This window comes from Pezoporus flaviventris, unplaced genomic scaffold (assembly GCF_033815535.1).
Source record: "Pezoporus flaviventris isolate CSIRO_AGI_PZ_B2104156 unplaced genomic scaffold, CSIRO_AGI_Pfla_v1 ptg000015l, whole genome shotgun sequence".
In the NCBI taxonomy this organism is placed as follows: domain Eukaryota; kingdom Metazoa; phylum Chordata; class Aves; order Psittaciformes; family Psittacidae; genus Pezoporus; species Pezoporus flaviventris.
Window position 1 is genome coordinate 25,544,656 of NW_026892563.1, and position 284,733 is coordinate 25,829,388.

The 284,733-nt window shown below is 45.5% G+C and overlaps 9 protein-coding genes and 2 long non-coding RNA genes across 19 annotated transcripts in view; 4 read left to right on the plus strand and 7 right to left on the minus strand.

Annotated features, from left to right (window-relative positions):
• Positions 1 to 3,768: 3,768 nt before the first annotated feature.
• Positions 3,769 to 6,931, minus strand: LOC133269481 (apovitellenin-1). 2 transcript variants are annotated; one of them, XM_061453831.1, is made up of 4 exons: positions 6,891 to 6,931; positions 5,318 to 5,416; positions 4,785 to 4,944; positions 3,769 to 4,193 (listed from the first exon to the last, which is right to left on the minus strand). In XM_061453831.1, the coding sequence occupies exons 2-4, from the start codon at positions 5,376 to 5,378 to the stop codon at positions 4,094 to 4,096; spliced, it is 321 nt and encodes a 106-aa protein (XP_061309815.1). In that variant the 5' UTR covers positions 5,379 to 5,416; positions 6,891 to 6,931; the 3' UTR covers positions 3,769 to 4,093. The 2 variants fall into 2 exon arrangements, with proteins under 2 accessions (XP_061309815.1, XP_061309814.1); XM_061453830.1 differs by having other exon boundaries at positions 5,318 to 5,419; positions 6,891 to 6,926.
• A 7-nt stretch (positions 6,932 to 6,938) lies between these two features.
• Positions 6,939 to 27,142, minus strand: ILDR1 (immunoglobulin like domain containing receptor 1). 2 transcript variants are annotated; one of them, XM_061453827.1, is made up of 8 exons: positions 26,697 to 27,142; positions 23,736 to 23,906; positions 21,440 to 21,589; positions 20,593 to 20,712; positions 20,296 to 20,442; positions 15,879 to 16,010; positions 13,664 to 14,463; positions 6,939 to 7,075 (listed from the first exon to the last, which is right to left on the minus strand). In XM_061453827.1, exons 1-8 carry the CDS (start codon positions 26,749 to 26,751, stop codon positions 6,965 to 6,967), a joined length of 1,686 nt encoding a protein of 561 aa, XP_061309811.1. In that variant the 5' UTR covers positions 26,752 to 27,142; the 3' UTR covers positions 6,939 to 6,964. The 2 variants fall into 2 exon arrangements, with proteins under 2 accessions (XP_061309811.1, XP_061309812.1); XM_061453828.1 differs by lacking the exon at positions 6,939 to 7,075 and adding an exon at positions 8,723 to 12,638.
• Positions 27,143 to 27,365: 223 nt separating this feature from the next.
• On the plus strand, positions 27,366 to 84,497 carry CFAP44 (cilia and flagella associated protein 44). The gene is made up of 34 exons (XM_061453820.1): positions 27,366 to 27,405; positions 29,471 to 29,563; positions 30,380 to 30,551; positions 33,567 to 33,729; positions 34,666 to 34,768; positions 35,080 to 35,296; positions 35,583 to 35,697; positions 36,243 to 36,407; positions 38,067 to 38,222; positions 48,142 to 48,189; positions 48,967 to 49,066; positions 50,291 to 50,385; positions 53,321 to 53,521; positions 54,746 to 54,856; positions 56,558 to 56,710; positions 58,810 to 59,028; positions 62,134 to 62,276; positions 63,128 to 63,398; positions 65,611 to 65,666; positions 66,060 to 66,222; positions 67,115 to 67,245; positions 68,599 to 68,792; positions 69,198 to 69,363; positions 70,303 to 70,480; positions 74,116 to 74,619; positions 76,002 to 76,205; positions 76,627 to 76,816; positions 77,791 to 77,925; positions 79,352 to 79,482; positions 80,585 to 80,701; positions 81,601 to 81,802; positions 82,484 to 82,644; positions 83,397 to 83,531; positions 84,072 to 84,497. The coding sequence occupies exons 1-34, from the start codon at positions 27,390 to 27,392 to the stop codon at positions 84,207 to 84,209; spliced, it is 5,346 nt and encodes a 1,781-aa protein (XP_061309804.1). The 5' UTR covers positions 27,366 to 27,389; the 3' UTR covers positions 84,210 to 84,497.
• Positions 84,498 to 85,760: 1,263 nt separating this feature from the next.
• Positions 85,761 to 140,821, minus strand: BOC (BOC cell adhesion associated, oncogene regulated). Of its 5 annotated transcripts, none has more exons than XM_061453824.1 (20): positions 140,803 to 140,821; positions 139,986 to 140,089; positions 109,056 to 109,223; positions 108,580 to 108,858; positions 101,070 to 101,216; positions 100,448 to 100,591; positions 99,753 to 100,046; positions 98,666 to 98,938; positions 97,690 to 97,988; positions 94,909 to 95,071; positions 93,857 to 93,967; positions 92,493 to 92,699; positions 91,500 to 91,681; positions 90,312 to 90,417; positions 89,999 to 90,121; positions 89,128 to 89,349; positions 88,519 to 88,745; positions 87,895 to 87,974; positions 87,012 to 87,205; positions 85,761 to 86,469 (listed from the first exon to the last, which is right to left on the minus strand). In XM_061453824.1, exons 3-20 carry the CDS (start codon positions 109,132 to 109,134, stop codon positions 86,285 to 86,287), a joined length of 3,315 nt encoding a protein of 1,104 aa, XP_061309808.1. In that variant the 5' UTR covers positions 109,135 to 109,223; positions 139,986 to 140,089; positions 140,803 to 140,821; the 3' UTR covers positions 85,761 to 86,284. The 5 variants fall into 5 exon arrangements, with proteins under 5 accessions (XP_061309808.1, XP_061309807.1, XP_061309810.1 ...); XM_061453823.1 differs by lacking the exon at positions 140,803 to 140,821 and adding an exon at positions 140,311 to 140,468; XM_061453826.1 differs by lacking the exon at positions 140,803 to 140,821 and having other exon boundaries at positions 94,909 to 95,068; positions 139,986 to 140,468.
• An 822-nt stretch (positions 140,822 to 141,643) lies between these two features.
• LOC133269167 (uncharacterized) lies at positions 141,644 to 149,991 on the plus strand. 2 transcript variants are annotated; one of them, XR_009743347.1, is made up of 3 exons: positions 141,644 to 143,812; positions 145,651 to 145,833; positions 149,769 to 149,991. It is a non-coding gene; the product is annotated as an uncharacterized LOC133269167 (long non-coding RNA). The 2 variants fall into 2 exon arrangements; XR_009743346.1 differs by having other exon boundaries at positions 141,644 to 145,833.
• A 26,020-nt stretch (positions 149,992 to 176,011) lies between these two features.
• On the minus strand, positions 176,012 to 182,276 carry LOC133269484 (uncharacterized). Its single transcript, XR_009743474.1, has 3 exons — positions 182,198 to 182,276; positions 177,261 to 180,140; positions 176,012 to 176,616 (listed from the first exon to the last, which is right to left on the minus strand). It is a non-coding gene; the product is annotated as an uncharacterized LOC133269484 (long non-coding RNA).
• Positions 182,277 to 207,848: 25,572 nt separating this feature from the next.
• On the minus strand, positions 207,849 to 223,849 carry LOC133269486 (protein spire homolog 1-like). The gene is made up of 16 exons (XM_061453834.1): positions 222,592 to 223,849; positions 222,050 to 222,081; positions 221,392 to 221,556; positions 220,636 to 220,761; positions 220,305 to 220,370; positions 217,829 to 217,990; positions 215,700 to 215,765; positions 215,125 to 215,254; positions 214,561 to 214,685; positions 214,189 to 214,264; positions 213,505 to 213,656; positions 212,299 to 212,424; positions 210,857 to 210,921; positions 209,975 to 210,002; positions 209,421 to 209,563; positions 207,849 to 208,273 (listed from the first exon to the last, which is right to left on the minus strand). Exons 1-16 carry the CDS (start codon positions 222,830 to 222,832, stop codon positions 208,102 to 208,104), a joined length of 1,875 nt encoding a protein of 624 aa, XP_061309818.1. The 5' UTR covers positions 222,833 to 223,849; the 3' UTR covers positions 207,849 to 208,101.
• A 594-nt stretch (positions 223,850 to 224,443) lies between these two features.
• Positions 224,444 to 230,874, plus strand: NEPRO (nucleolus and neural progenitor protein). The gene is made up of 9 exons (XM_061453832.1): positions 224,444 to 224,573; positions 224,709 to 224,863; positions 226,466 to 226,542; positions 226,647 to 226,778; positions 227,123 to 227,200; positions 228,103 to 228,464; positions 229,187 to 229,248; positions 229,650 to 229,900; positions 230,393 to 230,874. The coding sequence occupies exons 1-9, from the start codon at positions 224,483 to 224,485 to the stop codon at positions 230,787 to 230,789; spliced, it is 1,605 nt and encodes a 534-aa protein (XP_061309816.1). The 5' UTR covers positions 224,444 to 224,482; the 3' UTR covers positions 230,790 to 230,874.
• Positions 230,875 to 232,073: 1,199 nt separating this feature from the next.
• On the minus strand, positions 232,074 to 234,872 carry TAF13 (TATA-box binding protein associated factor 13). Its single transcript, XM_061453835.1, has 4 exons — positions 234,776 to 234,872; positions 234,547 to 234,625; positions 233,941 to 234,038; positions 232,074 to 232,464 (listed from the first exon to the last, which is right to left on the minus strand). The coding sequence occupies exons 1-4, from the start codon at positions 234,800 to 234,802 to the stop codon at positions 232,294 to 232,296; spliced, it is 375 nt and encodes a 124-aa protein (XP_061309819.1). The 5' UTR covers positions 234,803 to 234,872; the 3' UTR covers positions 232,074 to 232,293.
• A 3,148-nt stretch (positions 234,873 to 238,020) lies between these two features.
• On the minus strand, positions 238,021 to 242,322 carry GTPBP8 (GTP binding protein 8 (putative)). Of its 2 annotated transcripts, none has more exons than XM_061453837.1 (7): positions 242,063 to 242,322; positions 241,835 to 241,933; positions 241,212 to 241,342; positions 240,805 to 240,904; positions 240,279 to 240,397; positions 239,878 to 240,004; positions 238,021 to 238,219 (listed from the first exon to the last, which is right to left on the minus strand). In XM_061453837.1, exons 1-6 carry the CDS (start codon positions 242,294 to 242,296, stop codon positions 239,920 to 239,922), a joined length of 768 nt encoding a protein of 255 aa, XP_061309821.1. In that variant the 5' UTR covers positions 242,297 to 242,322; the 3' UTR covers positions 238,021 to 238,219; positions 239,878 to 239,919. The 2 variants fall into 2 exon arrangements, with proteins under 2 accessions (XP_061309821.1, XP_061309820.1); XM_061453836.1 differs by having other exon boundaries at positions 242,012 to 242,322.
• A 31,876-nt stretch (positions 242,323 to 274,198) lies between these two features.
• Positions 274,199 to 284,733, plus strand: part of CD200R1 (CD200 receptor 1) — a 15,203-nt gene continuing 4,668 nt past the window's right edge. The window contains exons 1-3 of the mRNA XM_061453838.1: positions 274,199 to 274,889; positions 283,198 to 283,506; positions 284,273 to 284,524. Coding sequence (XP_061309822.1) covers positions 274,802 to 274,889; positions 283,198 to 283,506; positions 284,273 to 284,524 — 649 coding nt within the window. The 5' untranslated portion in view covers positions 274,199 to 274,801. The remainder of the gene's footprint in view (positions 274,890 to 283,197; positions 283,507 to 284,272; positions 284,525 to 284,733) is intronic.

Here is a 284,733-nt window from a genome sequence, read left to right on the forward strand (position 1 = left end):
TCCTGGCCCCGTCGGCTAACCCCGTCCCTCCTGGAGGGCTGATGGCTGCTTTCCTCCTTCGGCCACCGCCCGGCCTCCCCGGGAGCCACCTGCTTTTTGTGGGTGACAGTCGTCGTTGTTGGCACCGCGTACACACAGATATCCCCTCTCACACAGTCCCTTTTGTGATTTTGGTGTTTACTTTTAAAATCCGAAGAAGCTTCTCGGCTAAAAGTATGTGGGAAGCTCAGGACCATCGGCAAGAAGGTAGTGTCAGCTCTGCACCTCGCTGGGCATTCACCATCTTTGGTCCGCTCCCTCACGGCGACGGCACCTCTCGGTCCCTGCTTGCACAGCACAGCCGTGGCTGCCATCGCCAGAGGACAGCAAAATACAGTACCTGTAGATAGAAATGTGTGTGTGGAGGTGAAATTACTGCATAGCTCTTCAAATGTGACTACCAGCCATAAATTTCAGACACTACGCAGGAATAATAACCCCCCATGTCAGGGGGTTGGAACTGGATGATCTTAAGGTCCTTTCCAACCCAAACCATTCTATGGTTCTGTTTCTATGACTATTCCCAATCACACAGAATCACAGAATGGTTTCGGTTGGAAGGGACCTTAAAGATCATCCAGTACCAAGCCCCTGCCACAGGCAGGGATACCTTCCACTAGAGCAGGTTGCTCAAAGCCCTGTCTAACCTGGCCTTGAGCACTGCCAGGGATGGGGCAGCCACAGCGTCTCTGGGCACCCTGTGCCAGTGCCTCATCAACCTCACAGTCATTGTCATCTCTCCTTGGAAGGAGAAAACACCTTGCATTGGGGTTTCTGCTATTGAAGGACTTGGGCTGCTTGTTGACAAGGACAGGCATCACTGCTCAGAGCAGCAGAGAGCCTGAGGCCCCTGTTCTTCAGTATTAATTGATGATTTTTCTAGAGTGTTAAAGTAAGAAGTGAGGGGAGCTAGAAGTGTACAAGCCAAACAGTTTTTGCCATCAGCACTCTGAGCCACTGAAAATGGTGCAAAGTATTCACCACAATAAATACTTTTTTTTTTTTTTTGAGAAAGGGTGTTATTGCAGAAGTCAGGAACACAAAAAGGTGTTATTCCTCCATCTCAGAAACAAAAACCTGCCATTTCTTAAGACTTCATTTCAATGAACCTGGTTGAACTGGTTATACCACAAGCTTTCCCAAAGCTGCTGAGTAAATGGCGATTACTCACAATGAAAGCTTCTGTGACATGAACCTCACTGAAGTGAATGCTTCACTTACAAAGACTCTCCAAGAATCGAGAAGCACTGAGGCACAGACATCACTTGAGAAGTGATTTCCATCCCTATTTTACAAAGAAATTACAGTTTAAGATGAGTATTCCTACTGAAATGTAGGAATAGATGTGAAATATTTTAACTTTGTGAGTAAAATGTATGCACTCCTCATTACCTGTCCTATGAGTTTGCCCCAGGATCCATTTTGGGATAAAACGCTTTTTTGCCCCCCTAGCTGATCCCAGCCTGAATGCTGTCTCAGCTGCTAGTATCTGCCTTTAAGGAACTCAACAAAGGGTGGTGCCAGTATCATCAGGGTCAGAAGTTGCAGTGGGAGGTTGTCTCCTTTGCTCTAAGTAGGTTGCCATACATTGTAGATTGTACAACAGATGAGCCATCTCAAAGGTTTTCTGCTTCCTTCTTTAGAAGCATAAAAATACATAGATAACTACATGATCAGGAGATTCCATACAAATACAGAGATCTATGGGCTGATTCAGTTTTGTCTGTATGCTAAAATCAGTCAGATATCTAGCACCTCATCAGCATGTGCCTAGCTTGGATTTTTCTGGCGGTTACATAGTAGAAGAACAGAGGTTTATATTTAAGTGCATTTAGCAAAATACCAAACCTGTATTAAGTTTTAGCATGGAATTCATAGCAGGTACAGCTCTGTTCCAGCTGTGTAGTGATGCAGTACAGAAATGCTGCAGGGTTTCATTGATGAATTCACACATGGTGAAATACAACATGAGCCCCTTATACTTTCCAGGGTTTTTTTCCTACCCTTTTTGGCAGTGCATGCAAATAGATTGAAAATATTGAAGAAACAATTACCAGGACAAACTCTTAAGGGTACATTCAGGCTCTTTCATATAACTCATGACCTTCAGAAAGCTTTCAGAAAGAAATACTTTTGAAATGCCAAAACCCCAAGCTGTAGCCTGAGCAAACTTGGAATGTTGAATTCTTGCCTGGGTCAAGAGGCGATTTAAGCTGCTGATCTTCTCCAACAAGGGCTGTATTTTGGAAAAGAGAAGGACTGAGCAGATGGATGCAAAATAAGCAGGTAAGAAATCATCTCTGTAGCAGAAAGAGCTAAAGATCCTGGCTTTTCATGTGGTAAATGCTTTTATCAGCTCAAACTGTGCTTTTCTAAGCCTTCTAAATACCTGTGCATTTGCTTAATACGTATGCATGTACGCATTCATGTGTGACCGAGGAAGTGTAGGCAGTCTGAAAAAACCAGGCAGCAATAACGAAATGTGCAAAAGAGCTCTGCAGAAGTGAAGTGATCAGAGATGGAAGAGCTTGATGCTGTGCTCTGTGTGGCAGCACTGATTTTATTGATTGCCTACGTAGAGAGACCTGGTCCTGTTCAGACTGGAGAAAAGATGACTGAGAGGGGATCTTATCAATGCCTACAAGTATCTTAATGGTGGGTGTGAAGGGTACCACTTCCTCAGCTTACCTGTGAGTATGTTATGCAAGACAGTGTCGAAAGCCTTGTTGATGTCAAGGTAGAGAGCATCCACTGCTCTCCCCTGGTTTACCCAGCCAGTCGTTCCATCATAGAAGGCATTAGGTTGGCATAGATTGGTCAAGCATGATTTCCCCATGGTAAATCCTTGTTGACTACTCCTGATAACCTTCTTTTCCTCTACATGCTTAGAGATGATATCCAGGATGAGCTGTTCTATCACCTTCCCAGGGATGGAGGTGAGGCTGACGGGCTTGTAGTTTCCTAAGTACTCCTTTCCCTTTTTGAAGACTGAAGTGACACTGGCTTTCCTCCAGTCCTCAAGTACCTCTCCTGTTCTCCATGACCTTTCAAAGGTAATGGAGAGTGGCTTAGCAATAACATCTACCAGCTCCATCAGCAATCATGGGTGCGTCCCATTAGGGCGCATGGATTTGTGGGTATCAGGTTTGCCTAAATGATCTCTAATTCAAACTTTGACCAAGGGAAAGTTTTCCTTTCTCCAGACTTTCTTGTCTTCAGGGTCTGGAATTCCTGAGGGCTGGCCTTGGCAGTAAAGACTGAAGCAAAGAAGGTGTTCACTAACTCTGCTTTCTCTGTATCCTTTGTCAGCAGGGCACCAATCTCATGCAGCAGCACTCCCACATTCTCCCTAGTTTTCCTTTTGCTACCATTGTACTTGAAGATTCCCTTGTGACGTTTAATTCCAAATGGACCTTAGCCTGTGTAGTTACATTCCTGCATTGTCTCACAACATTCTTGTATTCCTCCCAAGACTGATGGACAGTTCAGTCAGTAGGCACTTGTTTTCCCAAATGATCTGAAATCTACTTAATTCTTACCTAATTAAGGAGCACAATCAGTAGGACTTAAATTTCATGGTCTTTCCGATATGAGGTTAAAAATGCCTGAACAGTCAGGGTCTGCTAGCTTTGTCTGCAACAACTTACTAATTACAGCTACATTCTCAGCAGAATGGGATGACAAGATGAATGTGGTTTTATAACAGTCAGTACAAACAGGAAACTTAAGGAAGTGTAACAACCAACATTTTTTTTTATTAGAGGGACAATGGCCAAGCCATTCAGGAGGAATTAATTCTCAGGATTTGGCTACAGAAGAGCAGTACAATCTCGTTGCCATCCCTATGCCCAGCTGTGGGGTTGTTTTCAGAAGAGCTTTCAGCAGATGCCTTCTATCCTTTAGTCTTTGAAGCTGTGTTTCCTCTAGTGGCATTAAGAGGAGCATCAATTCTGTCTTGCTGGCTGATCTTGGTCCATAGTAGGGGCAGGGGGAAGGAGGAGACTGTAGGGTGTTACCAACTCACATGAAGAAACACTGACTTGTCTTCATCTAGCTAGTAGCCTAGGACTTTTGTGTACCACAGGTTCTTTATTTTTTCCACCAGCTGTTCAGCCAGTATACTGAGTTTAGTTGTTTCTCTGATGAGGAAGTTCCTGCAGGAGATGACAGTATATGTGGTAAGATACACAAATACATGATGTTAATTATCACACTGCCTGTCACTGAGAGTGCAAACTTTGTCAGCAGTCCTAGAGGGGTTTTCCTCAGAATACAGGACTAGGCAGTATGTGTTTGCCATGAGTTACATAAAACTATCTCTAGGGTCATCGTGCTTTTGCTTTTGTGAGGAAACTAGTTCCCCTTCTTTGAGGAATATGCATTCACAGCTAGAGTAAATTCTGTGGTTTACACTGACAGCAATGTTTCCTGGCACCCTCCCAGGGTGACTGATCCCCCACCAGACAGTGGCCCCCTCCCTCACAACCCATGTATAAAGCGCAGTAGTTGCTATCTGCACAAGCATTGCCATGTTCAGTGTGCATCCCTGCGAAGAGCTTGCACTTTCACATGAAACCATATTGTCCCACTCCACCTTCCAGCACCCCACTCCCATTGTGGTCACACGAGGTTGCTGATTCATTTACCACTGGGTCTCCCCATATAGATACATGATTAATCTATTCTTTGTCCCACTGCTTTCTCTCCCTATTTATCCATGGCTATTGAAGTGTTAGTTTCCATACCTGGTCACAACAACCGCTGGAGTCTGGGCAGCATCTGCCAAGAGCTGACCAACTTTAGGGGACATCTTGTTCACAGCTTCATAGATGTAAGCTGCAATTGCATCAGGGATGACCAACCAGTCACGACGGTCTTTCTCAAAGATAGACTTTGAATGCACTTCTGAGAAACAGGAAGCAGAAAAACATGAGGCTTCTCCAGCCACTTGTGTCTCTGATATCTTACCCCCAAGCACAATGAGAAAAGACTTGAATTCTGAAGTTCAGGCCTCCCCCAGTATTTGCTCTCACAGCATCCATCAGCATCTTAGTACTAGGTCATAGGCCTTACATAGCCTTGCACCAGGTATGGACAATTTTCATGCCAGACCCTTGCCAACTTGTTTCACACTGCCAAGCACTGTACATTTATGGTCTTGAACTGTGCTATTGGGCTTGAGTCCTACTTCATGGATGGGTTAGACTTCTCTGAAGCAAGTGAGCACCCTTAGAGCTGAGCCTTGTCTCAGGCAGACAGAAAAGCTTTTTAGACTCACCAGGGAGAGTTGTGCTAAGGAGCAGAATCAGAGCTATCACCAATGCCCTGGATTGCAGCATGATTTGCAGTAGCAGTTCTGCTCTCTACACCAAGAGACCTGCTGGAATCAGCATACAATTATTTTGTTTGTTTTCAGAGAAATAAAGCATTACAAGTTAAACACCAGCTTTTTGCTATAAACCTAACCAATAAATGAAGAAGAGAACAGGAAAGATCACGGTGCATTTCCTCTGAAGAAGCGAGGGGAAGATAATATAAAAATGAAAGCATCCTTTTATTGTATAATCGCAAATGTCCACAATGAATGATAGCTTTCAGAGCTCTGAGAAATAGGTGCCAGTTCAAGCTACTTTTTTTATACAAGAGCTAATATGCCTTGTTTCAGCACATGAGCAAAACACAAAAACTGGCAGAGGTCAGAATTGAGTTACTCCACACATTAAGTACAACTGAAAAAAATCACAAAAAGGGATTTATTCGTTTGTGGTTTCTTATTTATTTATTTTTAAATTTGGTAAATTGCTCTAAAGAACATTGTGCCAGTGAGTGCATCACATACAATGATCATCTTAGTGACCCAGTGATCTGACTATTTTGTCTTGCTGTAGTTGAGGAGAGACCCAACAACCCAACTAGGTTCTCTTGTCTTTTCCACACTGAGATTAAGGAAGCAGATAGGAGGCAGAAGAAGTTCTCAAAAGGGAATAGTAAGTGCAAACTTTATCTCCTTTATTTTATTAAAACAGTCAGAATTGGAGGAACTCTTGAAAATTGGTACCTGGTACATTAAAAAGCTGGCATTACATCTAAACAAGCGTTTCAAAAATACTGCCCTTAAAAACTTGTTTAGAAGTTAAAGTTTATACCGTGAGTTAGAAGGCTGGATCAGTCAGAGCAACATGAAGGAAACATCGCAGTGTTAGGAATTGCAATGGCAAAAAAGGCTACAAGTTTATTACATGTGACTGCTTTGCTAAATCCTGTGCCAGGTAGCTGCAAGTCAATGCTCCTTCTTCTCCTGCAGTATGGAAATTTGCTTCCATTTTTGATTTCCTTCTACATACACATTACCTCCAAAAGCTACCACTCCATTCACTAAACATTTGTTGAAAGCAGCAGTTGATCCATTACCAGCCTTCCTTGATTTTTAATCCTAGAGTCAGTGTTTCCCTCTGTAGACAAAAGATACGAATTTGTTTCCCAAGAGCATAAACAGTTGATCTTACCTGCTTTAGAGCCTGCAGTCCCTGTTTTGAAGGCAGCTAAGAAAAGGTTATGTATCTTCCAACACTGAAACTCTGCAATCCCTATTATTGGCTTGACCATCCTATGAGCGTCTTATGGAGCATCCATCACTCAGCTTCAGTCCAGGCCACCACAAGCACTCCCACCCTCCTCCATTTCAGCAGTATCCTTGGCTATGTAGCGTGAGAAAAGGCCCACGCTTTGGCTTGCAATAAAAAATAAGGCAAAACTGGGGCAAGATAGAAGACCACCTCCACTCACTTCTCTATATCCTAAATACAACTGTCACAAAGTCAATAGCACCCAGATCAAAGTTCCACTCTTACCTGTCCTGCTTTCTCTCTTTGTCAGGCTGAAGCTGAGGTAGATGCTCACCTGAGACACTGTCATTTATGCCGAGCTAATATAGCCATAGCAGGGGGTCAAAGGTCCTGCTTTGTTTTCCCATTTGCTCTTCTGCAAACATATCCAACTCAGTGGGACAGGCAAGAAGCTGTGGAGGACTCTGGACCTGTTTTTGAGATTTGGTAATGGTCAGTCTGACCTGAGCCTAAGAGACATGGAAGGCAGCTCCTGGGTCACTGAGTCCCCTACTTTTGCAGTCAACCATGTCATAGAGGCCCCTTTCATAAGCTGACCAAATTCCATGTTAATAATAGCTAGAGCTGGGCTCAATTTTCCTCACACTGTTTCTACGGAAAGGCTTGTGCCCTAACCACACTGCTCTGACAGTTGGAACTTGCTTGTGGCTAGTCCAACAAATGCATTGACCAAACAGTGCACAGGGGTAAGTATGCACCCAACTCACATTTCTTTTATTTATTTATTTATTTTCCTCATGCACAAGTCTTTTTGCACACACCACCAAGCCGGACACACATCTGAGCCAGCTATCAAAACCTACGAGGGGGGGCATCTAGCTCCAGGGCCCCTAGCTCAAGAAAGACATGGGCCTATTAGAGCGAGTCCAGAGGGCCACAAAAAAAAATATCAGAGGGCTGGAGGGGCTCCTGTTTTATGAAGAAAGGCTTAAAAAATTGGTTTTACTTATCCTGGAGAAGGGAAGGCTCCACGGAAACCTTAAGGCAGCCTTTCAATAAAGGGGGAATATAAGAAAGACAAAGGCTTTTTACCAAGGCCTTAGTGACAGGACAAGGGGAGGCAGTTTTAAACTGAAAGAGGGTAGATTTAAATCCAATATAAAGAAGAGTTCTTTATGATAAGGATAGTGAGACACTGGAACAGGCTGCCCAATAACCCTGTTATTGAAAGTGTTCAAGTGTCAGATTGGATGGGGCTTTGAGCTACCTGATCTGGTCAAAGACACCCCTGCCCAAGGCAGGGGCAGAATGGATGAAATGATCACTAGAAGTTCCTTACAACCCAAACCACTCTATGATAGCTTCTCCCCAGGCTCCCTGGTCCTGGTTAGAAAGTGGCTGCATTGCCACTGTAGGACATGTTTTCCCATAGCTCAAGTTCCAAGTGCCCGTTGGCGTTTCAGTCTGGCTGACCATCTGTATTTGGCACGTGCAACCACTGAGCAGTAGGGGGAAGAGACAGAAAGGCTCCAACACTGTGTCCAATAGGGCAGTAGCTAAGGGGAGTGGGGAGGACATGAGGCATAAATTAAGCCTACCATGTGAGACCAAACAGACCTCCATTCTTATGTTAGCCATTTACTTACTAGGTCACTGTCACATGTGGAAAGTGTGAAAAGCTCAACCAGCATCTCCATTTATCAATCAATCAAAATTTCTAGAAGACTTTTCTTCTCATGGATTTCAGACTACTTTACCACCAAACAGTAAGTGTTCTTGTTTTACACACACGGCAACCAAGTCAGCGATTGTTACAGCTGGTCACACCATTAGAGGGCTGCCAATGGTTCCCCAGCCATTTTTCCATTCTCTTGGTATTTATTCAAACTACATTCTTTCTTAGAAAAACAAAGAAAAAAGTATGCCAAAACAAGAACAACAACAAAATCCCCCATACAATCAAACCATTCTGCATTTTTGTTCTAAAAATCACAGAAAATTCTTACCAACATATAACAAGGTTAATTCCAGAAATAAGAACAGATAATTTTCAGTTCTACTTATGCTGCAAGCAGTAGAAAGCAATTTATGGTCTAGGAAGAACACACAAGAGCAACTAGTTGAAAGTTCTCTTGTATTTTAATTATGCATTTGACAGTCATTGAAAAGAATCTACACACTTACCATATGCTTTTATAGATGGAATAATATTCAGAAGACCAGCACAAGGCACATTATAGGCATTAAACTTAGCAGAAATAGCAAGAAGCAGTCACTACTTGTGGAGGTTAATTTAATACAACCTCAAGTGTCATCTCTCTCCTGTGTCAGGTCGACAAATGGAAGGCACTAAGCATATTAAGTGGGTGTTTTAAACTGATGTGCTGCTGGAGGTAGTAACACAAAGGGGGCTTAGCTACCCTATGTAGTAATACGTACCACTGAAGAGCTTTGCATTGTGGTTGGTATCACACGAGGTAACTTCCCCCAACCTGAAGTTAGCCTAACCTTAGCTAGTGCTATCACGAATACAATCCCAGAGATAGCAACTGGGCTTTTCAGCACTTTCTACTGCCAAACAGGCACTTGCCAAGACCAGATCAATGATTACACAAGAAGCAGCCCCTGCCCTCCATTCCTGGAACGGCATTCCAGAATGATAGCGGGTTCTGCAAATAAGCAAGAAAGCCAGATATTGCAAGTCCTTTCTTAATCAAATTAAAATTACGTGATTTTTTCTCTCTCTTATGAATCTCTGGTCTGAGGTGGAAAGCAGCTGACAAGGAGAGGCACGGCCATCCTTATCTGCCCATGTGGCATGGTTACTTAATCATTACATACTCATTTTAAATTAGGGCAACTCCAGTGGCCATCAAGGCACTTTTATCTGAGACAGAAAATTCATTCTTGGGGGTAAGGTATATCCCTTTAAGTGCATGACAGGAAGATTAAAAGTCTAGAATGGCAATAACTCCCATATGTGAAACATACTAATTTTTAATTTCCCACTTTTCTGTCTGTTGCAGTTGTAAAGCACGAATATATACATTTCCTTTGTCGCTATTTCACGCTTACTAACTGGTGTTTTACAAACCGCAGTGGGTCTGTGTAAACCCATGTAAACCAGTAAACCTGGTATCATTTCTGCTTCCTTGCTGCATAACCTAATCTACTTCTAACACAATTTAAGAAGGTAAGACTGAGATACAATCAATTTTCCCTGAAGAGGTTTAATGTTTGTATAAACATGAACTAGATGACTGAAGGGGATCTCCGGTAGGATAAAGAAAAAACTCTTCAGACCTCACCCAGCACAAATTAAGTTCACACGATCTCCAACTGGTCACCCTAACTCAATGATGGAGACTAGAGGAACAAATAAAGATGGAGGGCTCCTTCACAGCATTTTGGATAAAAGCACAACCTCTACAGTTAGTGTGCTCATTCTACAGGAAGCTTCAACAGCTTCTACTGTTACACAGAGTCATCTGGGTTTTCTTTTCAAGAGTCTTCTTGCTGTGTGAGGGAGTTCTTGCTCTTGGGAAAACTTGGTGGATATATGTTGGCTTATACACAACTGAATGCTAAGGAAAGTGAACATATCTTGGGATCTCACTTGATGTCTCAATACCCTCTTCTCTTGATGGAGAGCGGGGCAGCCCTTCCCTGAAACCTGGACATTTGGGATGGATTGAGATTACAGGAAGTTGTTCTGCATGATGCATGGCACTATTAGAAGCACAAGGAGAGAGTCAAATTCCAAACCATCAGTTTAGCTTCCAAGGGTAGAATTTGCAGGGCCCTGGGTATCTGCTAAAAGTTGACACACGGCAATGCTAAAGTCATAACAGAATGCTAGTTTTGGGAGGAGGAGTCCATATTATTTTCTGTCACTCCATCACCATAAAATCCTCCTAACTAATAAAAATACTAGCACATCATAGAAGACAGGGTGCATAAAGTCCTCAGGATGTCATTAAATAAGAACAAAAGTGATTGACAGGCAGTGGCTGAGAACCAGATTCAAGAGTGATACTGGCTTTGCAAGTCTGGAGAACACAATTCCATGTATTTCAGATGTAACTCATGGGTCAGTTACATTATTCATAGTTTGGGTTTAATGGAGACAAGGACACACTTAATACAGCCTTCCTTTCTTGAATTCAGACTTAGGAGTTTCCACTCATTTTTATTTGTGCTAGCCATCAACTGTTGATGAACAGCCCCTCTGTCTTCAAAAGTAAGCCTCTGGTTCTGAAACAAAGTCAGCCAGAGAAGCTAGTGGGTCCTCCTGTTTTACCTCCATACACACAATTAGATATAAGCACTGTCAGCCAAGAAACTGTAGGAAAATGAGCATTCTTTGTAGTGGCCTTTGATCAACCAGTAACTGCATCAGAGCATTCAGGCAGGAGCATTTGCTCCAAGCATGATGCTTCCCATCACTGTCCAAAGAAAAGAAAAAAAGGAAGTGGGCAAAGTGAAAACCTCTCCCTGTCAGTCTTCCAGGGGAAAGTATAAGCACATCAGTAATTAGGACATTAAAGACCACACAGTAGCAAGTGTCCCATGTGGCACTGGATGGGAAATAAGCTAGGAAATGCAGTCACTGATAACGGCCAATCTCTAGTGCCTCTGGGTTACAAAATAATGCACAAGATGCTCCAAAAGCTCCCTGACAACAGTTGAGTCTCTGGAATCTTAAGAAGTGCCTTTGGCAAACCAGTTTCCTGTGGAAGCAGCCAGCAGCCAGAGAGCCTCTCCTTTTCCAGCACGTTTTAAATGAAAACAGTGGATGAATCACATCAAGGATAAATGACAAGTTGTTCTCCTTCACAACTGGTCTTAAGAGTATAAAGAAATTCTCCATTCTATTTGAGAGGTGAGAGATGAGAAATCCCTGCAGTCTAGCTACACATCAGATGCACAACGTATGTGGAGCTGGTTAAAGTGTCAGGGTAAGGATCAAGGATATTAATAAAAAAGGTGACCGTAAAACATTTTCAGAGCCCTTTATACCACCCCATGTATATGATACATGGCACAGAGAGCAAAGGGAGAATATAAAATGCATGGAAGAGTACACGGCTTAGGCAAGATACACCCACCAAAGCCATGCTTCCTAGAGTTGAAGAAAATTCCCTCCACAGCGTGAGGGACAGTAGTCAGTACTGAGCAAGCTCAGCTCCTGTAGAGATGGCCAGACCTTGGTCAATTTAGCCCTTGAAGTTTACAACTAAATTCAAGCCTGGTTTAAAGGCCAAAATAAGTGACTTTTAAGGCCCTAAGGTGTAAACTTAATGTAAGACAGGTTGTTTCAGTCAGTGTAAGGCAGATAAGCTGCAGACGTGCTAGTGAGCCCTTATTAAGGCAGTCAAGCATCCTTCCAACTCGGTGATCCTTGTGTTTGGGAGAGAAAAGGAAGCAACTGCCCCAGCTACGCTGAGCAGCCCAGCAGAAGCACCAAACATTACATATTCTGAAGCACAACAGAGGACCTCACAAAGGAGATGCTGTGCCTTTCTACACCAAACTCCCAGGGGACTGGATCAGGTGACCTTTGGAGGCCTCTTCTAACCTAAATTATTCTATTCATTAATTCTAATCATTGTAGCTCTTCTCCAGTAACCAGTGTGCAAAGGACCAGCATTCTATGGAGTGGGCTCCTTGCAGTGTCAGGGCACCTAACAAAGACTCTCTTTAAAGACTCGGGATATACCATTTACTGAAAAATACCTGCTGTTTCCAACAGACCATGGCCCATTGCAAACCTAAGTTTCCAAATCACAGGAAGAACAAAAATGGGTTATGTTTTGCTTTCCTGGGCACTAGACGAAGATCCTTTGGAGCCACAAGTCTGAGGGAAAGCTGCTTTATCTGTTTTTTTGGGGTTTTTGCTGGTTGTCTGTTCAATCAAGAGCAGCACCCCAACCTACAGAGTAGAAGGATCTAAGGAGTCCGGTGAGAATCTTAGTTCTTTCATTACTGGCATTAAATGACTATGCTTCTTCCACTGTGGGAACTTCCTCTGTCCTGCAAGAGAAAAGAAAAGGTTCAGGAACAAGGAAGGATGAATGGAAGTATTATGTTTTTCTACCCGCTCTGATCACCATAACAAACCCATTCATACACATACACATCCAAGCTGGGACTAGAACTGCAATTCCTTCCAATCAGAAGGGAAAATGGTAATGTGCAAAATACAGCCTTCTGAGAAGACTCCCACCAGGTGAAATTCTGCATATATGTGATAAAGGACACTTAACATTTTTTTCATTTTAAAACCCCTTAATTTTTAAAGGCGGAATACACTGTCTAACTTAGAGACTAGTAATTGGATATGAAGCTTCTCACACTTAGGTTGCTACCTGAAATCTAGTTCCAGTGTAAACTGACAATATGAGTTGTGAAAAATAGCTGTTCAGTGCCCATATAATTCATGCTCAGCTCTCAGGAGCCATCCTCTTCCACCTGGCTTGGAGGATGGCATATTTCTCACCACTACAGTCTCTCATGATCTTAAAGCCTGTATCATGTAGCTTCACGCCTCTTACCTAGACACTTTCCCATATGAACCATCTTAGAAATATCACCAACATACTACAGAAATTAAATACTGGAGATATAGGAGATAATAGGAGAATCATGCAAATATTAAAAGACATCAGAAATAAACCAACACCAGAGAGGGTTGTAGAGGATACTCAGTATTGCTGCCTACTTGGAAGTGCTTTCTCCCCCCAAGAGTGCCAGAACAGCTATTCTAACACCAATGCATACATAGAGCCCCAAGTGACTGTAGGTGGGGACAGGAGTGAGAGTGTATAACATGTCACATAGTGTGGGACGTGATAAGGGACCTGCTTTGACTGCTTACTTTGCCCCTAAACGCACTATAGCCATACAACACGTCTCTTCGTAGGCAAGCTGCGCAGGGCACCCAGTGCTCCTTACCCTCTGTTTGAAAAGCCAACAGGCTGCAGAAAGTAACATTCACTTTTACTCCCCAAAACCCATCTCTTCCCTTAGACGAGAAAGTGAAAAGGCAGCTGACTCACCGAGCGTGGCCCTGCACTGCCTTTGTGCTTCTTGTCCTGACCTGGGATGATTTCTAAGGAGCGGTAACTGGGGGGTTTATCTTCTGACCATTCCCGAGACCGGGACCGCTGCTTGCGGTTTGTCACCGGGACATGAACTTGCTCTTCTGAGGAGCTCCATGACCCTTGGCGAGAGGGAGGAGAGTAGCTGTGCCGCCGCTGACCTGAGCTATTGCTTCTGCTGGTGTGGTGCTGGTAGTCTCGCCTCCCTGCGGGCTCCTGCCTCCCACCACGATGATGGCCGGAGCGCTCCTTGGCCTCCTCCGGATAGAAACTGCAGCTGCTGCTGCTGCCCCTGCCCCTGTCAGCCTGGCGTGGGGGTGACGCATCCCGTCTGGAGTGCGGGGGCCTGCCATTGTAGCCATCTCTCTGCCTCTGTGGATGGTCCTCTTGCTGCCTGTCCCAGGGCTCCCGGCTGTAGCTGGAATGAGAACCCCCACTGGAAGGCAAGGGCCACCTCCGGTTTTCCCTCTTGCCCTCTTCTGCATAGTCCCAGGTTCTGAGGGTACGGGCAGCTCTCTGTGGCCGTGAAGAGTTGCTGCTCCCATGGATGGAGATATGATCTGTGAGAGGTGGCATGATCTCAGAGCCCAGGGAGGACAGCAGGCTGGGCTGCACAGCCTGCCACTGGTGGGAGGGTGGCTGGAGCTGTGACACGTTAAGGTTTTGGATTTCAGACTCCAGATAGTCCAAAACACCCTTGTTAGCGGAAAGCTGAGCTTGTGGCTGCACCAGTGGAAGACTGTTCTGCAGAGACACATCTAAGGATAAAAGCACAGAAGCACAGAGAAAGTCAAGGGGAAACAATAATAATGATCCTGGCTGAGTCCCTTTTGAGCCTCTCTTCTCCTGCTCCTCCTCAATGCAAGAGCTGCACAAGTTTCAGGCACTACAACCAGCACATCCAGACCACACAAGGTAAGGTGCAAAGAATAGTACTAGTAAGCTGCAGCTTGATCTGTCTCTTGGGCAGCAAAGGTAAGAAATCAGTCATACAGCACACCTGTCCTCATCTGCACAAAGCCACAGCTAATGTGACAGGTTGGTAATAGTCCTGCTCTGAGGAAGAGGTAGGCCCAGATGACCTTAGAGGTCCCTTCTAGCCAACATCTGTAAAAAGCTGACTTGAAACAAATTTAAGGGAAACTTAAGCACAGGAGATTCAAGGCCTGTGGAAAACACGGGCTAAGAAACTGCCAAGGAATGTACTCGCCCATTTTCTGCTAGCATGGACTTCCTTAAGAAGACTCAGTGTATTCTGTCTTAAATCATGGTAGCTCAGACACCAGATCTCCTTAAGAAAAACTGGTGCCCTAACTAGGAAAAATGGTAACTGTATAATTAATTAGTGGACTAAAAAAGTATATACTCAGACATCTTAAATCTAATATTTAAGATGTTTGCAAATTATTTCTTCAAACAACAGTTAAGACTCATCAGACACAAAGGAAATCTGTGAGTGCTGTATCATGATCAAAAACTTAATTTTAGATGAAAAATATTTTACATTTATCTGAGAAGTTGTTATTTTAAAATCCCATATTTTCCTTGGTGATTAAATAATATTACTGGTAATAAGTTATTTTATTACTTATTTCTCTGGGACTTCAGAGACTCTGTCTTCCCTCCTCTATTAAAGCTACAAATACACAAATACAAGTGATTCTGGGGCAGAACAACTGGAAAATTCTGCCTGGCTTATTAAAGAGTTCTTCATTTTTTGCTGCATGCTGGCTAGGTCTATTGCACAGAAGGCAGTTTGCCCTTAATCATTTAAAGACTAGACATTTGATAAGAACTCAAACAAACTGCACCTCACTTGTCATGTCAATTTTGGCTATAAGGAGTTGACCGTGACCAGTACAACAGAACAAAGAAACGGTACCCTCCTCTACCACATGAAGCAAGATAAGCTGGGTATATTTACCCTGCAGTCACTAGGGTGTGGCACAGATACAGTTTAGTTAGCATTAAACTACTTCACCAAGCACTGAGCCTAGCAAGACACCCAGGCAAGTCTATAGTACACTCAGATGTAGCAGAGCTGTCATGCTAGGACACACAGTCATGCTAGGAACATCTCTTGTAATAGACTAAAGATTCACTGCTGAACCTCCCCCAAAAGTTACCTGTTTCTCACCCCAATTTGCCTCTGAAATGACACCTACGGTCTCACCTCGTTGCAGTAGAGGGTTCAGCTGGTAAGAGGAAAGTTGTGAGTTCCTGTCGCCACCTCTGTAGAACATGTTGGGTGATATCCAAGGTGCAAGTGCCTGAGCCTGCTTCATGATCCTGTACCGTTCCAGTGCTGTAAATGAAGAAGAAGAAAGCTTACAGTAGCTGTCCAGAGAGCACAGCTTGCAGATCACACACCATTTTGCATAAAGACTGTAGACTTTGGATGTGATCAGATATAGGAAATTCATAGAATGAAAAGCTCTTTCCACCCCACAAAGGTAAAGTAGAGTACAGGGAATGCCAATACAAAGTTGTACAGCTTCAAAAAGATACATAAAACAGAAGAAAAGGGTTACCACCTGACATTCAGGGTACAATTCCAGCAACTGGGGACAAATGGCACTATGATTAAAGTACGCAGCACATAACCAAAGGCAAGACTTCCACCTGCCCTGTCATTATGAGTACAGTTGTGGAAAGGCAGGAAATAATGTTTCATACAGCAAGGCTATAGTTTTCTCTCTCTTAAAACTCTTTCAGCTCATCATTGGTCCTTTCCCCTTTTGGCTTTGATTTAAGCTAAACACGATCTTTGTTTTGCCACCTTCATGTAGGCTCTGCCCAGATCATACTTTCCACACCATACTCCATCATTTCTTCTCCGTTCTGCAAACAGGGCACTCAGACATGCACTGTCCAGCTTCTCCCTTTTCAGTCTTTCAACCATTCTTGTCTCTTTCTGTAGTTTACCTCAGCATGACTGCTAAAATTATGAAGGTATGGTCAAACTGGTGAACAAACTGAGTTTCCTGTTCTCAACATCAATGGCCAGTGTGCCAAATGACCAAACTCAGTGGAAATTTGTCTCCCTCAGATTGCCCACTAGTGCTAACTGCAGACCCCTACTTGTGGGGTCAGGCTCCAATTCCACTTCACTTTTTGCAGCATTTCCATCTCACCTCCTCTACAGACAACCTCACCTTCCCTGTGTTCGCTTACTGCTGCTTCTTTTTTGGGAATACCTAAAAACATCTTACAGAAACTTACTTCTAGCATGGACAATCAAAACTTAAGTTTCTGAGCAAGAAAATTCTACAAGTCCCAGGCCTTGCGAAGCCTGACTCTACATGGTTTGTCTGTCATTACCGGGTGAAGGTTTTCTGCAACAGAGCTTTTGGGCTTTTGCAAGATTTCTTTTATATGCCTCCTCTGGAGTTTTAGAAGTGGCAGGCTTTTACTGCAGTCTCTTCTCTGGTCAGGCAGGACCAGAACATTCCTGGCTATTCAGTTCAGCAGACAGATAGGAGCGTAACTGCCTTTGAGACTTTTACCCCTCTGATAAATCTGGCTGATGAAATTAAAAGCTACTGGAAGGAAAGAGATAGGGGACAGATAGACAGGTTGACTGCATAAGCCTTGCTTCCTTGAGAAACCAGGCTACAGCTAAGCTCCAGTTAATTCTATCCCTTGGGTTCAACTGCAGCAGGCAGCATTTAGCCTGCACGCTCTTTGGGCCTGAGCTCTTCATTTCAGGTAGCACTCCAGTTATTAAAAATTTCCTCCTTTAGCTGGTTCACTGAATACAGAGCACCTCTTGTAGCAAAACAGTGACCAACCATGCCCCTCAACACATCCTTCCCTTTTCCCACAGTTCATGCAGCTCCACTTCATTCTCCACTTCAAAATCTCCTTCTCTCCCCAGCCTGGCTCCAACCAGAGTGAATTGCAAAGCTGGAAATTTTGGGGGGTTTAATCTTAATACTTTGATTTTTCTTCAAAGATGTGTGGCCTTAAGTAGCAGATTTCAAGCATTTTATGTCAAATTTGTATTGTTATTTTTTTCTTCCCCATGGGATTTCCCTCCAGTTTTGGTTTCAAACTTAGAGGAAGAGAGAAAGAGGAAAACAAAAAAGGATAAAAAGAAGGAAAAGGCCTTATCTCTTTCTCTTCTGTTCCTCCAGTTATCAGCTTGAGAATGTCCTAAAACCTGCTGACCACAGTCTTTGCCCAAGGAGTAAAAGGCTCAGCAACTGTGGGCAAATCTACTTCAGGGTTCCCCTCTTTAGGGTATGAAGACAGTCACTACAACCAAAGTCATCCTGTCCCTGTAATTCTCTGATCTCTTCCTACAGCTGGACAAGCGCAGTATTACCTTCAGACCTCCTTCACTACCTTCATCCTTTCTTCCTTCCACAGATACTTTGCCTTCCAGTTTGAACTGATATATACTCTCATTCCTACCTGAAAAACGGAAGTTACAGATCTCTTTTTTAAAGTGCACATATTTATCTGTGGAAAGTCAGATTCACCTGAATTCCAAAACTGATACTTATGAATTGATACCTATACCTACCTACTGCTGTAAGACTTCGGCAAAATGTCATGTTGTTCCCTCCACTTACTCCCCGCTGAGAGAGGTTGCTCTTCACCTTTGACAGACTTTATAGCTGCTGGACCATTTATCCAATTATATAAAAAAAAAGTCAATGTTTTCCAACCTAGTCAGACCCAGGTGCAAGTATACCCTATTTTGCATCAATTCATTAGTGGAAGAAGTCCACAGTAGAAAAGAAACTAATAGAACAGAAGGAGGTCATACCCTGGTCATTTACCCTGGTGAGCTTTTCTCAGAGCTTTCCATGGGAAATGTTTAGTATTTCTGTACACCAATTCCAAATTACCCAGACAATGCACTTGTCTTATTGCTAGGTTCAAAACCATGTTCGTTAATGACCTGACTTAAACCACCCAGAATTATATTGCCTCGATGGCATCAATGACTGTTCAGCAGATCCAGGCTACCCTCTAGTGGCCAGTAACTGGGAAGAAATCACCCGTACCTGGCTCGCACTATAACTCATGAGACTTTCTTTAGGATTTCTGTCTTCTCTTCAGCTGTATGGAACTGTTATTCCTCAGGAACCCCTGTATCAATCTTTCTTGGGTGACTTGCAAAAAAGTAAGTCAAAAGCAGGATGAAGTGAAGGTGCACTAGAGGAGGGGAGCAGGCACGAGGATCCCTTGCAAACCAGATAAAGATGGCAGGCAGCTGGAATAAAAATTAAAGCCAAAGAATCCAGCAGTCAGTCAAGCAGACTGGACTCATCTGTACTTTACTCATGAGCAGGAAACCGCATAAGAATCCCTCCTACCTATCCTCAACAGGAGAGACGAAAGACAACAGAAGCAGACTGGAGTACGCTATCATCTCCTACAGCACAGAAAACCAAAGAGGAGCCCGCACATATTCTGAATCCCTTTTTTGATGAGAACTAGAAGTCTGAAGATGCGTGTCTTTCATCTCCATCACTTCTCTCTCCCTTCATAGCGACTAATTTTTCTGTCAAATTTCCATAGCCTCAACACTACGCATTTCACTCGACAGCCTGCAGAGCCCCCAGAAAGTGTTTTGATTTGTTTTTAGCAGTAAGAGGGATGCTCTGTTTGCTTTTTGCAAAGGCTAAGCAAATTAAGCTTAAACCTAAAACTGTCACAACGTATAAACACCCAAGGTACAGCAATTAGCTCTTTTGCAGGTAAAAGAAAACCAGAAACAGAGCTCCTTGTTCATAAATCCCCTTCTTGTAGCATCTGGGGAAGAACCTGGTTATTTCAGTGATAAATAAATGTATTTTTTGCAATTTGTTGCTGTCAGTTTGTGTAAGCTGCAGAGGGGCTAGTCTGCTTTGTGTTGCTGCTAAGTGTCAGTTACAGGAACACAGAGGTTCTATGACCTTAGCAGCCAAAATTAAAATGGTGGCCTTATTAAGAGAACAGGGTCTTGCTGCAGAATCTTTATTACTGCTAAAAATGACACATGAGAAAGTTTCTCTCGACCCTCAGAATTCATTTGCAAATGCATTTGCACCAAGAGAGACCATCTTTCTCCTTTCTTTCTCCTCACTTCCTTCCCCAAATAAAACCAAACAAAACCTTTTTCTTGTGGAAGGAGCAGCTCTGAAATAGCATTCAAATAGAAAATTCAACTTTTCACGTAAGGTCCTCTCAGAGCAACACACCTGTAGGTTAGGCCAGTTTGAAGAGTAACACCACAGCATTTGCTTGCCCTCCTCACATGCACAGGCATATGAGCCACAAGACAAGGAAGAAAAGTCCTGAGCTACTTGTACAAGGGAGCTGATGGTGCCCTGGATGAAATGAGGCAAGTTAGAGGGAAGGTGTGAGTGAGGAGCAACTTCTTAAAGTAGGACACAGAGTAGCAAGATGGGCTCCATGTATCCTAGCTCCCGTCCTCTAAACTCAGATAAGCTGGTCGTAGTGGTCACATTGCCAAAGAAATATCTCAGTCTATATGGACACTGAACTGGAGGGAGAAAGTGGACCTCAGCAAGATCCCAGTCAAGCTTTTGTCTTGACAGAAGCTGTGAATGGACACACATTTGCTGGAACCTCACCTTCCTCATTACAGCAGCACCGGGTAGGGCAGCAGACACACGGGATGTGGCAGCAGCAATACTGGGGGCAGCACTGGCACCAGCATACTCCAATCAGCAGAAGGAGGAGAAGGCCACCGAGAACGATGAGGATTACTGTGAGCCAGTCTGTGGGAAAAACAGAGAGAGAAAGAGGATGCTCATGTACCTGGGCATAGCAAATTATTCAGCACCTCTCCTCTGCTGGAGACATCTTGGGATGGGGAGGAAGAGAATAGGAGATATCTACCACCCAGGCAGAAAAACACAGGCACTTACGGAGAACAATCAGCTTAACTTCTTTGTCCATATCACCCGAGGTATCTCCTGGAGCTTCCACAGTGCAGTAGTACACACCATGGTCCCACCACATGACCTCACTGATGACAAGGTCTGCCCCTGTGGGAGAGGGACTGAGAGATCAGTAGGCTGTTTGGCACTGACAGACACTACTTTCAGGCCTCACTTTAAGAGGGCTTTCTGCCTGCAGGTGACATACAGTACTGCATCTCCCCTCTTCCCAAGCATAGACATCACCTTCAAACAATCCCATTTGAGTCCATTAAGAACTCCTGTAAACAGCATTAACTGCTAGTCCCTTTTTTCTTCGTGTTGCTGGAAGGCAAACACTACTTAGAAGTGGGACTAGTTCTCTGTGGAGTGAAATAACCAGCATGCTGCTGGATGATGGATGCTAAGATAACTGGCTGCTGCCAACTGCCAGCCCTAGGTTTTGGAACACAAATCACTGTCCTCTGTTAGGCCAGCCAACCCAGTAACTCTTCTGGCAGGAGTAACAGGTATTGTTTCAGGGACAGCCCAGGGCATATAATACACCTGGACAATTATGCAGTACTTCATAAAAGTAACTGTTTTCTAGCCTTTGGGCTCCTTAGCTTACTTCTGTGTTCTTCAGCAAAATGCTCAGGTATCCTCAGCTCAGCCTTCGCTTGTAGTGCTTCCAATACCCTCAGGCCAGCCCTTCATAGCTCTTATTCCACTGCCACCTCACAGAATGTGTAAGCTACAGATGACATCAGCCCTGATTATGCTTCTCTTCACTTAACAGGCCCAGATACTGGATAGTTACTGAGTTTGCTGCCTGCCTGGAGGTGAAGTCACTTACGGTTCTGAATGGTGATTTTTCGTTGCTGATAGTCAACACCCAGCACAGGTTCCTTCTGCCCATATTTCTGGATGACAATGCGCACCTCTCGCTGGCTGTCATTGCAGTCAGTAGATGGGTCCTGGTGAAGATTTAAACCAGCCTGGTATGCTATAAACACACATCAAGTAAGATGTGAAAAGTTATTTCAAAGGACCAATTCCTATCCCCTTGAAAAGTAGAGAAAACTCCTGCATGCATATGTGCATTTGCTTTGGTTTAGTAAAAGCAAGCATGGTTTCAGACCAGCAAAGAAAAGTTGCTTTGAAGTACTCAAAAGCAGAGAGAGGTACAGCCACTGGAACAACAGCTTTCAAGAATATAGGAGCTGCAGAAGAGATGCCTCCCTTACTCACAACTGAAAGAACAACAGTAGAAAGAAGCTAATGGTGGTAGGCTGGAGGGCAGCTCCCAGTATGAAGATAAACTGCAAGGAAAAAAGTCCTAAGACTCCCAGGAGTACTGGAACTAAACCAAAAGTGTGATTATTTACCAAACAAAATCTCCAGACATACACAAACTGCTGTAGGGATTGTCTCCCTTTCCCTGCTGTATCCCATTAGATGTTGCAGAGCTCATAAAGACAGAAAAGAATCCATCATCTGACTCCAGCTAAGGATTATGCGTAGAGACACCTAACAATGGAGGACCAGGGGCATTTTTTGTGCAATACTCCTACAGCAGACTCACAATATAAACTAACATTGAAATTCCAGGTATTTGGGAGCTGAGATTTGTGGAGACAACTGATACAGTCAGCCCTGTCTGTAAAGGGCTTGAAATGAAAAGACGAGAAGACAAACCTTGTCAAAGGCTCCTCCATTGCTATATCTCCAACGGATCAGGAAGAACAGACCCAACTAAGCAAACACTGTGACCCTCATGCTTTCTGTCCCTGCTGGAGGCTATTAGCTTAAGCGTGGGCCCAAAGTACTCACATTATCCTGGGATCAGGAAAGCCAGGGACCCACCTGCTTGCAGACTAGGCTGCAGCGCACTACACAAACCATCCAGACTGCATAAAGGAGAGTTTGGGCACCAAGACACCAAACAAGTCCAGGCTCCCCACTCTGACCTCATTCTTAAGTGTGCCATTAATCTAAGGTTGGCCAGCTTAAACAGACTGCAGGGTTTATAAAAAATAGTTTTCCTTCAGTTGGAAGGGACCTACAATGGTCATCTAAGTCCACCTGCTTGACCACTTCAGGGCTGATCAAAAGTTAAAGCATATTATTAAGGGCATTGTCCAAAAGTCTTTTAAACAGTGGCAGGCTTGGGACATTCACCACCTCTCTAGGAAGCCAAAGAAATATTTCCTAATGTCAAGCCTGAACCTCCCCTGACACAGCTTTTGAACCATTCCCACACATCCTATCACTGGATACCAGGGAGAAGAGCTCAGCGCCTCCCTCTCCAACTTCTCTGCCCAGGAAGCTGCAAAGAGCAGTAAGGTTGCCCCTCAGACTCCTTTTGTCTGAACTAGACAAACCTGAAGTCCTCAGCTGTTCCTCATAGGACATGCTTTCCAGCCCTTTCACCAGCTTTGTTGCCATCCTCTGGTTGCATTCAAGTATCTTAACATTTTTCTTAAGCTGTGAATCCCAGAACTGCACACAATACTCAAGGCCACACTAATGTTAAATACAGTGAGATCATAAACTCTTTTGACCCTCTGGTTATATGGAGTTTGACGCACCCCAGGATACAGTCTGCGTACCATCTTTCAAGAATCATCTTAAAAACTCCTGAATTAAGGCTGCACACACCAGAATGTCTGCACGTGAAAGTGCTGCCACCAGTACTAAATGTTATGATTTAGAAGTCTTTCTGCCCTCCAAAATGCACGTTTCTTATACTTTCTAAAATCAGTAACATCTGGTCACTGGTATCTAGCTCCAACCATGGGGTCTGCTATGGAAAAATGAAGTCCACTTGTTGCAGGACCCTTGCTTTGAAACATGCTGAAGCATGAGGCAGCTGGCAAGATTGACATGTGTCCAACACGGCTGAAACTCTCTGCCTCCTCTGACAAGGAGGACAAATACGCTGCTCTGGCTGGGATTTCTACATCATATCAGAAAGCCTTAACATTGCAAAGGAAATCACAGACATTTTTTCTTGGAGCACAGGGAAATACCACCACCTGACCTTGTTTGTGGGCAGGAAGAGGTCAAAAGCCTGTATTATCCAGGAAGTCTACCCTTCCCTTCCTGTCTGTTTGTAGCAGTACTCCTTGGAGGACAAACCTAACACTTACAGGCTGAGTAGTAGTCAAAGATGGGGTCTTTGCAGAAGGATTTGAAGCGCCAGGTCACCACCACATCTTGCAGCTGAGCTGAGGTGCTATAGTCACACTTGAGGATGACAGTGGCAAATAAGGTGGTATAACGCTCAGCATCCTGCACTGTCACCAGGAGGGAGAGGCAACCTGCAAATGAGAACACAGAAGGCGGTCAGCTGGCAAGAACAGACCTTACATCACAGTTTTCACTGCACCAGACCAACAATCAAAGTATATCTCCCTAGGCGTCATCCAGGACCTGCAGCTATGGACCTCATCAGTTTCTCTGGTGAAGCCATCCAGAGTTACAAACCCTGGTTAGAATGTGAGTCCCATCTTTCCCTGACAGAAGGTAGCTTGAGCCAGCTGCATTGTCCTTCCTTATGGACTAAATTATTTTCTCCAAAGCAACTATCAACAGCCAGTATGTAGCACATGAGCCTGTACTCTCCTTCTGCAGGAGGAAAACTGTCCCTCCAAGCTGAGGAAGATCATTCATTGGGCCCAGAAACACACAGGATGGGATTGCTTTGGCTTGTCAGCCTAACAGAAAAGTTCTGCAGTGCCATCCCTTCATAAAAATACCAAATAAATTTTATCATGGTCTTGCTAAGACAGTCATCAGAATGTGACCAGGAATAAGACAATACAACATCAGTTAATCTGTTTTCTACTAGTTCAGAACAGCACATTCAAGCAGCTGCAACCACTGAAGAAAGTTGTACAAAGTTGTACAAAGTTTCTCGTAAGCTATGCTTTATTTTAGCCACACTCAGAGACACCTCTATCTTATTTAAACTTTGATAATACAGTAAGTTGCGCTTGTCGTTAACAATAGCGAAGTTATCACCAGCTGCCTTTGATAAGGGAATACAAACAATGTGGAGCAAATGTGTGATGCCCTCTCTGGAATATACCCAGGAGAACAGTGGGAGGTTGCAGTGCTATGCTAGTTGCTTCTTAACTGGGGAACACAGCAGCAGGAAAGGAGGGAAGGAAATGGAGATGCTTGGAAGGTACCAACTGAAAGGGTCTCCATGAACCAACACTTGGGATTTTTTGCTATTCAAAGATTTTCCCTCTATTCCATGTTTCAGGATGAGAGCAAGAGAACAAGGAAGTATGTAATAACCTCTGGATTGCAACTGCAAGCATCATTCTTTCAGTGTCCTCTTAGGCTGCACCTCTGCAGTACATTCCAGGCTCACCCAGTTTCCACCTGGTAGAAAACATGCTGCAGAGGTGCAACACTGATGCCACAAGTAAGTCTGCAGTAGGATGTTGTGAATGCAGTACTTGCTCAGGTTTTGGTTTGAAATGGGCAGCTGGGCAGCCAACTCAAAAGCACAGGCAGAGTGAACTCATTTGCCTTAAAAATACCACATAAACAGAGAGGACCAGAGTAAACTCTGAGTCCAAGGCTTTCCTGAGAAATAAAATATACATGCTAGAAGTACTAGCGCCATACAAACCTCTAAAACCCCAAAGGATCTCTAGTTTTTCACAATGCTGTAGCAAAGTTCCATACTAGTAATGGGTGTTTACAGTTGCTCTTATTTAAGAGCACTGTGCTTCAACAGATCTTGTTTCAGCTTTCATTGTGAAATAACTGACCCACAGGATCTTACTGTGGGAAACCACAAGAAGTCAATCCAAAAATCAAACTCTCAACCTGGCAAAACCTTGATCTCCTTGTCAGTCAAATTAATTTCCATATGAATTCTATCTGACCTGTTGAGGCTCATGTAAACATAACAGGTTATCCATGGATTTCCTACAGCAGCATCCTTCCAGCAAAAATAAAATACTCAAAATCACTATATGCTTTTCACTTAGAGAAACGTGTTCTGAAAAAGAAACAGAGTTGAAAGATTAAGTTCCTTATTTTCTAAAGAGGTTTAAAACCTACTGTTCCCACCAGAGGACAGTCTGATGTCAATGCACATCTGATGTTTCATACTAACCTCCTCCAAGAAAACCAAAAAGTTGTGGCATTAAGGCTGGTTTCTAAATTTGGACTGCATTACTCCACCAGATGCTGCTATCCTGGCTGGAAAGAGCAAACCTGGACACTACCAACCTTGAAAGTTACAGCTATCTCAGGCCTATGGCTTTGCATTGAAGACACTAATCTTCGGAGCCAGTGAAGCCAAATTTTAGCCAGAACATCATGAGGAACACAGCTGTCAGGAAAGACAATCAACAAGTACACCTACGTACTTCTTTGCCTCTGTTACTGGTTTTCTGTGAAAAACTCAACGTTGGTTTTGGTTTTAAAGCTAACTTTTAGTTTTAAATCTAAATCACCAGCAAAGACCCAGGCATCCAAGAAGCAAACCGACCATTTTATTTCCTACAGATCAGAAGCAGTTGGGCAATCTGCAAAGCTTGCCAGAAAGGATTCTGCTTGCCGAAGGCCGCCTGTGGACACGAAGGTGAGCCCCTGCTCTCCATACATGTACCTAGCAGCTACGGCAGCACTGCAGCCACACCAGATGCCCATAGAGGCTGTGGTGGGCGCTTGTGACAAGCCAGAGGGGAACCCCTCCGTGTTTGCCTCTTGTGCTCAGGTCCAAACCACGCTGGCCGCACACAAAGCGACACCGGAGGCTGCCAGGAAGCAGGCGGCCACTTCCTCCTAGGACAACAGGTAGCCGCACCTCTGGGGTAACGAAACTCCTCTCCGGAGGGCTTTTGTACTGAGCTCGGGAGAACCCCGCTCCTCCGCCCGGCAGCGTAGTTCACCATGGGGGAAACAACGCCCGCCCGGACCAGGCTGCCCCTTTCCCTCACGGCGGGGCCGCCATCCCTCCCCACCACGTTAACCCCGGGCAAAACCCGAGGGCGCCTTCCGGTCCGCGGTGCCACAGGCGTGCCCCGGGGCGGGTGGGTGCCCGAAGGGTGCCGTGACTCCGCCGCCACTCTGGCCCCACTCACCGGCCGGCAGCCAAGCCAGCAGCAGCGCCCACCGGCAGCGCCCGCGCGGGGACATGTCGCGGCCTCCTCCGCCCGCCCGGGGCCGTCGCGCCAGGCCACCCCGCCGCACCCACAGGCCCTCCCCTTCCCGTGGCACCTGTCCCAGGGCAGGGCGTTGCCGCCGGCTGCAGTCCCCTCCCTCCGCGGCCCCTCAGTGGCCGCCCGCCCGCCTCTCACCGACACCTGCACCCTTCGCCACAAGGCCAGGCGAATACCAGCTGCCAACTTCAGAAACTGTTTATATATATATATATGTATGTGATGTGCACACAGGTGTATGTGGAGATACGGACACCGAGCTCTGCCGCCTGGGAAATACCGCCGTAACCGACCGGAGCGCGGGAGCAGTTGCCCGTCGTGTGGGCAGTAAGTTCAGGGAATTCGTCTCATTTTCCAGCTGAGTTTTGAAATGAGCGCAACGGTGCCCAAAAGAGTTGTTACTTAAAAACCACAAACAAGCAAACTGACCACCCCCCCACTGCGCGACGGAGTCGTAACCGCGGCTGCCCCCTCAGCCCCGCTGGGGTAACCGGCGCCGACCACCGTCTGCCGGACCCACGGACCTACGCATGCGCGCACCCCTCCGCGCCAGCCCCGCCGAGCTGCCTGCCTGGGCGCCGCGGGGCCGGTTGCCTGGAAACCGGTAACGCCGCGATGGAGGCGGCCCCAGGTACGGAGTGCTGGGGAGGGTCAGCGCCCGGGCCCGTTCCGGTCCCACGCGGCTTCGCTTCGGCCCTCGGGGTGCCTGCAGGCCCATGGACCTGTCCCCCTCAACCGGGGCATCTGCTCCCTACTCTCCTCTGTGGCACCCTCTCCATGGCCCCTCAGAGGCTCCCTCCCCTGTTCTCTCTGCGGAGCTCCAGGGGTTTCCCGTTTGCCCTTTGATGTCCCCCATTGTCACGGGGGGGCTTCTGCCTCGCTGTGGCCTTTTCCTGGTGTCCAGCTGGAAGGTGGCCTTGGAAGAGGAAGGGCCTGCAACCCTGTGTGAGGCCAGTGCTATCAGGCTTGTGTGATGGAGTTTATGTGGGACCAGTCTTCCTACACAGAGGCTTTTAGGAAAGAAAAGCCTTTAAGCTCATGTAGAGAATAAAAGAATACTGCTCAGCTTCAGAAAAGTGAAACAGGAATGAATGTTATCTGCAGCTGAGATAGACCACCCTGTACTTCATTTGAAATGTGGGACTTGGTTCTGCTTTACCATGTGTGAGACAGTTGATTCTAATATTGCTGATACTGTGGCAGTGTTCTCCTGTTCGTTTTTATGATTTTCCTTTACACTGTAAGTTAATAAGTAACTGTGCTGATGTCACCTGTTTTAGTTTCTGCTCAATAAAAACTTAGTAACCCTTACTCACAAGGCAGACTTTCAGAGACTTGAAACTTTTGCTTGCATGAGGCAGAGCTAGGACATCTTGATCACACAGAGGACTGCTTTAGTTGTAAGGTTGGAAATTAGATTCAGGTTCTAAGCAGGGCTCTTCTGTTCATGCCTGTTCTCTGATTAGGTGAAAAAAAGAGACAATGGAGCTGCAATAAAGATTATATGTCTAGATCCTGCTTTGTAGCTTTATCTTTCCTGTCTCTGTCCCTGCCTAGTAAATATTTTATATACTTAACTGCTGTGAGAATTAATGTCTTCTGTTATTCTCCTTGCGCTCAAGTCTTGTACCTGTTGTAAGAGAGACAGTAATATTCTTTAGTACAAAAATATTCTTGCTTGGGATTGATTGCCTAAGACTGACTTTTATGATTACTACTTTTATTGTTGTAATGCTGACTGATAACAATACACAGGCAGTACTGGATAGCTGTGCTCAATTTACACTTGGATATTTTGCTGTGTCTAGAAGCACTGAAAGATTTTTTTTTTTTTTTTGAATGCAAGTAAGTTTTGCAAAACTCCGCTGCTTAAACATGTTGCTGTCATCTGCAGCCCAGTAAATTGCTGATACTCTCTGTCATCTGAAGGCTAAAAACAATGCTGAGAGAGTTATTCAATGGCATGCTGTTTTTCATAAAGAAAAGGAAGGCTCAGGTAAAACCTGTTGTATCTGAAGGGACTGTGTCTGTGGACTGCATCTGAAGATGAGTTAAAAAGCAGAACTTGGCAGATGGGAAGAAATCCAAAGTTAATCCAAATTAAACTAGAAGAAGATGACACAGCCTGGAACAGATGATTAGTATGTAATTCCTCATGGCAGATACCCCTCATGATAGCTAAAACTTGCAGTTGTTTTTTTAGGGCAGCACTAACCTCAGGCCAGAAAGATAGCATAGACTAGCTCATAAGGCTCATAGTATGGTGCTGAGTCAGAATTGGAAGCAAGAAAGCAAAACAAAGTCATGGGGTGAACTGAGCTCCTTCATGTGAAATAAAGACAAGCAGAGGAGTAACACATAAGACAATTTCTCCTGAAGTAAAGAATAAGTGACACTGTGAGTCTCCTTTGGAACTCTGGAAGGATTTTTTGATGCTTATATTGACACATTCTTTTCAGCATTTTTTTTGATCTTCCCATTATACTTTTTTTCCTCTTATAGGAAGTGTTTCTTTCCTTCCCCTGTTTTAAATTACGGGGTTTTTGTGAAAGCAAATTCTCCCTACGCTTAATGCTAAACAGCAGGAAGTCCCTTGTTGGACAAAAAGGACTTTTTAAAATTACTGCTTAGCATGTATGAGCAAATTAGTCAAAAGAATTCATACCTAAGAGAGTGATCCCACTTGTCCTTTGCAGAAGAAAACAAAACAAGTCTTCCAGAGGAATCCCGAACTGCAGAGGAAGAAGAGGAAGTTGTGGAGCAAGTGGAATCAGACCATGGGAGCGTTGGTTAGTACTGCTTTCCACTGAAGAGATGATGGCACAAACTTAAAACCCCCAGTACTTTCTAGTTTTCATTTTTTCACTGTTATTGTTATGAACAGCCTCTCAGACCAGTGCCTCAAAGTACAGTAATTGAGTTTCTCTGCTCTCTTTTAGTTGGCTTACCTCATGTACTTTTGCTCTTTTTCATGACCCCTTTCGTTATTTTTCATAGAATGCCTAGGAGCCAAAAAAAAAACCAAAAGAAAAAAAACAAAAAAAACCCCAACAAAATATCAAGACAAGGTGAAAAGCTTATGAAATAAGTAAAGGGCATTTCATCTGAGGCATCAGACTGAAAAGTGCCTTTAACAAGTGCTTGTGACTAGTTGGAAGTCAAGTTGACTGTATTCTGCCTTGCAGTCCAGTGATGAACTACACTAGGTCACACATTATCAATATGCCTTTTTGAGGACAATGGTGTCTTCTTGTGGTCTGTTTTATGTGCATTTTTCTATAATTTTTATTCATTGTTTTGAATAAGGGTATGTATTAATTAGCTGCTAAAAAATAGACACTTTAAACTTTATTTGGTTTCTTCATTTTCAAATATACACAGTAATATTTTTAAAAGACTGGGGGAGAACTTATTACAGACTGCTCCAAGACAAGTTGTTACTAAGATATTTTCCTTATTTTGAGCTATGGAGTGCTTATTACTCTGTTGAAGGAGGCAAGGAGTGTGTGAATCCTTCCTTTTTGCAATTAGGTGCAAATATCAGCAAGGAGTCTAAAATTGCGTTGAATATAAATTTCTGTTATGTTCCCACTTCTGAGGTGCAGGAGGTGAATTCGAAGAGCAAGATAATAGTGAAGAACTCTTGGAGGCACAAAAAAAGCCTGACCAGGGAGAAAAGAAAATCTCAGAAGCTTTCTTCTATAATTATGAAGATATATGTTCACGGCCATTTGTCACGGAAAACTCTGGGATACCCATTAACCTTCTTACTCTTAAGTATCCTTTCTGTTCTGGCTGTGCAGATTTAAAGCTAAGGTTATTTAATATGTGTTCTTAAAATTGTAATTGTCTAATTCGGAGTGGCCTATGTGGCAGTAGTGGGACACCTTTGTTTAAGATACAGATGAGAACATGACCAGTTATGGTTCTGGGTGAATTTAATCTTAAATGTTGTCTTGACCTCATAAGCATTTATTACTGGACATAATGCTTACTGTCATAAGTACTCTTGTAGAAATAGATCATGGGCAAGTTAATGTGACCAGGCAGAAGACTAATGTAAGAATATCACCTGCAAAGTTCACCCTTTTTGTGTAGCCACGCTTGAGAAGCTGAGACAAGGGCAGGAAAAGAGCAGCTGTGTACTTCGTAATTCCTCACAGTACTGCTAAGGGAGAAGCGGGGAAGAAACCAGGTAGATTTGTAGCCTGGTGCTCAGGAGATCTAAAGTGGTAGAACAGAGGAAGAGATGCCCGTCAATTAAGAGCTATAAGTCCTTTGCTAGGTATGGTCAAGTAGGATACGATATGCGACTTTCATATGTGCTGGTAGTTTCCTCTACAGACAGTCAAGTTGCTGTTGAAGACTGAATTTTCCCTTCTCTACATCTGCCTGTAAACATATAACAATTGAGCTTGAACACTTAGAATCATAGAATCATAGAATAGTTAGGGTTGGAAAGGACCTTAAGATCATCTAGTTCCAACCCCCTGCCATGGGCAGGGACACCTCACACTAAACCATGTCACCCAAGGCTCTGTCCAACCTGGACATGAACACCACCAGGGATGGAGCATTCACAGCTTCTTTGAGCAACCCATTCCAGTGCCTCACCACCCTCACAGTAAAGAACTTCTTCCTTATATCCAATCTAAACTTCCCCTGTTTAAGTTTTAACCCATTACCCCTTGTCCTGCCACTATAGTCCCTAATGTAGAGTCCCTCCCCAGCATACTTATAGCCACCCCTTCGGATACTGGAAGGCTGCTATGAGGTCTCCATGCAGCCTTCTCCAGGCTGAACAGCCCCAACTTTCTCAGCCTATCTTCATACGGGAGGTGCTCCAGTTCCCTGATCATCCTCATGGCCCTCCTCTGGACTCGTTCCATCAGTTCCATGTCCTTTTGATGTTGAGGACACCAGAACTGTACACAATACTCCAACTGACATCTCACAAGAGCAGAGTAGAGGGGCAGGATCATAGAATCATAGAATCATAGAATTGTAGAACCGTTAGGGTTGGAAAGGACCTTAAGATCATCTAGTTCCAGCCCCCCTGCCGTGGGCAGGGACACCTTATGCTAAATCATATCACCCAAGGCCTCGTCCAACCTGGCCTTGAACACTGCCAGGGATGGCGCATTCACAACCTCCCTGGGCAACCCATTCCAGTGCCTCACCACCCTAACAGGAAAGAATTTCCTTCTTATATCCAACCTAAACTTCCCCCGTTTAAGTTTTAACCCGTTACCCCTTGTCCTATCACTACAGTCTCTAATGAAGAGTCCCTCTCCAGCATCCCTATAGGCCCCCTTCAGATACTGGAAGGCTGCTATGAGGTCTCCATGCAGCCTTCTCTTCTCCAGGCTGAACAGCCCCAACTTCCTCAGCCTGTCTTCATACGGGAGGTGCTCCAGTCCCCTGATCATCCTCGTGGCCCTTCTCTGGACTTGTTCCAACACTTCCATGTCCTTTTTATGTTGAGGACACCAGAACTGCACACAATACTCCAGGTGAGGTCTCACAAGAGCAGAGTAAAGGCACAGGATCACCTCCTTCGACCTGCTGGTCATGTGCCTTTTGATGCAGCCCAGGATATGGTTGGCTTTCTGGGCTGCGAGCGCACACTGCTGGCTTATGTTTGTTTCCTCATCAACCAACACCCCCAAGTCCTTCTCCACAGAGCTGCTCTGAATCTCTTCTCTGCCCAATCTGTAGCTGTGCCTGGGATTGCTCCAACCCAGGTGTAGGACCTTGCACTTGTCATGGTTAAACTTCATAAGGTTGGCATCAGCCCACCTCACAAGTGTGTCAAGTTCCCTCTGGATGGCATCCCTTCCCTCCAGCATATCAACCGAACCACACAGCTTGGTGTCATCAGCAAACTTGTTGAAGGTGCACTCAATCCCACTGTCCATGTCACTGACAAAGGTGTTGAACAAGACCGGTTCCAACACTGATCCCTGAGGGACACTAGTCTCCAGCAGGACATTGAACCATTGACCACAACTCTTTGCATGCAGCCATCCAGCCAGTTCTTTATCCACCGAGTGGTCCATCCATCAAATTGATGTCTCTCCAATTTAGAGAGACAAGGATGTCGTGCAGGACAGTGTTGAACGCTTTGCACAAGTCCAGATAGATGACATCAACTGCTCTACCCCTGTCCATCAGTTCTGTAGCCCCATCATAGAAGGCCACCAAATAGGTCAGGCAGGATTTCCCCTTAGTGAAGCCATGCTGGCTGTCACCAGGCACCTTGTTGTTTTTCATGTGCCTTAGCATGCCTTCCAGGAGAATCTGCTCCAAGATTTTGCCAGGCACAGAGGTGAGAGTGACTGGTCTGTAATTCCCCGGGTCATCCATTTTCCTCTTCTTGAAAATGGGGGTTATATTTCCCTTTTTCCAGTCATCCTTGTTTTGATCTCTTGCCCGTAGAACAGTTCCTAGTACTCTGATGCACATCTCTTACATTTTGTAAAAGAGAGCACTGATAGAATATGAATTTCTTGCAGCCTCAAAGGATCCAGCAGAGACAAGCAGTGTGCCTTGTAGTGGAGATGATAGGATGCAATACGAACTTTAGGTGTTCACTTGTGATTTTTCCTCAGTTATAGATGCTTGATACATTTTACCTTTGCTGTATACTGAACAAAACTATCTCCTACCATGAGGCTCTTAGTCACTGGTTTCAGTATTCCTGTTTCAGTTTTGGTTTAAGGATTTCTATTTGCTTAGTAAACTTTTCTAGAAAGCCAGTGTCAAATCTTTTCCTTATTGAGCTGTTCCCAGACATTCTTTTGGATATGACTGCACCAGAAGGGCAAACCTGGTGATGATGGATAGCCAAACACTGCTGTATATAGCAGGAAACTATGTGGTACTCCTGGACCTGAAAACTAAATCTCATCATTATGTCCACAGCAGTGGGGGTGGTGGAATTGGATTTATTACGGTATTGCTTTTGTTTCTTGTTCTAGGATGCTAATCACTTTCTAGAAACAAAATACTCACTTGGTTGCTTAATGGGAGATTTCTGCAGCTGCATGTGCATATATATAAGAAAGTATAATATTGATTAAAGGAATGTGTGGACCATGCAATGTGGGCTACTCATCCCTTCAATATAATTGGCAGAGGATGAATAATCTATATACCTCAGTCCCAAACTCAGGTACCTTAAAAGACTTTTTTTCTTAGCTCTTCAGCTGTCCTATTCACAGCTGATACTAGTATAGAGCTTTGCTTGCAATTAAAATTTAGAGACTCTAGTTCCTAGACAAATGAAGAGAAAAAGTATCTTGTTTCACTCTAGTAAACTCTTACCAAAAGCTTGGACTCTCAAATGGTATCTCTGTATTTGAAGCACCTTGCACTATGAATGACTCTGACATCTCTCAGTTTTATTCCACATCAGTAAGGCTTGCACAATACCAGCCTCACACTGTTGTGCTCCATTGTAAGCAGCCTTTTCTGGGGAATTACAGTACATCTAACAGTGTCATTCAGGATGGCTCTTCTGCAGCTGTCTGGTGAAGTAGATGGCTGCTGTTGCAAAGGCTTTTATGGAAAGATCAGCTAATGGTTGAGTGAGGTAGGAATAATAAAAGAATGCTTAATAAAGCCAGTTATTTCACAATTTGTCATGGCTCTGCATTATAAATGCAATATATTGTGTGCATAGTGGTTTTACCATTTTATGTGCATGGTGGCTTCATTCTGATATTGAGCAATAGATGGGAAGTTCAGAATAAACACACAGAAAAATGCAACCTCGTATTTATGGCAATATCTTTTGACTAATGAATAAGTAAATACAATTACTCAATAATTAGCAGGATAGAGACAAAGGTGTCATTACAGTGTGCAATGGGACTTTTGCTTTTTTAAGGCACACCCTACTAAGCAGTACTTTGCAGTAGGAGAAAAAGGAAGGAAGCCAAACCTCATCATCTACGATTATCCTTCACTGAGGCCCTACAGAATACTGCGAGGTAGTGTAAAAAGTTCTATTTTTATTTTACACAAATGGGCTGCTGTTTGTCGATCCCAGCAGATGGAGTAGTAAGTCACTATAAGTTTGGAAGGAAATACAACCTTTGGTCCTTCACAGCAAAATAGAAAACACTGTTTTTAAGCTTTTTCACTATTGCATGGGATGAAACTTATTTACTGGAAATAGCCAACTGAAAGCTATTACCTAGGGCAAAATAATTGCAGTGAAACTTGATCTTCTAAGTAGATTTTCCTATTGTTTTTTTCCTCTTTTCTGTGTGTGCGTACTGGGGCTTGCGTGTTTCTTCAGACGGAACAGAGGAAGCCTATGTTTTTGGTGATTTCAAACATGATGGCACTTTGCTGGCCAGTGTTGGGAGCAGCCCTGACTACATGCTGACTATTTGGGACTGGAAACAAGAAAAGATTGTGTTGAGGTCAAAAGCTTTTTCACAGGATGTTTACAAGGTCACATTTTCTGCTGATAACGAAGAACAACTGACTACATGTGGAGTAGGACACATCAGGTAGGTTTACTGATTAGGATTAATACATATCACCTCTGAAGTCATAACAGGTACAAGACGATTAATAAGAATGTATCATTAGCAAACGCAGACTAATGAGGAGTAGTTACATTCAAGTTACAAAGCTTGATCTCATTTTCAAAAGAAAATGCTAAGGTCCCCTGTAAAAAGAATAATAAATAAGCAGCCCTTACTTAGAGGCATCATCCCTGGTAAGATTATTACAATGTCTGAGAGTGTGTTTAGGAGATCTTGTGTCAGAGAGGGATGTTTTTTCTATACTCAGGTTCTGGAAGATGGCTCTCACATTCACTGGTCTCAAGTTACAAGGAACTTTGGGCAAGTTTGGAAAAACAGCAGTGTCTGACATTATAGGTTATGTGGAGCTGCCTGATGGGAAGGTAAATAAGAAAAAGTTCAATTGATTTAAGTTTCCTCTCAGGGTTTGATATAAGGTCTACTGAGTAAGTTGCAGAGTTACTACTTGCTTCAAAATGACCTGAGTTACACTCTCAATGCACTGCTCTGATAAGCTAATACTAACATTCATTTACCAAAATCCTGGCTTGCTTTGTAATAATTGAAAAGTATGGTTAGTATTGCAATGTCCAGACAAAAGATCTCTGGTTTAGAGCTGAGGGTCCTCTAATGGGGTAGTGAAAACATTAGTAAAGAAATACAAAAACTATTAGCCTGAATCTTTACATGCATTTAACATCAATGGATGTTAAATACATTTACATGCATTTCAGTCCATGTAAATTATTTCGCATTGGTAAAAAGTTGAATCTTCTCATCCTTTACGCCTTCTCTTGCAAATATCTGTACACTGCTATCAATTTAATGCTTTCATAGAAGGAAGCCACAAATGTTAACCAGATTTTTGCCAATATTTCTGCATGGTTAAGTGCAGGTGCTCATGTGCTTATCTTCGTTTGTATTGAAGGTTATCTCAGGGACTGAGTGGGGCAACTTGCTGCTTTGGGAAGGGGGCCTCATTAAAGTAGAGCTCTGTCGACATGAACGAAAGCCCTGTCACAGTGGCCCTGTCAGCCAGTTAATTCTGGAGGAAGGAGAACTTTTCACTGTTGGAAAAGATGGCTTCATTCGGGTGAGTTTTTCATCTTTTCTTTCATGCCTTTGAGTGTGCAAATGTGTGGTCAGCAGGCAAATGTTACATGTTTCCTTTACCCAGGCTTATTTGTGGAGACAATTTTGCTGTGTAGTTTCTTTCTGAGAATAGATTTGTAGAACAGAGTAAGATCACATCACCACAGTGTATATGTTTGAATAGAGAGTATTCATGCAACATTCTCTGTTTAATAGTAGTAAATAAGTCACCTTTTACTCTAGTAAATCAAAATAATTTTCAGTGATTCTCTAACAGCTTTGTTTTTTCCAGCATTCTAACATCTTTTTTATGTGTAGTTTTGGTTAATCTTTATAACTTTCAGGCTTATTAACACATTTGGTATTATTTCAAAGGATAAACTACAGCAATATTTGAAATTAATTTTTGACATATTTGAAAGCTAGATTATTAATATTAAAATGACATAGAAATTAACTAACATCTCAGAGATGTATATATACTGAAATAGAGGAACAATTAAAAGAAAAAACATAGAATCATAGAATATTTAGGGTTCAAAAGGACCCCAAGATCATCTAGTTCCAACCCCCTTGCCATGGGCAGGGACACCTCACACTAAACCATGTCACCCAGGGCTCTGTCCAGCCCAGCCTTGAGCACTGCCAGGGATGGAGCATTCATAGCTTCTCTGGGCAACCCATTCCAGTGCCTCACCACCCTTACACTAAAGAACTTCTTCCTTATATCCAATCTAAATTTCCCTGGTTTAAGTTTTAACCCGTTAACCCTTGTCCTATCACTACAGTCCCTAAAGAAGAGTCCCTCCTCAGCATCCTTATAGCCCCCCTTCAGATACTGGAAGGCTCCTGTGAGGTCTCCATGCAGCCTTCTCCAGGCTGAACAGCCCCAACTTTCGCCGCCTGTCTTCATATGGGAGGTGATCTCATCCTGAACTTAAAATATAATTCTGTAAATTCAGGTCAAAAAGTTTTCCTTATCCATGCTACCAGAGTCTGCTCTCACCTGTCAATTGTCAAGGATTTTGCAGTCTTGTTTGCTTCCTCTCTAAGGGAAGACATGATGTGTCTTCTGCTGATGTGTGAAAAAACTTAGAAAATGAATGGGAAGCGGACTGTTACAGACAGTGGAGGGTTTCAAACACCCTGGAGTTTTTGTTGTTGTGTTTTATAATTGACATTCATTCCATTAGGAAAATTCCCTTAGTTATAAGGTTGCCAACTGATGTCTTGTCCTTATCCCACAGAGCAGAATATGAATGTGTTAGATTTTCCATTCTTCCTTCTGTGCTGCTTCAGTATGAGCAGTGCTGAGGGCAGGCAGATACCATTTGTTCTCTTTATTTCTAAGGCTGCCATGTATAGCTCTGCTAGTGCCAAGGCTGAATTTAATCCACTGTTCTTTCAGAGTTGGACAGAGAACTTTCACATATACTTTGCATTGCACCCAAATGTATTATAGCAGTTGATGGTTATCACTGTTCTAGGTTACTTTCAAAGCAGTGAGGCAGATATGGCAGGTTTTATACTCTACCTGTAGAATCCATACTCCCCTGGTTTCTTATAATTTTGAATTTTTGTATTAATTTTGTATGAAAACATAACGTGGACTTAAAACCCCATTTGTTTCATGGTTTCTTATATTTCCAATGCCATGAAGCTTTGGAACTTTGAGACAATAGATGCTGCTGATTCTGTGGATGATACAGGGTTACTGGAGGTGGAGCCTATGAATGAACTTCATGTTGGCAAGGATGTCAGCCTGAGCTTCATGTCAAAAATTCGTGACTCTGGACAGGCCTTTTGGTATGCTCAGGTAAGATACATTTAAGTACATATGTTAGCGTGGGAACAAACACATAACCACCAGAATGGTTATATGAAGTGCTTTATTGCAGCACTGGGAAACCAGGGGTATGCACCTAAATCTGGTTCCAACCTCGTCACATTGCGTTCGCAATTTATACACGTTTAACACGGATTACAGCATTAGCTAATGCATATGCATTAAGGATTGCCACATCAGGAGTGTTACGACATCAGCCTCTTCTACGCTTGCGCAGCCCCCTCTAGTGGTCGTCTGGTGGTCGTGCCGGTGAAGTAAGGAGTCTTCCTCAGATGAAGTAAGAAGTCTTCCTCAGGACCTTTTCCTTACTTGGATATATCCCAACCCTTGTGTGGACGCTAGCATTTTCTTATCAACCTCTGGTATGCTCTTCTGGCTACCTTATGCATAGGTTCTACTTGGGTATAGTCTCCAGTACATGCCTTTCTAAATCCACCCATACACATAGGTTTTTGCTGCTAAGACTATCATTGCAACACTGGTTACAGAACAGCCGTGATACAAAATTGCAAAGTTACAACATTTTCTAATATACAAAACCCCAATATACAAAACCCCACTATTGATTTATAAATTTCTCAAACATAATCATTTCTACTATTTTATATCATTGTTTTATCATAAAGGCTTTGCCCTTTTCCAACATTTCCCCCCTTTGAAAATACTTAAGTAAGTATTTTCATTCTCTTAGGTATCTGTTTCCTGATAATTAGGAGGAGGTGTCAGATATTTTGAGTGGTCTCTGGTCACTGCTCCTATAATTCGATGAGTCCATGCTCTGTTTCGGGCTACTTCTTTTTGAATGCAAAGATACATTAGATAGATCATCAGAAACACAATCAGCATCATGATTACAGTCTGCACGAGGGAACGTGAGGTGAAGGCCCAAATCATCAAAAAGCGCCCCGATCCAATTTTGTTCAATATATTCTTTTTCTATTTCTTGTTCAATGTTGGTCAATTGGGAAATGTCGTGTTCTACATCTGCAGTCACATTAGGAATGTGAATACAGCAATGATCCACTCTGTCTTTTAAATATCCACAAACATCATGTTCTTTAAGTAACAACATGTCTAATGCCATTCTGTTCTGCAAAGTCGTTTTAGTTGTCGCCTGTAATTGCAAATTTAAATCCCTGAATCCTTTCTCTGTTATTCTGGCTAATCTTTTTTTTTTGGCCAATCAGACTGTCAATCATTTCTCTATTTCGATATGCTGCTACTTGGGCAAATAGAGATTCAATAGCCCATCCTATTTTAACTCCTGTGGAGGGTTCCTGCCAGGTGTCTTCATCATCACTGTCGTTATCGTCTACATCTCTTTTTGTTCGAATTTGCAGGGTTTCTAATCTGCCTTTGAATGGTGACCTTTTGCAAATTGGACAAAGAGTCGGTAATCCTAGGGTGATTTCTTTAGCTGGACCTTCCACGGATAGGTGGGTAGTCCAGGTTCCATCACTTGCTGCCCAAACAAAATGTCTCATACTACGCACCATAGAATATTTACAGTCTACATTGTCAACTGGGACATGTATTATTTTTCCTCCAATTCTCAGTCCTCGACGTGCGCATCCTGCCATCAAAGCAACTTTAACTGGAGGTATTGTGATTTCTTTGGGGTCAGTGTCGTAATCTAAACTTTTGGTACAATTCCATCAAGGAACATTTTTTATAACATCTCAACTAACTTTATTTATGGACAGCAAATTATTGATGTCTATGTTTCCTGTTACGTTTTGCTTTCCTGTCCATCTAAGGCACCAAGATGTGTTTCCAATATATTGAAATTTCTGCAAAATGCTCATTGACCAAATTGTGTCCCAGTTCTGTTTTAAACTGTTTGTTTTTTCACATTCCCATACCTTTTCTTGTTTGTTTATCTTCATTTCTTTCTTATAGACACACTTTCCCCATTCACCTCTTATAGAGGTAAACTGAGCATTTTGGTACCTATTGCATACTGATTTTAATATCAAAACTGCAGGATCTCCAAAAACACCTTCTTCCTGATATTCTGTCACTGTTATATTTTTCGTTACCTCTTTTTCCTGACAAGTGATTGTTCCATTAATTTCTGAAAGTGAAAACGTTATTATTCCCCATTCTATCGTTTCTCCAGCTGCTTTGGGTATCGGCAAACATGCTGTTATTCTGCTCATGTTTTTCATTTTTGCAAAATCCTCAATCAGACCTATCATTAAATTTTCCTCAGGATTTCGACGATATGATTGGATTATCTGTGCTGAATTCACTGATCTTTTAGTCCTTTTCTCCATAACTTCAATTTTGCTGTGGCTAATTGCAGATTCAGTCCTATAGGATCATTTACCTTTTCCCAAACTACCTTTATTAGTGTTGGTCTTATCGGAATGGTTTCTGTGAACTTGCAGGTCAGAATGGCATCTTGTTTTAAGTTTTGTCAAAACATTTTTCTGAGGAATTCCTAGGATAGGAATAGATGTCAGCTGTGTTAGTGACCAAATGACAATCAAAGTTTTGTAACAGAAGCCAGACATCTTATTTACATTTCAGCTTTAGTCTCTTAGGGTCTAGTATCTGTGTATCCCAAGCCTTTGGAACTTTCTTTACTCGCGTATAATGTATCCAAGAATTCACCCCTTCTACCTCTACTGCTGTAAATGTAGTTAGCAGTACTTGGTACGGTCCGTCCCACCGTTCTTTTAATGGGTCTTCGTTCCAGTTCCGGTCCGTACTTGGTCTCCCGGTTGGATGTCATGTGCTGGATTTTCCAGGGACAGTGGCCTATTCCACACCAGAGTGCTCCACAGTCGAGTTAAGGTTCTACCAAGAGACAGCACATAATTATAAACATCCTGATTCCCTTTAATATGGGTATTAGGGTTGGGTTCTGGCACCTCATACGGCTTTCCACAGAGGATCTCATAGGGGCTTACTGACATTTTGCTTCTGGGTTTTACTCTGATTCTTAGCAGAGCTACAGGCAATGATTGTGGCCATTTTATTTTAGCCTCCTGACATATTTTACTGATCTGTCTCTTTATTGTCTGATTCATCTTTTCTACCTGTCCGCTACATTGGGGCCTCTAAGGAGTGTGTAAGTTCCATGATATTCCTAATAGTTTACTAACTTCTTGTACTATGGTTGCAGTAAAGTGTGGACCCCTATCTGATGATATCCCTAAAGGGACTCCAAATCGTGGAATGATTTCTCTAAGTAACCACTTTACCACTTCTTTTGCCTGATTGGTACGACAGGGAAAGGCCTCCGGCCATCCAGAAAAAGTGTCAACCCCTACTAACAGATATTTGTATCCTTGTACCTTCGGTAGTTCTGCAAAATCAACCTGCCAATAATCTCCTGGTTCCATTCCCATTCCAATTCTTCCCATTTCAACTTGTCTTTTTACGACTGGATTGTTTTTCAAACAAATGTCACATTTTGATCCCACTGATTTTGCCATAGTTAACATCTATGTGGAAATTATTCCTCGTTTTAAATAAGTTACCGATGCTTCTGCACCTCAATGACATTTTTGATGTTCAGTTTGTAGAATTTTCCGCATTATTGTCGGTGGCACTATTACTTGTCCTGTTGCTGTTACATACCACCCTTCAGAGTTCTTTTGGGCTTTTAAGAGTCCTGCTAACTTTTCATCTTTTTTTGAATAGTTTGGACTTTGTGGAAGATAGGTGTGGAGCGGGCTTACCTTCAGAGGTATCAAAGCCATCATGTTCCATACCCTCCGGGCTATTTGTCGGGCCGCTCGATCTGCCAATGTATTTCCTTCAGATATCTTTGAAGTTCCTCCTTGATGCGCCTCGCAGTGCATGATGGCTACCTGTTTAGGTCTTTGCACAGCAATTATTAATTCTAAAATTTCCTTTTGATACTTTATGTTAGTCCCTTGTGAGGATAAAAGTACCCGTTCTTTCCATAATGCTCCATGAATGTGTACCACACCAAATGTATATTTTGAGTCTGTCCATACATTTACCTTTTTGCCGTTGCTCAGTTCCAACGCTCTCGTGAGAGCTATTAATTCTGCCCATTGGGCCGATGTTCCAGGAGGTAGTGCTTTGGCTTCGACTACCTCTTGTTGCATTGTCACAGCATATCCTGTGTATCGTGTCCCGTTCTCCACAAAACTGCTTCCATCTGTGAAGAGTTCCCAGTCTGGTCGTTCAAGAGGTACATCCTTTAAGTTCGCTCTGGTTGCATATATATGTTCGATGACTTCTATGCAGTCATAGAGTTCCTTCTTCTAGGTCAGTTCCTAGAAAAGCTGCTGGGTTTGGCAGATTAGTAGTTCTCAAGTTTACATCATCTTGTTCCATTGGGATTGCCTGATATTTCATCATCCGGCTAGGGGACAACCAATGCCCGCCTTTTTGTTCTAGAACAGTGGTTACCGTATGTGGCACAAACACACTGATATGTTTTCCCAAAGTTAATTTCCTAGCTTCTTGAATCAAAATGACAGTTGCTGCTACTGCCCTCAAGCATGAGGGCCATCCTGCACTCACCGGATCGAGTTGTTTTGAGAAATATCCCACCGGTCTTTTCCAGCTTCTGAGTTTCTGAGTTAATACTCCCAATGCCAACCTCTGTCTTTTGTGGAAAAACAATTGAAAATCTTTTGTCAAATCTGGGAGTCCCAAGGCCGGTGATTTTGTTAACGCCTCCTTCAGATTTTTGAAGGCCTCTTTCTGTGGTTTGTCCCAAACAAAGGCATGTGATTTTTTGGGCTTCATACAGGGGTTTGGCAATAAGTCCATAGTCCATTATCCATAATCTGCACCACCCTGTCATGCCCAAAAATATTCTTAGTTCATGCAAGTTTCGTGGTTCTGGGATGGCACAGATTGCCTCTATGCTATTTATTCCCAGTTTTCGCTGCCCTTGTGAAATCTCACATCCCAGATACAGCACAGTCATGCATGCAATTTGTGCCTTTTCTTTTGAGACTTTATAACCATTCAAGCCTAGCTGATTCAGAATTTCAATTGTCACCTTTATGCACAGGGACCTTTGTTCTGTTGCAATAAAAATGTCATCTACATATTGTAACAAAAGGTATTGTGATCTTGGTACCTGTATTTTTCCTTGGGTGGTCCATGCTTCCAATTCCTTGGCCAGTTGGTTTCTAAATAGGGTCAGACTGTTCTTGAATCCCTGTGGGAGTCTGGTCCATGTTAATTGTGTCTTTCGTCAATTTTGTGGGTTTTCCCTTTCAAATGCAAACAGTTTCCTGCTACTTTTGTCAAGGGGAATGCAGAAGAAGGCATCCTTTAAATCAATTACTGTAAACCATTTATATTTTTCCTTCACAGATGTTAGCAATGTATAAGGGTTTGCCACCACCGGGTGGATGTCTTTTGTTATTTCATTTATTGCCCTCAAGTCTTGTACTAATCTATACTCACCATTTGGTTTCTTTACTGGGAAAATTGGCGTGTTATATTCTGATTCACATTCTTCTAAAATTTGGTATTTTAAACATTTCTCAGTTGTTTTTATAATTCCATATCTTGCTTCTAGTTTTAATGGATATTGTTTAATCCTTACTGGTTTGGCTCCGTCTTTTAATTCTACTACTATCGGCTGAGCTGCTTTTGATTTTCCCGGGATTTCGGTTTCCCAAACTGTCGGTATTACAGCCTGTTCCACTTCTTTTGGAATTTGTGGAATAGGTTTGTCTTTGAGAACTAAAATCTGTCCTGTTTTGGATTCAGGGATTTGCATTATCAATTCACTGTTTTCAAAAGCAATTGTAGCATCCAATTTACTTAATAAGTCCCATCCCAATGGAGGAATGGGACATTCAGGCACATATAAAAATTCATGTGTCAATTCTTTTCCTCTAAATCGTAAGTCTAGGGGTTGCAAGAATGGCCGTACTTCTTCTTTCCCTGTGGCTCCCACAATTGTCGTAGTTTTCTTTCCATGCAAATCATTTAAAACTGAATAAGTGGCCCCTGTATGTATTGAAAATTTTACTTCTTCCTCTCCTAATTGGATTTTTACAAGGGGCTCCTGATTTTCTACTTGGCTTAGTCAGCTCTGGTTATCAAATTCTCCAACACCATTGTTTTAGCTATGTCGGATCCTGCAAAAGGATTTCTTGGAGACATGAACTGCCCCCCCCGAGGGGCAATTTTTCCAATGTCCTTCCTGCTTGCAAAGTGCACATTGGTTATATCCTATTCTTTCTGTGCTCATTCCCATCCTTGGATTATAAAATCCTCTGCCTCGTCCCCGTCCTCGCATATTTCCTCGTCCTCTTCCCCTAGGGTTAGGGAAACCTTGTTCTGTTCCCTGTATCACTGCCAGTAAATTCTGTTGTTGTCTCCGGGAGCTCTCTTTTTCCCGATTATTATACACCTTCCAAGCAACCTCTAACAGTCTGTCCAGGTTCCGCAAATCTGCCCCTTCTAGTTTTTGCAGTTTCTTTCTGATATCATCTTGAGGCTGCCCCAGGAAAATCAAGGCTAATTGTGCTTTAGCCTGTTCCGTTTCCACATCTAAATCCGTATATTTCTTTGCTGTCTCTTTAAGTCTCTCTAGAAAGGCAGATGGTGATTCTGCCTTCTCTTGTCTAACATGATACAATTTTGACCAGTTTATTGTTTTGGGCATAGCATGTTGTACTCCGAAAACTACCCAGTCTTGTATCTCCATAAATTTCTCATTCCTCCTTGTGTGTTATAATCCCACATCGGGTCTTCCATTGGGAAGTTTTGATCTATATTTCCCGTTACTAATCCCTGTTTTATATCTTCCCGGACTCTCTCCCGAGCACTTCGCAGCACCATCTCTTTTTCTGTCGAGTCCATAAGGGTATCTAAAAGCACTTGTATATCATCCCAGCCTGGGTTTTGAGTTTTCATAATCATTTTCATTATTCGAGCTACTTTATCAGGATTTTCTCTATATGTTCCTACTGATTGTTTCCATATAACCAAATCCCCGGGAGAGAAAGGTACTGTAACGTACACTGGTCCCTCAGTTCCGACTCCTTGCCTTAAAGGAGCAAGCACCACACTAGCTGTTTGAGGCTGTGCTTTTCCTTCTCGCCCTCCCCTCCAGCGAGTTCTGTGTGAGACTGGGGTGACAGGGGGATTTATTTCTTGACCTCCCCTATTTTCACACCCTTCCTCACTCTCAAGATCACTATCGCTTTCCTCCTGCTCCCCTCTTTCCTCATTTGTCACTAGCAGAGCTACTAACAAACCCAGATCTTCCTCATCCTTTTGATGTCTCCGACTATTCCCTAAGGCAAGGCATTTCACACATTCCTTTTCTCCAACACACCCCTTACACTCTCCAGCATTGCTTGTCTTAGCAATCATTATTCCACAAGATTTCTGCCACTTATCATTGTTTCTTAAGGTAAAGAAAAGATCCACATATGGTACTTCATCCCATTTTCCTTCCCTTTTACGATACAACATCAACTGCAAGATAGTATTATACTGTAAAGTTCCATTCTCAGGCCATTTTTCCTGATCTTCTAGTTCATATTGCGTCCACCAGACATTACAATAATTAGTTTACTTTTCCGCATACTTTGCCCGAATCCACCCTCCTTCCAATGGTTTAAGATATTTTAAGATACATTTAAGACGACTTAGGAATTGACAGCATTTTGTAAATACAAAGAGATTTCTAAAACAAGTTTCTCTCACAACTCACACACACACACACACACATCAATATGTTACAGAATTTATACAGACAGATGCTGATCCTGCAGCACAAATACCAATACCAATACCAAACCACGTTTGCCGAGCCTGCAGAGCTTTCGCTACTGTCTAACGGACGGCGCCTAGGCTTTTACCCCGAGAGCTCTCTAGCCCCAACCAAGTGCAGCTTTCGCCGCGTCTAACAGGCAGGCTTTACTACTAGCCCAGCCAAACACAGCTTTTTCGCTGTGTATAACAGGCAGGCTTTTACCAGACCTTTACCAAAGGTCGATACCATACATTTACTAGAAATCGGTACTGTAACCCAAATCAAAAGCACCTTTCTTACTGTGTCAGAGGTCCGTCGTGAGCAGCGGAGGTCAGTCGCGGTCGATGGCTCCCCGAGAATCTCTCGGTGCCGGCTGGAGCAGGATCGAGAAGCGATCCACCTCAGCAATGCCCACGAGGTCCCACCTGGGTCGCCAAAATGTTAGCGTGGGAGCAAACACATAACCACCAGAATGGTTATATGAGGTGCTTTATTGGAGCACTGGGAAACCAGGGGTACGCACCCAAATCTGGTTCCAACCTCGTCACATTGCGTTCGCAATTTATACACGTTTAACACGGATTACAGCATTAGCTAATGCATATGCATTAAGGATTGCCACATCAGGAGTGTTACGACATCAGCCTCTTCTACGCTTGCGCAGCCCCCTCTAGTGGTCGTCTGGTGGTCGTGCCGGTGAAGTAAGGAGTCTTCCTCAGATGAAGTAAGAAGTCTTCCTCAGGACCTTTTCCTTACTTGGATATATCCCAACCCTTGTGTGGACGCTATCATTTTCTTATCAGCCTCTGGTATGCTCTTCTGGCTACCTTATGCATAGGTTCTACTTGGGTATAGTCTCCAGTACATGCCTTTCTAAATCCACCCATACACATAGGTTTTTGCTGCTAAGACTACCATTGCAACACTGGTTACAGAACAGCCGTGATACAAAATTGCAAAGTTACAACATTTTCTAATATACAAAACTCCAATATACAAAACCCCACTATTGATTTATAAATTTCTCAAACATAATCATTTCTACTATTTTATATCATTGTTTTATCATAAAGGCTTTGCCCTTTCCCAACACATACAGCTCTGTGGAGATTCATAGAATGAAGGAAGCGATGTTAAGTAAGAGTAGAAGTCTATTACAAATCAGTATGTTTCTCTTTGGTAGAATTCGGTCTTCTTCTGGAGATATAGGTGTATGTATATGTATATAAAAAATTCTTCATCTGTATTTATATCATCTATATTTTCATATATATATATTTTTTCTTCTTTCAAATGCTTGAACAGGCTTCCTAGAGAGGTGGTTTATGACCCATGCCTGTCAGTGTTTAGAGGCATTTGGACAATGCCTTAAAAAAAAATGCTTTAGCTTTTGGTCAGCCCTGAAGTGGTCAGGGAGTTGGAATAAGTGATCATTGTAGGTCCCTTTTAACTGAACTATGCTATGCTGTGCTATATTTTTAGTGTATAGTAACAAGTGAGACTGGCTTTCAGAGGCAGAACTACATAAGAATAGGAGGGCCACAAAAATGATCAGGGGGCTGGAGCACCTCTCCTATGAGGAAAGGCTGAGACAGCTGGGGTTGCTCAGCCTGGAGAAGAGAAGGCTCTGGAGAGACCTTGTTGTGGCCTTTCAGTTATTAAAAGGGGCCTATAAGAAAGATGGGGAGAGATTTTTTAGCAGGGCCTGTTATGGTGGGACAAGGGGTAATGGTTTTAAACTAAAAGAGAGGAGATTCAGACTGGAGGTGAGGAAAAAATTCTTTACAGTGAGGTCTATGAAATACTGGTATAGGCTGCCCAGAGAGGTGGTGGGTGCACTACCCCTGGAGACATTCAAGGCCAGGCTGGATGTGGTTCTGGCCAATCTGCTCTAGTTGAGAATGTCCTTGCTCATTGCAGGTGTTTGGACTAGATAACCTTTGAAGGTCCCTTCCATCCCAAACTGTTCTATGATTCTATGATACTGTCAAAAGGTATTGTCCAAGTTCTGTTATCCTGGACTGATGAATAGGACCAATGTCATCACATTTAGTCATTTCAATTTCACAATGATAATCATTAAGGACTTTTTAAGGAGTTGCTGTGGGCGTTTTTATTTCCAAATTGAGTTTGAAAATATCCAAGTTACATGTTATATTTTTTCTTCTTCAGGATACCAATGGAGCAATCTGGAAGCTGGATTTGACTTTTTCAAATACGGTAAGCTTGGCAGTTTGTTTTTTTCTTTCTTTTGATTTCTTCACTTCCTTTGCAGTAAGTTCTTTAATTATACATCTGCAGGGAAGTTTGTGTTTTATGAAGCTGCACAGTTAAAAATGTTAGTGTTCAAACAGATTTTTTTTTTTTTCTTTTCCCCTTAAAAATGTATTTTCATAATGTTATTTATTATAATGATTGTGCAGGATTATAAAAGAAAAATAAAATTGAGTTTTGATTCCTGAAACTTTGCCTGTGGCAACAGGTAAAATCGTATTCCAAGAATTTCATGATACATAAAAGATTTATGAAGCATACTGTAAAAGCGAATATCAAAATTGCATAACAAAACCTAGAATTCTTTGAATGATGAAATTATTTCCCACATAGCATAATTCCTAGGCTTTAGAGCATTTTTTTTTTTTGTGTTCAGAGCAACAATTCTGTGTTAAAAATACTAATTCCAAGCCTGAAACCTCTTAATGAAAGGCATTCCCCTTTATTTTTGCATATAAAATGATGACATTTTAAATTAACTTAATCTTCCTACACTAATTTTTCTCATAATCTTCTTATGAACATTTCATTAAAAAACAAAACAAAACAAACAAGAATTGCAAAAATTGCATATAGGTACCTTATTCATGCCAAATTTTGTTCACACAAACAGCACCTGCCTAGATTCTCCAGGCTTGCTGCACATTTACTTGCTAATACTATAGCTGGTGATACCAGCTCTAGAATGTAACAGAATTTCTGTTCTTCTCTTGTGCACTGCAGACCCAAGATCCAGAGTGCCTGTTTACCTTTCACTCTGGAAGGATTGAGGCCATGAGTGTCTCTCCCATCACATACCTTTTGGCCACCACTGCTCTTGACCGTAAGTCAAAAGGACACTATTCCTTTCCTCTCATAGCAGTGTAATTTCTGTTTTTGAAGAGCAATGATATTTGGTTTGGAACTATTCTGTTTTGAATTGAAGTTGTGTATTTGTTCTTGAAAAGTCACTTGGCAGAAAATTATTATTCCTGGGATCAGTTCTAGTTAATACAAATCATTAATGTTTTGAAGTAATTCATTAAGACTGCTTAATTTTAAAAGCCTGGCATTTGAACAAGAGAAGTTTTTAATGGGAAACTTTGTCAATTCTGTTTGTTCTGAGGGAATGGCTTACAAGATGAGACATTTGGTTTGAATAACAGCATTTGTATTCAGGGCTCTGGATCGATAAGTGTTGGGATTTTTGTTTTGTAAGGAATTATATACATCTGTACCATAGTGTAAGTCTGTGAATACTATTTGTGGCTTCCTTAGAAAATGCAACAGCTATCGTGCTCTCAGCAACAGCTAACATAGTTACAGACATGTTTATTTAACATGCAAATATTGAAAAGTAGCCATCTCACAGGTAACTTTATCATGCTTTGAGAGAACCATCACCGGCCACAACATTAACAATGTTATTTACACTTCTCAGAACATGCTACAAGGTCTTTAACTTAAGTCTTGTCAGCAGTAGCTCCTCATTTGTCTGTGTTGTGCAATGTCCATGCTCTTCTAGCTTGAAGACAAGCTACTATCTGTTGAGCGAATGACACTTAGGATATATGCCAGCTGGAATGGAATTTCATGCAGACCAGTGTGTGTGTGTATGAATCTATTAATTTCACCTCTGGTGAAATCTTTCTTTGGACAATCTCCCATTTTCATCCATTTAAATATATTCCTCCCTGAGCAATACCAAGTAGTAGTATATCACCTTTTCCTGTGTTGTCAGTACAGATTTTCCTTACAGTACGCTACAGTTCTGTGATTACTTGAAAACTACAGATGGTGGTCAGCAAGGGACTTCTCATTACAACTCTTAGCCCTGACGACTCTTGGGAGTGTGTAAGTTAATGGGTGAAGAAACCTTATGTTTTATTCATGAGCACCATGCTAGCTCTGGCACTCTTAACTGTCAATCATGTCTTTCCAGGAGGGCATTTGATAGTTGGAGAGAAAAATTAATAACATTCTATCCAGCTTTGAATTCAAATGAATAAACATTTCTCCATAAATCTTAACATGTAAGTGACATTGCAGGTGTCTCCTTTCCACACAGGATCTGTGCGTATCTATGATTTCATCAGCAACAGACAACTGAGTGAAATGCAGTTCAAACAAGGAGGAACAGCACTGACATGGGCACCTCGTGTTGTGAGTTTTTGCTCGTGTGTTAACAAAACCCCATAGGGGCCTATGAGCCTGCCAGCAGCAAGAAAGTTGCTTGCTACACAAGACCTTAAAGATGTCGCTGTTAGGCTGTGGTGGAATTTACTATAGTATGTATATGTACACTTGTGGAGTAGTATGAATGTATATAGTACGTGCACGGTTTGACTTTACTGTGGATTATCAGGTATCCTATTTTGTGTTTTTCCCAGATTTGAAAATCAGATCTCAGTGTGCAGTCCCAGGAAATAGTTTATAGACTAACAGCTTCTATTTAACCCACTCAGAGTAACTGTCAATTAACATGAGTCAGTAACACATTTTGAAATGACAGCCCAGGCAATCCACAAACATTTGGAGATAAATCATAAAAAACTGTTGCCAGGACTGATCATTTGTGGAGTGTGGAGTCTATCACCTTCAGACATATTTGCTAATTTAAATTAAAATAGCATCTAGTTATGTTCTTGAAGCAACATAACTAGACACTGGTCCGTTCATTATAAGCAAATTCATGGAGCAAGGTGCTTACTTGAATTTCCAAAGTAAGGGTAACATTGGGACAGTGCTGTTAGAATTATAATCCTGGTCATACAGACTTTCAGGGATGCTGTTAGGTAATGACCTATACATTCAAGAAGTAAGCTGACTGCCACAGTAAATTGTACACCATTACAAAACTGACTCAATTTAGTTTTACAAAGGTTGGTACTAAACACAATCTGAAAAATCAATCTAGCTGCATTTAAGATCCCATTAGATACTTACACATAGCTTAATGTACTCAAATGTATTTGAAAATTTGTGATATTAATCTAAGAAAAATTCATCCAACATAATTTGAAGCATCTGTATACCATAATGTCCTCATAGGCAAGCTAACAGCATACAGGCTAAATAAGTGAACAGTGACATGGATTTAAAACTGTCCAAATGGCTGGGATTCAGGGAGTGGTAACTCAACACAGTCCAGTTAGAGGCAAGTCTGTAGAGATATACGCTACGGGTGATGGTGGGTGCCAGTATACTTCATTAATTACCTGGACACTGGAACAGAGTTCCTCAGCATGTTCACAGATGATACCAAACTGAGAGGAGAGGCTGGTACTCTAGAGGGTTGTGCTGGCATTCAGGAGGATCTGAACAGGCTGGAGAATTGGGCTGAGGAGAATCTCAGTAATTTCAGTGAAGGAAAACACAAAGTATTGCATCTGGGTAGGAATAATCCCAGGCACCAGGAGTGCCTGGAGGTCCACCAGCTGGAAATCAGTTCTGCAGAGAAGGATCCTGGGAGTCACCAAGCTAACCATGAGCCAGTGATGCACCCAAACAAATCCAACAACTTCCTGAGCTGGGGAAGGGTGTTATCATCTGCTTGAGGGAGGCGATCCTTCCTCTTCACTCAACACTGGGAAGGCACATCTGGAGTGTTTGCTCCTTCGTAAAGAGATACAGAATTAACGGAGTCAAATGCAGATCCATAAATTTGAGGTCTGTGAGTGACTCCTCTTGATCATTTACTGAGCAATGCTATCATGCACCTGTTTATTACAGAGGTGCTTTTTAAGATAAGACATCACGGTCTGATCTCCCCAGATAATGGGAAGACAGTTACCCCTAGCTCCCTTCTGAACAATAACCTTTTTTGTACCCTAAGATCGTACTTTTGCCAATTGCTCACAGAGCTTAACCATTCACTCTCATCTCTTCACACAGAAATCTTCTGCTCTCATTTGTGGTGTTTATTAATATTGACCTGTGCTATGTTTGGAGCTGGCTCAGCTTGTAAATCACTTCAAGAGACTACCATGTATGGCTAATATCAGCTAAATCTGCAAGCCCAGCTGAAACACAGGCCTATTTCTGTTAACTGTTCTCTCTCAATTCAAGCCTGTCTACACTCTTTGCAATTGGCTTACCTACAGGGTCTGTGATAAAGACTCCATAGCCTCCTCTTTCCATTTCAACTAGCTGTCCCTGTTGACAACTGCACTATACATAGGACATCCAGACCCAAGTCTGTGTCCTCACCTCTTCAAAAATTATACCCACATTCAATGCCCAGTATTATATTCAGGGTAATACAATAATTCCTTTTTTGAGTTCCACATCTGAAGTACTGTGTCCAGTTCTGGGCTCCTCAGTACAAGACAAGGAGCTACTGGAGAGGGTCCAGTGAAGGGCCACAAGGATGATCAAGGGTTTGGAGAATCTTTCTTATGAGGAGAGTCTGCAGGAGCTGGCCTGTTCAGTCTGGAGAAGACTGAGAAGGGATCTCATTAATGTATATAAGTATCTTAAAGGCAGGTGTCAGAAGGATGATGCCAAACTCTTTCAAGTGGTGTCCAGTGACAGCAGGAGGAGCAATGGCCATGAACTAAACCATGAGAAGTTTCACCTCAACATGAGGAAGAATTTATGTTGAGGGTGGCAGAGCACTGAACAGTCTGCACAGGGAGGTTGTGGAATCTACTGCTCTGGAGACATTCAAAACCCTTCTGGACACATTCCTGTGTAATCTCCTGTGGTGGCCCTACCTTGACAGGGGGATTGGACTAGTTGATCTTCAGAGGTCCCCTCAAACCCTAATGATTCTGTGACTCTGATACATATATATTTGTATATCAGTATGAATTACAGCCACATCCACTTGTTCACATTTCCAGTTTCAATGGTATGTTATCAGTAAAGGCCAAAACTAATCCAAACCAAAAAATAACTCCCAGTCCTCCAACTCTATTTACAGTAGTATATTAGAGAGAATAAACAACATTGCCCATGTATGAGACGACCTTTATGCTTTAGCAGCACTTCCGTATACGATGAGTTACAGGTTAACGCCAGAGCATGTGCCATACAGATTCTTGTTCTAAGCTTTTGGATGTAGACTGATTTTTTTTCTTCATTCTTCCACTCAAAGGTAAATCCTAAAGGAAGTCTAATTATTGTGGGGTTTGAAGATGGCGTCTTCCGCATAATTGAAGTTTATGATCCCAAAGGACTGCCCGTTACTGCAGGAACAGGGAGTGCAGAGTTAAATCTGAAAAAAGCTCTCAAACCTCATGCTGCTGCAGTTACAGCCCTGGCATATGAGCGAAATGGAGCTGTGCTTGCCACAGGGGTATGCATTAATTCTTTTGGTTATTTTTATTAGGCCACAAACATAGAGATTATTTAAAGAGATAAGGTAAAGTTTGTTTACTGACAACACTGTTACATTTCTGTTACTGTGTTGATTGCTGCTTCTAGTTCTCTGCAGTGCTGGGGGAAGTGTCTGTTCTCACATTTGTTTTCCAAAGGAAAGCAACCATGCAATCCATACAATTAATTTTGTGAGTTACCGGACTGTTTAGTGTGAATTCTGTAATCCCCTTCGAAGATGGATTTGGTTCATTTTGGAATTAGTTTAGGAGTATCTTGAAATTAGTAAAAACAAATTGGTTTGTACACCACCTTGACTGCAATCCAGCTGCTACTCAGCACTGCTTGGCCATACAACAGAATCAACCAGTTGGTTTGTCAGTGTGCCTGCTAGTCTTTGAGATGATTTCCAGTCAATGTGGTCTCTCTCTTTAAAATCTAGACTTTAGCCATGCTCAGTGCTTTTGCAATTAACATGCTCCTTGAGCTGAATGACCGTGCAGTTCACTTAATGCAGGATTTACACGGCTATGCATCATGTTGTGCACCAGTTCTGGATTCCTTGTTATCTGGGGAAATCAGCCTGTGCTGTCTTACCTGAAAAAATGGTCCTGAGCTTGAGCTTTAAAGGAGCTCCCTGGACAAGGGACAGAAAGCACATGGCTGGGGATGCCACGTGAAGCCCATGAGGGTAATTAACCATAGAACAGTTTGGGTTGGAAGGGACCTTAAAGATCATCCAATTCCAGTCCCCTGCCGTGGGCAGGGACACCTTCCACTAGATTAGGTTGATCCAAGCCCCATCTAACCTGGTCTTGAACACTTCCGGGGATGGGGCAGCAACAGCTTTTCCGAGCAGTCTGTGCCAGTGTGTCACCACCCTCATAGTGAAGAATTTTGTTCCTAATATCTCATCTAAATCTGCCCTCTTTCAGCTTAAATCCATTCCCCCTTGTCCTGTCAAGGGGGATTTAAGTGCTATGGGTGCATTCAGAGCCCTGGAGCAAGCTGGGCAGGATTTTTATTTCCTCCCTGTAATCAGAGAAATCCAATTCTAAGTTCCAAGGCATTTGTAAGTATCCCTCTCGAGCTGCAAAACATTGGAAGTATGTGTTTGTCATAAAGTGCTTGCAGTCTTCTGAATTTTTAGTCAAGCTTTGATTCAGTCATGATTGTTTTGTTTTTTTATTTTTTTTTTCCTCAGAGTAAAGACAAAACTGTTTTCTTTTTTGCTGTTGAAGATGAATACAAGCCAATTGGATTCATCTGTGTCCCGGGGCCTGTGCAGGCATTACAGTGGTCTCCACCTTCTCATGTGAGTAATGCATGTTTGTTTTCTTTCCTTCCCTACTGCATTAAAACATCATTTTGAAAAGAACTTCAAATGAAAATAGATGAAGATCCATGACCATAGCCATGTTATCTACAGACAATGCAAAAGATGCTTTGCTAACTTTGTTCTTCATGCTGCTTCAGCATGACAGATAGGTTCTGTGCAGCTATATCTAGTTTAGTCACTTTGGATTTGTTTTGGAGTTTGGATAATAAAGAGTGGAAACATATGCAAACTATAAAGTTTTGCTCAGTTTTTTTTGAGTTCCTGCCTTGAAGAAACAGGCATGTGCCTTAGCTTTTGGAAGGTCTTAGTCTTCTTTAACAAAAGAGTTCTTCATGCTTTATTGCCTGTGCCTCTTGTCTGTATTAAAACAGGCTTTTGCAAAGCTTCTGGACCACATCGAGAAAGCTTTTGGGTGCTTTTTGGAATTCACACTCTGCCTTTGAAGTGTGTCAGTGACATATTCAAGTAGATTCTTGTTAATATTTGAAAAGTTTTATAAGATTAGAGTAACATATGAAATTTTGGTTGATCCAGTATTCTTATTTTGAGGGAAGATTGTTTGTCATATTTAGATGCTGACAAAGTGGCCAGCAAGATATGAAATACAGGTGCGCAGTGGCAAAATGTAGCTATGATTTCTCATTCATGGGAACTGATAAAAACTGTTACCAGAAGAACTCCTGCTAGTATGAGCTTTGTCTTACTGCAGGAATGATAGATCTTGATCTGACAGTTGTATTTTGAGTCCTTTCATTAAGGACAAGGTACTTCTACTAACTAGAAAAAGTACCAATCCTGTCTTTGGTATGTTAGATTCTGCCTTAGTAACTTTGTCCACCAGTATCTGGTCTCCACTGCTAAATATGAACACTTATTAAACAGAGTACAAGCATCTTAGTGTTAAACTACTTTTTTTTTTCTCTTTAAAAAAACCACCTTGGTGATTAAATGCTATACATTTAATGAGTGCATTTGTAAGGCTGAGATTTTACAAACACAAGACCTATATAGTTCCTAGTTAAGGTTTCCGTAGCAACTCGTAATAGTCCCTCTTTGCATGTTTTTAGTGATAGGTCAGATAAAATAAGCCTCTCATTCTCTAGATAGATAGCTTATGAAAATTAAAACTGCAGACCTGCCTTTTAAAATCTCAAAACACTAAATAATAATTACCCTCCCCTCACACATACTTTATAACTTTGCATTTTAAAGGCCCAGCAGATACCAGCAAAGAACAAACTCAAAGCTAAATAGCATTAGGCAAGGTTTTGAGCCCAGTGTTGAACATATAAAGGTTTTATTACTACAGAAACATATGAACTTCTGAACAATGATCAACCCAAACCCTCAGTTCCTACCTTGGGTCAGATCCATTTTTAATTTAACCAAACTCCCAAAATACCATCATGTTGTTTCCAAGCTATGCAGTGTCAGAATGGTAGCTGTTTTGTACATTGCAAGGATTTCTTCAATTCCTTACCTTTGCCAAGAATACACAGCATAAAGGCAGCTCCCTGATTTCTAATGTTTATGCAAAAGCGCCCATTAAAATAAGAGCACAGCTAAAGTTAACGCCTCCTGGCTGGAGCTGGGCTTTGTGCCTCTGTATCTTCTGACTTTTTCCCATTTCTCTCAATTGCATGTATACATCTGCTCTGTACTTGTGTTTTTGTACAGGCGCAGAACACACTGCTCATCCTTTGTGAGAATGGCTTTGTTCTTCAGGTTCCTGTCCCGGTCCCTAATGAACATAATACAGCATCCACCTATCAACTAAAGAACCTGCCGATGCAGTACTTCCATTTTTATAGTATTAAATCCCGAATCAAGGTAAAGAAATCTCCTGTGATGGAATTTCATGTTCTTCATTGTGCCAGAAGACAGAACTATGCATAAACGTTTTCAGTCTCTGTATTCATCATAGGATTTTTTACTAAGCTTCTTAAAGGGGAAGGCCAGGTAGGGTCCATTTTTGGCTGAGTTTCAACATGTGAAATAAATTGTTATTTATCTATTCAAATAGAACGTACAACACACTGAGAACATGATGTGAATTTTGAATATAATTAGAAAATAACATTTGTGAAAAGGAAAAATAATACAGCAAATTAGTTCTCAAAATGTTTTCATTTGGTAATTTTCACAAGAAGTATGTTTCTTGTGCTTGATGTTAGCCCTGTATGAAATTCCTTTGAACAGTCATAAAACACACATGTGACCACATTGAGGCAAATGTGAAACATATATAATTTTTTTCAGCAATTTCTGTTTTTTTAAAATGTAATAATTTTAAAGGTGTGTGTTTTATTTCTATATGAGAACTAGCATTTTAGAAGGTCATCCCTGCTAGTGTTCCAGGTCAGGATGGATGGTGCTTTGAGGAACCTGGTCTAGTGGAAGATGTTCCTGCCCGTAGCAGGAGAGTTGGAACTGGATGATCTTTAAGGCCCCTTGCAACCCAAACCATTTTGTGATTCCATGACTCTATGTGGGACCAAAAGAAAAGAATTATGGCGGCTCTCAGCTAGTTTAATTTGTGAAATTAAAAAGCAAGCTGATGTTAAGTTCAGGAGTAGAAACCCAGTGAGCAGGCTGTCAGTCCCATGTTCAGTCCACCACAGTCCAACAGCCTCCCTCGTTCTGTTCTTAACTGTGATTTCTCTGGCTTCTCTATAAACTGCATTTAGAGGGAAAGACTTCTTGGGGATTCCCTCACAGAAAGAACCACAGAAATGATCACAAAGGTAGCATACATATATAAAGAAACAGTAAACGAATGCGCATGGAATTTTGTAGGGTTTGAGGGGGGGGGTGGGGGGGCGGTTGCTTTTTTTAATTTTTTTTTAGGGGGGTTTTGTGGTATTTTTTTTGTGTTTTTTCTTTTTCAGTCAAAAGAAAAATATTTTTGGGAAACACTATAAATTTTAAAAATAGAAAAGGCTTCTACAGGGAGAAAGAATATTAATTGGTCTCCTTTTCTTCTAAGAATAGATCAGTAATTAATAAATCACAACATGGATATTTTGGATAAAATGTAAGGAAAGCCAGGCTGGATGAGGCTTTGAGCAACCTGGTCTAGTGGAGGGTGCCCCTGCCCATGACAGGGGGGTTGGAACGAGATAATCTTTAATATCCCTTCCAACCCAAACCATTCTATAATCATATGACTCTATGAAAGATTTCTAACAGTAAGGGTGGTGAAGCACTGAAATAGTTTGCATAGGCTATAGAGTTCTCATAGCATGAAAGTTTTAGCAGATCAGTCCTAAGGTTCAGCTGATTCTGCTTTCAGGCAGAAGAATGCTCTTTTGAGATCCTTTCCAGACCTTTCTCTATGATTTTTCCATCTAATGTCTTCTTGGGAAGATCCTGTTCGAGAATGTTTGGTGTTTGTTAATGCTAAAGTAGGCATGAATGGAAAGGGGGTTTTAAAAGTTTTATACATCTGCAAATGTCTTCCCTTCATTTTTCAGAAGAACCAAAGTCTGTAACAGCTTCTTTCTTTCACTCTACATCAATGATGCTCTAGAACTTGGGAATCTGAGTTCAGCTTTCCAGTGTTTTACTGTCTTCTGGGCAGGCATAGGACAGGGCTTAGGAGTTCTGCAGAAGTAGTATGCTAGTAGTGGTTAATATTGGGAATAATCTCTTTGAGGAAATGCTGAAGTCTGCTTCTTATGCAGAATGGTTTCTGTTTCAAAGGGCCATGATTTTAAAATACTTTGGAGGAGGAAAATGGGGATGTTCCACTGGAGAATCTCATGAAATCTGGTTAATGTCTGCTTAGTTGATAGAAAACAGATTTCTCTAGATACTCAGTATATATAATGCCAGAACCAGCTTGGATTTCACCTATGAGACTCCTCTGGTCAATAGTGCATTGAGTGCCTTGTTTTTGTGTCTTTGTGTTTCTCTGCTTGTTGAAATAGCTGGAAGAAGAAATTGCACTGAGAGAGAAAAAAAAAGAGGAGAAGGAAAAAGCAAAACTTGAATGGATAAGGCAGCAACAGGAGATGGGAAACAAGATAGAAGAAGAAGCTGAAAAGGAACCCGAAGAAGAGCCATTGCCGTCTATCTACATACCAGAGGAACCCAGTCCCATCCTGTGTGGGTTTTATTCAGCACCAGGAAAATTTTGGCTTTCCTTGGTAAATCAATTTTTATTTCATGTTGGTAGGATTGCAAGATGTGGCAACCTTCTCTTCACATGTGGCTGACTTAGAAAACTGATTATTTGAAACCTGCCATTTCTAGGACATTGAATTCCCTTCATACTTAATAGATTCAGCGATCTTTATGAAGTAAACCCATAGTGTCATTCCAATTCAGATTGTTCAGTAAATTTCCTGTAGTTATGCTTCTTGGTGATGCCTGAATGGTCAAAAAGACTAAACTGTTCCCTAACAAATAGAAGGTAGAATTTTAACATATTGGTAGGCTGGCTTGTAATGCCAGTGATCACGATAGATTTTTCTCTGTGGGTAAATAGGGTCTCTAGATATTTGGAAGTAACATTTTCCAACCTATTGTAGCTCCTTAAGAAAGGAAGAATTACTCTGAAAATTGAATTTACATGATCAGTTGTTGTCCTGGGTTCAGCAGTAGCAGTCATTTTTCTCCTTCTTGGTAGCTGGTGCAGTGCAGTGTTTTGACTTTCAGCTCGGGAACAGAGCTGGTAGTGATGTTTTGGTTTGGCCAAGGACTTTGTGAGCCTCATGCTCTGCCAGGGAGAAGGGGAAGCCGGGAGGAAGCAGAGACAGGACACCTGACCCAAACTGACCAAAGAGGTATTCCATACCACAGCACGTCATGCCCAGGATGTAACTGGGAGTTAGCCGGAAGGGCTGAGAGACTGCAGGGTTGGAGGAGGTATCGGTCGGAGCTTGGTCGGGCTTGGGGGGCGAGTTATCGGTCAGCGGGTGGTGAGGTGTTGTATTCTGTTCCCTTGTTATTTCCTTTATCATTATTATCATTGGTGGTAGCAGTAGTGATTTGTGTTATACCTTAGTTACTAAACTGTTCTTATCTCAACCCGTGGGAGTTGCATTCTTTTCGATTCTCCTCTCCGTCCCTCCGGGAGTAGGGGGAGGGAAAGAAGGGGGGGGGGGTGAGTGAACGAGTTACCTGACTGGGTTTAAACTACGACAGTTCTTTTTGGCACCCAACGTGGGGCACGAAGGGTTGAGATAACAACAGATCTGACCGGATTAATAGTCACTCGTCACAATGCTGATTTATTGGCTCTCAGAGTTGTTCTTGTTGATCTCACAGCTTCAGAATGTTGTAACTTACTTAGAGCCGGTATTTGCTGTGTTAGTGTTTATCAAGTGTGGGGCCTGGGCTAAGGTTCTTGTCTCACTGTGCTTTATGGCAATGGCTTGTAATACAGGCGGGCTCCAGCAGCAGGGCGGAACGGACGTGGCCGTGGACTTGTACCTGGCTGTCCGGCTGCTCTTCACCGTCCTGGCCCTCACCCTACTCTCCATCTTCGTGAGGCTGCGGGGAGCCGAGGGGGAGCGGTCCCGGGAGCCGGCGGCAGCCGAACCGGCCCGGGAGAGCGGCCCCGGGAACCAAGCGGCGGCGGGAGCGGGGCCGGAGGCCGCGAGGGGACGGCTGCCGGTGGAGGAGGTCGGGGCGGTCGAGGAGAGGAAGGAGGCGGCTGCCGAGCAGACGGAGAAGGCGGTGGAGGAGCCGAGCCCCGCGGCCAAGCCGAGCCCGGTGCCCGAGCCCAGCCCCGCGGAGGAGCCGAGCCCCGCGGAGGAGCCCAGCCCTGCGACGGCCGAGAGCATCCCCCGGAAGCCGCCCGCCGAGCCCCAGGAGGATGCAGGAGACCACGCAGCATTTCCCAGCAAGGCAGAGGAGGAAGAGCTGGACTCAGGAAAAGAGAAGCTGGCGGTGGGAGAGCCGGCAAGCACAGCAGCTACACCAGCCCCAGTGACAAGTACAGCAGCATCGTTAGAGAGTTCTGAAGGTTTTGAATGGCCTTTGGGTACCCTTGGGACCTGCCTGCTGATTGTGATGGGGATCAGCATGTTGGCACACACACAGACTGTGTTCTACCCACAACCATTTTGTCTGATCTCGAAAGTTAAGCAGAGTCAGGTTTGGGTCTTGTCTGGGGTTAGAAAAGGATGTAGGAGGACCAGGAGATTTTCCCCAAGGCTGGACAGTCATGAGTGGCAGGGTGTGTGTGACAGTATGGGCAAGTATCTAGTCCACTGGGCCCCTCCAGTGCTTTGGAAGCGTCGGAGATGGAAGGCAGCTGTATGGAGTCCCCAGCAACAAGCTGCAGAGACTGCTGAAGGGGACAGTGAATTATTTTAAGCCTGGTGGGCCCATGGCACTTCAGGCCATCAGAGCAGAGATGCAACACAGAGATGGACTCATGATCGAGGGGTGGACCTAGCAATGGACACTATTGCCCAGATTATTCACGAGTGTGAACACTGCACACAGTCTCTCCTGCTCTGGAAGACTGTTACAAGAGATGGAGCCTGACATCATGGACCAGATGGACTCAGCAGCTTTATAGGGACTGGTCCATGCACTAAGATAAGAGTGCACTGAGATAAGAGTGATGGTATATTGAAAATGTGGGATCTGAGCATGACGTGAATGGTATGGAATAAGGGGTGGATAATGTCCTGGGTTCAGCAGTAGCAGTCATTTTTCTCCTTCTTGGTAGCTGGTGCAGTGCAGTGTTTTGACTTTCAGCTCGGGAACAGAGCTGATAGTGATGTTTTGGTTTGGCCAAGGACTTTGTGAGCCTCATGCTCTGCCAGGGAGGAGGGGAAGCCGGGAGGAAGCAGAGACAGGACACCTGACCCAAACTGACCAAAGAGGTATTCCATACCACAGCACGTCATGCCCAGGATGTAACTGGGAGTTAGCCGGAAGGGCTGAGAGACTGCAGGGTTGGAGGAGGTATCGGTCGGAGCTTGGTCGGGCTTGGGGGGCGAGTTATCGGTCAGCGGGTGGTGAGGTGCTGTATTCTCTTCCCTTGTTATTTCCTTTATCATTATTATCATTGGTGGTAGCAGTAGTGATTTGTGTTATACCTTAGTTACGAAACTGTTCTTATCTCAACCCGTGGGAGTTGCATTCTTTTCGATTCTCCTCTCCGTCCCTCCGGGAGTAGGGGGAGGGAAAGAAGGGGGGGGGGTGAGTGAACGAGTTACCTGACTGGGTTTAAACTACGACAGTTGTGCAGTGTTCTTTTGTTACCATTTCTTTGTGGTCCTTTTCTTCTTCAGGGTGGGTATGACTCAGGGTTCCTCTATCATTGTGAATTCTCACATGATGACCAAGAAGACCCTGAAGATAGGAAAGATGAACCCTTTGAAGTGATTCCTATGGAGGACACCGACAACAATCCCATCCACCAAATCTTCTTCTGGTAAAATATTGTAGTGCAACAGCTTTGTGATAAAGCTTGATGAAGTTGAACTTAGAAGGGAGGAGGGTACACTGCTTTGTCACTTTTTTAATTGTGGCTTAACTCTAGTATGCAGGAACTTTCTCTGTTTTTTCAGGCAATAAGTTTCACTTAAAATTCCTAATGGACACAGTGAGTACTGTGTCTGACAGAATAATTTAAAAAGCCCTTCAGAGATGCAAACATCCGATTTCTAAGTATTGATTAGGACTCAAACATCCTGGATTGTAGAACTCCAGGAGAACCATTAGAAGTCTCTGCAAACTGTGATCACCAGAAGAGCAATTCTTTTTTGTGGTTAGCAAAGAGAGGACAAAGTCCTCCCTTGAGGAGAACAAGGAGGTATCAGTCCATCTCTCCTGTGCAAAGAATACACTGTGAACTGTACAGATGAAAAGGCTGAACAATTTTCAGACTCCAGTGTTAAGTTGCCTGTAAGGCTAGGCATATTCTCTATCTAAGGAGGTAGGTTTAGTTCAGGCTTTAATCTACAGCTGGCTGCATTCATCACCATCTCTAGTGGATGGAGAGCAGGGGGGGAAATCTGCTTTTCTAGCTCTGAACCTGGTGTCTGCTACCCTGCCCAATTCAGGGCTGAGATCAGTTCCACGGTACCCAGCAAGTGCTGGAACATTCCAGAGCACTCAGCTGGAAAACAAATTCGTAGTTGTATCATACATACTTGAAATGATCCAAATATTTTCCTCCTAGCTTACAAACTTGGGAAAGCTATATTTACTAAGCTAGATTAGCTCTTTTCAAGTTTCATGTTTTGGGCTGTGTCCTCACTTGTTATGTTGCTTATTTGACAGTACCAGCGGAGTATGGATGTTCTGTGGGATGCAGAATGGCTCACTGCGTGCTTATTCTCTCCAAGATAAAGACATCTCAGCAGATACCCTGAAGGAATACTGGTCCTTCAGTGTACATGACAATGATTATGGTCAAATCCAGGGAATCTGTTCTAGTTATGATGATAGGTTTCTGATTACCTGCGGTGGAGATGGAAACATTTTTACTTTTGACATCTTGTCTCGAGAGGATGTTCAGAAAGAGCTAAAAGCCAAAATCCCCTCTCCTAGGGTAAGTCGATACCCTCTTTCACAGAATTAGGCCTATTTACTGTGAAAATACTCCAGATAGATAGGCAAAATGTAGTTATTTGGCATCATATATGTTTCATAGTGAAAGCTGAGGTTTCCCAGTTTAGAAGAGTACCTCTTGCAAAACATTCCCTAATAAACAGGTACTATGACTGCATTCTGCCTTCCTGATGCTTTGTGGTTTTCTCCAAATAAACATAGCATGTGTTATTCAAATGTAATATTGTACTAATCTTTTCCTACTCAAAGGTGTATTCATGCACATTCCTAGAATGAAAGAACCACAAGAGTCTGTCATACTTAATACTTGTCTTGCATTTAACTCCAATAAAGTATGTTAGGGTGGTGAAGCACTGGAATGGGTTACCCAGGGAGGCTGTGAATGCTCCATCCCTGGCAGTGTTCAAGACGAGGTTGGACGAGGCCTTGGGTGATATGATTTAGTGTAAGGTGTCCCTGCCCATGGCAGGGGGGTTGGAACTAGATGATCTTAAGGTCCTTTCCAACCCTAACTATTCTATGATTCTATGATTCTGCTCTGGCTGGGGATTCTATAAATAATCGTAGAGTCATAGTATCATAGAATCAACTAGGTTGGAAAAGACCTTTAAGACCATCAAGTCCAACCGTTACCCCAGGATTGCCAAAATAATGTTGGAGAATACCAAATGTGTAGTTTCTCAGAGCATCTAGTTGGATCTGCAAGCTGGATTTTTAAAATCTGCAAAATAGCACAGCATGATGCCAATCCTGTTGCTCTACCACTCTTGGACAGCATTAGTAGTAATCATTCTACAGGTGTTCTGTATTTAATGTAGAGCTCATCACCTTTAGCATGTTTGAACAGATGACACTGGAACTCAGTAACAGTCCTACTGATATTACACAAGAAGAGAGTGCTGCCAACTCCATCACTGAAAATGTTCAGATGTTATTGAATTTTTAAAAAATCTCTTCAGTGCCTGAATTAAGCAAATATAACTTGAAAGAAGCAGTGAGGCCTCTTGAGTAAGGAAGTGCTATCATGAACAACGAATTTTCAAATAGAAATAGAAATTCACTACAGTTTAAAAATCCTGAAAGTGTCAACATAAAACAAACTCAACTCTGAATATTTTTAATATTAGTTAGTAACTACATTTTCAAAGTTGCTTGTTGAGGGAGGCTGGGGAAATTGTAATTTTGGTCATTTAGTTAAATTGTTCGTGACTGGTTGGAATTCTTTACCAGTATCACAAGAACTTTTAGTGCTAAGAAGAGACTCAAAATTGTTTTCTTAAACTAAGTGAATGATTGGAACCTATGATATCAGACCCTCTAGCTCTAGTATTACAAATAGTGATTAATAGACAATTATAAAGCCTATATATAGTTTTATCATTTTGAGTATGTCAGTAGCTTTATATAAAGATCTTAATGGACAATTTCTATTGTTCAGGCTAGCAACATTGCTTAAAGACCATCCTAATAGTTTTTCTATTATCAAAGTATCTTAAATATCTATTCTAGTTTTCAGTCGTGGAAGATTTTAAAAATTCCATCTTCATTAAGCTTAATGAGATTCTTAAAGAATCAAATACAAATCCTCTGAAACTGATAGAGTTAAATTACAGATCAGTTTAAGATGACTGTATTCACTGTAGGGTGATAGGCCCCCCTCCTTTTCTAGAGCATGACTGCCTAGGGAAACAAGGTTTGTGTGACTGCAGCATCCAACCATCTGTCATTCTTCACAGCTAATAATTGTGAACCCATTATGCAGTCAGCAGAAGCAAAACAGAATAATTACACATATAACTTGGAATTAGCCCAGGATATGTTGTCTCTTGTCAACGTGGCAGTGAGGGGAGACAAGAGAATTGAGTTTGGAGGATAAAGAACTAAAGACGTTAGTGAAGTTAGGACAAGAAATGTAATGGTTAATGTTGATAGTAAGGAAGTAGGATTTGTGTTCTTTGTCTCTAAGAATTATGCTGCATTAGTTCCTTTACATATAAACCAACTGGATTGCTTTTTCTTCTTGAAACATTAAAATCTGATATTTAAGGCTTATATAAAAATATTGTTCATAAGGGTTTATTTTGTTTTTTTTTGAGAAGCAATGGGAGTTCTGTCTTAATGTTTGTAAAAGCTTTATTGTCTGTTGAAACTATTACTGCTTGTTTAAAGGCAAACCAACGCTTTTATTTCAGAGTGGTCTTGAGAAGGAGAAGGCTGCTGAAGACATTGAAGATCCTAATACCTACAAGTAAGAGATTCTTTGATAATGATAAAAAAGATTTTCAAGTGTTGGTAGCTCTTTCTTCAGACCACATACTTCTTTTTGCCTCCCAACAGAAGTTGATCACGCTGAATTTGGGTCATTTCCTTGTTAACGCACAAAGTTTTTTCAGCCTTTCCATTAATTTAATTTACTTTTCTGTGGTAGTAATACAAATACAGTACTCTGAGAATTTCTTAACTTCAGAGACAAAGAAAAGGTCAAGGTCAAAGCCCCTGGATGTCAGGAGTGTGCAAATACACAGGAAAAAGATTCTTTTCGAAGTTACCTTAAGAACCATTGAGTTCATTGGGAGTTTAAGGCTGTATCTTTCTTCTCTTCTACTGCAATAACACCATGTGCTTTATCATGCATTTTCAGCATTGAGGAAGTCAAACAGAGAAAGGAGTATGACCGGAAAATGAAGGAAGTTGAAGAGAAAAAGCAAAAGAAAAGAGAGAAGTTAATTGCACTGAGGCACGAGTTTCTTCTTCTTCTTCAAAAGAATCAGAAGTTGCCCAAGCACATGCAACTGCACAGAGAGGTACATCTGGTTTATACAAAGTTCATTTACCTTTACAGGTACCTTCTTCTAAAATGTTGCTACCCGATGTGTTGGAGCGAAAGGTGTCCAACCCTTTGGATTATGGTAGCTCTGTGAATATATATGTCATGATTTAAGCCCAGCCTGTCACTCAGAAACCATGCAGCTGTCAGCTCCACACCGCCCCCCCCCTTCCTCCCCCTGCTCCTGCAGGGATGGGGAGGAGAATCAAAAGAATGTAACTCCCACGGGTTGAGATAAGAGCAGTCCAGTAACTAAGGTATAACACAAACCACTACTGCTACCACCAATAATAATAATGATAAGGGAAATAACAAGGGAAGAGAATACAACACCTCACCACCCACTGACCGACACCCAGCCCGACCAAGCAGTGATCTAACCCTTTTGGATAACTGCCCCTAGTTTATATAGTGGGCATGATGTGCTGTGGTATGGAATACCCCTTTGGCTAGTTTGGGACAGGTGTCCTGTCTCTGGTTCCTCCCGGCTTCCCCTCCTCCCTGGCAGAGCATGAGACTCAGAAAGTCCTTGGTCAGAATAAACATTACTGAGCAACAACTAAAAACATCAGTGTTATCAGCACTGTTCCCATGTTGAAAGTCAAAAACACAGCACTGCACCAGCTACTAAGAAGGAGAAAAATGACTGCTACTGCTGAACCCAGGACAGTATCATTTGCTGGGACTTCTGAATCACAGCTGAGGATTTGTGCTATTTAAGCATGTGGGAAAAATGTGGTTCTCTCTGAAGATCCTAATAGCTCCTGAAACAAAGGATTGTGTTGATGGGTGTGGAACTCTGGCACATATTTATTACCAAAACCCAGTAGCCAGGGTAACGTGATACTGGGTTTTTTGCCTTTCTGCAGCAGTTTGAGATGGACCGTAAGATCTTTGAGGAGCTGGATAGGCAGACAGCACAGAGAATCCAGTTAGTGCAAAATGAGCTAGCTTGGGAACATGAGAAACACTCAATTGGACTGCAGAAACTACAAAATCAGTGAGTACCACTTTTCTTCTAATTCTCCTTCTGACTTTTCACAGGGCTTATCATTTATAAAGTTGTACCTGCCACAAGGAAAAAGAATGTGATGTATTTTCCTCATATAGTTAATATTTCTTCTGTTTTGATCCTGTTCTCTTTTTACTTGGAACATACTCAAGATATATATTGATATTTGGGTTTACTTACTACTTTTGAATCTTTGGTAAAATTTCAAATATTCAGATCAAGAAAGTAGCTTCATTCTGATTTACTTCTACGTTAAGGAAGCTGGGGTTGGGGTTTTAAGACTAAGTGTGCCTGGGGTTTGGCAGTAATTTCACCAAGAACCAAGAACTCTTACTGAAACTTTGAAGAACAACATGTGAACCTGTTTTTCAGGCACGTTGCATGTCTGTCAGATATTTTAGTGTTATTGCTAACACAGTGCTCCCTATACAATTTAGAGTTCTAAAATGAAATTCTTCAAAAACACAAGTTTAAGTTTGGAATACATTTTGGGTTGATCTTCTTAAATCTAAGTATATAGCAAAAGATGAATGTGTAAAAATATATACACAATACACAATACAAACCCCCACCTTACGCACACAGATTGTATGACTGGGAAAGAGACTTCATTAAAGCCATGTTTTTAATCGGTCCTTAATGGAACATAAAAGACATTCTCATGAAGAATCAGGTGTAAGTTTATATATTAGAAGAGGTGTTAATTCTTGAGCATCTCCATTTCTAGACTGGATAAAAGTAAATAGATAGTGTCAGATGTCATAGAATCATAGAATCATAGGTTAGGGTTGGAAAGGACCTTAAGGTCATCCAGTTCCAACCCCCCCTGCCATGGGCAGGAACACTTCACTCTAAACCATGTCATCCAAAGCTCTGTCCAACCTGGCCTTGAACGCTGCCAGGGACGGAGCACTTAACACTCTCTGGGCAACCTGTTCCAGTGCCTCACTACCCTCACAGTAGAGAACTTCTTCCTTATATCTAATCTGAACATCCCCTGTTTAAGTTTTAACCCATTACCCCTTGTCCTGCTACTACAGTCCCTAATGAAGAGTCCCTCCCCAGCATCCCTATAGGCCCCCTTCAGATACTGGAAGGCTGCTATGAGGTCTCCACACAGCTTCTCTTCTCCAGGCTGAACAGCCCCAGCTTCCTCAGCCTGTCTTCATACGGGAGGTGCTCCAGCTCCCTGATAATCCTTGTCATGCTATTACTTACTGACTTGTGAATTTACATGTAATGATTGTACGCACAGGAAGTAAGCTACGTTATTCACCTCCTTTTGGTCAAGGCAAAATGGTAGGTTGTGCCTACTGACATCAGATGGCTTTGTCTTTTCAGGTTTCGGGACTCACTTGAATTTGACACTGTTGTTGTTCATGCTATTCAAAGCAATCACCAAATTTCCACCTACAGACTTCTAGTAATGTCTCATAAGTACTACCAAGGTAAAGAACGTCCATCTTGGAAGAGGACAGTACTCAAACAGGCATGGAAACAACCAGAAAAGAAGCAGATCAACATAGGGTCAAGGCGTATGTATAGAGCTAATAATGACCATTTAAATCTTATCAGCAATATGGTTTCTGTCTCTCATCTAAATTTGTTTTCCTGAGTCCAAGCTAAAGATATTTTAATTTCTTTAGATATAAGTAAAGAAATTGTAACTGTGGCATCTTTTTTCAGTACCCACATACTTAGTAACACACATACATAGTTTTCAATGTTTAGGACAATGTCAGCGATTGTTTGTCAATGCCATGGGTAGAATGTGACCAAGTCAAGTAAAAGAACCCAGATATTTTCAGAGCACCCACCACACTGGAACTATTCTAATTGACACCAGCTCTACAGGAGCTGTCCCAGGGTGGGTCTAACTAATTGGGACTGCACTGTGCTGCATGGTATTTATATCTCCACTTGGTTATTTTTTGGTCCAGGTACTACAATTTCTGAGGGTGAGGAAGAAATTGTGGAGATCACAGAGGTCCAAAAGCCAACAACCCATTATATAGAAAGCAGACGTGAGAAAGTCAGAAGATCTGTTGAGAAATCTGACAAGGTGAAGGCTAAGATCATGAAGAGGAAAGCAGAATGGGAGGAATTGTGAGTCTTGAACTAGACTCTGCCCTTTTAGTTCTGCTTCTTGTCTGAGGTCAAGTAATGCTATTTAACTGTCACATGGCACTGTAATCTCTCTCCCTAGTTTTTTGTCTTCCTAATGATTGTAATTAAAATAGATGAGTTTTCATATATCCCTGAGTCTTAAGAGACTCAGACTCAAGACTAAAAGTCTCAAGAGACTTCTAGTTAGTTTCCCTGGTTATTCTGAAATATTTAGTATCTTGGATTCAGCTAGGTACCTGCATCTTCAAATAGGGTGTGAAAAAATGTCTAAATCGATCATGACCGAGGTACACTTAGGCCATTACAGTCAACTCTTGGTTAACCCTGCTAGCACCACATAGAGCAGATGCTGTAAGAGCTGTGTTAGATCAGTTGTACTAACATCACAGCCATTATGTGTCTGTGATGCTCCATGCTGGTCTTTATCTTGAGAGGCGAGAAAGGTGGACAATGCATCTTTGAATGCTCATAGAAATACAGAAGTTTTTCATTAGGAACAGGGAATGGGACTAATGTAGAGTCAGAATACAAGACTTTTAAGGTTATTCTTTAACAATATAGAGTAGGATCAGGTATTCTGTGCTACAGGCTGGTGGAGTGTTAACACACAGCTCCCTGAGATTAAGAGCAGCATGTACTCACCAACCCCAGAACTCAGTGTAAAGATTTAACCTGTCCCATGGCAGCATTTTGTTGTAAGAGTTCTTGGGTGGAAAAAAAATAATCTGAGGTTTTCATTCAAATGTGCAAGGATATTCTTCCCAAAGTAGCTGTTTTCTTCTGAAAGAGGCTGTGTGATTCCTGATCCCTAGCTTGCCTCCATAGCGTTGTTGCATAAATCAGAAAGTATGAAAAGACCCGGTTTGTTTACCTGTATGCTTTCCGTCTGAAAGTAAAGCTTTGGTTTGTACCTACCAGATACAAGAGCAAACCTAGTGATAACTATGAGAATCCCAAAGATGTTGAGGAGATCAAAGCAGCACAGGAAAATATAGGCTATTATAAGCTGAAGTCTGCCCCTAACTACAGAGTCACTGAACAAGAGATTATGAACATTGAGAAGAAAGTGACACAGCTTACATCCCTGGAAGTGTTGGTATGTAGACTGATGCAGTGGTATGTATGTTTCCCCCTTCTGTGGGGAGGGAGGGTAGTGTATTAGTCACTGAAGAATTTTTTTTGAAAGGAAATCAAAGTGGATGTGAGAAAAGTCCTTGAAGGATAGGCAGTGTTGAGCCAGCTTTAGTTACAAATTGGCCTTTCTCTTGTGAACTGCTGGAACTTCACCAAACTCAAACCTGCATTGACCCAGGATAACTCTCAGCTAGCTCTTTACTTCAGCAGGAGCATCCGTCTTTTTGAATTCTTCAAAAAGTCTTATAATCTAGTAACCGATATGCTTTCCCTAAAACTCTGACTTAACCCTTGCCATGAAATACTTCTACAAGGATGTGAGCAAGGACAGGTGTTTCTAGTGTGGCTTCTCCATATTTGCACTTTGGAAATTACCCTTTCTGGGTACTGAGCATTGGAATCTTCCTGAGAAAGCAGGTCTTTTGGAACCACCTTTCTGCACCAGGACTCCTACAGCTACTACATGTCTTTTAGCCACAAAGACACAAGAGGCTCAAATGTGCAATATCTTTGTTTCTTTCTTCATAAATTTTTTCCCTCATCTTTCTTCTCATAGGAACTGTTTTTCATTTTATTTGACTGGAGTCAAAAATAGTGACAAATTTCTTTAGCTGAAAGAACAATGAAGAAATATATCTATTGAACTTGGAATCACAGAATCATAGAATCGTTAGGGTTGGAAAGGACCTTAAGATCATCTAGTTCCAACCCCCTGCCGTGGGCAGGGACACCCTACGCTAAATCATATCACCCAAGGCCTCGTCCAACCTGGCCTTGAACACTGCCAGGGATGGAGCATTCACAACCTCCCTGGGCAACCCATTCCAGTGCCTCACCACCCTAACAGGAAAGAATTTCCTCCTTATATCCAACCTAAACTTCCCCCGTTTAAGTTTTAACCCGTTACCCCTTGTCCTGTTACTACAGTCTTTAATGAAGAGTCCCTCTCCAGCATCCCTATAGGCCCCCTTCAGATACTGGAAGGCTGCTATGAGGTCTCTACGCAGCCTTCTCTTCTCCAGGCTGAACAGCTCCAACTTTCTCAGCCTGTCTTCATACGGGAGGTGCTCCAGTCCCCTGATCATCCTCGTGGCCCTCCTCTGGACTTGTTCCAACAGTTCCATGTCCTTTTTATGTTGAGGACACCAGAACTGCACACAATACTCCAGGTGAGGTCTCAGAAGAGCAGAGCAGAGGGGCAGGATCACCTCCTTCGACCTGCTGGTCACGCTCCTTTTGATGCAGCCCAGGATACAGTTGGCTTTCTGGGCTGCAAGCACACACTGCCGGCTCATGTTCATTTTCTCATCAACCAGCACCCCAAGTCCTTCTCCGCAGGGCTGCTCTGAATCTCTTCTCTGCCCAACCTGTACCTGTGCCTGAACTATCTAATTGCTTTTTGGTAGGAAGACCTATTTTCTGCCCTGCTTACTGACATGCTTACTGAGGAGCACCTTCACTGCATGGTTTCTCTGTTTTTTAGAGAAGTGTAAGTTATACTCTCAATAGCCCTAAATCTTTTCCAGTATTAACCTCATGAACTATTGCCTAATCTCGGGCACCGTCTAGGCTGGGTCACTTTGATAGCGAAGTCTAAGTGTTACAGAAACAATGCTATAGTCTTGGGGATTTGTTGGATCATTTTAATCTCATGCTTGGGCTCCAGTACTTCACTATAGTGCTTATGTTAACAGATACCCAGTTGAATGCTTTGCACAGGTCCAGATAGATGATGTTGACTCCTCTGCCGCTATCCATCAGTTCTGTAGCCCCATCATAGAAGGCCACTGCATTGTTCAGTCATGATTTGCCCTTCCATGCAACACCTTCCATGTTGGCTGTCACCAACCGCCTTGTTGTTTTTCATGTGCCCTAGCATTGTTTGCAGGAGAATATGATCCTGTGACACACAGAGGTGAGACTGACTGGTCTGTAGTTCCCTTGGTCTTCCATTTTCCCCTTCTTGAAAATGGGGGTTATATTTCCCTTTTTCCAGTCATTGGGAACTTCACCTGACTGCCATGATTTCTCAAATATGATGGCCAGCGGCTTAGCAACTTCATTCGCCAGCTCCTTCAGGACCCATGGATGGATTTCATCAGGTCCCATGGACTTGTGCACATTTGGGTTCTTAAGATGATCTCGAACCTGATCCTCTCCTACAGTGGGCCCAAGGTCTTCATTCTCACAGTCCCTGCATTTGTCTTCCAAGACTTGAGCAGTGTGGCTAGAGCACTTGCTGGTGAAGACTGAGGCAAAGAAGTCATTGAGAACTTCAGCCCTCTCCAAATCCAGGATAGCCAGTTCTCCTGCTTGTTTCCAGAGAGGGCCCACATTATCCCTAGTCTGTCTTTTGTTTGCTATATACCTGTAGAAGCCCTTTCTGTTATCTTTCACATCCCTTGCCAGACTCAATTCTAACTGGGCCTTAGCTTTCCTGACCTGATCCCTAGCTTCTTGGACAACACCCTGAATTCTTCCCAGGCCATGTGTCCTCGCTTCCACCTTGTATAAGCTTCTGCTTTCCTTCTGAGTTTTCTCAGCAGCTCCTTAGCTATACATAGAGGCCTCCTGGCCTTCTTGCCCCATTTCCTTCCTATTGGGACGCAACACTCCTAAGCTTGGAGCAAGTCATCCTTGAATATCAACCAGCAGTCTTGGGCACCACTGCCCTCTAGGGCTTTGTCCCAGGAAACCCTACTAAGCAGGCTCCTGAGGAAGCCAAAGTCCGCTCTCTTGAAGTCCAGGGCAGTGAGCTTGCATGAAATCCAAAAGCATTTGACAAATGTCTCTTTCCTACTTTTGATATTGCTATCTCCTATACTTTGAAAATTCAGAACTTTGTTCCAATTGTAATGACCTGCAGTAGCTGTGGTCTCAGATTCAACATCACATATAAAAGACAAGAATCTCATCTGCTTTTCAGAACCTACATTTGTGGATGACTGCTTTTCAGTATCTTTGAGGTTACGTGAGATAACAGCTTTGTTTCAATGTCTCTGTCCAAGAAGTCTAGATTTCTGTATAGATGCACATTTGGTAGTGTGTACAGTAAAGACCCTCTCAGGACCTCTTTCGTTTTGGGGATGGAAGCTTGCTTTACAAAATACTAAAAAAAAAAAAATCTAAATTTATTTTTGTTAGAGTATTATTTATACTATATGCCTGAAAAAAAGAGCCATATCAAAGCTGAGATACTCTCTGTATTTAATGAGACAGCACAAATGATTAATCCTCTAACACCCACAGCTTATTTTCACAGCTTCTGGTTGCTTTCTGCACTGCTTCAATATCTCTTGTCAAGAAACTCACAATCAAGCCAAGAACTGAAAGAATGGGGAAGCCTCATTTCCCTTCTTCCACCTTTGTTATTTTTTGTGAACAAGAGGAAGAGAGGTGGTTCCAAAGATTTTAAAATCACAGACTGAAAGACAGCTGTTTAAAAATGCTAATGTGTGGAGATGGTACAGAAAAGAAAGCTAGTATGGAAATAAGGAAAGTCAGTCAGTATGACAAGCCTCTTAACCATTACTTGTGTCAGGAAAACTACATACTATGTTCCTGAAGAATCCTACTAAAATTGTTTTTCCTTTGCAGATCCATAAGAGGAAAGTCAATATGAACAATGAGATTATGTCTCTGCGGGATCTCAAGGTTTCTGTCATTGAAGAAATCAAGTGTTTAGTGAAAGAATTGAAATGCATACAGGCAGTCTTGGATTTACCAGACCGCCTCCCTCTTCCCCTGATCCCTCAGTTACACCCAGATGAGGTTCCTGAAAAAAAGTTTGAGTACAACACTGACATCCTCCTGAAGTTCAAAGAGGATCAGGAGGCCAAGCCAAAGCCCCAGGGACAATTGGAAGGTTCTCCTTCATCTCATTCATTTAGGCAAGGGTTTCTTCAAGCTCCGTCCATTAAAGAGGCTGACTCCATGACACAGGCTGCAGGTACACACCAGATGAAAACAGCATCATCTGTAGTCACAGAGCAGCAAAGGGTTTCTGACACAGAGAAGGCAGAGCCAACAGAAATAGAACTGGAAATTCTGAAGAGAGAGAAGATAAAAAATTTGTACTTGCAGGAGACCTTGATTAAAAAGGTAGGAAATCAAAAGTCATTTTTTTCAGATTGAACAATCCCACTGCATTAGAAATAAACCCAAAAAGTCTTCCATCTCAGGATTACAGCTACTTTTGTCTTCTGTACTTTAGGAAAATGCTAGCTGGTGCAAATTTATGATGTAAATCAGTTTGTCTTGCTGTGACCTGTGTGCTGACTATTATCACTTGCAAAATAGACCTTAGATTCCTTATTGATTGCTCTATAAATCTATGAGCTCAGTGGCCCCCCAAAAAAGTAAAATATTAGAAATTACTTGAAAAGGGATGAAGAGTTAAAAAAGGAGCATCACTATAACTGTGTAGATTCATGATGTTCTCAGGTCTTAACTGTAGTCCCGATCCTTTAGTCTCAAAAATTTATATATTTATTTACTTTAATTAGAAAAGGTATAAAAGAGAGTAACCAAAATCCTTAGTCATGGAAAAACTTCTTTAAAAGATAAATTGGTAAAGCACCTTTGGCCTGGAAAAGGGGCAACTGAAAGTGTTGTAGCAGAGGTGATAAAATTATGAGTAGCATAGAAGAGTGGGAATCATCTCTTAAAAGGAGAAGAGTTATCAAATAGTCACGTAGAAAGCTTGAAACATTCAAATGGAAATAGTTTTTCCTATCCAACAATAACTAAGCTTTGGAACTCAGCATTAGGATGTGGGGGAAGCTACAATTTGGTAAAGTCTGGAAGAAAAATCCAGTCAAAGCTGTTGAACACAAACATACTGCTTCCAGCTCAGGGTGTCCCTAAGTCAGAGTTTGAGAGGATACAGAGAAGAATGTGCTAGATGTGTATGACTGTTCACTTGTTTGCTCTGTTTCTTACTGTCTTCTCTAACTTCTCTGTTGGCCATGACTCTTTGGTCTACCCCAGTACAGACACCCTTGTGTTCATGTGTGTGAAGGTTTTGAGAGAATAGCCAAATGCTGCTGCAGCTATCACATATATATGATGCTGCTGGCAACTGCTAGTACTGATTTAACTGCAAATGTCTAAGGGAAGAACTGGGAGATGTTCTGAAAGAAGTCAGCCAAGGCAGAAGCCATATTTATTGCTACATCTGGGATTGTTACATGAAATTCTTAGGCTACTGTAAAACATTCTCTGAAGAGTAAAATACTTCCAGGCTTCTGTGGGATGCAGTGAAACATTCCTGTGAAGTACTGGTGATTCTTTTACTATTGTGCTGAGAATGAAGACGTATTTGGGGTTAACTATCTTTCTAAGTGCTTCAGTAATCAGTAAATAGCATGGGTGAACTATTGATTTGGCAGAGAGGATCTCTTGTGCTCCTTTCTCTAGCCTTACATGTTTAGCTCAGCTCCTAATAATTTCCCTGTTCCTCATTTGACTCTCATATGCTCCAGATCAACACACTGGTGATCAACTTTGATGCTGAGCTTCGCTTCCTGCGTCACAAGAAACTGAAGCTGGACGTGCAGATGAAAAACGCTGAACTGCGCTACATCACATGGTATGAAGAGCTGCTTATCTTGAAGAACTTTGAGAAACATGAGAACCTTCTCCGGGAGCGTATTACTACCCTCATCGGTGAGCAGGAGGCATTGCAAGTAAGTAGGCTGTGTGCCTCTGGATTTTCCAGTACCACTAATGCACAGCTCAAAACAAAAGCAAGTCAACAAGTAAATGGTGGCATCTCTTTATTTTAGCCCTGATTCAGTGTCCAGTGTTAAGTTTTGAAAGAGGAGAAACTTTTGATGATCAGCCTAGGATGGTCACTTTTACCTTCCAATCGTTAATCTTTTCATAATCTTAACAGCTGTATTTTAATAGGTACTTTGTGATGTAGAATAAGTGACAAATTTTATGCCTAAATTTAAGAACATACTTCTAGGTTTTGCTTGATTGAAGAATAGGTTTAAAGAGAGAAAGGCAAGTTTTGCGTTTCCACATCTTCACAAATACATTCTATATATACACACGCACGGGTTATACTTTTTAACTGAAGTAGGTTTTTTTTTGTTTGTTTAGCCAAAATTGAATGGCTGCATTGCACAGATTGAGGATAGAAAGTGTGAGATTATAAGGCTTCAGGAATGTGAGAAAGCTCTTTATGCCAACTTCCAAGCATCCCTTGGAGAGAACAATGAGTTTGCCAATTTTCTGACCGAGGTTCTGATGAAGAAAGTCAAGTGCATGGAAAAAAGAGAAAGAGAAGCAGGTTGGAATACTGTTCTTTTCGCTTTATGGATTTGTTACACTTAGTTCCATGTAGTTGGGTCAATCTAGCTGGTGCCCAGAGTACATGCAACACAGAACTCAGTTCGCAGAGCCATAGATCAGACCCACCCAGATTTGTTTCTGTACAGACCCATGTGCTGTAGCAGCCATCTTGACTGGTAACAATGATGTAATTCAGTCTCTAACATGACTACATTTGGTCTGGTGGCAGCTCCTGCAATTTACTTCCTGTAACCCAGGACTTTGGGGACTGATGATAATGGGTATGAAGAAGAGGCAAAGCTTTAAATAGGTACTTCCTATGCTTTACCAATGATAACTATGGATAAGTGATGAGTCTGCCACATTCATGACATTCTCCTTTAATCTGTCCATTGTCTAATGAGAGATCAGAGACCTAATCTGCAGTCATCTATTATTCACAGGACTAAAAGTATTATGAAAGGATTTTTTCATCCTAGTGACTGTTTAAAACTGGTAAGGCTAGGCAGCCTTACTGAGCTAAAATACTTGTGCTTTTGCTCTGATTTGGCTTTTGATTTCATGTGGGACACAGTTAGCAAAAAGTGCAGACAACTGTAATGCTTTTGTGACAGTTTTGTGCCCTTGTATTTTGCTTGGTTGATTAATCTCTGTAGTAGAATGGTAAACCCATAAGGTTTAAATTCCTAGCACATCTAAAGAGAGGAAACACTATTGAAGGAAGTCTCAAAAATGTGCCCGTGTCTGTGCCTTTGGCAGTAGCAGGTGATCTCTCTCCCTCATTTTTTTCTTCTTCTTTTATTTTCTTTCTGTGAAATTATCACATAGATGCAATAGGCACAAAGTTCCTGGATTCACGTATTACCAGGATGATCTTTCATGGATAATTGGGATTGTATTCACCAGCACATTGGCATAATGCACAGCTAGTGGGTTTGGGGGTGTTCTGCAAGTACTGTCCTCTTCTTCCAGGTGGACAAGACATGAATGAAGAGAAAGATGAAGAAGATGAGAATGAAGAGAATGATGGAGAGTCAAGCTTGGGGATTGATGAAGAAAATTCCGTATCTGAAGATGAAGCCTTTGATGAATCTCTTTGCCCAGAGAGTACCTAAGCCAGCATTTCCTTGGGTTGACCACTTGTTTAGCTTTAGGGGCAATCTTGAATTTTGTGTATTTTTCATAATTCACTGCATATTAATGCCATTAAGGGCCAGAATGTGTGTACTTCTCCTAAGTACAGCAGTTCTCCCAGGAAATCTCAGTGAAGATGATAGTGAAACCACTGGTAGTATAGGGTACCCTTATTAAAGAGTTCGGGAAAATAAAACTTGACTAAGCACTAAAAATTAATTATTTTGCGTAAGAACCATTCACCGTTTCATAGCTGTTTTCTAGAGGGGAAAGGCTCCTCTCGGGAGTGGAGCTGTAGCTGTTCTCTGGGAACCTGCCTCCTGGCCTAGCTGCATCCCTGTTTAGGGAAACTCTGCGGGACCCTACAGTGCTGTTAACTTAAGCTCTTTGTTACCACCTCATGGATTTATGCAGCCTGTTGCTAGGCTGCTTTCTTATGAGTACCTGAACAGTTAGGAGCTTTACTCTGCAAAATCCTCTTTATTCACTCATTCAACAAAGGCAGTTTAACTTTAACTGGTTTAACTATTTTAGGGTGTTGGCGGCGTTTTAAAAAATCTTTGTGCGATACGACCATGTAACAACACGGCTTTGTTTTCATCTAGAACTTAGAAAGAAATTACCTTATCATATTTTTCTCAATTGGATTTTAGCATCATTTGACAAATTGAATTATTGATTCACTCCTTTTCAATGAAATCTTGCAAAGAGATTGAGATTTTTACTTTTTATTAAAAAAAGTCCATATTACTAATTTAATAGGGAAATTACGTATTGCACTAGCCTCTTTATTTGTTTATGTGTCATTTGCTTTGTCTTTATTGGACTATTTTTTCTTCTTTTTATTATGCCTGCTTATTTGGGCATGATATTCCACTTTATTAGTGAGACTGGAATCACTGCAATTAGAAGTTCACAGATCTTCCTTTCTGTGAAACAAATGAAAGAGGTCCTATGAACCCTCAACTTGGTTTACAAATAGAGCTATAAATGATGCCTACAGGCAGTTCATCATTTATGGTGGAGGGCGCTATAACAAACAACTACCTCTTCACATAATTGAAGATTATATTGTATTAATTACTGGGACTGCGTTACTTAGAAAAGCTAACCTTTGAACACTCCTCTTTAATATTGGCTTTGATGCATTTAGTCTTTCTTCTGGAAACATGCTGTCTTGACTGCAAAGAAAAAAAGATCCATCCAAGACATTCCCCCCCTCACAGAGTAACGTGGCTCTCATGGTGTATGTTTGAGAAAGCTCTAGGGACCCAAGAGCATGGTCTTATTATGGGAAACATTGGGCACTGTGCAGAGGAGGAGAAGCCAGTAGCTCAAGCCTGCAACTATAGTCCAGGCTTAATGAAACTAAGCTATTCTTTGACTCTTTCTTTCTCAGACTGCAATGAGGCACTCTTCCAAAACACCATCCAGCTCCGGCAGAAGTGGTTAGAAATTGAGAAAGCTTTAGCAAAGGAGAAGAAAGTTGCTGCTAACCTCAGAAAGAAATATAATGCCTTGGCCAAAAAGGTATTGTAGTGTTTTCTTCTCAGCAAGCATCATCTGGCTCCATTACAGTAAAAATGTGCTAGCCATTTTGGCTAAGATTTTAAAACAAAATCTTAACCCTTTGAGAGGCCTCAGTTTAGGTAGAGATGTCTGTGGTAGCACAGAGGCAGGAGGCAGCTCAGCATGGGTCACCTTTCCTCCTGAAAAGGGTAAATCAAGATGGTCTGGCCTTAGCCACTATGAGGCTGGAATCAGGTTTTGGGTCCATCATGCAGCAGCAGATTCAGAGGAAACCCCTGGTGTAGCTTGGCCTACCCTCTATGTATGTGTATGGGGACAGAGAGATTAAAGAATACTTGTCCTAACACAAATGCAGGTTAAAATAAATGCATAAAAATTCTATTCTTCCATTTATTTCTTTTGCTTTTAGTTTCTTCTGCTCTTTGTCATAGTAATGACTCTAATAAACTCTCTTTGTGCAAGTTTTCCTTTCAGCTTTTTTTGAGCTCCTGCATTCATCAAGACATTTGATTTATATTAATTCAAAAATATCTTAATTTGAAGGGTTATCCGGGATAGAGAGAGAGAGTTCTGCCAAAATAGCATTATGCAAGTCTTGCTTTTATTGTGTCTCAAAAATGTTCCATCAAATATGCTTAACTTACAATGTTTTTTGTTTAGTTTTTAAAAGCTATTCTAAGTGCCAGCTGCCACATACTCACCCTGAGGTCTGACATTTGAGTCTGAATTGTTCTTTTCTCATGCAGAATCAATAAGCATTTTCAGGCATAACCTAATAAAAAAATATCTTTTAGACTCTGTAGATCTAGAAGTGTTTTAGACGCTAAACAAAGCAGCTGTCTCTTGATACATACATGGCTTCTCTACTAAGGAGACATTGTAAGTGTGCATGTGTGCAGAGGTACTCAGGGTAGAATTTTGCTTGAGTATGTTTATAAGCCTTGGGTCTGCCTGTGAAACTCATCTATCAGAGTATATAGGGGAAAAAGAAAGCATTTTTTTCCTATGCTTCTTTTCCTTTGGGTCAGGAGCTCTAACACAGAATCTTGCTGTATTTGAGCACCACAAGATTTTTGTTTGTCCACAATTTGTCTTTCTGCAGGCAAAAGAACTGGAAACCAGTCTGGACACAGCAGACAGGGAACTGGATACCTTCCAGTGGGAAAAGCAGCAGAGAATGAATGATCTATATGTAGCTGTGCCTTTGAAACTCCATCAGGTAATTCAAGATGTTGTTTATCTGCAGCTGCAGAATGGCCAATGTACATCTGAACAATGGTGTTACTATTCTTTGGGGCCCTTAGTTCCTGAATGACCACAGTCTCCTGGGAGTGAAGTGCCATTAATTGAACCTCATGCTGCTATTTCCTCTAGATTCTTTCTTCCTCCTTCCCCTTTTCCTATACTGATAGAAAAGAGGCAAGGACAGACAGGTCAGGCCATTGCTGAAATATGCATAGTATTTAAGTGTTTTATAGGTTAGTCATGGGATTTTCTTTCAGGGCCATACCCAATGATGCTCTCTTGGAAAAAAAAACAACCCACCTCCCCCCAAAAAAAACCAAAGAAGTCCCCAAACTATTGAAACTATTGTGAGTATTGCCAAATTGGTAATGCTGTATTGGATGCAATGCATTCATCTACACATCCCTGTGAACACAGGGATGATGAGAAAACTCTGATTTCCTCTAGGCTGAATCTTGTCCTCAGAGACAGAACAAACCTGTTCTGGCTTATATACCTCTCAGGCAAGCTAAGTTCTCTGTGTGTTCTATCTCCCTTCATTAAAAGGTTGGTAATTAAGACATACAAGTCTAAGGCCTGACTATGCAATCCTGCAGCTCCTGGATCATTCAAAAGTACAGCTGACAGGGAGTCCCTTATTCCCCTCTTCTTCCAGGTGTCATAGAATCTTTATATGTATGCAGTCATCACAGCTCTCAGTAGTCTTTGAGCTTTCCTGAGTCGTAGTGATTCCCTGACCCAAAATGTGAGCTGTGCCCAAGCTTATTATTACCTCACTCGTTAGTTCTCTAACACTCACACCTTTGTTATCCAGAGAGATCACCAACACCCTTCATAAATAAAGTCAGCCTTGCTTATGGCTGTTTCTTCCAGGTGGAGTACTTGATTAAGGGGGAGATGCCGAATGACTTCTCCCAGGCTTTGGTATTTACCAACCAGTCCTTAGAGTATTTGCAGAGGAGAATTGTGGACCTACATAAAGAAAAGATAGTGCAAAGAGAGATCTATAAGGCGGCTCAGGAGCAACATGAGCAGCTTATCCAGGACAAAAAGGAGATGGAGATAACAATTCAACGTGAGTAACAGAGACTCTGAACAGCACAGCATATTAATGCTCATTCTGTCCCCCTCAATTGGTGTGGGTAACTCACCAGATGTCTGTCTTTACACTCACATAGATGTCACAGCTGGTTACTGCAGAAAATCAAACAGAAAGAGCAGATGAAGTGGAATGTTTTGATGAAGTATTGGTAGTTCTCCAGCACTGCAGTCATTAGGCTTCTGAAATCATTTGGGAACCTAGTATAAGGCGAGTTGACTGAGACGAGACACTGGAAGTCAGGACACATGATTGCTATTTCTGGCTGTAAACCGAAACTGCTAGGAAAAATGTACTTTCCGCAAAGCTTTTTTGGCAGTTTCCTCCTCTGTGTAACACAGGAAGAATGAAACAAGCTCTAATCAAAACACTTTCCAAAGGGCCAAACCCAAAGATGTGTCTAGCACCACCAGGCCTCCAGAGGTGTGGGAGCAGGTTACTAGAACTGGCTTAAAGTGTGACTTAGTGACCACACAGTCACGATCATGGGCAAGGACAGGCAGCAACATTCAGTTGTGAGCTGTTTGTGGGCTTGTGTGAATTAATTATTACAGAGCAAATACCAAAGAGCTCAGACAAAGAGCTGGGGATAAGGTGGAAGTTCTTACTAATCAATGAAAGACAGTGCTGCCATTTGTGCTCTACCCCTTCTGTTAGAACTGGAAGAGAAGTGCAATTACCTGATGATGAAGAAGTTTGGACGACTGGTTGATTTTGAAGCAGTTCAATCATACTCTGTTAACATACGCGTGGAAGAGTTGGAAGTGCAAATAATGGAGAAAGAATATGAGCACTCCCAGGAGCTCAAAGAGTGGGAGGTAAGGAGCAGGAAATGTGTTATGATGATCTGTCAAGGTGTAATTTCTCTGGGACTGAATAGTTACGCTAAAATCTTTTGGGAACATATTCATGTTTGAGGTGTTTTTCAGTTGTCATTAACTGACAATAATGTCCAACTCTCATTTCCTATCATCATTCCTACCTCTGCTCCAGTTGCTGATGCACTCACATTCTATTTTTCATGGAGGTAGTTGATGATCTTTTTATGTGACTTTCCTCAAATGCATCTTTCTGCTTCAGTCCCTACATGGGAGTTATTCCAGAGTGCTTTCCTTTGGGTTTCACCTGCCATTCACCACCTACTGCCTCCTTTTGCCACCTTCATCAACAAACTGAGACCAGGGCAGCCCCAGTTTGTGCCTGGGACACTAGTCTGTGCAGTCTGCAAAACTCACCACCTAGGGGGGGCCTAAGGCTCAGCTACTGTGATGCAAGCTGGCAACACTCTTATGGTGCCTTTACAGAAGGGCACATACAGAAGTACAATGTACCTAATGGCTTTCTCTTTCCCACACATTTGCCCAACTACTTTACCTACTTAGGCATCTGCAATGTTAAAAAAAAAAAAAGGTGACAGACTGCACTAAAGGTAATGTGGGATCAGGTGGTGTATGCAGGATCAGTCTCGTTTGCCTTGTTTCTGTGACACTTCGGTTGTGCCTAGCATTTCTTCCTCACCTCATGCTTTTTGTCCTCTTTCATCTCACCTCAACCTTTTATATGTTTCTAGAAAAGAATCTCAGACCTGCAGCAGCAGTTAATGAAGCTGACAAAGGAAAACAGCAGCAAGCTGCAACAGCTGAACCAGTTTTGTTTTGAAAAGCATCAACTTGAAACTAAGCTGGCTGCACTGAAGAATGATATGGTAAGCCTTTAACCACTGCAGGTTTGGGGCTGTTCAGACATGGGTAAAGGGGTCGGTCATCTGGCCTTCACCAGCTCTCTAGTCTCACATCCTGCTCTGCTGTCAGCAATTTGGGCTAATGTTGCCTACTGGCACAGGCTGAATGGCTGCCCCAGGTCTTGTAGGAAGGGAAATTAATTAATAAGGCCTTACCTTAGCTTCTCTGTCATTTCCTACTTAGCTGCTTTCTAATATTGACACAAATTCATCTTACTTCTAATTAAAATTAATTAAAAAATATCTCATGGCAAGTCAAAATTATCCCTTTGTTACACAGAAATGGCCAAATGAAATATTTTCTTTGGTCTCTATTAGGGAATAGGGCACCTGTGACAGTCTAAGTCAGTGTTCCCTCACTCCGACTTAAAAGTAGTTCTGACTGAAGAGTGGAGAAGTCATGGAGCTGTGCTGCCTCTTGGGAAGCTTCTCTTTCCCACTTGAAATAAATACCACCATTTATTTATTATTATGTTTTATAGGAGCTGTTTTCTTTCCTTACAGGGAGTAGAATTTCAGCACAGCCGAACTACTGACATCAAAGAGAAGGGCAGGCTGGAGTCACGGCTCAAGCGCATCGCTGGTGACACAGCCCTCCTAAGACAAGAAATCAGTCTTCTAAACAGAAAAGGTGGGTACTGAAAAGAACTCACTGTCCTTAGCAGAAAGGATGGGTGCTTCTTTCTACAACCTTCTTAACCACAGGCTCCTGAGACACCAACTGCATCATTCCCTGTTCTTACACCAGAAACTTTTAGTTTTTCTAAGTTTGTTATTTTCCCTTAAAAATGGATGTAGTTAACTATGGCAGTAGTCACACCTGGAAGTGTGAAATTAATTCTTTTGGCTGTGCAGGGGTTTAGTTTTAATGGGCTATGTTTGTTTCTCCTATCAAAATATGACTTTAGTGACAGATATGGAATAAAGAAGTGGAAATACAATTACTAAAGGCTGTTATTGGTTTATTGCAGAAATTTGCCCAGGGCTGATGCCCTGTCTGTATATATGTCTGTTCTTCACATGAGTAGCTGTTGAAGGCTGGATATGAGTTTTGCTTGGGCATATAGAGCTTTGGGACTTTTGTCCTCAAAAATGGTAAAAGGGATCTGCCTTAAGGATGCCTTTCTTATTGCTAGCAATGGTACTTCTCTGTTGACTGAGCTAGTTAGGGTCAACGGAAGGGCCCTTTGTTTGGGGGAAAGCAAAGGGACCTTTATCCTCAGGGCCTATAGTGCTCAGATGGGAATGCAGGCTATTGAATACCTTCCCACTTGCTTCTGTAGCAGCGGAAAACTGCACTGTAGTGCAGGATGGGGAATTTGCCTGGCAGAAAGAGTGTACAACAAATGCAAAGTCAGCCTGTAATTCCACTGGCTTGAGCCTGATCAGAGTGTATAGTTTCAGGTATATTCTTTTTTACCTCTGGCATCCGGTATGGCAGCAGTGTGTGATCAGTTACAGCACTTACCCTGTCTTAACTGTGGAAACTTCCTTCACCCCAAAGCAGAGGGGTTGTGTTGCACTCAGTCCAGTGCAAAGTTTTTCAAGGCACACAAGCAGACTTGGGGGTTGTTGCTAATTTTAAAGTAAACAGAGTGAACAACCCACAGCTGCTCTTGCTCTTCCTCCCCCCTTCCCCTGTTTCTGCTCCTCTCTCTGGTGTACACTCATCCAGGATCCAACCATATCCCAGCCAGGCACAAGAACTGCCCCTGCTGGCCCCAGCACAACCACATGAATGGCACCTGTGCAGCCTGCCTTTCCAGTGGGTCCCTCTGAAGGCGCTCAGCATCCCGTTTCCTTCAGGGGAAAATCCACCCTTGTCCACAGGGCTGGGATGCTGAAAGCTTTTTAAGCTCGAAAACCACAGGATGGGGGGTAAGGAAACAACATTTGCAGAGATTTACTTGTCTATCTGCCTCTGTCTATCTGCCCCATCACCAAACTCATGCAGCTGTCCTTGGAGATAAATGAAAATTTCCTCTAGCTGTGCTCCTCGCTGGAAGCTCCATGTCACTTAACTGGTGCAGGCAGCAGCCATCCTGAGCTCAGCATTAAGAACATTCATATCTGTGGCTATTTGGAAAACTGTAGCAGCAGGAAATGTGCCCTCTCCCCAGATGTCCTGTTTGCTCTATGTCTGCAAGTGAAAAAGAGCAGGTTCATTCTGTGGCAGGATTTAGCACAGCCAGCCACAGGAAAGACTAAAGCCTTTATTTTAGATGTTAAAGCGTGGGTTTGTCTTTACAGATACGCGTCTGCAGATGGAGTGTATGTGAAGGGCTGTCTAAGATGAGCAGGCAGAGAGCATAACTCCAGTCCATTCACAGGAGTGGGTTACTGGGACAAACCTTCCTGTGGGGGAGAGGAAAGACCTCTTTGACAGGATTATCTTTCGTGAAGCCCTCATTCCAAGAGGGTGCTAGATCTTGGTGGTGGCAGCTCTGTTTGCACCTATGTCCCGCGACGTTTCTTGTGCTGCAGTTTCCATCCTGAGCTCTGATGAACAGCCCAGTGCCAAGGAGAGCTATTGCTGTATTTTTTGGGCCTTCCTGTGACCTTGCTGAGGATGCCTTCTGTCTCCATAGCATTATAAAAAGGCACATATACATCTATATACAAGTGCATAAATATATAAATAGGGGCGTTATACAAAAATAAATACCCATTCTCTTTTTCTCTTTATAATAAATCTTTTGCAAAAGGCAGCTTGGTCCCTAGCTGGCAGCAGAATGAGTCTCTAAAGGCCTCAGTGGTGGTGGGCTGCTGTTCAGGTGTCTTGGTAGGTCCTGACCCAAAGATGAGATCACTGGATTCTGGGGATGGAGATCTCCTCTGGGCTGGCAGCAATCCAGTCTTTCTACCTCTTCAACTGGCACTAGGCCGAGGCAGCAAGGGCTTCCTGAAAGGGAAAGGAGCAAGAAATGATTACAGTGCATAAAGAAATGAGAGATGCTGTGGTAGCTCTCTTGTCAACAGTCCACTCTATGAGGATAGGTACTCTGATCAAAGAGGAAGAGCTGCATTCTGAAAGCCCTGGCTACATGGGACTTGGATCTTGCACTTGCACACCACAGGTCTGATCCACACTACAGGGCTGGATCAATGGATTCACGTAACTTTTCAGGGACCATGCTGTTTTACTGGCAGTCTGGAAAATGCAAAATTAAGGACTAAAGCACAGCAGCTCTGTAACTGGAGCTGGATGTGTGCCCTCCCAGCAGCTTACAGTGCAAGCTTTTGGAGAAATGTGTCCCCTAAAACTGACTGGGACAATTTACACTCCCCAGCTGCTAGTATGGTCTTTCCATGCTGTTGTAACTGTACTTGCTCTGCAGAAGCAAGCATGAACAGAGCCATTGGAAAGGCTCTACAGTGAGATTTCTCTGCAAGATCAGCCTGAAACAGTGAGATGAAACAAACACAGTTTTCCAGACCACTGACCTTGGTGGAACAGGGGATCCCGCCGAGCATCCAGGCTGGGGCCTCCCGCTTTGCTGCCCATCACTGGATGATGGAGACCAACAAAGTGCTCTTGAAGGTGAGGACAGTCATCTTGCGGCTGAAGAAGCTGGTGAGTGGAGTCATCTGGGAGACTGTAAAGGAATGAGCTGTCTTCTGTTCTTGGGTTGGGCAATCTGGGGAGGCAGACAAAGAGGTTCAGCACTATTAACAGATCACAGTAATAGAATGGTTGGGTTTGAAGGGACCTTAAAGATTCCAAATCCACTGCCATGGGCACAGATTTTGCCTCCTTGAAAGCTAGACCTATGTAACATCTCTGCCAGCTGCATCAGTGCAGTGACACAGAGCATTCCTAATGAGAGAAAAGGAGAAATTGGGATGTACTTGTGGGATGGGAATGAGGCAATGGGACCTGCTGTCCATGATTCAACATCTAATGAGTGGCACAGGAGCTGGGAGGAATACCTCCTCCAGGGAGCGTGGGAATAATGACTTGATTTCTGAACAGCGAGACACAAAAGCACCCACAAATGGATCCTGGCCAGGTTCTGGGGCAGCTGCTTATCAGCATCCATTCATAGATGTTAGCTTCTCTCATTCTACTTTTCAGTCTCCCACTCAGGAGCAGAGGGAAGTATGTCTTGGCCATCTGTACAAATAAATTATTCCTCCCTCAAAAGCTAAGAGAAACGAGCTGTGTGAAGAGAATTTAGACCAAGAAGGCCTACTGCTGAAGCATGGACTTGATTCCCAAGTGAACTGGGACAGACAGGAGTGTGGTAAGGGCAAGCTCTTGCAAGCATGTAGTCTTGTGGGCACTGCTGGATCGTCCCACACTCCCCCTCCACAAGCTAGGACTAACCTGGAGGGCTGGTAGTCTTGCTGGACATTCCCATTTTGGAGCACTCTCGCCTGCAGCAAAGTGTTGGTCTCCTCGTGTGACTGGAAGGAGAGATAAGGATTCTCAGCAGAGCAATGCCACACAGCAGCATTAAGAAGCAGGTGTTGATCTGGGAACCAGAGCCATGGGGCAGGGAAAGCTGTAACTTTCTTTTGCTACAGAGGACAGCACAGAAAAACTCACTTCATGCTTACTGCTGAATCAAAGGGGATGATAATTTATAGTCTTGGCTATGGCACTGCCTTAGCCAGTGTTACTATTTGCACACTGAGTCCTCAACATTGTCAGTCCCTGTGAGCTTTGCTCAGGAGAAACAGGAACCATTCCTGTAAGAGCAGCCTTTGCTCACTGCCTCCTCCAAACTTAGAGCTACTGCCTCAAGAAACCACTTTTTCACCAGTGTTTTGGAGACTTTTCCATTCCTCCCATGTCTCAGACTCCACTGCAAAGGGGAAATCTCTTTTAAGAATCCAGTCTTGACACCTGTACATGCTGCAAAGGGTGCCAGACTTGTCTGCAGAAGCCCTCTCACTGCAACCTCCAAGCTCATGTCAAACCAACTTTTAACCACAGGTACGGACATACCTGTGGCACTTCATCTGGACTGTACTCTTGGGGCTTGGTGCTTGCATACCCCACTCCTGCAGAGGGACAGATGCCATTCAGATGCGCCCCGTTGACGTAGGGCTGCCCGTTAACATAAGGATGTCCACTGGCACGAGGAGCAGAGATGCCCCTCAGAGGCACCATAGTGTACTGGCAGGACGAGACCAGCAGCCCAGCTCCTGGGAAGCCCATGTCAATGGTGTGCTCTGCAGAGGGAAAGAAGAGGAATTCTGAGGCCAAAAGGTAAGGTTGAGCTTCCTGAAGCTCAGCAGGGCTAATGTTAGGCTGTGTCCTATCAGGCAGCTATTCTGGCACCCAAGGGGGCATACATGAAAGCAAAGGGAGTGTCATTTTCCCCCATTCTAGTCTCAGGGGTCCTTCCCAACAAGATAAGTAGGACAAGGGACAAACAGTGGCTTTGTCTTTATGGGGTTCCACAGGACATTTGAGATTGCCCTCTGCCCACCCTTTCCCCACGGCCCGGAATGTGCAGCCTCACAATTTGGGTGTTTGACCCAGTGACACCCAGGAGCAAAAAAAACTCACAAGGCACAGCACATCTTGTAAATCTCAAGAAAGAACTCTTACTCTGCTTGGACCAGGCTCTCCAAAGGCAAAAGGGGATGAAAGCCACGATGAGGAGTACGATAGAGCCCAGCACAACGCCTACGATCAAGTATGGCAAGTCGCTGGAACGGGCCACCATGGCTCCTGCCCCCAGGCCATTGTGCCCACCACTGAGTGGGGGATGCTGCTGGGGGGCCACTGTGGAGGGTGGAAGACGACCTGGCAGACCAAGAGACTTCCGAGCTGCAAAGGGAAGAGAAAACGAGCGTTAGACACAGGCATGGAAAGTGGGATAGCAACCCACTCCAGGCATGTCTGTGCTGCTGTGGAAGGGACAGACTTCTGCGGTGGCTTTAAAGAAGTGCCCCTGGATGTCAGAGGACTTCCTAGGCTATTGCATACTGCAGTACAGACAAATCTGTGCTTGGCTTACAGATCTGCCAGAATTTTGGGCTGCTAAACAAAAGGGAAATAGCTTCTCCAAAACACACAATTGAACTTCTTGCTGTTCCTATAATGACAGTGCAGCTTCTTGGAAAACAACGTGGGACCTGCTTATAACCAAACACAGGAGTTTGGCACAGCAAGGGTAAGTTAGCCCTTCTGGTTCCAGTCACCATCTGTGTGACACTTAGGAAAACAAAAAGTAACTACTCCTTCAAGGAAAACAGTGATGGACCCTGCACAAGGGGTCTGTGAGTACTGTCATGGGTATATACACATACCCACCAACGGCATCAACAAACCTCTGCCTCTCTTCTCCCCAGTGCTGCCTCCATCACCTTGCCTGAGCTTGGATGCCACACAGTCAGGCAGAGACAGCACCTGCCCCAGCTGCAGGCAGGGAAGGCAGCATGCAGTGCTCTCAGAGGTGCCCTGTGAAGCGGGTTACCTTTGGTTTCACAGATCATCACGTTGCTGAACTCGCTTTCACCACCCTCGTTGAAGCATTGCATCTTAATGTCATATGAGGTCTCTGGCTGCAGGTGGCTGATGGAGTGCCAGTACCGATCTCCTGAGGAGGGAACAAACACATGGTACTGTTGGCTTCCTCAGGAAACACGCAGCTGGCATGGTCCTGCAGCACTACTAGATAAAGCAGGCCTGGACAGCAGCAGCAGAGCCTTTTGTGCACAGGCTCCTTCTGGCTGTCTTCTCTTCCAGAAGGAACCAGCAGCTGCGACCAGTCTCTCAGTATCTCTTACCTTCTACTACATCCTTCTTGTAGTCACTGTCGTTGTCACTGTCAGTAGGGCGATAGTAGATGTAAAAACCATGGATGGGAGTGTTGTTATTGCTGGCTGGGATATACTGCAGAATACAGGAGAGCAGAAATTAGCAGAGATATCTGTGCTCCATATTGTACCAGGTGAGGAGCAGTTGCCATAAATAGGACGGGACAGGAGGAAGTCCCAGAAGGGGAATCATCCTTGTTTTGCCATTGGTTTGTGTGGTAAGGGCTTCCTTCCAAGAGCTCACTGCTATATAAGGTCTCTCACACCTTGCTTCCCAAGTAGCAGACAAGCCATGAGTCTGGTCCTGTCACCGCATGCATCCAGTACTTTGCTCCCTCTCAGCAAGTACAACCAATGCTTCAGAGAAAAAAAATCCTCAAAAAGCAGCATCTCAGCCTGGGCAAGGGCAGGCACACATTCACTTTGACTCCAGCAGTCTCACGGCTTTCAGACAAACTGCATCTTTCCATGAACCAGTGACCCCAAGAGTCCCATGTTTTTGAAGACACCTCTGTTCCTCGTCCACCCAGGGCAGTAGTCCTAGCTCCGTGTGTTATCGCTATCTTTCACCCAGTGTTTTATCAGCTACTGTTTGTGTTTAAATAAACAGCACTGCCCATCCTGCCCTGTAGCAATTTCTGCCTAGAAGCGTCTGGGAGAGAAGAGGGCAGTGCGTCCCTCTGAAGAAACTTTAAGCTGTTGGAAACACTTGGATCTGGACTTGTGATCCAAAAGATCCTGCCCACTCCTAAAAAGATTACCAACACTTAGGACTGCTACCCAGCAAGTGAGAGTGAAGGATGTGTCAGACAGAGGTGCTAATGGATTCCAGGAATTTCACTGGGAGAGCAAGCAGCTATCCTGTGCATTGCTGAACTGTGCTTCTTGAACAAAATGGTCAAGACCCTAAGATTATCTGCTGAAATGCCTCCTGTGTACAGCGCTGGATTCAGTCAAAAAGGGTTTCCTAAGCTCTCTGACTTCCCCCACATGTACATGGCGCAAGCCCAGTCCTCCTTTGGTGGAGGGCGCTAGTGGATTACAGATACATTTGTGCTGGTGACAGCCTCCAGTGTGGTAACCTTTAAGATGACAAGTAGCACCTGCGACACCCCTGCTTCCTGCATGTTCAGTAACCTCCACCCTTACAAACCTTACCATCCACTTCAGCATGATGGTGGTCTCATTGATGGCATCTGTGAAAGTGATGTATGGCCCGGCCACAGGGCGCTCATAGACTCGGTTGCTGTACCCAGATACCACATACGGCCGAGATGCCGCACTGGGCTCACTCTCTCCCAGGATGTTCAGTGCCCGGACACGGAACTTATAGGATATGCCTACAGGGGAAAATGGGAAATAAAAGAATTGCAGAGATTGAGTCTTCCAAGACTTCTACTGTCAGCACAGGTCTGACTGTGGAGAGGAGCTACACCTTTTCCAAAAGGCAAAGGACCTACAGAGAGGTTTTGATCAAAGTAAAGCACTGAAAGGCCAGATTTCAGCCATGTGCTAAATGGAGCCTGCTTTTATTTGCCTTCCCCAATTCTTGTCTGGATGGTCTAGAGGTCAGTAGCAGTTCTGGAAAGCGCGTGTGTGTGGATTGATATGTCCTGACCCAAAAGCAGGTATGGGAAAGTGTCCTTTCTCTAACTCACAGAAATTAAGTACATAAACATCAGTTAAAAGCTCAAAGCCTAAATAATTTTTTACCCAAACATGATTTTACTGGTCTTTAATTTGGGGTAGATGTGTTGCCCTTTTAAACTGTCCAGCTCGGTGATGCTGTCTTTTCTCATGTGAAGTGCAACGGGAATTGTGTACCCATCTGTCTTGCCTGTGGCTAAAGAAAGTTCTGTCCTGTCTAGTAAATGGAAAAACCAAATGCCTTTAGTAACTATATCCTGTAATACAGAAAAGCATGCACAAGCCTCCCTGAGGGAGGTCAAATCTATGCTGGTCTTTGCAGCTGGAGAAATTGGAGAAGCATTTGCAGTTTTTCTCTACGCATGTAAGGCTGGAGCTGGGGCTGCTTTGTTTTGCTTCTACATGCCAGGGCTAAGCAGGACATGACAGATGGCTAACTATCCTACAGGGACTGCACAGCTTCCTACAGACCTCCAGGAAGCAGGGAGGAGAACACCTGCCTACCTTTCTCCAAGCCTGGGATTTCCACAGAGAGGCGAGAAGGAGGAATGTCACTGGTGGCCAGGACCCAGTCTCCCAACTTCTTCAGTTTCTTATATTCCACGCGGAAAGACTGGATGGGAAACCCACCATTCCCACGGGGGATCCACGTCACATACACGGATGTCTCTGATGCCATGGAGATGGTTGGACGGTCTGGTGCCTCTGGAGCTGCAAGGGGCACAGAAGGACATCAGGACAGGAAACACATTTCTCTTGCCCTGTCTGGAGGATCCTGTATCTTATAAGCATGTAGGTGAAGGTCTACCTGTATTGCACCCACCCACATGCTCTTAAGTCCTGCCTGCTCTCTTCTGTCTCTTCATTAGAGCTGGCACCCCCAAATCCCCACTCCTTTCAGTTTGTGCCCTGCAAACATCTTTTACTCCTGCTTGCATCTTCCTCTATTTCCACTCCCAACTCAAGTAGGATTTGAGGTGTGTACACCCATCGTGGGAGGGAGAGCAGTGAGAGATGTGGATGCAGAGCTGGAGACAGAGCAAAAGCCCTGGCTGATGTGGGAGCAGTAAGCAGGGGGAAACTGACAGTGGGGACAGATGAGTGTAGGAGATGAAAACAGGAGAGATTGAGAGGACCAGCTGAGGAGGAAACAGGGAACAGTTCTGAACTACAGACATGAAATATGATAGGAAAACAGTCAAAAGTTGGGAGGAAAGAGACGAAAGGAGCTGTGAAGATGAAAGAAAAAGCAATACATGAATGAGTGTGGGTAATTGAATGAGAGGACTTCACAAGAAAGGGTAAGAATTGAAGGAGAGAATTTCACAGAAAGGATAGTAGCTCTGGTGAATAACAGCAATGGTAGATGCAAGATGGGGAAAACAATGAATTGGATTAACCAGTAAGGAGCTGATGTTTCTCCTGTGCAGCAAAATACCCTGCACCCCTACAATTGGCACAACTGCCCCTTCTCAGGGCTTGGCTGAGAGAGAATGATGCCAGGGCCTGCAGGGAGTTGGTTTCCTTCCTGCCTCACACTCCCCCAGCACGCACTGATGCACCCCAGCTTGTTGGTCCTGTGCCCCACACATTCACAGGGCTTTCTGAACCCACCACATGGAACCCAGCACAAGAGTTTCTGACAAATCCTTACATTAATGGTGGGGACAGGCAGTGGGATCAGCCTGCTCCCCTAAGACAGACTGCCTGCCAATGCGGTAGCAGGGGTGTCCGAGAAGGACCTCTCCTTGTCAAGACCTGGAGACCCAGTGGAGACTTCAACCCCAGCATGGCCTGGCCGCTACCACCCCCAAAGAGATCCAGCACCCCTCGTCCTCCCTCCTTGCCCAGCTGAGGGAGGGCCTTACGGGACAGACGGCTGTTGTCAGACTGGTTACTGCTCTGAGTGCTTGTGCCTGGGTCATCCCTCTGGATTTGCTGCTCTTTGCTAGCAACAATCTCTGGTTTTGGGCGCCGGCCTGGCAGAAGGGAGAGGTGGCATCAGTGACATGCAGATGTGGACCAGAGTTAATTTTTGCTGTGATAAGCATTGAAAATATTCCCAACCACGATGCTGAGGTAAGTACTCCTGGACTGTAATGGCCCTAGATTGAACCTTTGAACCCCTAGGTTGAGTTCTTTGAACTGAGGCGTTCAAAGCACTCAACCTGCGGACAGGAACTAAAGCTAAAGGGGCAGGTTTGTTAATCTGTTAATAGGTTCCCCTCATACTTAATTTTCTAAAACTTTTAATTGGTTTTCTTGAAATGCTGCTAGATTTCTGTCTGAGAAGGTAGTTACTGGTACAAGATGGGGGCCTGATGGGAGACGTGAGCAAGCCCACTGCCATGGAGAAGGTTTCTATAAGGGGAATGCCATTCCCCATAGCTGCTGGAGACATGAAAGGCAGCCAGGGGACAGAGGGACTTAGTGTAGACATTCGGAACATCCTTTTAGTGGCAGAGACAACTCTACACCAAGCAGACTACATGGGAAGGCCTGGAGGTCCCTTTGGTGCAGGGCAAGCTGTTAAGGACAGATTAGAGAAACACCTGGCAGGAACAACCCCCACAGGCTGATCCTGTCTCCAGGCAGAGGATGGATTAAATGACCTCTTGACATCCCCACCAGGCCTATTTTCTATGATTCTGCAGGTGTCCAATTGAGACTCCAAGGGAGAAAGGGACTTACTCCAAGGCACCTCCAGGCAGAGGGGAAACCTGATTTTCTCCATCCTGTTTCAGTCCCACCCTCCACATTCCCTTCTGACAGAATCGCTCTAAGCTGAGGGCAGATGGGTTTCCAGAGCAGAAACAGCCTCTTTGTCCTAAGCCTGGTGCCTCAGGGCTGAGATGGGACTTGTCAGAGGGGCCCTGCCCTGAACTCCAGCAGAACACCCAGAGAAAAGTTCAACCTTTACCAGTCCGGAAGGTCACCATGGCCGTCTGTCCCTCGCCGGCGCAGTTGTGAGCGGCCATCTCCACCTCGTAGAGACTGCCAGGGTCCAGCCTGGTGAGGGTCAGGCGGTGCTGTGAGGCTGGGACGTCCTTCACTGCCCAGCTGTCTGAGGCATTGGCAACCTGCTGAGAGACCAACATGGGCGTTGCAAAGCTGGGGCAGGCTGGGCTTCTTGCCTGCTCCAAGCTCAGAAGATTTCATGGCAGATTGTGTATTGATCAGGGCTGCCTGCCCTGCAATCACATGAGGGAGAAGAAAAGGCTCAGGGGGGACCTTATTGCTCTCTACAACTACCTGAAAGAAGGACGGAGAGAGGAGGTGGCTGGTCTCTTCTCCCAGGTAACAAGTGATAGGACAAGAGGAAACAGCCTTGAGCTGCACTAGGAAAGGTTTAGTTTGGATATTAGGAAAACTTTCTTCACAAAGAGGGTGATCAGGCATTGGAACATGCGATCAGGCTGCCCAGGGAAGTGGTGGAATCACCATCCCTGGAAGTGTTCAAAAACTGTGTGGATGAGGCCCTCAGTAACATGGTGGACTTGGCAGTCCTGGTCGGAACTGACGATATTAAAGGTCTTTTCTAACCTAGTTGATTATAAGATCTGAGCACAGAAGGGGAAAGGGGCCATGTATACTTGTGGCCCCCAGAAAGGCTTGGAAGCACAGCCTGTTTCTCGGTGATGCCCAATGCCCTGGGCAGATGGAGAGGGAAGGTGGGACCTTCCTCATCCTCCCCAGCTGCAAGCATAATATTTTTGCAGGCCAACAGGCAGGACAGTGAAGTGACCCGGTGCTGAGAGGAGTATTAGCATTGCAGGGAAAGCAGCAGAACGGAAATGCCAGGGCTCTGCCGTATCGTTCATCCTCTCCAAGCGTTTGACACTGACTGATTAATGCCTGCCTCATTTTATTTTTATTCCCGGGCCCGCAGAGCTGTGAAGCCAGGGAGGGGAGCCCTGGACACTGCTACTGCCCAGGAAAGAGAAAGAGACATTCTTAACAAGCAAAGGTAATGGCTGCATGGCATCTGAGTGCCTGTTGGCTGCTGAGGCTTCAGGGGCAGTGTAAGAGCAAGGGAAAAAACATCCACAGGTATTTTCCAGAGGAGAAGCAGACCTTGCCCAGTACAAATGTTAAGACTCCTGCCAGGAGGTTTTACTTCCCACACAAAAAGCCTTTTCTTTTGTTGCTGAATCTCCTTCCCTCTCTGCACACACGCTTTTCCAGTCAGAGTTGTCAAAACCAGACCATTATATAAGTTGATCCTAAGGATTTCTGATAGAGACTCTTTCTAAATAAGTTTAAGGGGTTATTGGGACTAATTCCTTTCCACATAATCCTTAAGCATCCCAAGAAAGAGTCTCCAGCTGAGAATTTGGACTACACTGAAAACATATTACTGCAAACTGCAGTGACCCACGGTGACCTCCACTGCCCTACAGCCCCTTCCAGGTGAAAACAAATAAAATACAGACAAACTCCAGCCTGCGTGAAAATCACATGCAGAACTGGTAGTTACATGATACAGAGTTGGGGACAAATCTCTTCCTGGCAGACAACCAGAGCCAATAGTCTGGTGAGGCTTTTGGCATCTTTTGGTTTTTATTTAAGCTTGCCCTATTGTGTTCTTGTGTTGGCATCTTCTGCCTTTGTTTTAAAGGGTTCTTTAAAGAGACAGCTGAAACCCTTAGCTGAGGTTTTATTTAGAAAGAAATCAAGCATGTGTAGGGATTATAACAGCTTCCTGTCATACCTATATATTTTCACAAAAATCAAACAATTCCAGGAAAACAGACACATGTAATTGCAAACGGTGCTTTGCAGTGGCTGGGAATCCAAAACATACCAGATCTGGAATGTACTCAAACCTCAAAGCAAAACCTGCCTCCCTACTGCAACTCGCTGCATACTCAAGGGAAATACAAGCAGCAAACAGATAAATTCAAGCTACTTTTTCCCAGCTTATCCCAGCAAATTGGGAAGAGATGGTCTACACGTCAAAAGCAGAATTTTTACGTTAACAATGCTTTGCTATTTAGAGAAACTGCTGGGCTACAGCTTTGCTCCTATTCTGCCCGTAATGCTGAGAAGCACCACAGAGGGCAGGAGCCCTTGGGCTCATACAGTGCACTGTGTGCTCATGCTGTGCCATCAGCCAAGAGCTGCTCAACACTGCACTGCCTTTCAGCTTCCAGAGTGAAGCTGGTGCTTGAGGAGCTTCCCAAAGAATTTAGCATGGTTATGATGCCTTTCTGCTGTTTCCTCAGTCACCGAGCATGGGTGCTTCAGTGCTGCTGAGCTGGGCAGGTATGTGCAGCAGAGAGAGGCTGCTGCCCTGTGTCCTGCAGCCCAAGCTTTTCAAGGCAGATGTGTCCCCATGGCTTGTGACAAAAGCATCACAGAGCAAGTCACTGCACAGTCTGCCCTCAGGACTTCCTGCTTGTGTAAGCACACAGCTGGGAATTAGAAGTGGAAACTCTTCAAACTGGAAATGCATGTGTGTGCATATGCCCTCTGCATACTTAGGGAGATGAGCACCACTATGAGCTCTGCTGGGACACCTTGGCAAACCTCCTCTCATAGCCTGTACCTCAACAGGCTGAAGAGGTCCCACCAACCAGTGTCACCAGGGTGTCCCTGCCACAATGCCCCTGCTTGTGAGGTGTAAAAACCTGCAGTGAGGCCAGCAGCCTGGTGTGGAATGGTGCAGAGCAAAGATGGGAGCAGAGCGAAACAACAATACCTTGCGATGCTTCACCACATAATAGAGGATGGGGGCTCTGCTGTCAGGCCGGGGTCTCCACACCAGATCATAGCTGTCTGTCTTGGATGTCCGTGGGGAACTGAGGATGATGGGGGCCTCAGCTGGAGACACCATCTCCCTGTTGGCTGCACACTGTGGAGATGCTGTCAGCAGGGTTGTCCCAGTCTTTGGCAGTTCAGCTTTATCCAGGGGCAGCTTTAAGGCACTGTCCCTGGAAGGTGGTGTTGGGGGCTGAGCTGAACTCAGCTGAGCATCTTGCCCAGGGTTGAGTGTAGCTCCTGAAAGACAAGATGTCGAGGTAGAGTAAATGCCCACCCCAGTCTGCAATGAAAGCAGAGCTATGAGCCCCTTGAGCCTCTCAGAAGGCCGATGCTATACACCCACTGCAGCACAGGTCCCAGGTGGTGCTGCCTAGTGAGCCACTCAAAAAGATACTGGCAACAATCTCTTTCTCCAGCTGTAAACCTAATACACCTTACTGGGGCCTCTCTAAGCAGAGGCCTTCGCCACATCGGGCTTTCTCCCTCTCTGAAGGCCCCTCTGAAGCCCCCTGGGTAAGTCCATCAGGGTCCAAGGAATCAGGTGGTACCTCTCTTACCCCAAGTGAATCTAACCACACCAGTGGTTACGTTCTTCCCCAGTGCAAGCTCAGAAGCAGAGCTGAGTAAACCATGGGGTAAGGCAGTACCCCCAGATGTCCCATGTCTCTCATGTAGAGATAGCTCAAGTATGCACATATGGCACTGCTCTTAGAAGCAAAACCGCTTCCATCTGTTCCTACAGGGAGATATGGAGATCCCAGTCAAAAAATCACTTGCTGAGCCGGATAAAAGGGAGGGAAGAGCAAGGCAGCCCAAACGCAAGCAAGAGGGTTACACAATAACTTTCTTCTGCTCTGTCCCTGCGTGTTAGGCTCTGGAATTGAATGGTCACCAGCTTGGAGAGAGGGACTTACCTGGATGGGCTGTCCTCAGCTGCACCATGGCCTGCGCGCTTCCAACCTCGTTCTCCGCCATGCACTGGTATATGCCGTCGTCCTCAGGCCCCACGCTGACCAGGCGCAGCGCCCGGCGCGACAGCCGGAGCCGCGGGCCGCCCAACAGCGGCACGGCGTTGCGCAGCCACACGACCGAGGGCTGCGGGTTCCCTCGCACCTCGCACGTGAACTTGGCGCTCTGGCCCCAGGGGATGATCTGCTGGGACAGCTCCATGGTGACCTCCGGGGGTTCTGTGGTGGGGGCAAAACACAGCTGCTGAGTGCCATTTGGCAGAGAGCATGGCACGGTCATGGTTTTGCACCTTCCTCTGTGTCAGGGATGAGGGCAGAGTGATGCATCTTTACCCCACCCCCAAATCCCACTCCTTTTAAGGGGGCCCACAGGTACCTGCTTCACAGCACCTCTCCTTCAGCATCCACATGAACTACAAGGAGAGGTGGCCCAAGGCCATCTGCCTCAGATGACAGCAGGCACCTAAAAGTCCCATTTCTCTGAGCTGAAGTGCTACTCTGCAAAGATCGTGCTTGTGCCAAAACGGCATGTCAGCATCTGGGTGAAATGCAATCCAATAAAACTCAGGTTTAGCCTCTCTAATGCTTGTGAGAAAGGGAAGAATGCACAGCAGAAATATCTATGGTGTAGTACCCCATACATTTCTCACCCCATAAAGAGCTTCCCTATAGAACAGAACAGAAAGCAGTACACTCTGATGTCTTCCTTATGCCAATGTCAAACGTGTAAGAAGCAGACGGTCCTCCACAAGAAAGTGTTAGAGCAAACCAGTGCTACAAATGACAAAAGAAGAGCTTCTGCAGAGGAAGGGAGGATCCAGCATCTCCAGCCCATGGTTGGAGCCACAAAGGAAGAACTATCACCCTCTAGGAAGAACCTGTCTCATCTAGAAACTAGAATCACAAGCAGGGGTTTGCTTTACATGGTGGCTTGCCCAGTGAGAGAAAGAGTACAGCAGCACTAGTATTGTCCCCTGAAAGCAGTGGAGAAGGCCCAAGCCCTTCCTGAAATAAGGGCCAGAGCAGGACTCACCGAACACCTGCACGTTGTAGAAGATGAATGCAGCTCCGGTCTCCCCAACCCCATTGTCAGCCATGCAGCTGTAGGTGCCCGAGTCCTCCTCGCTTGTGGGGTCGATCAGGAGGTTGCTGAGCAGGAAGCGTGTCTTGTTGTACGCGGAGACACTGGAGCCATCTTTGGCCCAGGTGACCCGCGGTGGGGGGATCCCACTGGCTACACACTCCAGAATGAGGCTCTGGCCCTTGGTGACAATGATGGTCTGAGCTTCAGGGGGGTAGATTATCCGGGCTGCCTCCGCTGTGGAGCCTGGTAGGGAGAGGAGGAGGAAGGAGGTGGGTGGGAAGGAAGGTGGCTGGTGGAGAAGCACCCTGTGAAAAGTGCAGGTAGGGGTAATAACAGGGCTAAGCCCACTGCTCCCCTGCAATTCAGTGGATAAATGGCAACACAGGCTGAGAGGGACATTCCTTAAGGGATGCGTGCATACAATAAGTGCTGAAAGGCTAAGGGCCTGTGATCACCATCACCAAGAACAAATCCTAACGAGATACAGCAATCCCAGGGTTGCACACATATCCAAAGGGATTTGAGGCCTTCTGCTGCTGGGAAGATAATGCCGGTTCACACGTAAATCAGCTATGATAGCGCTGGTACGTGCTCCCAGGGCTGGAAGCACTATGGACATGTGCAGTGAAGGGAGAGCGGCTTACGTCTCACACGGAGCCTCTCACTGGAGACAGAGGTTTTCACCTCCTGTGTCACGGGGTTATAGGCAGCACATTTGTAAGTCCCCTCATCCTCCTGGCTGGCATTGACGATCTGAAGGTTCCCAGATGGCATGATAAGGTAATTGTCTGGAGAGAGAGAAGAGGAGGTGGTCAAAAGATATGCTCCTACCCAGAACATCACAGGGAGCAACGGTGCCATGATGGAAGGAACAGAGCCTCAGGTGAAGCTAGTTCATCACAGGTACGTGCAGCAGATGAAGTGAAGCTGCAAAATTCAGATCCAAATTAAAGACATTTCACCAAATCCAAAGCTGCCTTTATCCAGGCTGGGCTAGAAGAATGCTTCACAGACACATGGAAATGCCCAGTGAAGAGCGACACTCTGCATCACCTAATTCTGCTTCCTTTTGTCTATATGCAGATGTAGCTCCCCAGGCCTAGGAAGCAGGGATATCAGGGAGGGACTCTTAGACTAAGCTGTGCTCAGACCAGCAGCAAAAGGACAACAAGGAGGCAGCAGGCAGAGCAAGATGCTGCTGGTAGGGAAAGGTAAAACTGAGGGTCCAGGGAGGAGACCCAGTGGGACAGACCCTGTGGCACTCACCTCGGGAGGCCTCGAGCCACTCCTGCTTCACACTATAGCGGACCTGAGCCTTGGGGTGACTTTCAGGCAGGTCGCAGGCGATCACAGCTGTGTTCCCTTCATCCACCTCGATCACGTGCTGGCCATCAAACTTGAAATCTTTGAGATCTGCAGAGAGCAAACGACAGGGCATGGCTGGCTGGCTCAGCATCTCGGTGTCAGCTCATCCTCCCCCTGCGGACCCAGGGCTGTTTTACTGTGGCTCAATCCCCAGCAGTTAGGGAAACTGGCCTGGTTTCAGAGCTTTGCTTTTTTTCTCCTCCTCCTTACTACAAAATGGGTAACTTAAAACGTAGCTTCTAGAGAAACCTCCTGCTCTGTGGCTGAGAAACTGGGTGCGAAAAATCTTGGCTCGAGAGCAAAAGAAGAGCCAACTTAGTGCAGCACTGAAGGGCGGCCAAAAGTGGTCCTTCTGCTGCATGCTGTTTCAAACGTGGCTGCTGTCCTGACACCAAGAAGCTGACTTTGTAGTGGTAACTCAGGGAGCCCATTCAAGGGTGTACAGATGCTAGCTGACACAGTGGGAGAAGGTGCATGAATGCTGGATGCTCTCAAAGCTGCTCTGAGCTCCTCCGGAGCCTGAGCAATCAGCTCCAGTACCTCTGCTGCAGGTATTCTTGCTCCCATCAAGAATCTCACGGCCAAGGATGGTTAACCATGATGCTTCCCTGTGTGGCCAAGCAGTGCATGCACCCCAGTTTGAAGAACAGGGAATTGCAAGGAAAAGCAGATCCTTGTGATCACTGCACAGCTGCCCCTCCTGTGAAAATGCCCTGTTCCAGCATGTATCCCCCTATGATGAGGCTGTGATAAGAGTTGCTCCTCTGACGGGGCCGGTGCAGGCAGCAGGACTGGAAGCACAGGGGTGGGGAGGAAAGGGTGCCTGACTGCTTGTTTTCTTTTCCCTGCTTTTGAAAGCAGGAGCAATGGACTGTGGTGAAACCCCATAGGGAGCACACAAACCTGGCCCCACTGAGCTTCCTTGTGATAAAACCTGTCCCCACTCCCCCTAAACACAACGGCAAACCTTGCTGACTCACTGCAAGCCCAAACTCTGTCTCAGCCAGCCTGTGCTGGGAGGGGAAAGGTTTGTGTCAGGAAGAAAGCCCTGAGCACACATTCTTACAGTGCTGTGCACCAGCCCAGGCGACCACCAGTGACAACTGCACACCCCATAGCTGGTCACAAGTCACGCTGTCACTCAGTGCATATTCCCTGGGGCCCACTGCTATAGCACACGTCCCACCAGCAACATGCTGCCAGATCCGGCCAGGACCACACATCCTTTCAGAGCCCCACGCTAAGGCAGCGCAGCGCGTCCATCACCATGGCACAGCTCGGCCACGTGTGTCAACAGCTCCCTCGCCCCTCAAAACCCATCCCAAGACGTGGCACCCGCGACCCTGGGCAGTGTGGAGAGCTGGAGGGGGGGAAGCAGGAGGGCTGGCGGCGGGCGGACGGCAGGCAGCCTCCCTTGGCAGCAATGTGTTTTTGTTCTCTGGGAAATGCAGCAGCGCTCCAAGAGCAAAAAGACAACTCTGGCTCCAAGCTTCTCCCACCCACAGTCATGGAAAAGTGACACGAAGTTTCTCAAGCAGACTTTCTGATTAAAGCAAGATCCTGTACGGAGTTTAAATAAAAACCAGCTCTCTTGGCAGGGCGGTGCTAGAGCCTCCCCGAGTGCGGCGCAGAGGGGCTGCTGGGCGGCTGCCGGGGGAGCAAGCGTCCTGGGACCAGAACTGAGTGGAGGGGAGGAGGTTGAAAAGAAAAGGAGGTTTTGCAATGTCATAAAGATGATTTGCAGCGAACATGCTTCATACTGCTGGAATGTGCTGGCACCATTCAATTAAAATAATAGCAATAAAAAGAAATGTGATTAATCCTTTAAGACAAGCTGGGGAGGGGAGCCATGTTTCCACTGGGTACTAAAGCCAGAGGAAGGTTAACTCTTCACTTGTGCAAAGCTGGCTCGTGCCCCTCCAACAAGGAAAGTTACTGCTGGGGAGGGGAAGGGTGCTTGCTGGGTCTTCTCTCCTCTTTGCTTTTTGTATTCGATCAAGGAATAAAATAAGAGCCACAGCAATGGAAAGAGGTGGAGAAGAGGCAAAAGCCCAGCGTCTGCCTGCCCACATCACGCATATTTCTCTGATCAACAAAATATAAACGAGCATCAGGAAAATTAATGTGCGCCTTGGTGGTCTGGATTCATCGCAGCTAAATTAAGATTTCAGAGCCAAGACATAGGCTCCAGCAATGCTGGCAGTGATCTGCACACACACACACACACATGCACACACACACAGATCCCACAGCGGAGAAGGGGCTCAGGAGGAAGAGCAGACCCACAGCCCCGGCACAGTGCAGCCCACTGGGGAGCACTGTGCTCCTGAAGATGGAAATGATGTCCCTGTGCCAGGGACACATGGCTGTGAGTGCTGCAGTCCCACAGGGCAGAGAGCTGGACACCCAGCCCTTCCTGCCTTCCCCTCCCAGACTGACTGCAGGGGATGAGGGGCAAAGCTGTGGATGGAGGGTGAATGGACGGAGGAAAGGGATGCTGGGGTGGCCTTGGGAGCAAAAACTGGGCATTGCTGGAGGAGTGGAGCAAAACCAGCAGGGGAAAGGAGGAAAACATCAGGTGGGCACCAGAACAAACTATTTTCCAATACGCAAGTGTACAAGCCTCCTGCCAAACTACTCCCCCCAAATTCCTGCTCCCACACAGCAAACAAGCCTGTTTTATTTGCCACTGGGTTCTGGCCCCACTCCCAGCTGGTACTGGTGCATACAGCCGTCCATTAACACTGACGGGTTTGCCAGAGCAGGCGAGGGGTGGCTGGGCGCACCCCCATCCCCCTCTGTGCATGGGATGAGCCCCGCTTCACTTGGTCCTAGCACAGCAAAACAGACAGTGCTGCACTGGTCTGAGACAACCAGCTGCATCCCTGAGCTTCAAATGACCCGTCCCCAGGATGTGGGGGGCCACACACACCTACCCCCAACAGGTAAGCAGTGCAGGGGGGTGTAGGAGAGGGGCAGCATAGGGGGACGCAGCGCTCACCCTTTTGGCTGCCCAGCAGCAGCTGTGCCCCATGTCTAACATGCTATTTGCACCCGGAGCCTAACTCCCGCTGCAGCTGGAAAAAACCACATCCTCTCTCCACTGGCTGGGTTTTCCTTCTCATATGGCAGCACCCGGCATGCCAGCCCATGTCCTTGTCCTTAAAAGACATGCCTGACCACAGGGAAGCAGTAAGTCGTCATCCACCAGCCACCGGTGGGAGGTGCTGTGGACAGACAAAGCCATGCTGGGATAACAGCACAGATTCTTTCCCTTTTCTCTTTTTTGTTTAGAAGGGAGCACAACCAGAGGCCATGCTCATGTCCATCTGTGCCACACTTCGAGGCGTGATGGGGTGAGGTGGGGCACAGGGAGGGTCAGCCCTGTAGCTAGCTGTGCTGCTGTCATCGAGGAGGGAAACCAGATGAATCCCAGGGCTGGGGGCCAAACACCGAGGCAGGCAAGACAGAAAGAATTAAATGAATGGGACACCATAAATAACTTTGGAGAAGAAGCAGTAGTAAATAAAACACCAGCCCTCAAGGTGAAAGTCCTCCCTGCTGTAGTGAAGGGTAAGGGAGGGAAGGGAGTGACCCTGAGAAGGTGAACGGGCAGGGACAGAGGTCCCACAGCCTTGAGGCAGTCACCTTCCACTGCTGTCAGTGCAGCATGGGGTCATGGCTCTCACTCCCTGCCCGGTCAGCATCACAGCAGCCCGGGCACTGGTGCTGTCACCACCAGCTCCTTCCCACCCCACTGGGACAGGCGCAGCTCCAGGCCCCCTGCCTGCTCACACAGCCCTAGCACATCTCTCTCGCCATGCCCCAGCCCCATTCCCCCTCGTTGCCCCAGGCCTGTCTCACAGCCCTCATGCCACAGCTCCTCCGGCTCACCAAACACCACCTGTGTTTTTCCTTCTCTCCCCTCCTCACACCACCTCTGCCCCCAGGGCCAGAGCCCCTGTGCCTGCTCAGCAAATGCTTTTCCAGCACGCAGCCACCCCCTTCCCTCCCTTCCTCTCGCCTTCCCCTCTGGGGAGCCGTCAGAGGAGAGGCCAGGCGGAGGAAAATGAATGGGGCTGTCTTCAGAAAGCAGCTGCAAATTCCTGGGGGACGCCCAGCCCGACCCGATGTAGGGTCACTGCCCATGAGTGCTGTGTGCTGAGGCCTGGCCTCCCAGACCTTCTGCCACAATGCCGAGGGCTGCCCATTCAAGGTATCCCAGATTCCAGGCCATCAAGGGCTGCCTCAGGGCCACGCAGGGCTGATGCTGTGCAGCACGGCCAGGCCAGCAGCGATCAGCAAGTACCTATCTGCACGGCTGTGCCACGGGCTGCCCAGGTCGAACACGGGATCATGGTGCCCAAGTAAGTGCCTCAAGTGCTGCTCCTTTTGTTGCTTCAAGGAATCTTCCCCTTTCTGTGAATCCCTTCTCCCTCCACCCCTTGTCTATACAGCAGCTATTTTATCTCTGCTGGAGGAATGTAATATTGGTTTCAACCAGCCCTCTGAGCCAGGGAGAGCAGAGATGGACTCGGTGCTGCACCACAGATGGGAGAAGAAGGTATCGGTCCCAAGGCTACATTGTGGCTGCCAGCACTGCAGCAATGGTTATCTGCTTGCTGACTGTCAGCAAAGCACAAGGAGGCCCTGAGGGAGTGGGCACATAGAGCCTGGGGCACTCGAGGAAGTTCCTCCTAAGGAGTGGGAGAAAGGAACAGAAATAGCCTAGAAATTGGCCAGATGATCAGACCCACACCCCTCAAAACTAGCAAGACACTTTTTCCAATGACTCCAGGTCCTCTTCCAGGATAAACCTAAACCTCTAATCCTTGAAAATATCCCTCTACCCCTGCTTTCATTCACATTCTACCAGTTCCATTCTCCCCCCCCCGCCCTCCACATAACTTTTGGATGGGGCTGAGACTTTCAGAGTGTTTTCTTTCAGCCCAGCAGGTGATCTGCCATGCAGAGCCAACCTGCCAGGGCTGTGGAAGAGCCTGCAGCAGGAGTGAGAGCCCCTGGCACATGGGCTACCGTAGCTTTCAAACTCAGTCCCACCTCAGACTGGTGCCCCCCTGTTATTTCAGATCACTGCAAAGCTGCTGCTGCCAAAAGCCTCCAGCTCACGCAGAGGAAACTAGTTATTTGAATACCTCCAGAAAGTTTCATTGCTACATGTTCAACCCCATGTCCTTCCTGGGCTGCCTCTCCCTCTTCACTTGACTATCAAGTCTCCCCTACCTCTTGGCTCTCTACCACCCAAGGCTGTCTGTGCAGGGGACACAACCTCTGTCACCCCCAGCTCCCCTCAAGGACAAGGGACCCATACAGCAAAGCACAGGGGTGTTCCATGATGGATTAACTGCTTATTCATCCAACCTCTGGCTCCAGTTTTGTGAGCTCCACTGAATGGTGCTCCCGCCTTTGCCATGACAGGGACTGCAGCAATGGGCAAGTCCCCTTCTTTTGCACCCATGTCCCCAGCTGGCTCCTGGAGAAGGCTGAACGACTACTTAGCTGTGGCTTTCATTTGTCCTGAGGGACACAGTAAGACCTTCTTGGTGCTCTAGGACCTGTCTCCCAACCACCACTGATGCTAGACCAAAGCAGACAGATAGATCAAACAGCCATGCTTTGTCCCAGGAGACAGAGCTGCTGGTGGTGGGTTGGGGTGAGGGGAAAACAAAGAAAAGGGGATCAGCCTCAGAAGGAACTGATCAGGGTGAGGAGCTACACACCCCCTGCTCTCCTAAATGCAAACCATGCCCTTGGTAATCCCATCCACCTCTCCCCTGCTCTCCTTCCCTCTATCAGGCCACCAGTGCACACAGCCCCCTTTCTGCTCTGGAATGTGTTCTCCGAAATTTAATCTCAGCACAGGGCTCAGGCCAAATCCCCTGACAGATTCGGCCCACTGCCTCAGAGCTCAGCAACTCTCCCCTCGCCTCCTCCTCCCACCCAGCCTGGCCTAAACATTTCATTCCTGATTAATGTAGCAGTGACAAGCCAATAGCTCTTGGCTTTAAAGCAAAGCCAGCCCTCACTTTGCACAAACATCTTCACTTCTTCATTTTCTTAAGGCTTAGCCCCAGACTCCCCCTTGCTGGGAAGACGAAGCCTTTTCCATGCCCCGGGGCTACCACTGCCAGGGGATGGTGAGCTCATCTGCACACACTTGCTCTACCAGAAACTGTCAAAGACTGTCTGGTCTTTGGGAAGGTCAGACTCACCATTGCCTAGCAAGGGTGGTTCACACAGAGCCCCCCTACCTCCAAGCAGGGCATGGGGGACGGCTCTTCCTCAGATGCACCCAAACACAGCACTTTCTCACATCTGAGCATAACATCTGGCCAAAACCAGGCACCTGTAAGAGGAGTTCCCTACTCTTAAGACACCTCACACACATACAGGTCTCCTAGGTCTGTCATCAATGCCAGAGGGCAGCAGTGAGGAGCACATAAGCTCAGGGATAGAGGCAAAGTCCTTTACTTAGAGCTCTGGCTCAGAAACAAAGGGCTTTTTGCTGCCATGATACTGCAACACCACAGGAAGAGGACAAAGCCCTGGGAAGGTGGAGCATGCAGTGGTAATGAATACAGCTTCCTGCCCCTTACAAACAGAAACCTTGTTATGACTGCTTTTAGATATGCCACTGTCCTGTCCACTTCTGTACTCACCTTACTAAATGAGGACAGCACAGTCTCTGCCTTCAGCATCTGCATGCATCTGTTCTCCCACCACCCCTTTCCCTCACCTTGCCTTTTGGCAAGGAATCTTCCCAGTGGCACACAGAGGACCACCAGCCACTTCATACAGGTGCTCACATGCACCTCTTCACAGCAACCAGACTAACCTTGCCTCAGTGTGAGTGTGGAGGCTGGTACATTGGCTATGATGAACCCAGGGGCAGCACAAAAAAGTGCAGGCCCCACCACAGCACAACAGGGCAAGGGACTTCAATTTCTGTGGGTCAGGAAGGCAGTAAAACCTAGCACATGCTGACCCAGTGCTGGCAACAGCCCTCCAGCAGCCCAAGCAGTGGTTTGGCTATCAGCACTAGCAGGTACTTTTTGTTAACCTCAATCAAGAAGTCAGCAAACCAGATGAGGAAGCATGACACTCAGGAAGTCAACCATGCACACCAACCCCATCGTTCAATCGTATTCTGGTCTTGCAAATATTGTCACTGCAGGACAGGTCTGCAGCCTACCATGGAGGAGGACTGCTTGGGTCATGCTAGGCCACAACATGACAGCCAGTCCACAATCAAAAATGCTACAAAATGGCCTAAGCCAAAGGAGAACCCCCTTGATGTTAGCGAGAACAAGTGAGCATGGATGAGTCTCTCAAGGTAAGTGAGTGATGGCCCAAGCAATGCAGGGGATGGCAGAGGATGAAAGCTACTCACTAGCTAACGTGACCACTGCAGGGACACTGGCAATGACTCCTTCAGGCACACGAGCAATGCACTGGTATCGCCCCACGGTGTGGTTGTTGAGAGCTGTGATGACAAGCTTCCCTCGCTCAATGTGGATACCCAGCACTTTGTCTGATCCAGCCAGCTCCTTCCCATTCAGTCTCCAGGTAAGGTTTACTCTGGGGGGGTCCACCACACACCCCAGGCTGACTGGACCCCCAAGCTTTTGGACTATGGAGGCAGGTTGCACTGTGACCTGCAGAGATTCACCTGCACAGGGGGGAAAAATGGGAATAAGAAAGCTCAGTGAGACTAAGCAAAAGAAAGGACAGAGTTAAAAATGGCAGTACTGGTATATTTTGCATTGGAGACCGGAAAACACTCTGTGCTTGAGGCATGGCTATGCTAAGCAGCATCAAGGCAAAACATTCAAAAAACAGAACAAATGGGTAAACCCAGAGACTCACTCAGTCCGGCAAAGCAGCTAGCAGCTGCAAGGATGAGGCAAGGGATGGAGGACATGGGTCTCTTCTTTCCACGTGTCATTGCTATCCCATGCAGTGCGTCCTGGGGTTCCCAGGGAAGGGTCCCATAAGCTGCCTCGGGAGATGCTGTGGATGCGCGGCAGCAGATTCCTGTGAATGACAAGAGACACGACGGATGAAACCCTCAGATTTCCCTCTGCTTTCCAGCCCTGCCTGGCTTCTCTACCAACATCCCTGAACTCCCAGAGATTCACCAAGCCAGCGGCCTGAGGAGGCTACAGACACTGGTACAAGCACTTCTCTTCTCCAGCCTCCCCCCAAGCATGGCTGTGAGTCTCCCAAGACATTCCCATCCTCAGTTCTCGGTACAAATCTATGTGTGTGTGCACAGACACATACTGCCCCATTTCAGACTCGGTGCAGTGAATGCCTGTACTGTGCCAGCAATGTACACCAGGCAATTTTCAAGATCAAAACACAAACATTTCCAACAAAGTATCACTGGAGATATTCACCAAGTGCTGCTGCCACTTCTTGGCTCTGTCTGGAACGTATTCTAGCCTGAACACAGGAATAAATAAGTAGTGCAAGTCCCAAGCTATGAGAAAACAGTGGTGATCCTGCAGTTTCACAGCCTTTTCCTGGACACTGGCCGTGTTGCTGCTGGGCATACCTGTGTTTCAATCCAGATGGGACTCCTTAAGAGATGTAAAAGTTTTTCAGGGCATCTCTGCAAGGAATTATTCTGAAGGGGAGGGAACACTTTTGCAGGAGGAAAGAAATGCCCAGTTCTAAATTTGTTTAAATTCAGTGCAGCGAGCTGACAGCGGATCACACTGACCTGGTATAATAAACCTTTATTCTAAACCAAGAGACCCAGCCTATGGAAAGATTTCACATTAAGTGTTCTGCCTGAAACACATTGCTGATTTTGAGCTGAACTACCCTGTCTGGACAAACCACCAGGTTCATAGCCAAAAGCAGCAACAGTTTCCACAAATCTTGAAGCCCAAGACCTGTCACAGCCTAGGCTGATGTGGAGAGCTGCACCACAGCAGCTCTTGTGGAGAGAACACTCAAACAGACAAGCCAGGTCAGGGGGATCAAAGATGTAAGTGGCTGCTCCAAGAGGCATCTCAGTCATTCAAATGAATTCAGCTTCACCCAAGGGCGAAGGTCTGAAGTCAAGAAGAGACCCCCCTCTATGGACATCATAACACAGATACAGGATTGAGCTTCCTTCAGTTTTAACACTAGAAAATGACCTACAAGCGCCAACGGCATTTCAGAACTGCTCCTGTGGCATGCCTACATTGGCAGGAAAGAAGCCCAAGACCAAACCAGCCATGGAAGCCAGCCCAAACAGCAGTTATATTGCCTGGTCTCCCTGCAGATACACAACAAGCTGCTTAGCTGCAACCACCATCCTCAAGAGCAGCTGGGCTCTGCAGAGCAGTATTTCCTACTTCCACCACAATCACTGCTCAAGCAGTCACCTGTTTGAGCATATTCTTTCCATAACCATCCCAGTCAAAAAGAGAGGATAAGTTCCTTCAAGCACAGCTTCCAGACTAATTAATTTCTGAAGTAAGGACTGCCAGACTCCCCATGAGACGCTCAGCAAGTTGTTCAAGGAAAGGCTGGTTACTGCTAGCAAGGAAGCACAGCGTTTGGGGAAATCTCACCAAGCTACTCTTAAATGACTTTGCTTAGCCTCGAGTGAAAGAGGCAGCAAAGGTGAAAGAGTGCAGTACAGGGCAATGTCAAACGCCAGCAGTGCTGAGCTCCACATCACAACAGCAAGAATCCAGCTAGCCAGCTTGCATGCCTCTCTGCAAATTGGGCTGTTCCTCCAACAGCCTCACAAGCTGTCCTCTTCCCCCCCCCCACCATGCCCTACAGCACTGCTTGGGTGAGAAGTGCTGGAGGAGACATTCATATACAGCTGAAGAGAGGTAAGGAAAAGAAAAGCCTCCTCAGAGCTGGTGCTTTCAAAAGGAAGTAACAGCAAGTAAAGCAACCTCCAGCTGGAGCTTCGCAAATGCCACATAGAGCATCATTATGTGGCACTTTGCAGACCAGTGTGAGCTCACTTGGCTGGCCTGTCTAGTGTGCTCAAGGCAGCTTTTTCCCAGGAGTCACACGGTCATGGTTAGAATGGTCCTGAGGCCAAGATGACAAGCCCTGCTGAGAGGCAGGTAAATTAGGCCACACTTGGCATGGCCTGATGTGGCTTCCAGGTAGGCAGGAGCATGAAGAGAGCTTGGCCTCTGGGTGTCAGGCTGGGCACACTCTGAAGGCACCCAGAAAGACCAACTAGACTCATATTCTAGCTCCTGCAGCCCACAGCCACGTACATGTGAAAACCCTCTGTGAATAACCTCCAGTGACAAAGCAACAAGACAGCAACTTCCCTCCCAAGCACCTCATCCTTCCTGGCATTCACTCTTCTCACTTAAGGACAGAAGAGAGTCTCAACAATTTATCTTTGAAGAGTTTACCCTGTCAGTCAGCACATACGAAATCCTTTAACTATTGTCTTGGGTTATCTAAGTTACTCAAGTTCACTTCTCCATGTAAGACAGCCACCAAAGCACTCTTTGTTATGCCACAGCCATCAATGCAAACTCCTAATGACCATAGCCATAGAAGTGCCTGAGGTCTGTCCATACCAGAACATGCACTGCTGACACTGTTGCTGATGTGCGAGTTGATGTACCACTCATCTAGAAAAGACTTTGAGTTAGTTTAGGCTTAAAACCTCACACCATAAGAATCTACATTTTACACCAATGCATAAGAACAATTTAGGGTAGGACTTCAAGTCTTGCTCCTCAGTGCTGGAAGCCCACAAAGTGAAGCTGAGTCATTCCCCTCTCTAGATGGGTTTGGCAGCAAGAAGGAAAAATGTTGGATGGAAAAGAGCTGCTCCTTGGAGCCCATGCTGGGGGAAGGGGGAGGCAGAGACATTCCCAACCAGACCTCCCTGCAGCTTTGCTTCGCACAGCGCTTCTGGCAGAAGGGCAAAGCCAAGGGTGCAGAGATGGGTGATGGAGCCTTCGTGAGCCTGGACCACCCAAGCACATTGATGAGACGACAAAACTGGCTGCCCCAGGTCTGTAAAAAGATGAAGGGCAATAGGTGGGGAGAAAAAAGGAGAGATCAGAAAATTCAGCCATGGTGCTGGGCAGATTGAACAGTACTGAGCAGAGACTGAGGAGAGAAGGTGTGTTGCAACAAGTGCATGGTACCTCCCAAACCTCCAGGCAAAGTATGAGCTCTAAATAGGGACATGTGGCCATTTTTTTCACAGCTGAGTGAAGTACAAGAAGTAAATGGACAGCATAAAAATAATGAGGAGAATGAATGAAAAGATCAATTCCAAAAGAACTGTTAGGATCCAGGGCCAGATTTTGAAATTCTCAGCTTCCACAATTGAAGCCAGATTTACAAAAGCATTCAGTTCTCAACATGCTGAGCTCTCCTAAATAGGCAACCAACTTATTTTGATGCCTAAATGGGAACTGACCTCTTCTGAAAATGCTGCCCTTTAGCAGCCTACAGTAGTGCAAAGCAAGGAACTTTAATAATCAGGCAGCTCTTCATCTGCCAGTGTCCTGCAAGCACTGCTAGAGCAGGCTGCAATGGGAGAGGTAGGGAGCAGAGGAGGCTCCAGTCACTGTGGTTGCCTTCCCAGAGGCAATGGTCCTGGACTGAGGGGGGGGGGGGGAGGGGGGCTGCATGACAGGGTCCTGCTCTGCGGTCTCCTCTGCCCAAGGCAGATCAGGTACAAGATGCCCCTTGCACTGATGCTTCCTCAGCCACTGACACCACCAGCCTCAACAGCTCCTGCTTATGTGGAAAAACAAATACTTAAAGTAATTTAAAGAGCTTCAAGGGGGGAAGGGAAAACAAAAATTGTTTATTTATTTTTAATTCTTTCCTGCCACGTTACAATAACAATTTCCTGTCAGAGCTCTGCAACCTTTTCAGACAGCCCAGTAAATCAAAGGAGGGGCCATTAGGAGAACAAAATTAACAAGAGCTTCATCAGATAGGGAGGGGTGGTGGGGGTGTAAAATCTGTTGGCTCTGCTTCCCACCACACACCTCAGCCCACTGAGGCCCCCGCACAGCCCCAGTGTGATGGACGGCACTGCAAAGGCAGCAGGGCAGGGAAGAAAACCAGAGGTGAAGATATAAAAGGGAAGAAAGGCCGCATGCGTGCAGGGGGGTGATAGAGCTCGAAAGGAAAAAGGGATCTGAATTAGGCACAGGCAGCAGGAGAGGTGTTTGCTGATTAGAAACTGAAGGTTTTACTGAGGAAATGCTGCTCACAGCTCCAAGTCCCCTCCTGCTTAACGAGGGCCGGCCAATCCTTGTTACTGCCACGCTGTCTGTAATTTACAAGGCTCCCAAATAGGAACCAGGCTCTGCCCCAGCTCCGGGGCAGTGTCCCTGCACCACACACCCCAGCGCAGGGCACAGGCTGGGGGGAAGGCAGAGGCAGACTGGGAGAAGGTGAAAACTCACTGATCGATGCACATGAGAATAGTCTGGGGTTCTGTCAGGCAGCCAGACCCTGAGCACCTCTTCCTGCAGGGGGGGAACAGTGGGAAGGGGAAGGGGCTGCTCTGTGCTAAGGCAAAGGCTGCAGCAGCTCAGGCCCAGCTGGGGACACCCTGGGTATTCACTGCAGCTGGTCTCCATTTCTGACAGGTCACATAGGGACAGTGATACTCCCAGATCTCTGTTTTATGCATTCAGACTTCAGCTCTTCAGAGGCAGTAATGTCTTAGTGCAGTTAGCCAGTTTACTTTATGTAATCATTAGTTTTAATACAAGACAGTATTTTGTTGCTGTTGTTCCATAGAGCTTAAGGCACTGAAAAAGAAACTGTAAAGAAGGAAAAAGCCACAGCACCTTTTTGCTTTACAAATGCAGAAACCTGAGCACTAGAAGAGGAAGCCAACCTAGCCCAAGGTTATACAGTAAAGCAGTGTCAGGGCTGGAAGCTCTCTAACTGGGGCCTCCATCCCATCAGGCAAGTCATTCTTGGTCCCAAATCTTTCTCATCCTGTCTGAAAAAAAGTCACCATACAACTCCTCTAGCTGAAAAAACACTGCCCAGGTGACACCTGAACAGCTCAGCTGCAAAGTCCCCACATGATTCCTGGGCATGGACAGCAATCTGGGCACCCCTGACTTTCTTCCTAAACCATCAAACAGTAATATCCCACAGGGCAAAATTAACCTCCACCAACCCCCATCCTCACTTCAAATTATTAATTTCACGCTGTTAACTTATACTCACTCTCTCTGAAAAGGTTTGGAAAAGGAGAGGTTTTCAGCAGGAGAAACGCTCCCCCTCCCATGTAACAGCACAGGCATCCAAAGAGGATGGAGGTGTGGATGCTATAAGGAGAGGCAGGAGTTGAATGGGAAGGGGGTGGTGTCAGGAGGGGGCAGAGAGAGGCAGCATCCAATGTTCCACCACCATGCTTAAAGTCAAGGAGGTAGCAGAGTGTATGTACAAACAGGGATAAAAGCTTGTCTGCTTCCCTCTATAGCACTGAAAGCTCCTGACTTCGGAGTGCATTAGCTCTGTTAACATAGCCCTGTGTGAGAAGCACACACCCCCCCCCCCCCTTTTTAAAGTGATTAGGCAAAGAAGAGTCTCTTATTGGCTACTTGTGAGCTCAGCCAGTCCATCAAGAAGCCACAACTGAGAAGGCCTGGGATAAATTCATGCTCATAGCTGGAAGAATTAAAAATAGAAAGCAAAACCTGGCAGGGCACCACCACCATGCAGATGAGCTCGCTCGCCTGTAAACAAGGGTGACCTTAAAAAAGAGCCACAGATTTTCTGCAGGCAAGTCCTGAGCAACTCAGTAGTGACACCTCTCCAAAAGAATAAACTGAACTTGCAGGTAAAACAGCTCTTCTTCCCTGAACGGAACTGCTCATGAAAACCAAACCGGCAATGAACCAAGCAAAACATGCACTGATCTTTGTGACTCTGTTTTTGTCTTCCTCAAGATGAAGCTGCTGCCCTGGGCAGCCACTTTCCACAATAGCCTGTGGTATTACCAGGGAGGGAGCTGAGCATGCTGGCTTCGAATTAGCAACAGGATGCAAAGCCTGCTCATCGCCTGTCTGACTTCAGCTCATACCCCTGCAGCCCCAGTGCCTGCAGATTCTGGCACCTCTCCCTGTGACAGCTCCTCTGAAGCAAGCACCACTCTCCAGCTGGCATTGATCAGGCTGACTTTGCTGGGCCTCAGTGAACACCTTCAGGTTGGCATTCCTCAGCCAGCAACCGTGAGGGGGCTTGAAGACCAAAATGCCATCCTCATGCTGGCCACAAGCTCCCAGTGTCATCCCGGTGGTGGCATGACAGCGAGTGTGGGTTGCCTTGGGCAATGCCTGGGGCATAGTTGTCCCAGAGTGGCTGGAGCTGTCAGGCTGAGACAGCCCTGCTGCAGGCAAGACAGGGATGCAAGGATAGCCTTGCCCCATGAGCTACACCTTCCTTTTTCTGCAGCTACCAGGAGAGGAGTCCTATGCTAAACCAGAGTATATATGCTGGCTTTTGCTGCCCCTTGGCGTGCCTTGAAAACAGCTCCAGCCCTTGAAAAGACAAGGCTAAAGCATAAGAAAGAAAACCCGCGTCCTTTCTTCAATATCATGCTCCCCCCATGCCCTAGACACTTAATTTCCCTCCTTGCCCCCCCTGGCTTTCCCCTCCATTCTGAGTAAATTCAATTTGACAACCCTGCTAATTGGATAAATGCTGCTCCCTACGCTCCTTTAAGGCTGCCCGCTTTTCTCTCCTTGTTTTTGGAGGGCGATTGTGGCTGTTCTTTAACATGAATTCCATCTGCTTTATTTCTCCTCTGCCCATTCAAGACCCCTCCTGAATATGTATGAGGGGATGCGCCCCCCACCCCCTTTCTCCTCCATCTCACCTCCCTCCCTCATCACACCCCTCCATCCCTCTCTCTGCCCTCTCCTATTGCCCAGGACAATAACCCCCCAAATGCCCCCTTCTCCCACCCCGGCCCTTTTTGCTTTAGATAAACACAGGCAGTGTCAAGTGTGAGGAGCGGGGGGGAAGGACGGGGTTCAACTGCCAGTCAAGCCTCCAGCCCTCAATGAAGCCCGGAGGCCTACCCTAATCTGCTGCATGCTTGCCATATGGGAGCTGTGTTGCCCTGGGAAACACTAACAGGCAGAACGGAGCTTAATAGAGTCCATATTCATTGTAATGCAGTGAAATGGCTCGAGGGACTATTGCCCCTTGGGTCTGTTTTCATTCTTCTGTTCCCCCTCTTTCTTTTTTTTTTCCTCTTTTTTTTTTTAAATAAATTTTTTTCCTCCCCTCCTTCTCCTCCCCCTACTTTATTTTTTTTTACTCCCCCCCCCGCTTTCTTCCATTCAAAAGGACCAAGTCCCTGGAGAGCTCTAATCTGGAGAGGCTGGGGGCTCCCCAAAGGGCTGGCCGGCCAGCGGGGCAGGAGCGGGAAGGGGGAAGGGAGAGGGTGGAGGTGACGATTAGGGAGGCGAAGGAGAGGTGGAGGGCAAGAGGAAAGTAGTAACTAATAAGCATGCAGCCAGCCAGCTGTCAAGATGCTGACAATGCTGTTCCGGGTGCGAGCGCTGGCACGGAGGCTGGCGCAGGGTCCTGCCGGGAAGCGCTCGCCTCCCCTCGGAGCCTCCATCCCCGTCTGCCGAACGCGGCACAAGCGGCGGAAAGAAAGAAAAGAGAGAGCAGGGCGCAGATGGAGCGTGCTGCACAGCCTCTTCAGAAACAAAGTGCACCTAGGAAACAGATGTTGTTGCAGCAACAAGCCCCAAGCTGCTGGCTTCTCTCTGGCTCCTTCTCCCAAGCGCGCGACAGGGGAAAGTGGCCCCGCAGCAGGATGCCTCTCTGGTCAAAACCTTTCAGCCCAGCTTCAGTCCCAACCCGGAAGAGCTGGCACAGCTTTAGACCAACTTTTCCTCCACATTCCCCATCCATCTCATCCTTGGTTCACCTGCAGACTCTCCAGTTAATGGCCTAATTCAAACAGCTGAGGACTTCCAGAGGGAGTGCACATCTGCAGCACTTACTGAGAGGGACCTGAACATCAAATGTCAGAAAGTCAGCAGAATTGCTGCTATCAAGGTTCTGTGAGTCCACAACCAAGTGTACAGAGGGTTGCAGCTCAACCTATTCCTCCAAAGTTGGCATCAGTAGAAAGCATCAGGATCCCCTTGGAAAACCACATCAATGTAGCCACACACTTGAGGAGACCAGTTAACCACGCTGGAGCGTTTTCAGTTTGTTCCATGCCTGCTACAAACTCAGCTCACGGTGCAGCAAGAAAGTCTGGCTTATCTGAGGCTTTGCAGAGGGACAACACTGCATCTTCACAGTGAGAATCACTTCAGAGGAAGCAGTAGGAAAGGGGTCACTCACTGACACGTGTGGTGTGAAAACAGATCTTCAGTCTTAAAAACGGGATTTACTGCACTGTATTACTCGTCTGAAGCATCCTATCTCTTGGCGATGAAAATTACACCTGCTTTAACATTCAGATCACAACTAAAGCCAGAGATCAGTGTCAATGAAGTCAGAGCTGCGGCCAGATGCTGTACTAAACAGAGAATGAAATCCATCCCATGTTCTACAGACTTCACACCCCTGGCTAGAAGGGTTACTCCTTTTAGGATGCTTTATACAAACAGTAACAGTTTATCTACCTAGGCCTTTTCCTGTTGTGAGGAGGCAAAGCTTGTAACAAGGAACTGGGAATGGGGAAGAGCATGTACCTGGGCAAGGAAAGCTGAGGGGAGGGCTGCACCGGGGGACACACAGGATGGACAGTCAAGCACTGAGCAATGCTGCTGGCTCTGGTCTGGGCCCAACCATGCCGAATCCCTCACCAGAGTGAGCTGGGTGTCAGGTTGTTCACTCCCTGTCAGCAACTGCAGTGGAGGAGAGTGCTGGGAGGGATGGGCAGTTCCCACCAGGAGCTCTCATCACGCTGGCACAAATGTGCCTGTGGCTAGTTTACATTAGTCAGGACACTGCTTTTGTTTTTCTCTTCTCATCCTTTCCTAACTAAAAAAAAAAAACAAGTCTTGAAGTCTGAGGTTGAGGCTCTGATCACTTCCTGGGTTAGGGAGAGGTCAGAGAGGAGGCAGGCCCGGCAGGCACAGGGAAAGTGATTCCATGCAAAAGGCTTCCAAGATAGTAAAGGAAAGCTGGTGATAAAGGTGGCAGACAGGAAAAGGAGGAAAATTAAATTGAGATGAGAGTGTTAAGAAAGAAGGGGAAATGGGGGAGTTGGGACTTTGGCCAATTTCCTTACACTCCATTTTTCCCCACTGCTCCAGGGGCTGGGCAGGCAAGGAGCCGGCAATGCCATGGCTTTGCCTTGCCTTTCTCAGAACAGGGGTTGTCACTTAAGACCACCACATCTCAAGCAAATGTCCCTCCTCAGCTGCGACTCTTTCACTTTGTTTAGGTGTGGGATATTCATGATAGCAGGAGAACCACTCCTGCTCTCACCAGAAACTCCATTCTGCTTCAAAAGTTTAATCAACAGATGCACTTCCATAATGTGCTCTGGTCCAGCGAAACAGTATTTTTACACAGGGAGAGCAGGATGCTTTCCTCCAAAGCTGCTTTCACTCAGCTCTGCTCTACACTGCTTCCTGCAGCAGCTCTTGGGGAGCACAGGCACCCAGCCAACCCTCACCCCTCAACCACAGGACACCACCATGTCTACCAAAATGAGCATTTCCCTACTGATGTGACAAGAACGCCATAAATCCCACATCCTAGGGTACCTAATCCTACTCTATGGCCTCTGCAGCTGTACCAGTGATCAGAAATGGGCTCCAGGGAAGGAGGACCAAGAATCATGGCAAAGGTGTGACACGGAGCTACCCTGAAGAGACCAATCTCAATTTTATTGTTTCTGTCACACGACGGTGTCAGGCCTGCACAAGATAGACAATAAATATCACAGAGTCCATTCAGGCTAGTAACCCCTGGTTGAAACACTCCTCTCTCTGAAAGCAGGATGCCTACGATATAAACCACAGAGGAGTGTATACCAGACAACCACCACTGGTCAGCACCTGCATGAAGTGCTGCAGTAGTGCCTGGGCAGCAGGGAGTGTTTTGCTGTGTCTGGAGGCTATGGCCACCTCCAAACCAGGTCTCAGATGCTCTTGTTCACAGAGGATCACAGGCCAGAGAGACACAAATACAGGTGCTTTTTGAGAGCAGCCTAGTTATTTACATGCTTAAACATGAACCTGCCTTTAACTTCCAAAAAGCCTCAAACAACCCCCCTCTCACTCCTCCCCAAAAAACCCCAAGCCATCAACCAAAAAACACAAAGCCATCTTTGTCTAGGAACAATAGAAAAATCTTGTCCATGTCCAATTAGGGAAAATAATAGAGTGAAACAGAAACAAAAGAAACCCAAACCAGAAAAGCCCACAGAAACTGCCAGTGACACTTAAGCCTTCCTTGGGGGAAGTTGCAATGGGGAAATTTTCTTGTTGGAGCAGAGCAAAGACTTGGGTAACTTTATTAGCTTTTAAGCCCTCTTCCAGTGTGTATTTGAAGAGCAAGGGTGACTACAGCAGCTATGGTACAGAACTGGCCAAGCTTATATTAAATACAAGTAGCGGCAGAGCAGAAATACCTGATAAAACCATAACAGACGACTTGATTCTGCCACCTCCAAACTCAGCCTGATCTTTACCATGACTTCAATGGGAGCAGGCCAAGAAACTGCATTACAAGCACAAGGCTAGTTTAACACAGCTGACATCAAAATCCAGAAGAGCATACAAAAGAGACAGGACAAAGTACTCAACAGTAACGTCAATACAAAGTTTAATCCCCACATGGCTGGCTTTAGAGACATCCCCATCACCACCATAAAGAGAAACTGCCTTCTAGTTTGCACTCCTTTCAGCAACGGCTTGTTGCTGGGATGCAAAAGAGCACAAGCCCATTTTTCGTGTCCTTTGAAGATGGTATTTGAAAGTTGGGGATTTTTTTCTCTTTTATGAATTACAGAATAAATGCGAGGTTTTACTTTCCATAGCTGTCATTTAAAGGCTTTTCATTAACAATAATAATTTTGTGTATGTGAGCAGGTCAAAAGACTAGAACTCTCTGCTGGGACAGATTTCCCCTGGAAGACATGTCACTACTCCAAAAAACACAAGAGGAAGCTCGAGGCCAGCAAAACAAAGGGACAGAAATGACTGCCCATGGAAAACGCTCTGACTGGTGCCAAATGCCTACGCGGGGTGTGGGGGTCAGAACCCAGATGGGCTGAGCCACAGAGCCACGGCCCTCACTTGTGCTGTGACCAGCAGTCACCACACTGCTCCAAAACCCCACAGGGCCCACCTGAATGGGAAAAGTGATGGGGGACACCCTTGCAGCAGGGTCTTGGGGTGGGTGAAATGATGGGGGACACACAACAGGGTCTTGGGTGGGTGACAGATTTCCCCTGCCCCAGAGATGAAGAAGAGATGGTCATGTTTCTTCAATTTTTGTTTTTTTTTAATATTGTGTCTGCATGTTATTTGCCCATTTATCATCTGAGCAATAAATATGTTTCTCCAGAAACGATGGTCCAGTTGAGGACAGCGACCCAAAGATGGGCAGGAAATGAAGCAAGACCTCAAATCACCCTGCAGAGCCAGCACCTGGTTTCTCTCTCTGAGCAAGTGGATGAACCACAACAGAAGGATGGCAAAATGCCACTGCTCCAGAACCTAGGAAAGGGGACTCACCTGCCCTGGCCATGCTGGTGAGAGCCGCAGCCTGTGCCTGCCAGCCAGCAATGCCTGCACTGATGGTGCACAGCACAGACCCTTTGCTGCCTCCCTGCTTTTCATCCCTGCCCATTTACACTCACACCCTTGTTGAGAGCAGGAGCACAGAGCTGGAGACACCTCCCCAGGCCTTTCACACAATAAGCACCAGCAGCAATTCCAGCTGCAAAGTTTGCTTTCCTTGACACACAGTTTACTTTCTCCTTTCCCCCGCATCCTGCCCCTGCCACTTACCCCTCACTCCAAAAAGGCTCTCTCAAACAGGCTTAAGCTTTAAACAAATAAGGGCTTGGCAAGCAGCAGCCTGCTCCTGTTTCTCTCCCTACCAGCCCTGCTCTCCCCCCGCTGCCTCCACCTCTGAGCCATGGCGCAAGAGGAGCTGGCGAGCGCCGCGCAGGCATAGAAAACAAACACGTGGAGCAGAGCCAGCTGTGAAGTCGGATTTGGCATACGCTGTTTGCAAAAGGAATAAAAGCACATGGGAGAAAGGGGAAGGGGAGAAGGGGGGTAGCATGGGGAGCCAGGGGTGCCCTGGCCTCAAGGGGAGAGCGTGGCTCTGTTACAAAGCTCTGGCACATGCCTGCAAGGAGGTTTGTCCATATGGGTGCTGATCTTGTGCCTTGCATGGAGGTGGAGGGGAGCGACAGGGACACAGCAACATCTCCTGAACTACTCCACATCATGCTTCCCCTAGCGAGCTGGACAGGGCTGGTTTTGCACGTCTGCCATCTGTCCCAGGCAAAATTAGTGTGTTCTGATGCAAACACATAAAAAATATATACACTTTTACATCCTGAGGCTTGCAATTCTCCCCCTTTCTCTCTTAGGGTTTCTTCTTCCCCACACACACTTGTGCTCTATGGTCCACAGTGCAAGAAAACCTCACCTAACTTCCCCATCACCTTGGCTGAGGTTACATACATTGAGGGCACGTATCCAATTCACACTAAACCTCCTCCTCCACATTTTTATATTTTATTTTTTTAACACCCCCAACTGTCCCTTTCTGGAAAGGGTTTCAGACAAAATATCCCTCCTCTTACACCCAAGTTTTCAGAGGCTATCAGCTCAGGTGTTATTCTCCCTTCATCAGTATGGTCTAGCCATGAGAATGGCACCGTGCAGGCTTTAAGAACAGCTCACTTATAGCCTTATGTTAATACTGTATCCACACAGGTTTTCCTCCATCTCCCTCCTCTCCCAGTTGCCTCTAAGTGAAACGAAACAGAAGCCCATACATTTTGCTGGTTTGGGACAGAATCCAGTAATCTGATGTGGTTTGCCTGCGGTTCTATGAACCCGATAAACCGGACTAGGTTTGCTTGGAAGGTCCTCAGCTGTGTTTGGAGGCAGCAAGAAAAGCAGCAGTGTCCTACCTGCTCCTGGGCCTCATCCAAAACAGGCCAACAGCTGGAGAGATTGACAGTCCAGGCTGACCACCCAACAACCACCTGCAGATACGCATTCACCAGTCTGTTACCACCCCTGAAAACCAGCAAGATCTTTCCCCTCTCAAAGCCCACCACAAACACTTGCTCAGCCTTGCTCCACACCACCAAACTGACAAGAAGAGACAATATTTGGGTATGCTCTTCCTGTGAACTATATTATGGACCCTGAATTGCAAGCAAGGAAGGAAACTTACCTTGAGAAATCTTTTGGAGAAAAAGGCAACTGCCTTTTTGTTCCTGGGACAAAGAAAGCCATGGATCACTGTAAATGAAGCATTGCTCAAACCCAACCAACCCACACTGATCTCTTCCCTTTTGGGGGCAAATTAGGTATTGCAGGACAAAGAGGCATAGAAACTCATGGGCATGGAGGTTATGATGCCATATTTCTGGAATTGTTTCTATATCCACTGGAAAAAATATACCCCTACCTTGCATCTCAGCTTCCCAAGTTGCAAAAACAGGAATAACAAACCCCAGCTGGTACAAGCAGTAACCAGATGAACATGAGTCAGACAATTTCAGATTCTCAGATGAAAGGTGCTACACAGATATGCAGTGTTATTATCTGTATTGCTTCCTGGGAGCCTCAGGATTTCTGGATTAGTAAAATACAGATGTCAGCATCCTGGGGATATAGCCTCAGTAACTGAACCAAGCAGGGAGGGGCACGCTGATAGCAGCAAGGGGAAAAAATATGAATTTGCATCACACACAAAATATTGTGGTTAAGGGAGACAGCAACCAAGAGATTATTGACAACAGAGAACAGGATAACTCAGTGGGGTTTGTCAGACTAAACTTTTTGTTGTCAGAGACTCAGGTAAAGTGCTTGTCAAGCAAACATTCAAACGTGCAGTTGCCAAGAACTAATGAAAGAGAGGAGAAGCAGCAGAGTCAATGTGGTACCATTTGGAAATGCCCCATGATCAGCTGTCACAGGCCGGCTGAGCCCATCAGCAGGCACTAGTGAAGCCAACGGGTTGAGCTCCTACAGGAAGACCCACCACCACATTAGATGAACAAGGAATAATTCACACCTTCAAAACATTTTCAGTCTGTCACAGGGTTCCCAGACCTGGGTAGGTGTGGGTACTGTGTCTGCATGGCTTCAACAGATACCTTCCTGCACCACACGCATGCAGATGCAACCACCTGGGCAAAGTGAAATGAAGCCAAATTCCAGGCTGAAAGGAGTCCTCTAAGAAAGATAACAAGCAATAAACATGAATTTATTTTTAGTCCTACTTTACCTAGAAGTCTGTGGTGATAGTTACTGTGCTTATAAAGAGTCAGAGACCCATGCCAAACACACCACAGGCTTCAAGGTCAAGTCAGCTGATCCCAGCCCTGAAACCAGGGATGTTTGGTGGCACTGAGCAAGTGAAGAGAAACATTGGTCTTCTGCTTCCCATCCAAGTGCTTATCTATCAGTCAGTGCTTTCCACCCATGGGTCACGAGACTGCTGAAAAGGGTTCATGGAAAACTTAAGGGGGCCAAGGAAAGGGGTGAAAAATAAGCAAGTTCAGACATGCTGTGCAGCAAGTTGTGCATATGAAGTTTCCAGGCAGCTCTACTGACCTCCATGGGAAAGCATTCAAGACTGCACATGTCAGAAAATAAAGCCAAAAATCCACCACAGGCAATTCTGCACACATATCTTCTGTCCACATGCTGCTATTCTTCCCCATGCCAACCCAATGGGTGACACCAGAGTGGTGCTATATTCATTTCCTACAGACCAGACCTCTCTCAGCTGTCTAGAAAGAAGCATGCAAAACTGAAGGCATGTTTCAAGGCCAGTATTGGACGCATCACTTCTCTATTAGTCACTGGCCACCAACAGCCACAGCAGTGCTGCTATAACCACCCCTTGGTATGTTTGCAGCCAGCTGCACTTTGTGCAAGTCATCAAAAATTCACATGCTGCAGCCAAAGATGCTGGTAACAGAAAGTCTGTGGTCTCCAGCTCAAAGTTATTGACACCTTCTTTGGATCTGAAGATTGTGGTTATATTCAGGAGGTTCACAGGAGGGTTAAGAAAGCTGTTTTCCCCCTGGCTACAGAAAAGGGACTGTGAGAGACTGGAGGGCCAGAGAGACTGCTGGTCCTCATGAACAAGGGGCTTGCAGGCTTAGTTGTGTTGAATAGTGACTGCCTGAGTTTACCAAAGGGATTGTATGCATTTTATGCATACAGCATAAAATCTCTACTCTGAGGCAAGAAGGTGGTCTTCCCAGGAGAACCCTATCCAGACTGAAGAGACTGGATGTTCATACCAACAGCCCAGCACCATAGACCAAAACCCTTGGGGGATTTTTAATCAGGAAATAGATAAATCACCTTCTCTGGAGTCCTGACACAAGTGCTCCAAGTATTTACAACCTGGAAGATGTCTTAATGAAGACAGAGTTGCTTTAACTTTTCCTTTTCTGCTCACCTCCTGTATCCTCACCATCAGTTTGCTACTGTGCAACAGACCTGCAGCAATTAAATCAGCAGCCTACACACCATGCAGTATTTATGGCCCAAGGCAGTCACAAATACAGCAGTGCATGCCTACAAAGGTTTTCCAACCCCCATACCTTCCAACAACACAGCTGTCTTGCACAAGTGACTGGCTCAAAACAGAGAGGAAGAACCAGTGCTGTGACCTCCCAGTGGTTCCCCAGCATAACCACTAGCTACCTGGGGCTGGGGCTTGCTACTGCCCAGTCGCAGCAGTGCACGGTTCCTTTGGTCAAGGGACAAGGTGTTTACCAAGCATCTTATGCATCACAAGGCAAAATTACTCCCTGCCCCCTGATGGGAACAGCTGAAGCAGAGTTCAGCAGCATTCCAAATCCCACCAGGTACTTCTGTCAGGGCAGGAAAAAGTACAGTGGTCCTGACCCTCTGTAAAGAAACAAGCTAATTTTGTTTTTCCAGCGACAACAATGGTAGTACTGGACCCTCACTGATAAACAAGCACCGATTTCTCTCTACTCATTACAGTTTCCGATACTAATCCTGGACTTTCATTAATTTATTAAATTTATAAATTAATTGTTTAGTCACAACAGCAGACTTTGGCTTGAGACCATTCAGGTCACCTGGGCCATGTAACAGAGCACAGATCCATTTTAGGTCCAGGACTTTGGTGTTTTCCTGCATGGCAGAAATGGGACAATAAAGGGTTAAACCTGGTACAACCTCAAAAATCACTCTTTGCTTTCCAAAGCAAGAACATCTTTGGCAGGGTCCCCATCTGGAAAATGACATCCCGTCCCCCCCTTGCTTCCCCCTCTTCTCCCCCTGAACTCAGAACAAAGCACTGCACTGCCCAACATGTTCCTCCACTGGTTTCATCTTGGTCCAAATGCTTCCTGCGTTTCAACTCCTGCCAAAAACAAATGCATTTAAAAAAATTATATAAAAAAAGAGGCATGTGTGGGGCAGGGGGAGAGGAAGCAGAGAGAGTAAAGGGAAGTCATTAAAACTGAATCTTGATTAGCTACTATTAGTGGAAAAATGAAACGAGAGAAGGAGAATTTTCTCTTGTGACATCTTGATGCTGAAACGAGTAGGCCCAGAGGAGACAAGACTTCTCCACACAATCCTCTCTACCTAGGAGCAAACCTAACTTGTTTTACCCTTCCAGTCCACCACGTGCTACCCCATCATCAGAAGAGGCATCTTCTTCCTCAAAACAGTTTTCTGCCAATCCCCACATACATTTCTCAGCATTCTCACAGCTGTAGCCTCCCAGCATCCCCCAGCCCACACTGAGCCCCTGTTGGCAGAGGGCTAGAGGACACAGCACAGCTGCCTTCACTGGCCTTTCTGCCTTCAGTACCAAAGACCACTGCAAATCCTAGAGAAAATGAGCCCAGAGGAGAGGGCTTGTGACTGTTCTGTGGATAAGCTGGATGGGCCAAATGAAGAGTCCCAGACTGGGTCTGTTTCCCAGAGAGACACCCTCCAGCCAAAACATAAAAATCACATTGGCTAAAGAAGCATTTAAAAGCAAAACAAAAAAAAACCCAGCCCAATTTGGAAAGTCTGCAATAACTGAACTCAGGGACAAGAAGGGGATGGTTTTTGTTCCCTCAGTATAAAAGCCCTTGGTTTCCCCTCCTCCTCATTCCAGCATTTCCCCATCGGGGGTGTCAGAGACAGTTCAAGGCCTCCCAGCAGCACACACAAAATTGGGTCTTGCTGCCCTGAGGACAAGTGGCTGGGGGGCTCTGGGAACTGAGGAGACCTGGGGAGCCCTGAAGAGCTGGGCAGGCTGAATCTGCTGCCCTGGAGGATGGCCAAGGGGTCACACTTCCAGCATCCCTGTGACCTGCCACAGGGCAATACTTCCCTCCAGAGTTTGGCTCCCCAGGGTATGACTCCGGCTGCAGGACTACACCATTTTGATTCCCCAAGGCTCACTTGTGCCACAGCTCTGCAGCATGTCAAAGAGAGGGAGAGATTAAGACCATTTTTAAGTATCTCATTACTGTTATATTTTTAAACACACCTTGTTAAAATTTTTTTGGCAAAGCCATAAAGAGATAAAGACTGTAAGGAAATCTGCAATTTGAGAACTTTACCTACTGGTCTAGCCTTTATCAAATGGTATTCTCTCTCTAGTATGCCTAAGTTCCACTTGCTTTGGCTTTCTGTCCCATAAGGACCAAATCCATTGAAACATCAAGAAAATGTCAAGATTTCACTGTCTGTAATGTTTAAGAATTTAACAACTACCCTCCTGACCAGTGCAGCAATCACACACTCATTTTGGTACCACCTGATGACGTTTCATTTTCCTTGTAAATGGTGACAGCACCTCCCCAGACCCAAAGATCCAGATACTGAAAACATATCTCCCATCCCTATATGCAAAATACTTTTTTTTTTGCTCCTCAGGAGACAGATAACACAGCCAACTGATACTCTGACTGGCTTTCCTCTTTTGCAGACCATCTCTTGTGTCTCATCAACTCCCATGTCTCCATCCTAGTCAACTTAGCGTAGAAAAGCAATCAGTTTCTACAGCTATAGACAACATTCAAAATCACTATCTGTCATGACATCCTACATAAAATAAATAAGACAACACCACCCACCACCTTCTATTAGCAATCTGTTAAGGAAAGCAAACAGTCACTTCTGAAGAAGCCTGATACGCGAGGCAGCATTTCTCTTGTAGCCTGTCCCTGCCTGCCAGTGGCAGACGAAGCCTGTTTAGCAGTGCCTGCACAAGACTATTATGTAAATAGCAAGCAACATCTTTAGGCCAGCTGAGAAAAAGGGCCCCAAGCATGAGGCTCTGCACATGAAGCAATGGAAGTGTTTGCCCCAGAAGGCTGCCTTTCTCCAGTACTTATCATTTTACCAGAATGATGCCCATTAAAACACCCTTCAGCCTTGGAAGAGATGGCTTAGAGCTCCCAGCCCCCTCACCCAAATGCTAACCCGCTCCTTGCAGCCCAAAAAAGGAAACAAATTCATGACCAAATCACTTCCAGTACTTTTTTTTTCAGTCTATTGTTACATGACTGCAATTTGGAAGCAAGGGAGAAAAACAAATACATAACTGTGGTCAGTGTCTGTAATAGAATATGGGAAGGGAAAGAAAAGAAAACCCCAACTCCCAAACCCAATCCTTGTGTTATACATTCAGTCATTTTTGGAGAAAGCTGTAAGCAGTAAAGAGGCCAGGAAAAAACACGGGCATCAGCCCCTGGGCCTGGGCCTCAGAGCGTGACAACAGGAGAAGCAAAACAGAAGTGAATCTACTCTCCATCTATTGATGCATACTGTTCAGCCCAAGAAATTCTGAGAAGCCCCAGCAATAGTCTAAGCCAAGAAGTCTACTTCTTCCTCTGTTGCAAAGGACTAAGATGTTTTTGTGCTGTGAATTGCTTTATCAATTCAGAAAGCTTTTTTAATGCAAAAATCACCTTTGCATATAGTGTTTCACAGAGAATATCAGATCACCCTCTCCAAAGCCTCACCCAGCAGTGCTCTGGGAGAACAGAGCAAACCTCTGCCCTTTGCTCATTTGCCTACCAGGATAAAAAAAAATAAAATACTTAAAACTCTTTGAATCTTCCAAAGATGCTCACGTTACTCTCCAGTAAAGGAACAGAAGGAGTATTCAATTCTCTTATTTTCCAGAGACTCCTTTAAAACCTCAGTATTAGGTATGCTACAAAACCACAATAAAAAGACACTGCCTGCCTCAGGGACATTTATCTCTAATTGCTTACAGAGACTGTCAACGCTTTCTTTGAGAAGGGAAGTCTGTGACTGTCCTGTAGCACTAAATATCCCTAGAAAAACTTTCACTATTCAGTGCAAAGTCATCTGTAGACCAGCTCAGTCAGTACCTACCCTCCAAATTATGTTAAATACCATCACTTGCTACAGACCACAAATGCAATACTGGAAGTTGGAAAGGAATAAGGACTTCCCCTTCCCTGCAGCAACTGGGGAAACTCAGCTGTGTAAGGGAAATACAATCTCAGAATTACCAATAGAGAAATCATTGACCATTCCTTAATTTGGAAAATACCATAAACTCTTTTAGGATGAAAGTACTTCTCAGTTTTGAGGAAACGCTGCTCCATGATTTTAAATCCAGTTGTGCAGCTGGCACACTCTGCCCTGGGATGGGTAAAGCAAGCTGTTCTCATATAGCAACATTCACAACACGCCGCAGGATTTAACGGTCCCTCATGAAAGAGATAAGCTATATAAACATAAACTGTAACAGTGGGACAAAAAGCAGCTTCCAGAATTCCCTCTGCAAGCCCAACAGGGAAACAAGGATAATTTCCCTTTGCATTTCTTGCCAGCTGAAGTTTGTCTGCTCCTCTGCTTTGCTTTGACGATAACAAACATCTGTCAGGAGCATCCTTCCCTGTGCAAGAGGGGAACACATCCACCACAGCCTCCAGGGCTGTGTACCTCAGCAAAGCCTCTGGAGAGCCCCTTCTGTAAAACCCACAAATAAACCTCCACTGGTCTTACCTACCAACTACAAAAGCACTACATGGAAAATGAGTATGGTTTTGCAGCCCCCAACTAGTTGAGCAGACCTTCAGAAAAAACACATGAGGAGCCTCTTGCCAAGGTGATCTCTTGAGGTTCACCCCAGATGTGCCTTTCTAAGGATCTTTATTTTAGGGTCTTCCTTCCTAACCCTTATCTATCACCAGCTTTTACTCATGTATTTCTTTGTCAGAAAGCTCTAGAAGCTCAAGGCAGGAGGCTCCCAGACTAACCTGTTGATCTGTGGCTCATTAAGAGCTCACGGAGGGTTTTTGGCCTGGTGCCTACATGCCCCTTGCAGATGCTGGCACCTCAGAGCATGCCATGTCTGCCAGCCTCACTGAGCTGCTTCTCTGGCTGCCTGTAAGGAGACAGGATGACACAAACCCCTCCCAGTTTGCAAAACACTGTGAGATCAGAAACGTTGATGGAGATTTGGAAATACTGCTTTGAACCGTCAAGGCCCAATCCACCAGTCAGGGGGAATGAAAGGCAGGAGAGACATGGATCTCCTTTCAAGGATGGTGCTTCTCCAGAATAACCTCTGGGGAGTCAGCAGCCCTGCCTGCAACTGCAGGCAGCCACCCTGCCCGGGCAAGGGCTCTCTGAACCCGCTCCAACACGCCAGCGCCCTGCACTTGCCCCAGGGGGTCAGTGAGGGCTAGGAGCACCTCTTCAGTGCCTGGGGATGCACCCCTAGTTGTTCCTTATCAGCCTTCCCCAAAACAAGTAAGGGCAGGGGCATCCAGGATATGGCTCAACAAGCCTGTCTCAGCCTCGGCAACTGTTGTTGGCAGCACAGGGACCTCAGGCAGAGGAGGGGAAATTAAAGACAGAAAATAGGGAGGAAGGGGGGGTGCAAGGGCCTGGCAGCAGCCCCTGCATCCTTTGGGAGGCAGCACACTGCAGGGAACAGGGGCATGCTGGCAGCCTCAGCTGTAATCCCCTTTTCCCTCCTCATTGTGGGGTCTGAGAAAGTAAAAGAACCTCCCTGGTAAAACTGAGAAGTATATATGTGTGCCAGGAGAAAGGAAGCGATTGTTTTCACTAAGCACAAGGAGGGATGGTACAAACCCATTTTTGACACCTCCTCCATTCCACACCCTGCCTAATTCAGCTGGACAGAAATGGAGGCAACAGCTATGTGGGTGCTTCCTTTCAGTGTTTCACATACAAGGAATGACCTGGGACCAACAGAGAAGAAAAAGCTGTAACTCTGCAGCTGTCTGGCATCTCCCACCACTCTCCCACTCCCAAGGCACTGACTGAGCCAGGGATGAACTGTAAGGGCCCAAACACCTCATCTAAGATCTCTTCTGTAATTAAATTATTTAGCTTGCAAAGGGCAGATCAAACCCACTTGCAAAATGAAGGAATCATGCTTCAGATAGGCTCTTCTCCCTGCAGAGCAAAGCAAAAAGTCATCTCTTCAATCCAGCCACAAAGAGCCCCCGGCAATGCAGTGCCATTAAAAACAATATGTTTCAAAGCATTCCTCTAAGCAAAAAGTATCCAACTGCAGTTCAGGCTGTTATTTAGACAGCATCAGGGCATGGCCACAAGCAGCCCCCCAGGAGAGTTTGTCCACAGCTTTCTGCAAACAAACAGGTGCCAGAAGAGGATGCTTATGCATCCCCTCCTGCTCCCCAGAAACTGCTGTATGTCAGACAAGAAAGGAGAGGTGAAGGAACCTGCCCAGGTTTCACTGAAGCAGTCCTATTCCCCTTGAGAGACAGTTCTCAGGTACGTTATCAAGCCAGGTCTGGCTCATGTCCTGCCATGGGTGTCCACACAGCTGCTCCATCCTGGGCTTCCTGTGCCTTCTGGTGTCAGGTTAGCATTTGGCTATTCGGCCACATGCTCAACATGGCCTGCAGCAATCACGAAGAGCAGCTCTTTGTAACCCTGCTGCTCATTATCCCTCTTCCTGTACCTCCCTACAGTGTAAGGTATGCTGACCATGAAGATGTGAACAATGGCTCCTCTTGCACCTGGCCACAGTGCAAGCCATGGACTTGGCCTTAGAAGCATCTGGTAGAGTTTATCCTTGGCTTGTGAACTGAAAGCCAGTGCCTCCAGAACAGGGGAACAGTCCCAGACCCCTCAAGAAAGAAGCCACACAATATTTACATAATGAGATCCTTTTACTTGTGGTTGCATGCTGCAAGCAAAACACCTTTATTGCCCTGGTTCTCTTCTCTCCCAGCTATCTTTCAAAGTACAATGCCGCAACTGAAAACTAGCTGACAGGAGAGAATTAAAGTGATAACTGGCTCCTTTCCTTCCCCTTGAGCCATGGGCTCTTGCTTTCCACCTGCCTCTCCCCGGTGCCCCACAGACCTCCTGCTTACTTGCCTTCTGAGGACAGGTTTCAGCTCTGCAAGGCCGGCTGCCTGCCCCAACACAAGGCATACCACCGCAGCACTATGTCACCAACATCTGCAGTGCCAACTGCCCCATTTGGGCAACCACTTACTGGAGCACATGAAGCCATATCACTCGTTATTGACTGATGTGGGCCAAGAGATATGGAAGACGAGACTCTGCTATAGACAACTCTCAGCTTTGAGGCGCACAACTCTCAAGTCAAGCCATAGCAACATTCAATTTTGACCTCCTGTTCTGAAAAGCAGGGCAAGGAGGAGGATGGAGCATGGGATGGGGTGTCAAGCAATACAGGGTCTATTCTAAGCTCCAGTCCTGACCTGCTGAGTCTCTGCAAGGCACATGAGACCTTATTCATGCTCAGACTTCTATGTGCCCTTTGGGGCTGTAAGAGCCATCCCTCATTACAAGTTTGCATGGTGTCTAACACAGCCAGGTCCCAGCCTTGGTTAAAATTTGTAGACACATCTGTAATACAAATAATAATTTAGGTTTTGGAATAAGATGATGGGGGGAAGATGGCATGACAGGCCTTTCTTCAGCCTTCATCCAGAGAGCCAAGAAACCTCCACTTATCTTCAATACTGGAGCTGTGCAAAATCTGGGTTATGCTCACATTTTTGTGGCTGCTGAAATTTTTGCTTGTTTGCTTGGTCACTAGTTTGGGGGATTTTTTTAAAGGTGGCCTTTGAAGTGGCTCAGAGGCTAGGGATGTCCAAAACTACCCCAAGGGAAACAAATTATAGGGTAAAGTGCAGGTCAGACATCAAGGATAAACATGGCTTGCCAATTTGCTCTGGATGTTGTTCTCTTTGTGCTCCTTTTCCCTCCAGCCCAAATCTACAGTCCAGGCAATCATGAGGAAAACTGGACAACTATACACTTAGCAAGCATGTTCCTAACTTGCTACGCAATGTAAATAGTTGACCCCTGCTATCCCAAAAGACAACAAGCGTCATGATGCAATAAGCAGGATCCCAAAGCTTGTACTGCCTACCAGGCAAGTACTTCTCACAGGCCAGTGCCTGTCCTATCAGACACAGGCTGGCTTGTCTTGCTGTAGCCATGCACATCACACTGCTCTTCCCTAAAGTAGCTTCCTCAAACTAGCTACTCGCCCTTCTGCCAAGAGGGGAGTAGGGTCAGCAAACACATGACCAGGCTCCAGCAGCTTCAGCTCCATATTTTGGTATTAACCTCCCTTTCTCAGTATCCATCATTGAGCTAATGGCCTGTGTGGCCACCAAGCAGTTGACCTTGATCCCAAGACCTTCTCCTTCTCTGCTGGCTGGGCAGGACCTGGAGCTGGCGTGTCAATGTGCTGAACTACTCTTGCAGCATTCACAGCAGCTCAGGCACCCAGAGCAGCAAGGTTCTCAAAAGCAACTAGCTCTTGTGCTACCTTGGACTCTTTCTCTACAGCATTAGAGAAGTGTTCAGGCACAAGTTGGCATGCAACCAGGAGCTCTGCTCCTCTCCTGCTGGGAAGCAAAGACCTTTTCTCTTCAGGTCAGCCCCAGACACCCCAAGAGCAACATCAGCATCATGGAGCAGTGATGACTGACACATCCAGAGCAGCTGGCATGCCTCTCTGGAGAGACCTCCACACTCCAGATTCTCATAGCCCTGTCTCACCCTACAAGACTCCAGCTCCCAAGGCGGCTGACAGCTACAAGCCAGATACCAGGCTTGGCCAGCTAAGGGGTAGGGAAGTTCCACAGGGTCTCAAAAGCTAGTGGATGGTCAAGCCCTCCTCCTGCCAGGGTCCCATAGCTCTGCTGTGGACTGACTGGCCATGATGCAAGGCGCAAGGAGGAGCCAGAGATGGAGCGCTCCTCACTGGATTCAGGCCTCATTACAACTGGATAATTGGACCATCTTGTTCTCCATCTGCCCAGATGGCTCTTAGGAGCTGCACTTCAACTACTTGCAAGGCAAGATGTACTTGATAGCCACTTTTGAGATAAAGAGTCCCCCTCCACTCGAGACTAATTTGGGCAGCTGTTACATTAGTGAGAGTCCCACAAACCCACCAAGCATGACCTTGTACTTAAAAGCAAGGGGAAAGCTGCCTGGTCTCTCAATGCACAAGTCTCATTGACTTTTCACCACATCATTAAAGTCGCTCCAGGTATTTGTGAAAAATCCCACCCAGTATGTTTCTGAAAGCATCACTTGACGCCGGGTCTCAAACCCACTCCTTCAATCTGACACTGATTGGGTTTGTTAAACAAGCAGCTTTCTCCGGGGGGGGGGGGCGGATAAAAATCACATTCCCATCACCATTCAGGGGGCCCAAAGGAATCTCTCAATGACAGGGGCAGGCTCTAAAGAAGCAGGGCCAGCTAGTCCTTTTTACCACCCACAGCTGAGTAACACGCAAGCAAGCACTACCTTCCTGCCCCATGTGGGACTGCAATACAGCAGAGCAACGAGAATACTCTCCACGTCAGCTACAGCTCAAGGAGCAATTTGGGACAGAAGGCGCTAGATGAAGTAAATTATTATTCACCATCCAGAACACTACTGCCTTCCAAATAATTGTCTATTTGTGTCCATGCATGCACAAGAATCCTTGCTCCATGGTCTCTGCCAGTGTATTACCAGCAGTGTGACTCTCTGGGGACAAGGTCCATACTTGTATTCAATCTCAGCTATGGATCTCAAACACTAAGGTTTCAGATTTTGTTTTAAAAAACATTTTCTCTGGCAACTGGGCTGTTAATGGATTTGATGTTTTTGCTCTCGCCTCCTCCCTACCTTTAAAAGCTTGGCACCAAAGGGCTTCTTTGAAGATAAGGCCAAATTTGCAATTTAAGGGGAGGAACTTCATAAAGTAGACGTGAAGGGATGGAGAGGAGGGGGAGGAAAGCAACCCAGGAGCCACTTTGCCTGTTGAGATGTACACTGTACAGTACAGAGGATTACAATGGCCTCTCTGTACCTCCACTGGCTGGAGCCATAAATTCGGTGCAGCTGCAGTGCTGCTACCTACAGGAGACTTCCCAAGGGTCACACTCAGAGAGGGGCTTCTCTACAGCGTCACATGCAGCCTACCCTCCAAACCAAAGTATCACACAGACCTTACAGAGCCCACATCCACCCAGCACACAAGGGTAGATGTCCCCAGAGGCAACTGCAGAGCCTCTCAGTGGGCTGCCAGTGCCCTGCTGAAACCCACTCTGGCCTTTATGAGGTTTTTCAAGGGCCAGCAAACCTATGGTCCCTCCTGATCTCCATCAAACCTATCCTCAACACCACAAGGAGGCAGGGAAGTGCCACTTACAGGTTTTGCAGGTGGAGAGTGGAGGCAAAGAACAACCTGCCCCAACTTGGGGTGAAATCTGCAATCTAGAGAACCAAACCCAGCTCTCTTCACTTCCCAGGTTTCTGCCCTAAAGCACTGGCATCACTAAGTGAGGTAACAGCTCTACCTTAAAAGTACTAGGATAAGTTACAGTGACATTATTGGAGGAAGCCACGTTTTGCATATAAATGCTATATTCTAGGCCAGCATCTGCATATTTGAGGTTTATTTCTCAAATATCACCACAAACTTTACTAACGACACTAAGCTCAACACACTGATTTGCAGGGCTCTGCTAACCCTGTCCTTCTGTTAGTTAAAAATAAAAAGCAACATTATTTGTGTTTGAAAGCTGACAACACAATTCTGACAGGGTTCTTTACACCCTTTTCCTCTTCACTCTAATGATTTAAAGAACAGCAGAAGGTCCTGATGCACAGTCTTTAGACACACAAGCTTGTTCAGACTCGCTGACACTGCAGTCAGTGAACACATCCTTGCATTTGGCAGGGCCTTAGGACTGTGGCTCTGCATAAGAGTACAACCTGCTGGCTAATCTCTTTGACAGTTTGGACCTTAGAGAGCCAAAATGGCATTGCCACAGGGCTCAGGGTGAAAGACTTACTGCCTGCACCAGGCACAGAAGTTAATGAAAAATGACCAGTTTCCAAAACACCATCTGGCTTTCACAGACTTATACACAGACACCACAGCCCAAAACCTCTGTGAACTCGACAACAGTGGGTTTTCATAGGGGCAACATGCTGTGGTGTGGTTTGGACTTTGCCCAGCAAGCCTCCAACACGCTGCATGGACCCAAGGTGCAGTCACCATCCTCACATCTTAGGGGAGCTCAAAGATGGGTTTTGGCCACAGGGCAGCAGCCACCACAGAGCAGCAGAGTACAAAGCAAGGGTAAAGTTTGGCTCTCACCTCTGTGCTGGCATATTGCCCATGAGGAGGGCAAAGAAGCTTGAGCACGTCCCACACGCTCCCTGAAGCACAGTTCCCTCCATCAATCCCACCAGAGCCAAAATAAATTGGCACTGTGTCATGCTCAAGAGCTCCTACAACACACAAGAGCAGCCCTGAGAGCCCTCTCAGGCACCCTGTCTGCACTGTGCCAGGTGCTCTGCTAGCAACCCCATCAGGCACAGCTGAGCCTCCCATCCCATTTGGCCTTTTGCAGGGGAGAGGCCGTTTTAACACAAGGAGCATGCAACATCCTCAGGGCAGGGATCTATTGCTCCCTGTTTATGTAGAAAACATTGAACTGCCTGTGGCACCTTTGGGACTGTGTAAGCATTGAGTGTTTTTCCTCCTTGCAACAAGTATCTCTCTGAGCCCTTCAGCTGATGTGCTCCCACTGCATCCATGCTCCTCCTGTCTCAGCTTCCCACAGATGCTCATCCAGCTGTGTTGCTGGAGCACATGCTCCTGTGGAGAGTATTTAAAAAACCTCTTATGTGCAAATATGCATATGAAGCAAATTTTGAAAGCTTCCCATCCTGCAAGCATTCCCTCCAGAAAACCGGCTCCAAGCGCTATGTTCAGCCAACAAAGCACAAGGAACAATGTCGTATGATTCGGGGCCAAGAGGAACTACACCAAATACCAGGAAATAAAAAAAAGGTGCTTGTGATACCTTCTGTTGAACAATTACCCAAAGCACATTTAGAAAACTGGAAGATATTCACCCCTGTTCCACCTAAAGACCTGCAATTCATTTAGTCATTATTCACCTTAAATTGTTCTTGTGGCCTAGGAACTGGAATATGTAACAACCTCTTAAACCAAGACTGACCACAGGAACACCAAAATACACAGCAGCAGGTTTTTCCCTCAGGATGTTTTCAGTCTAACCAGAAACAGGAAGTCTCCGAAGATTTTGCAAGAGAGCTTTTTCCTTGCGGGATATCCCATCCTAACTGGAGACTTTGCACTGCAAAGTTTTTAGCTGGGGAGCAACAGTTTAAACCAAGAGAGTTGCAAGCCTTGGTCCGCAACATGCCACCAGCACCCAGACACCTCTGCAAATTAAAGAAGTCCAAGGCATCATGCCTCATACCTCTGAGGCACTCAGCATTAGGCATTAAAACAAACAAGCCACCTTTACTTACTGCCAAATAAACTTCTGTTAACCTGGAGTTGCATTGGCTACTGCTGTTGTAACCTCTTGCAGGCTGAGCGACTAAACTGAGCCCAACTGAACCTGAGGTATCTGAAAACCCACCCGCAGGCCAACCTGCGCTCAGACAACTGATGTGGTCCCCAAAGGGCTCTTCCCTGTCACTGATCCTCCAGTTCACAAGGCTCACAAGGGGGAGTTTTGGGAAACAGCCTGCCTTTGCCTGGGAAATGGGGCTAAACCCTGTGCAAAGCCTACCTGTGCAAAGCAGAGGAAATTGTTTAAACTCACAAAGGGCCTGCATTGGCTGAGGACACAGCCCAAACACCTCCCCATCCAACCATGTCTCCACCTGAAGAGTGTCTTTTCTACCTGCTCCTTGCTCGGCAGGAGGCTCCAGCTGGGAGCATCCCAAAGGGCCAACTCTGCCAGACCTGGTCAGGTGGAAGGAGCTATACCAGCATCCTGAAAACACTGCAGGGGCCACCAGTTTGGTACTGAAGGTTTAGAGCGATCTGTGCTGTTAGTTTTGAGGACAGAGCTGGATTTCAAGGAGTGAGGAGACCAGGCACCTGTCCTTCAATGGAGCAAAACTCCAAGCTGGGATCTCACACACACAGGACTTGAAAGACCTCTGCAAACACCAGGCAATGGCCTTCACTTTGCAGTCTTTAAGAACATCTCACTCTGTGCTTCTGTATCATGACAGGACAAGGTACAGAAAAGCTGTATTTTCCAGACTGTAGGGTTACAGAGCACCCATAAGACATGCCAGTCTGTGACACATGAATTCACCTGTAACACTTCTTTGCACCAAGCAGAGAAATGTGTGGATTCAACTGCTTGCTCTGGAATATCTCTCAAAGAAAGATCCTGTAGGTGCTTGTGTGTGTATGAGATAGGAAGAAAACAGAACTTGCTTTCAAATCTGTACAGGACCCTTGTGCACGCTTCCGATGAACCTGCCTCATTTTCCCCTATGGGAACTACATCAGCAGGCAGAACTGCACTGTATCTGACTTCAACCCTCACAGCAAACACCTTCTGGGACCTTGTCTGCATTGCACATACAGGATGAGTCCCTCTAATTGTATCTGAAGGGGCGGGTTAAGAAAAGTACATGGAACAAAACTCCATTTATTTCTTGTCAGAGAATATCATGCATCCCACAGGGAGCTCACAGCTCTCCCTAATTGCCCTATTTACTTCAGAAGATCCCAAGATGACTCCTATTAGCATGGGCAGTTATTTCACCTTCGTTTCTTTAGATCACTTAAATAAACAGAGCAACTCTTCACTGCAAACCCAGTGTTTCTGCTGAAACCGTTCCCTGAGCCATAAACCTCAATATCTAGCCCACTGAATAAAAGTGTCTGCATGTATGTATATATCCATAAATACGCAAGAACCTTCCTCTAAAAGTATGCACACTGAGACAGTCAGTTTCAAAAGAAAACTAAGATAAAATCCAACTTACAAAACACCCACACTCTTCTGATATTTTCTACAGTAGTTTTCTAGTCCATGGGAAAAGAAACTTTAATGGCAGATTGCAAGTGAACATGTCAAAAGGACACGATGGTACCTATGTAGAAAGTAAGAGAACTGGGCACCAAGAAAACCAATCAATTTCAGACATGCCGGGAATTACATGCTGGTGCAGTGTGTGTGTGTGGATTCCTGTTATCCCACTCGCATAATACTGCGGAGAGGTCAAGAGTTTCTTTAAAACAAACAAGGACAAAAAACCCTCTTTAATAGACCTGAACTGCCTATCGCACAATGCCAGCGACATAACACTTGGGGTATGAGAATTAGTCGGGAAAGCACCCAAAGATACAGCACTTGTATTAAATACCTTTTGCCAACCAGGGGTATTGGTTCAAGTCTATTATTATTTTTCAACGTATCAGTATCTTCAGAACACTTTAGAAAGTCTCATTCATACACTGCTGCAAATTCAGCATCCCGCTTTCCCCATATTTTCTATTTACAGTTACCATGCAGAGGACCTGCCAAAGTTGCAATTCAAGCAGCGAGGCATGCATGCACAAATCCTACAGCATCCCACCACCGAGCAGAAAATTACTTCCCCTGACCCAAATCGCTCCTCGTTGTAGCAGGGTTAAAAACTTTACAGCTGCATAAGAAGACAACAAGATTTCTACTCAGAGATTACCCACTCCCGCTTTTCTTTGCGGCAGCAGCAGGGCACAAACCAAAATGCCTTTGCATCTTCAAGAGCTGGGTCTTGCCTGCAAATTCCCGTCAGCTTTTGAGAAGAGCTGGAGCAACGGAGGATGAATCTGGCGCTTATTTTGAACAAATTTTCTCTCTCCCTCTCTCCACTGCGCTCCATCCCTCCTCAACTAGCTGGCAGTGAGGATGGGGTCACGTCCTGGACCAAGCTTTTAGGCAAGTTTCAGGCAACCGCGTACTGTGTGCATGCACTGGGCCCTCCATTAACGCCGACCGAGGAGGAAAAGCTGGAGGGAAACAACCGAGCCCTCCACATCTCACCTGCCTGAGCCAAAACAAGCCCCATGCTGGTGGGGACCAGCGTGTCTTCCCTACTCCCTTGTCAGTCTCCCGCGTCCCGGCGCAGACACACTTCCCCGCATCTCCACACCAACTTCCCAAACTCTTGACACAAAGATTGGTCACTGCCGCTGCCGGCTGCAGGAGGGGGGGGAAAGCCCTGCGCCCCGCCGCTCGCCACAGCCATCCTCCCAGCCCCGGGCCCCCTTCGGTTCACTCACCGCGGTCTCCAACGGAGCAGGCTGGGGAAAACACAAAGATGCCCCAAACGAAGGGAAGCAACAAAGAGGCTTAACTCCAGGAGCTGGGAACTTCCAGGCCGGATCTGCGGGGAATTCAGCACACACACACACACAGAGAAAAAAATAATAAAAGAGAGGAAAAGAGAGGGGGAAAGCCTGGTTTTGGGGTAGAAGAAAGGGGGGGACGTTGGTTTGGGGTGGTGGTTGTGTTTGCGGGTTGCCGCTGGGGATGAGGGGCCGCCCTGAGCTCAGGCGCGGCGGGAGGAGGAGGAGGGAAGAGGCGCCGGGATGCGGGAAGCCAGACCCTCCATACGGGAGACGGCTTTTGGATGACTGAACTCCCAAACAATTCCCTGCTCCGGCTACTCCTGCCCCAGAGCCTCCCTCCTCCCCTCCCCCTGAGGAGGAGGGAAGAAGAGGAGGAGCCAGAGGCGGGAGAAAGCGCAAAATAAACCCCCTTCCTCAAAAGCCTGGCATGTCAGACCCGTATTCTCTCTTTGCCCCCTCCGCACCCCCGAACACTGGCCGGCATCATCTGGCGGGTGCGTGCCCCCGGAGGAGGCGGCTGGGGCGTCTCTCCACCGCCCGCCATGCTCCCCGGCAGGCGGAAGCGGGAAAGTTGGGACGGAAAGTTTGGCCTGGGCGCAGGGAGGCGGCCCCGCCGCTGTGGGGAACAGGGGCCTGGGGACGTGCCCCCTCCCCGGGCCCGGAGAGTGGCAGCCTCCAGCCCTTATGGCTGAAGTGGTCACCCCAGCCAGGAGCAGCTGCTCACGGAGCCCCCCGAACGTCCCTGTACCGACGGCCATCCTGCCTCATCCTGGCTGTGAAACTGGACAGTGGTGGGGCCTCGGGCAGCCGTTAGTTGTAATGAAATGGGCTGCTGATAAACATCACCCTGTGGCAGACCTCCCGGGAGACCTTCCCTTCTTCCCGAGAAGGACCAGCCCCAGGAAGTTGTGTAGAAGTTGCTCCCGCCACCTGTGGAGCTTCCCAGGGAGAGCCTTTTTCTGTACGCCTGTCCCTGCAGCACCAGGCACCTGCTGGAAGGATGCCGGAGCAAACATAAAGAGTCATAGAACAATCTGGGCTGGAAGGGACTTCCAAAGTCATCTACTCCAAGCCCCTACAATGAGCAGGGACATCTCCAACTAGATCAGGTTGCCCAGAACCACATCCAGCCTGGCCTTGAATGTCTCCAGGGGTGGTGCACCCGCCACCTCTCTGGGCAGCCTGTGCCGGTATTTCACCACCTTCATTGTAAAGAATTTTTTCCTCACATCCAGTCTGAATCTCCCCTCCTTTAGTTTAAAACCATCAACCCTCGTAGCATCAACAGGCCCAGCTAAAAAGTCTCTCCCCATCTTTCCTATAGGCCCCTTTAAAGAACTGAAAGGCCACAATAAGGGCTCTCTGCAGCCTTTTCCAGGCTGATCAACCCCAGCTCTCTCAGCTGTTCTCACAGGAGAGGTGCTCCATCCCTCTGATCATTTCTGTGGCCCTTCTCTGGACTCCAACAGTTCCATGTCTTTCCTGCGCTGAGAACTGCACACAATACTCCAAGTGAGGTCTCACAAGAGTAGAGGGGCAGGATCACCTCCTTTGACCTGCTGGTCACGCTCCTTTTGATGCAGCCCAGGATGCAATTGGCCTTCAGGGCTGCAAGTGCACACTGCCAGCTCATATCTAATCTCTCATCCACCAGTGCCCCCAAGTCCTTCTCCTCGTATGTGGGCTGCTGGGTGGGATTAGGCAAGTCCTGTCATCACGTGCCTCAGCTTCCCCAGTTGTGTGGCTGAAGTTCAACCATCTGGATCAGGACATCAAGACACCTGAAGCAAAAGTGAAGACAGGGAAGGAGAGAAGGAGGAGAAGAAATGACCACCTAAAAGGCAGAACTTTGCATGCATCCAAGTTAAATAGGATGCGTCCAAATAGTTCTTTCAAATTGCAGTTCCCCCCAAGCACAGGGGCTAATTTTTTGCTGAATGGAGACAGTCCCTTTCCATGGAGGTCAAACAGTCTATGTGTGACTTTAGCTAGTTGCAAAGAAGGTGACTGACTCCTTTTCCTAAACCATGAGGTGTGCAGCTTCTCTGGGGGTGACATGGAGAAAACCGAGACAAGAAGGCAAAGATCTTTTCCTCCATCCATCCATCCTGGCAGGTTCTTGCTTTCTGGGAAAGCATCTCAGGTGCAAACTTTTACCAAAAGAAATGACACCACCCTCTGGGATTAAACCAAACCAGCTCCTGCTCACTGCTTCCTCCCACATCAAAGGATAAATATATGCCACAAAACATGGATTTACCCAGGGGTGCAGGATATACTCCATCATTCAAAGCCTTTCAATAAAGGGCTTTGTTTCTTTGGAACAAACCTGCTGTCACTGAAAGATTGGGATAGGTTTCTCAGATCTATGCCATGCAGAGTATAGCTTGTAAATATGATCTGTAGTTTCTAAATCTGAAGTCCTTCAGTCAGAGAAGGTGAAAGAGTTAAAGTTTATTCTCATGTCATCATTAGTTTCCAGGGTTATTGCTGCTTAGTGGCAATGTAGGAGGGGCCTGTGTTCCTGGATTACCCATTTCTCACACATAAGGATGATTTGAAGGATTGGGTTTTTTTATATTTGGAGTTGGGTTTCTTATTTCCTTGGTTTATGACAAGGATACTGAAAATGTCAAAACTGTTTTTTCCACAGAGTTTCTTCTGTTTCAGGGGAATAGGTATTGATGGCTCTTCAACTTGCATTTGAATGGGTAGGCTTATCAGGTTGAACACAAACTTCCTTCCTCTGCAATGTTAACTTTAATGTCTAATTATCTTTTAAATAACTGCTTCCCAGATTACAAGCTTTCCCTTAGCTGCTCCGTAATGCAGTCCTCAGGTGCTAAATCCATATGTAGACACCTCACTAAGCGGCCTAATTTTTAGAAGTGCTAAGACCTCTAGCACCTGCCTTGTCTGAAACACAGTGGTTTCCTAATTTAGAACAGTCGTAAACTGTCCTAAATTAAAGCAGGAATTGAATTAGCCCTGGCTAGTTTGGGGCTTACAGAGGTGGGAGGAAAGTGGTGAGGGAGCAGAATTGGAGCTACCTTGTACAAAGAAGTGCCCTGGGGCTTGTTTAACACTAGGGGAGAAAAAAAATAAGACTGCAGGCCTGCAGGATTACATTCCCTGTTTATCCCTGGGGGTAGAGGAAACACAGGGTGCTTCTCTTCCCGCCTGCCCCCATTGTTAATGCTGGAAGAAATGCTGTGAGACAAAGCAGGATGTTTGATACAGCCATGTCCCCTTGGCATCCCCAGACAAGCCAGTGGCTGTTCTGCCAAAGGGCAGTTGCCTTAATACTGTACTGGGGATGGTGGCTCTAGGCTGGCTCTCATTTATTTCAAATTACCCACCAGAACTGACTTCCAGGTGCCACTGGCCTGGCTGAAGCTAGGAGTAGTGTGAAAGCCAAATCCCCCGTTCTTTAGCCCCACTCCCTCAGCCATAAGGAAGAGTTTACCATGGACATTGACCAGGTGCAGCCTGTGGCTGTGGGGAGGACCTGTTCCCCTCAGGATGTGCCAGAGCCCCCTGATCCTCAGCTACGAGCTTGCCCGGATCCGTCCCATCCATTTCTGATCCCACGTGAAATTCCCACTGCTGCCGCCATCAAATGCAAAGGCTCCTCGTTGGAGCCACAAAACCTCCAGCTGTTTGATATTGTGCGGAGCAAGGCAGGGGGCATGGAGGGACTCCGCATGAAAGGGCGAGCTCAAAGGAAACCGGACCCTGGCATGTCGGCATGATACTCAGTGGGTAACAGGCTCAGTTAAATTTGCTCATTCAGCCAGCTAAGAGGGAGAGTTTTCTCATCTGTCCTGCTATGTTTAATTCATCCACACATGCCTCCCAATTACTGCAGGAGTAATAAACAGAAAGGCATGTTGGGGGCGGGGGGAGGAGCTGTTTAAACCCCAGCCACCAAACCTAAGCACCCCAAAAAAGTGTGAGCAGCACACTGCTGGTATGTGTCATCCCGTGGGGAGCCCATCAGCACCCTTGTTCCAAGTCCTTCTGAATTTTAGCTCAGCTTCAGGCCTGTTTTCTGTTGTTTTGTTTATTTTTCCTCCAGAAATGTACACTGCAGGTGGTGTGCATGCAGAGTTATGCTACCAAGAGTCCATGCCTGCTGCCTGAGTTAGGCAAAACTCCCAACAAAAATCCATATGGCATCCCTGCCTCTGTGGAAGCTCCTGCGCTCACCCACAGGTTTTTCTAGCTCTGACTCTTTGCAAAACTGGAAAATTGATGGATGCAATTGAGCTATGGAGCCAAAGACAAGATGGAGAAAACGCTCATTCACAGAGGGATCTCAAAGCTGTCTGACCATATCGTGAAAGATTGATGGTGGGTGAAAGCAAGGATGAGGAGCTGATGACTGTCTCAGCCCCAGAAGCGGGCTGGATTGAGGGCAGCAGCCATGGGCCAAGGGGACAAGAAATTCATCCTGTGTGTAGTGGGGAGGAGAGGAGAAAGACACACTGGGGAGCGACAACAGTGGGAAGCCCCTGGTTCAAAGGAGTTTCAACATGAGTTTTACTTTGTTTACCCTCTTGTAAAGCTATTTGTTACTTCGATAATCCATAGGAAATGGGATCATTTCTCTCTCGGCATGTCAAATTAAATAAACAAATAAAACCTTGTTTGGCTGTTGAGAAGCTTAGAAAGGAAAGTGTATTTGTACAGGGATTCAGGAACTAAGCATCTTTCAGGAGCAGAAGATTAGGAAAGAAATCAGAGAAACAAAGGGGGAAGTGATTCAGTCATCAAAACTCAAGAGAGCCAAAAAAAAGAGTGGAGGGTGGGATGGGAGGACAAGAGATGGGCCTGACTATATTAGGAAAGCTGTGCTGGTGTAAACTAAACCAGCCAATGCCAGTTTAGTTTTACCACTAGGGTCTAAGTCAGGGACATAAACTGGGTTGTGACAAGCTCACCCTCACGCCAGAAATACCATTTGTGCACTGAGGTTTATTTCATTTCAGGATATATACATTACCCTTCACACACAAACACAAATGCGCATGAGGGTAATGTATGTATTCTGAAATTAAATAGATCTTGGCGAACCAGTGCTAGCTCTGCCTTCTGTGGGAGAGGGGTTGGCAACAGGATTACTGGTACAGTAAAAACAATATAAAAGAAATGTATCCCCACAAAGGTATCATTCTCCTTCTGCGCAGTGATAGGTATATTTGTATAAAATGTTTTACATATGGATACAGATGTGCCTATGCTCTGTAGTATGTATCTACAGGAGATGTTGTAAAGAACTACCATTCTGTTTGTAGTTGGTTCATTGACAGGAAATATTTGGACAGTCAGTAGGCTCCCAGGTGTATGAGATGACCCAGTTGAGGTCCATTTGCTTTCTTGTCTTAAAATGTTCAGGGATTGGCAGTCAGAGAGATCCTCTTGTGTATGGGGAGTGTTTTACAGTGTCACTCAATGTTTTGGGTGGAGGACAGGGTCTATAAGAAAATGTTTTGTTAACTGGAAATTATCAAATGCAATGGGTAAAACCATTTGCTTGATTAAGGAGCTCAGGGAAATGCCCTAAATAAATAACTTCTCCCCCCCCTTCCTGCAGGATCCTGCTTTCCTTTCTTAGAACTTAGACAACAACTCTTCTACAGTATGAAACTTCTCATGCAGTGAAAGCCAAGGCAACCACATTTGCGATCATGACCACACACCTCACTGCCAGTGCTGGATGATGGAAGTCCTAAGACTGAATATAAGAGCAGCATGAACCTGTTGTGTGCAAGAAGAGGTAGTACATGCCCTCCATGGCTCATCACCAAACTTCATCTCAGGGTTAATGGTGAGAAATGCTCCCTTGATGGACAGGACATAAAAACAAGAGCATGCTTATCATCTTTTCCTATGACAGTGTTGCTGTGTGCTGTTAAATAGGTCTTGTATTTTACCCCACTGAAGGTGACATTTCAGCAGCAGGCAGGTCCTCGATTGAGAAGTTATTTGGAAACCTTAGGGCGTGTGTGCAGTGGATAGACAGGATAGGTTGTTATGAAGTAGTTCACCCTTCCAAGTGCAGATGGGAACTTAGGTGCAGAAAATAAGGTGTTCTGGGTAAAACGCAATAGATAGAATGGATAATTTCAAATGAACAGTTTGAATGTCAAGTTGGAGGAGATATATATGTGCATATGTGCAATATAGATGTGTTAGCATATGCATTCACATTATGTGTATACTCTTGTCTGCAACATCACCAGTTCCTAGAAAACCATGGCTTCTTTTGGTGTGTGTGTGCACACCTTCGGCTAGGAATCATGGTAGGGAGTACGAGATGTTTGTGCAGTATCAGGTCAGGTGACTTTTACCAATCCTTTTCCCCTGATACCCATTTGAAGCTTGCAGATTTGTTGGGAAAAAAAGCATTTTTTTCTTCTCATGTTAGATGAATCCCTTATTTTCTCTGTGGAGACTATACATGGAAACCTGGTGCTATAGTTGTCAATGGGTGTCTTATTCCCATCAGTACAGAATTGACTGGGTTTAGGATTTCACACTTTTTGCTGATTCCCTTAATCTGAAGTAAGTTATTGAGGGTTTACAGACATCAGCAGTCAAGGTATGGAGACATCTTGAAGGTGTTCCAGGTTAATGCTGAAGTCTGAAAAGATCCCTTTAGCTGGGGTACAGTCCCTGAGTAATTACACTTCTGTGAAATAACTACCTGTCATATCTATCAACAAGGGAGCTTACATTTTAAGGCACTCAGATCTCCCTTTACATCACGTTCACTCTTTGTTGCAGTCCATTTATTCACCTATTATTTACCTGTAATCTCTCCTCCTTCACCACTTTCCCACACACCTGTTGCCTTTCTTTCTTTGTTTTTCATTGTTTGTGGCTAGTTCTTCCCTGTCCCCATAAACAGCCCTCAAACAGGTCCCTAGTTTCAGCAAGTGAAAAGCTTGGGGATCCCCAGTCTCCCGGGCCCCCGCTGGCCCTGCATCTGTCCCCGTGCCCCCCCACTCAACCCACCGCCCACATCCTGAGCATGAAAGCCGTCCGGATTAATCCAGCACAGAGCACATTGTGTGTGAGTCATGACAGGCTCACTAAGGCGTGCAGTGCTGATAAAAGGCAGCTCTGATGGGCTCTGTCAGGGATCCCGGAGAAACAGCGTGGAAAAAATCTGCTAACCCACATCCCAGCCTGGCGGCTGGGGCCTGGAGACAGCCGGGCATCGAGGGGAGTGCAGGGAAGCCCCCACAGTGCTGACAGGTCCTGCTCTGGGCTCAGCCTGTGGGGAAGCCCCTGGTCCAGGGCATGAGGATGGTGCTTCCTGGGGACCTGGAGACAGATGGGGCTGACTCAGGGCTTGCATGAGCACTCAGGTCCTGAGGATGCACCCTGGATAACCCCTTCCTCCCCAGAGGGACCACCTGGCCAGAGAATATTCCTGACCTCCCAAGAATGTCAGAGGTGTCACCCTCCCTGAACCTACCTTCTCCACCTATGCCCCAGCAGCTAGCCCATTTGTGAGACTGCAGGAGACACTGCCTCAAGACAGGGCTGCTCCTTGCTGCACTTTTGTCTAATTCAGAGATGCACCTCTCAAAACATCACTATTTTCCCAACCTGCAGTTTCCCTTTCTTTGTTCTTTACTCCTGGTATGATCCTACTGTATAATCCTCAGCAGTATCTCCAGCTCTCCGTTGTTAAGCCTTGCAAGCGCTGACTTCTGAACCATTTTATGTCTCTCTCCTTTGGGTCAATCTGGCTGTGCATTGCCTATCTGCAGTGTCCTTTTAATACTCTCCTCTCTATTGTTGCATGGTGTCTCCACTGAATACTGTCATCTTGCCACAGACTGGAGACTGTGTAAAAGGCAAAAAAGAGAAAGAGTTGCTCTTGCAGCTCTGTGGCTTTGTGCTTATATGCCCTGATCTGTCTTCTCATCAGGCTGTGCACACATACACTTCTATTGCATTTTAAAGAGCAGGGTAGCATAGCACCTTCCAGTCATTTCTTTGTAACTTTAGGAACCAGGTCTCCTTTTAGAAAACAGAATTGCAGCTGATAAGGAGGCCATGGTGCTCAGGAATTTTCAGTTTCTGAGGACAAGGGTTAGATGAACTTTAAAAAGTTCTACAGCTTAGCGTTTCTGATCCCTTTTTAAACTAAAGAACAAACTAACCTTTCAGGGGAGAAAAAAGAAATCCACAGATACTTTCTTGGCATGATACCACGCAGCAGCCTGCGGTTATAGCCAAATAAAAATCAGGCTAAGCTTTGAAATTCTGCATTTTTTTCATTTCTGCCAGCTGCTTTTATTTGTCACCATTTCATTTCATGGCATGTGTTAGATATTGCATGAGGCATGAGTGCATGGGTGGGAATTTGGAGAAGGATGCTGTAATCCACTTGCAGACCACCTTCTGAAGTCTTGCAAGCCATGAAAATACTCACAATCTAGTCTGCCCTGCTGCATGCCAGACCATGCTAAACCCAAAACCCGTTTAATCCCCTTTCCTGACTGATGTAAGCCATACCTAGAAGCCTCTTGTGGAAAGCAGAACACAGGCTTAGGGAATGGATGTCGGCTGCAATCTTTTCCCTACAAATTGAATTTTACTCTGATACAGTTCATCCCATTACTTCTGAGTCTAATATTTTCAGACAACCTCTGCTTGGCATTTACAGGTCTTTGATCCTCTCTGTTGGTCAGACAGATACAGTGGGTCTGGGCCCAATTCTCCCTTAGTTAGCCGGGCGTAAACGCCTCTGAATTCACACCATCTAGATGCAATGTAACATGAGAAGTGTGTGAGGCCCTTTATTCTCCCAGCCTCCCCTCGTAAATCAGCTCCTGCAGCAGCACCTGAAGTCATTTTCGCAAGACCAAAGCACGCATGGAGAACCTTTTGTCAGTCCAGGGAGATCAAATGGTCTCAGGAGGTTTGCTGTTCCCTGCAGTGCTGCAGGCAGCTCGGCCGGGGTCGCTGAGCTTGAGGATCGTGCATCGCATAGCCTGGCGCCAGGAGGACGCACAGGAGGAGGATATTAAGCCACAGAGAAATCGTAGTCGCTTCTGCTTATTGCACTGACTGAGCAGTATGACCCCAGCTGAGGGATCAAGCGTAATCATATTTCTGTTTCATCTCAGCAGCACACAGAGCCAGTTTATCTGCCCAAGAGGTTTCAAGTTATACTGGCTTTCTGGTGGTGAAACTTTCCCGTGGGACTCAACTGCTGAGCAGGTTTTTTTTTGGTGGGCCTTTCTTCAGTGTCTCTTGTGTGAGCTGGAACAAGAGTGAGATCCCCTCCCACCAGAGTGACTCCTTGCCTGTCTCTCTTGGTGGCAGAGACAAAGACACAAGATTCCTCACAACTTTTACAGTGTCTGTATGAAGGATGAGCCAAATATTGGTCCCAGCATGGTCCCGTGACTCTAAACGCATGATACTGAGCAGTACTGAAGTTGCTAGGTGGAATTGTGCTATGGTACATGCCACCCCATCCCTCACCTTCCTCTTCCTCCACCTCGGCATGTCCTTGTCCACTCTCCTTGAGGGGGGTAGAGCCAGATTAGGGGTACCTATATGCCGGAAAGATAAGCAAATAGCAGCCTGGAGGCCCCTAAGTCACCTTATGCTGCTGTTACTGGGGTGTGTGTTTCTTAGGGGGTACTTCACATTTTCCAGTCTGGTGCAAAATACTTCCTTCTGTAGCGCCTCTAAAGACTTTTGCCAACCAAAAGCCAGGCCCCAGACCCCTGCCTCCTGCTGGCAGCGTGCTGACTTCTGCTCAGGACAGCCTTCCCATGGGTCAGTGACTGGGCTCCCCGCAGGGGAAGCATGACACTGGTATAAAACACAGCACAGCTTGGCCAGTTTAGTTCCTGCTACCACCATTATAATCACTGCAAAAATAAATACATCTCTCTACCGATGAGGTACTCGTCAGATAAGTTTTTTAAATAATGCATTTGGGGAAATCAGAACCTACCTTGCTTTGTGAAAGACAAGTCTGCCAGAGCTGTGATTTTCTAAGGACCCTGAAGGACCTGAATTTCCTTACTGAACCTCAGTGGGATTTGGGGGGTGGGGTATGTGTTTCTTCCCTCCCTCGAATATTCAGGCAAGTAGTCCTCAGACATCTCTCTCCTGCTTGTCAGTCTTTGCCCTCTTTGTTTATTTTTTGCACTTCTCCCAGCCCGGACAAGGCAAACAGGCTAGTCTATTGTTGGTGTGCATCTCTTTCACTGCAAGATTTGTTTATGTCTTAGCACAGTGATGCAATATTTGGGTTGAACGCTTCAAGGGAAAATGTTTATAGAGCTAAAAAAATATTTCCATTTGATTTGTTTATAGGAAGTTTTTGCTTGTGGTCTTGGGTTTTGAAAAGGCCTTCGCATGTTTTCTTTTCCGCCTCCCCCACTCCCTCTTTGCAGATTTGAAGTTTGGAGTCAAATTCAATCATGATAATGCCATGACTGACTCTTTAGGTATTTCTACCATGCTCAGCCCTACACCACTGGAGTATCTTCATTCTGGCCTCCTAGCTCTTCTCAATGGTGTCATCCTTCCCGTTTGCTGAGGTTCCCAAAGCCCCTCTGCAAGGCTGAAGGGTTTCCAGCCTTGGATTCCAACAACTCCCCTTTGCTCCCAAATTGCCTCTGACCTGGACCAGCCCTCAGGCAGGGCAGCCTACACTATGGGGGAGAGTTGGAAGAGTTAAATGGGAGAGTTGCTTAGAAGGAAAAACAAAAGAGTAATGGGAAAGGCATCTTTGTGTGACTGAGGGCTTAACCAAAACCAGGCCTTCTCCTACACCCCAGCCAGGAAAACAAGGCAGTACGTGCAGGCAGCCACCGGCAGAGCGTGTGCGGGTGTCCTCCTCTGCCTCCGAGCATGTAGGCAAGGCACAGACACTCGCAGACAGAGGGAGGGCACTCGCTTATTTCTGTGGCCCCCGGGGCATGTGGCCTCCCTTGTCCCCTGCTACTGCACAGCAGCACCCGGCATGGGGTGTGCTTCCTGCCACCACAGCTCTCGTGCCCCTCGTTGCACATCCGCTCCCCCCGTCTGCCCCTCTCCCATCTACTTGGTGTTGCTTACCCGGAGGAGTCTGTCCTTCTCTGTGTATTGCATGTCTGACTGGTTGGAAACATTGAGTGCCGCAAGGCTGCCTCCTTGCCACACTGAGCAAATGAACAGGATGCTGAAAGGATGAATGTCACAGTTACTGGCATTGTAGAAAGTGCTTCAGCAGCCCTGGCTTTGGAGAATTTACAGTGTCTCCTGTCACAGCTTGCTGGCAAGAGGCATGGAGGGGACAAAAGGAGGTGCTTGGCTTTCTCTGGTGCCTTGAAATTCTGCCTCCTTGTACCAAAACCCATCAGAACAGCCACAGAGTCCCTCCAGCCAGTTCAATGCCCTGCTAAGGGATCCCAATATCATCCATTGCCAGTCTTGTTTCTCATGCCAGGAGAAACCATCACCACCTTTACCTTGTTATACCTGTACCTGCCTGGGGGAAAACAACAGAGAATGCAGAATGTAACAGCATGTCCCAAAACCTTTGAACAAACAAATAGTGTTTTCCCTCAACATCTCCCCCAGGCAGCTCCACACCTCTGTCACCACAGTTTGAGAAGGTGGCTGGCCCCTGACCCCAAGCGCAGGTCACTTTCCATGAGCTCATTAACCAGCAGGACTTCACAGACCATCATCTGGCAACAGCCAGTGTAGGAAAAATTACTCTTGGAGATGTTTCCAGCAACATCCAGCTGCTGCCTGCACAGGAAAAGCATGAGATCACTGGCTCAGAGGAAGCCTTGGTTCCCCCAACCCCTGCCCATCAGCAGGTGGCCCTAAGAAGAGGAATGGCCTGTGAGTGCTCTGGCCAGGGGGAACCTCGCCTCTAGGTGTTGGGGTGGCACCCAGATGAGTAACTAAAAGCCAGCCAGTGCTTTGCTGGTGAGCGGGCTCTCCTTCAAGGGGAGGCTGTGGTCAGTGATGGGTTTATCCCTGAATACCCCGTTTCAGAACCATGCCAGCCACTTGCTGCCTGCAGCTCCCCATGGCCCTCGGTCCTGCTTCCCAGCAGACAGCCCTGTTACCACCCAGCACAGCCTTCGGCTCCCCCACCTGCCTGTTCCTGCTCCCCAGAGCTGAGATCCAGCAGAAGGGAAGAGCAGAGGGAATGAACAGGCTGGTTCTGGCCCCTTCCATAAGGTAGGGAATGGAGGACAAACTAAAAGAAAATGCACAGCGTATTTTTCTGCAGAGATGACAGGACAAGCATACAGTTGCCAACCCTTGTTCTGGAGCACAAGAATGCTTTCAAACTCACTCTGACAGTCACGGTTTCTTATGGTCAGCAGTATCAATCACTCAGAGACATGTTCTGACTGTTGTGCCCATGAAAGAGCAGGAGGTTTCTGGGAACACAAAGGCCACACTACAAGTATGTTTGCTCTGTCCTATTAGCTTGGGACCGAGGTTGCCTAAGAGTCACATGCTCCTGTGCATCCATGTACCTTGGCTGTTGCCCGGAGCAAGCTGGCAAGGGAGCAGGGGTGTCTCTGCTGAGTGCAATACCAAGGTTTTCCTCAAAGGTATCTGCAAGGCTGGGTGAAGAAAACTAAGGCTAATACATTTTGTAGAGTCCTGGCTTGATTATCCGGTCCTTGTGCCTACAACACACACATGGGCCTTCGTAACTGGTACATGCTAGCCTATCTTGGCTCTTCAAGTGTAGGATACCACATCATTGTGTTGTTAGGGATTTTAGTGCACTGGGAGCCAGATGGAGGAGATGACCAAAGGAACACGAGGGCAAGGTAGACCAAAGTGCATGCACAGACACTGTAACCACAAGCCTTGGTCAATGAGGGGAAACCAGGAAGGACATTGCTCACAAGCAGTGGCTTAGCGCACACTTTCATGCCATCTTTAGTACCTTCTTGGAGCCGATAACTGCATCCTCCCAGGAGGGGAGGTATATGGGTCACACCGACTTGGTACAGTAGTAACTGTGTCCCCTTCAGATCACTGTTGCACATCTGTTTGTATGTTGCTGCTGGATGCTAGATGGTGGTTCCTAAGAGTGGCAGAAATAGCTTATTTATTCTGTTTGGCATCTATATCCATTCCCTCTTAATTCTCTCTTCTCCTCCCAACCCATAACTCCCTCCAAAAAAAAAAGCCAAGCTAATGCCTTCCAGATGAGGTGCTAGAAGCTGCTAATTGCACCCGGATCCATCCTGATTTGTGCTTCAGTCAGCAAGGCACCTCGCTAATGTATCTGAAACTTGGCAGTGGGCCTGGGACCAGTGTCAAAGGAAATGGATGAGAAGGAAGGAGAGAGCAGAGGGTTAGAGGGAGAGCAGGGAGACCCAGAAAGGAAAACGATCCCTCCTCCTCACAGCAAGGCATTGAATCCTGATAAGGGCTTGTGGTTGTCCCCCAGGGCGAGGTGGTCGTGTGTGGGATGGCAGCAGCACAAGCACATTGCCTTCTCCTGGTGGAGACCCCGCGTCTGTGCTTTTGTGGGGAGGCCGGTGCTCATGTTGGGGCAGCAAGGCAAGGCTGTGGCACACTTGGGCTTTGCCAGCTCCTGGACTGGCTTGAGCGTTCTTGGTGCAAACCTGGAAGCCAAGAGCTGGGAGCCAGGGCATGAGCCTTATCTGCTGCTCCCTGTTGATGTGGGGTATGTCACACCTCATGGGCAGCTCCCAGAAGAGGCGCCAGCTGGGGTGATTGTAGGTGGGTTGGAAGTGCAGAGGAGAGAGAAAATGAGAGGGAAGAGGGGTGGGGAGGTGAGAGCAGGCAGGGCAAGAGATGAAACAGGCTCAGAGAGGAAAGAGAGAGAACAGGAGGTACCACAAAGGGAAAAAGCAAGGAGGAGAAGTGAAGGCTGGAGAGTAAGGAGATGGGGTAATTTATGTCCATCTTTCTCCTGTGCAGCCTTCCACACCCACAGTGCTATGCTAGCAACCAGATGGGGCTGCAGCCTCCAGACAGACCCCACACTCGGGGAGCTCCAAGGGGACCGTGCATGCTGTCCTGCCCAGGAGCCCTGGGACCCCACTGCAGAGCTGCAGGGATCAAGAGCTTTCTATCAACAGACAAACCCCCAGACGATTCTCTTCAGTGGCTTCTCAGAACTGCCTGAGGTATGGGTCTGTTTCTGGATGTGTGGAAGCCACCAAAACAAAGAGACTTCAGCAAAGTGTACAAGCAGCCACGAGTCTGACTGGGCCTGTCCTGCAGGGCCATGGTGACACTCCATAGCACATTCCTGGTGATCACAGAGAGGAAATGATAATGCTGACAGCACTGGGGCTTTTCTCTCTCAGTAACTCTTCAAAATGACCTGCCGCCCCAGTTTGATCTACACTGAGAACCTGAAGACCTCCTGTGCTACGTTCTCCAGGCCCTCTGCTTCATCATCATCATAGGGCTGAGGAAAAGATTCGTACTAAGTCCTTGGGGGTTAGCTTGGGGGTTAGCTTGAGGGTATGAAGCAACCTCACTTCTGTGTGCTGGAGGGCCCCAGGAGACCACACAGTGGTTGATACCTCTAGCACTAAATCCACCATCTTCCCCAAAGCAGCTACAAAAGGGAGTTTATTACACTCATTTTACTGGCAGAGAAATTAGGGTCAGAAAAGCAAAGTAGTATTTCTTAGGGTTCTGCAAAGAATCTAGGTCCCACCTGGGAAAAGACCTGAAGTTACCTGTAGTCAGAGGGTACCTGTTCTGCTAGACCATGCAGATCTAGCATGAAGAGCCAGCAGAACCATAAAGTCATCAGAGAGGGAAAAACTGCAGCAGATAACTGGGAACAGAGAAGATCTTTGGACCCGCACTGGTGATCTGGATAGATGGGCACTTGGTCTCAACAAGTCCTCTTCATTGCAAAATAAAAGCACAAGGAATACCTCAGTAGAAGGAAACTCTCTAAAACCTGCCAGGAGGGCCCTGGAAGTGTGGTAATCAACATGATAGTCCTGGGAAAGATGCTTCAGGTGGAGGAGGGTGCCAGGCTGAGAGCAGAAACAGGACAACCAGAAACAACCAACTGCAATGGGAAGGCCGTTGGTTATAACCAGCAAGGCACCATGCTAACCTCCCTTTGGCTGCAAGTCCCATTTTCATCAACTTTGCAATTCTTGGCAAAGCTCAGAGGGAATTTCCACTAGACTGTGATTCATTTAGTGAAATGTGATCGTGGCCAGCAGGGGAAGGAAGTAGACAGACAGAGTGACAGGCAAACGGTGCACTGAGGGCAGGGGCAAGACTGTCAGGCCTCTGCAGAAGGGGCAGAAAGAGACCTGTTCTTTCTGATAGGGATCTCAGTGGGCAATCTTCTAGGGGAAGAGGTAAGGAAGTAGAAAAGCAAACTAATTACAGACATTGTGTGTGACTGATTAGCTCATGTCTCCAAAGCACTTGGAGATGGAAACCAGTTAATTATCCTTATTAATTTTTCCCCTTTTGCGTACTGGTTATTTTTGGAGACCGTTTTAAACACAATTTACCACCCAGGTGCTGGCTGCCCCAAAACCCACTGGAATTCCCTGCATGTCTTTTCCATCACTTACACAAAGGACAGTATAGTCCCAATGGGAGTGATTCCTTCTTCCTGAAATGAGGTCAAATCAAAGGAATTAAAAAAAAAGGGGGAGAAAAATAACACATCCTCTGCCCAAATCACATGATGCTTGCTTGCTTCTGTGCCTCTTGGAGGCCAAAGGCAAGGTGGCTGCCTCTCTCTGCTCTCACTGGGGCCCTGAAATACTGGCAGATGGGTAGCAGGGTGCACAGGAAGCAAGCATAATTGCTATGCAGCTCATTGCAGCACAGGTGAGACCTAGATTTAGCTTCTTTCCAGTCGTATTGCTGTGGGTACTCACCAGAAGACACTGAGGGAAACCCTGGTGAATATCCTGAAGCTGTTTCTGACAACGGGGATTTCAGGCTTCTGCAGTGCAATAGAGCAAGTCATTTCCCAAGGCAAACAACAGAAATACATGGCTTTAAACTTCATCTGCCACCTGCTTCCCCTGTTCTTAGGTGGAGGGCATGGGCACTGCCTGATGCATGAGCTGTTTTCTTCTATCCTCTCTGACCTTCTGGTTGCTTGGAAGACTAGGGAAGGAGCTGTGAAACTCCTAGATGTGAATGAGCACACTTAGGGACTGAGGATCTGGGGACTGACTGTGCTCTTGTGCCCATGTTCGGTATGCAGGCAGGGCAGCAGCACCAAGCAGATGGACACACACTCCTCTGGACCCATGTGGGGCTATGTATGCCTGTCTCAGCCCCAGCCCCACAGCCATCCCATAGGCCCTGTCCTATGGGCCCCAGTGCTTGCCTCAGTCCTTGGCTGCTTGCATCAGGGTATGTGGTTCCTCTTCCAGATTTTGGGTGTTGTAGTGCTAGGGCTTCCTGGGCAACTCAGAAAGGAGTCTCCTCAAAAAAGTCTGGGAAAGGTCTGGCTGTGGAGAAGTGCCTGGCCCCTTCCTTCCCCTCCTTCCAGTTTCTTATTGCCTGGGGCCAGGGCACTCCCTGCACAGCTAGGTGGGAAGCCACAGTCCAAGAACTGGAGAATTAACAGTTTTTCAGCTCTGTGCCAAAACATTAAGTGCTGGAAAACCAGACCATGCGCACCATGTTAAAATAAAGGGATAGCTGAAGACTTCCAGACCATGACAGGTTTGATCTGGCTTGTTTATTTTTTGGCAGGAGAGACTGAGGGAGGCCAGGGCAGGGACCAAGCATGTATTATATGTGCCAGAGAGAGCACGTCTCCTCCAAGTCAGCTGCGTTCTGTCTGCTTTCACACATGGCCCGTCAGTCCCACTATGGTGCTGTGCTTTGCCTGGTGGCTGAATGCAGGAACATCTGTACCAGGCCTATTGCAATGTGATTTATGAATCTTCTCTGAGTTCCCATCTTTTCCTCCTCCTCCTCTTCCTTTCGGGGACTTAGGGATTTGGTTGTTTTGGGGTGTTTTTGTTTTTTTTTTTAATAAAGAGCGCTTCAAGTTAATTTAAGGCAAAACCCCTTGAGTTACTGTGCTTTGGTTTCAGGAACAAAAGACTTTAGGGGGGGAAAGAAGCCACTGAGGTTTTAAGGATTTTTTCCTGTTGTACCTCAGCCTCCCTGTGCAGACAGAAACCATGCCGTTGTACAGCACCAGCACTTGCCTGGCACCAGGAAGGATCCAAACCAGTTTGCTCTACAGGTGCCCTGTCAGAAAGACCAATCTGGTCAAGTCTGGAGTCAGACCATCAAGAGGCAGATCTCTGCGCTGTGCTGCTTCTAGGCAACGTGGTGTTTTCTGAGTTCTTGGGACCCAGCAGAGGCAGAACACAGGATTTTGAGATACGAGATACAAGAAGCAGTGTTACAGATGTACAAGACAGGATTGAATGGAAGTGATGGACAGCTATCAGTAAGGAAAAAATAATTCTGTAACTCAGAGCTTCTCAGGTGGCAGAAAGGGTGCAGGGAGAAGGGGGCCTTACAACACCCCTAGTATCATATCCCACTATTTCTGAACCTCCAACAGTGTAACGATACATCTGCATAAGTTTGCAGACCTGGGGACATGTCCACTGCAGGCCGAAGTAAGATATGTCAGGGGGGGAAGAGATTTCTTTATATTATCCTTGTAGAAGTGAGAAGAATAATGCAAGGCTGCAAGGGAGAGCTGATGAGAGCATCCAGAGGAAGACACTGCCCCCAGGGACTGCAGCCTGTATGCAGTCACTTTTGGCTAGTCACTTCTTCTAACGCCAGTTCCTAAAGCACTGTACTTCCCCATGTGCTTGCATTTCCCAAATCTAAAGGGCATGGTACTAACAGAGTATCCTGTGTAGAAGGGTTGAGTCACAGAGTTATAAAACCAATAAATCAGGAGCATGGTTCCTGCTCTTTGAGGAGCTGAAGCTGACTTGGTCTTTCGTGAAGCCCAGGTTTGGCTTAACTGAAAAGTAGACATGTTTGTTTGTTTCTGCTGCAGTGTATCCTAGCTTAAAATCTGTCATCTGCACCCTGCACATCTTTCATAGGAGAAAAATGAAGTGCTGTAGATGGTCAGATACATACTAAATTATGTAAAAAGCAGTCCCACACTTATGTTTTTGTACTTGGGCCTCTCAATATCCTGTTGACAGGAATTCAGAGTGTCCAGGAAAACATCACAGAAAAAAAACTACATGGACCTCTTGCTCTGTAAGAAAACCACCAGATAAATAAAACCTTCTGCTAAAGCTATGCAGTGATACAGCTCAGGGTGCCTTGCTACACTGTGAAACCAGAGAGCCAACTTTAACAGCTAGTGTCACCAAATGAGTCAAAACCTCCAGAGTAACTTTATACCTATGATTCTGCAAGCAAGTCTTGCATGCTTTACCAGCAGCCAAGCAATAATAGCTTCAGAGCAGAATGGGGTTGTCGACTCCTTAGTGGTGTTGAGAAACTGCCCTGAGATGAGGCACTGCTGTGCACAACACACAAGGGTCAAAAGCAGGATCAGTTGGGGGAGGCAGTTTGTGCCTGTATAAATTCCCCAACTCAGACCTTCTTTGGCCACTGGGGCACCATCAAAACCCTGAGCACTGCTTGGGACTCTATTCTGGGCACAGGTGATGGAGAATGGTCTCCGGTACTCACCTTCTGCTCTGGAAATAGAAGGCTTGAGAAGAGAGGGGATGCAGACAAAGGCCAGCAGGATGGTCAGGGGAAGAGAGTGCCTATCGTGGGGCTGTTAATTTATTTTGCCCAGAAAAATGCAGGCTGAGAATGGATATGATTGTTCTTGGTAAACACATCAGAGGCATAAGCACCAGGGAAGGAGCAGAGCTATTTAAGCTTTGGAACAATGTTGGCTCAAGAACAAATGGGCATACTCCAGCCAGGAATAAATTGAGACTGGAATTAAGAATGGTTTAAGCCTCAGAGCTGTCAAGTTGGGGAGAAGCCTACTAATTGGGGCAGTGGGAGAATCTTAAAACTTGTTAGGATTGTTTGGAGCTTCACATTTGTGCAATAGATTGCACGATGTGATTGCTGACAATAGCAAGGCACAAGACGTGGTCAAATAGGAGATCCCTTCCAGCGCTACATCCCTACTGTGAAGCACTCAGGATTGATTTCTTTCTCATGTTAAGGCAGGAGAGTTGCAGGATCCTTTGCCATCCAGCCCTGTGGGGAAGCTGTTCACAAGCCACTTGCAAGCAAGATGAGGATACTTTCTCAGATGGCTGAAGATGATATGACAATTCCTACTAATGAGCTGTGGGGAGAAACGTGTCTCTTGTCCCAGGAGGAATATTGCAGGCATTGCACCAGGCCACAGCCAGGCAGCAGGGCAGAAACAAACAGCAGAGGCAAAGAGCTGAAATTCCAGAGGAAAAAAAACAAGTACAGGCATTTGCTTGTTAGAGAGCAGGGGGCTTCATGGCTTCTTTGTCTGCTTGAAGGCAACAGAGATTGAACAATTACCAGGGAAGTTTTACATAACATTTTCTGTCATTTTGGGCCATGGCAGCTCTGCAGTAAGCCATAGGATTATCTGAGCCATCCAGGCCAGGAGTTTGGTGGGTTTATACAGCCATATACCCACTTTTCAAGGAGAGGAACTCCCACCCTGGCAAGCAACCACCCAAAACTACGTACCTCCTGGTTAGTGCACCCTGCTCTTTTCAGCATCTCCCAGTGGAAACAGCGATGTGGCAAACTTTGATGATCTTGCCTGGTCCAACCCTGGTATGAGATGAGAAGCCCCTATCCTGACCCAGGGAGTTTCCCAAGGCAAGGGAGCTGCACAGAGAGAAGAAACAGCTTTGGTATCTGAAGGCAATATAGCAAGGAGAAACCTGCTAGCAAGCAGCCACCTCAGGCTTGAAATCACTCATCTGTACCCAACATGAAGGTGAAAGCTTGCTGGGCAAAGGGGTCTCTGCACAGATGGGACAAGAGTGGTGTTCTATGACACAGAGGGGCTATGCACAGTGCCCAGCCCTTGGCAAGACCTTCATGCACAGCTTCTCCAGGCGTGTTTCACTCAAGGGGCATACACTGGGACCAGTCCACATCTGGATGGGCAATCCTGTCCTCATCGGCTTTAAGAAGAGCACAGACACTCGTTTTATGTGTGTCACCAGACAGTGGTCTTTATGTGTGTCCCATCCAGGAGAGAGGATACTGAAAAACTGTCCAGCCAAGTAATTCCTCTTGTCCTCCAAAACCAGTTGCACCAGAGAAAACCACAGCTCTCAGCTGCTCCTATGAGTCCTCTCAGCCTCCCACCATGGGTAACCCAGCCCAGTTAAATCTTGGCCTCATGGAGTTGCAGCTAAGCAGATGAGGGGCTCTTGCTCAGAGGAACAGCAGCCTTTTTCATCCCCAAGGACTCAACCTGAGGCAGCAGGGGAATGGAAAGATGAGCAATAATTCAGTGGGAGCATAAGAGGGAATAGATATTACAGCAGCTGGCTAATACACAGCCTTCCACATGGGCACGATAAGATCAAGCTCTAAATTCCCTTTCTTTAGTTCACTGCACGCACACACATAAACCCTCTCTCTTTCTCCTTAGGAAACTGAAAGAAAGGAAAAGCAATAATAAAATATTTCAGATGAGAGAGAAAGAATTCTCAGTGATTGAGAACATTTAATGGGAACCATCTGCCTGAGCAAGACCAAAGGGTGATCCTGCTGGGGTTTTGTTGACAGGGTCACTTTCCTCAGGTACCTGCTGAGGAAAAGGGAGGAATGCTCAGGGGATGCAGAGGAGGAGGAGGAAGGTGAAGGAATGTGTTGCACAGCATTTTACCTCCGTGCTACCCCAGCTCCCCCCCTTCCCTCTTTCAAGAGACTTTTCAAACTCTTGGAGAAGAGCCATGACAGGACAATATGAGAAAGCAAGAGCAAGTGTGGTGCGTGTGTGTGTCCCTGTCTGAGGAAAAGGAGGTGGGTGTAAGAAAGGGAAGAGGAGCCCAAAAGTTCAGCACATGAAACAAAAGCCAAGGCTGGCCCTCTGCTCCCTTTCCTGTTCTTCTTGCAACCAGATAGCTGCAATTAAGACATAACTGATACACTGAGAGCTGCTCCCTTGGGCTGGTGCTCCCTCACCTCCTCCTCTCCTGTCTGACCACCACCAATGTGACTATGGTGGCAATAGCCCAGGCATGAATCCTCCTCTACAGAGCTGCCACACAGCTACCAAACCTGGCCCGGTCAGCTAACCCCTGCCAGAGCAGCCCCCAGCATGGGAAATAGTAGTGGTGTGAGATGGGGACTGCTTTCAAGTCACCCTTTCTAATGTGGGTAATAACTGGCTGCATGGACCTGCCCAGGCTACCATCTACGTGTTCATGAGATGTTGGGACCTGACTGATGCCCTGCTGCCTCTGTGTCCCCAACCCCTCCAGGAGGAGCCCCTTCTCCTACAGGATCTGCTTGGTCCAGTGCTTGAACCAGCCCAGGGACAGGATCTTGGTCCAAGCTCATCCTTCGGAGTCCCGCTTTTCAAAGGATATGCTTAGCTCTGTCCCGTTGCCCTTATCCACTGCCAGTTCATGGCTTTGGAAAGTTTATTGGCTGCCTGTCCCTGAACAGTGAAGCTTGTGTTGACCAGTGCTTCAAGCATACAGAAGGCTGGAACTACCATTTTCACATTGAAAAACATAGTAAAAGCTTTTCAAAATGCTCCAAAAGTTACTCTGATTTGGGTGATGTACTCTGGGGTTTAAACCACGACATATGGAAACAGTGCTTCATTGGGCTACCTAGCAATTCAATAAGCTTTTCTCCTTCCCTTTCTTCTTTATATGAAACTCATTTTTTAACTAGAAGAGGTAGCTCATGTTGGCAGTTGTTTTGCCCAGCTTTTTCTGGTCTTTGTTCTCTGTTTTCCCTAGTTTCTGTTCACAGTCCCTGATGGAATTGTATCTGTAAACGGTTTCCTCAAAAACTGTGAGCCCAAAATAAGAAGTTAAGCCTAACCATCGTGATGCACCGTGCTCTCCCCCTTCCCTATATATTTTAAACAAATGGGATTAGGGTGACAACTTCTGAGCTCCAAGGATTTATACTTTTCCACCACAGGAGGAAGTCCCAGTCCTGGAGATTTTTCTGGCTCAAACAGGCAAGCACAAGCAGGGAAAATGCTGATGAAGGGATCACTGAGAGGAGAGGTGGCATCTTTGTGCACACTGTGTCTTCTGCTCACTGAGCACCTGAGATGCCAGGGTTTAACCAGGCAGTGCCTGCAGACCCCACTCTTCTCCAGGAGGGTCTGGCTCCTCTGTGATGTTATGTCAGTGTTAATGTGATGGTGGAGAAGGTAATTCAAACCTCATCATAGCAGATACTGTGACATGGACCACAAGATAGCACAGCAGTAGCTGGAGCTGCAGGCTGGCCACACCTCTACCTGTCACAGAGCTCTTGGGAGGAGATGTCTGAACAGTCTGGGGCTGAGAAGAAGGAATACACTCGCAGGCTGTGGCACAGATCTGGTTTTCCATTCAGTACCTGCACAGTAACTCAAGAAGATGGTAAATTGCAACTGCAACAGCTCACTGGCAGCCTAATGTTTCCTCCTGGTGCTCCCAAGGTGTGGAAAGACCTCTGCAGAGTGAGGCCCATGAAGGGGGGAAGCGTGCAGCAGAAGTCTTGGAAAGCTGCCCTTCAGAGCTCTTTCGCCATTACCCTTCCCCTTAGCAGCATCACCCCCTTTTTTGGTTCAGTGCACTCAAGGGGTAGGGGCCACAGCCACAGGAGCAGGAGCAGGAGCTACTCCCTCTTCACCTATAACCTCACCTGCTGCTTTTATTTCCAAAGGGAGCTACAAATAAACCCCAGGCTCCAGTGCAGGGGTGGTTTCCAGGCTTGGCTGACCTCACCAGGGGCAGTCCAGCCTGGGCCCCATGCTCTTGCCATGGAGCCCCTTCTGCTCCCTAAAACTGAATGGGCCTGCTGCAAGCTTACATTAGCAGTCAAGCGACCATCTGTTACAAAGGCAAAACATGATTTTTATCTTTAGGGGCACACAGTGTTTGATGTGGTGCCCAAAGGTAGTAATAAAGTATTATTAAGCTTTTTCAGTTATGTGAACTGTGACAATTCTGTGACAAGGCTGTTGGAATCAACCTTCAAAATGAGGTGTGTGAGGCTAACAGCACGTAGCCACATGCTGCTTCTTAATCCTGGTCTCACTGACGTTCATAAAACATCAGCTGGCATAAGGGATACGTGTCTCAGCCACTGACTGTGTAGCATCTGACCTCAGGGCAGCCTCAGCAAGAGTGTTTGGGCAGAAGTCAGGAGATCAGGACTCTACCTCCAGCGAGGCCATGCCACCACCCCACGCATCGGCCTCGAGCAAGACCTTCCTCCTCCTCACACCTCAGCTTCCCGCTCCCAAAGGCAGCCATGGATCAGCAGCTCTAGCACGTTGCTGAGCATCCTCCCTCTCGCTGCTTCCATCCTAACTTCCCTCCCTTTTTAATCGGGATTTGTATGTGGGTTTCCAGACTTCCTGACTGTCCCGTCTCCTCTTTCTCCTGCACTGCTTTGATGTTAATTGTCTCCAGGACTTGAGCGCTCCTTGGCTGATTAAGTCCAAGAGTCCTCCCTGGTTTTGTTGACCTGTGAATGGAGGCCTCTTCAGTGCTCACTGGAGTGCGGGCTCATTGCCCTTCCTCCTCCCCCCCCATTCGGTTTGATGGATTAATCGTGCTGTGTAAAGGAAAGTGGGGTGGGAGGGGAAACTGAAGCAGCAGGAAAGGGGGGGAAGGAGGATGGGAGAAAGAGAAGGACCTTCAGCAAATGCTCGACTGCCCTCGCTTAAAATAACACCGTTTATTTAAGCAGGTCAGGCACACAATAGCATGAGAGGGGCTGCTACTCAGATCATGGGACCCTGTGTATGCTGAGTAAGAGGCTGGAGAGGGTGTTAGCCAAACTCTGAAAGCTGGTCTGTTCTTACCCGGTATCTCCATCTCCCCCCCAGCACACACACACACACACTGGCACCTCCTCTTTCCCTCTTCTCTCCCCTTCACACACTGGAGCCCTTTGCCTTTTTGGCAGCGGCACAGCGCAGAGCCAGGAGTGGTGGGGCTCTGAGGAAAAAAGGGGGCTCCAGACTGCTGCCCTGGACCTGCTGCCCTGGACCGCAGCTGGGAGAGGAGAGGCTCTGGCCTGATGGTGAGGGTCTGCCACAAGAGCCTGTGTGGTGAAATGGATGCCAACGATTCCGGAAGACTTGTCCCCCAGTCCCAGCTGCCTTGCTGGTGGCCCAAGTGTTCCCTGCTGTGGCGCAGGGTATCTGCAGTGCTTTGGTAGGGAGAGAGAATCACTTTCTGTGAGAGGTGGAATTCAAATAGTTGGGGCAAAAATAACAGTATCGGCGTCAACAGGCTGTGTAGAGTTGCTCTTTGCTCCATCGGGGATCAGGTCCCCCACTGCCATTAGCCAGGTGCTGGGCTGGCCACAGCCTGTACCCCTTGCTCTTGGTCTGCAGCACCCCCTGGTATTGCGGTCCTTTGCCTCTTCATTTCTGACCCACTGAGGTTTGCCTCTGTCCCTTCTCACCAGGGGTCAGGAGGCCAGGGGAGCCCCACAAGTGTCCCAGCTCAGGCCAGTGTATTGTCATTTGCAAGTCTCACTGGTCCTGAGCCTGGCCGATGCCAGCAGCCTCCCTCCCCCGAGCAAGATCGACCCGGTCTGAAATATAAGAAATCCCATATGGGCTGCAGTGAAACTCTCCCGTCCCCACCTCCCCCTGCTCCAGGCTCCGTGCTGTTGGAGCGGCGGGGCTCTGCCCCCCCTCCATAGTCGCATCCATACTGAATGCAGAGAGTCAGCTCAGGAAATTAAAAGGCTCTCCCTGAGGGGACCAATGCAGTTTTCCATCCTCTCCCTCCACGGCTGCTTCCCCTTTTCCATCCCCCCTGCCCTGCTCTCCCTGGCTGGTGGTGTTGGCAGGGTGCTGCCTGCTGCCTGGCAGGCTCTCCCGCTCATCCTGCCAGGCTTTTCAGGGCTCACTCTCGCTTTCCAGAGGCTGGAAGTGCAGAGCAGGAGACGGGCTGCCTTGGCAGCCTCACTGTTTCCAAACATTGAAAGGCAGAGAGAGAAAAGTCTGCTTCTCCCAGCTCACCAAAGCCACCACCACCATGGATGCTGGCCAAGTCCTCCTAAAAATAACTGCAGTGCTACCGGACACACATGCTTCTTGGGGACAAAAGGGGACAAGACACCCCAGGGCAGCAGGGATGGAACGGGGCAGGGTTGGGGGAATACTTGGGACTTTTTCCTCCATCCTCCCTCTCAACAAATAGAGCCGCCCTTGTTGTCCCAGCAGTGCAAGTCAATAGTGACGACGGATGTCTCTCTGTTTGTTTTCTCAAGTGGGATCCAACCAGTACAGCTCAGAATAGCTGCAAATTGCTTTTTCCCAGCTGGGAGCACCTCACTCCATGTTGTGCTCACACGTGTGAAGGGGAGCGTGGCAGGCGTTGTGTGCGGGTGACCCCAGTTCTGCAGCTGCCTGAATCCAAGATCTCCCCCGTCTCTACATCCATGTCCACCTTCTCCTCCACGAGGTGTGAGCTCTGCCGGGATGGGACTACCTTTCGCTCCAGCAGCTGTGATCCTGACCACTGCACTCAGACGTGACTGCAACACAGTTAACGAGAGGACTAAGGAGTAGTCCTAAGAATGCAACAGAACCAGAGTATACACAAATACATTGTGCTCTTAATCCACCAGCCCCTGCACAACCACGCTGATGCCTCCAGATCAGCATGGGGCACGCCAGGTCCTTCTCACACTACCATGTCCACTCTCAACATAGACTTTGAAAGCAACTGCTGGGCCATCGTCCAAGTGGAACGCAGAAGCACTTGGTATAATTGTGCTTGTAAAGATACCTGCCATATGTTTCTGCTTGAAACAGGAGAAGTGAGAGGAGATGTAAAACCAGATGTGTGATCCTGGGCAGTCTCTTCCTTCCTGCTGTGGCAAAGACATCTCCAGGCCCCATCTGGAGGGTCAGCATAGACAAAACATCGAAGTTCCCCTCTTGGCAGGAGGGTGATGATAACTGGAAAAGCAAAGCCGTATTTTACCAGCAGGAAAAGACAAAGTCCTGAACATGCTGAATGTTTCCATAGGCTGGAAGAGGCTCCACCAGCTCAGACTGTCCATGAAGCTGTAACACATTCTCTCCATCCCGTGTCCTAGCTAAGTATTTCTTGGTGGGAGAAAGCGGATCACAACCAAAGGCCAAACAACCATCTTTCCCAAGACTGATGGACCTGCTGGGCTACCTTATAGAAATATGGCCATATAGAAATATGGCCATATAGAAATATGGCCAAGCAAGAGGTTGGCTGTTTCTCATCCCTGCAGACTAGGCTTCTTTTCTCTCAGTCAAAATAATTCAGCAAAATTTGCTGTGAATTTGCTAAATATTTCCGGTGACTCAAATTTTGGAGGTTTGGCACAAAAAAAACCCTACCAGATGAAACAATTTGCTTTCCTCTAAATCGGGGGGGGGGGGGGGGGGGGGGGAGAGGGGGGGGGGGGGAGGAGGGGAATTGTTCGTGGTTTTGGGGTTTCAGTTTTTTTGTGGAAGAAAGAGAAGATGGTTTAAAGAGGACTTGGCACAGTGAATCTTAGTCCCAGCAGATACATATTTGTTTGTCTGCTTACAATCAGGACAATCTGAACCCATTAGGAGATGCAACTGAGTTAAGGCATGAACATGAATTCAGAAAACAATATGACCCATCATCTGCAAGAAAAGCTCAGAGGCGAAATCCAAATAACTGGTATCATAAATCCTTCAGGCTATAGTTGTGGGACATTTGTCACCTCAGAAAAAATCAGGGTGACTTTCTTACATGCCTGCACCTACTTTTGAGGCATAACTTTGGACATTCATGCTTGCAGATGTCAGTGTATAAGCTGAGGCAGACATTATCTGGCATTTATTCTGCTCCCGAGGTATTTCAAAGAGTACTTGCCAGATCTGTGAGAAACTGCTAAGCTCTGAAGCTGCAGTGAATGATGTTTTAATTTGGTCTGAGGGCTTGAAAGAACATCTTGAAAGACTTAGGCAAGTCTTAAGGAGAGTATGAGAAAGAGACTTAAAACCAAACTATAAAAAACTCTATATCTGATGTAATAAGTTATTTAAATGAGGCATAAATTGAGCAAAGATGGCTTAATTGGTAATGCGGATAAAATGTTGAAATGTTTAGCCCCACAAAGCAGAGTGGATCTGTGACAGTTTATGGAGATGATAAGATGGTTTTGATCAAGTCCATTCCAAATGCTCAGGGAGGGTCTGATTTTGCAAGGTGGTGAGCATTTATTTTTCTTCCTCTCATCCACAACAACACTTGAACACATGCTTTGCTGTGCTGACTTGGCATGCTTGCTTCTGGGGCAGGATGCTACACAACAAGATGTTTAGGGAAGGCACGCTAGCTGAGGAAAGATCATCACTTGATCCTGTAATCGGGACACAGAGGAGTCTATCAGGGAGCCCTCATTTCACTCACCCTCCACTTTTGCTCAGTGGGTATGAAACAGGAGTAGGATTTTTGTCTTTTTTTTTGTTTTCACAGCAGCTTTATGAAATGAGTATCCAGTGAGGAGGTTGGCTGGGATGCTGTGAGAGGAGGTCATCAGCCAGGGCGACGCTGGGTGCAGAACAGAGACAGTGAAGTTGCATAGGGGCTGTCTCCATCACAGTGGGGAGGGTAGCATGGCTAGGCGGTGAACCACACACACCTGGGGCACCAATGGGCTCACTTGCTGAGTGAGCATGCATGGCAACGGCATCCAAAAGGAAAGGTGAACTTGGAAACCCAGGCTGAGATGAGGCGTGCTGCTGCTGGCCTCCCCAAGGCGAGCCATCACAGCCTCCCTCGAGCTGATGGATGCCTAAGAGTAATGCATTGCACATCCCATGCCCACTGCTGCCACCTCCTACTCCCAAGTTCAGAGCTGGGATGGCCCATGTTGTGTCAGAGTCCCTAAAGGCTGCTTTTCACATAAAAGTGTGTGCACATACGTGTGATCACTGTGAAGAAAAACAACTTTAAAAAATGGGCCTGCAGAAAAGGAAAAACCCTAAATTCCCCTTCCTTACAGCATTACTTCTAGTGTAGGCACGTACAAGGGCAAGGCAGCATTTAAGCAGATAAGGTCTCACTAACAGGAGCAACTCTTCCCTCGACCCAGGTTTTTCTGAGCTTCTTTTCCTCCAAGCAGCACATCACAAAGCTGTCTTCTCCCTCTCCCCCTCCTCCCCAGCCCAGGTTGTAAAATAACGAGTTTCTTGCTATTCTTGTTATTGCTGAATGGCAGAGGTCTGGAGCCCTGTGAAGAGAAGGGGGCAGCCTAATTAGGGGAACGAGAGACATCCTTAATGAGCACTCCTGACTAGGTGGGGATTTAAAGAAAAAGGAGCGGGGGGGGGGGGAAGAGAGGTCAATCTGTACAGCTTTCTCTTCCCTACTCCCACCTCCCACCCCTCCCTTCCACCCCATAAACCTACCGCAGTTTGGGGTCTGGACATGAGGGTTCTCTGCATCATTATCAATTATTAAACTCTATTTTCCTGTTTCTCCAGACTTCATAGGGGGTTAATTCAATTTCATTTCTTTTGCTAATTTTATTCTGTGAGGGTATGTCAAGTGTTAGACTCTTCCTGTCCCTGGACCTTACGGCGTCTTTGTGGGTGCTCTGGAGTCCTTTCTGGGTGACATGTCATCAACAGTTTGATGCCTGAGCAGGAGTGACAGCCAGTTGTACCAAAACCTGCCAGCACCTCCCAGAATGGTCTGGCTGGTGTGCAAAACACTTCATTCATGCATTGAACTGCCTCACGTTTGTGCAACACAGATCACCAATGTGGCAGTGTAGACAATACTGATGCTTGCACCTAGGTGAGAACAAGGCTTTACTTGCATGGGTGGATGTATGGATGCAGCAGATGAATCTTTGCAGCTACATCTGTCAGGACTTGTATCTACTATGGTAGGACATCTTTGTCACTAGGAACCACATGGCCAGGATGGACAGCATGGCAAACCATCAACATTTATGACACTCCAGACGTAGTTCTGGTACTCCGTAACTCAACATTAGTTACTTGCTACAGTCTCCCTTATTAGCCATAAGCCTCTGAGCCCTCCTGAGTTCATCCCATCCTCTATGTACATTGGCAGGAGCTGAAAGCCCTGTGTGTGGAAATTCAACTGCAGAAGTGTTCTCATTCCCCACCCACCCTCTTGAATTTCTCTCCTGTTGGTTCTGCTTTCCCTCGCTCTGCCTGAGCTGTAACCAAACGCCTCCGCTCTTTATGAGACTTCAGCTCTTGAGCCCTCTCTGCCGTAGACCAGCCTCACCTCCATCTCTTCAAGGGAGCAGAGCAGGAGGAGCGGGCTGTGAGATGCACCCCACCTCGGCAGATGGCGAGGGGCATCTCCCGAGAACCTGGTGCTCGGAGGTGCTCTGGGAGAGGCTGTGAACGCACAGGGCTGGCTGCGTTTGTGTTTGCCAGCCTTGTCCTCCGGAACGTGCCCCGAGACGGCATTAAGCAGTCACCTCCAGCAACTCCTGTGATGTTATTTGCAAAGATCTGTCAGAATCCGTGCCCAGTTAAATCATCACATGCTGAAATGCTTAAACAGGCTTCCAAGGAGCAAGCTCGCAGCCAGAAGCGTGGGAGGAACGTAGTCTGACAGAAAGGAAATAAGCAGGGAACATTTTACCCATAAAAGCACTTTGCTTTCTCTTTGCTTCATAAATCAGCTTTCTCTGATCTCATCCAAAAAAAGGCAGTTAATTCCCCGCTTCTCCCTGCCTGGGAGATGTGTACTTTTCTGTATTAGGGTCTTGTCTCGGAGAAATTAAGAGACCTAATTGTTTCCACTGCTCCTTCCAAAATCAGGGAACAGAATAACATCGGAACGAAGGCCCTGAGCCACACCTCCCAAGGTGCTGAGCTCTCCTTCGGGAGGCAGCAAGAGCCCAGCACTCTCCCTGCCTTCAAAAGCCAGGTCTCTTGCAGTAGTCTCTGAATATGGGGACCTGCCTGCAGCACCCAGCACCCGGTACCAAAACCTCTGGTCCAAGCATTGTTACCAAAGGCCAAGTAGAACCAGGCAAGGAACAAGCACCCCCATTTTTGGGGAAGAAGTCACTAATAGGGTATTCCTGCTGCCTGCAGTGGAATGGGTCAGGTGGATAATTATTCCTCAGCAGGAGTAAAAAATTTAACGAGCCTATAGTGCATCGGCCCCAGAGTAATGACCTGTGCCCATCCATGCCGATTCCCACTCCCATGTACGAAGCATGTCGCATTCCTCCAAGCCTACTAGAAATATGGATTTTTATTGGATCCTTTTATCTTCTCTGTTTATGGCTTGAGGACGCCAGGGCCCCTCTGGACTATAGTTTGAACTCATTTAGCATTTTCTGTGGGTGAATTTCTTGGATTACCAAGAAAGTCTTGGCACAAGAACCAGTTCCTTTCTATTCCTGCCCTGACATGTAGGCTCCCTGGTGCTCTCTTTTAGCAGTAACGACCACACGTCTCCAAAGCGGACAGCCTTGACTTTACAGCCACCTCTGATGACCAAACAAGAACAGTGCCTGAATAGTAAAAATACATTTAAATTCCATTGCTGGGTCCAGAGGGTGTGCTTAGCTTGCTCTCCTGTTCTCCTGCTCCATGTTTTTCTCTCCCCTGCACCGTACCCTATGCATTTCATGGTTATTCTGTGGGGAAGCAAAACAAAAAAATCAAAGAAAATGGGGGGAAAAAGATGGAAGGGGTGTTGGTGGCACAGTTGTGTTTCACAGTGAGGCTGTAAAAGGCAGTGGCTTTAGGTGAGCACTCCCAAACAGGTGAAAGTCTAAATTACAAGCCAAAGGAAATGTGCATCTGGGAGGACTTGAAATGAAGGCATCCCTTCCTTGAGCTGTTGCCTGACAGCTGTTTAACTGGAGGTCTAGCTATCTAAATCTCATCTGTCTGACTCTACTGATGCCAGTTTATGGTAGCGGACAGCATGCCCATGAGCCTCCAAAAACGTTCAGCTGTCCCACAGGAGGTCTGATATTAACACTGATAGGGAAAGGATGCTCCCCTGGCATCCTCATGACTCTAACTATGGTACTTGGATGTTAGGACATGCTCCTGCAGCAGTGGCGTGCACAAACTTACCTCCTTTGGGGTTTTTGAGTCCTCCAGCAGAGAGCTGTGGTTACCATCAGTACAGAAGAGTCCCATTAACTACATATTACTCAGGGCCTTTATACAGTGTTTGTCTAATGGGAGAAAGTTTGCACAGCTTGTGGAGAGGGATTTTAATAGTAAATTAAGTCCCTGTTTCTTCTTCATCCCAATGCACAGTTGCCAGGTCTCTCACCCTTTGGTTTCTTTCCCTTTCTGGCTGTAGCAACACCTATAAAAGTCTAGAAGACTCTGCTACAAACCACTTTCTGTCCATTATGATGAGAGAGAAGTGTGTTGAGTGCAATGCTCACTTTGAGGATTTTTAAGATTGTCACTGATCCTCCCTGATGGTAAATTGGCATATTGTGCTTTAGAAATGCAGTGATGAGCAGTGGAAGCTGGCAGCAGCTCTGTGCCTGCTCTGGCCAGAGAAACCCTGGTTTGCCGGGGCTCCACTAGCAGGAGGGATAGCACTGTGTTCGAACCCCCCATCTGCAAGCCAAGAGGATGCAATGATAGAAGTCACCCCATTGCATCCAGGGAAATGCCACCACGTTGATTTTGCCAGCCTTAAGGGCAGGAACATAAAATTGAATCTTTATACCCTGATAGTGCTGTAACTAGTGGCCCTATGCATAACTTTACAGGGCTCTAAACAACCAGGCTATAATTGACCACTACAATTGTAATTAAATCTGGGTTCTGCATTCACAGACCACTGGGTTGTATGCGTGTCTGTGTTTCAGTTTCTGGGGTGGAGCCCTTGCTGCCTTCATTTTTCTGTTGGATTTTTTTTCCCCATGAAAAAAGGCTCATTTTCTCCCCAGAATGGAATGAGCCCAAATGGCCAAACCTCAGCATTTTTCACAAAGTGTAAGCCTTGTTTTGCAGCCAGCCAGAGAGGGAGTGGGGCTCGAGCTGGATGTGCGGGTGGCTGTGGAGGCAGGTGAATGTACTTGGAGAGTCTGCATATGCATAGCAGGTGCACAGAAGTGTGAAGAGAGGGAAAGCGTGGATGTCACAGGGTTGGATGTACGATACGCTTGCGTGTATGTGCCGGAGTGCATACACACATGCATGCCTATATAGATACATATTCATTTTTGTGAGTATCTGCCTGAGAGGAGCCTGAGCCTGCAGGTCTATGCAGAATTGTGTATGCAGAGTTCTCCCTGGCTCCTCCGTCAGTTGAGAGACTTGGCAGGAGAATGGGGACAGTCACTGAAAAGCCCCATTTTCTGTGGTGAGTTTGCCTGGGGGACTGGGCTGTGCACTGTTTCTGAGCCTCCCCCTTGTACCTGCTCTCAGATCCTGTTTCGCTTTATAACTTTCTTCATATTTGATATTTCTTGCTCTCCCTCTCGCTGGCTTCTTTTCTGTTATTCCTTCTTCTCACGTTTCCTCCCTCTGCCACTTTTAAAATGTTGTTCTCTCTCCTTTTCATTTCTCCCTTCTGTTCCTCCTCTCCTGGTCTCTCCTGTTATTTCTCCCACACTGGCATCTTCTCCTTTGCCTCCCTCCGTTCCCCCACCCTTGCTCTCCATCCTGCCTCTTTTCCTCCCTCTCCCATCTCACATGCTTTTGTTTTCCCTTCCCTCTCCCCCTCTGCTCGGCCTCTCTCCCCTCTTCTCTCCCTCCCGCTTCCTCACTCCCTTCTCTCTCTGAAATAAACTTCCCCGTGTGAAGCTCCTGGCCACCTTCCAGCCTCTGGTGAGATGAAGGGTTCCCTGGCATACACTCAGCTCTGCACTCCATAGGGCATTGTAACCACTGGTACCAAGGCTATAAAATCTTTAGTGTCTCTAGGAAAGATGACTGTAAATTCTTCAGAAGTCCCGCCATGGGTGTAAAGATTCCCCCCTACCTCTCCTTTCCTTCCCCGGGCCTCTGTGAAAGGGGCTATGTAGTAAAATAAGGGGCTCACTCCTCCCCTTGGCTAAAGCCCCAGCTCTGATCAGGATTTCAGCAGAGCATGGCTCTCCCCATTGACTTCAAGAAGAGGTTTCAGTAGCCTGCCGAGCGGAGAAGCAGTTCTTGCCGCTCTTTTGGTCACTTAGGTATTTGACTTTATAAACATGATTAAAAAATGCTAAGAAAGCGCTGAAGAGAGGGAGGCCTCCCCTCTAAATGTTGAGCAAACAGCAACACACGAGGCATTGTTAGGTTCTGAAAGATGAACCAGCCTCGGACCAGTAAGGGAGTGTGGGGAAAGCAGGCTGTGCATTAAAAATAGGTTAATTCTCATATACTGCAGCTTTGCTCGAAGGTCCTGAAGGGTGGTTTAGGATTTTTTGAACTGATTTCCAACCTGATGAATGCCAAGCAGAGCTTCTCAGGGGCATTCAGCAGGGAATTAACCAAGGGTCTGTAGAGACAGCTTTTGGCCCCCAGGACGTGTGCTTAGCAAGAGTCAGACCTGGTTACTGTCAGGCTGCTGAGTAGATGGGACTCAGACGTGCACAAAGAACAGAACGGGCCATAACACCACTTTTTATCTAACGCATTAATTTTTTGGCGCTTGGCATGGGAAGAGAGAGCACACAGCTCCCACGTGATGAGCCATATGTCCAAAGCTTTTCGGTACTGCCACAAGCCTGACAGGGCTCCCACACCACACACGAACACATGATGGGCTCCCATCCCATGCTCCCAGTCACCGCCAGCCCCAGAGCATGACATCCAACTGGGGCTGCCATAAGGACCAGGAGCAGCAGAGACACCACATTGGCTGTGGATGACCCACAGGACACAGCAACCCCAGCAGAAGGGAGCCTAAAGTGTCTGCATAATTCTGATTTTCAGTGTGAAAGACTTGACAGGCTTGCAAACAGTGGGCCCATCCTTCCTAATGGGTTGCACTTTGGCATGTGGCAGGGGTGGTAAATTCCCTGTGGCTTCCAAGTTGGTGCTGGAGCTAATGAACCCAACTTTGCCTCATCTAGAGGATGACACAAGTTCCTTTTGCGAAGTATGGGACAAGAAATTTAGGGTATTCAGTCGCTGTGCATAGTGCAGACTGACACTGCTTGTTATGAAGGGGAAGCACCAAGGGGAAATGGGGGTGCTGTGCTGTTAGTCTGGCAGGATGGCGTGTGTATAGTGCCCAGGACTACAGTGGAGGCAAAGGGAACATGGGCTGCAGGAAGAGCCTTTGACAAAATTGCATCTGTGAAAACTAGTGGAGGATTTTGTAGGTAAAGGCGGCTGTGAAGCTGGCAGAGCCTTGTGGAAGGCCATCCAAAGCACCTGGCTCTTTGGTTATCGTTTGAATAGCAGATTTGCCCTAAATGGAGGAAAGCATTGAGTAGAAGTTGCATGGCTCTTTTGTTCTGCTTCTCCTTTTCACTTCCCCTTGCCAAGACCTGCTCTCCAGTGTTCCTGCTGAAGAACTGCAAAGCCATTCCCTACCTCCTCACTTAACTGCAAACAGTTACAGACAGCTCTTTTCATCTTCCTTTGCAGCCTCCTCCTCTCAGGGTGCTATAAGCAGAGCCAAGCTACCTCTCCAGTTAATGCTACCTCCACAGCCTCTTCCGAGCTTTTGGTGTTTCTGACCTCTTGTTTCCCTGGGATCGCAGAGATCAGCTCCATGAGGTCAGTTCCAGCACTCCACTGATATGCCATTTCCTCCAGCCCCACCAAAACCTGGTGTGCTCAGCCCACTGTACAGCAGTGGACATGGATGTGACCCTTGTGTACAGCTCTGGTGATCCACTGTCTGGGCACAATAATAGAGATCATAAGACCTAGGCTTTATTCCCTTCTATGCCACTTTTTAGAGGGTGATGCTTTGGACTGAGACACATTTTCATCCGTGCCTCAGTTTCCCCAAGCATAAAGTAGGATTACATACTCTGACTGCTTTTGACAACTGATCTCACAATTAGCACTCTACTGATGCATATCTGCTGGCCTTCTTCTGTGCATGACCTCCTGTATTTTGAAGCTGAAATGTCCAGGTCTGAAAAGCCCTAGGTGTGATGAGCCAAGACAAAGAGGGAAAGGTGTACACCTGGGTGTTTGTACCAGTATTGTTCTCTGGCTTAGCAAAGCCAGGGGGTTGCATGTCCTCTTTCCTATGGGGTGTCATCGAGTGGTGCCCCCACCCGTTCCATGCTGCCTTTTATAGACACTGCCAGTGTGACGTCTGGGAAGGGCCAGAACAGACATAAACCTCCAGCAACAGGGTGGCTGGCCTGAGGGATGCACCAGCCAGTCTGAAGCCTTGGCTGGTTGGTGAGACCCTGCACAAAGCTAAGACAACTGTCCCTTGGGTGGGGGCACTCGTGGCTAGGATCAGAGCACCAGCTAAGCAGTAAGACAAAGGGAGATGGCCATGAAGGAGAGAAGGGGTCACAGAGCCAGGAGAAGAGTGGGGTAACAGCCCCAGGGTGATACGTGGGGTGACAACCTTCAGGCTGGGTGCAGCCCCATGAGGGGATTGAAGTGGGCAGGGAGGTGCTGAGAGACCCCCCTGGGGACCAGCAACAGCTCTGCCCTGCTGTTTGACGCAGGACGTGTGCTGAGCTAGGCGGTGCTAATGGGGGAGGAAAGGAGGTGCTGCAGGTTACACCCTATTTCACCCTTCCAGCAAATCCATCCCTCAGGTTCGCTCCAAACACCCCCCCCCCCCGGCCTTGCTGGATAGTTTGAGCATGTAGGGAGAAGGTGCAGGAGCTGGGGGGATTCAGGTGGCGGCATTTGTTCTGTGTCCTCCTGGTGGCCCTGAAACCTTCCAAACTTCATTTTTCAATAGGCCACCAAAACAGCCACTAGATGTTTAATGACTTTCGATCTCTCCTGCCCCAGACTGGCTTTGAAACAGTGACTCAGATGCCAAAGTCCCAGTAGCGAAGTGGCTTTTTAATGACACGACTTGAGCTCAAATTCCAGGCACAGGGGGAGGCTTTGACACTGCTGTTTGTTTTCTTATTGGAGAAGTTCAAGAGAAGCTCAAGGCTTAAAAGCAAACCCTTGAAAGCAAAGCATTCCTAATCACATAAAAGTGTCTGCGCAGGCCAGGGCTGAAGAGGGGCTTGTGACTTTAATCTTTGCATATCCCTTTCTTTCTTCAAGCATCTCTCCCTCTCAGAGACGGGGACACACACACGCACACACAAAACTCTCCCCAGTGCCAATAGCATAATGCTCCAGAAGAGGAAAGTGGAGGAAGAGGAGGAGGAGGAAGCCGGCCCGCCTGCCTGCCCCCATGCTGAGCCCGAGCAGACGTTGTGAGAAAGCTTCTATCCATCTGCAGCCCAGCCCGGTGGGAGTCAATTAATTCTGAATAACCTAAACCGACAGAGGTATTTGCATTCACAACCTGACTGATGACCGTATAAAATTGATTTATGAATTGAAGTACTTTCCCTCCCCTTATCCCCAATTCAAGCCATAATTGATTATACGTGCTGCAGCGAAATTAAAGAAAAGAAAATTAAAAAAAGAAAAGAAAAAAGGGAGGCCCCACAGATGCTGCTCTATATTCTCAAGGTTTCCCGGGATTAGCCGATCTATTCATCACTTATTTTGGTTTTTATTTAAAAAGTTGCTTCCTTTCCCCTCTCCACCAACTTCCCCCCACCTTCGTCCCCATCCCTTGCCACCACCACTCAACCCAGCCACAGTGGGTCATACCTCATGAGAGGGGACGGGAGGCACAGCAACCCCCCAGCAACATTCCCACAGTGCGACGGCGAGGAGACCTCGAGCCTGACACCCTTCCTCCCAGGGCAGAACAGACCCCTCCTAAAGGGCAGGGAGCCTAAACTGGAAGTCCTCAACCCAGCTCACGCTTAACTGGCTGCCTTGTAACTGCCCCACTGTAGAGCTTTACGAAGTGGAGAATTCACTTGGCCCTTCCAACTGGTCATCTCTAGAGAGATGACGCTTTCTCATCATATTCATACAATGTTCATACAATGCTTTCTGCTTACCTAGGGACAAGGGCTGTGGAAAGCAGGTACTTTTGGACAAGATCCACTTGCCCAATGCCAATAGGAAGTGCAGGAAATGTTGCTGGAAGCAGTTGAATGATACAACTGCAGATTTCCTCATGGAACTTAATGTATAAATATTGATCTGAATCCTGAAGCCTGAGAATTGATGACCCTTTTATTCTTTATTTTTTAACTCATTATCCTCCTACTCCTCTCTACCTGTCCTCCCTTTTTCTTGTCTATTCATTGTTTTTCTTTCCATTTACATATGGGAATACAGAGCAGATCAGTGATAGGAACAGGAAAGATTCCATATCAAATCACAGTCGCAATTCAGCTAATCCATGGGACAGTCTCAGGTAGAACACAGGTCACCGTTAGTCTGGCTCTCTTTTCTCTCTGCATCTCTCTTAACACAGCCCCCACTCCTTTTTTTTTTTTTTAATAAGGAAAGGGTATGTCCTCTTTTTTCCTTTCACTGGAGTGGGAAGAGGCAAACAAAACCCTGGACAAAGCTCATCTCCCATATGATTTCATTAAAAACCGTTTGCCTGCAGTGCTTTGTAAGGGTCACAGACCTCTTGAGCATGTAGGTCCAACTTCATATCACTTTGTGCAGTTGCAATGTTTCATGGTTCCTTTTATGTTAAAGAAAACCATAGCACAGGAAAGTATTTAAACCAAATCTTTCAAGCAGCTGGCCACAGGACAGCAATGTCATCAGTGTGCCACTTCCAATGAATCAAGAAAAACCACGATCTCAGTGAAACAAGGCAGGGATTTTTAGCTCTCCCATTCCTGGTGTTCACAGGTCCAATGGGGAAAGCTCATTTATTTCAACCTCCTCAAAGTTGTCATGCTCGATTTGGATAATGCTGAGCAGAGGAAAAGAGCTCAATGAATAAACATCAAATGAGACCACTTCCCTTTACTGTTCAGTGAGGCTTTCAAGCAAGAAGCCTGTCCAGAGACTTTAGCCTGGTAGCAGTAGTGCCAGGCATGGGGTTTAAGAAGAAACTACTTTGCTTGCAGCTAATGGGCTTTAAAAGGATGAAGAAGGGGCAGGCAGGGAGGCAGTGCTGTGTGCAGGGATCCAGCTGTGTCCCCTCTGCTGCAGCTGCTTCCCTGCCCCTCACGTCCCTGCACCTCATGCCTTTGTCCTGCACTGGGACAACTTCACTGGAAGTTCAGTTTTGCAGGTGTCTGAACTCATTGTGCTGGGGATAAGTGGAAGGCTGGGGGAAGGGAGCCTCTGCCTGTGTAGTTAAAGGCAAAAGCCCTACGTGGTCCTAGAAAGCTGAATGTTAACTGGCAGCTCACGTCTCTCATAGAGGCTCTGGGCTGAGCCTGGAGGTATGCATAAGGCTGCAGAGCAGGATCTGGGAGATACTACCAAAAATCACAGTGACCCAGGAGGCAAAGTCAGATTCCATACAGAATAAAGCTTGCTTCAGAGCAAATAATGCCTTTGTAATTTAGCCTGGGACATCACCTGGGAAAGAGCTGTGTGTCTCTCTCAGAAGTCTACAGGGCCCTCCTGGAAAATGGTGCAGTGGCCATACCTGTCAGGTGCACAGCTGGGCTCTGTGATGGTCTCTGGCCCCCTCCCAGCTGCAAGGCTTGTCAGAGACAACAGATCAGGGAGGATCTGTTTCAACATGAGGTAACATTAGGACCAAATGCATTGCTCTGACTCTGGAGGAGCCCCCCAAACCCTAAGATGAACAAGCCTCCCATTTCAAACAGGGCAGTGTATGTGGGCTGGGCCCATACACAAGCTTCTGCTTTCTCACCAAGAATGCCTGCCCCAATTCAGTTAATGAATAAAGACTGTGGCTTTAGGAGGTGACAGCAGGCAGTCCATCCTGAGCCAGCAGACACCCAAAAGGTGCAGGCTACATCTATGCTCATGTCACCTGGTAGCTGGAGACCAAAATCTGTGTTTTTTGCATCCTAGGCTAAGGTGCTGAGCTTTGGGATGGGGAGCTGACAGCACAGGGTGAAGGAGTGCAGCAGTCCTGGCAGAGGAGGGCACTGCCTGGTACCCCCATCCATCCAGCTCCCTCCCGCCTCCACTACAAGGAGCCTTGCAGATGTCAGCCCTGACAAAAGCACACAAGCGGGAGAGACGTCAGCACAGATTTACATCCAAAGGTCGCCATGTCCTAAGTGGTAAACGGGTGGACAAAGAAGTTAATCAAGGAGTCAAAAAGGGCAACCTGAAGAGGAGAGGCAGCTGGGAGTGTGGAAGCAGAAATCAAGGCAATTAGCAGGAAAAAAGAGGGAGAGTTTTGCATGCCTTTCCGATTTTTCCACATGGAAAGAACAGCACCTTATTATCTAAAACTGAATTATTTTTACTGCCAGCCGAAAGAGAGCAAACAGGAGGCTTGAACTGATGCCTCCACCAGCAGTTACAGCCTGTTGTTCTTCCCACAGGAACCAGTGACCCTTCTGTAGACAAAACGGCTGCCAGTGCAGCTCCCTGTCATTACAGAGCTTGCAGGGTGAAAGCAGTGCCATCCCTGCTCATGCCTGCACAGGCAGGCGCTGCTATTAAAATCTGCTGTGGCAATGTGTGGGAGCACCCATCAGAAAATTGGTATTGATCCTCTTCAGGGTGCACTACAAACATGGAGCTTAAAGGTGCTGCCCAGAGCTCACAGTGCAACTATCACAAGTGGCAACAGGTCACTGCAGCCTGTGGCCAGGCAGGCATTTCTGAACCATTGTTCAGGGTACAGACTAAGGTCATGTTCCTTTTTAAGCTGAGTCAATCTTTTTACTGAGTTCATTGGCAGCCCAGGCTGAAGCCAGCGACTGCTAGATGGACCAAGCACCATTTTTCAGAGCTTGAAACTTGTACCATCCATGTCCCTAAAACCAAACCAGAAATCAAGTTTAAATAATATTAATAAATATACTTCTTTTTTGCTTTTCTCTACTTCTTAAAAAAAACAACCAACCCAGCACCAAACATGAGGAAGTGCTTTTCGAAGCAGCAGGATCTGTTAGGTAAGGTATTCTCCTTTTTTAACAGCACAAATTAACCAGCCACCTTCTAATAGCATTAACTCACACCAGCAGTGACACTAGTCAGCCACCAGATGGGTACCAGCGGGGCCGGCTGCCCTGAGCTGTGCCCACCAGGGCTTGCCCTGCTCTCTGCATTTAGCATGCCCACTCTGGCTTCACGGGGAAACCTCAACAGACACACGATGCATAGGAGCTGGATTGTCACAGTGACCTTTGCCAAGCAAAAACCTGTTTAATGTCTCTGGGAAAGACAGCTCCTGTTTTGCAGAAATGTAAATCTCTGAGGCAACAGAAAGAATGAGGACTTTCTGCCTCACCCACAGCGGTTGGGGATGTAGATACTTCCAACTTGAACTGGGAGGTAGGTTGGTACCTCTCTCTATTAGCCAAGAGAGGCAATTAGCCTTGCTTGGCAAGCAGATCTCTGAAGATCTGGACTTCCATGCTTTATTACCACACATAGGAGGTGGCAAAAATACAGCATCTACTAAAATGAGGCAAATGCAGAATAAAAACATGCACTTTGCCAAATGCCGAGAGACTCTTGACTGATCAAGCTCATCCACCCATTGTTTTTTTGCATAGGGTCTACTTGAAATCCACAGACAAGAAACTGTGACAAAAAAAAGTGGCTACTGGTCAGATACAAGTAATTTAGCTCAATATAAGGGTAACTGGGTGCCATCCCAGGGTCTGTATAACACAAAAGATCAGGATAGCTGGTCTAATGATCTCTTTTGGTCTTCAAACCTATGAACTGATGCCCATCTTTCCCTCATTTTCTCTCAAAAGCTGGGTTGCAGATAAGGTCTAAAATATAAGTGTCCCATGTTGCCAGTACCATTGTGCTGGGCACGTTTGGTAGACGCCCCCTTGCCCAGCTGCCTCAGGAGCTGTTTTTAATACACTTGTCCCAGTTTGATTGCTTCTGTTATTAAATTCCACAGTGACAGACCCGGGAGAAATGCAAGAGGTTTCTTCTTTCTTTCCAGCTGTAAATGTGCGAATACTTTTATCACAGATTGTCTTTTTAAATGTCACAGACAATGAGGCATTTTTGCATAAGTAAAGCCAAAAGCATAAAAATGTCTCCTGGCCACTATTTTGTCTGTGATGCTGGTACATATTTGTTCAACTGGCTTTGGAACAACGACAAAGATCCAGCCCTTCCTTTGGTACGTGTCTGAACGTCCTCAGGAAGGAGTAAGGTGACTGTAGAGACAATGCTGGCAGGTTACACCTGGGAGGGGAGACTTTCTTTGCCCATTTCCCAAGCCCAGAAAAAGCACAGTGGGGGTTTTGTTTCTCGAAGCTGAAGCTCGGCGGTGGAGCTGGCAGGTCGTATTTTACAGCTGGGGCCAGGGCAGGATGAAAAACAGAGAGTTAGTTTCTCGACGGCCCTGGCTTTACACCGAAATCCTACTTCACTCCTTCGGGGAGGCACCAACAGCCTCTGAGCATGCAGAGAGCTTGCTCATCGCGCTGTTTACAGCTTTTTCTCCCCCCCTTCCCTTTTCTTTGGGGTAAACTCACTTCTCCTCGGAGGCTTCTCCCTCCATCTCCCCCCGCCGCCCTGCTCAGCATCCCCTCACCTCCACCACAAAACCGCCACACACACTCACGCACACACTCGCGGGCAGGCACAAAGGCTTTAAAAGCCGCCCTTTATGTCCCCCCACAGCTGCCCGCGCAGCCCCTGCTCCAGCGCTCGCCCAGCAAGGACGCGTATTCTTCGGCTCCCAAAGGCCCCCATTGCTGTCAATTAGTTACGGGACGCCACTGGGATTCAAGGCTGACAGCTCCGGCAAAGCAGGAGAAATGGGCTCAGTGGGGAGCGAAGGGGCCTGCCCTCTTTCTACCCCCCCCCCCCCCCCCGTCTTTCTCCCCACAAGAAATACCTTTCTCAGCGAAGCTTTCTAAGGCCCCCCCTCCATCCCTCTGCTTGCGCATGCACACAGAGACATGCACATAGAGGGATGCACGGCGCTGAGAGATGTGAAACATGCTGCGAAAGGGGCCACCGAGATAGGGGGTCATCAATATCTCTGCGTGTTCCTTTCTTTCCCCCCGCCCTCCACTCTGGTCTCTGCTTACAAATCCCCCTGTCTCTCAGCTTCCCAGGATGAGCGTAACGTCTTATTTCTCCCTGACTTTCCCACCCAGGCTGGCTTTTGGAAGGGGAGGGATGGGGTGAGGTTAAAACACGACTCTGCAACAAGTGTGGTTTCATGCAATGGTGTTTTAACTGCCGCTGCCAGGCACTCACATCCCTCCTCTCTGCATGCAACCTGGATTTTAACATGGCAAGGTTGCAGAGAAGAGGGGAGTAAAGCTGGGAGGGGAATGCTGACCCGGTGATTTCATGGCAAATGTTGGTGCTATGGGATTTAGGAAAGAAACAAAGGCTGTAATGGTTTGGGAATGAGAGACTTCTTTAGCCAGACCATGGAAATAAGATACATTTTAAGAGAAGGCATTCCCACACTTTCAGCCCTGATATTTGGCATAGAAGGAAATCCAACCCAGGCATGGGCTTTGGTGATCTGAAACAGGATGCATTTCATGTGAACCCTTGCTTTGGCTCCTGTCATAAATGCCAGCTAGAAATAGGGCTTGCTCACCCTAGTTCAATGTCTGTATTTGTGTCTTTCCTTGACACTTGGATAGTATGGAGGCTCTTACGCCAGCTGTGTATTTGGCCCACCCAAAGTAGTCTCTGTGGATCAAAGAGGGATAACAAAACAGTATGTAATTTCCCCCCCCCCCCTTGTCTCTACCACATGCTGTTTGTGTGTCCGTTTTCCAGTCACTTCATCAAGCACCCATCCGAGCCAGAGTAGCTTCACTTACTGGTCCATCCCTTTATCTCCCGCCTGGAGGCACAACTAAGGCAGGGTGACTGCATTTCACATGCCTTCTTGGTCTCAAATCCTTTCATCTGAAACACTTGAAGATAAGAGCATCTCAGATTCAATTTCTTGGATCAAAATCCTCCCCTGAAATTTGGATCCTGACTGGACCCAACCCAGAAAATGAGCAGTCTTTTGGTTTGGCTGCACTGAAGCCTCCAGCTCAAGCCACATGGCAGAGTCTTGCATAAACAGCTCATCTCAAGAGACTTCTGCTTCCTGGAGAGATGAAATCTTTCAGAAACAGCATAAGAAGAGATTTCAAGTCCCTAGGAAAAAAATTCCTCCCCTCTGCTCCCACCCACAGCTTGGCATTGACATGGAACCATGGACCCCTGCCTAATTCAAAATCAGATTTAGACAAGCTCTGGGCTATTACAGTGGGAATGAGAAACCTTCACTTGGAGTGAAAAAACCCATGGACATCCATAAAGGCTGTCAAAGGATGTTGGGGGAGTTGTGCATGGTTTGAATTGGGTGTGCACTATTCTTTACAAGCCGTGGGTGCTGGGGAGCAGGCAAGGCAGCAATAAGACTCAGTATTACAAAGGGCAGATGTAGTAAATAGTTCACAAGAGAGGCTGACAGCCTTCCCAGGCCACTGGAGAAATAACTTGTCCAAGGAATGGCTTCTAAATGAAACAGCCTCCGCACAGTTTCTTCATCAGGACAAAAGATGGGTTTATTTTGGACATGCTAGTAAAATTGCTGTCTGCGAGCTGTAAGGTCACACAGCTAAGGTCTGGCTGATGTCTGGTGAGGAAGCGTTCCTCTGGGCCTCCACTCTCCGTGAGTAAATGCAGGCCTTGTAAAAAGGGATAACGTATTCACCATTTCCCTACAGAGCAGTACTGCAAAGAGTGAATCACTTGCAATGAGTTCAAATCTACTAAGCATTCTTCACATAAGAGAGCCCTTGGTAACAAAATGCTCTGGATCCTGAACAAGGGATTGGTGATGGACAAGGATTTGTCAGATGATGGCACATGTATGAAATGCACTGATCACTTTTCATGTTATTTCCTTGTGCACAGCAAGGCAGAAGAAACCTGTTATCATGACAGGCAACAGCTGGCTGCCTCATTGGTAGATCATTAAAAAAAAAGGCTTGAAAATATTAACTGTCTTTTCCCCTCTTTTGACAGGATTCTTATCCATGTTGCTGCTGCTGGTACATTACATGTTTTACAGCCAACCTGAGAAGTCACTGGCTTCCAGAGCCATTAATCTAGAGCTTCTCACTTTTGTTTCATTCATACAACAACGTACAAGGATCACCTATTGCTGTTTAGAAATATCTCTGAAAACAAACCTTGCCAGAAAGGAAAACTTCAAGGAATCTGTGTTTAGGTCCTGAGTGTTGAACCACATTGACTTCTGGGCCATGGAGCTCCACATGCCGAGCAAAAAGCAGTAAGAGAGAGAATGAGAAAAGCTGAACTGGAAATGCCAGGGGATGGCTCATAAATAATGGAAATGCATCAGCAGCACCGAACAGGAGGGGGGTGGGAGATGATGGCAGAGGGGGGATGGTGAAGAGTGGCCAACGAGGAGAGTGGCTCTCACAGGGCACTTGCTGGGAGGCCACTTGGGTCACATGCGTTCTCATTGGGCTGTAGAAAAGTTGACAAAGAATGTCAGGGCGTGAAAAAGTCAAAAAAGCCTCTTTAATTAACACCTCTTCACCGAGTGACACAAGAAGCCACCTCCCCTCGCCACGCCTCCTTTGCCACCCGCTCCATAGAGCATCTCCTACCTGAGCTGTCGAAAACAGCCTGCAGTGAGAGGTGCTTGTCACCATGCCTAAGTGCATCACTGACAGGGTCAAGAGATCCAGCTCACCACCTCGAGGAGTGAATGGGTAACAAACTGACAGGGGCTTCCTGCAGCAGGCAACATGGGGAAAGAGTCAGGAAAAGGTAAAACTGATCTCCAGGATGAAATCCTCCCAAAGTAGCCCCACAGAACTGCTGGCTCTCTTCCATCTTGCATGCTAATGCAGAAACATGAGTTTCTCAGGCAGGGATGAAAGGAAAACACGTCTCATATCACACAGGACCTCTGGGATTGAGATGGGGGTAGGAGGATTTGAGGCAAGAAAGAAGATTTTTCTTCTCCTTTCCATTCCCATTAGCACTGAGCACCACACAGGAAGAAAGAGGTTTGATGGCTGAAGAGCCAGCTTCTCTCCCTAGTTTTGCTGATGGAGATACAGGCCTAGGGGAAATATCCCACCAGGCAACACGCCAGTGGGATGGAGTACCTCAGGCAGGTTAAAGAGATTTATACATTTTGTTTCAGTTTGCATTGGTTAGAGACAGAATTGGAGACTGCACTGAGTCTGTAAAGAAATGAAACCTTTCTGAAAGGTGAATTTGAATTCAGCTTTTGATGAAAGTTTTGCAGTCTGCATTGGATTAGATTGTCATGGTTCTCCCTCCTGGGACACCCTGTGGATTTACCTCCTGGGCTCAGGAGGCAGCGAGTGGATGTCTGCTTTGCAGTAAAAGTCTGCTTTGCCCTCACTTTAAGACTTGTAGCTCTGCATTAAAACACAAAACTGAGAGAGAGAAATCCCTTGCTTTAGAAATGCAGTTTAGTGGGAAAGGCTGCCCAGACAGCTCCTCCTGACCTGAAACACTTGAGTGGCTCCACCTAGGAGATGGTTCAGTGAGGAGGAGGCAGAGTTAAAAGAGCAGGGCTCAGGTCCTGCCCTGCAACCGATGCCCTGGGTGACATTTTGCAAATTACTTTGGCCAACTGCAGTGTTTGATGTTCCCCAGCTGGTGTAACCAGGGCTGGTTATACCCCACTGGCTGTAAGTTCAACTGGTCATAACCCCAGGTGGTTGCAAGCAGGGTAGAGCTTCTTAGACGAGGCATATTACAGACTGTGGTACTTCAGCAATCGAACAGACATGTGCTGGACAGCGGAAATGCCATTCTGCGTCAGTTTTGGGCTTAATAAATGCAGCAGCGATACTGGGCTGCAAAGCCTACAACCAAACAAAAGCTGTAAAACATAATAGCATGGGGATACAACATGGCTTTTTTTTCCATCTCAGACAAGATGAACTTCTGCAGGGTCCCCTCTCTGACACAGACACCTCTTTGTTGCAAAGGTGGACAGGAAGCAACTCACACTTTGTGAGCTCGAGGCTTCATTAAAAACATTTCCCCCTTTTATCACCACCTGTGAAAGCAAAATGTTTTTAATTTTGTGCTGTGAAAAGCTATAATCTGAAAAAAATGTTGCGAGCCAACAACCAAAAGTCTTTTTCCTTGAAAGTAAACCTTCTTTTTTTCCATGTATCAATTATTGTGGCTAAACATCCTTTGATCTATGGGATTAATCTGTTTCTCCAGGACTACTGGTACACAATGAGCTGGCCAGCTAGAAATCTTCCTCACATCGGTGATTAGCCTTTATTGTTGTGACACACTCAGTGCACCATGACTTTCTGAGCAGCAAAAATGGCAACAAATTTCATTTGATTGGTCCTTTTGCATTTGAGGAGCAGCTCCTCTGTGGCCAAACACAGCCATCAGGTCTCCCCAAAGCCTCTGCTCCTCCAGCAGTCCACACGGGGCTGTGTCTGCTATCTTGAAGACATTGAGCATCCCAGGCTGGAAGGCTGCACTCCACAGTGCAAGTGAGGGATGCACGAACAGGTGTGGATGACAGAGGATATTTAATGCTGCATGGCTTAATCTGGAAAGGTTTCAGCAGAATGGGGGGAGGGTTTGAAGTCTGGATAACCCTCCCTATGGTGTGCAATTTAAAAAAGCACGATCTCCTTGGTTCTTCCCGGGAGCAATTTGATCTACAAGCACTTCAAGGGAGAGAGATTCCCGATATCAAAGGGTTCTTTAATCCAGCAGAAAAGGGCATTTATGAGAACCAGCTGCCAGCAGCTGAGGCAGGATAAATTCAGACTGAAAATCAAGGTGCACTTTTCCAACTGTGAAAGTAATTAATCTGTAGGGCACATTATGTAGAAGGGCAACGGCAGCTCATTCTCCAGCAGCCCTGAAATCAGGACCAGATGTTTTCCTGGAAGAGATGATATCACCTAGGAGGGATGGCAGGCTCAGGGCAGGAACTGTGCTGGGCCAGGCTGGAGAGACGCAGCCATCGCCACCAGCACCAGTCTTACAGCCCGTGGTCTGTGCAGGAATGTATTTTTTATATATATGTATGTATGTGTATACACACATATGCATATGTGGAACTTCACATGTGTAACTCCAGTAGGCATAGACCAGCATCTCCCGAGCCAAAGGCTGCTCTGCACACTCTATTAATTTACCTGTTTCAGTCTTAAAGCACTTCATAAGTGCCTGGCAGGGGTTCAGGGGCCAAAATCTCCACAGCATCCCCAGTTTTTGACCTGTCAATGGGAGTGGGGTGGCAATGCCTGCTGTTGCCCACCTTCCTGCCAGAGCCCTCAAGGGTCCCTTTCTTTGTTTGGGTGTGTGTTGCCACACAGCCCCTCAAGTGTTGTCTGGAGTTTTCATTGTGAATCAGTGGATTGGGCAAAATCCCATATTCACTCCTTCCCACCCCGCTGCCCCCCCCCCCCCCCCCCCCCCCTTGGCAGAGTTGCACAAAACAAAAAGAAAATAAAAGAAGAAAATTAAGAAAGCCCCAACCCTCCATGTTACCAACAACAGCAACAAACAGGCCCCGGGCCCTGTAATTGATGGCCTCAGTAGAGGGACTCATTTGGCTACCTCCCTTGCCCCCAGCCCCCTTCTCACCCAAGCCCCTGCTGTTGCTACTTCTATCCTCTATTTTGCTCTTCTCCTCCCTAGCCTTTTTTTTTCCCCTGGGTAATAAGTGTGCATTCTTATAGTTGTGGCCCTCCCTCCATTGTGCTTATTCCCTTTCTTATGGCAGCAAGTGATTCTTGAGAGAGGGAAACATGCATGCATCTTATCTTTGCACAGGTTGGTTCCTCTCCGTGTGCACACTGGAATGCAAGAAAGGGCTGCAGCAGTGCAGTGTTGATGAGGTGCAGAGAAGGGCTGTGTGTATGTGTGTGAATCAAAAGGGCCTCCTGAATTGATAGGGAATAATATGAAAGGGAAACTCCGTTGTGCATGGGGTGACCCAGATGGACAAATTGCAGTGAGGCATCTTAGTTAATGGGTTGCATTCAAATTAAACAGAGATGGTATTAATTTTCCAAGTGGCACAGTGACCGCAGAAGGGCTTCATGGCTCCCATGAGAAGATAGTGGTGTGGTGTGAAACAAAACCAGGGCTAACCTTTCCTTCCACCAACCCATCCTCAGCAGGTGCAAACTGGGGCAGCCCCGCTGTCTTCTCCCTGCCTGGGTTAACACAAGCCAGCTCCCAACACCCCCTTCCCTTGCCACCAGCTTGCAATTTCCATCAAGGGGATGATGATCTTGTCAGTGTTGCTGTAAATCTGAACTCTTCATACACGGTCGCAGCTCTCAGAAAGATGATAGCTGATTACCAGCTGGCCATCAGAATGAGGAAGGGCAGTCTGCAAGACCAAGTCAAGCTTTAAAGAGGAGGATGATAATAACATGTATCCAGCCCCACTCCCACCCCTCTCAGAAGGAGGATTTATACTCCTTCTTTCAAAGGACTTAAGTAGTCATTTAGGTTCTGCTTCAGCAAAGCACCTGCTTAATTACTAGCTTTACTTTACTGCGACTGGACAACACAGTCAAGAGCATGCTTAGAGGTGCTGCTGAGTAGGAATAAACTTAATCAAATGTTTACGCTTAAAGAGGTGCTTAAACACCTTTCTAAATGAGGGCCTTGGACCTGAGGAAAGCAAAAGGAAATAGTTGCTAAAGCAGAGGACAAGCTTTTGGAAAAATGAGCCATTTTAGGTTCTCCACCCTGCATTTAATGGAGATGAATGAAAATCACCATTATGTGGTGGCTGAAGATGGAATAATCAACCAATAAAAAAGAGATATATTGGTGGTGATATATTACATACCTTACTGTTCCACTACGACTGAATACCTTTAACTGGCAAGAAATACTTAAACTTTCCTGTGTATTCTTGTTTTTTCTTTAAATTGAATAGGCTGTGAAACACACTTCTTTGTTCAAAAAGGCATGGTGATGTTTGAGAATTCAGCCTACTTCTAAACAATCAGCCAAGCTGTCAGTGAAGAAGTGGGCTCTCTGAGCAAATTTATACCTCTTTAAATAAAAAGCAACCAGGCCATTTAACCAGGGGCTGGACTGATAGCCCCAAACCCTGGAGTGATGCACTGTAGGAAGACTCCCAAAATAGTCTGAGCACCCCCTTTGGCACTGCAAGACATAATTGCCCAGCCCCTTTTGGTATTTGTACTAGGCAGCTGCCAGCAATGAAGGCAGCAGCAGTGCCTGTAGCATTGCCCTACAAGGTGTATCAGCTCCCTTTATCAGGTCAGGCTTCCTTCTGCATGCCTGGCTGACTGTCACAAAAAGGCATTATTTCAGTTGCAGCTCATGTCATGGGGATGCTTGCTCCAAAGAGAGTCTGGAAGACAATTATGCTTCTCTTCACTCCTCTTGAATTGTCACAGTCTGGACATGATTTAGGAGACACAATCGCCCATGATGATGGACTCACAGAAATTACTTATGCAGGGAGTACAAATATATGGGTATTTTTTACCTTTAGTATAAATAACTTTCTCTCACCTTAGCTTCATAGTTCTTTATTTGAGAAGCAAATACTTTTCAAAAATAAGCAGCAAGAGATCTCAAATTTACATGGCATGCAGGTAACTCTGGGATGAAAGCAAGCAGCTGTCCTCAAGGTTGCCTCACTCTTCAGGGAGGACTTCATGGCAGCCCTTTCTGAAGACATCTATCTCATAATCAGTACATTTTTGAGAACTGCAAATACTTTGAAATTTCGTTCCTCAAAAGATAAAAGGCAAGCTACAAACACTGTCCTCCCTTGGTTCATGGACCAAAGCTTCAAACATACTGGTCTCCCAGATGTGCAAGCCCCCAGCGCAACCTGATGTATTTATGTATCAAAGAAATGTTATACCTAAATCAAAAGTATTAGCAACTCTAAGGAATGCTGTTGCACCTGAGTTTGCAAATATCTGTTTCTCCCTCTTTCCTAGGGTTTGATAGAGCTTTTAACTGGGTGAACACCAAACTACGCTCTCATGTACCTGCAGCAACATGTAGGCATGATCCCAGCTGGACACATTGGGTGTCTGGAACAGCAGAGCTGCAGAAAATCTTCCAAACCTTGCTTACTACCCTGTGACCCTGCAAGCTGGGAATAGGGTACTGTTGGCTGAGAGGATGACGTGGTGGCAGAAATAGCATGAGGTGCACCAGGAGCTGGAGATACTGAAGATGCCTCCTGACTCTGGGTCCTTCAGACACAAATCATGGCACTCCCAGGAATGGGGACGATGCAAAGCTAAGGGTGCTGCCATACAAATAGCTCACTGATGGGGCTGAAAACTTCTACGTGACTCCCTAGCATGGCTTGGGTTACACAGTTGGAGCAATAAGCATCTTAAGCTGGAAGGCAGCACGCACACCTGTTGTTTCTCCTTTCTTTTTTGTGCCCGTGGACTTGTTCTCTCTTTGCCCCTTCAGATCATCCTGAAATGAAGTCCACCTCACTACCCCAGGGTCCTCTTCTCTGCCCATCTTCCGGGCCCCCGCTGGCCCTGCATCTGTCCCCGTGCCCCCCCACTCAACCCACCGCCCACATCCTGAGCATGAAAGCCGTCCGGATTAATCCAGCACAGAGCACATTGTGTGTGAGTCATGACAGGCTCACTAAGGCGTGCAGTGCTGATAAAAGGCAGCTCTGATGGGCTCTGTCAGGGATCCCGGAGAAACAGCGTGGAAAAAATCTGCTAACCCACATCCCAGCCTGGCGGCTGGGGCCTGGAGACAGCCGGGCATCGAGGGGAGTGCAGGGAAGCCCCCACAGTGCTGACAGGTCCTGCTCTGGGCTCAGCCCGTGGGGAAGCCCCCGGTCCAGGGCATGAGGATGGTGCTTCCTGGGGACCTGGAGTCAGATGGGGCTGACTCAGGGCTTGCATGAGCACTCAGGTCCTGAGGATGCACCCTGGGATAATCCTTCTCTCCCCAGCTGGCCAGGGTATTTCAACTAGCTATGGAGCTGCAGAAAGGGAAGTCTGCCTGACCCTTCAGTGCATCCTTCTGCTTGAAAGTTCCATTTGGATATTTCACACAGCTCAGTTCTTCCCAGCTGTGGACTATGAGGTAGCTTATCTTACCAATCCTTTGCTTATCACTTAGCAGTACTGCTTCCAGAAGACCAGCAGAAGAGACCGCAGCCCAGCAATACCCCACATCCTCCAGTGTGCTGGAAAACAGCCTCATAAACAACCAGGAACCTGTTGTGCATGAAATCATCCCACAGGCAGGTGTGCAATTTACCGTAACACTGTTCCAAAAGGTTAGCAACTGCATTTGCTGCAAACAGGGCTCTGCCCTGGGGGACCCGTTTGGTTCAACAGCTTGCCTGACCACTGGAGTAGATAAAATAGGGACCACAACACCAAGGATATTGCAGATAAATCAGGACAAAATTCATGTACACCACTGACCTGTGAGGAGCTGCAGACATGTGGGGTGTGTGGAGGGAAGGCACCAGCAGATTTCAAAACAATTGAGATAAATTGGAGAATTGGTCTCAAATCAGCAGGATGGAAATCACACAAGAGTGGGTACAAAATACCACAGCGAGGTGTTGGAGCTCAAATGCAAGATGAGGACTAATCGGATAATGAGCACTGCTTCAGGAAAGGCTCCCGGGATCCCAGACAAAAAAATCAGTCAACACTGCCATGCTGTTTCAAAACAGGCAAGTCCCTTGATGGGATCCGTTAATGACAGATTCATAGTCCAGGCAGGGGAGAAAATGACTGCTGAATTTGGCCCTGGGGATGCCTCAGCTGGGGATGCTGGGCACAGCACTCTCCAAACTGGGTAAACAAACTGGGGAGCACTCCAAGGTGCAAGAAGCAAGCACAATAAAAGCTTCAGAAAATAATCTGTGAGGGCAGATTGAAAGAATCGGGTTTGTTTAGTCTGGAGAAGAGAAAACTGAGAGGGAACATAATGGTCTTTCAATACATGAGGGCTTGTCCTAAAGAGTACAGAGTCCAAGGAAGGAGCATGGGGAGAACTGGGGTCAATTTGCAGCAGAGATTTAGGACAACAAAGCAGTAATAGAGAGGCTTTGGAGCTGATGAGGGGTAGTGCAGACTCTCCGCAGGCACCATGGAAGTGGAGGCTGGACAGATGCCCCTCAGGGACGGCTCAGGCAGAATGAATCTTCCCTCAGAAGATGTTCTATAAGACCACAGCCAAGTACTTAGTGGTGAACTCCTTCACTGTCCTGCTCTCAAAGTGAACCTGCAGCTTTACTAACTGCCCCTTTCTGACTTCTAGAAAGCAAGGGAATGGGGTTATCCCAAGAGGAAAGTTTGCCATAAAGTGATCATCCACCACCCTTGCTTTCATAGAACCATAGAATCAATGAGGCTAGAAGAGACCTATGGAGAGATCATGAAGCCCAACCGTTACCCCAGGATTGTCAAGCCCACCACAAAACCATGTCCACTGAGGGCAAACTGATCTCCCCTCATGGCTGCCTCTCACAATCTCCAATCACAGACACCTCTCATCTGCCCTCTCATAGTGGCCCACACTATATAGCTGCCTCCCCTCACCTCTCATGGCAACCCTCAAGATCTTCTCTCATAGCCAACCCTCACAGCCTGAGGCTGCTCCTGTTCTCACCTCATGATGTCTCTTGACTCCTCATGGCTGTTCCTCCTGTCCCCTCATGATCTCCCCTCATCCCTCATAGCCACCTCTCATGTCCCCTCACGATCTCCCCTCATGCCTCATGGCTGCCCCTGCTTTCCCCTCACGACCGCCCCACCTGTTCCTTCGTGATCTTCCCTCATGGCCACCCCTGCTCTCCTCTCACGATCTCCCTTCACTGCTCATGGCCACTCCTGCTCTCCCCTGACCCCTCACAATCAACTCTTACCCCTCATGGCCGCCCCTCTCCCTCCCGCCCCCCATCCCTGACGTGCCCTCACTCTAACTCATCGCCTCGCCAGGCCTCTCTGCACACCCCAAATCCTCAGTGTATTTTCAAAGTCCATTTGTGCTCTATTATTTATTTGTGTGCAGTTGAGCTGTGAGACCCTGTCAGGGAGATCCAGGGGGTCTCAGGTTGCCATATACGTACTAAATAACGATACCCATTCCAAAGACCATGCTGGCAAAACAGATGGGGCAGAGGAAAATTACTTCACACTGAGAGATGTGGGGGCTACAGAGGGCCCATCAGGAGAAGCTGAGAGAAAGGGACTTGTTTAGCCTGGAGCAGAAAAGGCTAACAGGGAATCTACTTGAAGTCTTTAGTTATCTAAAGAGATTAAAGAGAAGACAGAGCCAGGCTGCACATGGTGGAGGTCAGCGAGAGAATAAGAAACAGTAGGCAAAAATTGCAACAAGAGAAATGCTCATTGGAGCTAAGGAAAAAAACCTGTCTGTGAGGATGTTTGTTCAGCCTGGAGAAGACTCAGGGGAGACGTTAGAGCAGCTTCCAGTAACTCAAGGGACCAATATGAAATATGGAGAGTGACTTCTTATGAGAAAATGGAGTGATAGGACAAGGGGGAATGGCTTTAAATTGGAAGAAGGTAGACTGAGATTAGATATAAGGAAGAAATTCTTCACTGTAAGGGTGGTGAGGCACTGGCACAGGGTGCCCAGAGAAGCTGTGGCTGCCCCATCCCTGGCAGTGTTCAAGGCCAGGTTGGACGGGGCTTTGTGCAACCTGCTCTAGTGGAAGGTATCCCTGCCCATGACAGGGGGTTGGGACTGGATGAGCTTTAAGGTTCCTTCCAACCCAAACCATTCTATGGTTCTGTGATGTCTCAGCACTGAAAAGGTTTCACAGAATGATTGTGAAATCCTTGCAGATTTTCAGAACCCAACTGTACAGAGTGCTGGACAACATGACCTAACTTTAAAAGCAGCCTTGTTCTGAGTGAGGAGAGAGGTTGGAGCTCTACCAAGGTCCTGTCCACAGGAGCCAACTTTGCCACTGAACCCTGCCACTGATGCTTCATACAGTGTATCCTCTCTGACACACTGGACTCTCTCAATACATGCATTTCTGTCCCGTTGCCTCATGAGCCTTTCTTTGGTCTGTATGTTCTGCAAAGCTGGATCCCCACTGTTTGTATCAGACTTCAACCCATTGTAAAGCACTATGTAATAACAACATTTCTTGACTGTGATTCACAACAATAGCTACCACCCAAGTTCTTGGCTCACTGCGCAGTCCAATATCTAACAGCATTCAGTTCAACCCAATATTATCTGCATCCCCACCCCCTCCGATTCCATCTTCAGAGCCTGGCCAGCATTCAGCCCATGCTGTTCCTGCTCGCAAACCCTAAGCACCCTTACTGCTGCTTGGAATGAAGAGGGAGCACTTGGAGATGAACTTTTAGAAATGCAAGCTCTAGGGAAGGATGAAGTCCTTGCTTGTCTGTCAATGATTTATTGATGCCTCCCTAATTGTGGAATGCCAACCATACATGGAGATCTGCAGAAAGAAAGGACTTGGCTTGAAGGAAAGAGAGGTCATCGCAGGCAAATCAGACACAGGCAGCAAGAAATGGCTTTGCTTTGTTTTGTTTTCTTTGCTGCTGCAGTGAACGTAATAAATGTGCATCTGCTGAGCTGTTTCTACTGACAGTTTTCCCTTGTTCCAGATTTGGCCTTAACTCTTCTCAGAAACACTGATGAGCAGTGATCTGCCCAGCAAGGGTATCTGTACACATGTATGAGAGAGGGAGAGACAGTGCTCTTTTCCAAAGCAGACATTTTGTTCATCCTCTACCAGCCATTTTTTTGGATGGAGGTATTTTTTTCCTTCGTTCTTTTGGGTCGTAATGTGAGCATAAATTTGAAAATGATCTGCAGGAGTAAGATTTAATAAGGTCACTGACATAGTAATAAACCAAGAAGAAAAAAAAAAGAGCAAAAATCACAGACCTTTTCTCTAGACCTTCTTCCTTACAAATGTGGGAACTTTTTAATTAAAAGTTAATCTACAGCAAACACTAGAGAACAACATTTGTTCATTTTGGAGAGTGCAGCCTGCAATAGTTCCTCACATACCACTCTAACATACCTCTTTTATGCCCTCTTCACCTTCCTCTCCTGAGACAGAGCAGAACTCTGGTCCAGCAGCTGGCATCTGTCCCTGATTACAGTGGCTTAAGATTTCACCTCTGAGGAGCAGAGGAGGGGCAGATTAAGGTCCCTGTATGTAGCTGCACACATCTCTGACACTTCACACTGTCACTCCTCCCTTCTAAACTTGTTCTTCCAGGCCCTTCTCAAATCAGCCCTCTCCTCCATTATCCCTCTTCATACACCATGCCTGTGAGACGGATCCTGTTGTTTGATTCCAGTACCAGAGCTAAAGAGCATTGATTTGATGGCACACCAGAGAAAATGTGCAGTCTACTTTATGATTTGGATTAACCATACTAATTGAGCATTTTGAATCTAGCCTGCAGTAGCATGGCCGAATGTAGCATCCAAGTTAGGCTCTACAACAAACAAGCTGTTGTTAGATTGAGGTTTCTAAGTCATGCTATTGAAGCAACATTTGTGGTGAAGCATTTTATTAGTAAGTTTTGTTGCAGAACTTTATCCCAACAAACAGTCTAAAAATGGTACTAATTGCACTAATTTCACTTACATCTTGTACCACAGGGTTCTTTTGTTATTTACTTATGCCAAGTGGGGGGTTTTGTTTGTTTTTTGTTTTTTTTTTTGGGGGGTGGGGGGGTGGGTTGGGGTGTTTTTGCTATTTTAAGCCTTCTTCACTATAACCTTAAGGCTTGCTCCTGCCCTGCTTTGGTTGCTGTAATAGGGCTCTGTTATCAAAGTAGTTATTTTTCCCCAGTGTACAGACCTGAGGGCTCAAGCCTCGGTTCTAGTTTGGGTATAGAGCATGTTGGCTGACAGAATTCAGGTAAGGTGGAGAGAGCAGGTCACAGGCACAGCTGACCAGAGTGGAGACTTTACACAAGACACATTGGATTGAGTATAGCTGGCGCTGAGGAGGCACTAAAGAGGGAATAGCCTCTTGCAGTGCTGGAGTGAGGAGCAGCAGGCTGTGTGTGGCAAAGTCTGTGCAGCACCTTCCTGCACTAAACTTGGACCCCGTCTCTGGAAATCTCTCACATTCCCCTGGCAACGGATTCACTTTCCAAAACAAAATGAACTAAACCAGAATCATTTCCTATGAATGAAGTTGGGATGGAACATAAAACATGGGAGGGGATATATATATATATATATATATGTGACATACTTGAACCAGCAGAGAGAATGATTTCATCTAGCATCCAGCTGACTAGTAAAGAGAGTCAGCTGCCCCCGAGGAGAAAGCCATTAACACACAAACACATTTTATGCTGGCCAAGGTGAGAAAGGAAGGGCTGTAGATACTGAGGTGACAGCTACTTTAGGATCAAAGGAGAAGGCTGAGAGGAAACTATAAAACTAACTTCAGATCTGGATGTGGGAGGTGGTGTGAACAGAGGGAAAAACTTAATTAAATGTGGCAAACAATGGCTATTTTTTTCTCTGGGGAAAGAGTGGCGATGATTTCACTTCCAAGATACTACACCTGAGCAAACATTATCCAAAGATGGCTTGAATTAAGACTTCACTGCCAGTATGGTAATGTGGTAATGCAGATCAAATCTTGACTTCAAAAGCTAAGAAAAGTAATGGCAGGGGGTGGATCTAGTTTGCCAGTGGTGCTCAGTATCCCTTCCCTGCCCTGCATAGTGTCTGGAATGGATAGTTGCTGGGCATGGCTGAAGATGTGGCCATCTCATTCATGCCAATTATTTCTGACAGGACAAAAAAAAAAGAAACAAATAAGGTTGCACCAGTGCTGAGTTGGGTGGCCCAGAACATCTACCAGGTGAAATGCTGTAGCTAATATAGTTCAGGAGAAAACACAAACTTAGGGTAGCCTACACATCATCAGATGTAGGCTTCATCACCATGACAAGCCTCCTGTTAACCATCATCCAGGAAGCAACTAGCAGGTTTCAACCACAGTCCAGGCTTTGGTGGCAAATGTGGATTGCTTTGCACCCAGCTAGTTGCTGGGACAGGATGGCAGCAATTCTTTGTCCAAGCAAGCTCTACACCAGTGCAAAAAGGAAAAGGGTACAAGAAAACAACAAAAGAAGTAGACTGCTGCAGTTGACCTTGGACATAAAGAGGTTATGTACAGAGAATGAAATTTAGGCTAGATTACAGAGAATTACTGTACAAGCATAGCAAAAGCAAGGAAAGTCAAAATCAGAAAAATTGTCTTTGAAAATAAAGGAGCTGGGGAATTATACACTAATGAATTGAATTTCAATTACAGGAAAAATTCTGGAATGTATAATGAAAAAAAGCTATTCGTAAGGAACTGGGATGTAGTGGGATGACTAACAACCACTATTATCTTCATAGTCTAGTCTTGACAAACCCATCTAATTTCCTTTTGAAAAAAGGAGACAGACCTTGCAGACCAATAAGGAGAAGCAGATGTCAGCATCTTGACTTTTGCAAGTCTTTTGACACTGTCTTGCCTGAAATTCTCATAAACCATCAAGGAATGTGTGGTCTATCTACTGCAGAGCAGACACAGGACTTCACCCTCCACATACAGGAACCTGCTGAAAGGAGATATTCTGATTTCTCCCTCTAACTCCAGTTCGTTAGTTACTTGGACTGTGAACTAGAAGAAAGATGCTTAAATGTGCAGGGTTCCCAAAGCTGGAAGGATCTGCAAATACATCAAAGACAGAATTAAAACAGAATAAACAAAAAAACAAACAAACAAAAAAAAAACAAACACCCCAAAACAACAACAAAAAAAAAAACCAACCCAAACCCAACAGCCTGACAAATTAAAGAAACAGGAAAAAAAAAAAAAAAAAGAAAGGACACAGTAGGAATCCATGCAAGTCTCCATATTGAGGAATAACTGACTGTACAAATATGGATATGGAACTACTGGAGCTGAGGTTTAGCGCAGATTGAAAACTGAACTGTTTGTCATCAGTGCCATACTCTTGGAAAAGCCAAAAAAAGATGTGGGATAATTAGATACAGTCCAGAAGAAAACAAGAATAATAATTAGATGTCTAGAAAACATGATCTGGGAGGAAAATCTGAAACATTTGGTAAAGGTTAGCCTTAAGAAAAGAGCACCAAGGATAAGCACGAGTCTTTCAGTTCAGGGAAAATTGCACCAAGGGGAGAAAGGCACTGGTCAGTTCTATCTGCCCAAAATGGAGAAGTTAAAAACTAATAACAGGCTTAAACTGCAGTAAGAAAGATTCTAACATGTTACAAATATTAAGGCAAATAGATGGAAGCAATAAAGTATCCAGGTGTGAAGCCTCCCTAAGAGGAGAGCTTCAAGAAGAGGTTTGGCAGATGTCAGGAATGACAGACATATCCTGCCTCAGGGATCTGGAGGGGGCACAGAGATTTGGGGGGTACTCAGCACCTCTTGTAGGGGAGGCTGACTGAGGAGGAGGGCTGGGTTGGGTCCATTGTAAGTGGAGGACCTTGTTAGAAGTATTGAGTGAGACAGGGAGGAGTGCCAGGATGTTTCTCCTTCCCTCTTCCTCAGTCTGTCCCCAAAACTTCCTTTCCTGTCTGCACAGAGCCTTGTTTCCACTTACTCCCCTTGTAGTCCCCTACCTGCATCAGGTATCACTGATCTTCTTGTACTTCCCCAGCTGCTGCTGCATGCCTGAAGAGCAGGAGGGGCCAGTCCAGACTGGCCCTAACCTTGTCCTGGGGAGGTCAGAAAACCTGCATTTGCTCTTAGCTTCCTCAGCAGCAACCTGTGCCTCTCTCCTCTGGCCCTAATCAAAGACAAAGATTGCAAGTCTGGTCCCCAAGGCAACATTGCCTTTGCCTTAGAGTGTGTTACAGATCCCAGCACAAGGATTTTTTTCTCACGACAGTATGGTAAATGTCAAAGCCAATCTGCATCTCTAACCTGATCTTAACAAGGTTCTTACCCAACCAGGTACAGAAAATGACTGGTGACCCCAGGAGAGATAGGTAGGGCAAACTGAAGACCAGAGAATTGAAAGTTCCCACTGTGTTACATCTGTTCCACAAAAACTTGCATTGTGAATGGAATTGTACTATAGGGAAACACAGTTTTAGAAGTAAAACATATTATAAACCTACATATCATCCTTGGATGGCAGAGTAGGGGTCGTTAGATGTCTATACACACAGATAAGATGCAAGCACATAGCCACCGTCACAACCACCTTTTCCTCTGTGTTCCCATTCTAAACTCAAATTGCACTCTATGCTCTGCCCTGACAACCAAGCACTGCAGGACCTCTGAATTGTCCTTTCTCTTATTTGGGATCAGAATCAAATTATTTTCCAGCAACATAATGGTACAGACTTAGCATTTCAGCTGGCAAGTGGCAACTGAATCACTTGGAACTGCATATATATATATTAATGGAACCTACAGCACAATCTTAAAAACCCAACTCCAACACTCAATGAAAAGCTAGCCTCTTAAATGTTTAACATTAACAATGGCTCTGATGATCAACAGAAAGCTTATTATAAGATTTTCAGCTTGTGTAAATTGGCTGATTTAGATTTCATTGAAAGTAACAGCGCCAGCATATTAAGTAAGCAACCTGGCCCTGTGAGCCCACAGAATGCAATCTAAGTTATTAACTTCCAAAGAAAGATTTCTTCTAAATGTTTTGCTGGCCTTTTGGGTGTTCACAGATCACTTGTTCAATGGTAGTTTCGTGTGCATTGGCAATTATTGCTACTAATAATTTTGCATTGCCTTAGCATCTCAGCAGAAACGCGCTTGTAAGTACATTAGCCTTCTCTTTCCTTGTATGTATTTACTGGCAAAAAAACATCTCTGAGTATTTACTTTCATTCAGCTGAACACTGGTGATATACACAGAAGGACCAAGAGATGTCATGACACTCAGTGCACAGCAGACTATATTCTTATGGGTCAGATCCTCTTCTAGTGTCAATCAATGTCAATCAGCATTAAAAATCAATGGAGGTGCAATGATTTCACAAACGTAGGAACCAGGTCCAATAATCTTTGTGCCACTCCTGCCTTATGAGCCAATGGTATAGTGCTGTCTCTCCTGTTGCACCATTGGCACCAGCACCACGCACTTTGTTACCATGCCATATCTTAACTTTGACTCCTCTTGGGTCCCCATCTCCTCAGCGAGGATGCTCTCCCTGCATGTCGGGGTAAATAAGTGTGTTCAGTAAAACCCCAGTGCAGTCAGGGAGAAGTAACAAATGTTTCTTTGATGGCAGAAGCGGCCCCATTGTCAGAAATCAGAAGACTCATTTCCTGGTTACAGTAGCCTTCAAATACATTGATCCAACTTCAACCCCCAAATAAAGACACTGGGAGTGATATATTGGCTATTCTGTTTCGGTGACTGAGCACTTGAGAGCAAGAATGCAGCTCCCAGAGGCACGACACAAGGGCTTGAAGAGGTTGGCTGTATTTTCTTCCACTTAAAACTGGGAGAGGTGAATAGCTGGTGAAAGTGGGGAGGAGATTGATGACTTTGGAAACTGCATGGCCCTCTCCCTATGTGGGACAGCTTTGGTACAGACAGTCAGCTTCAAGCCTGACCTTGCCCTCCCCGACCTGTCAGTAACCTCCACCCTGACCTTGGAAGGACCACCCTTCTCCTGGGGGAAAGACAGTTTAGGGAATAGGGGCTAAATGTGAGCTGTGATCAGGTCAAGTTTATTTTATTTCCCAGAAGATGACACATTGTGAGCCATGTAGAAGTTTGATGTCCTTCTCATGCTTTGGTATTCATGGAGCAGAAACTTCGTGGTGCTCACACAGCATTAGTCCCAAACATGGTCTGAGACTGACTACCTCATTACACTTCAGCATGCAGCGCTTTCTTGCCTCTGCTGAGTCCCTATCTTCAGTGCACTTTGGATGCCATGACAGCAGTCTGACTGCATCCCTGATGGAATTTGTTTCTCCTTCAAAAGTCACCGAGACCCAAACCAGGCTCTTTTCAGACCCAAATATTTCAGCAGCATGAGTCCCAAACTTATGTTATAGCTCTCTGCTTCCCCCTGCAAAGAAATCACACCCTTCCCTAGGAGCTGCCTCCCTGCTGCTTCCCATTTCTTATAACCAGCCATTCCTCACCATGCTGTGTCTGTAAAACACTCAGTATGCACAGCAGCTGAGGGGGAGGGACTGAGGGCTGGTAGAAGCCACTCGGATTTCACATTTATTTAATAGCCGTGGCTGTGCTTGTTTGATTTATCTTCACACATACGTTTGACAGATATGGTCTCATAAAAACTCCACAGAGTAAAAACACCAAAAAGGCCTGCAGCCGCACTGTGTTAACATGGAGTCTGGCTCCAGCTCCGGCACTAAGCACAGATCAAACTTGTTGCAGCTGGCAACGCTTTTCAGACGGGAAACTTCTGAGTTTGCAATGCCCAAACGCAGGATGCTCAAACGTCGCTGGACCTGAGTTCCCCAGGTGGTGGTAACTGTGCAAAATAACCCAATTTTCTCTTATCTCGAAATATTCCACTGCACTTTAGATAAATTGCTTCATTCAAATAAACTTACATTTGGGTGGCTAATCTCATCCTTCCCCCGAATCCAGTGCAATACAGCAAGTGTTCAGAATGTCTCAAGAAAACTTATGATTTTTATAGCACTTCCAAAAGACCTCTCCCAGTTTTCAACAATTAAAGAGTAAGCTTGCTTCACCCTTACCTTGTAAGGGCTTGACAAGCTTGCTGTATTTGTATTATTCCTAACATACCCTTAAAAAAATTGAGGTCTTATTTAATGAGTCGGATTCATACTGTCGTGGTTCTGACACACACATTTTCACTGGAGTGGAACTGTGACTTTATGCAATTTGTGCACAAAGCAGCTACTGTATAGCTTGGGATATAGGCTCCACAGAAACACAACCAACTTTAATGTGCATATTTCACAGCGGTTTTTTAAAATGGGAGCACACCTGAAACTCTCATTCCCTGCATCAAGAGAGGCAAAGTGAAATAGCTGTACATTAAGTCACAAGCGTGTCAATGCTGCTCAAAGGTAGGGCTCCAGCTGCCTTCGGGTGGTGTTTTATTACGCATAAAAATAACAACCCCCCCACACACACCTCAGAGCTGCCAGAATGGTCTGGAAGAAGGAGCTCAGGGCTGAGAGTGAAAGACCCTGTATATGTTACTCCCACATATAAAATAATGTTCTTAATACTTACCCATCACACAGAGGTAGGATAGAGTTTGCTCAGTTAACAAAAGCAAATGTGAAGACCTGTGTATCTTGCCCACAATTATCTTGGCTGGTTAAAACCACTGAAGAACATTAGTGGGAGAAATTGTGACTGCTTCTCTGTGGGCAGGCAAGATACCTGTGGCTCCCCCTTGAACTAGGGAGGATTTTCCCCAGCTATCATCTTTTCTGTTTGGGGTAAATAGCTAAGGAGAATGCAATGAAGGTTTGGAAGACTCATGTTTTCCTGACTTCAGATAACCTGTTTTTTGTTTATGTGTATCTCCTCTATCCTGATGTCCTAGCTGTGATGTGAGGTCAGTGATCCTCTTGGTGCCATACCCACCTAGTTTTCACGATCACAATGAGCAGCATCACCAGTCACAATCCATAGGTGCAGCCCAGCGCCTGGCAGTGGGTTATTTGCCAAAGGTGAGGACTCCTATACAGTGGTTTCCTCTTTCATTAGGGACAGTTCTTCCCAGCTATGGAACTGCTATCTTTCCTGGTTTAAGCAAATAACTAAGAAGTTTGCAGACACTGCCACACTGGCTCTCCTGTTTTCCAAGGACACTAGACAAGGATTGCAGATACTGTGCATCACTTTCTGGCTTTTTGTCCCACTTGTATTCTGTTGTTGGCAAATGAAAAACTTAATTCACTTTCATTAGTAGTTTCAAGGAGTGGAAGAATACACCCCCAGACTTAGGGCCAGCTTCTCCACTCATGGGCAATGTATTAATTACATTGTATTAAGGTATTAATTAATGTTGTTGTGCTGCACACGTTATGCAATATTTGGTCTTGGACCCTCAAGCCTTGACCTGTGACAAACCAACAGTGAAGACCCGTGGCATGACCTGATACTTTTCTGAAACAGGCCAGCCTTTGCCAGAGGCAGGGCACAAGCAGCTCTCTCAGAAAGCTGCAATCAACATAGAAAGACAGGTCCCTAGAGCACACAAAAAGAAGTAACCACCCATGAGATCCAGATATCATAGAAAGAGGACCATATCTTCTACATATAAATGCAGAAAAGGAGGCCACCCTCACATGGGTGACACAGCCACCCATATGCAGCATTTCTATCCTTTCTTTTTCTTTGTGGATGGCTACAGAGCTGCAAGGAAGATACTGACAAGCAGTCGAGGAATTCAGCTGCTGGTTGACTGCAGGACTTGGGAGCTGGAGGGTGAAAGTGATGCATGGAAATTAAGTTAATTTTAAACCGCAGGCAAGAGAAGAGACTTGCTAGCAGTTACTTATGAGAAGTTGCTGATTGTTTAAATACCATTAAGAGGATTAATGTTGGCCCGCAGAACCACTGAAAAATTAAGGCTGAAAGGGACTTTGAAAGGTCAGACCAGTCCATCCTGCTAACCCAAGGCAGGATCACCTAAACCTCGGACATCCCTGACAGATGTTGCTTAACTTGATCTTAAAGCTCTCCACTCCCCAGGCAGCCCATTCTTTATTATCCCTGTCATTAGAAAGTTTTTCCTAACATCTAAATTGAGTCTTTCCTGCTGTGACTTAAGCCTTCTTTTTACTTTTTTTTCCCCCTCTCTTCCCCATCCCAGACAAGGAGCAACGATTATGTCCTTTTATGTGCTTAAAGACTTCAGTTCTTTCCTCCTTCGGGTTAGAGAATTTCAGTTCTTTCAGGCTTCCCGCATAGGCACTGGTTTCTCGATTTTTGGCTTGTTCTCTCCCAGGCTGGATCCAATTACCCCACACCTCCCCCCAACTTATTTTCCATCACCTCAACACCATGACATAACTGACTCGTGTTCAGCTTTTGATCCTTTTTCTGAAGAATTGCTACTTAACCCATCACTCCCTCCTCTGTACTTGGGGAGTTCATATTGCTGCTCAAGTGGACGACCTTCCACTTACCCTCATTCAACTGCCTCCTGTTTCTTCCACACCATTTCCCCAATTTGCTCACAGAGTTTTTGAATCTAGTCCCTCCCAACACCACATCTACACTTTTATTTCAAGTGGAAAGTATTATATCCTTACGTTTGTACTTTATGACAAAAGAAAACAAAACTGAAGTCAAACTGAATGGGGTTGCAGGGTGAAATCCCTCTCAAAACCACCTTTTACTTGAAAAAGACATTGCTGGCAGTGGCATCCTGGAAGAGGTTATTCAAATGGGTTTGTACCTACTTTCTACAGGAGCGAGTTTTCCCTGCTGGCTTCAAGCATCAAACACCAAACAACTGTGACAGCCACACAACATTATTGCAGTCAGGCCTCCCCTGCTTCTCACCTCCACCTAAAACCTCCTTTTTGTGCTGCTGTGCCCATGTCCCAGCCATCCTCGCCCCATATATCCTCACCTTCCACCTCACCGCAGCCACCGCAGCTGCCCAGACCCAGCATGCCAGTGGGAAATGCCCACTGTGCCCGCCCAGTAGCGGGCTCAGGACAGTGCCGTGGGACAGACGGAAATAAAGACAAACGAGGATGATTAAAACCTCTTATGTCCTAGAAGAGGCTAAAGACGGGGCACGGGCAGTAACGGAGCCTGCAGCTCGACGCTGCGAGGCAGCCCGGGCCTCGCCGCGCACCTCCACCTGCTCCCAGCCCGGCCCCGGGGTCAGCGCGGCCCGCGGCTGCCCCCTGCCGGAGCGGCCTGCACGGACGGCTGCTGCGGGGTACCGGGCCCGGAGCCCGCGGGAGCCGAGCAGGCAGGAGGGGGAGCCGCCCACCTCAGCCCGCCCTCGGGGAGGCGGGAGGGCCGTGCCCGCAGGTGCTACTTGCAGGAGCTACGAGGGGTCTGTAGGCGGGCGCCCAGCCGGGAGAGCTACCACGCTCAGCGAACCACTGCTCCGAGACCCCTCAGAGGCAGAATGAAAGGTGTCCCAGCTCAGTCCTAACTGCCCCTCCCTACCTTCAAACACAAAGCTCAACGGAGGAGGAAACGAGGGGGAAGTAAGCTGGCCTAGACAGACATAGAATGGTTTCGGTTGGAAGGGACCTTAAGGCTCATGTAGTTCCAACCCCCTGCCAGAGGCAGGGACACCTCCCACTAGATCAGGTTGCTCAAAGCACCATCCTTGAACACTTCCAGATCTCCCTGCTCTGCTCCCCGTGGCCCAGTCCAGGCTCCTTGCTATTGCCAGTAATAACAATTAGACTTCTGTTCCCATTTTTCAGCCATAACTCGCTACTGGGATAGGACTAAAAACTGCACCTATGCTTTAAGGCAGAGAGCCATGTGATGGGACCCAACACTGGAGCTTGTACTTCCTGCAGTGATGGGAGAATACCAGAAGGTCCCCATGTCCATGGGGAGGTTTCACCCCAGCACAACACTAATAACAATCAGTTGATTCTTGAGCAGGGAAGGCTCTAGCCCATATGACCCACAGAAGACTAGAAAGAAGATCAAATCCTGTCCTCCAAACAATCACCTTTCAGGGGCTCCAAACAGAACAGGTTTTGCACAGTCACTTCTGCATCCCTGGAAAGGGCTGCTCTTGGAGCGTTTAAAGCTCAGTCACAGATCTATTCTATATGGTCGTCTCCTACTCTGCACCCCAGCTTCAGGCTGCCTGTGCCTCCTCCACCCCACAGCTCCCAGCTAGTCGCTACTCCCTGCAATGGGCACTGCTTGGCCATGGCTCTTTTAGCTGTATTTAAAGATATGTACATTTCCAGTACGTGTGCCCAAAAGCTCTCATTGCTCTTGACAAAGGTAAGTAATGGCTGCACGCCAGAGTTGAAAGAGGACTAGATGTCACTCCTGTACAGGTGGACAGAGGTTTCACTAGTCTACTATATGCCAGTGCAACCAGTATAGTAGAGGAGTGATGGGAACATGGGTCTTACTGACAGCTCACTAGGTCAGGGGCAGGGAAGGTCAGGCTGCCCCTTAGCATCCACCTCCCACGCCCTTTTGCCTGTTTGTTCTGCCAGTGAGGGCATTTCATCACTCCACTCACGGCCACAAGGCAAGAAGAGAAAAAGCCAGTAAGAAGAGCCCATATGGCACCACAGCAGGTATACAAGAGACAGAACCTAGAACCACCTTTGCTCTGCAGGCTCATTTCTAGCTCTCTCTAAACTACCTCACTCAGCAAGCGTCCAAGAGCACCTCCTGCCCCTGGCCCTGTGCTGTACCCATCTTGCCAGCAAGCGCAGCTGCGGCTTGGCTGCCATTCCCTGAAGCCTACAAGGAGCCCACCTGCCTGATATGGATGTGCCTCCCAGCAGCACCAGCAATTAGCACACACAGGAGAGGACCTGGGCAGGCAGGCTGCACCCCTCCTAATTGACTCAAGGAAGAGGAACACTTGAACTTTCTCCAAAAGGAAGCACAAGCTCCAGCTTCCCCACATTCATTTACTCACTGAGCTTGCCCAAACCTGCAAGTAGGCATCAGCTTGCAGACAGACAGATGAGAGGAAGCAGAGTTAGGCCAACACAAAGCAGCTGGAGGTATTGACCCTTCTGGCAGTTTGGATGCAGACCTTGGGCTCAGCTTAAACATGTCTTTCTTCCCTTCTCATCTCATGGAAGGACTGGCCCTTCTCAGTCATTATTTTCTTCAACATGACTCATTCCAGCTACAAGTCCATCGTATCCTTCAACACTGCCTAACCAGGCCCTGCAAAACACACCAGGGAGAACTCCATCTGAGCACCTATACCCCTTCCGCACCAGCAATTCCTGAGAAGCAGACAATCACATATCACATTTTGTTTTAACCACACAATGAATTTACCAGTATTTTTCTAGAATGTCATACATCATAATTGTGTAACTTAGAGTAAAGCTTAAGACCAATACAGAGAGCAATAATCTGTTGAGAACAATCTGCCCTTCAGGTGATGCTGGCATTGAGATATACTACGTAATTCAGTGACACGTACTGAAGAGCTATGGTGGCAAAGCACTGAGAGCACACAAACAAAAACCAAATCAAGAGCTAGCTTCCCAAGCAAGCAGACTGAGCAGGCTGCCTGACAGCCATCAGAAGTGTTACATGCAGAGCAGTGAGTTTTAAGTGCTTTCTAGCGAGTTAGCAGGAAGGACTGTTTTCAAAATGTATGGTAATATCAACAAATAACCAAGAGCTTCACTTCTTAAGCTTCTCTGTGACAGAGTTTTAGGTTAAGAGTTCTTACATAGCACAAAGTCTGCTCAGCAATGAATGCAAACAATGCCACAGAACAGTAACTGCAGGTGCAAAGAAGGAAAGGCTAGAGGCATGACAGTGCTTCAACTTTTATTTTCCTCAAAAACACAAAAAGAATTAAAACAATTCTAAAAGCCACAAAGCTTTATCATACTTCACAATACATATATACCAATTGTGCTTCCCACTTAGACTAACCAGCAGGGAGGTCTTGTATTCAGGCCTTTATGTCTGTGGGTGCATGAAGCCATTGCATTTACTTCAGGTACAGAACAAGTGACAGGACAAACGTATAGTAGAGTCATTCCAATTTGGTTCAAGGACAGGAAGCTCTCCTGAGAGGGATGCTCTGCTGTTGACTGGAAGCCATGTTCAGCAGATACTGCTCACATTGTCTACAGATGTCTGCAGTCAGCCAGTCTGCCACAGGCCCTGTGTAACAGCACAGAGGCCGTGCTAGGCAATGGGGTTCCAAAGTAACAGGTACACTGGAGTGGGAGAGGGGAAAAAGAAAAGCAGGAAAGCTAGCACAGGTTTTTGTTGCAGGACATAGCACTCTTCCACCCTTCCCCCCTTCTGTGGTCCAACACTGTTAAGTGATTCAGCTAGATGTACGAGTTCAACAGAGCAGCCAGCTTCACTTACAAAGGCTACTAAGCACCAAAACAGGTTAATTTACTGACCCCTTCTCTCTCTTGACCGTATGCCAGCCAAAGGGCTGAGGGCTAATGGGTATCTGGTTGATCCAAGGTTATGGCTACATCCTTATCCTGTATGTTTGGGTTTGTTTTTTTTTTTGCCATCCTGAAGTATGGCAGTAATGCAGTCACTCAGACCTCTTCTGCAGCACCTGCATTATAAGACAGACCAAACCACCACCCCACATAGCTAGCTTCAGTAGTAAACACTACCTCTGATCTTTGGCAACTGAAGTACAAGCCTTTGAACCAGAAACTGCTGTGACTTTGACCCATTAAAGAATGGGTTCAGAGAGAAAAGATGCCTGTTCCTGCAGTACAACATATAACTGATTTGGAAAGATAAGAGATAATACATGTTTTCAGTCCCTAGATACTGTACTTATACCCAAAAGATCTTTCTTTTCCACCCAGAACTGTCAAAAGCTCTTTTTGAAATAGTTCCCTTTCTGTGGACAAAAAGGAAGGGGTGTCTGTGTATATCTGGAGGGAGTGAGAAGCCATCTGTGGCATTACTCTTCAGGCACTTGCAGCTGAGACCATTAGCACACTAGGTAGAAGGGGGCTCTTTTGGGTTGTAGTGACAGACCTCTGGCTGCAGGGGATAGAGTATAATAGGGTCTGGAAATTCTCATACAAATGAAGCTGTCACAAGGAACCTTCTATGTCTGGACTAATATGGAAACTTCTGAACCCAAGTCAGAAGCCTGTTAGCTCAAAGCAAAATGGATTTCACCTACGCATCCTCCATTTTGGTCATCCAAAATTGATACTTCCAGAGAACAGCAGACTAGTTAGATGAGTGGCTAAACCAGTCATTCAGCATAACATTCAGCTGACCAGCACAATACTACATACTGCTGTAAGCATGTTTGTAGACTTGCTTATGCAGGCAACATCTTTTAAGGCAAACCAGAACATCCCTGTCACAGCTTACCCAGAATACTCCCAGTGCTCTATTTCATGCAGCAGCTCTAAGCTCTTCTGCTCTTGAGTAGCTGGGTCCTCCTCTCTGGAGAGTCTCAGAAGTTTCAGAAAGTGAAGTGGGAGATGTACACATGTTCTGAAGGGCATGGACATCTGGAATCACAACACAAGTCACCTGAGTTCTCAGGGAAAACATATGCGCCTCCTTAGCAGGAAAATTCACATGGCATGCAATTGATTTATTGGTGCACTTAGAAGATAGACATTAAAGCAGTGAACTTTCTGACCCTTGTATAAATAGAGCACAGAGTAATCCCAACCACTTTACACAGGGTGAAAGAAAAAGAAACCAGAGCTGTGTTAGCCAAATATGACAAGATATGTCTGTGGCACCCTGGCTGCTTTTGCACCTTGTAGTATTCCCTCTCCTTTATTCTCAGAAACAAGCTAGAGTGTACACCTGAGGTATGAGTGGGATGACAGAAAGCTTCTTATGACTAGGTGAGGTGCAGGGAAAACAGAAAATGTAGAACATCCATATGCTGTTGTAAAGACTTGATTTACCTTGATGCAGCAGTCACAGCAGACAACACTAAGAGAAAAATAGTTCCCAGTATTATCATTTGAGCAAAGCTCCATGAAAATACCAAAACTGCAGCTAAGGGTGACTCTCCCAGGGAAGTCTTAATCTGTGACTGTGGCACAATCACTTGATGGCAAAGTAAGCAAGCTTAGGACTACTCAGTTTGCCAACCTTCCTATTTATCCTAATTAAAATAATCTGAAATGATGTACAAATGCAGATCTGAAATGAAGCATACATAGTTTGAAGGCTTTAACTGCAAACACCCAATACTTTTCATCCAGCACTACCACCAGCAAGTTACTCAGTTTCCAATGGCTTACTCGTTGCTTCTAATCAATTCAGTGCTTCAAATAGATTTAAGAAGAGCCTTGATGAGCGTGAAGTTCCTCTTTTGCCCTCCCATGAACAAAAACCCTCAGACAAATAAGTGGATACAAGTAGGTCCAACTCCTTTCCCAGTCACAGGGTCTGAAGTTCACTTTTTCAGTCCTCACCAGAATATTCTGGTGCACAGCCTCTCCCAGAATCTGCTCAAGCCCCTGACAGAAGTTAAATCCAGGCTTTAGAGCAGAATGCAGAGCACGATCTCAGAGAAATTTAATCTAACACATGCACAATATATTTGGTTATTGCTAGCTTAATACTAAGAGTTAAAATAGAGATACCACTTCAGAGGCAAGTTTTTCCACATCCTCTGCAGCTGTAGACACTTCAACCTGGCTTGTGCATTAAGACAAAACTGAAGGGCTCAGCAATCTGCTCCTATCCAGTTCTGCAACTGTTAGAATACAGAGTACTTTTCAGCACTGTTTCTTTACTCTTTTTTCCCCTCCTTATTCAGTCCTTTTGTACCAGCTCACCTGCTGCAGAGGTAACAGCTGTAAGGCCACTTAAGGAACATCTGCTTATGGCAGCTGAAACAGATCTGTGGAAAGAAAAATTACTTGTGAATGCAAATGGTAAATATCTTTGTGCCAACAGTATCCACTGCCTGCCAAAGAGCAAGCATATAAACCAACCTTCTAAAGGCTTTAGATTCACATACAATAACAGAGATCCGGTAAAGGATAGCAAAGACCCAAGAATTATAAAAGCTAAAAAGGCAAAAAAGGTCTTACTTGTAGGCCAGTGTTTTTATGATGCAGAGGTTTGGGGCAGCTGCCAGACAACAGGAGTGTTAAAAAAGCTCTCTTGAGCAAACAATAGCTGTATTGTGCAAGAGTGTAACAGTAGCTAGTTAAGACAGAGAGAAGAAGAGAGACATTCTTTGAGGTAGACTGCAGCAGTCCCAAAGAGATTAAGTTAGGGCAAATTGCAATCAAATCCTGAAGCAAAAAATGAGTCATAAGGAAGCTGATGAGTCACTTGAACTTTATAAAAAAAGGAATACATTCATACACAGCTGGCAGTCAGAAGTGATATTATCTTGAGAAGCAGAGCTTGAGAAAGCTAAAAAAAACTTCAGCAGCGACAACAAAGAGAGTAAGAGAGCCATTTTAGAATAGGCAGGCAGCAGGCAAGTTAAAGCAGGGTTAGTAACTACTAGGCAAGAAGAACACAAGGATTCAGTCTCAGGACCATCAGACAGATTGTGGCAGCAGCACAGCTCTGCTAGTAGAACCCTTTGGCTCTGCCTGTACTGCTAAATAAGTGAGGGCAAGAAGCTGACCCTGAAGCCAAGTAGCACAGACTTCCTCACATCTGTGGTGTATAGGCCTTGTACTCACAACATCTGTTATAGCAGGACTGGTTACAACACCCTATCTAAAGGGGCTCAATGAATAAGCCAGCAGTTGAGCAGAGTGGACAGCCAACAGGATTGCAGATCACCCTGCCCTCATCTCACTGACCTCTGCCTTCACTCAGCAATTCAGCTGCCTTCACAGTCAGCATAACTCAGGTGTGGGAGCCTGAGTCAAGAGCCTTTGTCTGTTTAGCAGTACCAAACCCCAGCTAGTTACTGTGATTTCAGAGCTGGCCAACAGACTTGGCAGTCTGCTCTCCTAGCATGGAAATAATAGTACAAGAAGCATCAAGCAAAGGCTGAGTTACTTTCTACACAACTCACACAGCTTAAGCTTGATTAGAAGCCATTACCACACAATGTGTTAAAAGATTTTTACAGCCTAGGGCCAAACACAATGTATTAAAAGATTTTTACAGCCTATGGCCAAACATGGATCAGCTGTATGAACAGGATATCTTAAGACAGAGCACCTCAGAGTTCAGCACTAAAGGGCCATGAATCCAGTCAGCTTTTGAAAAGGCAAGGACAACACAAAGAGAAAGAGAAGAAACATACCTTTGCTTTTGGAAAGACGCCATCACTACCTCCTTGGAGGAAGCCTTGCCCTTCCAGCACCATCACTGCATATCTGGTTCCAATCAGCTCAGCAATGGTAGGTGTTGGCCACTTTGTAGGAGAGTCCTATCAAAAAGACAGAAGTTAAGCATTCAGAGAAAGCTGAAACAAGTAGATACCTGAGGAGGTCACGCTCAAAACTCAGTTCCAAAAGGCTCAGGAGCATCTGTCCCCAAAACTCAGCTTTGCCAGTGATGAGGAACATCAGTTGACTCTTTGATAATACTAGCAAAGGGACTACTACAGGGGTTTTAGTGGTTGCTACAGTTTTCAAGCAACTTCCTGACACCTCATTAGGTAACCAGGTCACTCGGTACCCACAGTAGTTAATACCATGTCCAGAGCCAGCCTTCAGGGAATTTTACCCTTTGGTACAGATCACAGCACGGATGGCCTCCTGGCCCCTCTTTGGTACAGGATCCCTTTCCACAGCATAACACTCTCTTGCCTGCTCTTTCTCAAGACTCACTAGCCCCACACCAATGGCAGCTATGGTGTGGTGATTAACCAGGAGACAACAGTGCTTTTATCCCCAGGTGGGGAGCCCAGCCCACCTGCATTCACTACTGAATGAAGAGGTCACACAGAGTTATGGCCAGTTTAGAGACTTGCCAGGGTGGTGCAGGAGATGCAGAAGGAAAGGAGGCAAGGGCACAGCACACTTCATCAGGTGAGGCCATAATTCAGAAGGCTGCACAGGTGCACACAAAACACATCATCGCTCCCACAACAGTCATTCAAATCCTGATAACTTCAGTACCACATATATTTAAAAGTTTGTGACTGTATCAGAATCTAAAATGAATGAGAGGAGAAGGAAAAAGCACAAACAGCCCCGCAGTCTGCTTGAGGAAGCCTTGACAGACACTTTCAAGTAATGCAGTGGTATTTTTCCCTTTTTGTATGAGGAGCAACTCTATTTCCTATCACGCAAACTGGGAAGCCTCCAAAAAGACAGTAGAGCGTCCAGTGTTCAATTAAGCATCTCCAAGGAGTGAATAATGTATCAGCTTAATATCAGTATACAATATGGTGCAAGATGAAAACCACAAAACATGCTTACTGCTTGCACAGAGATCAAGGTGCAAGCTCTGGTCATTACCACATGTATCAGACCAGGCGTGCTAGCTGACATGCTGGACTTACAAGCTTGTTGCTTTGAAGGCCTCTCTCTACAGATTTGGACCTTCCTCTGTAAGGAGGCAGCTGCATTTGGCCAGCATTCAGAAAGCCATTACATTTAACGTCTGCTAGTGTGGGTGCACTCACAGGAGGACCTGTGCAACTTGCAGCAAGACCTGGAGAGGAAGAGAGTTTGAGGGTATAGAAAACCAGCAGGCAGTCCCCGAGTATTCACCCCAAAAGCTGAATGCTTAAAAGCATTACACTGCCTTCCGAAGGTGGCAAGGCTTACATTTCTCTCCCTCAACACCCATTAGCTCAGATAACAAAAAGCAGAGGTTACAGTAATTATGCTGGTTAGGAGGCAGTGACAAGGTTTCATTAGCACTATTTAGTTTAATAGTATCAAGTGGTGCACTTTCTACTTGAACTTTCAAAATACCCATTTAGCTTCTACTGTGGATTCCAGTTAGGCCTTTGGGGACACGCTATCATTGTTTTGAAGCTGCAGGAGCTATACAAGCTTCAGTCAACTGCAGAGCAATGGTTTTCTAAGGGCACCTCCCCAGAAGCATTACTCAGCATTGGAGCTTCTCCTGTTAAACTGCTTTCAGGTGATCAAAGGGTACAGTGAGCACAATGTAAGGCTTTGGGAACCCAGCAGGCCACTGACACATGGTCTAAACGTGCAGCTAGAAGTACACTGACCTGCACTGTTGCTGGATACTACTGCTGACCTAGTTGAGGCAAGCCAGGAGCTGGAGGGCAGGTTCAGAGTGTTTTCCTGTAGGCCAGAGGACAGGACAATCACTCCTATGAACATTAAAACTTCTGCAGGATCCAGATTTAAGAGACCAGAGCAGGCCTTGGCTCTATAGACTGCTATCATGCCACAGAAAGGAGTGTTTAAACATGGCATGAGCTTCTGTAGCAGGAAGGACTTCAGGGAACCTAATAATACCACATTCCTTCACTTTGAAGAGACAAGATTGCCCACACTGGGATTTGGACCTGATGTCCCAACCTACATGTGTATGCAGATCTAGTGCCTCTCCAGACTCCTTTCACTTGAAGCCTTACCTGAAATCCTGGTCCCAGCTGCTGTCTTGTAGTGTCGACAATTTTAAACGCTGTACTGTCATCCTGGAGAGTCTGGAAACTATTGCTTGGAGATTTCAAGGCAGTACTTAGTGTCACAAGCGTTTCTGCATGGGAGAGGGGAACAAAAACCCCCATATACACAGACAAGATAAAGGTATCGTGCTGTGACAAAATAACAAATTTGATATCCACACATCAGAATTTGATATTTGGCTAGAATTTGTCATGCTAGTAACAATCTTTTAGCCTTAGGTAATGGTCAAAATCTTGCTCTTTCACTTAGTGGACAGACAAATTTGAACTTCCATTTAATAAAGGGTAAGTTGAAACATCTTTTGAGACTTAATAACCCATAAACAGATTTTCTAGAAAGAACCATTCTTATGCCATACCACCTCTATCACACAAAATTTGCATCCCACCTCCCTTGCATTTTACATGCTCTGGAAAAGATGAGTGGCCTTCCATTTCAAAAGCCATCTATTACTTTTAATTAACACTGACTTTACTTGCATGCTTGATAGGTCACTTTGTAGCAGGTACCTTTGGACCTGCTCCCATTTTCCCTTGCTGCTGATGACTGAAGCTTCTGCAGTTGTTTTACTTTCACCATGAGCTGTTCATGCCAGTTGGACTCCTGTGGCATATGCTCTTTCAGCTTCCTCTCCAGCACCTAGAAGCAAAACACAGGACAAGAAAAAGTCAAGAGCAAAGTGGCAACAGAACTATTTCTTCAGCAATGGCACTGTTTTAACAAGTGCCTCTCACTCACTGGACCCTGCACACAAAGGAAATTCTAGATAATGCATACTAGAATACTTTAGCAACTCTCAAATTTGAAATGGAGAACTCCAGGAGTACTTTCAGGACCACAGAATGTTCCAAATGGGAGAAACAGTGGAGGAATTAGGGAGATTGACCATCTTTCTTCTATGCAGATGTCACCTCCCATTTTCCTAACCACACATTTTGGCAGTAGGGTGTGCCCAAAAGTTAAGCATGATTAATATACCCTCCTCCCAAACCCAAACCAGTAACTCTGTATTCCTAGAAGTTATCCTGTCAGCTGCAAAATCATCTTGTTTTGCTATCACTTGATGCAGCACCAGGTTACCTACAGGTTTCAGATGAGGCTTGGGGACAGCTACATCAGCTTTGGGGGTCCTGTGTTTCTGCTCGATCACCTGAAAGAACAGAAATTATGCTTAAACAACAGTTCTTTCTCTGCTCCTGATACACAGTCCTATTCAGTGGCACACTCAATTACTCAAATCAGGATTTGGGAATGAGGAGGTGGGAAAGGCATAACAAAACTGAGTTGGGAAGCGAAGAATTATGAAATTAATTTACATGGGGTTTGGTAGAGACAGATTTACGAGGCTTGCACAAGAAGCATACAGCCTTCTAGCTTGTGAACTGATCTGAAAAGACACTAAATAACATTGTACTCAAATTTTAATATCAGGAATGATCCTGACAAGCAGGATCACATTCAGCAACAAGTTGGCTCCAGTGTGGAGAGTAACTGAATGGGTTAACAAGACTGTAACAGGAACAGTAGAAGCAGGCAGCTGCACGCATAAGCTATATATACATGCATAAGTTGTATACATAAGCTATACGTAAGCCAGAGACTGGCTTACAGTCCTACACAAACTAGAACAACAGCAAGATAGAATTGCAGAGCAGGTATTCACAGGAGGCAGACTGTCTCCATCATCAAGCCCTGTGCTTGCTGCATAGGAGAGAGCTGACAGAAGTAAAGTTGCACATGCATGTCTTTAGCTGCCTCATTTCACTTATTCTTACTTTGAGGCTATGCCATTTAATTTCCCTGTGTGTACAGCTTCCGAACAGGTGGGAGTGCAGGTAGAAAAACACTACAGCTTCCCACAATAGCTGTAGTTTTCATTCATTTGCAAATTAGAGTACTGTTTGCTAGAGAAGCTTTACAATAGCTGATGGGGAAATCCTTGCTTAAGAGCCTTCACAAAGACCTGAGCAGTAGCACTATGCTTTCTTCTAGCATTTCTGACTACTACTCTTCAAGCATGTTTGTGCTTCTCTGTCAACCACAAAAAAAAAAAATAGAAAAAGGAAATAAAATAAAGACCCAGCTCATCCTGCCACCTTGAGTTATGGCTCTGTACTGCACAGTGCATTGATACACAGTGCATTGCAAGGAACATAAGTAGTTACGATGTACTGTCTCCTTTCCACTACTATTCATTTATACATCAATGAAGATATCACCTCTAGAGAAATGTCATAGCTTTATCTGGAGGCTGGAGTCACAGTCAAGACAAACAAGAGCTTGGATTTTATAAAGGTATAGGCTTTAGCTGAGACTTCTAACCCCCCCCTGCCCTCTAGCAGCACCAACAAGGAGAAAAAAAGCCAATGCCTAGTGCTGTATGCAAAGTTTTCACTTTTAAAAATACTCTTCATTACAAGTAGAGTTGTCTCATCTTCTGCCAAGGCGTCTGTTTGCATAGCATGCCAATGCCACAAAGCCTTATGCCAGTGTTTTAGATCCGCTCATCATTCCCAGCTCAAGCTGCAGCAAGTGAACAGCATCACAAGCCTTTAGAGACATCCCAGACATTTTTGTATCTGGTCATCTTCACCAACCAGCCACATTGTTGGAAGCTCCTGCCACTGGAGTCAGCACAGCAGCTGCCCCGGAAGGGAATCAGCATTTTTTTTACCCCGAGTAAACTCCGGCAGTAGCTCATGTACACTGCCTAGAATCCTCTGGCTGAGGCTGAGCAAAGGACTCAAAAGTGCTTTTGCACTTGCACATATCCCATATCTGGGAAGGCAAGGAAACAAGTGAGAGATGCCAGGTACAGCTCAGCTCAAGGAGCCTGGGAGGACACGAGTGTCCAAGGTGGGAAGCATAAGTGGGCAAAAGCATTTCATGAAACTGCTGCATGCAAGGCAACACAATTGTTCCAGGAAAGGGAGTCGCTGACCCCTGGAGGGAGAAAATGTTCACCATCCAGCTTTAAGAAAGAGTGGATACCCCCAACTTAAAAAGTTACAGCAAATTAAGAACCTGAGTGGACAAACAGGGTGAATTAATGCTGAGTTGCAGCTGAGAGGGTACTTCTAAGTCCAGATGCTTCTGGACTTGGAAGTACCTTTGAGAAAGCCAGTCTTCTGGAGGAGAGGTCTCAACAAATACTGTTTAGAAATGAGGTAGAACAGGTGGTTTCAAAGTTGTCCATTAACTCCAGTCACTCACCTTCCGAAGGGTGAACCTCTTGCACTGAATATCATCCAAAAGTAATTCATAGGGAGAACGGATACGTTCTGCTGGAGGCAAGCGATGCTGTGGTCGCTCAGTAGCTTTACGCAGCTTCACACCATTCTGCAGCTCGTGAACAACAGTGGGCCACAGGAATGCCTCAGAGAAACCAGTTAGGGCCTAGTCAACAACTGGCTAGAACACATGGGAGTAGATCCCATCCCATCCCTCCATGTAACAGGGCAAACTTAGCAGCTGAAGTCATTCAGAAATACAAAAGTGTGTCCTTAACACTACTTTCAACTCACTGCCAGATTAGGGCCCAGTACCACAGCAGAGAATTGCTTATCTTTGCAGAAGTTAATTTACAACAAGGGAGCTGGCTCACCAGGCTTATTCCCAAATTTTGTCATTAACTTCATGAACATACTTTATCAAAACACAGCTTCTGCTGCCAGGTAGCTGGAGCCATTTTCTTGAATACCTGAATGCTTCCTGCTAGTGCTCCAGGTGCCAGAGCTTTTCCATATTATTTGATCCAAGAAAACCTTAGGAATTAAATACCTAATCTTACCATTAAAATCCTCTGAACTTTCAGAAACCAAGGGCTGAAGGGTCCACAGACAAAGAAATAAACGAAAAGGGTATCTCATACTTCAACCTTGCCAGCAGCCTACATTAGCAGTTTCAGCCTGGAGACAAAACCTGATAATTGACATCTGCTCATCCTGTTCCTGTATTAATATCTGCGGATGCTCAGGCATGCAGTGTAACCCAACAAAAGTTAAAAGCAGAAAAAAAAAATAAATCAACTCAATAGCATGTTTAAACAACACTGTAATGGAAGTGCTAAGTCAACAGTTTATCTGGATCCCAAAGGCAAACTGAGCGAGAACAAGTGATTGTATTATAAACAGTGAAAGGGAAGCAAAATATTTTAGACCACTGCCTCAGCACAAAGTTTGACTTAAACTCCTCTCCCTTTTCCACTTACAGTATGAAGCACCTTCCCTCAACTTACCCCTTCAGCCATTCCATGGATTGTCACACAAAATGCTGCAACACTCTAAACCCATTGCCTTCAGTTCAACAGATGAGTGGCAAGACAGCTATGTTCTCACTGCTTAGATTTCAAGGCAAAGATTGTCTCGTGACATGTATGGATAAGCTCTGCAGAGCCTACATGCTATCAAGCTGTGATCTAGGTTTCAGAAGGCCTGTATTGTAGCAGTCCACACAGAAAAGTGTGGCCCAAAGAGAGCATTATCTGCTTGGCACCATTTAAGGCATCAGCTCTAATCTGTGGGATCCCAGTGAAGTTGGCAATCTGGTTATTTTAAACTTAAGAGTTTGTCAGAGCAATGCAACCAACTGGTGCTTAGGGACTTAGAAACTAGAGGCAGAAGACTTGCAACAGACATCCTGCTTTGGAATTCATGCCTCCTGAAGGAGCAGAGGCCAAATACACTGGCCTTCAGGCCACATGGCAAAGCCCATGTATTTATTCATGTATTCCCTGCAGAAAAGAGCTGTAGAAGTTGATGAGTTTGTGGTTTCAGTTAGCTTGCCAGTTTATTTTAATAGATCACAAAATTGAGAATATGCCCAAACACACATTTCACAAACATTTTCATACAAATAGTTTGAGCAAACTTCAAAGCAAGTGCTATTTAGACAAAGGGAGCAAGTCCACGGGTCTCCTGGGGCTTGCCGTTTGCCTCCACAGACTACAGACTACAGTGCATTTGTTTATGCTGGGCAGAGCTCCAGCCAGAAGAGCTATTTGTTTCTGACTGAGCCCTGACTGTGCAAGGCCTTGAAAAGAATAAGTTGCTTTATTTACCCCAAACAGAGTCCAAGATCTATGGAAGGAGAGGATGGAAAGACAAGAAAGGCAGTGAGCAGAAGGTACATCTCCAACCTCGCCCTCCTTCAGCCCTTTGTTTGAGCTGCTGGAGCTACACAACCACAAAGATGGACACAACTAATGGCCTTCAGTCCCCTCCAGCCCTGAACCAGCACGGACTCCACACAGAAAGAGTGAACTAGTCCACCCCAGTGCTGCCACCAACAGAAGTTTTTTGGGAGTTTTTAGTCCAGCTACAAGGGAGGAAGAGATTGCTTTTGGCAAATATCAGTTGCTGCCAAGAGCTGGAGGCTCACTTGTAGGAAGAAACACTTACTCTGAAGGCTGCCTCAAACTTCATTTTTAGAAGTTATTTAAGTTGAACCACAAAGACAATCTTTGTGAGGAATAAATGTCCATGTGAGATTAACACACAAATTGGTTTAGCTTCAAGTCCACTCTCCAGATTGTTTTGCAGACAACTCCTTAGCTACTTAAGCTTTGAACAACCTAACAAGTTTCATTTGATTTCATGCTCTACTTTTCAGAGAGGAGTCAATGGAAAGCCACAGAGCAAAGGTAAACAAAAACTCCACCCCCTCATTATGAAGGGATTAGATCCCTTACCCAGTGTTTGTCCTTCTTCTGAAGGGACTTTTCCACCATACCTTCCACATCCATTTTTCTCAGACTCTGAGAAAGAAGCACATGAAGTCATGATCTTGTACTGTTCAGTACCAATTACTAATGTTAATCTGAAAAGCCTAGAAGCCTCAGACACCTAAACTTTCAAAAGCTACAACTTGTTAACATGGTGCAAAAACAGTAGACCTTCACATTGTGAAAATAACCTTTCAGCTAGGTACTCTATTTTTAGTGCAGCAGGAAGGTTACTTTAGAACTAGGTGAGTGTATGAATGCAGAGGGAATAGCAGCTAAGAAGTGATCTCAAATGTACCTCTTTGGAGGTCTGGATGACAGTTATAAGCTTCTTAAGTTCCATATACCCGGTAAACAGTCTCCTACAGGTAATTTGGTAATGGCTGGTAGCCTCAGAAGACCTGGACAAGTGCTCCTCACAGGCCTGAAAGAAGTGCAGCTATTTAAGAGAAATCTTGAAATGAAAAATATGTTTGGATGGAATAAAGCAAGATTCAGTTTTCTCAATCCATACTTAAAAAAAAAAAAAGTCTTCCTCACTATTGCAGATGCAGAGGAACAAAGCAGCAAGATGTCCCATCTTATATGTACAATAATGTAAGTAGCTGTGTTGTTTATCTTGCTCTCCACAAGATGGAAAGTTTCTTATACCTTTAAATTATGGTTGAGAGGAAAATATTAGTTTGAGTCAAGACATTCAAATCCCAGCTTTTGCAGAAACTGAACAGTAAGGACAAGTGACACACCCCCCCCCCCCCCCCGCCTCCCATTATCCATAGTCTTCTAGGTATTTGAAGACTATGTACAGAAGCGCTTTGTAGATACAGCTGTACAAGAGCCATGTCCAATCTTCCTTCTTATTTCTTTTCCATAGGCACTTGAGTGCATTTAAACTTGTTTTGAGATTTTGCTCTGATTGGAAAGCCATATGCTCCCTCTGTGCCCTCCAGCAAGCTGCTGAGCCTTTTCCCAGAAGTGGTCTTGCCCTTAGTTAACAGCATGGTTCCTCAACTCTTCTAAAGCTATTATATTTATTAAGTGGGAAAAAGAAAACCTTGATAACATCCTGCAGGGTGACTGCTGGTTTCATTGCCCCATCATCCAATTTCAACATGAGGTACAGCAGTTTCTCCAAAGGATCACTCAGTTCTCGCTCCACTTGGTCACTGATTCCCCAGTCCAGGGCTTCATAGATCACCATTCCCAAGTACTCCAACAGCTGCAGATAGAGACCAAGGAAACAGTGTAGTGCAAAGTGTTGTGGAAAACTTCACAGCTATAGCTTCCCAACCATGAGTGTACCCTCCACTGCTTCTCAGGGCTGAGCACCACTCTCTGGAGAAGAAGGCCCCAAAAGACACCTAGATGCTCACTGGATAGCCTGAGATACTATCTAAATAAGCTGCTTTAAGATTTTAAAGCAGCCTTATCTAGCACCTCTAAGTTATACGTCATTAAGACAAAAAAAGACTGTGGGCTATTCCACAATAGGCAGCATTTGTCCACATTGTTTCCCAGCCCCACTGTCTTGCTGGAGTTCAGTCCTGGCATTCTGTTTCATTTTCCAGATTGCAAGGGACAGTCACTCTCTAAGGGCACAGCAAGTTTAAGCACTTTCATAGTTTAAAAAGACATCTGCATCTCCTGAACTGGCTTTCTACTACAGCAGCATTGTATCTGCACACGTAACAAACGTGAAGACACAGGCTTACCTTGTCCTCTGACTGCTGAATGCTGCCAACATCTGAAAAGGAAAGAAGGGGGGAAGAAAAAGATAACTGCATAGACACTGACAAAGAGCTTTTGGAATCCCTCTCAAGAGCCGGAAACTAGAAGAATTCTTGGCAATAAGGAAACAAACCCCTCTAAAATCAGTCCCACCTGCAGAATGAAGACATATATTTAGAAACTCCTGAAAAGCAGGAGGAACCATAGTTTGGAAGATTAACAGACAAGGACATTTAATAAAGCCTCAGACTATTTATTTCAAATAATGTAAGCAGTAACAAAATTTTATCCCATCTATACCCTAGAACAAATAACTCACTAGGGCACTACCAGAAAAGCTAGGAGACTGTATGTGTGTATTATCACTCATCTATGGTCCTTTGAAATTAAGCTCAGGCAGCAGAATAGCTTCATGACAATATACTAAAGGGGAAAGGGAGGAGAAGGGAAGGGTATGTCCTCACTTTATGCCCCACATACCAGCCCATTATAAGAACAAGCCTTGGCAGCCCTTACACACACTTACCGGACTCATGGTACACCATGAAAGAAGCAGTACCATCAGCATGGATAAAGATACTTTCAGGACCATTTATGAATACAGAATGGAGAGGTGGACACAGCCCTTGGGCCAACTGCTTCATTTTACAGCAACATTGAAAGCAGACAGCCCAGGCTTGCTCCTCACTCAAAGGATGTTCAAAACACCTCAGAATCTCAACTAAAGAAACCTTTGCAATCCTCTGTTCACACCACAGAAACTCCATTTTCACCTTTAACTCTCATCCTATCCTAAGAAACCCAACACTCGCCTTCCTAGGCCATGCTGCTGCCTTTTATCCTCTTTGCCTCCTGGTTTGGTTTGCTCTCACCTCTTTCCTACAGGTGTGAGCATTAATGCTAATTTTACTCTATAACTTTAAAGGGACACCACTTTAATCTGCATGTGCATGAGGCTCCTTGACAGAACAGAAAGCATACAGCAAATATACTCTAAACATAAGACTGTAAAAAAACATACTCAATTTTTACTCTATTATTCCTAACAAATCTATTAAGTGGAATACTAATGCTGGCAAGTAAAAAAAGGCTGCATTCAACTTCAGGCAGAGGGAAGGAGGCAGGAAATAATGTCTTAATACTCAGGAGAGAGTAACTCACAGAAAACCATGAAAAGTCAATCCATTTCATGGGAAGCTATTCTGGGAGCACTAATACATTACAGCAATCAACTCCACAGGGCACCTGTGTCCACCACAAGGCCCACTCCTGCCTGGCCTTGACCCTTCGGCTCTGCCATAAGAAATACCAACAGCTAGGGCCGGGAGCAACCAGTGCATGCAGGGACCAGGCAAACCAGGTGAGCACTGAGAGCAGAGGCAGTTCAAAATGCTGACAGGAATTACTACTGGTGTGAGTAAGTTACACAGGGTTTTTGCACTTAAGGGTGTGTGTGAGGTGGGAAGGGACAGTTGTATGGCTTGTGATGGGGTCATCCCCTGAAGAGCCCTATTGCAGCCACAGTGCCTGCAGCACATTGTGAGGACCTCAGCTGCTCCTGCCCTGGCTCTGAAAAGCTGAATTCTGAAGGCAGGCGCAGAATTACAAAATCCTAGAACGGTTTGGGTTGGAAAGGACCGTAAGTTCATCCAGTTCTAACCCTCCTGCCACGGGTAGGGATGCCTCTTCTACACCAGGTTGCTCAAAACCCCATCCAGCCTGGCCATGAGCATTGTGAAGAACTGTGAGGTTTAAGAACTGTGAATATTTCATATTTCTTCCCCTTCTCATGACATTCTAGGAATGCAGTGTCAAGAGTCAAGCCCCGGGCCTTGGAAACATGTTGAGGCCAGTGTGTTCTGGTGTCACTACGCCATGTGGTGAGCGCTCACAGTCAGCAATGACCACCACGGCCAGGCACTGTTGTCTGCCCCATGGCCTCCAACCTGCCGCTGTGCCCTGGTTCAAGCGCAGAACCCAGGACATCCGGCATCAGCCTGGTCACGGTGCATGGCAAGGCTGCATCTGCACCGTAGTGGGGCGCAGCTGGGCTGGGCTGGGCTGGGCTGGGCTCTCAGGCTTCGGCCCTGAAAGGCAGGAGGCGCGGGAGCTTCCCCTCCGCGGCTCAGGTGCCCGGCCGCCAGCAGCCTCGCTGCGCTGTGCGGAAAAAGGTGAGGTCACCCCAGGCACTGCGGACCCCAGCACCAAGCCCCACCCCAAACAGCTGCCGCACCGCCCGCCCGCCCGCCCGCCTGCCTCCCTGCCTCCTCGCCTCCTCCGGCACTACCGCGGAGAGCAGCACCCCCCTGGCGTGACTTGGTCCGGCCCGCACCCTCCCTTCCCGACCCGCCAACATAGTCTCGCCCGCGTTCGGCCTCCCTCCTGTCCTGCGCGGCACCGCCTCCGTCTGAGGAAAGATGGCGGCGCCCGAGGCGGCGTGGAACCGGGTGGAGGTGCCGTGGCCCGCGAGCAGCGCTACGGTGGCCCTGGCGGCCGAACACCCTGCAGGTCCCCGCCGCGGGTCGGGGCGGGTGGGAAGGACGTTTTAAGCTACTCTCACGGTGTTCGCGGCGATTGGGGGGTGTGTGTGGGCTGTTGTGGTACGCGGTTGGTGCTGAGGCGGTGCTTGTGTCCTGCCCGCAGTGAGTTGTCTGCCGGTGCTGCGGCGCCTGTGCGCCATCGCCTGGAAGCGGCTGTCGGGGACGAGCCTGGCCGTCGAGGGACGCGTGCTGCGGGCCGTGCTCTACGTCTACCACAGCAGGCTGCTCCGGCACCGGCCGTACTTGGCCCTGCAGCAGGTGAGCGGCCCTGGCTATGCAGCAGGGACCTGGCGGCTGGTCGCTGCACTCCGGGCCCCAGTCAGGAGTCGTCTCTATGCGTGGCGCATCGTGTGAAAAGTGTGGAGCAGGCGCCTTTTCGATGTCTTTAAACCTCCTCACGGTTTAGTTCGGTGGGATTCCAGGCTCTCTGCAACCAGTGCAATTTCGGCTTTCCAGACCTCTGGAATCAGTACTTGGATTTTTATACCCATGCTGTAGCCTAAAGTAGATACAATTGCATACATTTGAATACAAGCTGTGTGTAATATATGGTACTATAGAGTAATATAGTGATTTAATTTTCAATTAATTGTAAGGGGGGGTTAGAATAATCCTAGGCTGCTCTATTAGGCATGTTCTGGTTTAAGAACTCTTTAACCAGCTTTCTAGTTGTCGTGGTTTAAAACCAGGCAGAGGGCTTGTTCACTCACTCCCCCCCTTCTTGCTCTTCCCCTACTCCCAGAGGGACGGAGAGGAGAATCGAAACGAATGCAACTCCCACAGGTTGAGAGAAGAACAGTTTAGTAACTAAGGTATAACACAAATCACTACTGCTACTACCGATAATAACAGTGATAAAGGAAATAACAAGGGAAGAGAATACAACATCTCACCACCAGCCAACCGATAACTCGCCCCCCCCCCCCCCCCCTTCCAGCCTGACCAAGCACTAACCCATACCTCCTCCAACCCTGCAGTCTACCAGCGCTTCCGGCTAACTCCCAGTTACATCCTGGCCATGACGTGGTTTGGAATACCTCTTTGGTCAGTTTGGGTCAGGTGTCCTGTCTCTGCTTCCTCCTGGCTTCCCCTCCTCCCTGGCAGAGCATGAGGCTCACAAAGTCCTTGGCCAGACCAAAGCATCAGGCTGAAAGTCAAAACACAGCACTGCACCAACTACCAAGAAGGAGAAAAATGACTGCTACTGCTGAACCCAGGACACTAGTAAAGGGACTGCTAGTATCTTCAAATAACAGTTTTAAATAGAACAGGAATTACCGAATCACAGAACAGTTTGGATTGGAAAAGACCTTAAGATCATCCAGTTCCAACCCCCCTGCCAGGACAGGGACAGCATGTTGCCCAAGGCTCTGTCCAACCTGGCCTTGAGCACCACCAGGGATGGAGCATTCACAGCTTCTTTGGGCAACCCATTCCAGTGCCTCACCCCCTCCACAGTAAAGTATTTCTTCCTTATATCTAATCTAAACTTTCTCTGTTTAAGTTTAAACCCATTGCCCCTTGTCTTACTGCTACAGTTCCTGATGAAGAATCTTAGCTTCTCTGTTTATGCATTTTCATTCTTGAAAGCCAAAACCAAGGGTATGCAATACCGAAGGTATGCAGCACCAGTTAACAGTGGCCTACTCCAAACCTTCACCTCATTCCATATTGACAGTGGTGTGATAAAGGGAACTTTTTCATCATAGTGCAGATACAGGAACATATCAGAATATTCCATTATACAAACCTGCATTTTTTTCTGTTAAACTGATAGTGTCACTTGATAGAGTAACAGTTCTTAGGCCAATGCACTCCTATCTCTCAAAATGCCAGTCAAAGGGGTTTTCTTTTTTCTAGGTAGAGCAATGCTTGAAGCGCCTATGGAAAATGAACTTGGTGGGCTGCATTGAAACCCTGGCAGAACTTATTCCCAAGTAAGTGTTATGATCCCCTATATTGTACTATCCAGTAACAGTATGCAGAGCTAAAGGGATGGGGTGCTAGACCATAACCATCTCTCATCTGTGTATCAATACAGGAAAAATACATCCCAAGGCCATGCAGAGTGCTTGGTTCCCAGCCAGCCTATACTGGAAACAGTGGCTCTGAAGGTATTGGGAGGTTGCAAGCTCATAATGCGTCTACTGGACTGTTGCTGTAAAGCTTTTCTGTATCCTTTTTTCATAGTGAAAATGTTCTTAGAGTTCACCAGCAGCACCTCATGAGGCCAGAACTGGGTCTGCTCTGAGCCCTGTATTGCTGATATACTCAGCTGTGCAATTCATGTGTGCAACTTGAAGCTTCTTTGATAGCCAGACACCTTATTTTCAAGTTATTATGTAGGAACCTTGGGCTGTTGGCTGTCTGCTGTTCTGGCCTTGAGAAACCCAAAATTTGGATACTTGTCTCCCAAATTATCCAGGATATTGCCTGGTGAATTGCCTCTAGTTTGTGTATTCAGCAAGTCTCATTACATGCTGTTTGTTTTTTATCCTTAACTGGTATAATCTTCAGTTTGTCCGTTAAACATCTCTGCTCAGAAGAATTCATACTTTTGAACACTGTGGCTTCAGGGTTGTTGAGTCGGCTATGGTTTGTGTGTTCAAAAGTCTGTTTGTTGTCTGTCTGTTTGATGTGCCTGTCAAGGAGAGGGCTTGTAATTAGTCCTTGCTGCTGAGTGAGCTTTATTCAGCTGGGAGGAGGGGAGTCCTGCTATCCTTTTGGACTTGATTCTAGCATCTGAAGAATTGTATAAGTGGAGAGAGACTTCTTACATGCTGTTACAGAAGGCTTTGTTCTTGGTTCATAGCAAATGTTATGTAGCACTTATGAAATCTTGGAGTTAATGCCAGCCTGCCACAAAGGCTAACATCTGGTACTCTGCAGCAGGCATAAGTCCTGCCTCAATCTGAAATGGAAAGGCTGAGATAAAGTTGTTCTATAATATTGCTGAGTTTTCCAGGAAAATCAGTGTTCTGGGGTCTCGGTTCGAGGAAGTAACTGCTGTTTGTAGCTGAAGGAGTAACAACATTATGTAAAGAACTTGGTAAAACATTCTTTGGCACAAGAAATCTGTCTCCCCAGTAAACACCAGGTAGGCGATTGTATGGCATCAATGCTCATACCATTGTCCCAAGGTGGTACAAGTTGCTTTTGGGGAAGACCTCATGTCAAATGATTTGGCTGTGACCTGACTAGCTGATAAGTTCCAGGTGTGCAACTCAGCAAAGCTCTAGGGAAGCAGAAGGGTTCCTGATCAGGAATTTATGAGTCAAGTCATTCCTGCTTTCTGCTCTTGAGCTGTTCATTAATGGTCAGGCTAACATTAAGGAAGTGTGGTGATGGGACCACAAGAAGATAAACTTGTATTGACAGGAAGTAGGGAAAGGGCAGCTTGGAATCTCTTCCATCAGCTCTCTGCTTGAGCTGAAGGTAGTTGTTCAGTGAACACAAGGTTTTGCTAGAGCAGACTCCATACCTTTCTGTCTTTTCAGGATTCAGTACAGGTGTGTGTTGCAGAGCCTTGTGTCCTTGTATGGCATGTTATCAACATCGCTTCATCTGGTATCTGAGACCCAACAGATGCCTTACATCAGGGGTTTTACCTTCCCATCTGATATCTATAACTTCCTTGGAGTTAATGTTTCTTCTGAGATGAAGAAGCAAAAGGCTAGAATGCTTACAACAAAGAAATCTACCAGCTGGATGAAGAAGTTCTTCCCAACAATGCCAGAGGCAGTGTCAGACGTTGGGAAAAAGAGAAGTTCTGCAACCTGCAGGAGTGCTGTGAAAAACTGTAGCATCCCATGCCTCACGGACATTGGACAGCCAGTTCTGGTGACTGGAGCCAGCAGAGGTAAAGCCTTGTGCCACAGTGCTACTGGTTTCTGACATCTCAGAGACTGACCCCAACTTCTGTCCAACAGAGCCAAGCACTCCTACTATGCACAGAGTGCAGTTCTAGTACAAACTCTCCTCTGCTGTCCTTGGAAGAGGAGGAGAATGCTGCATGAACTCTCACCTTATAAAGCTGTGGATAATGTCAGTATTGTGATGTTTTGGCCTTTTGTTTTTATTAAACATGATACATTGTTTCATAGCAATGCTTGCAGAGAAGCAGGTAATGAATGCAGTATACTGGTCTTGTAAATATTTATTTGTATTTTCCTGCTTCTGCATAGCTGGGGCCCAAGAATAGTGAGGGAAGCTAAGAACACTGTCTGCAGTTCATACAAGAGTAGATAAAGCTGTAAATACAGGATGCAGGTATCCTGTACTTACTGCTTCTGGGCTGTGCCCAAGTCTTCTCCTTCAGTCAGGGCTGTGGGCAGTGACTCCAGGCATTCAGGTGTTTGCATGGAACTTTTGCCCATTAAGTTCTCCTTTGCCACCGTCTGTAAATCTTTGCATCCTCTTCATCCATTGAGTGTAGTCCCATTGAAGTGCTGAGTGCAGGTGTGAGGCTGCTAAGGTGGCAGTAGATCTGAGAGCTCAACAGGTCTGAGAGCATTGCAGTGTCTGTGCAAAGTCTTAAAATGGTCTTCACTTTCTGATGGGAACTTTCCCCTTTCTTTGTAGGGAAGCACCTGGGGCTTCATGTGAAGAGCTTACTTAGACCATCCAGACCTCCAGCACGAGAGGTTTGTATGGTACCATTTTATGCTTTTTAACTTTAAAGACCCTAATTATATCCCTGATTGAAAATGTCCCTTTTCCTGCCTTATTTTTGCTTGTTCAACAAGCCAGGTCAGCATGGAAGCTTTGCACTGAATATCACTACTAATTTCTGCTTAGGAGCTTGAGCATTTGTTGGTATGTCAAGTGAAATGACCAGAGAGCAAGCCAGTAGTAGACAGCAATACAAATTCTTGTTATCTGCCTCTTGTTGTATTCCACAAAACAAGACTGCTCTTCCACTTTCTCCTTAGGAAGTAAGGAATGTTCTCTCAAAAACCTTGGTGCTCTGCTCCTCTCCAGCAGAGAGGGTCAGGCATGTCATGTTTTTAGAAGACTTAACTATTTCTGTTACTCTTTATTTCAGAGTATAAGCATCGCATCAACACCTTTCAAAGCAAAGTCGGCATCACCTTCCTCTCGTATAGCAAAACTGGAGCATGCTGGGTTTCTTGTACAGATGGTCCAAAGAGCTACATCGTTTGGTGAACTGTCAGAGGCACTCAAAAAAGTTATTCTGTGGTGCAAAGGCAACAAATTCAAACCAGAAGCTTATTTTCTGCGTAACAAGTTGTTGAAAAGCACCCGGCTGCACCATGTGGAGGCTCAAGGATGCAGGTAATTTTACATGGGTGTGGGGCTTCTGGGTCTGACATTTTACATTTTAATATTATGTATTTTGCTACAGCGTAGGGAAATACAGTGGTCTAACCCATTCTTTGTAAATTCTAACGGGATCACTCGTTCAGGTTACTGCATGCTCGGACATGAACATTGTGTTTAGCTTCAGTCCTTTGTGAAAGGATTTAAAGGCTACCAGGTGCACCAATACTTAAGAGCGAGGATGAAAATGCAACTTAAATTGTTACCATTAAACGTGCATGTTTAATGATCACGATATGATACAGGGGGTGTCATCTTTCTTCATGGAAGATGAAGACAAGGAGCATTCACCCTGGCTACTATTGTACAAGAGTACAACAAGGTGCTATCATATCTTCTTGGGAAAATGGTAGAGAAGGCTAATAAACCAAATCTCTCCAAACCCCAAATGAAGTAATATTTGAGCAGCTGATAAAGTTATGATTTGTGTGCCTTCCTCCCGTTAAGCTTGAAGAAAAAACTGTGCTGTGTCAAAACATCTGTCTGTAAATACCTCCTGTATGGGTCACAGAAGGCATGCTGGCTAAAGCAGCACCTGCGGGCACGGTTCTGTCAAAGGAGGTTCAAATCATCCGCACGTTTGAAGAGAACTCTGAAGACTGTTTGGCAAAAAACTCCTGAGCTTGCTGGAGTCTGTGATCACAGTGCATCACCCATTCTCCCAGCTTACCAGGATGGGCCTTGGAGCCAGGCACGACGTTCCAGTGCCGACAGAGGCTGTGTCAAACTAAGCACAGCAGAGACCCCTAAGCGGCTGCTGCTAGAAGGAAGCCCTGGCCCTGTGTGGAAAGAAGCTACTGAGAATATGGATATTGATTCTATTTTTGCAGCAATAGGTGTCTGATGCTGGGTATGCAAGGAAGAAAAGGGTCAAGTCATTCCAATTATGTATATAATTTTTTTTTTAAGTAAAACAATCAGAATCCTAATGGTGTCTTGGTAACTCACACTCTGAATTCTGCTAAGGAAATGGCAACTGGTTTATTAGAGTTTTGTAAAACAGCTGTTGTTTGGGTTTGTGTTTTTTTTGTTTTTTTTTTTGTTTATTTGGTTTGTTTTTTTTTGAAGGGTGTACCAAAAAAATGAATAATCTTCATCCTTTCATTTAGCCTTGTCCTGGAACAGAGAGTTTGTTATCCTTACTCAGTATGCCTTCTCTGTTCAACCACATGTTAAGTGCTGCTGTGAAACCCACAGCACAATTAATTACTATCCATGGCAGAAGTTTGTGGCTGATCACTTCCTGCTGCTTAGGACAAAAGACTTGTTGCCAGTTTTCCAATGAAGCAGTCTTACACCCTTCCTTCTGTGCTGCTTGTTTAAGGAACAGCCCTGATTTGCAGTATTATTGTTGTTCAATATTGTCCTTTTCCTGAGACAAGGCATTAACTGAACCTGACTCTGAGCTGCTCCAGAAACAGGCTTTCCCCTGCACAGCCATGTGCCATGGCCTGCAGCAATAAACTCCTGACTAGTGCATGTGTTCCTGAAATCTTTTAAGTGCAATTTCTGCCTGCTTGGCAATGTAAGGCACAGCTACTCTGACGTGTATTATGAAATAATGTTAGAACAAGCAATGGCGTTGATGCTTTGTGCCAGGCTCTTGTAACTAGGTCCTAAGATCAGGATCACCAGGATATACTAAGAAAAAATTGTTCCCAAATGCAGACTAGAAATCTGCTTTGTTGTAGAGCACCTGTCTAACAGTGGTAAGGAAAAGCTGTAAGTGAAGTCAACCTATTCCAGAGCTATTTGCCATTTTCTAGGCTTAATATTGGTAGAAAACAAAAGAGCTATGCCAACTGGGACAGAAGAAAAAAATAACCTTCCCAGCCAAGGAAGTGATAAAAGCCCCTGTATTACAGACCTTGTGTGAACTGATCAATTCAGTTATGAGAACTGGGGACAAACTTAAAATGTTTTATTCAAAGAGCATGTACAGAGCAAAGAGCAGAATTCCTATAGCAGATTGGGCTTGAAGGCAAGTTGTCTCATTAACTGAGATCCATTTTTTAGGTTTCCTGTCACAGGAATACCCAGCAGTAACTGAAACAGTTGTAGAGAATCATACATAATTAGCCCTTTAGATATCTGATTCAACACAGTTCTACTTTGGACTTTCTGCTACTGCTCTTTTCTCAATTCATAGACCAATACAAAAATACCCAAGTATACCACATAGACAACATCCAGCTGCTTGAATACTTCTCAGAAAAGGCTGGGAGTGAGGGCAGACATTCCAGCAGTGACCTCCATTCTGAATAGTTCCTCCAAACAACATGCATGATGTTCCTTCCTTTTGGGCAGCAAGTGCCCAAATAATGCCTCAGTGCAACTTGTGCACAGAATCAGGATCCATAGTTTGCTTCATCAAAGGCCTTTCTGGCTCGTTTCAGTTCTTCATTCATAGTTAGGAGGTCTTTAACTCTGGCAAACTTCCGAGGGTCCTTGCGTATCAGAAAGACAATGTCCTCAACCTGTACACGACCCTGCCGTCCAATTGACATGGCCTTGTGTGTCTGTTAGAGGAAACAAGGAAAGTCAACACAGTTCCTTTGCTCCTTAATTATTTTTTAAGCTCTCAATTCCACTTTATTTCTTGCCACTTTATAATCAAAAAGTAAGCAACTGCAGGATCTGGGCACCATCATAGTCTCAAGAGAACTTCCCAGTATACCATGGACTTACTGTTGCTCTGCTGTCCCTGTCTGCCTATCATTTATACCCAGCACATACCACTTGTCGTGGTTTAAACCCAGTCAGGTAACTTGTTCACTCACTCCCAGTGAGTGGTGCCGAGCTGACAACAATCAAGGTCCGTGTCCGTCTTCCCCCCCCCCTGCACCGGGGCTCTCCCCTTCCCCGCTCCCGGAGGAACGGGGAGGAGGATCGAGAGAGTGCAACTCCTACGGGTTGAGACAAGAACAGTCCAGCAACAAATCACCACCGCTACTATCAGCTAAAACAATGATAAGGGAAAATAACAAAGGAAGAGAATACGATACCACCGGCCAAGAAAGCGAGTTCCACCCAGAAGCTCCTGTCCTTCCGGGTAACTCCCAGTTACCCCCCACCCCGGGCATGACGTGCTGTGGTATGGAATACCTCCCCGGCTAGCCCGGGTCAGGCGCCCCGTCTCTGCTTCCTCACAGCTTCCCCTCCTCCCTGGCAGAGCATGAGCCTCACAGAGTCCTTGGTCAGGGTAAACATCATTTAGCAACAACCGAAAACATCGGCTTCACCAACACTGTTCTCAAACTAGAAGTCAAAACACAGCACTGCACCAGCCAACACAAAGGAAAAAACATGACTGCTACTGCTGAACCCAGGACACCACTATATAGATGTAACAGTAACAGCATCAAAACTGAAGTCAGATTATATGTAGGACTCCCAGCCTGCAGAGTGCTTGAAGGTGAACAGCAGCAGGTAGAACATGGAGGCAATGTGAGGTAACTGTCACAGGACAGTTTAGGGCATTTTGATGTGGGGAAAGCAAGACCAATCTTTCAAGGAAAAGGGATCTGCAAACAGTCGGAATAACTGGTGTGGTTTTGTTTTTTAAACAAACTTTCAAACAGTATCTAATTATCTGGGACAGCAACAACTTCAAGGCCCACCTGCATTTCTTTTGTAGTGCAGAGCTACAATCCTGTCCATGTAAAGACATCGGAAGAACACAAAAAGTCAGACTTTCAAAGCTGAGCCTTCTCTTTTGTCAGCTGCATATACAGTGATGTCACAGCAAACCCCAAAGTCAGTTGTGTATTTCCCCCCTCCCACCCAATACTGAGCTTAAGGACTCCAGGCACCATTTTAAATCCACATAGAGCAAGATGCATGGATTTTGATTTAATCTTGGCAGAGCAAGGTTTAGGTTTAGCTTTTTCCTACTAACATCAGAGTTTTGGGCCTGGGATAATGCAATATTTGAGTCAGAGGTATTAACCCCTTTGTTGAGAATGTTTTGACAATGCTGTCTAGAGCTGACTTACCATTTCTGTGATAAACTCTATTACCAGGTCCTCAAGAATGTCCACTGACTCTGTGTAAGGGTTCTGGTCATCCCCGAATCCATACATCATGCATCTTACTGCAGAAAGAAACACTCAGCATGAGGCTTCTTTCATCCATTTCAGCTGCATGCATCTAGTTAGAGCCCACACATATGTAGAGGATGGCACTTGTCTGTTGGGCCAGATGATTCTTGAACAAACATACAGGAAATAAGCAGACAGACAGAAGGCAACAAAACCCCAGTGCTGTATATACATAAGCATGGACAATGATAACCTTTAAATATGGATTTATCCTACCAGGTACTGACAGTGTGACTGACCGCTAGCACACTTAGGTTCACAGAATGAATTAGCAATGTTTTTTAGGGGGCCTACACAACAGCTTTGTGCACTTTCAGCCAGGGCACAGAATGGAAGTCGAAGTTTTGTTAAGTAAAATAAGCCTGTAACTCCACAGCTACCTCCTCAGTGTTTCAGCTGTGTTTAGGGGAAGGGCATTGTCCTTAAACCAATGCTGCAGTAAGTTCCGCAGCAAGAGACCCGTCAGCGCGGCGCTGGGCTTTCTGGCCGGGCTCTACTCACGTTCTTTGGAGAACAGCCTCTTCCTCTTGCCTTGTCCACCATCCAAGCCGCATCCAGCTTCTTCCGCGTCTTCTTCAAACTAGACGAGCATAGCGGAGGAGAGACGGCCATCAGCGTTCGGTGCGGCGGGCCCCCTTCCCTCCTCTCCCCTCTCCTCACATCTGGGATGTGACCAAAAGGCTCCAGCCCAGCAGGAAGAAGAAGCACACAACCCCTTCCCATCACTCACCGGCGCGTCCTCCTCTTCATCAGCCATGCTGCCAGACCGCGCAGGGCGCTTCCGGGCGGCCGGAAGGGCTTCCGCTTCTCTAGTCCCGCCCCCGTGGGGGAGGCTCCGCCCGCGGCGGCCGTCGGTACCCCAGCGGGGGGCGGTGGGTACCTGAGTGCGTGGCCGCTGCAAGCACCACCCTGGCGGCGGTTCTGCTTCCAAGGTCGGTGTCGTTCCCGCTGCTTTGGTGTCAGAAGGACTTTAACGTTGTGAGTTTTCTTCAGGAGGAAGAAAGCCCCTGTAAAGTTTTAATTCCCTTTTGCAGGTGTAGACCTTGCTTCTTGTTTTAGTTCTCTAGCTACAGCAACTACCTATGTACCCACCTCCCAGTGCAGGCAAACGCTTGCCTTGCTTGAGAAACGGTTTGATGCATGCAAAGAAACACGGGGGTAGGACCAGAGAGCTCTCTCTCCCTGGCTGGGGTGCTGCTGCCTCTGGCACCAGCCTGTGTCAGTATAAGGACTCCAGAGAGCTCGCTGACCCAGCACACACAGCTTGGGGTTGGGCTGTACAGGCACTTGCCTTGGCCCAGAAAGGGGTGATTTGGGGACTGCAGGGAGAAGCTGGAGTATGGACTGTTTATCTTGAATCAATCACTATTGCTACGGACTGTATAACTAACTGTAAAGCAAATAGCTTTGCCCGCAATGCAAAGATGAGCATGCTTAAGCCTGTAAAATCCTATTCCTGCAGAAGCAGGGATGCTATGAGCATCGTTTTCTTCTTGTAATTTCTTTAATTTACAAAAAAGTTGTATTTTTCCAGATTTGAATTGTGGCACAAACTAATTACTCTGAGATTGATTTGGCAACCCTATCCAAATCTGTATATGATACCCATTACTAGGATGTCAGATGAGGATAATGTGGTTTGAAATGGACCTCGTGAGGTGTCTGGTACAGAAACTTCTTGGAGTTACTCAAAAAGGGTGAAACGTCCATCCACTTTCTTACCCTGGTAGTCTGTGACGTGTTCTCACCACGCAGTCACGTTTACTGCATCTCCTCTCATCCCAAAGCTTGTGAAGAAGGTACATTTATCATTGTAACAGGTAATTACAGAACAGCTAATGAGATCAACTTCCTCTTTGCCTTTCATTGGGAGTTGATTTGTGACTTAAGGCTGACTGTTCCTATGCACTTACATACTAAACATAAATGTGTGTGTTCTGCAAATATGAAAACCAGTGGATGTGCTGTATGAAAGCTCAAAGTAAATTTCAGTTTGCATCTTCCATTTTTGGAGAAATAGCAGCAGTGTCACACAGAAGTCAGTGGGCCTGTTACTTTGGGGTTTTTCGCTGGTACTAAGAAGCTGAAAGACGGTACACTGCTTTGTGACAGGGTCTTATGGAAAGAGGATCCCAAATGAACTCCTGGAATTTCCCTTTCAGATCCTTTGTGACTTGGGAGACAACACACTTTTGCTGATGCCCAGGTCTGTTGAAGAGAAACTGAAGATGAAACTTAACAATATTAAGGTAAGATACTGGTGCCTGCCCTGTCAGGCTCCATACAAATAAACGTCCTTGTAATCTGCATGAATTATAAATACTGAAGACTTTATAGCTCTTAGACCATTAAAAAACAAAAAGAGGTGAAAGGTGAAAGTAAACTTGTAGGGGTTTTATTCCTCTTCTGATCTTTCTTATAAATGCCATGGTTTTAAATACAGGCTAAGTAAATATAGATACAAAGGGAGAAAACTGCAAGCCGTTTTAGTGCTTGAATGTAGCACCAATATGGCTTAGACAAGACAGAAGACTGGGCTTTAATTTTCTCTCTATTGTTTTTAGCATGAGTTGGGGTAAGTTCCTCCTCCTTGCTTGATTAAGTGATTATGGAACATGTAATCATGCTTGGCAGGTATTGTTTCATATTTTATTTTTTCCATCACAAGTTTCTAGAATTTCTGAAATCTTTTGTAATTGGGGCCGAATAACATATTTTTTCAGATGAAACAGAATCTCTAAACATCAGTGCAGCATCTTTTATCATGTCCAGGCACAAAGGCAGCTGTGGTTCTGATGTCCTGCTGAATCTACACGGATCTTGATTCGATCTTGTTTTGCCCTGTTAAATACTACTTCTGAACTGTACAATAGCTTACATCCTTCATAAATTGTTGTGAGCAGTTAATGCTGATGCTTGAGAAACACAAGTTTCTTGTGTCTTTGTGAGGTTTTGGTTTGAGAAAAAACTTCCTCTTAATTTTTCCTTATAAAGAAAAATCCATTATGTCTCCAGTAGGAGGCTTACTCTCCTAGTGTAATAAACGCCTTGTTCACACAGGGCAACATTTTTTCTCTAGGAAGCTGAAGAAGGGAAACGTGCAGCCGAGATGCAAACATTGGAGAAACAAGAACATACTGGAGAGCAGTCAGAGTCTTGATGAAGCAGTGAAGGATCCCAAGGAATGAAATCAAAGTGAGTACAGTGCCTTCTGGTGTCTGTCTCAGCAGCCTTCCCTACACACCATCTTCTGTGCTTGCATCAGGAGTGAGAGCAACAGTCTCATCACAAAAGATCGAGTGGAGGAGAACTTCCTGGAGAACAGCATTAGCAAAAAGAGTACTAAAATTTATTCCCTGCCCCACAAACCCCCTTACTGCTTGGCATACTATGTTCTCCATCATTCTCAATGTTTTTCAAAGAAAATACTGGTTCATGTAGCTACATCTGTGCAAGTGGTGGATTTATTGTATTGTATAAACTTTGTAAATGTGTCACAAGCGCACAAATGCCACTGCAGGTTACTAGAATACAGAAATGTGAGCTACCTTTCCTGAAAAAATATCTGCTGTGTATTTACATAAACACTTGATGGGTCTCAGTAATTACCTTATTGAGCAAACCAGTTTTCTGTGGTTATATATGAAATGCGTAAAAGCAGACTAATTATATCTGAAGTAATTAGAGATCCAGTATTCAAGAAGTGTTTGGACAGTGTTAAATTAGTGTTAAAATAAAGCTGTGCTTACGGGCTTAGTGCTGCAGGTATTTCTTAGGAGCAGATCAAATTGCAGTTACCACAGCCAGTATTAATATCATTTATACAGCTGAGGAAAGGATGCCTGCTTTCCTCTTCATTGGTGGTGCCAATTGGCTGTAAATGCATCGGATGAGAAGAAAAGCTACAGGGCTGGTTATAGTATATTGCAGAGAAGGTGGCTTCTCATCTAGAGGGCTGTAGAGGTAAGTCACACCTTGTAATTTATTCACTAGTCATTTTTATTTTGGGATGTAATATAAGGTCAGTTTGCCTTTTCTTACTTCTGTTCCTTTCGTCATAGTATGCCCAGTTTGTAGGATGGGGAAAACCCACAACTTACTTCTCCCTCCTTTCACTCTTCTGTGAATGGGTTCTGGTCCTATTTTGTTTCCACAACACTTAAGCAGGAGAATGCTGTAAGATGCATAAATAGAATTATTGACATAGTACCTGGTCAAGGTCCCTACTAAAATGCATTCTATGCTATAGCGACTGTTGCAAAAATACCAGCTTTGTAGTGTCAGGGTTATAGTAACAGACTACACCACACCCCAGGGGAAGAAAGACGAGAAAGTACTGCTGAAAGAGCAGAAAAGATGCACAAAGTGAAATCCTTTTCCACAGAAGCTAGTACTCGACATCATTTCTGTAAGTAACAGATGCAGAAGAGGCAAAGCTTTACAAGGCAATGCTGGGTGCCTGCAGTGTGGTGTATACACCACAAACAAGACATCAAAAGCTTTTAAAACTGAAATGATCTCCACTGCTTCAGTACACTGCCAGGCCCATCACTGATCAGTGAGGGGGGAAGAAAGGGGCACCGATTTCCGAGTGTAATCAACTGTGGTGTTCCCTCCTGCAGACGGCTGAGCAAAATGTGAGTGATTCCAGTGTTTGAATCGCTTGTAAATGAAGATTTTTGACCAACACAGCAGAAAACTGAGATGTGTCTAGAGGTAAAGCTGGTTCTTCATGATAAGGTTGTACCTACTGTTTCTAGTACAGCAGTAGCAAAATACATGACCTAGCTCTGCATGGCTTCCACTAAGGAGACACCTCAAGGCAAGGGTCATGGGGTCCAGTTCACAGTCTGCTGCCATTTCAAAGCATTTTTAATATAAATAGATTTACCAGCCACATCTACTGTATTAAAGTGACTAATAAAAGATTTCCTAGCACTTTAAGGGGTTTTGTTTAGAAGAGGGACTAAAAACGAACTAACCTTCTTTTAGATATACAGGCTTATCTTCAGAGGCTCTTCAGTCAAGGCTGAGATCTTGGCAAGATTTATGGTCATTTTAAGATACTAAGAAAAGATTATTCCCAAAGTATTGCCCTGCATGTGTTCATATGTTAAGATACTACTGCACTTCCCCCTAGGATAAAGCATCCCATTGGCTCATTTGTTCTGGAGCATTTTGGTATTAGAGGTAAAATATTACGAGAGTCACAGGTTTGATCGCTGCTAAGACGTGGAAGCTAGAGATCCAATTGACCTATTGACAGCACAATGCAGAAGAGTTACAAAAATAAGATACATGAGAACTCCTAAACACACCTTGAACAGAGAACGTGGCTGTTTCTACTCAAGGTCACCTTAAAGCAGGCAGGTTGCATAGGGGCTGTGGTTTAGCCCCTGCTACATAAACAGAGAAGCAAACCTGTCATTCAATTCAACTTGGCAAGTATAGTTTGCTTAATGTTAGAGCTATAGTTTTTCTTCTCTAGACTAAATGCCTTTTTATGAATGGGATTACTAGACTATCATCTCTCACATCTTAAACACAGTAGAGCTTAGGCATGCAGTGGTAGCTCTTTGAACATTTTGGTGGAAGGAGAGGAAACGATGCATTTAAACCCTAGCTTCTCTTTAGAGGTTCTCTTTCCCTTTTTCTCTTTGGCACAGTCCCAGAGGTTTTATAAAACAGTTTTGTAATAACCTGGATAAATTCATAGTGCAAACTTCCTGAACCGATGAGTTTCTTAAAGAAAAACTTTAGCCTTATAAATATTTATTTATCAAAAAATGAAGCCTAGTACCTTGGGTTATTTACAACAATCCAGATTTGTACCTTTTGTTCTGGAGGTGCTGAACAGGTGAGGAACCAGTCTTTTCAGCTGGCCTCTACCATGGGCAGGTTTCCAGTAACATGGGCTACAAAACACCTTAGCAGATGAACCCCTGAAAACTCCAGGGAACTGTGGAAACAAAGAAGAGATGTTGACACAGCTTGGAGCAATACAAGCAAACTCAGCCACTGGCTGTATTAAATGTAATTTCCTGCAGTGCAGTACAACTTTGGTAAACAACAACTACAACTTGCTACTGTTAACACAACTCCAAATAGAATGGCAAAGCCCACTAGCACGCAGCACAGGGACTGCTGCCCCCTCGGAAAAAGGCCAAAGGAAGAAGCAGCCTTGAAAACGGAACTCCATGCACATGCATGGCTGCAATGGAGAAGAGCTTTACCTGACCAGGAATAGCTGAGGAAAGCATCCCTGAGTTTTCTCCTTTACATACTCCTGGATCTCCAGTACATTCTTTAACAACAGTCCTCTGGAAGCTCGGTCAATTTTTGTTAACACTATCTGCATGGATCCAGAAAGGGAAAATTAAAAGAGGAAAAGAGGATTATTTTGCTGCTAGCCTGAAACCTGCTAAGAGTCCTGGACCATCCTCCAAGGTAGGCTGAAAGCTCTGAATCATATCTGGGGGGAAAAATAGTACAATACAGTTCACCAAAATGCTTCTCTAGCTTGCATAACTAGCAGAACATTTCAAGCTCCTCAAGCTGGGCACCGAAAAAGAAAGCGTCCATTTAATAAATCAAGCAAAAAATCCCTTAAATTCCACTTACCCCTTTCAACACATTTATTAACAATAAAGGGGCTGTTACTGCTTTGGTAAGATAACTTGGATAAGCTCAGGTAGAGAGTACATGCCTTTATAGATGATCTATAGTTTATAACCAAGATAAGAACAAAGCATTACCTACCACATAAGGAATCCCAAACTCTTCCAGCATCTCTACTGCAATATGATCTGTCTTATGGAGTCCTGCTACACCATCAACTAACATAAAGGTCCTCTTCAAGCTGCCAGAAACACAAGCAACCGTTGTTTCATGCCTGCTCTGCTACTTCCAAATTCATAAGCAAGAACAAGTAACGTAGAATCTGGGGACAGGAAGGGCCAAGAAAATCCAATCTCAGGAGCCAAGGGCCAGCATGGAGCAGCATCATAATCTTCTCTCTTATTTTGATCTAAGCATGAATCACATTACAGTGATTCCCAGGGAAACAATGTCAGAACTAATCAACAGTACCACTGCTGCTCTTCCTGCATTTACCATCTAATTACATGACACTGTATCAGGTTTTCATTGCACTGTAGGGCCCTTACTTGTGCCGTTCCTGCAGGTAAGCCTCCACCATCTCCACAAAGTCTTGCGGGGCACGGTAGCCATATCCTGGCATATCCACCAGAGTAAAGTACTTCCCTACTTTGAAGAAATTCATCTTCTTGGTGTGGCCCTGTGGAGAGTATGTAGGTAAGGTGAAGGAAGGACATGGTTTTAAAAAGTTGCTTCAAGCAGTCGACTAGGAGATGTTCCACCAAATGGTACTTATCTGTACCATACCCTACACCATGCTATCCCCTGTCCAAAGAAGGCTGCAAAAATACTACAGTTGCTCTAAGCTGCCTGGGCTCCTGCCTTTGTAGTAATCCTTTGTGGCTCTATCCTTAAAAGAGACTAAAAATGCCTTCATGGGTCCTCTGCTCAGCTTGCACGACTCTTCTGTCTGGCACATGTGCCAGCCCTGGCTGTAGGGCTAAACTAGGCTCCTTCCACCTTCTCCTTTGCTACAGCAAGGCCCACATCAGCCACAGGCTGGCAGCCACCATGGCTGGCACGTTCTCCTGCTGCTTCCAAGAGCTTGGTTCCTCCTGCCCTTCTCAGCCTCATCCTCTAGGCTGGCACCAACCGCTGACCAAGGGTGCAGGAAGTTACAAAGGTCACTCACCGGGGTTTTTGACACTCTGACCTCCACTTCTGGGGACAGCGAGAACAAGGCCCGGATTAAAGATGATTTCCCCACGTTGCTTCGGCCGATGAAGCACACCTGCAGGAGGAGAGGCAGTGAGAGACTTCCACACCTCCCCTCGCCAGCCCCCCCGGCCGCGCTGCGCTGGTACCTGACCTCGGGCAGGGCGAGCAGCGGGGCGTGTGCCATGCGGACGGCGGAGCTCACGTAGTCGATGGGGTGGTCGCGGCCGGACTTGAAGAACGCTTCTGCGCGCTGCAGGGCGGGAAGGCCGGGCTGGAAGACGCGGAATCGCGCCGTGTCGGTGCCGGGAGCCAAGTACCGCTCCAGCTTCTGCAGCGGGAACAGGAGGCCGGTGCGGCGGCCCTGCTCCAGCCGCAGCACCTGCGCCAGGGCCGCCAGGGGCGGCGGGGTCCTGACCCCCGCCCGCGTCAGCAGCATCCCGAGCGGGGCCGGCGCGGGCAGGCCCGGCCTGGCCCGGAAGGCGGAGGGCGGAGCGGGGCCCCCGGCTGCCCCCGCCCGGCCGCTGCGGGGAGTGCTCGGTGCTAGGTGCGGCCCGTGCCCTGGTCGCAGGGCGGTCCTGCATCGGGGTCCAAGAGAGCAGCGCGTCTCTCGTAGGCTCGGCTCTTTGTGTCTGGCTCTTGCTCGTCTTCTGTTCTTTACAGACCCAGGAACATAGCTGGGCTGCTGCGGGCTCTGTACGCTGGAGCCCTGTTTGGCCACGAAACGGGGCAAAGCAGCAATGTCCTTCAGCAAGCTCCGTCTGTCCGCTGCAACGATCCGTTTTCCTAAGAGCTGGTCTGATGTTCGACCTTGCACCCAGGCCAGCCTGAGGGCCCTACGGAGCCCTGCCTCTCCTTTGAGACAGAGACACATTCTTCTTCTGCCATCAGAGTCCTCTGTATAAAGCCCTGAAAGTTTGGCAGGTTTAATTATTGCAGCGAATAGATTTAAGGCCAGGAAGGACCATTAGAAGATAACACAGGCTATATCCTACTTCTCTTTTACTGAGCTTGGTTGCAAAGCTCTAGGGAGGAAGTTCTATCCCCTAAGAAAAGGCCAGACAGCAAGCTGTATGTTCCTCAGACTTCAAGGCTTTTGGAATAAAACAAACTGTCTTGGAGATACATACGCTTCTTCTCAAATTCATGATCAGTGAAAGCAGTTACTGGTGACAGGCTAATGGTGTAAACACAGGGGAAATAAACTGTATTCTGTGTTAGCCCTGTAAATTAGGCCTCTTATAACCAACTTTGTTTCGCAGTAGGACAGAGCTCAAATGCTCCTACCTCAGGACAGACCACAGTCACAGGCTGCTATGTGCATGCTTAGAAAAGCACTCCCCAATAAATCTACAAATTACCTTTATTTAGTTCTAAACCAGGTCAAATCCACAGAGAGGTCTCTCTCCTGCCATCCCTAGTGGTGCAATAGCCATAGGTACATGGTTTTAAGCGGGAGAATAAACCTGTAAAGAATTACTTCAGGAGCACTGCTATGTTTTTTCTTGTAAGGCAGCAGCCTAACTTATTGAAACCTGTGGTGAGTCTAGCAACAGAAAAACTGCAGTGGCCAGAGGTGCTGCTTGTTAAACACTCTGGTGAACAGGTTTCCAATTTCTGTGCCAGCTGTGACATGCGAAACAGAGCAAGTGTTTTGCCTCAGCGTCCCACGCAGCTCACCACTGCTGACAGCAGACCTGTCTGCTTGAAATTACCCTGCAGTAGTTATCCCTTACCAGGTACATGCTCTGCTTTAGCCCTGTAAAAGGGCTCCAGCACGAGTGTGATGCGAACAGGGAGATGAAAGCTACAGCTAGAGCCTCGGCCCTGGCAAAAGCCCGCACAAAGGGACTGTGCAGCAGCACAAATCCAGCGCTGCAGAACTGTGCTCTCCCAGGGGCTGAACTGTTAGGAACCACTGAGCAACTCCACAGCAGCATGCTCTGAAACACACAGGAGGGTAGCTAAAACCAGCAGTTGGTACCTCAGTGACTGGGAGGGGAGAAGGGGGACGCAAGTCGCTTTGCTAGAGGCATGATGTACCTATAGAGCTCTTTAATGGGGCTCTTGCAGAATGGCTAAAAACAGTAAGGTAGCAAGTGAGAAACAACACAGAGGAAATGGGATATCAAGCAGTTGTTGATGGTCCTCTGTGACAGACTGTAATCCAAAGAGTCAAAACCCAAAAGGTTAATTGAAGAAACACAAACATGATTTTCACTGTCAGAGAGCAAGAAGAATCTTCAGAAAAAAAAAAAAAATTAAAAAAGAAAATAATCACAATTTGTGATGAAATTAGGCCTCACCCCAAAGACAACTGGACTAGGCTGCACCACATGCTGCTGTAGAGAATTCTCCCTTCCCATTTATCAGGAGTTTTCCTGTCTTAGTTTCCAAAATGACCGTAGATTCTTTGAGGTGCCTGGATGCATTTCTCACAATTAAAACCCAAGTAATTAGGACCCTTGAAGCTTCTGATTTTCATGACTTGGATCATTGTTTCTTGCTGCTTCTGCCATTTAGTGCTGAGCTATGTCACCCACAAATTCTGTGGCTGAAATTACGGTAAGCCTCACACTGCAGTGGTCTGAGTGTGATCTTTGCATCTTGACAGGCCTCTAAACATGAGAAATGGTTGTTTTGCACTTAACCAGCAAACAACACAGCACTGAAGCAGAAGCTGCACTGACCAAGGTGCAGGTTGCTGTCTGGGACTGTTTGATAAAATGACTTTTGGAAAGCACAGCTCCAGCAACAACAGTCAGCAGCAATGAAAGAGCCAGCTTGTGCCCAGGCAGCCCTTCCTGATGCTTTGCAGTCCCCTTCCTGGCTGACCCTTTGAGTTCAAATTTAGATTGGATATAAGGAAGAAGTTCTTTACTATAAGGGTGGTGAATCACTGGAATGGGTTGCTCAAAGAAGCTGTGAATGCTCCATCCCTTGGGTGATATGATTTAGTGTGAGGTGTCCCTGCCCATGGCAAGGGAGTTGGAAGTAGACGATCTTAAGCTCCTTTCCAACCCTGATTCTATGATTCCATGACAGTGACTTGTCAGCAAGTTGACAGCATATAACAGCAACATGACAAATGCAACCTGCTTTGAGTCCCACCCAATCTGCTACATCTCCACAATGAGATGTTAATGATATTCCTGTGAGACGTCAGCTTACATAAGGGCAGAAGTGGGAAAGTACTGCAGCAGCAGCAGCTTTACTAGGTCTAGGCATGCTTGCCTGTGTCTGTGTGTTTCACATCCCCAGGTTACACAGCTGTCGGGCCTTTCTACACTCTTCACAACCCTTCCAAACACAGCCTTTTTCTTTTCTCTTTTAATTTTCTTTTCTTTTCTTTTCTTTCTTTTACCCTCCCATTATCTGTTATAGCATCTATTTAATTTTTTGGCGAATTGGTTACACAGCTGATAGTAGCTACCTGGGCTTAGAATTGGGGCATTAATATGGTACAGAGAAGGTAAAACACAGAAGACAAGGCACTAAACTCCTCAGGGTGCTGGGGCTCTCTGAGGGGGCAAGCCTCAGTTTGTCCACAAACCTCAGCTGGTCTGAGGGCATCAGTGAACCTTGGCCTGATTTATTAGCTTTGTAGTACCTTGTGCACATGGACCAGGTTTAAGACTGACAAGGTGGGTGATTGCCCAAACCCCAGGACAGAGCCTGTCTAAGGCTGAGTTAGAGCATTACAGGTGCAAGGAGGAGAAGAGGGTAGAGAACGGGGAACTCCATGGCTTCCACAGAGCTGGAACATGATCCTGATCTTTGTTGTTCATTCATTGCTTCTATTCATGACTGACCACATGTCAAGGTCTGCGAGCCTCATTTCACATCTGAACCAGCTACTGAAGGAGCCATGGCCAAAACCTCACCTAAACTTCAGTAATCAAGAAAAACATCAAACCACAAACCAAACAAGCTTTTCAGTCCCAGCACACTAACATACAGAAATGTTGTTTAGCTTTATAGGAAATGCCATATCACTGCACTCCCTCCTTCGTGCAGCTTTTAGGCCTCTACCTTGCTGCCCCTCATCCTTTCTAGTGCAGCCAGATAAGCTGGTGTAAATTGCTGCCTTGCGTGGTTGCTGCAGAATGACACCTGGAGGATGCAGACAATGATTCTGCTGACACAGCGCCATGAAACTGCTCCTGTCACATTTATAGACACAGCCCCATTCCATCCATCTGTTGTCATCTATGACTGTTTGGTCACAACACAGTCTGAACTCTGCAGAGCTGACACAATGCGAATGAACGCAGAGACAAGAGCTAGAAGAGCAAGAAATTTGGAGGCTATCAAAAACTGCTGCTAATTCTTTGTGGTAACCTAACTGCTTTATCAAAAGGCTAGCAAGCAGAAAACAGCACTGACTTTAACTGATAGCTGTAGCTACTGTGGTAAATGGGTTTCCACAGTGCACATCATCTGACTGCACGCAAGTCATGCTCAGCTCAGTCTCATTTCTGCAGCAGCTAAGCACGCATTGAGCACCTACACATATAAATCTACATGCAAACAGCTGCTCCACCAGCAATCTTATTGTAGATTAAGACCATCCCCAAAGCTGTAACTCTCCTTGGCTCTTACTAAGAATGTCACAGACAAAGCAAACACACAGAGGAAGACTTATCTTCCTTTTCTCTCTTCACAAACTGCAGGGCAAGTAAGATTTTATGGATACCAACGAAGATGTACCTTAGGTTAGCAACAGCCCTCTGGTGTCGATGGTATTCAGGATATGTTCTTGTTGAGCTCTACTTATTACATTTCTTTTCCCTTTTCCCAGATTGGTCAGGTTTTCATCCAGAAAGACTTGTTGCAGTTTCTATTTGAATGGCTTAGAGTCTCTCTATCCTCCAACAGGGATAAGAGATCAGAGTCATGTACCAGAGCCCACAGGGTTCTGTAACCAGCCTTGCCCCTACTCCTTGGTCTATTTACTCTCCAAGTCATCACAAATCCTTCTGAAGGAGGGTGGATAGAGCAACCTAAGCCTTCTACAGTCAGAGTTTCAGCCCATTCTCCTGGGCAACTGCCAGAGCAACTAAGAACTTTTCTTCCTTTCTCTCATTGGCCACCCATCTTACTTGTGTGTTCACCAGGTGATAATGAAAGATTTGACTGGAATGTGTGAGATTGAATTTATAGCTGTTATAGCTGTTTAGGTATCAATTGGCAGGCTTCTGTGCTGCCATGGGGCTTGCTTGTCATGCTGTATATTAGAATCTAGTGCTCACTGGTGTCTGCTTTTTGTTTTCACTGCTTGCTGTACTGCTTATTGTCTTACTCTATTGTGTCTGAAACATTTTGATAACAGCAATGGCAGTGTGCTTACACAGAGCCAAGGCCTTTTCTGCCTCTCACCCCACCAGTGAGTTGGGAGTTGGACACAACAAGCTGGGAGGGGACACAGCCAGGACAGCTGATCCCAACTGACCACGGGGCTATTCCACACCATATGGTGTCATGCTGAGCATGTAAAGCTGGTGAAAGAAGAAGAAAGAAGGGGCTTTCAAAGTGATGGTGTTTGTCTTCCCAAGTCACCATTACACATAATGGAGCCCTACTTTCCTGGAGATGGCTGAGCACCCATCTGCCATGGGGAGTGGTGAATTAATTCCTTGTTTCACTTTGCTTGTGCATGCAGCGTTTGCTTTACTTATTGAACTGTCTTTACCTCAACCCACGAGTTTTCTCACTTTTACTCTTCCAATTCTCTCCCCTGTTCCACCGGGAGGAGCAAGTGAGCAAGTGGCTGGGGCCGGGGTGGGAGGTGGTTAATTTGCCGGCCAAGGTTAAACCACAGCAGCAGGAGAAAAAAAAATTGCTTACTTTTTTATGGGACTTCCCTGCTCCCCCCCTCCCCTTAACTTACACCAGACCGAAAGGGTTGTTCTCCAAAAAAAAAACCCCAAACAAACAAACAAAAAAACACCATAAAAAAATCACCCACCTCAATAATTCTCCCCTTACCCATAAATAAGAGCTGTCTCTTCCCAGGCTCAGGCCTTCCCCAGCAGGCATGCACAACAGAGAGCACAGACTCATTTTTTCACTTGGTGAGCCTGCCCCAAAGGATTACATAAAACTCTCCTCACACCCTGTTCGCTTACAGGTTGATGGCAGAGACCAGGCTCCAGCACCACCAGCTGTGTCTCTTCCATGTTACCACTACTTCAGTTTAACAACTTCTTGGTACAAGTCCCTTCATATCCCTACTATTATGCTTGAACATGGTGAACTGGGAGACCAAGTATGCTCTCACTTCACGGTAATTCTGAAGCTTGGTACAAGGGTTCAAATCTAAGTCATCCCACTTGCAAGCTATCACACCAACCAGTAAGAAGAAAAGCAGGATGCTCTACATGCTATGATTCATACATTGAAACAGAAAATTAACAGGAAAAAGTGTATTTTAGCGACTTCTCATTTCATATGTATAAACACATGGACGAAAGTGGGAGGTAGATTTGTTTCCCTAAATCTACATGCTCTAGGTAGAATAAGACTGGATTACCTCAGAAACCCTTATAAAGGGTTCATATCTTTTTGCTCCTGTGCCCTCTGATGTCTGTGATGAAGTAACATGTGTGCTAAAGTGCCCAAACTGGCAGAGCCCTGGCCAAAATAGGCCTGACCTGCCAAGTGTTTTCAGGATGGCTGGCAAAAATCCTGACAACAGACAGCGCAGCTACTCCAGCTCCAAGCACAGCAGCTACACCAGCCCCAGTGACAAGTACAGCAGCTACGCAAACCCTGGTAACAGATACTGCAGCCACTCCAACCACAGTGATAATCGCTGTAGCTAAACCAGAGGACCAATTCGTGCCCCTATATGCAAGGGGAAAAGCAAAAAAGAGGTAAGAAAGATGAAGCAAGATGAAGAAACAGTGCACTTACTACCCGGGACAGCATCTGATCAGGAGTTATTACTACGTGAATCAGAGGAAGAAGAGGTGACTTCTCAACCCCGGACCTCAACCAAGCTACGGAATACGCAAAAAGATTTTATGTGTCAACCAGGGGTGCACATCATCACCTGGTTGCTCAGATGCTGGGACAATGGGGCCAGTGGTCATGAACTAGAGCATAGGAAAGCTAAGCAGCTGCGATCACTGCTGGGGTCCAGCTGGGTATTGGCCCATGAGGGGATGGTTCAAAAGGATAAAGGTACCACAAAAGGTACAGCCAGAGCTAAAGATGAAAGCAAAAGAAATCCCAGCCTCCCCCTCAATCTATAGTTTGTTGTATCAGCAGGATTCATACCTAACAAAACACTTACTGCTTGTGCACTTTGTGCCATCACAAACCATCCTCAAAGTCCCTCCTGCCCACCCCACTGTTATCAGCTTATTCCTACCTCTGCAATGTCCCTTTCACTGACATTGGTACAAGTTTATGTGGCTGCTCACTGGAGTTGCAGAACTCAACAGGCAAAACCAAGTTAACTTTGTGGTCTGATTTACCACAAGGCAGGGTACCACAGGGGTGGAAAGAAATGGCCAGTGACAGAGAAGGTGAGGACACCTGCTTTATCAGCAGGGCCCACTTAGTCCTCTCAATTGCTAACTGTGATCAGGTGTGAGTGGAGCAGTGTTCTAGTCAGAGACAATATCTCTTTATGGTGGGAGAGAAACTGCAGAGCAGCCTGCATGGGAAGACTGATAATTTTAAAGGATCCTCTTGTATCTAAAGATGAATAAACCACAAAAATTTCTATTTAACCCTGTTATTCACAGTTTTCCCCATGCTGGCACAGTAACTTTCTGCAAAATCAAGTTTAGAGCCTCTTTTCTGTTCCAGGACATAGTTAGGCATGACTTGAACCTTTACATTCCTTACTGCAAGGGTGGTGAGGCACTGGCACAGGTTGCCTAGAGAAGCTGTGGTTGCCCCATCCCTGGCAGTGTTCAAGGCCAGGTTGGACAGGGCTTGGAGCAACCTGGTCCAGTGGAAGGTGTCCCTGCCCATGGCAGGGGGATTGAAACTGCATGAGCTTTAAGGTCCCTTCCAACCCAAACCATTCTATAGTTCTACAATTTAAAGAAAAGATCTCAGGTTATTATTTTTGGAGGTGAGGAGGGAGAGAGCTAGGGTCATGTGTCAACAGTGCTAACACCCTGTCAGTACTGGAGATAGAGCGTTTCCTCCAGCTCCCTAACATCTAATGGAAAATTTATCTTCACTCAGCTGTGAGAAGTGAAAAATAGAAGGCATAGTTGCCCTGTTTCCTCACGGTTTCCCAGACTGACAGCACAAGAAGCTTTGGTGGCAGGAAGCAGCTTGGGAATATGTTCAGCTTTTGTTAAGAGCATGACAAGCCCCAAACTACAGGCTTTCAACTACGCATCAACGCATGCCAGTTGCTTTTGTGGGGCTTTCTATTATTCTATTCTATTCTGGTGTAAACTTATATTTTCCCTGTGTTCAGACACTTGCCAAAAGATTTTTTAAAAATTATTTTAAATCAAAAGATTTTAGGGAAAAATCTTTTATTAAAAGCTCACAACTAAACCTACTCAGAGGCATATACATCAAACCGTGCTTCTTACTGACACATAAGACTGAAGACAGGAGGTTACTTTGGAGCAGGCTACAAATCCAAGTGGCCACTTGGGGCCTCTGTCCATTAAGGCAGAAGACAAGGCACAAGCCTTCAAACAGGGCATACCAGCACTGGACATCATCCAGAAGAACAAAGGCATTTAAGCATTTTTTGGCAAAGAAAAGGAGCACATGTTAAGTGAGGACAGTTGTGTACCACAGAAGTTTAACTAAGTTTATTTCCGTGGGCTATTTTTGGCCTTTCATGGTGGCACTGAAGCACATCCACTAGTGATAACAGGCTTCAGCAGTGACTGTCTAACCCAGGTAGCAGCTAGACCTGTTCTGTGCAGCAGGGAGAGCAGTGGATGTGTAACTCAACTTCAAGACTTCTGACGTGGTCTCCTACAACATTCTTACAGAGAAGCTGAAAGTATTGGCTGGGTAAGTACACAGTGACATTGGTTTAAAACTGCCTCCTGAACTCCATCATTGTACAAAACCTCAGGGCACCAGATAGTCAACCACTTCAAACCCATTCAGGGCTACAATTGAAAACTCAGTGCAGAGACCACCAGAAAAGAATCCTGTACCAAGGCAGAGCTAGGAATTTATGAATTACAGCTTTTATTACGATTAGGAATTTATAAGATTTATGATGGATGTTGAATTTCTGAATGCCTCAATTTGCTTCACCCAAAAAGCCTTGGAATTAAACATTCAGATCCAACATCTAGAAACCTTTACTTCTTCCCTGAAGTCTTAACAACAATAAAAAATGCCCAGAAAATCCCCTCAATGAATCATGTGCTGTTTTGGCTCAGTTAAGGTAGGTCTCATTCCACCCTCAAAGGTAAGTGTTATTACTTGCTTGACGCACAAGATTATGATTAAAGAGCAGACAGTATATTTTAGAACTGTTACCTTGGTTTTACACGCAACACCACATCAGAAAGAACATTACCAAGTCTATGTAGCCTCATGCACCAAAATATGAATAACCAGATTTAAAAATAGCTGGAGCCATATCAATAAATGGGATTGAATGAGAAATAGAATTTTCAGTCCACATTTAAATCAGGGCAAAGGCTGGAGGTGAAGAGCTGTTCCCCCCACATTCACGTAGATGCTTAATTTTTCTGCATGTCTGCTCATGATGTAGCAGCAAGATATTGTATTAATGTGACATTTGGCATTATGCTGGTGAATTACTGCTCATTCCCAATCCTTCTCTGAAGAACAGCACAGCCTGAGATTTGAGGCAACTGAAATAGTGATGTAACTCTAGAATCTGGGGGCTTATTTTAATCAGATCTTTGCTTTTGTTTCTTCTTCAAACATGAACCCAGTTATCACCTCACCCTGATTTGCAGACATAAAAGAAACAATGGCTCCTTCTAGAAGGCAAGCAGGTCTCCCCTTGTTCAATGTATTTTAACTTCAGTTCTTTGTTAGCAAGTCTTTTAGAAACATTTTCCTGGAAGAAAAGTACAGATTTTTGCCCCATATCCTCCTGAAGCAGGGATAGTAGATATTTTCCTTCATGCAGGAGAGACTAAAACTGTCCTCTTCAAAGATTCTGTTGTAAGTCCTCACCATCAGGGCATAACTTTTGGAAAACACTAGAACTAGCTTTAGCCTTACATAGAATTATGTAAAACGTGTGCCTGCTTTCCTGTTTGAATTTGTTTGGCTATGCTTTCCAGCCATTAATGGGCAGTATAAATTTCACATAGAAAACAGGATCCTTTAACATCTAGTGTTTCTTCTTAGGTGCATTCGGTAGGTTATTTGTCAAAAGCACTAGTTTTCAAACAAGGGTTTTTCAAGAGATCAAAGGAGCAGATAGTTCCCAGCCACGAAGAAAGTTAGTGGGAGGAAAACTTTTGTTCCCTAGAAGACAAGAACCTTTTTACTCAGAAATGGACATTCAAGATTTCTGGACCAAAGTTTTCCTAAGAAGTCCCCATCCACTGGAGTGAACACATTCTCTCATTCACATCAGCAGAAAGTTTGTCTACAAGTGGCTCAGTTTGAGATGGGTTGATCTGAAAGCAGTTGCTGGGGAAGAAAAGTTCTGTATCCTGTAAACCTATTGGTCTCCACGTACACCACCAGAAAATATCTTGTTAAACTCATACAGCTTCAGACTGACTACAGACATGCATTTCTGGGCCAGAATATTTGTATAGTTAGTTGAGTCATCATTTCAATCCTACAAAGCAGGGATGATATGCAAATAAATCATAGGCACGAGAAAGGACTTCATCTCAAATCTCTCTTTTATGGCTACTGTTACTGTTTTATGATAAGCTCATAAAAGAATTTGGCCCTGTCTGGATGCTAGGTGTCCACCAAAGCTGCTCTACATCTTCCCCCACTAAGCCGGATGGTGGAGAGAAAATATAACGAAATGCTCATGGGACAGGGAGAGATCAGCAATTACTGTGACAGGCAAAACTGACTGAAATCAGAGTAGGGTAATGAGAAATAAAACTAAACCTTAAAAATCACCTTTCCCTACTTCCCCCTTCTTACCCAGGTTTAACTTTACTCCCAAATTCTCTACCTCCTCCACCCCAGCAGCACAGGGCATGGAGGCTGCTGTCAGTACATCTCACGTCTCTGCTGCTCCTTCGTCCTCAGAGGAGGACTCCTCACACTCTTCCCCTGCTCCAGCGCAGGGTCCCTCCCACAGGAGACAGTTCTGAATGAACTTCTCCAACATGAGTCCTTCCCATGGGCTGCAGTTCTTCATGAACTGCTCCAGTGTGGGTCCTTCCAAGGGGTGCAGCCCTTCAGGAAAAGGCTGCTCCAGCATGGGTCCCTGGGGGGTCACCAGTCCTGCAGCAAACCTACTCCAGAACAAGCTCCTCTCTCCACGGGACCACAGCTCCTGCCAGGAGCTTGCTCCAGTGTGGGCTTCCCACAGGGCCACAGCCTCCTTTGGGCATCCCCCTGCTCCAGCATGGGGTCCTGCAGGTGGTGATCTGCAGAAGACACTTATCTGAGTTCCAGTGCATTATTTCTGTTAAGCAAGTGAAAAACAGCCCTATTAAGCTATCACCAGTACTTCTAACAAAGCTGTTTCCTCTGCAGTTTTTTTGCTCCTACAGCCCCAGCTTGCCTCAGCTGCAGGACATTCCAGCAGATGCCCAGCCACAGTCTGGCAAAATAATGAAGCCCCGCATTAATTCCTTCTGGACAGTCTTTCCCTTGGCCTGTGTACACTGTCCCATTGTGCATTATTTTACAATCTGTAATCAGTCACATATTCGGTGCAATGTTTGGGCCTCTCTTTACTACTTCTGACAGCTTTGTTTCTAAGACTTTAATAATATGCACTTACCATATAAATTTCTTTGCCTTTTTTTCTTCTATCACCTTCTTGATGTAATATGTTTACAGTAATGGTACAAAGTGAGCAAGAAGTAGGTGGAGCTTCTTGTGAGAAAACCAGCCATTAGTTCTAACTTTCCGTTACCAAAACAAACTGAGATCAGTAAGTTTCAAGTCTTCCTCTGCCACACACGCTCATTTGCAAGACAGCAAATCTGTGGCCACAAGTTATGTTTTACTCAATGTATCTGTCCATCAGAGGATTATGAAAAATCCACTCACCTCTTCTCAGCATGTGAGCTCCCTAATGACCTCCATCCTACCTGCCTCAAGCTAGCAATACCTTGCTAGGTAAGCACCACTGAATCTTCAGTGAGTTTACTCACACAACAGCACTTTTAATATGCATGTGATTATAGTTGGAAAACTACATGCAGTTACATACTCAACAGCAAACAGGAAGAAATGTAGAATAACATTGATTTTAGGTTGTACTAGACAGGGTGGCAGCTTAACCCATAGACCCTCTTCTTTCATGCAGTATAACTAACGGAAATCACAGGAGTGACTTCAGGACCTTCTGCTAACTGGACCCTGTCACTTTGGAAAGGGATTAGGTAAGAGAGAAGAAAAAAAGCTTTAATCTAGAAAGGAACCCCCGGAAACATGAGTAGGAGGAAAAGCTTTTGACAAATTACACTGTGTTTTTTCACAAGTAGGCTTTATGCAAGTACTGTACAGAAGCATGGGTGGGTGCTTGTAGGTGGGACTCAATACAGCCAGCTCTTAAGAGTGTGCAACAGTTCCCATTAGAAGCATCTGTTTTCTACAGTTTACAATATTGCTAAGTGTTATGAGTTTGGGCTAGAATTATTTGTGGTAGATGTCTGCCTCAGCCCAATACTTGATGTTTTTTTTCCCTTTACATTTTAGCTTAGATCAATAATTCAATAACATTTTACTCATACCAGACAGCGTTCACAATCTGTCATTTGAAAACCCATAGCAGTAACATAGCAGTTAATGTTCGGCAGTGTTTGCCTTTGTTGGTGATATGCTCTGCCAAGTCCCATAAAGGCCAAAGTTAACCCAGGGACAAGATTTTTTAAATGCACAACTCATGCATGCACTGCACTGTTCACTGAATCTTTCTTCCCAAAGGATCATGTGTGAGTTCCAGAGAATGAAAGCACAGGTACAGTCCAGTGTCACTGTAAGGCTTTACATGCAGAAATGAGTAGACCAAGACCCTAAGGGTCTTTGCAAGAGCAATTATAGCACTTTGAAACAGAAGGATTTCCAAATAGAGGAAGGTGTCCGTATAAATTCAAGTCCAAACCAATGCTAAGCCTATAAGTAGGAACAGCAAAAACAAAGGGCTAGACCTGTGGTTTCAGAAAAGGGAGCAAGAGTAACACAGCTCTTTGTATAGCAGGATTGTGGACAACACTTGTGTTTCTTGAGTCAGGTGGATTTAGGATTCCTAGATTTGTCATGGCAGAAAAACACAATGAGCCTCTAGGGTTCAGAGGGAAGTACAGTAGAAGAGAAGTGATTTAAGAAACCTATAGCCATGACCATTAATCCAAATGCTGCTGAAAAGGAAACTGAGGAAGGTGACAGATAAGTATTCCCTCTTCAGTCTCCCTGACCCATGCTGTGTAGCAGAAAGAGCTTGCTTTAGAAACTTGCTTGAAAAGTCTGTTTCTTTGAATGTCACATTACCTTGAAATATAAGGGCGTGTACCAGAAAGATCACATGAGTGAAGCAATGGGAAAATGAAGTCTAACTTTAGGCTGCCCTGTGTGGGTCAGTAGCTGTCAGGGATTTGTGGCACCAGTTTTTTTGCGTTCCGTTTACAGACGTAATCCGCATAGAGACACTTTTTCTCAGAAAATGGGCCAAAACCAGCAGAGCCAGTGACTGAAGCAGAAAGTCATGGACCAGCCTTTCTGCTGTTTGGCTCTAGCTGTGTCAACACCATTACCAGTGGCAACTACTTTTAGATAGACCCATATTGTAGCCTGTCATCACAGAGCTAGCCATTGGTGAGAAAGAGAATCACATAGGTTCAGTACTGGATTACTTGTGTCTGAAGTAGAAATGGCTCCATTTTATTAAGTATTTCGGTGTCTGAGAGGTCTCGAATCTGTCAATGAGCAAGCCTCTCCAGAGGGAGAAATTGCAAGCAAACTTTCTAAAGGAAAAATTCTACAATTGTTCTTTCTTCTGGAGCATAAATAAATCAAACTATTACTTGGGAACAACCTGATGCTATGGGTAGGTTCCTTTACATTTTTGTTCTGTTCTGTGTCACTGAGACACATGAAGTTGCAACCAGTGTTGGGTATTCCAACAGAAGCCATACTATGACTGTGTTGGACAAAACCCCTCTTGGGTCATACAGCCTGACGTACTAAGCTCTTATGAGCAGGAGAATGACCATGTAGATTACTAACACGAGAGGCAGAGCCTGAGACAACCTGTTGCAGTCTGAGCTTGGAGGTCTTAGTGTTTCCTTTCCCCTCGCTGTTCCTCGTGCTGTTTCCCTCACAGCCACTCTCTTGTCAGCAATATAGCTGGAGAACACAGGCATAAGCCAAATTTCCACCTTCTACAGTCAGCATTTTGACTGTTAGTTAAAAGAGGCTTCTGCACAACCACATCCATGTTTTAGGAAGTATTTTGAAAAAAAGTTAACCTACTAAGAAGTATCACCTAGACATACAGGTTTGTGCATGCCTGTATAGGCAGTATAGTTTCTGAACAGTCTAGACCACAGAGTGTGGTGTGTAGATCAGATCAAAGAGAATATTTTGCTTTTGTACTGAGAAGCAGCACAATGAGCACTGCACAGGACTATATTTGGGCTGCTATTAGTTCTTAGTTGTAGTGTAACTGCATGACCAAAAGCCACAAAATCCAGTACCAGAAAGCTGCACTGTCCTGAGCATGTCCTGGAGGATTACACAGAAGCCCACCCACATCATCTCAATGTGCAGAGTGCCTCCAGAGAAACAAACTTGCTGCTGATCAAGACCTCTGTGGGTCAGAAGTTACATTTAATCTGGTAGCTAAGCAAATCACCCTCTATCAGTGAGGTAAGCAGGTGATTTCATTAGTATTTTAGAGATGGGGACTGAAGGAAGTCACAACACAGTAGTGCAAAGAGTGCTGTGGCTGGTTGCTGAGGATGTACTGGCGCAAGAGGAGCTGGCACAAGTCAGACTGCATGGAAGACTCATCTGAGATGGAGACAAGAGCAGGCTTGAATACTGAGTGCAAAACCAGCTTGTGCCTTGTGTGAGACCTCAAATGCAATGGGTGGAACATGGCACTGTTACACACTAGCGCCAGGGCTCCGTGCCCAGGCTGGTTCTGTCTAACTTTGTCACACTGTTAGCTCACATCAGAGACCAGGCCAGAACTCCAGGTGTTCAAATGAGTTGTGGAAGCCATGTGAGGAAGGGTTACATCACTTCCTGGAATGGCATGTAAGCCAAATGTCTATCCCAGTTGACCAGTGAATAAGTTCTGCACTAACCCAATCTATCAGCAGCACTAGTCTTTCAAAGATAACCATACTCCAGAATAATTGGATGATACAACAGAAAGAGCTGGCTACAGACCCAAGTCTTCTGGAATTTAACCATCCTCATGCTGGCATCAGGACAAGAGACTATGGGGAGGATAAAGAACTTACGAGAACTATGTATCAAACTTACAACCTTTCTTATGAACTAAATATTAAACTTACAAAAACTAAATACCAAATTAATATTGAGGACCAGGAGCATACATACAGTTTTTCTGTTAGTGCTTAAAAGGTAGTTCTAGGGCCCACAACCCTTTGTAATGTCTCTTCTGCTCAGTGCTGAAACTACTACAAGTCTTACTGAACATGACATTTAAAGGCAAGTAGTGTCATCCCTTGATTTCTGCTCACCACACTGTTGTACAGGAGCTTTAAGATCTCATTCAGATACGTAATTCTAAGACTGGATGGAAATTTTTCTCCTATTATTATCATCATATGTAATTTAGGTACTTTTTTCTTTAGAATAAAAAGACATTCTGAAGAAATGATAAGAAAGCAGTTGAGATCCCTGTGTCTTATCCCATTATCACTGATGATTTAAGCACCATTAAAAATTTTTATAGTCCCCAGATTAACAAGACAGATATAAGGCTATGAGGTGTCTACCAGAGTTTGCAGATGTGCCTTCATCCAGATTTCCCTCAGTAATGAGATTGAAAACCTAATAATAATAGTGGAGTCAGAGTTAGTTCCTATTTACAACAATATCAAAGGGCAGAATTTCTACTACAGGCATATGTGCAATAACAAGGAGTTAATAACAAATTGAGTATCCTTGCCAGCACAATTCAGGATGACATTTACACAGCTAACAACATTCTAGTATGTAAAAAATAATATCATACTCCCCCAGCTACACTGGTCTAAAATGCAAGCTGAACTAAAGCAAGGGTTCTGCCTTATTTATCTTTCATCTAGCACAAGGAGAAGCACCACACTGGCTGTAGATGGAACAGCAGCAGTCTGGGACTGAGGAATACCCATGGGTCAGGTGCAGTGACTATCAGGGGTATGACCAAAATTACCCTTTCACCAGTCTTCCATCAGAGAAAAGCAGGGTTAGAAGGCTTCCTCTTCCTGCAGGGCAGTCCAGGGGACAGTAGCCCAGTCCAGATCATCAGGCAAGTTCATGGTGGTAAGGCTGGGAAGTCAATCCACAAGTCAAGGTCGGATGAAGGTAACCAGGGTCAGACACAGGCCAGCAATCATGAGACATCTTCACGGCCATAAGGCATGCCTGGGGTCAGGCTGTGAAATTAATCCAGAGCAAGGCATAGCTATAACCAGCACAGAGATCAGCTCTCCTACAGGGCAGCTCAAGAAGGAAACAAGGACCCAAACCTGAGTTTACATGGTGCTCCTGGGCCTATGGGCAGAGAACCTTGGTGAAGGTCCAGGTGAGGACCTTAAAGCTATTAAGGCTTGTTAGTGCACCCTGACAGTAGGAGCCTAATCTCTATAAAGGGCAAAGTAGCTGTATAGGGGTAAGTTTTATAAGTCTACCCAGAAATGGATTTCAGTTGCTGGTTACTAGAGCCTTAGTTGCTGCACTGTAGAGTTGCATGTAGTGCAGTCACTTTTGATGACTGTAATGTAGATACAGCTGCAGAAACAGGAGAGAAACTAGCTAGAGTTCTGCATCAGTGTATTAGCGACAAAGTGGGTTGCTTCTTGTAGGACTGTAGAATACGCTGTGTCACTCATAGCTACCACTGAGAAGAGCCTTGCTCCAGAGGAGTGTGCTTAAACTGAACATAATGCTAGGGCTTCATATAGGCTTTGTCAGCATCCAGACTTTTACTCACTACCAAAATTGTTTCTTGCTTCGGTTTGTTCATTCCTTGGATGATAACCAGCCTAGAGAGAGCCCTGTTTGTCTCTGTGCAAAAGGAATTCCGAACCTAGAAGCTGTAGTCTGGCCAACAGCGCAAAAGGGTCTCCCAGCTGGGATGATCTCAGTGATGGGGGACTGTCCCATGCAAAATCTTCAGGATAAGATTGCAAATCTTCATAATGTAGTTAGTGTAACTGTGCAAAAAATAAGTACTGCCTGCCTAATCTTCACTTATTGCTATCTCGCTTTCCATCAGTAGGCTGGTTGGGCCTTGTTTATTTTTACTGTATGTAGTATTTCCAATCATGCATATGACGTTTTTCCTATTAAATAATTTGCTTAACATCTGTACATCAGGAGGTTTATCTACATTGCATCAAATAGACTTTATTTATTTCATGCCAGTGTCATGTGTGTCATTGAAATGCAGCACGTTATGAGACAGGGCAAGCACAAAGAACTCTCTAACCCAGTGAGTCTCAGCTTTTACAGGCAAGTAGCCTGTTTTACCATGAAAAATATTTAATTGTGGAACTCCTTCCTATAGGAAGGAGTCATGTCACAGCAGAATCTGTGCCTGTATTCAGTAGAACTGTCCCTTTCATATACATTGCATTGAGAGGCAACTACAAACTCAAACTTGTATTTGAAAACTATGACTTAAATCACAGTTATCAAGTACATCAGAGACAATATTCCTCATATCAAATTCAGTTCTGCTTATTTCAGGTTTTATGCCAAGGGGTTCAGGCAGCAATTCTTATGATGCTTAAATTCTTAAATCGTCAGATTTAATGAAAAAATATCATTAATTTGTTTTTTTCTCCTATTTCTGGTTCTTAGATGTACAGAAGAATGAATTAACTTTCTTAGACAAAGATGAATCTTCACAGGAGTCTACATGCAGGTGAATATCAAAATGGATAAAAAAAATCTGATAAAACTTTTCAGTGTAAGTATTTTAGAATAAAACTACATATAATGATGACCATTTTGCCGTACATATTCAAAAAATTACATTAGGTAAAAATCATACAGTAGTACATGCCTTCTCCTAAGGTTTCACAGAAAGTAGACCTTGAAAAATACTTCAACCCCCCATACAAATGCCACTCCTTTGAACAAATAAAATTTTTGGCTTTGAGTTGAATAAAGTATTTTATTCTATCCTAAAATGTATGTCTGAAAGATGGCACCGTCATCTGGTTTGACCACAAGGTGGAGATGAATGGGCAACTAGAATGGGTTTTTATAATCTAACCTACTGAATTCACCCACAAGACAAATGCGCATTATCCCAACTGCCTCATCTTGTGCACATTGAGAAAAAACAATGAGAGAAAAGCATTCTGAAACAGCTGGGAAAGAGGTTGAAAACCATTTCCATTCACTGTGAATTCTAGTGAAACCCATGGGATAGAATGGAAAAAAAGAGACAGTTTTCTCCTCTAGAGGAAACATAACACCCATTTCTTAGATCCTACTACTAGAATAGCTGAAAAGTAGGGTGGAATGTAAGTAGAAGAACCATGCAGCATAGGTAAGATGTTCCTTCTAAAGTAATTTCTGGTCCATAGGTATTTCTGGTGAAACAGGTCCTCATGACACATTTATCAGCAGAGAAACCCAACTAGGGAGAAAAAGCAGCTTGTAACTGCGTAATTCTTCTCATAAATGGTATGGATGGCCAATGCTACCGGAAAGAAAGTCCATGCTGAATGTGGATAGCAATGCAAGAAATCTTAGTTACTTCAGCTGTCTGAAGGACAGTTATTTTTAAGGTGGTTACATGATTTGAGTTCTCAGATCATTATATTTACTCATGAAGACAGTACCTGAGAAAAGAGTTGGGGTATTTGTGGGGTGCCAAGCCTGGACTGAACTGCATGTTGCAAAGTGTTCTCCATTGCCTTTTCTGTTTGTTCTGATTGTTCTGGACTTGGAGGTCTATGACTCTCACAGAAATCAAACACTAATAGGTACCAAAAAGCTTCTGTGATTTCAAGGCATTAACTGTATATGACATTTGATACACAGTCATTCTATCTTATGGAGGGTATGAAGGAATCAAGTATTAGCAAAAAAAAGTTGGGAAACTTCAGTTGGTTTAGATAATGACATAAACAATATATATATCCCAATCTACCTTGAAAGGAAGCAGAATATTTAATCCCAGAAGATTTAATCTGAAGTTGTACTCAGTTTAGGAAGTTATTTGGATCACAACAATCTATTGACAAAGTGATTTTGGAAGAAGAAAAGCTCCTGTACTCCTGCTTCACACTTGCTGACAATAGGAAAAACTCATTAGTAAGCTGCTGTTGGTATTTATAGCTTATCAGGGTAAGCAGTTGCCCTTTACAGGAGGAGAGATGCAAATTGCAAATGTCATCATCTGTAATCACCGATCTAGTTCACGTGATTAAAACAAAAGCCATATTTATTGTAAATAACAGAATTTTGCCATGTTCTTTTCTTCACCTGTAGTGTTCTCAGTATTGCCAAGTTCCCAAATTAAGTGATATTTAGAATTCTTCTGCCACAGCTGGAGTCATACGATTCTCTGCCAAGACTTAGTTCCATAATACCATCTAGAGGAGAGCATGACTCTATGTCTGTTGTTATACAATGACACTGCCCCAGCAAGTGCATTTCTTTTGTACTCATATGATTTGTGGCCAGCAAGTTGAGGCTGTATTTTCCAGCTCATACAGATATCCTACACCCTCCTCACCTCCCACCATCCCCATAGTCATACATCACTAATAACCATAGGCTTATTAGTGTCAGACAGGCCTTGTCTGTTCTTGTGTAGCAAGTAGGGCTGATTCCTAGTCATATATTAGTATCAGAAAACTGAACTGTTTAGCAAGTCTCCTTGCATGGGAGAACCCCATTTGTTCTATTTCCAATACATGCATCCCAATCATAATATGAGCACTGTATGTATGGAACATATGTAGCTTTGGAGGTTGAGTGCAATGACAGAAGCAGTTTCTACAGTTCACTTATAAAAAGTGAAGGAGACAGAATAAGCCATTAGCAAAGCTGGAAGAGAGATCTTTACCTCCAGCCTATCCTGAACCCCTCAGACGAAGTCTCCTGCCTTCCTCAGAAAGCAGCAAGAACACCACCGTGAAATCAGGCAATTCCATCCTGCACATTAAAAACATTGAGGTTATCAGGCAAAATCAAGGCTTGATGAATAAACTGACCTTTCTGGAATTATACTAGAGATTCTTTTGGATTTGCACATCTTAGTTAAACAAACTGTAACTGAATGGACACAACTGTGAAGGACTAGGCTAACAACAACCACGCAGCTGCTCACTTACTTTGGGCACCCTGCTCAATAGAGAAAGAGAAAAATTCATGGGTCAAGATGAAAACAAGGAGATTGTTTAGTGATTACCCTCATGGGCAAAAAAAAAACCCTTGAGTTGGGGCAACTTAAAAACATTTACTTAGTGATTTCGGTTGTGGGAAACAAGAAGACAAACATTAAGACAATTTCTTCTTCCATTTTCTATGGTAAACTTAATTCCCAGGTCCTCGTCCTCTACTTTCTCCAGAGGCATACAGGGGTTGCAGGGTTAGTCAGCACAAAGCAGTTCCTCTCTGATTCTCTTCCTCTTCACACATTTCGTCTGCTCCATACAGGTACTCCATGGGCTGAAAGTGAAGTATCTACTTTGGTGTTATGCAACATCCCCTCCCCTTCTTCTGACCTTGGTGTTTCCTTTTCTGTTTCTTACTCTTTCTTACTCTTTTTGTTTCTAATTTGGTGGTTTCTGCCTTTTCTTAAATGTGTTTTCACAGAGCCACCACCAGCTTTGCAGGTGGGCTCAGTTCCGTCTACAGTGAGTCTACTTCTCCGCTACCAAACCTTGCTACATACACCCAGTACATAAATCTAAGGAAAAATCTCATTGTGGGGAACTCCTCAAATGCTAAGTATTTTTCAAGGAGATTAGGATTTTCCTTTATTAAATATAAATTGTGTATTTTTTCCTGAAATTAGTAACACGGGAGTTGATTAGAGGTAAATGCAGCACAGAAGTAATCTGAATAATATGGAATATTTCCAAACCTCCCAAATTTATGGCTGGCAGCCCAATCTGGAGGTAAGAATTTCAGTGTGATTTGAGTCACAACATAGATCCTTTGCTAGGAAAGCCCTCATTCATGGAAAAATGTTTTCTTCAGAATATAAGATACATGCTGCTGGAACAGAGATAACAGATTCCTTCCTCCATTTCAGGTTCTAGAGACTGCTGAAGTTTTTATCGGTACCCTTTGGAAGGAGAGACACAGAGAAATCAGATAAGGCAAAGCATGGTACAAGATCCAGAGACTGTATCCTCACTCAGATTTTTCATGGCCTTGAAGAAATTTTGAATCTGGTGTTATTTTTCAACTTAATATCCTTTCTCTGGTATAGCCGTCTTTCTTCCACTGGAAAAACAAAGAGTAGAGCAGGGTAAAAGCCTAAAGGTGACAAGCCATAACTGCCCTTAATCACCTACAGATTAGGTTCGTCACTGCTACACAGTTCACTGAAGTGTTTAAGATAGATCCTAGGAGAAGTGAATAGGTATGAATAAAGGGTGTTTTAAATTTCATGTGTATCCTGGTTTTCATCTCACTAGAGGTACTACTAGTACTCATTCTCTGTGGTGAGATAACTCAGCCTCCAGTAGAATACTTTTCTAAGAAGGCATCTACTCTTTACCTGAAGGAAATGAGGTATGGGAATCATCACTTCCTACAGTAGTTTGTTCCAATACTTAGTCATGCTCACTGTTAAAAATATGTGCCTGGTTTATAGTTTGAATTTGACTGGCTGTAGTTTGGTGGGTGTTGCACACTTTTCACTGAATGAAAAAGTCCTTTGCCTCCTGCACTTTTCCCCTGTGCGCATATTTGCATGCGGTGATCAGATCACATTTTCAACCTCCCTTATTTCCATTTCCTTTTTTGTTTATGGGCTATTAATAGGTATCTAACCAAAGGATTAGATCTTTGGAAAAGGGATTTCTCGATATGGCTGTGGAAATGAATGTGTGAATATAAAGGTAACCTGTCAGTTTATTTCCAAGGTGCTTTCAAGTCTTGTGGCAAAATTTCACTGAAACTAATGAATTTGTCCCCAGTTAGCTTGAAAAGTTTGGCCTTTTCAGGACAAGCTGTATCACTGAATGCTCTTGGTCAATTTGATGGTGGTGAACCTAAAAAGAAAAGCTTTCTTTCCCATTTCTGGTCCCACCATTCAACAAGATTACACAAAGCTACACTCGACGCTGTTGGGAAACAAGTGTAAAGTACAACCATGTCTTGGTTGCAGCTATTAGTCACTAGCATTGATGTAGTATCACATAGTAATATAATACTGTCTTGGCGCCCTGCTATGCACACCGTACCCCACTGTGTGCTCCACTCAGCCTCTCTTGTCTCTCCTTTCATCTCAACATCCCATTTCATGCATGGGATGCCATCTCTCTCTCTCTCTCATGTCGTCTCTGATCCAGCAGTGCAGAGGAAGGTGAAGACTCCCATATCCCAAGCAATGCAGGAGAATGGAGCTGTCATGTCAGCGGGTCACAGGCATAGAGGGGAGCAGCCAAGGAGAGGGAGTCAGAGAGAAGAAAGGAATCACAGCAACTTCTACACTTGCTTTGGCTGTGGAGGTGAGTGCCTAGGAAGTAGTCATGCAACCCCTATACCCCACTTGTGAGATCAGATCACTTGGACTATGGGAAAGGGTTAGTAAGACCGGAGGAGAAATGTCTGCCTCCATCTCCTGTCCCCTGAAGTTCCACTTATCTCTGTCCAGAGGTTTTAATACAATGCAGATTTAGCATGGATTCCTGATGGCTTTTTCTTTTATGAGGGAAAAAAACCCACCCAAAATTCATTTCAAGCCTCTATGTCTGCATTAATAATGTATGAATGTCATGGTGGATCTTAATGTAATGTATGCAGTTTAAGAATGATCTTGAGCTGTGAGAGTCCTGTGGATATCTCTGATAAACTGAACTTCACTGAGAAGGCAGGCTATGCTAATAAACCAGAGGAGCTGAGAGAGGTTTTCCCTCTAGTGTCCAAAAGTAAAATGGTGAAAATAATATTTTTAAATGGCCATTTTTTAAAATGACTTGAAATTTTGCTAATTCTCTGTGAAAGTATAGCTGCCTTTTTGATGCAGAAAATGGCAATGAACCTAGCATGCATTTTTAATCAGTATTGTGAACTTCCCACACATAAATGTTTAATTAATCATTACAAAGATGATTAAGGGAATGGAACATCTCTCTTATGAGGAGAGGCTGAGGGAGCTGGGACTCTTTAGCTTGGAGGAGACTGAGGGGTGACCTCATCAATGTTTACAAATATGTAAAGGGTGAGTGTCAGGAAACTGAAGCACAGGAGGTTCCATGTGAACATCAGGAAAAATTTCTTTACTGTGAGAGTGACAGAGCACTGGAACAGGTTGCTCAGGGGGGTTGTGGAGTCTCCTACGTTGGAGATATTCAAGGCCAGCCTGGACAAGTTCCTGTGTGATGTACTCCAGGTTACCCTGCTCTTGCGGGAGGGTTGGACTAGATGATCTTTTGAGGTCCCTTCCAACCCTTAGGATTCTGTGATTCTGTGATAAATGAACCATAATTGACTGATGTTATCTATAGATAGCAACAAAAGCAATACACATGCACACAGTTAAGGATAATTATTGTATGCCTTGACCAGACTTTGGGAAGAGTTCAGGTTTTTAAAGTTACAGGAAACATTCAGTCCTGGCAACACTTTGAGTTCTATATCTTTCTCCAAGTGTAATGGGAATTAGTTTTGCACCAAAATCCCTCCTAAACTGCGGTCTATCTTTTGACATAGGCCTAAAAAAACTGCAAATCCCACCACCATCAGATATTTCAGGTTTGAATCATATGCTTCTCTTTACTTCCTTCTGTTTTTGTTTTAGGTCATGTTAAATGCGGTCTGAAGAAAAAGAGAGAAAAACCAGAGTTCTTAGAAGAAAGGCAAAAAGATAGGATTCAGGCTTGGATAGGTGATGATGATGATGATTATTTCTACTACTACTACTAATACTATTACTATTACTACTACTACTACTAGTGGTAGAAACCAGTTTCCATTTCCTTTGATCCCCACAATGCAAGAGCAGAAAGATGCCTCACCTCACCTCATACCAACTTCAAGGCAAGAAATGAAAGTAACTTTATTTCACTGCATAAATGGGCTTCATACATCTTTATCACCAGATATTGCTGAAATAAGAAAGCAAGACTCCATAAAACATTAAATAATCATGAACTGTGGAAACTTCAGAACAATGCAGATGCAGTACTGATACAGATATTAAGCTTTGTGTACTGTCGTTTAAACCAATACCTATCTTCTCAAGATTAGAAAGTATCTTGCACCTTTCTGTGAATGATCTGATGCTGGATTTTAATTTCTTCACTAGAAATGTCCATTCTAGAAGAATCATCTTCTCTCAGACTTACTGCTGTTTACCAAGCAAAGACAGAAATAGCTATCTGAACTCCAAGTCAGAATAATCTTCTGCTTCTGCTTACATGTCTAGCATCTGCTGTAGAAACTGAAATAAATGCCTTTACAGCCCATGAATGTCTCTATACACAAGCTCCTTTCCACTAACCTCCACTGATACATGTCAGGGAAGAATTTCCCACAGATTTCTCATGCTTCCTTGCTACAGCTACTTGAAATAATAGAGAACATATCAAATGCAGCCTTAGTATTCTATGCAGCCACACTTGGGGATATATAGACAGAGCGTGACATGCAGCGTAGTGCAGAACTGAGCCAGCAGATTTGCAGGCCACATTATTAGAAGTACTGCAAATGATATTGAAATGCAGAACTTCCTCCTTCATATCCTTAACTTGTCCACCCTCAACTGGGAAGTTGCTAGGAAGCATCTCCATAGGAAAAAAGCTTCAGGCTTTGCTGTCAAGTGAAGATACCCTGTTCATTCTTCAAGCCAAGGATTTCAGTGTTTTAAGAGAAGTGAAACATCATCTTCCTATTGTTCAAGCAGAGCCTTAACAATTACTTCTTTCTGTGCAACCTTCTGACCAAAGAAAAGAGTGTCTGACTCCAATGTTTTGGACCTCCAGCATAGAGGGGAGCCGTAGGAGGTTCCTGCTCCTTTCCCCTCACCAAACATCTGCCTCAGTTCATCCGGTACTCTGAGTCACTTCCTCCCCAGTTTTCAGTCATACACCCTCAGAGCCCTTCTCCAAGCAAGCCCAGTCTTCTTTGCCCAACCTGGAGCAGTGCTCAAGGAAAGCCTTGCTGGGAGGTAGGCTGGAATGTAACCACAATGTAATCACAAGGTGAAGCTCCTAGGCGTTGCGGCCTGTTCAGGAGTGGGGCAGGTGAGCATCATGTATTTTAGTCATCTTAATTCTGATGTCAAAAGAGCCATAACATTTCATACCAGCAGGTACTGTGTGCCTTCTGCATATGTCAGTGGCTTCAGAGCTAGCTTCAAATAAGCTGCTACATCATTACATTGCACTAGATGGAATTATTCATCCCACTGCGCACCAGTTAGTTGCATGCAGTTAGTGCAGGTGCAGCTAGGTGCAGAGCTGCGCTGACTTGACTGTACTACTTCTAGGTTTGAAGCTAGCTCAAAGCCAGCTCAGGGAGCTCTGCACTGTCAGCAACTGCGCAGCATGGACATGGCCCGTGGAAGCTATTGAGACAGGAGCTTCCCTGAAGGGAAAGGGACTCTGGGAATGTGGGCTTCACCTCAGCCTTACCTACCCTCCAGTAGGAGTTGTGTGAAATAAACGATCTTCTCATCAGGACTTTCAGGCGTGTGGGTGTTTCCAGGAATAAACAACACCCGACCACAGAACAACCAGGAAGCAGCTTTATAAGCATACTGTGTCACTTCACCCCCACAAAGCATATAAACTTTATCTGCCTAACCAGCCAACTGCCTTATGCCATTCTACTGCAGGACAAGGGGACCAATGGGGTGGGAAATGATCACTGAACACTGCCCTTCATGGAACGCTGAAAACAAGAGCTCAAATTATAGTCTGAAATTGCAACCATTCAGACACATTTGTAACAGACCTGTCAATCATATTCCAGGCAGACTGGATGAACTCTCTTAAGAGATAAGAACTGGAATAATCAGAGGAACAGCCAGTGAGAGTAAAGTGCACCAGTGGGGTACATATAAGAGTAGTTTTGCATCTGCCCGCACAAGTGATGCTATCCAACACTTTTGTTTTCTGTTTCATATGCCTCCATATACAAAATTACTGTATTTTGTTACAGAGTATTCAAATAAAACTTATGAAACTATTTTCCCTTTATTATAAATGTAGCAAGTTCTAGGCTCTAAGGTCACCAAAAGGCAGGAAGCCCACTGACAAGTGTGACAGCCGCTGCTATCTCTGACAGAATTAGTTTTAATGCCCTATACACTGGGAAAGGCCATTGAATAATGTAATCCAGCCTTAATTACTGCTTCCTTCCCAAATTGCCAGACAAAATCGTACTTCATTGCTGGGGTGAGCACTTAGTGAGTAAAACAGATCTGTCAATACACAGAGAATTATGATGTTTTTCCAGAAGCATTCACAGCTTCAGAGATCATAGAATCATAGAATAGTTAGGGTTGTAAAGGACCTTAAGATCATATAGTTCCAACCCCCCTGCCATGGGCAGGGACACCTCACACTAAACCATGTCACCCAAGGATTTGTCCAAGCTGGCCTTGAACACCGCCAGGGATGGAGCATTCACAACTTCCTTGGGCAACCCATTCCAGTGCCTCACCACCCTCATAGTAAAGAACTTCTTCCTTATGTCCAATCTAAACTTCCCCTGTTTAAGTTTTAACCCGTTACCCCTTGTCCTATCACTACAGTCCCTAATGAAGAGTCCCTCCCCAGCATCCCTATAGGCCCCCTTCAGACACTGGAAGGCTGTTATGAGGTTTCCTTCTCTTCTCCAGGCTGAACAGCACCAACTTTCTCAGCCTATCTTCATACGGGAGGTGCTCCAGTCCCCTGATCCTCCTTGTGGCCCTCCTCTGGACTTGTTCCAACAGTTCTGTGTCCTTTTTATGTTGAGGACACCAGAACTGCACACAATACTCCAGGTGAGGTCTCACGAGAGCAGAGGTTCAGGATCACCTCCCCGACCTGCTGGTCATGCTCCTTTTGATGCAGCCCAGGATACAGTTGGCTTTCTGGGCTGCGAGTGCACACTGCTGGCTCATGTTCATTTTCTCATCGGCCAGCACCCCCAAGTCCTTCTCCGCAGGGCTCCTCTGAATCTCTTCTTTGCCCAACCTGTAGCTGTGCCTGGGATTGCTCCGACCCAGGTGTAGGACCTTGCACTTGGCATGGTTAAACCTCATCAGGTTGGCATCAGCCCACCTCACAAGCATGTCAAGGTCCCTCTGGATGGCATCCCTTCCATTCAGGGTATCAACCAAACCACACAGCTTGGTGTCATCAGCAGACTTGCTGAGAGCGCACTCAATCCCACTGTCCATGTCACTGACAAAGATGTTGAACAAAACCAGTCCCAACGCCGATCCCCGAGGGACACCACTCATTACTGGTCTCCAGCTGGACACTGAGTCATTGACCACAACTCTTTGTGTGCGGCCATCCAGCCAGTTCTTTATCCACCGAGTGGTCCATCCATCAAATTGATGTCTCTCCAATTTAGAGAGACAAGGATGTCGTGTGGGACAGTGTCGAACGCTTTGCACAAGTCCAGGTAGATGACATCAGCTGCTCTACCCCTGTCCATCAGTTCCGTAGCCCCATCATAGAAGGCCACCAAATTGGTCAGGCAGGATTTCCCCTTAGTGAAGCCATGCTGGCTGTCACCAAGCACCCTGTTGTTTTTCATGGGCCTTAGCATGCCTTCCAGGAGAATCTGCTCCAAGATTTTGCCAGGCACAGAGGTGAGACTGACTGGTCTAGCTCCCCGGGTCATCCATTTTCCCCTTCTTGAAAATGGGGGTTATATTTCCCTTTTTCCAGTCATAATTGGATTCACTCATTTACATGCAGCCTTTTGAGCTCTCTGTATGGTCCCAAGATTTAGGATCCTCAGCTGACAGAAAGAGACAGCAGGGAGAATTCTCATGTGGAGAAAGTCATGGTAGCTCCACGAAAAGTCAATAGAACTGGGACAGTCTAAAAGCTTATACCAACTGAGGTTCCAGCACTCTGACATTCATTTCATCATTGGAAATTAATTTGATTTCTGTCTGTACCTTGATAATTGAAATCTTGCTTTTCAGTTCATGCACTTGTTGTTGAACGAGCTATTAGCATGGAATCTGCTGTCAGCAAGGACTTTAAGGCTGAGTAAAACCACTTCAAACAGAGCGGATCACAGACTCTGCCTTTGTCAAACAATAGCTGATGACATTATGATAGTTAACATAAAATAGTTCTGTAGTAACCCACACTGAAAACCACAGTCAGAGCCCAGATCTGTGCTCTCAGAACACAGAAGACAGGGAAAGTTCAGTCCCTGGGAAGGCTGTGATGGCTCTGTGTAGCACCTTAAATAAACAATGCTTAAATTTCCTCTGCTGCTGTGTGGAAATGCGCATTTACTGAAAGTGTATCTTTAGTTGCACCTTGTTGGCAACATCTTCATCCTCAGCTACATCCCAGGCTTCAGCTTCAGCTATCACAATCAGTTCATCCCCTTCTTTCTCCTCCCTCCATCAAATTCACATTACATTTCTGACTGATGTGGCCAGCAAACTGACAATTTTCCCTCCGCTGCATGCATTATTTCTCTACCTAGGACATCCTCTGTCCCACTCTGGCCTTTATGTTAGAGTCAGTTCCTCTGCCATGGGATCCTGGTTCTCAGTGTTTAACTGAGAGGAAGGCTCCAGTGAATAAGAAATAAACTACACAGCACTTGTGGTAAATTTATGCTTTCAGTCATGTCCTGTCACAGGCTTCTCCTACCTCACTTCCCAAGTTTTGCTGCCTATAGCAGATTTCTCACAAGGCAGAAGAAGGAACTGTTGCAGTACTTCTCAGACTCAGTTTTCAGATTTCTAGATGTTGTCATGTAACTATGGACAGGATCAACAAGATAGCAATTACGTCTCCACCAGCTAACAAGAAAGAAACACGATCTCTCCTAGGCCTTGTGGGATTTGGAAGAATGCATGTTCCAAGTTAATCAGCTTGTGATCCCTCTCCACGGTGTAACCCGAAAGAAGAACTATTTTGAGTGGGGCCTTGGGCAGCAAGTCTTTGAGCAGATCAAACAGGAGATGACTCATGAGGTAGCAAATGATGACTTAGCTGTGCTAAATATACTCTACACTGCAGCCAGAGAGCGTGGTCTCAGCTGGAGCCTCTGGTAGAAAACATCAGGAGAAACCCAATGTTTTGGAGCTGAGGTGTCAAGGATCAGAAGCCCACAACACATCAACTGAAAAAGAGATACTCAGCAACATACAAGAGGGTTCAAGCAACTTCATAAGTTGCTGGTATAGAAGTACTTCTCCTCTTGGCACTGCTATTGCCCATGCTACACTGGGTGTTCAAAGAAAACATCCCCTCTACACATGATGCAATCAGTGCTAAGTGGGTGAGGTTGATCATGCAGTGGGCTTGACTGGGGAAACCCAACCACCCACAAATCCTGGAAAAGACCATGGATTGGCCAGCAGGCAGAGATTTTGGAGCATTGCCTGAGGAGGTGGCTTGTGCCCAAGAGGCACAACTGTATAATGAGTTATCAGAAGATGAAAGGCATTATGCTGTATTTACTGAGCATAACGCCTTTGTTGTGTTGTAGGCAAGCATCAGAAGTGGAAAGCTGATGTGTGGAGTCCCACATGGCAAGTTGCTGAAGCCACTGAAGGAGAAGGTAAGTCAAGTCAGTTTGCAGAAGTAAAAGCCATCAAACTAGCCTGAGAGATTGCTGAACAAGAAAACTGTCTGACTGTGACACGTGGATGGTGGCTATTGCCTTGTGGGAGTGGCTACAGCAGTGGAAGCATAGAGGTAAACCCATCTGGGTTGCTCCACTGTGGCAAGGCATCACAGCCCGGGTAGAAAACATCGCTTCAAAGGTATGTTATGCTCACATGCCCAAAAACCATACCACCGAAGAACATCGAAATAATGAACAGGTAGATGAGGCTGTCAAAATTGAAGCAGATCAGATGGACCTAGGGTGGGAGCATAAAGGTGAGCTATTTGTAGTTCAGTGGATCTACTCAACATGGAAACTTCTAGGGAGAGATGCAGCATACAGATGGGCACATGATCAAGGGGTGGACCTGACCGTGTAGGCCATCACACAGGTCACTCGTGAATGTGAAACATGTTGCAATCAAACAAGCCACATGAGGAAAATCTCCCTGGAATAGAGGATGGTGGCTGGGTTTTCAATATGAAGAGGTCTGGCAAATTGACTATATTGGACCACTGCAAGAACACTCCAAGGCAAGTGCTACATACTTACTGTGGTGGAAGCAACCACCACTTGGCCAGAAACATACCCTGTAAACCATGCCACTGCCCCAAAGGCCATCTTGTTTTGCCCATGGTTCAGTGATCCCCCTGTCCTTATGTCAACCCACGAGCCTTTGTTGCATTTTTGTCTCCCTGTCCAGTTGAGGAGGAGGGAATGACAGAGAGGTTTGCTGGGCACCTAGCAGCCAGCCAAGGTCAACCCACCACACCTTCTCATATGAAGCCTTCACTTCTTCCTAGAAACCAAGGCTCCAACCAGAAATTTTCTTCCAAAGCATCTTAATGACACCTGAAATAATATTTGTTTACCAAAAGAATCCAGCTATCTGTCTTCTGGTTCCCAATGTATTCTTATAGGAATGGCAGAGACCTTTCATTATGACAACTTAAAGTAAGATTTTTTTTTGACAGTTTGCTCTCTTACAAAATATCCTCTATCCCACCACATCTTTTATTTTTTTTATGTTCATGCAGCAATCATCTAGCCAATATGCCACGTCTGCACATTTACACCACCTTAGCTTCCTTGCCTTTACATCAAATTTGAGCACTATTTCTTTTACATTTGAAGCCTCATACTGCTTTTTTGTTGTTTAGTTCTCTCTTCAGCCTTGTAGCTTAATCTCTATTTGCATAAACACCCCTTCTTCCTCTCCATGCCCTTGTCTAAAATACAGCTATTGTACCTATTCACAAGCCTTACGTATTTGTAGGTCAGTGGTAAATACTCAGAAAATAAACCGAAATTACTTTGATAGCATCTCGAAAACCTCAGAACAGTGTGGAGTGTCAAAATGTAATTGACATCTATTGAATTTAAAAAATCAAGTGGGAAAAAATATACAGAACACCCTCCCACACAAAACTGTAGTCAATGAGATGATCCTGAGACCAAAACGATCAAGCTGAATTTCTGTCTTACCTAATTTTCTTTATATGATCATTATCAATCTTTGGTTTTTACTTATTTCCATAGGAGTATCAGTGCAGACCATTTTGGAACACCAACCTGATCAAATAAAATTACCAGAACGTCAGACTACAGTCATAAGTACAGCTTGCCGATGTTCAAACATGGTGTGCAGTCCTAGCTCCTGAGCAGCTCGATTTCCTGCTAACTTTGATCTATTTTCTGTCTTTATCTCTTATGTCTCTGTCCTCAGTGCTGGTTATTCTGACTCGTAGCTTTCAACAGCTGAGGCCTTTTCTCTGTTGCTGGCCCACAGAACTGAGCTGCAGAAATACTGTGGTTTAAGAAAAGAAAAGGAACCTTGAACCTGAAATGATGAGATCAGTGAGGAAGTGGGGAAACAGGTACAGTATTGTTTAAAAAAACCCACAAAACAATATTCGGAAAAAAACCTCCAGTTTTTCAGTGAAAGATGTGGACCAGCTTCAGTTTCTTTATTATTTCAGTTGAAAAGCATGTAAAAGAGGCCTTTCTTTCTCCTCAAAAGTCAGTTTCTTCCCTGAGGGTCTGGAAAGCCTTGTTGTTCAAGATGAGAACTATGCTGCCAGTAGCTAATTAGCTACTGAAGGGAGAAATCATTGAAAATGTCACTTACAGAGAAGGCTTGAGACTGCTTATTTTTTCAAGGCAGACATGAGGAGGAATTTTCTTGGAGGCAGTGACAAAGAAGTAGTAGCAGTAGGCGTAGTAGTGACGACTATGACGAGTAAGTTTCCCTCTAGCTTCCCAAGACTAAGATTTCTTTTTTGATATTAAACTCAGCCTTGAATAATCTCCTCTGTTTTTACCCCCTCTGAGCTCTGCTGCAGGGTTTATCTTCACTCATCAGCACCCTGAGGAGAGCCAATGAACGGAAGGCAGACTTATTCAGTCTGTTTCCTCAGCGTTTGCCTAGGCTCTCTGCACAGGAAGCCTAGTGCTCTGAGAAGTCAGAAGGAGGAACCTCTCCAGCTTTGAGGAGCCAGTCGATCAGGAACACACAGCGCTAGAGGAAAGGAGTGAGAAAGGGGGAGAGAAAACACTGACATTGGCTGCTGAGGATGCACTGGCAGGCAAGAAACACTCCCCATGACCACAGCTAGGCTGGAGGTGGGCTATGAAAGCAGGAGCCGACATGAATATTGCTGGGAAGACTGTGTGTGTTTTTGTGCTGCTCACCATCACCAAGATCACAAGAACAGTAGGTGAGTCTAACTGGGACCAATCAGCCATCAGGATGGAACAAAGGGAAATATGTACAGATACTTTCTTCCATAAAGGCTATTCTTAATGCTGTGACTTTAATTGCTAAAAATTATGGAGCGCAACTAAAGCAATGCTTCCCCAATACCTTCTCCTGCTCTTCTTTTCTTAGTGGTCACAGGAGGGCCAGGCATTATATCCGTGACTTTCATGTAGGCAGTTATTTCGTGAACCTTAGCTGGGCACGTACCTTTTGTCACAGATGGCCTCTAAATCCACATGATCTGAGAAATGGATCCATTTGACATATTAAAAATATGCCCAGGAAAGTGTTTGTAAACTTGAAGCTTTTGGCTGTTTAGTTTCTGCTGAAGACAGGCTGCAGGATACTCTGGAACATGGCAGGGATCTCTTGCATCTTTCTGAGAAGTGGTGGAAGATCACTGATGGAATGACACTAGTGAGCAGTTAGAATTCCGTTCTAAGGCTAATGGGCATGGTCAGTATTAAGAACGGGAAAGAAGTCTGTGCCAAAGACAGTGGCACTCCTAAGCCTTTCTATCCCCATCTTTTAGTGTAGTAGACTTAGTTTTAGCTACAGCAGCTAATGTCTGCCACATACTGTTCATTTGCATTTCTAGAGTTTGTGTCCTTTCAGACACCACACAGCAATCCGGGGACTTGGTAATAGACCTAGAGACTTGAGCAGCAGTTCCAGAAAGCTAAACTGTCTGTGTATAGAGGAGAAGGCAGATAGGTTTGTGAGATCCAAATTAAAGTGGGGACATCTCTGAATAAGAGCATTCTTATTATGCACAGGTAGAACTAAACTGCGTGGACATGGGTTATTCCATTCCACTTTTCCAGAAAGTGAAAATGGCTCCTTGGTCATATTTTAAAGAACAACTGATGCAGTCATTGTTGGCAGTGAGAGAACACCCATATATAATGTATGTAGCTGGTCAAATGAGGGATCCAAAACGGTTACCTCAATGCTATCCATTAGAGAAATAAAATGAAACACTTTACAAACATTATTAAACATGGCATCAATAAACTCACAACAAGTACACTGGAGGTAAAAATCCTGTCCCAATTCTGTAGGTAAATAACTATATCAGAAGAATACTGAGGAGCCCATTCAGGGACATACCTGATTCTGGTAGCATCAGAGATAGTCTATATGTTTTTAACACAACTGCTCAAAAAGTAAAGGAGGATGGACATTTCACAAAATATTGAAGAAAATGGGTGAGGCAAAGGGGAATCTTACTGACAAAAATTATTTTTTAAATTGATTTTTCTGGAAATATTAAAAAGAATCCAATGCCAAACATTTTGGGGTTTTTGGGGGGGTTGGGTGTTTTTTTTCCACCTAAAATGTAATTGGATTTTACTCTTTGGTGTTTTGGTGAATTAATGATATTCCCCTTCAAATAACTAGGAAAAATGTTCAGTTAAAATCTAGTTTCACGCTTGAACCTCCCACCCACATACAAAGCAGCCCACATTTGATGGGAAGTTTTCGGCTGACACTGCTCTTAAACATGTTTCCTTCAATATTAGGGTGGCTGTTCTGAGCAGCATGTAGTGTTCAGTTTTTTCTTGAGACCACAGGCTAAAGGTGTCAATGTGTGTATTCTATCTGAGAATCTCACTCTATGAAGCTCAGAAGGAACTACAGTGAAGACTAGAGCAAGCTATTCTGAATGAAATAAGGTCATGCAAAAATTGTTGTGTGTAACCAGACTTTATCTGCATTAGCATTTTCCTTAACATTTCCTTAGCATGTTGGTTTGTGTGGTTTGGTTAGTTTTCACAACTTCAGAAGGGGCAGCTCAGAAGCAAGGCTTTATGATTGTCATATCTACCTCCGTCCCCAAAGAAAGCTGCATAATATACTACTGAAGCTGCTGGTGTATGATCTGTACTAACAATCCTCCTGTGGTAATCCTCATAAAAGCAGCAGTGGAAAAGACTCAAAACATTTTTCATAACACTCTGAAGACTTCCTTCTCTAGTTTAACTAAGGCGGTTGTGTGCATACTCCAAAGAAAAGGGGATAAGGGAGGGCAAGACCTTCAATGACAGGTTCATGCAAAAAATCTCTTTATATTGGATTAACATTTGCCATGTCAGACTGTGTAAGTCCTGCATCTGCACTTGTATCCTGTGACAACAGATATGCCCAAGTGCTTCAGAAAAGATGCAAGAAATTCATTGTCAGTAATGTAATGACGTGATTCCCTGTGGTTTTTATCAATAGTAAAAAACTGAAGTCAGTGGCATTGCATCAGTGCTGGAATTAGAGTGCATGAGGTGAATAGAAGCAGAGTTGCAGAGCTACCTGGCTAGTAGTGTTCAAGTTTACCTACATACATAACTTTCTTGAATGTTACTACTTTCATTTCATTTCTTCCCTTAACACAAGTTGTAAATTCTCTTTCACTAGTGTACTAGTGGTTTATTGCCTTCTATTTTTTCACGTCTACTGTGTTTCAGTGCTTCTGTCTTTCCTGCCACCTATTCTAGTTTACTGGAATCTTGATCTGAATATAAAAAATCATAGCCTAAAAACCTATTCTGGCAAACTTACATTTGTCTTAATTTCACTATTTCTTTGGTGTGCCTTTGGGTCTATGTGCTGGAATCATTCTGATTTCTTTTACCCTAAAAACACCTAAATCCAAACAGCCTGGTTTTCTTCCCCAAATGCTTAAAACAGAATTCTGTACTATTAAATTAAGCAAAAATTTTTCTCAGGAGAGATCTAAATTGCCCTAGTGCAGTCTTCAAAGCATGTCCTTTTGACATTAATATTTTACTTTGCTGTGGTCCAAACACAATGTCTGAATGTGTCTAGTTTCATAACCATGGAAGCAAAGAAGTTCAGTCTTGGAAGCTGACCACATTCTCTATGACCACAAAACAGATCATATTTAATTTGTAATGCATTTGTAGAAGTACATGCTACTTAAAACTCAAAGTTGATATGCTTTGTATACAGCCATTCATAAGAAAGAAGTGTAGAGAATCTTCTTATGCTGCCCTATCTTCGTATTGAGTAAGAAAACGCTAGGAAGTACTGTGCGAAAGCTAATCACTAAGCAAAGTATAACTCAGATTTTAACCAAAAAAAAGTGAGGTCATAGGCATATTTTCATACTGTCCCTCATCTGCTCTCTGCTAAGTATGAAAAAGAGGGCATGCAACCTACCTTTTACAGATAATGATCTATTTTTGTTTAGAATAGCAGGAAAACACCACTCAAGCACAAACACTACAACATGGTTTTTTTATTCTTCTCATTAGGAAGAGAGTAAAAGGCCAAGTTCAGAATGCAGGACAAATATAAAATGATATAAACCATTCTGCATTTGTTTCTATACTGAGAAATAGGGGGCCTTTGCACTTCATTACACATGGTGTCATAATGCTGTTGAAAGAAATACTACCCAAGGCACTTTGACATCCAGTGTAAATCTCTTTTCCCCTCACCCATTCCAGGACAAAGATCTACTTACTTCGCACACAGAAGCTGCTATGCAAAGTTTACAGCCAGACTGATATAATATGTGACAGCTTGTTAAATTCAGTGATGGTTTATTATCAGTTGAGGATTTGGCCAACAGTGTTTGTTCTGCAAGATGGATGACTCTAACACATCATTTAAACACCAACTAATTCCTTCATTGAAGAATTGTACCCATCCCTTTTTTTATGAAGTCATGTTTGAGACATAGTCCATCTATGTGAGGGTAGAAATAAAACCTCAGAAAAGACCCTTACTTCAGTGCATTGAAATGGGAATAGGAGATATTTTCTAGGAATAATAATGATTGCAGATGAGTGTGAGTAGGAAACTAAACCTCTTTAAGATACCACCATGCTGAAAAAGCTGCGATCATAGCTTCAAGAAACAGTCATATGAGCTCAGGCCAGCTAGTTCATGTATTTCTACCATGGAAATTAGAGTACTCTACTTACTGCTCACCTAACATGCAGGGTTTATTTTCTCTGTCCTGTGCTGTTGTGGCTACGTTTTCAGAGCCACAAAGCGACCATGAGCAAACTGTGAGTACTTTAGCAATCCCCACCCTAGTACAAAGCACTTCTATCTGTTTATCTTTCACTTAATTCCAGACAAGCCTTGCTAAGTGTAGCAGTCACTCTATGGAAGGGCAAAACAGATGCAGAGCTCAGCTTGTTTATCTGACCTCTTCCAAGCATCCAGTACTGCCTTTTTGATAATGACTTGCTATGACTCATATAATATATTCATTCCAAGACACAGTTAGTCATTTGCTTGTGGTATGATCATTGTTTCAGTTCATTATATCTCTAAATTTAATATGCCACAATCTGCAGAGGGAGGGGAGAGATGCACCAGAAAACTGTGGTAGACTTTTACTGTAAGAAATAAAGACACAATAGGATTATGTCTGAGAAAGTAAAACAGTGTGAAAAACAGCTAAATTTCTGCAGAGATTGTCATGGAACTTGAGTCATTTTGGGGGCAGCAAAAAGTTGTACTGTGGGTTAAAACCTGCTACAAAGAGAGACTGGAAATCTTTCCTACTTGAAAGGAATCAAAAGCCCTTTAAGCTGCATAACTGTATCTGATTTTGCAGTGATTCCCCCTGAAAATTTTAGGGGCTTCACAATCAAATTTTCCTGTTTTTAAAATCTTTCTTTCTCCTTTTACTGTGAGAAGGACTCTGAGAAGCAGAAAAAAACACTGAATAAGTGACACTGCAAAGGAACTAATACAAATAGTTATCTACAAGAGCTGTCGAACACAAAGGGCAGAGAAAAGTCTTTCTCACAGCCTTTTCAATTACAGTGATTTTAACATGACAACAGTAACCAGCACATTTCTGAAACAAAAATATGAACTCCTCAACTGAGTTTGTTTTTTTCTGAGAGAGGATATATCCATTTTCAAACATAAAAGTGGAATCTGAAAGTGCATTGGAATGTGCACTCAATAGCGCTTGAGAACCTCCTCAGACATGGCTTAAAATCTTCAGCAGTCAAGAAGAAACAATGAGGGATGGCATAATATTACTGGTATTATAATCAGATGAACTTCAGGGAGGCTGGATTCAAATTGGAAGACTTCAGCCTGAAGGCCTCCTACCCTACCCATGTGTCAGATGAGTCTCCAAGGTGGAACCTGCTCATGATAGATTTGCATCCGTAACCAAAGTAGAATGGCTCAGCCTGGAGCTGTACAGAACTCCTGCAATCTAACTCACCTATTTTCTACATCACTGTGACAAACAGCACATACTTCTGGCTCCTGAGCTTTGTTTGCTCTTTTTGGCTAACAGAAAAAATGGTTGCAGTTTTTCAGAGTCCACCCAATTTGAAGAATGAGACTGGAAATGAGGAGTTCTTTACAATAAATGTATAGATATATGATCCTTCATTCCACCTCTCTCACGTACAATGAAATAGTTAACGGTACTGACATTTGATGATTGTCCTGTGATTATCACTGCACTGATATGAGCTTGACAGCTCACACCTCTTCAAATTTCTTGTTCTCTTTAAGCCCACAGAGAGTGAGGCCTTTGCTGCACTGGTTATCCCCTTTTTCAGCTACAGCAAGCTGTGAGTTCAGCTCAGCTATAACATGGGATTTCACCTTGAGAGAAGTATCAGTGCAATGTACTGGCTTGTTTCTGAGCCGCTGTTTGAATATATAAATGTCAATGTGTATGGCATATACACCCTAATGCATTGGTCATAAACTAATCAGCTATTACAGAGGATACCTTAGCAGCTCTTAGCCATTTTACAGTAAAGCACCATTCCAAAAAACAGTGGCACAGAGATGGTCCGAGAAAAAGAACATGATACAGAGGAATTCAGAATCCCTCTACAACTTTATTGTAAACTTAATATTGCTTTTAAACATGATTCAGCAGATTTTAAGCTGACTGATGTGGCTTATCATTTGAAGTGAATTGTACTTGATTCATTCAGGGGAGAATATGACAGAAAGTCATAGCAGGAAGCACTGCCTTTGCTCCCTCTTTCTTTACAGTCTTGAAGCACACAGGCTGTTATGTTGGGGAACTTGTACATTGTGGCTTAGGAGATGCAGAGTTGAAAGATGAGTAAAATGGTACTGCTTTAATATGTAAATGAAAGTGCACACAGTTAAATACGCTCAACATTGTCACTCATGAGCAGCATTTGCAAACATTATCCAAAAACCCCAGCCCCAACATACAGGCTGTTTGAATGCTTAGTCATTTTCAGATGAGGTCAGCCATACTGGTGACATAACTCAGTGCTCTGAGACTCTCAGCACTGTTAAACTAGGAGAGGAAACACTTTATTCTCCATTTTTCAGAGATAATCATAGGACTCACATCCAGAAACCATCATGAAACAAAAGGCTTCTTTCAGTTCCTCTCCTGGTAAAATCATCTGAGTTTAAAATGCATACCTTGTGTTACCTTGAAATGCCATTAAGTAGAAAAACCTCATGATTTAGAAACATTTCCAGTGTGATACTGCATCACAGAACACTGTTGGCAATTGAATTAAGGAAAGAGCATTTGTGGCGCTGGTGGGTAATTCATGTATCAGAAAATGGTGTGAATAGATAGACTTTCCTTCTTCAGCTGTGCTTGGGAACATTAATCAATGAATCCTGGCAGTATTGAGAAGCAGGAAGCTAAGTATTATTTCCTTTATTTAATAAAAAAGGGAAGTGGATGCTTCAGTGAAATATTATCCCCACCTAATTTTCCTTTTCTACCAGAAAAAAAAACACAAAACCAACACAAAAAACAAACCAACGAAACAAACAACCTTCTCAGAATTACACTCTGATACACACGTTACACAGCTGGAGTAACTAATACATTACAGCACTGTATGGTGTAGTGTGGAGCAATATTGCAGCTACGTATCAGCCTGCATGAGCAAGGTCTGGATTTGGAAATGTCTTCACCCAAGGGGATCCCAAATCTGGTGAATATAAAAAGAGCAAGCATGACTCATGTCCAATATGTGCAAAAGAGAATCAGTTCTGCAAGTTCATGGAAAAAGAAAACCCAGGCAGATTGGTTTCTCGCTAAGAAATTGGGGGACCCATAAGAAAAAAACAAAACAAATAAATAAACTAAGGCAATCCCATGGGTGTAACTTGTCTTGAACAAACAGAGCACACAGATGGGCCATAATAGTGGGCCAGCTCTTTCAGTGGCCAGTGTGATAACTTTCAAAAAGGAGAAAAGGACTAGGTTCAAGCTTTTCTACACAGAGAGTTGGCTTCAAGTATATAGCTCATGGATCATGAAAAGATAAGGACAGGAGGTATTGTGCCTGACTTCAAGCAAGAGTTATCTTTTACAAGCTAAAAGAAGAGTCAGTGTCATAGAAAGAAAAAATAATAAAATAGAAAATGTTTCCAAGCAAATGCAAAACAGAATTCAAGAATAAGACATGCTCACTGCTAGAGAGTCCACAGAATTGATATATCAATGGAGTAAAGTTTCTCTGCAATCTTAACCTCACTAGCAAGAGGCACAGGGATATGGAATATTTCACATGTTCACAGCTGCGTATCTGGCACAAAGATGGGTGGGACTTACATTCATGTCCCGTGGGGACTGCTGCAGTAAAACCAGTACAGTCATGGTGTGAATGCATAGGTACACATTGTATACAGTCATAGTGTGAATGTATATGTTCACAAAGATTCAAAAAATAAAAAGACACCCCTGACACATAAGACAAAAACCTTTCCTCCCCCACAAGCTCCGTCATTGTCATTTATACTGCGGTCGTATTTGGGAGGTGCAGGCCTCTGCCAGCAGTGCTGGATTTTGTATGAATGCAGAAGTAAAAGTTGCTTACTTCACTGGTGCAACAGTTCCCCAGAAAAGTCATTATCATGTGGCCAAATGCAATAGTTACATTTCTGTAATTTCAGCCTGTAAGCGGTGACAGCCAATGGAGGATTTGCCAACAGAGGCACACTATTCAGGTGCTGAACTGCCTAAGACAATGGGCAGAAGCAGGGTCTTCCTCCACTGTCTGTCTTATCCCCTAACACGAGCCTCAGTGGCAAATCAGTTGATAGTGTTGAGAGGGCTGGCTGTGATAGGCCACTGGCTCCATAATCCGCAGCTGTATTATGAGATGGCAGACAACTTGCCCATGAGTGCAGACAGGGCCTCACACCGGCGTGTGACACTTCCCTGTGAAGCATAGACCAGAACTCCAGGGCTATGAGTGACATCCCTGGGCACCTTCTCACACGTCCTTCTCCTTCTTTCTCTCCTTCAGGGAACAAAAGAGTGTCAGTGACGGTAGGTAACAGCTCTGTGCTCACCTGCCCTACCAAATCAAATAGAACTATGGTAACATGGAAAATCAGCCCCAGGGTTGGAGGCCCCTGCACCTTGGGATACAGGAGCGATCAGAACAAGACAGACAGAACCAACTGCAGCAACAGCATGAACTGGAAGTTCAGACCAGATCAGGACCCTGCCCTTGAGATACAACAAGTGGGAATAGCCCACGAGGGAAATTACATCTGTGAAGTAGTATCAACAGAAGGGAATTTCCATGAGACACACCACCTGACCGTGCTGGGTAAGGAGCTCCTTCCTCATTTTACAGATCTCCGGAGGACCAGGTATGGGCCTGGATGTACAAACCTCTTCTCTCCATGCACCAGGGGAAGTGTGCTGTAAGAAGAGGTGTCTTCCTGCTGGGATAATCTGTCATGCATTTCACTGATTGTAATGCTGTGTCACTCTTATTTCCCAAAACTCTTCTCCCTTCTGCTTCCTGTTTTTCCACTGCCTAGTTAGAAATGATAGGCATGAAGCAATTTCCAATACACTAAAAGAGCATTCTGCATATACTTCCTGTTACCCTGTGCAATCAATCCTTAATGCACTAACTTAAGAGAACTAAAGCATATGAGAGTAACAATTCCAAGTGCTGAGCTGCTCTATCAAAGGGATGTTCTTATCTAGACAGTACAAACAGACTCATTTCTTCATCTGCGTTCAGATACATTCAGATACATTTTAAACCATGTGTACAATGGCTGCTTAGGATGAAAGTCTAATTCAGCCCTGCAGTTGGCATAATTCCCTACCACAGTGTCCAGGGATACTTCCTCTAATGGTGCATGGCTGTGGTAACCCACCTGAATGGGCAAGAGCTGCCCAAAAGGGAAAAAGAGGCACAAACTTTGTCTCTTGTGTCTTTGGCCCATGTTGCTGTAATGAAATGGCACCTCCAAAGTCCTTCTCTTTTCCCCCTGTTCATTTTGGGTAGAGAACAAGAACATCCTATCCCAGCTGCAGCAAACTAACTCTATGCATCTCCCCTTCCTGATGCTTTGCAGTCCCCCCCACGCTGACCCTGTACTGCGATAACCATGGGAGCCCTGTGTGCGAGGCAGTGGCAGGGAGGCCAGCTGCTCGGATCTCCTGGGTCCTGGAGAGCAGCTTTACCCCCAGGGAAGAAGGCCATGACAACGGGACGGTGACTGTGGTCAGCAAGTTCACAGCACATGGCAGCAATGTGACTAACGCAACCTGCTTCATGTTCCACCCAGCTGGGAACCAGAGCAACTCCATAGCCTGTCGTCCCTCAGGTGAGCTTCCCTTTCTGCATTTAGCATTCGAACCTTGTTTAGCCTTCTGTGCACACTCTTGTTCCTTCTAGGAAGGAAAATCTATAGGACTATAGAAACCTTCAGTGAATTTCTGTATAGACAAGAGTACCATCCCTAACTACCTTTGCCCAGGAACATCACCAACTTGTTCGTGTTCCAGGCACTATATCCTAACGGTTTCTTCCCTA

Bases quoted from the DNA above. Each gene is read 5' to 3' on its own strand.
- TAF13 (XM_061453835.1), bottom strand. From the start codon at position 234,802: ATGGCTGATGAAGAGGAGGACGCGCCG. The intron at 234,626-234,775 runs GTGAGTGATGGG...ATGCTCGTCTAG, and splicing joins ATGAAGAGGAGGACGCGCCG to TTTGAAGAAGACGCGGAAGA. The intron at 232,465-233,940 runs GTAAGTCAGCTC...TTCCTCTAACAG, and splicing joins TAGAGTTTATCACAGAAATG to ACACACAAGGCCATGTCAAT.
- CFAP44 (XM_061453820.1), top strand. The intron at 56,711-58,809 runs GTAAAGAAATCT...TTGTTGAAATAG, and splicing joins GTATTAAATCCCGAATCAAG to CTGGAAGAAGAAATTGCACT. The intron at 70,481-74,115 runs GTATGTAGACTG...TTTCCTTTGCAG, and splicing joins TTACATCCCTGGAAGTGTTG to ATCCATAAGAGGAAAGTCAA.
- BOC (XM_061453824.1), bottom strand. From the start codon at position 109,134: ATGACACGTGGAAAGAAGAGACCCATGTCCTCCATCCCTTGCCTCATC. The intron at 100,047-100,447 runs GTAAGCCGCTCT...TCTCCCTACCAG, and splicing joins TGAGAGGCTCCGTGTGAGAC to GCTCCACAGCGGAGGCAGCC. The intron at 90,122-90,311 runs GTAAGAGATACT...TTCCCTCCTCAG, and splicing joins CAAGAAGGATGTAGTAGAAG to GAGATCGGTACTGGCACTCC.
- LOC133269486 (XM_061453834.1), bottom strand. From the start codon at position 222,832: ATGGAGTTTCTGTGGTGTGAACAGAGGATTGCAAAGGTTTCTTTAGTT. The intron at 222,082-222,591 runs GTAAGTGTGTGT...TTTCCTTTTCAG, and splicing joins CATGGTGTACCATGAGTCCG to ATGTTGGCAGCATTCAGCAG. The intron at 210,003-210,856 runs GTGAGCTGGTAC...TTTTTCTCTTAG, and splicing joins AGCTGTTACCTCTGCAGCAG to TGTTGTCTGCTGTGACTGCT.
- NEPRO (XM_061453832.1), top strand. From the start codon at position 224,483: ATGGCGGCGCCCGAGGCGGCGTGGAACCGGGTGGAGGTGCCGTGGCCC. The intron at 226,779-227,122 runs GTATCCTTTTTT...TATAATCTTCAG, and splicing joins TGTTGCTGTAAAGCTTTTCT to TTTGTCCGTTAAACATCTCT. The intron at 228,465-229,186 runs GTAAAGCCTTGT...CTTTCTTTGTAG, and splicing joins GGTGACTGGAGCCAGCAGAG to GGAAGCACCTGGGGCTTCAT.
- LOC133269481 (XM_061453831.1), bottom strand. From the start codon at position 5,378: ATGCTGCAATCCAGGGCATTGGTGATAGCTCTGATTCTGCTCCTTAGC. The intron at 4,945-5,317 runs GTGAGTCTAAAA...CCTGTTTCTCAG, and splicing joins CCTTAGCACAACTCTCCCTG to AAGTGCATTCAAAGTCTATC. The intron at 4,194-4,784 runs GTATGGAAACTA...CATCTCCTGCAG, and splicing joins CCAGCGGTTGTTGTGACCAG to GAACTTCCTCATCAGAGAAA.
- ILDR1 (XM_061453827.1), bottom strand. From the start codon at position 26,751: ATGTCCCCGCGCGGGCGCTGCCGGTGGGCGCTGCTGCTGGCTTGGCTG. The intron at 23,907-26,696 runs GTGAGTGGGGCC...TCTCATTTGCAG, and splicing joins GCTGGCTTGGCTGCCGGCCG to GTTGCCTCTCCCTCCTGGTG. The intron at 7,076-13,663 runs GTGAGTCAGCTG...TCTCAAAAACAG, and splicing joins GCAGTGCAGGGCCACGCTCG to GTCCAGAGTCCTCCACAGCT.
- GTPBP8 (XM_061453836.1), bottom strand. From the start codon at position 242,296: ATGCTGCTGACGCGGGCGGGGGTCAGGACCCCGCCGCCCCTGGCGGCC. The intron at 241,343-241,834 runs GTGAGTGACCTT...TACTCTCCACAG, and splicing joins TCAGAGTGTCAAAAACCCCG to GGCCACACCAAGAAGATGAA. The intron at 240,398-240,804 runs GTAGGTAATGCT...GGATCCATGCAG, and splicing joins AGTTTGGGATTCCTTATGTG to ATAGTGTTAACAAAAATTGA.